The sequence below is a fragment of the Macrotis lagotis genome, chromosome 2, assembly GCF_037893015.1.
Source record: "Macrotis lagotis isolate mMagLag1 chromosome 2, bilby.v1.9.chrom.fasta, whole genome shotgun sequence".
Lineage (NCBI taxonomy): Eukaryota > Metazoa > Chordata > Mammalia > Peramelemorphia > Peramelidae > Macrotis > Macrotis lagotis.
The window spans coordinates 315,472,482-315,757,481 of record NC_133659.1 but is presented as its reverse complement, the minus strand read 5'-3'; the positions used below and the strand labels follow the sequence as shown (position 1 = coordinate 315,757,481).

Here is a 285,000-nt window from a genome sequence, read left to right as displayed (position 1 = left end):
TGTAGCAGAAACAAATTCTGTAATTTTTCCATGCTGTTAAAACCGTGTTAATTGTGGAAGAATGCTTGCTCCCGAGATGTAAAATCAACCCTGTTGTTCGTATCCCATCTCCCATTTTCCTCTTCATCTAACCTTGGCCATCGATGCTGTTGTACGAGGAAATGAACTTGGGCATCCTTGGGACAGGAAGGACCGGTACATAGCAGGCCATTGGAAGATACCTGGCCCAAGGGGCAAGATCACTCCCCAAGCACCACCCCTTGTTCAACCTACTACAGAAAGGTTTTTTAACAGGAAGCAGCACCACTTCTTGCTTCTTCTTTGACTCTGACTTCCATTCAGTAGGATGGGTTTTTCTCATGTTCCTTCTTAGGCCACATGAAGTATCATGGGCCTCCCCCCATGTCATGTGGCCAGACTAAGCCATAGCTGCCTGCCCTTTTCCAACATGCAACAAGAATATAGTCGGTCTTAACTTATCTGGACTTGCTTTTCCTTTTTTCCATGGGGAAACTTGGGTGATCAGCAGGGCCAGGTATATTAACTGACATTATGGAGAATGTGACTACTGGTTTAAAAATGTTCTCAGTAGGGGCAGCTAGGTGGCATGGTGGATTGAGCACTGGCCCTGGAGTCAGGAAGACCTGAGTTCAAATCCAGCTTCAGACACTCAATAATTGCCTAGATGTGTGACCTAGGGCAAGTCACTCTCACTTAACCTCATTGCCTTAAAATAAAATTTAAAAAGAAATAAAAGCAATAGAGAAACTATACTACCTAGTTTAGACTGGCAGAAGGAGACATGCAGAAGCCTATAGGTATTAAGGAAGAGATCCAGGAAAAGAGAATTCTTCATTTGAAGGGAGAAGATGACACCAAACAAATAAGCTGAGGAAGGGTGGGGGAGAAAGAGGGTGGCTAGTGAATGGGGCACGAACTCCATAAGAATGCAATAGAACAGGAAAGGAAGAGATGATTGTTCTGGTAGCTCTCAGGGATGGGAAACCTTTTATCACCAAGGATCATTTAGATATTTATAATATCATTTGAGAGTCATACAAAATTATCAACTTAAAAATTAGCCTATATTTGGTCAAATATTTAATTAAATCACTCCTAAAATGTTCCTAGAGTTATTGAATTTTGAGTCCTGCCTGTGGTTGCTGTGGCAGTGCCAGATCAAATAATTTTAAGGGCATTGTATAGCCAATGCGAAAGACATTCCATACCCTTGCCTTAATGAGCAGCTTGATGATGCAGTGGATGGAGCACTGGCCCTGGAGTTCAAGAGGACCAGAGTTCAAATCCAGTCTTAGACACCTGACACTCAATAGCTGTATGACCTTGTGCAAGTCACTTAACCCTGATTACCTCATATACAGGCTCATCTGCAGTCATCCTGATTCATATCTGGCCACTGGACCAGATGGTTCTGGAAGAGAGAGAGTGAGGCTGGTGATTAGCACGGCCCCCCCCCCACTCACATCCAATTCATGTGCATGTCATGGCATCATCTCCCTGTTGCCCTGGTCTTCTTTGAGAATGAAGGGAAAACAACGACAGCCTCTTCCTTAAATGGAGGATCCGAGAGGAGCCCTGATGCCAAATGGATGATACCAATCTGTACGTTCTCAGCAGATGCTCAAAGTTTTGGGAAGTTAATATGACTTGCCACATGGTGACACGACCATTAATCACCAAAGACAGAATCTGAAACCTAGCTCTAAGTCCAACGTTCTACCCATTTTGATATACAGACTTTACTGGTGTTGGGAATGAAAGATGTCATTCAATTCAACATGTCTTTATTAACCACCAAGCACTGGGGATCCCCAAAAGATGGCAAATGAAATGAATCCCTGCCTTCAAGGAACTTAAACTGTGTTGAATAATAACTGTTGACTTAAAATGTTTTTAAAGTTGTTTACTTAACATTAAAATTTATATTTAAAATGTTTTAAGCCTTTTAAATAGTTTTACTTTTATTAGTTCATTTGATTAAAATGGGCCAAAACAGCCTTGCCCTCAAGGAGCTTACATTCTACCCTGGAACTATAAAGCACAACGTCCAAACTAATGGATTGAGGAGATACTTGAGGATATTCTCTGCCCCAGTGCAACATAAAGGCACAGTGCAACATAAAGAAGTCTACTTCTTCCTGCCAATGATCTCTTTTTCTTTCCCCCCTCCTAAGTGGATGCTGACTTACCAATTCTCTCTCTGCTAGGGTGGGAACCCAGAGCTCAATTCCAGCCCTCAAACTTCTCCTTCTTCCCAAGAGTTGAAAGTTAGATTTCTTACAACTTTATTCTTTCATAGAGTTTACTTGGCTAAAATTGAGAATTAAGTACTCCAGACTTACCAATCACATCCCTATACATCATAGCAGAAAATGGAAGTCCTTAGATTTCCTAGGCCCATATACGATAACAGCCCTTCTAGCACTAAATCCATGCTCTGATGATCTTATAATATACTTGGCAAGATCACTGGTTTAATCAGGAGAGTCTGACCTGAGGACAGTGAATAAAGGTCACATCTTCCACCTGGTCTTCTAATTCCATGCCTCAGGTGGTTCTTTGATTGACAGACAAAGATATCTACATCGTTTTCAGAAAGGATAGAAAGATGATTAATGAAGCTGGAGGGATTTGTGTCACACAGCACAGTGGGGGCCAATAAGGCAGAGGAATTGAGGGGTCCCACCTACTTCCCTAGTTCAGCATAGAACATTTTTGTGATTTCTCCTCTGCCCCTTCTGAACTCTCTCTCTCTCCCTCCCTCCCTCCTCTTCTCCCTCCTTTCCTCTCTCCTCTCTTTCCATTTTATTCTCTTTTCTCTTCCTCTGATAATTCTCATCTCTTTTCTTCCTTTTTCCTTCCCTTTTCCCTATCCTATCTTCTTTATATCATTCCTCCCTTCTCTTTCTCCTGCTTTTCTGTCTCTCTTCTCTTTTTCCATTTTCTTTGAAATCTGTCACTCTTTCCCTCCTGTTTCTCCTTTTCTCTCCTCCTTTCTTCTACCTTTTCTCCCACATCTCTCTTTTCTTCTTTTTTGCTCTCTCCTTTCCTTTACTTAATCTTTTATATTCATTTCTCTCTTTATTCTCCTCTTTGCTTCTTTTTTTCTCCCCCTTCTTTCTCAGTGCCTTTCCTCTTACTGCTTTCTTTTTTCTCTCTACTCTTTATCTTCCTCTAGCCCCCCCCCTCTCTGTATAATTCTTTCTGGTTTGGTGTCTGCCTTTCTTTCCCTCTTTTCACTCCCCTCCTTCTAAATTTTCTTAATTTTCATAACAATTCAACTCAAGATACAAAATGACATAGAAAAAATAATCCTCATCCTACAGAACTTACTAACAAGTTCTTTTGGTAAAACAAATATGATCATGAGGTATATTTCAAATTCTCCTTTCAAAGATTGCCCTGCTAGGTTCTATGCTACATTGTCCAGACAAAATAAATGAAGTCATACTGAAATCTCTCCAAATGGAGAGGAGGAGTACATTATGGTATGCCATAATTCGCTTCTGAAGTCTGAGCAGGACCAAAGAAATACAAATTCATGAAGACTTCAATGTAAGAATAGAAATAGAGAAAGGAAAATAGTTTATGTCCCAGGCAATTAACCAGCCATAAGCAGGGAATGGAATATCTGTAGTATTTGATGCACTGTCTGGCAGCAATAATCATGGTCACACTCAGGAGAAGATTTGAAATTAGGACAATGGAATCAAAGAAACAAGATTGAGTCTGGTTCAATCTTGCTATTAGAGAAGAGCTATCTCAGAGTGGCCTTCTGGAAATTACTCTATGAAACAAACCATTTGCTATCCATTGTCTTTTATCCTGCTACTAAGATGTCTAAGTATCTATTCCAGTTGACCATTGTCCAAGATATGAGAACTCAAATTAGCCTCAAGAAAGATGGGAGAAGAAAATGATTTGAAATTTCTAATAGTGGAAAGAAACACTGGATTCAAAGAATTTCAGACACATCAGAAATAAATCTTCTGGGAAATATTCGGACTCCTGAAAATCCTAAAGAGGTTAAAAAACAATGTAGTCAAGTGTTTTTTGAACACCAAAATCACAAGGTCCAAAAGAAAAATATCTACTTCTCTGTAGAGCAGCCCTTTTTTTTTTTTTTGCAAGGCAATGGGGTTAAGTGGCTTGCCCAAGGCCACACAGCTAGGTCATTATTAAGTGTCTGAGACCGGATTTGAACCCAGGTACTCCTGACTCCAGGGCTGGTGCTCTATCCACCGCACCACCTAGCAGCCCCTTGGAGCAGTAGTCCTTAAACCTACTTTGAAGATATACTAGATCCCCCATTTGCAATCTGATGAAGCCATTGTTTTTTCAAAATCATATATTTTTTAAAAAATCGTAATTGAAGGACATGTTAAAATTCAGTTAGAAATGAGTGAAAATGGAGTTATTTTTCAATATATGTTCTAAGATCCCCTGAAATCTCCTCATGATCTCTTGGGAGTCTGAGTACTCCAGAATTCCCAAAGCAGAAAAAAAGTCTTGTGGGATACTCACAAATCATAAGGGGTTAGCAATTATGGTAAAAAAAAATCTCTCAAGAATTCAAATGAATTTATGCTTTCTAGAAAGAAAGGTGATGATATGAAGAAAAGGGGGGATATGAATTTTTAGTCCTGCTACTCTTACAAAATAGTAATGGAGTTGGTTAGGTGTATTGTAGGATTACACCAGTCAGTCACTTATATTAAGAACTCCAGATCATGAGCCAATTATTCATTCTTTTATACAAATAAATTCTGTTCCTTGAAGGAAAAAAAAATGAAAAGACCTGGGTTGGATTCTCACACATTGCATTTCCTAACTATAAACCTTTGGATAGGAAATTTATTTCAGCACCCCAAGGCTCATTTCCCTAATCTGAAAATGAGGCTCATGTCAAAAAAAATCAGAGCTGGAAGGAAGCTTAGAAATGATCTAGTTTAACTGCTTCCTGTTATGGATGAAGAAACTGAAGTTTAAAGACAGAAAGAGATGTGTCTCAGTCCCATGGCTAGTTAGTAGAAGAAATGGGACTAATTAGAAGTCAGATTTGCAAATAATTCCACAAAATTTAATTTGACACTTACTATGAACCTATGGTAAGACTAGATACTGAGGATATAAATGTAACCTATGGCTTGGAACAATTTGGATTAATATGAACTGGATTCATTTTGGATACTGTGGAAAATAATGATACCATCATCAGAAATAAAGAAATTAAGAGGGGGCACAATGCTTTGTGGGAAATGAATAATGGATATTTTGAGTTAGAGAGGCAGTAGATTTGGATTCAAAATACTGGTTCCATATCTATGTATCAAACACCATGCTAGTCACTGGGCATACAAGTAAAAAGTAATCTCTACTCACAATAACTTTACAATAGGGGGGACAAGATGTGTGTGTGTGTATATATATATATATATATGTGTATATATATATATATATATACACATATATATATATATATAACATGAATATAAATTTAATAAAACAACTATATTCAAGGCACTTAAATAAAAGGTAATCTGAAGAATGTACATTGATAGGAAGCAAGAAGGACCAAACAAAGCAGTGATGAGAGAAGGCACATTTAGGTGGGAAGAGACAGCGATACTGCAGAAATCAATGGAGGAGAGCATGAAGAAAGAGGAGGTGATGAAGAGAGATTAGTTCTTCAGAGAGATCGAGGAGAATGAAGACTGCAAAGACATAACTGTGTATGGTTTATAAATGACTCTGAAAAGAACACTTTACAAATATTATTTTAATATTAATTATCTGATTGAAACAGTTAAACAATGGATGTGTTGAATAATTAAATATAAACGACTGGAACTTTAGCATTAGAAAGGAGGAAAGTAGGGTAGGGGCTAAAGATGATATCAAGGTCCAAAAAAGGTTTGCATGCCATTTTGGGCCTTGTTTTGTTTTGTCTTTACAGAATGAGAGAAAATATTTATAGCCAAGGACAGAGGAGCAAATAAAGCAGAGAAGGGAGAAATTGAAGATAAAAGAGAGAATTAAAGGTACAAAGTTAAGAGATAGTAAGGGATAGGAAAAAAGGACACAGGTTCAAGAGAAACACTTCATCTTTTGAGATAAAAGAAAAGCATAAATGATAAATTGAGTGTTTTGAGATCTAGAGAAGAAATTATAAAAGAGCTTATATTTCGTGACGATATTTCTAGTAAAGTAGACTTTACTACATTTCTTAGAGTGGAGTATGGGAGTTTGAAGTAAGTGGAGAAGGCTTTGAATGCCCATTGTGATGAATATAATGATGAGTAAATCTGGGATAGATAAAAGGATTTTCCAGTACCATTGTGGGTCCATTGCAGATGGAAATGATGATTATTATGCCAAAGAGTCAATTATATTAATGAAAAACAGATTGTGTCAGACTACTCTCATTTCCTTTATTGGCAAGGTTACTAAACTGGTAAATTAGAGAAATACTCTAGTGAAAGTTGAACCTAGATTTTAGCAGTCTACAAACATAGTACGCACCTACTCTGTGCTATGTTCTGGGGATACACAGAAAAGCAAATGAAGCAAAACTTTTGACAAAGACCCTCATGCTATTCTTATGGACAAAAGTGGAAAGATGTGGGTTCGTGAAAGCAAGTTTGGGGAGTTCAAAGTCATGAAATGATTAGACCCCAAAACAAATCTTGGAAAGAAGTCCCTAGTGTAGTTCCTTAAAGAAATGATTCGTTGAGATCCCTTTTGTGAAAAGGTTACTCCTGGGGATCACAATCTATTGGGCTAATGTAAGAGGAAGAAAGGGAAAAAGGTTACTCTGAAAAAGGAATTGGCATTATAAATTAAAGGAGAGGTGGCTAGGTGGCGCAGTGGATAAAGCACCAGCCCTGGAGTCAGGAGTACCTGGGTTCAAATGTGGTATCAGACGCTTAATAATTACCTAGCTGTGTGACCTTGCGCAAGCCACTTAACACCATTTCCCTTGCAGAAAAAAAATAAATTAAAGGAAACGATTCCCAGAATTGCAGAATTTTAACATTGGAAGGGACCTCAAAGTGTATCTACTCCAAAGTGTAAAGAAATGCCTTCTATAGGATTCCCAGCAAGTAATCACCTAGCTTTTGCATGGAAATGTTTGGAGAGAGGAAGACTAATACTATGTGAAATAACTCATTAAGGAGATTTTTCTTTTCCTTGTATAAGGCCTAAAGCTTCCTCTTTATAACATGCTAACTATTCATTCCTGACTTAATTGATTGATGAAAACAAGTAATTTCTTCCACATACCAGCCCTCCATTTGGCTAAAGACAAATATCATTTCTCCTCTGTCTTTTCTTCTCTAGACTATCCCCAGTTCAAATGGTCACCTCAAAACTTGACCTTCAGCAATGTGTGATCTTGGTTGCCTTCCTCAGAGAATTTTCTAGCTTATTGATGTCCCTGTAAAATGTGGAATCCAGAACTAAAGCCACCATGCCAGATTATACTGGGCATAATATATTGAGATGGTTACTTCTGTGGTTCTGAAAGTTATTTGAACCCCAATTCAGCCTAAGACCACATTCTTTTAGTTGCATTATTATCTGCACGGGAGGTTAGGTGAGATGCAGTAGATAGAGTGTCAGGTCTGGAGACAGGAAAACTTATCTACCTGAATTCAAATCTAGCCTTAGTTACTAGCTGTGTGATCCTGGGAAAGTCACTGAATCCTGTCTGCTTCAGTCTCCTCATCTGTAAAAATGAGCTGAAGAAGAAATGGTAAACACTCCAGTTATCTCTGCCAAGAAAAATTGAACTTGATAGGGGAAAAAAGCTAAAATGACAGCAACAATATTACCCTCACACTGCTGTTCCTCTTTCCTTTTTCTTTTTTTAATTTACTTGATACTTTTTTTGTTTTTGCTACAATTATATTACCAAATATATTCCTCTTTCTAATGAGCCTTCCCCATAATAGCAACAAGATGACGACCACAACAAGATATAATAAGAAACAAAAAAGGGGTTTGTAGAACTAACTTATACATCTATGGAGTCTGACAGTAATTGCAATACCCATAGCACTCACCTCTGAAAAGAAGCATGGGAATTTTTCTCATTGTATCTTCAGGAACAAGCTTTGTCATGGAGGTCACAGCTAGGACCCAGTGAGGGTGAAAACATTCTCCTGAAGTGGTTTCTTTATTCAAATCCACATTTCATATTTTCATTGGACTGGTTAGATAATCAAGACTCTGAATTGTACGAATTCAAATGCATATGTTCACTTCAGGGGCTCCCATAGTCTCACTGATCAGGGTCCCAGTCCCATAATAAAGAATGTTGTCATCTTGTGGTTACCATTTGCATTCATCTTGTCATTTTGTATATTTTTCTTCTCTTTTTTGCTTATTTCACTCTATATCAGTTCATATCCATCTTGCTACACATCTCGATAGTCTTTATAGTTCTCATTTCTTACTTTCTGTTACCAAAGTTTGCTCAGTTATTCCTCAATTGAGAGATGGAGTCTAATAAGCATCCGTCAAGTGGCAGGACATGACATATCAGCCCTGGCTATTGAGTGGGAGAGGTGGAACTTACAGGGTTAGGATAACACAGCTGTCAGAACACACACACACACACACACACACACACACACACACATACATGTTCTATACTAAGAGGTAGGAGAATTAGGTTTTCTTGAAGAAAATCCAGAGGATTCTTGGCAATTCTGCTAATATAGAGTCCATAATAATCCTGAACATTCTCTATTCCAAGGGAGAAAAGGGCCCTATGACCTGCTGACCAAATCTAACCAAAATGTGTTTATTACATCCTGTTCAGGACAAAAAACAAATCTTAATAGGCTATGTGGGAAGAATTGATCCATGAAGCAATCTGGTAAGAATTGCCAACAGCTTACTGAGAATCAAAGTAATAACAGAAAAACTGTCTGAAACAGTTCAGGAGAGTAACCATCAGTGAAAGTTACATCCTTTAGTGCAGAAGAAAATAAGAGACCCAGAACAATAATCCTGAGGCTAAAAATTCCCAAGGAAATTTCACAGACTATAGAAATTCTTTGTCTATGTCATTCTCTCTGTCTCTGGTTATATCTATCTCTGTCTCTCTAACATTCTTTCTCTGTCTCTGTCTCTCTCCTCCTCTTCTTTCCTTTCTCTTCTCCTTTCCCCTCTCTTCCCCCCCTCCTCTCCTCATCTCTTCTCTTCTCACTTGTCCTCTCCTCCATCCTGTGCTGTCTGTCCTCTCTTTCTGTTCTCTTCTCTTCTCTCCTCTCCTTTCTTCTCCTTGCCTCTCATCTTCTCCTCTCTTTGCTTCCCTTCCCTCCCCTTCTCCTCTCTCCTCTCCCCTCCCCTCCCCATTTTTCCTCCCCTTCCTTGTCCTACCATACCCCTTCTTATCTTATCCCCTCCCCTCCTTATCTCAATCCCCTCCCCTTCTCTTCTCTTCTCCCTCTGTGTCTCCCTGCTCTGTCTCCCCCCTCTGTCTCTCCGTCTCTCCGTCTCTCTCTCTCCCTCTCTCTCTCTCCCTCTGTCTCTCTGTCTCTCCATCTCTCTCCGTCTCTCTCTCTCTCTCTGTCTCTCTCTCCATCTCTTTCTGTCTCTCTCTGTCTCTCTCTCTGTCTCTCTCCATCTCTCTCTGTCTCTCTCCGTCTCTCTCTGTCTCTCTGTCTCTGTCTCTCTGTCTCTGTCTCTCTGTCTCTGTCTCTCTCTGTCTCTGTCTCTGTCTCTCTCTATCTCTCTCTTTCTCTCTCTCTCTCTCTCTCTCTCTCTCTCTCTCTCTCTCTCTCTCACCTTCTTAGTCTCCCCCCTCATCCCATGAGGGAAAGCCTTCACATCATTACCAAACTCAGCATGCAATTAAAAAGGCAGTCATTGCTGACCATAATTTCATTAAATCGATTTTCCTCAAAGATATTTGCAGCTCCTCTGAGGTTTAGATGTGAAACCAACTTTCTAGATTATTCATTTTCCTCTATAAGTATGTGGAAGCTGAGATTGGTGCTGCTGGTTCAGTCATGAATGCTGAGTGCCCTCCATTGATTTATTTTCACCTCTTAGAAAAGAGCATTTTAAATGACTGGATGGTATCCATACAGCTCCTGGTGGCCTGATACCCTCAACCTTAGAAGACCATTACAATAATACTATTTGTGGACATTTTTCAAAGAAACCCTTAGCATTATCCAGGTACAGAGTCTCAGCTAGCCTGGAATTGAACCCTGAACTCTGTAGTAGAGGGCTAAGGTATATAGGATGGTCTGTGGAAGTTACATCTGTCCCTGCCTATGAAAAAATATATTTATTATGTGTCAAATACTATGATAAATGTTGGGAATACAAATACAAAAGCAAAATATTCATAGCCATTAAGACCTTGAATTGCAATAAGAGGCGACGACACATATAGTTGGGTATTCTAGTTCCCTCACTCTATGGCCCAGCTAACCTGGTCTTCTCTCTGCTGTTCACATATGGCTCTCTATCAAATATGGTCACCCACCCTGTCTGAAATTCATTCCTCATCTTTTACTCACAGTACCACTCTCTTTCTTTGAGGCACATGTCCAGAACTACCTTCTACAAAAAACCTTTTCCAATTCCCTCTCTAATTTCTAGAATCCTCCCGCTCAGAGTACCTCACATCAATTTTTATTTTCTTTATATCCATTGACATGTAGTCTTCCCCCAAGAATGAAACAATGATCGTTTCATCTTTTTTTATTTATTTATCTATCCAGTTTACCACAGTATGTAACACATAGTTCATGATTCATAAATTCTTGTTTATCTGATCACTTAATTGACTGACTGATGAAACGGTTCAGAGCACTTAGGATACAGCATCATGACAGATATATTACTGGAGACAAGCTCAAGGCTGAGAGTAAATACTAGGGTTTTTACTGTAGATATTAGCTATACATAACCCTCCTCCTTATAAACTATTAAAATCTAACTAAGAAAATAGTTCTTGTTCAGAGTACTAGAGGGGGGCAGCTAGGTGGCGCAGTGGATAGAGCACCAGGCCTGGAGTCAGGAGGACCTGAGTTCAAATGCAGCCTCAGACACTTAATAATGACCTAGCTGTGTGGCCACAAGTCACTTAACCCCACTGCCTTGCAAAAACTAAAAAAAAGAAAACAAAAACAAAAAACAACAAAAAAACAGAGTATGTACTAGAAATGAGTCTTGTTGGGTGACTCATAATCTAGGATGTAAGTTCCTCTGTGTGTCTGTGAATGAAGCTACAAATGAAGAAGGGGAAAAAAACTTACATCAGATTATATGTGATAACAGCTTGTCAATGAGAAGGTAACGGGCTAGTTTATTTCCCCATCTCTCTCCTTCTATTTGAATGACTGAGGAAAATCAAATCACAGCTGATGAAGTAATTGGTAGAAATTGAACAACAAAGGGAAAAAAGGCAATGACAGTAAGAAGAGAATACAGGATGCCAGGGGAAAGTGAGAAAGATTAGGGGCATATTTGCCACATTCTTAATGGGGAATAAGAAAACTTGGAAAATTGCCTTAACTTAACAAATTGGTGAGTCACGTGGCTATGTGATGGAGTTGAGGCTTACCATCTGGAATGGAAGGAAGATAGAGAATAGAAGGAAGAAGAAGAATGTCATCCTTGAATAAATCAAGACAGGATTTTAAAGAGGGGTTCCCCTCTAAAGAATAAGATTCTAGGATCATAGATAGTAATCTGCGAGGAACCTCAAGGTCTTTGAATCTGGCATTCTTTCTTACAGCATGGAAAATTAGGCTTAGGAGGGTTAAATAATTTTCCCAGGGAATGTAGGGACGGGATTTGAACCTGTATCTTCTGACTCCAAAGTCAGTACTTCTACTGTACTACATTGACTTTGGGAGATTGCATAATAACTTGATGGTTATTCTGCATATTTGGGGACTAATACTCATGGGAGTGGTTGTATTTTCCTCCTTTTAACAAAAAAAAACTTGTTTTATTCTGAAATGCATATCACAAAGGGAATTTCAGCCTCATCATTTTGGTAGGTACTGTAAAAAATTTCCCAAAATTTTTTGAGTGAGGCTACAGCAAGAGATAAGAAGAGGGACAGAAATTGTGAGTTTGTTGATGTGGAAACTATCCTCTACCCATTCACATTCACCTGAAGTACTAAGAAGTTAAATGAGTCACACCACCAGAATGTGTAGTAGAATTTGGGTATAGATTTCAAGAAACAGATATTAGCTCGTCCTCATTTGATCTGAAATATGGATATTTTATATATTTATAATGTACCAGATAATTTACAGAGCCTATACATTTTTTGAAGACATAGGGAATTCTTTGCTTTCAGCTTTTGGTTATCCAGATAAAATTCTTAATTCTTTCTTCCTCCCTGACAGAATTTCTTCTTTGTTCTCTCAAGCAGAGTTTCAAAGATGGAGAAGTGAATGTAGTATGGCACTTACCCAATAGACATAAGCTACAACCACATCTCTCTCCCCTACTGATAATTCATAATGTGGATAATCTACCTACAAATAACTATTTTGTTGAGTTTTTGTAAAATTATTGTTAGACAAATAATTGTAACTTAAGGCTAGTGATTGAATCAGGTTAATATTGAGAGAAGAGGGTTCCATCTAAGGCAAGACCAATATTGCTGCAAGTTGTCAAAATTACAATTATTTCTTCTACTTGAGGAAGGACGCCAGTCTTTAGATTTTATTCAGTATTTACCATGCTAAAAATTATCTTAGATGTTAGGTAGATAAATTGTGCATAAACATTAACGTGAAAAACATTAAAACTAGGGGAGATAACTGTGATTTATTAGGTCAGAAAATATAGGGATGATATATCTGGTTGCAGAAGAAGATACTGATCTCCTGTTGGCTCTGTCTGACAAAGTTTTCAACACTAAATAATGATGTGGTAGAACACAACATTCTCCTCTCTTTTTTTTAAAGATTTTTGCAAGGCAATGGGATTAAGTGACTTGCCCAAGGCCACACAGCTAGGTAATTATCAAGTGTCTGAGACCGGATTTGAACCCAGGTACTCCTGACTCCAGAGCTGGTGCTCTATCCACTGTGCCACCTAGCCACCCCAACATTCTCCTCTCTAACGAGACTATTAAGACCTAGACCTAAGAAGATCACTAACAAAGCAATTTTTTATTTATATAAGAGTGCCCCTTATTTCAAAATATTGGTATATATTTAAATATTCTGAACTCTTTATAATATCAAGTATAGAAAATAAATATCAAAACCTTAAACAATAATATAGGCATATGAGAAGTGCTCTATTTTTCCCAAACATTGGCTTCTTCATTTGAATCATTAGAAGATCTTTCCTGCTTCTATAGAATATGATCCACAGTCATTCAATGACAATCTATAAGATAAGTAACTATTCAAACTCAGTTTGTCTATGTGTTTCAAAGTGCTTTTCCTTTGGTTCTAACTCTGCATTCGGGGCACTTGTGGTAGTATCAGAATTTAAGTGTTGAATTTTCTATTTATTAATCACTGTTCTTAAGCTTATCTCTATCTAGTCAACTAAGCTTGTAGTGCTTATAAAGGAGGAGTAGTCTCTCTGTCTATGTTAGACTGGATTCGACTACAGACTGAAACTCGAGGAGAAGAATTATAGGAACCATCCTTTCTCTTCCTGTGCCTTTCATCCTATGTGTGATCTTTTCTTGTCATTTTCTGTCATTCTACAGAACAACTTTTATTTCTGATGATTTCATGTAGTATGAGGACAACTAACATCTGTCCTCACCTCTAGATGGGAGGACTGTATGTTCTCTTTTTTTTTCAGTTGGAGAGTATTTGTTTAAATCTGCCACTAGGAGATATTCAGTATTAGATTATGGACTCAAATCTGACTTATTTTCAGTTCTTTTTCTCTAGCTATATATTTGAGAGAGGAGAATGACATAGTGGAATAATTGCTGGACCAAGAGTAGGGAAACTAATCAACCTTGCCACCAAAACCACTGAGTCAAAAAATGTGTGACAAAGAACAAGTCATTTCATCCCTAAGATCCTCAGTTTCCTCATCTGTAAAATGTGGATAGTGATACCTGTATAATCTACCTTGCAGGAGTTTGGGGAAGAATGTGCTTGAATGTCTTATAGTATTTCATCAATCTAAATGACTAACAATCCAGAGAAGTTCAACCAATATGCAGTTTTATATACAATATATAATATTTGTTTTTTAGGGGTTTTTTTTTGCAAGGCAATGGGGTTAAGTGGCTTGCCCAAGGCCACACAGCTAGGTCATTATTAAGTGTCTGAGGCCGAATATAGACTCAGGTACTCCTGACTCCAGGGCCGGTGCTCAATCCACTCTGCCACCTAGCTGCCTCCCATAATATATAATATTTCTAAACAAACAAAACAAATCCAAGAAATTACAGCTTAACTCAGGAAGGGCATCATATCTGTAGTTAGAAGACTTGCCTTTGAATCTCACTGACTATTGTGAGTCATTGGGTAAATCATTCAAGAGGTCTGCCATGATGTAATGGGGTTTGTCCTAGATGATCTTTTAGGTTCTGTAGCTCTAAATTCTATATAAGTTAAAATTAATTTTTAAAAAATTATGTTTTTGGGGTCGCTAGGTGGCACAGTGGATAGAGCACCGGCCCTGGAGTCAGGAGTACCTGGGTTCAAATCTGATCTCAGACACTTAATAATGACCTAGCTGTGTGGCCTTGGGCAAGCCACTTAACCCCATTGCCTTGCAAAAACTTAAAAAAAAATGTTTCCTTAATATGGGGTAATTATAAGAAAAAAAAAAAGAAAGCCCCTGGTGCTCACACTGGAACCCTTTGTTAGGAAGACTATCCATAGGGTTTTGTCAGGTCCTCTGTCTATAAGGAGAGTTGCTTTTACTCAGCCAGATTGAAGTTCTTTAAAAAGTTAAGTTTCAGCCTCACAGGTCCTCAAAAAACAACTTTACTCCAAAGTTTCAGTTTCCGTTTACTAGTTTAACAAGCTAGAGTTTATGACGATGTTCATTTTTTTTTTAAAGCCCCGGCTGTGAATGCCAGTGGGAGGTCTGATTTTCTGATGTGAGCTGTCTAGGTGACTTCTTCTAATTGAACTCCAACTGAGCACAAGATGTCTTCTCCTAATCCTTTGTCTCTTGTGTCATCGGTTGGGAAAAGGACATGAAGCTCCCTGTATTCACCAAGCATTTTCATTCCCAATAATATTTCCTCTACCAAATACCATTCTACTTACCCCAACCTAGCTAGGAAGTAAGAAAGAGCATGATCGAGCGATGGATTCTATTTAGTATTCCTTGTAACCACTCAGTTAAAATGTGTCCATCAATTATTGAAGTTTTGCGTAATTGCTTAGTTCTTTTAAAACCTTGGAACATGTTATTTGGAATAAATATTCAGTTCAATTCATAAATAATTTTAAAGTCACTATAGGCAAATAGATGTTCTTGGTAGAAAGAATATGGTGCAAAGATAACAAGACCCTTATCTCAAGGAGCTTAAATATAATTTGAGGTGCAATATATTCACAGATGTATGGGGAGTTGATTTGAGGAGGGGAAGAAATCTAATGGGGAGTGGGGGAATCAAGGCAAATTTAAGAGAGGTGAGAAACATTAAACTGAATGCTGCAAGAAGATGAAGATTCTGAGTAGTGGAGTGTTCATTCCAGTCATATGAGGTAATATATACAAATCTGCCGAAAGTGATCAAATATTAAATTTGGAATATAATTATCTGTTCCATTTGATAAGAATGTAGAGGGCATGAAGGAAATTAATATGAATAAGGTTATAATGGCATATTCAAACCAGATTGAAAAGGTTATTAAAAATCAACAAGGCTGAGGACTTTATAGTTTATGCTAAAGGCAATAGGGAGCCACTGAAGGTAGTAGGTGACATGATCAGATCACTGTGATCTTGATATAGGAGCATTCATGTTGATGAGATCTTAGAGGTGTTGAAGGATTAAAGAAGTGAAATATAGATCAAACAGAATGAACTAGAAATGGAGAGATCAACTAAAGGCTATTATAAAAATCTAAATAAGATGATGTACACATGAACTAGGTGCTGGTCAAAGGAGTAGAGAAAAATGTATAGAGATAAAGGAGATTATGGAATGACAATATTTGGCAGGTGGTTGCATATAGGGATGAAGAAGAGAGAAGTTAAGGATTACCTCAGAGGTGCTGAAGAATGGACTCTGGAGAAATGGTGGTACACATAAGAAATATAAATGAGCTTGTATGTTGGGTATATTTAAGGGAGGGAATAATGTATTTCACTTTGTACACTAGTCAACAAGTCTTTATTTAATCTCGGCCATTTGCCAGCTATTGTGTCAAGGATACAAATCCAAATAATGAAATGAAATCTTAGTGTCAAGGAGTTTCATTGATTTTGGACGTGCTGAATCTGAAATGTCTAATGGATGTGCCCATCAGGAAGTTAAAGAAGACCGTGGAAAGTAGTTTAAGAGATGGACTAGGAGTGGATAAATAGATTTTATTCATGTCTATAAAGACTATTGTATTAGTAGATAGAGAAATTAATTTGAATCCAGGAAGACTTGGGTTCAAATCATGTCCCCCCCCCAAAAAAACAAGCAAACTTCTCTGTTACCCAAGATAAGTCACAGTCTCTCAAAACTCAGGCAACCTTCTAAGAACATAAGATGCAAAAAAGTCCATTTGATGGAATGAGTTCTATATCCCAAAGAGCCTTATAACAATGAAATCATACATCTCTTTTGAAAGAAATATTGTATGAAAGGGGGTGGCTAGGTGGTGCAGTGAATAGAGCACCAGCCTTGGAGTCAGGAGTACCTGGGTTCAAATCCGACCTCAGACACTTAATAATTACCTAGCTGTGTGGCCTTGGGCAAGCCACTTAACCTCATTGCCTTGAAAAATGTAAAAAAAAAATACTGCATGAAGAGATAAAATCATCAAGATATAAAGGGTAGTGACTAATAAGGGGAATATGTTAAACACAAATATATTTGTACAATCTATATCAGATTGTTGTCATGGAGAGGGGGAAGGGAAAGGAGGGTAGTAGAAAAATGTGGAACTCAAAAACCTTGTGAAAGGACAAATGTTGAAAACTACATTTGCATGTAATTGGAGAATAAGAATATTCATTCATTTTGTAAAAAATAAATAGAAGGTAGACAGAAAATAGAAAGGATCCTAAGACAAAGGCTTAGTGAACGCTCATTCTTGGTAAAATGAATATGGACAATAATCATACAAAAAAAGACTGAAGAGTGGCCAGATAGGAGGGGAACAAAAAAGAGTGGAACAGATAGTTTCTAGAAAGAAAAAGTGCTTGATTATGACAGAAATAAGAGGGATGATAGTAGATGAGGGTAGAGTAAAGGGCCAACTTATTTCACAAGATAAGAGATCATTTCATTGGTAATCTTTTAAAGAGGAGTTTGAGTCATGTGGCAAAAGTCAGAAGCGAGATCTCTTATAAAACAGCTGAAAATAGCAAGAATGCTGAGGAAGAGGAAGAAGTGAGAGGAGGGACAGCTCTTCATAGAAGTTCAGTAGTGAAAAAGAGAAATTTAGAAACTGGATCTAGGAGATCACAGGTAAGGAAATTCCATTTACCAATGCAAGTTGGCATCTTTTTGTATTAGGAGTTGCTTGGTGCACTTAGAGGATAAATGACTTACCAAGGGCCACAGAATCATCAAAGGGTAAGACTTGAACCCAACTTTTTTAGGCTTTTTGAGGAGAGCTCTCTATTGACTATGACCAAACTGCCTTTGGAGGAAATGTTTTTTTTAAAGGTTGAGGGAATTTCAGGGTTGTTGAAAGGATTTTTGATAGTGGTGGAGAGGGGCAGTGGATAGAGCACCAGCTCTGGAGTCAGAAGGACCCGAATTCAAATCAGACAGACACTTATTGCCTAGCTGTGTGACTTTGGACAAGCCACTTAATCATGGTGGAGACTTGGACATATTTGCAGGTAGCTTAGCTGATTCTACAAGGTAGGATAGAAATGTAAAGGCAAAGTCAGCAGCCCACCGGGCATTGCTCATGACGCAAGTCACCTATCCTCTGGCTTCTGGGTCCTTGAAAATCTTTATGCAAAAGACAAGGATACTTGTCAAGGTCTCAGCCACTGAGCTCTTTTCAACTACTGTAGTAGAGATTTTTATCCAAGATTTACATTTTCTCTAAAATATCAGGACCCTGTAAAACACATGTGCTCTATTAACATGGTTTTTTTTAAGCATACACACTGGCATTTGTTTCCCCCTTCCCCTTTCTTTAGAATTATATGACAAAAACAACAATGCTCTGCTCAGTTAGCAATGGCTCTGTGAGTCCATGCCTAGATATCAAGGAATTTCTTTTTATTTCTGTTCTAATGTATTCATGACCAGTTAGTGATACCACGGACAGAGCATGAGACCTCAAGTCAGGAAGATCTGACTTCAAATCCTGCCCTGTAATTCTGGGCAAGTTATCTATCTACTGCCTCCTTCTCCGCAACTGTAAAATGGAAATAATAATAGCCTCTATCTCACAGGTTTGTTGTGAGTATCAAATGAGATAATGTTAGTAAAATGTTTTGCAAAACTTAAATCACTATAAGGTTCAGTTGTTTCAGTGGCAGCTAACTCTCCATGACCCCATTTGGACTTGACTTGGTAAAGACTGTGGAGCTGTTTCCCATTCCCTTCTCCAGTTCATTCTGAATATTAGGATGCCGAGGCAAACATGGTTAAGTGACTTAGCCAGAGCCATACAACTAAGTGTCTGAGGGCAGATTTGAGCTCAGGAAGTTGAGTCTTCCTGACTCTAGGACCTGTACTCTATCTACTGCAATAGCTAGTTGCCCTAATGCACTGTAACGCACTAGCTACCACTATTGTTATTATTGTTAATTATTATTATTACTATTAATTCCCCATTAGAGTGCACATTCCTTGCCTCTTTTTAAGTTTTTTATTAAATTTATTTAAGGCAATAGAGTTTTTAAGTGACTTGCCCAAGGTCTCACAGCTAGGCAATTATTAAGTGTCTAAGGCTAGATTTCAGCTCAGGTCCTTCTGACTCCAGGGCCGGGGCTCTATCCACTCCGCCACCTGGCCGCAGTATTAGGACATCTGTCATTGTAATAAACACTTAATAGATATTTATTGATTGACTGATTACTCACGATGCCCATAAGTCTTAAATCTAACTGCAGTTTATATGGATAAAATACAAGTCATTAATGGTCCAACCAAAAAGCGCACAAGGATTCCTACATTATTACTCAAGATTCTCCAAATAATCAATCAAGATGATCATTCTTGTTCTTAAGAGACATGCATAGAAATATGCTGGAAATCCTAGCCCATTGCAAAACTAAGGTAGATTTAGGTCTGAGAGGCCTCACCAGTTAAAGAAAGGCCCTGGTATATGATTTTCACATCAAATTTGGGCAAACAGATACCAAGAATTTTTTTTCCAACACACCAATTATATTTAAGCTACCTGAGAAACACCCCGAGATCGGTAGGGTTCTTTTGATGTCTGGGGCTCTAGTTATGGCTTCATCAGTGATTTTAGATATTTCAATGCCTATTCTCACTCTTCTCTCTGAAGGCTGGCTCTTCAGCATCACAACCAGCCAATGACTTCAGGCGCCTTTCCATATTAGCTGGCTAAGGTAGAGGTTAGACAGCGTAAAGACTTTTGCTATGACATCTCAATCTGCCATGATTTCTTGATGATATGAATATTAATACTATGGGCAGCCATCTAGGGGAAACCCAGCCAAAATGGCATCCCCGTGACTTCTAGACTCTTTCAGAATTAAATCCCATAGTCTCTACCCTGCCAAGCAGTCAGAGTTGCCATTTGCTGGGTTTGTCTCTCCTTGTAGATCATCCAATTTACCTCAGGGTCTGAATGACTGTCCTTGAGCCAAATAAACCAACTTGTCTCTTGATTGTTACAAACAGTCCTGGCCCTGTCCTGTCAGCTGTTCTCTTTTCTTTAAAGTCAATGATACCAGTCAGAAGGGAGGGGCTAGAATAGAAGCTTCAAAGCAGAAGCATCTCTGAAATTATGTGGAAAAACTTCCTCATTTTTTAGATAAGAAAAAAGACCAAGAGAGTGGAAGGCCTTTTCTCAGATCTCAGAGATACTTTGGCAGGTCTCTATCCCCCCCCCCATTTGTTCTAAATTATACCTATATTCTAACAAACAAATAATTTTCCAATGACACTGTTTAACTTATTCGCCTTGAAAAGAATTTTTCCAGTAGCTCCTTTTTAGTTATTCTGCTAAGTCTCAATTCTTTTTCCTATCCTTCCAGGCCTTCCAGCCTTGTTGGCAAACTCATTTCGAGTGTTCTACTCAAGCCAGGCACCAACATTGCTTATATTTAGTTTCCTACATCAGTCCTTAAGAAACTATTTCTCCTCTAGAAACTGTGGCAAATTAGGATTCCTGCAAGCATGCAAAAAGTGGATCCATTTGTGTCTATTTGGTCTGGTCCAATGAGCCTAGATGGTGATTTTTAGCACACAGTATTTCATATGCAAATAGAGTTTTGAACAGTTGTAAGAGGGGCAGCTACTTGGCCAAGTGGTTAGAGCACAGGCCCTGGAGTCAGGAGGACATGAGTTCAAATCTAGCCTCAGACACTTAATAATGGCCTAGCTGTGTGAACTTGGGCAAGCCAATAAACCCCATTGCCTTAAATAAATTAAAGGAAAAAAAAAAGAACAGTTGTAAGAGAGTTGCCTGAATTGGAAGATCTCATTTTCAACTGACAATTTATTGTCTTCCAGTCTTTTGAAAGAAAATGAATTGCCCTTTCCCAATTCTGCTCCAGCCAGGCTATAGATCTTTGAAAAAGTTGACAGAGATGAGCCATAAGACTTAGTTAAATACTCACTTTTCTATTGGTAATAGGTTTGGATCTCCTGGCTCAAGAAAGGCACCCCCATTTACCCTCAGATTTGACATATAGCCTGGATAGCAAGCAGGGTAAGGTTTACTGCAAGTCAGGGATGGGGGCAGAGAATGTTGAGTAGAGGTCTGTAAGAACTAAAAAGGAACATCCCCCAAATGCCTATGATCTGAAGAGACTAGACATAGAAGGACAGGGCTAAAAGACATAAAAGTCTGCTGTCGGCTCCTCTCTCTCTCTCTCTTTGTGTCTGTGTCTCTCTCTCTCTCTCTCTCTCTCTCTCTCTTCATTTTCTTTCATCATCCCTCTCTAGATTAAAAGGGTCTGAGGTAGGGTCTCTCTCTTCCCCTCTCTTACAAAAGCTAGGAACCATGATCCTCTGATGGGCAGAAGACAAAATTCCTTGAAAGGTCATATGCTAATATCTTGGTCTCCTCTTCCCTGTCCCTGTCTTCATACTTGTCCTTACCCTTGTCCCTTCCCTCATCTCTCTGTCTTCTCTCTCTCTCCTTTCTCTCTCTTCTCTCTCTCTCCTTTCTCTCTCTCTCCCTTTCCTTGCATCTCCCTTAAAAACCAGGCAGAAATTTTCTTGAACATAAAATCTTGTCCCATAGAGTTTCTTTACAATAGAAACTATAACTTGTGGCTTGATCTCGCCCTCTCTCTTTTGCACAAGGACACATTGTTGAGGGCAGAGGTGTCAGTGGGGGGAAGAACAAAGATACATTTCTTCTCCAACACACCTAGCTAAGAGCTGCCCCTGCTTTGCCTGCCTTCCATCCACGTGGCAGAGTCAGAACAAAGGGATTACATTGATGTAGATGCAACTGGATATCAACAGAATGAAACCCTGTGACTGTATTTTCCAACCAAAAAGGAATGATTTTCCTCTCTCTCTCTATTTTCTTCTCTTCCCCTTTCCCTCCCCTCCTCCTTTCTTCCTCTCCCTCTCCCTTTCCCTTCTCCCTCTCCTCCTCTTTTTTCTCCCTTCCCTCCCCTCTCTCTCTCTCTCTCTCTCTCTCTCTCTCTCACACACACACACACACACACACACACACACACACATTGCATATCTAAAACCAGACACAACTTTTCTTAACCATAAAATCTTGGTCCCCAGAGTTTCCATTACAACAAGAAATGATAACTTGTGGCTCAGTAGTTCCTTCTCCATTTGCACAAGGACACATTGTTGAGGGCAGAGGTGTCAGTGGGGGAAGAACAAAGATGCATTTCTTCTCCAACACACCTAGCTAAGAGCTGTGCCTGCTTTGCCTGCCTTCTATCCACATGGCAGAGTCAGAACAAAGGGATTACATCAATGTAGGTGCAATTCGATATCTCCAGAATGAATCACTGTGACTGTATGTTCCAATCAGAAAGTAGTAATTTTCCACTCTCAAAGAACCTAAAAGGAAACTAACTGCTAGGTGTTGTGTTTACTGGTAATTTAAGTACAATAGTTTTTCCTTTTCAGGTGAGTTTGTGTTAACATCCAGAGTGAATGGGGAGCCTTAGCAGAGTTGCAGAAAGGAGGGGGACAGGGGAAGTGGTTTCACAGGTAATTATGTCATTCTACCCCATCGATAACAGAATTTAGATGTTTAATGAGAAAAGTGATGATTTCTTTTTCTTTTCTTCTGGGATCAAATATTTAGAACTAGAAAGGAGCTTAGAGGCGAGTGAGTTCAATCTACTTGTTCTACAGAGGAGAAAAGAGAAATTTAGTTATTTGGCCAAGGTCACATTCCCACAAAGGGAAGTGAGCTCCTATCTTCATGACCATTCTCTTTTTGAAAAAAAAAGTCTTCTTTTCAGTGATATCTTTCATTTTCTCGTTACCTTTATTCCCAAATATGCTGGCTGTCTCATCTACCAAGTAAGCCATCCTTCGGGACAAAGATTTTTAAAAAGAGAAGGTGAAAAAACATTTCAGCCAAAAACAATCAACACATTGAGAGTATGCTATAAACACTATTCCACAGCAAGTCATGATTTTTTGCCAGCAGATGGAAGACTGACTAAAATTAGTGTTAATTCATCATATTAGCCTTGAGCATATCAAATGGGATAGCATTTCTCAGATACTTTGCAAAACTTTTAAACAGTGCTGCCTAAAAATCAAATGTTAATATCAATCCCTGGGGCTAAAATTGGCTTTGGGCAAAGTTTAATAATGAAAGAAGAGAGAATAAAGGTGCACAGTAGAAAAAATCCTGGCCTCGGAAGCAAGAAAACTAAGAGCTGGGTGCAAGTGCAGCCTCTGGCCCTATCTAGTGATGGGCAACTGAGCCAAGCCACTTAATCTCTGATTGCTCTAGGAAACTAAGAATCTAAGTTGCAGAGATCTTGAGTTGCCCTGGTAGAGGGAGGCTACTCACTGGGAATTCCCTAAATTGAAATAAAATTTCACAATAAAGTCTCTGAAATCACAAGTTCAATCCCTGACCATATCTCTCCTAGGAGAGGACTTGAACAGGGTGAGTCTTTAACACTACAAGTGGATGATGGTCAGTCATTTTTCAAGTGTGTCTAACTCTTCCTGACCCCATTGGGAGTTTTCATGGTAAAGATAATAGAGAGTTTTTGGCATTTTCTTCTCTGACTCATTTGACAGCTGAGGAAACTAGGGCAAACAGGGTTAAATGACTGAGTCAGGGTCAAACAGCTAGGAAGTACCTGAGACCAGATTTGAACTCAAAAAGAGAAGTCTTCCTGACTTCAGGTGGGCACTCTAATACACCACCATACAAATAGATCCTTTCCTTTCCTGAGGGATTTGTTGACTTCATAAGTTTGATAACTAGGAATACAAATGGGGCAAAGAGCTGTAACTTTTCTCCTTTCCCTCCCCCTCCCTCCTCCCTTCTTCCTTTCCCTTTTCTTTTTCTCTTTCTTCTTGTCTTTTTGCTACTCTCCCTCTCCTCTCCTCCCCTCCCCTGCCCTCTCCTCTTACTTTTTCTGTCTCTTTTTTCCCTCTCTGTAGGTTTCATAATCACATGTGTATGATGAATGAATGATTTTTTTAGGACCTTACCTTGTGCTAAGTCTTGGATATAAATATGATGATGGTGTTTGTGCTACATGCCATGACATGTGAATTGGTTTTAAATGAAGGGGCACTGTGCGAAGTCATCAGCCTATCCTCCAGATGGTTCCAGTGACCAGCTATGAAGTGACTTGTCCAAGGTGACACGGCTAGTGAATTTCAAGTGTCTGAGGCTGGATTTGAACTCCTGTCCTCCTCACTTCAAGACGAGTGCTCTATCCACTGTGCCACCTAGCTGCTCCAGGATACAAATATAATGGCAAAGACAACCTCTGCTTTCAGGGAGTTTATATTCTAAGAGCAAGAAATAGCCTGGAGCACTCTCCTGAGTGGTGATTCAGAATACAACTTGGATTGTTTAAGTGATAGAGACCTGAAATTCCAGTCTTTGATCTTGGGGCTGTGTCTGAGGTCCCCAAATGGACTATTTTCACTGGATTCATGACTCCCTAGAGCAAGGTTTGGTAAATGTTGTTCCAAGCTCCATACCTTGCTAGGGATGATCCCTGGGTGCTGCCAGCATCCTAATGACCACCTCTTCTGTGCCAAGTCTCGCTTACCTTGACCAATGTCAACTAGATAGAAACATACGTGTAGTAGCTAACATTTACGAAGGAGAACAAAGCACTTTACATATCTACAGATTCCCACTGGGTCCTCCCAGCAACTGAGATCAATGTTATTGTTATTACCACTGGACAGAGATAAAAGAGAGACTGAGCAAGATTGTGACTTAGGCATGACCATAAAGTCACTGCTGGTTAGATAGCACACTGGGTGGACATTGAGGTCAAGAAGACCTGAATTCAAATCCGGTCATGGAACTCTGAGCAATTCACCTAACTTAGTCTGACTCACTTATTTCATTTGTCAAATAGCGTTACTAATAGCACTTATTCTCAAGATTGTTTTACAGATAAAGGGAAATAATATTTGAAAAAATAGATACATCTTAAAGCATTTATTTGCTGCTGCTACTCTACTCGTACTACTACTGCCACTACTGCTATTTCTACTGGCACTACTCTTACTACTACTGCTGCTACTTATTACTGCTATTGCTGCTGTTACTACTCATATTATTGCTGTGATTAGTAAGAATACTACTACTGCTACTGCTACTAGTGATATTGACGCTGTTGTAACTGTTACCGCTACTGCTATAACGATTACTGTGGCTATTATACATGTTGTATACATAAAGTATTTAACGTATGCAAAGATAACCTGAACAGTTGTAGCAGCCGTGGCTGTTGTAGTAGTAGGAGGAGGAGGAGAAGGAGGAGCAGCAGAAGCAACAGTAGCAATAGCAACAACTAAAGTGGAAGTGTACTAGTAGTAGTAATAGTTCTAATAGTGGTAGTAGTAGTGGTAGTAAGAGTAGTAGGAGGAGTAGTGGTAGTAGTAGTAGTAGTGGTAGTAGTAAGAGTAGGAGGAGGAGTAGTGGTAGTAGTAGTAGTAAGAGTAGTAGTAGTAGTAGTGGTAGTAGTAGTAGTAGTAAGAGTAGGAGGAGGAGTAGTGGTAGTAGTAGTAGGAAGAGTAGTAGGAAGAGTAGTGGTAGTAGTAGTAGTGGTAGAAGTGATAGAAGTAATAGTAGTAATAGTAGCAGTAGCAATAGTGGTGATAGTAGTAATAGTAGTAGTAGTAGTGGTAGTGGTAGTATTGGTAGTAGTAGTATTAATAGTAGTAGTAGTGGTAGTAGTAGTGGTAGTAGTAGTGGTAGTAGTAGTGGTAGTAATGGTAGTAGTAGTATTAATAGTAGTAGTAGTGGTAGTAGTAGTGGGAGTAATGGTAGTAGTAGTATTAATAGTAGTAGTAGTGGTAGTAATGGTAGTAGTAGTATTAATAGTAGTAGTATTAATAGTAGTATTAATGGTAGTAGTAGTATTAATAGTAGTAGTATTAATAGTAGTAGTAGTGGTAGTAGTGGTAGTAATGGTAGTAGTAGTATTAATAGTAGTAGTAATAGTAATAGTAGTAATAGTAGTAGAAGTAATAGTGGTAGTAATAGGAGGAGGAGATGAAGTGGTAGTAGTAGTAGTAGTGGTGGTGGTAGTAGTAGAAGTAATAGTAGTAGTAGCAATAGTGGTGATAGTAATAGTAGTAGTAGTAGCAATAGTAATAGTAATAGTAGTAGTAGTAAGTAGTAGTAGGAGGAGGAGGAGGAGGAGTATCAGCGGTAGTGGTAGTAGTGGCAGCAACAGCAGCCAATCAAAAAGCCTACAGTTGCAGTGCTGGGTAGATAGAACACAGTGCTGAATGACTGCTTTTTATAGACTGATTTGTCCCAGGCACACAGGGCAGCCAGCCTGGGGCGAGGTGCAGAGGTGAGTGCGGGCGTGTTGAGTTCTGGGAATTTGGACCATTCCAGTCCAGCTGGAGCATCTGGCCTCTGAAGTAGGGTAATAAGAGCAGTTACTCCAAGACACAATCCTGCCTTCTTTACATCTTTGCTTCTCCAAAGTAAACAGCACCGAGTACCTTCTCCAAAGCTGCAAAGGCATGGTTTTCGATCTCGCCATCCTGTTCCAGCTCTCCTGTTGCATTTGCTTTTTGCCAATACCCTTCCTAAAATGGGGCATTTCAAACAGAACCCAAGTACTTCAGAGGGTTTCCAAGCAGGGCACAGTGTAGCATCTCCACCTCTGGATATGATGCTTCCCCAAAAGACCCCCTGACTTTCCCTTAGCCTTCTTAGCTGCCCTCTCTTGGTTGAATCCATTGAATTTGCAGTCCACTGGTTTCCTTTTAAGAATCAAATCATTTAAGATCTGGACTAGATTTACATAGAATGGGCTGGAGACCCGAGGAGTTTGGAGGATGTTGTGAACTTTTGTTTTCTAGCTCAGCAGATCCTTAGAACAAAGGATCTTCCAAGGCTAGAGGGTCAGGGCCAGGAAAAACTAGGCAGGGCACTGCTTTAGACCCCCTAACTTGAATGAAGGTCACCCTCAAACAGGCAGGAACTCCAATCTCCTTCTTCTGTTAGGGATCAGGGCCCATAATACAAAATAAAGTCTTATTTGAAACACATCTGATTAGAAAAGGGATGCCCCACAATTATATATCAGTCAACACTTTCAGACTCTTTTTGACTTACTTTTCCCCTCTAACCCATTTCAGGGCTGTTTTCTCAGCAGCAAAACCAGATAAAATGGGATTGGAGGATTACCAGATAGAGAGGATAAAAGAAAATATCCATAAGGAGGAGAACTTAAAAAAAACATTTTTTACAAAAGGAAAAAAATACGGCCTCAAACACTTAATAATTACCTAGCTGTGTGACCTTGGGCAAGCCACTTAACTCCATTTGCCTTGCAAAAACCTTAAAAATAAAGAAAGAAAAGAAGAAAGGAAAAAATGGAAGGGGAATTTAAAAAACAAACTACTATTCTGATTTCTCCCAAATTTTGTGAAATCATGATAGAAAAATATGTTTTTGAGAAAAAAGCAAACAAAATACTCCCACCAAGGAAACCAATTTAGTGTTAATGCCAGGCCTGCCATGCTACAGCTTCAATCCTAAGAAAATATTTTCTTTCATGAAGCTTTGTGTCAGACAATGATATAGTATGCACCATCTTGTCCTTTTGTGACCTTTCTCTCCAAATACCCTTTTTAGTAGCATGTAGTCATGACAATTCACTTTCTCAATTTTCCTCGCTTGACCTTATGAATTTCTAGCAGGAATAATACAAAACCATCAGTTTTTTTTTCCATTACTCAGAAATCATACTTTTAGTGGAAACATGCTTTGCCTAGTACCCACAAAACACTTTGCTGCTTTGCATCTAACAAATAAAAGTGAGGCACCAGTGATAAGAATTAAAGTATATTTTCCATGAAATTCTGGAACCCCAAACAGGCTTAATGGAAATTCCCAGAACATAAATTACTATGATAAAGTATACCGAGTGGAAGGTAATTATTATTTGGGCAGAATGAAGAAAGGAGAAATATGGAGGTTGTGGGTAGATGTTGTGTTCAGAGGAAGGGACAAATGTGACAGAGAACTGTGTAGAGATGTAGGCCATGAAGTGGGCATCAGATGCTACAAAAAGCAATTTTTGATCCATGATGGCATGACTATCTATACTTATGGTCTGGGGTATATAGAGTGTTCTGGGAGGACTAATACTTCTGTTATAAGGCTTTCTTGAAACCTCCTCAGGGCTGCTCAGCCACCATTGGTGTCCACCTTCACCCAACAGTCACCTCTGGCTCCATAAAGTTGTACCATTTGTAGTGATCACATCCCCTTCTTGATAGATGAGCTAAATAATCTTGAAAGCAAGCAATAGGGGCAGGTAGCTGGCACAGTGGATAGAGCACTGGCCCTGAAGTCAGGAGGACCTGAGTTCAAATATGACCTCAGACACTTAATAATTACTTGGCTGTGTGACCCTGGGCAAATCACTTGACCCCATAGCCTTGCAAAAAAATAAAGGAAGCAATAGATCTGTCACTGAATTAGAGGATAGCCATCCCAAACAGGCAGATACTTCCCTGGCAGAACGCAAGTGGATGAGAACTATTGTTCTAATGACCATATAGGCAGACGAAGAAAGTGTTTTAGAATACCTAGAGCTTAGTGAAGACTAAGGTCATACATTGCATCCTGGGCATCATTTTGACTTTTGTCTTGTCATTGGACTTCGATGACTCAGGAGGAGAGTGCCTTATGACTTTGCACAATTCTGACTAACAAATTCAATTGAAGTAAAAGTCAAGTTATCAAATTGGATATCCTTTGTTCACTTCCAAAATGAAGGCTCAATTCTGCCTTATTATGGACATATGTCTCTAGGCTACTCTGGTAGAATTCTAGGATTCAAAGATTTCAAAGCATTCAGTTTTTTATTTGCATGTAAGTTCTTTGTGAACAAAATCTACCTTCTTTTCTATTTTGTATCCCCATCCCTTAATACATTGCTTGATCTATATTAAGCCAAGGTTCTTAACCTGGGACCTAAGAACTTAAAAATATTGATAATTATATTTCAATATAATTGGTTCCTTTTGCAATTTTTCATGCATTTGCATGTTTTATGCATTTGCAATTATTTTCCTGGGAAGGGGTACAGAGCCTTCACCAGACTGCCAAAGGGGTCCATGAAACACAAAAGTTTAAGAATCACTATAATAAAATGGTTTACAAGTGTTTATTTTTTAATTCATTCATTTATTCAGACATTTTTATTGTGTAATTTTATCTCACTTATACATTTTACTTTTTCAGCATATGGTCCCTGATTTATAAGATGGTAATCTGTGAAGTAAACTTAAGGCACCTTAACTATTTCCAAGCAGCTAGCTAAGGATGAGGAGTCAGACAGGAAAAATTATTTTCTAAAATATATCCATATGGGATATAGAACACTGATTTTTCAATTTCCACAAAAATGCCAAAGTTTTGCAATTTATCCATCCTTTTGGTTTTCCTTCTGCATCAAAGGAAAAAAAAATAGAGCCTATATTTATTTTCTTAATATCCTTTTGTTAGTAAGAAAAAACCCAAGAAATTTCACAGAAACTTTATCTCAAAATTCCCTTTGTTTTAATCTTCCAGATGAGACCTGATTTTCCAACTGTACCCATTCTTCCAGTGGAACTGGGTTTATAGAGAGGTATCTTAATGCCCCTGGCCACTTTAGCCGGTCAATCTCATTGCTATAATTGAGTCCAGAGACCCTTCTCTGTGCTCCACAATTAAATATAAATAGAGTTTATTAGAGTCTAGCAGGGAGGGAACTCAATGGATGACTTCCTTTCCTGATCACCAATCAAGACCACTTGATCTCTCTGGGCCATTTAAGTTTTACTTCCTCCATCTTCCCCCATGGAGGCTTTTCTCCCTGCATTCAGTTTAAAATGTCAGTGTAGTCAGTGCTCTAGGTTTTAATTTACAAATGATTTCTGTTAGCCTGGGATGGCTCTTTTGATTTATTGGACTGGAGAAGAACTATCATCCATTATACTTTGTCTTAACTTAATCAACGGTATCGTCTCCCTTGGAGAATCACACCTACAAACTCCACGGTCACAATGATAAATGGGTCCACTTGGCTTCTTTTTCTGATTACTCTGAATGAGGCCTTGCAAACAACAAGATACTTTCTTTTAATACCATGGCTTCCATGCGAAATCTCTAAAGGTCACATTGTGTTTTACTAGCTCCATAGTGACCTAAAAATCTTAAGAGTTGATTTCATCTTTTTTTCTTTTCCAAAAAAAAAAACTGAATCCATAATGGACCAATGTCAGAATCAGCTACTCTCATGTCACCAAGATTTCTCCTTGGTTAAGGAGCATTAAAATCATCTTGATGATTTTGAAAGTGGATCTTCTCTGTAGAGAGAGTACTAGCTTTAGAACAGTCGCTTATGTTTCTATGGTGCCTCCTATACAGTATCTCATTTGATTTTTGCAACAGCACTTTGGGTTAAAAAACAAAAAGATGATTTTCTTAAAGATGATGCTCAGTTCAGCTGTGTGGTAAGTCAAAGCCACAAGGGGTTAAACTGGACCTCAAAAACAAATCGGTGAGCTTTCCTCTGTATCACACAGTCTTTTCCGAGTTAGATGTGGTATAGATATTGAAGGGCAGCTCAGTTAGTTGTGCAATGATAGATAGAGTACTGGTCCTAGACAACTCATCTTCCTGAGTTCAAATCTGGCTTCAGACACTTCCTAAATTGTATACTTTCCTTTTTTAGCCCTACACACACACACACACACACAGACACACAGACACACAAACACTCCAACTGATTTTGTTGAGTCATTTTCAGTTATGTCCAAATCTATGCAATCCCATTTTTTTTTGTAAAAAATATTGGAATGTTTTACTATTCTCTTCTCCAACATATTTTATAGTTAAGGAAACTGAGGGAAACAGGGTTGCCCAGGGCTATGCAGTTGATAAGTGACCGAGGCCAGTTTTGAACTCAGGAAGAAGACTCTTCTTGATCTTTCACCATCTCACTGTCTTCTAGTGAGAAAGAGCTGGATTCAAATCTAACTCAGATACTGATTAGGTGTGTGACTCTGGACAAGTTACTAAGCTTCAATGAATCCAAAATTGCTTATCTATCAGATAGTAAATAGATAGGGTAGACAAAGAAAGAAGAGAGAGTAATGGAAATAAAAATAGTTCTAAGTAACAATAGTTGTTTTATTATAAGTAATAATAATAGCTATTGTTATAAGTAATATTAATAGTTAATAGTTTTATTATATGAAAGAATGACCAGTGCCCATCATAAGTATCAAGTAAAGACTTTAGTGGTTCCATGTAATTTGACTCGAAATTAAGGATACATTAAATACTAATTTCACATATTAACCTGGCAACAGGATTTACCTAGTGGGTGCTGTTCAGGAAAACCACATTTCTGAGGAACTAATGGCAGGCTATTATTATAACAATTTTTGCAAGTCTCCGGAGTGTCTGTAATTAAGAAGCTGAACTGTGCTTAAAATGATATACAGTATCATTACTCCCATGGTAAATCTTTGCAGCTTGCTGATTTATTGGTTAGTGAAATTTTTCAGGTAATTTTCTTAACTTTACTAATAAAAGGTTTGACAACTTATGTTGCCTTCTTACTGGGTAACACAAACTTAACAGGATTTTCTCTTCAGTTAAATATTTCTTTGGAAATGAAATGCCATGGTATAAATGGCATAATAGATCCCCACAAGTCAAGTAATTTAACTTTTATGAGCTTCTCATCTGTAATGATATTAATATTAATAATAATTTATAACTGCCCTAAAATTTGCAAAATATTTTCCCTCAGCAGTCCTATGAGGTAAGTAGTTCAAGTATTATTTAAATCTCTTTTGGATAAAGAAATTGTAGCTTTGAGAGGTTATTTCATCTCTAAAGTTTATAGAACCATAAAATAAAAATAAACTGGACTTAGGACCTTATAGATATTCTAATTCATCCACACTTGAATCCTGAATACTCTTTCCATTCATCTCCTGACCTTGCTTCTGACTTTTTGAATTTTGCCACCTGGAGTAAGCTTCCTTCTCACTCTCAATTAAGAATTCTTTTTCAGTAAATTTCCCTTTTCTGATTGATAAGTTTCCTCCATATCTCCATTTTGAGGAAGGGCACAGGTTAGTCATCTTTTATTCTTTTCCCTTGTCATCTTTTTATTGGATGGTTTCTTGAAGAACTTCAATTGAAGGAGAGCATCCAGGTTCTTCTTTCCCTTTTCCTTCTCTACCACTGTCTCTGTCTCTCTCTCTGTCTCTGTCTCTCTGTCTCTCTCCCTTTTGCAGGTAGTAATCAGAACAATCTTGTCAAGTGGAGGGAATATAGAAAAGGAGCATCTATAGTATTATTGTTGAGGTAATCCTTTTTCCAGGAGTCCTTAAAGAATTCCAGTGATGAAAGATACAAAGTAAAATACTCTACCAGCCTCTAACCTACTCTGAATTTTGTTAGATTTTAGCCTCTTCCAAGAGGCTAAAGATTTTGGTTGAATTTCAAAAAGCAAATGGCATCAAATTCTAATCTTTGACCCAAGGCCATGGGCTCTGAAGTGATGGTATCTTCTTCCCCTATGTTGGATCAATTAGGGGAAGTTATGAAGAATTAAAAAGATTATAAGATAATCGCACTCATTTGTGTATGAAGGCAGAGAATGATTCTGCTCCTATTGAACCAGAGCGTGATGGACCAGAATGAAAGCATTTGCCAAGAATATTTTCAGTTATCAAGAATGAAAGTTAAAGGCTTGAAGACAATCAGATACCATTGCAGTTATGACCACAAACAATGCTAACTAGTGATCTGGCAGCCTTATTCCCAAGACTGACCAGGCAGCTTCTGGGAAACCAAAGTCTGGGTTGGGTGGGGGGGGGGGGGATATGGGTGCAGAATTGAGTAATGCAATCCAATTACCTTACTGAAAATTAGACCATTTGGAAACAGGTTAGTTTTACCCATGTTGTCAACAATTTGTTGCCAGACAATCATATACTGGGGCTTTGCCCGGAATTGCCAGTGTTATGGAACCTTGCTGATATGGGAAAGAAACCATATCCAAAAGACCAAGGATCCAAACAGAACAAAGGGGTGAAACACTTCTGAAAAAGACAGAGAGAAGGATATCTGCACAATATTCCCCTCATTATAATGAATATATTGTACAAGACCCATGCCATCATTCATTTGATATCATGATCTTCTTCCATCATGAAGGACAAATAACTAACCAACTTTATATTTACATTGCTTTTATACAAACCCAATTAAATATCTTTTTGCTTTAATTTTCAATTAAATGTGTTCTTTGATAATTAATTAAATACTATTTGCTATTATACTGGTGATTCTTTCATAGTAAGTTCATAGAGTCTTAGATTAATGGAAGTTTTGGCTGTGATTTGCACAACTGCATTGTTTTTTGTTTGTTTTTCAAGGCAATGGGGTCAAGTGACTTGCCTAAGGTCACACAGCTAGGTAATTATTAAGTGTCTGTGGTCTGATTTGAACTCAGGTCTTCCTGACTCCAGGGCCAGTGTGCAACTGACTTTCTCAAAGAGCCACAGTGACCCAGGGGCTTAAGTACCTCTATTTCTCAATTTTTAGGATTTGATTTTACATTTGTGTGGACTGGTCCAGGAGAGGTATGAATGGATGAAAGCTATTTATGAAGAATTGTTATCTGTTCTAACATTGTAGGAAGTCATTTAAGATTTATGTCAGAGGTGCAGGGAGATGGGGAGGATCTGGTTTTCATTGATATTTCAGAGTGTAAATTGCTATCCATTGAATTTTTAAATAATTTTTTTTCTTTTAATTTTACAGCACTCTCTAGTGCAAATTCTCTTCCCAAGTCAGGTGTATGCCACTTTGTGACACTGGCAAAATATCACTGCTTTTGGGTTTTTGCTCAAGTTAGCTTGTGCAGAAGTAGCTTTAGAGAAATGGAACACATGTCAAAATGCCCTTTTTAATTGTGAAGTTACTTTTATGAATTTATGAAGCATCAATTCAACTAATTTCACTTGCTTAGTAACAATTTACATGTAAATTAATTAATTTCAATGCATAAAATGTCATAACATCTTTTAAAGTCACTCCCACTATGTCTCCATCATTCTTCTTTGTTCATTCAGTCCTATTCATATTTCCTCACGTTCTTTCTTTTCACTTTGCATTATTTCATAAAGGTCTTCCCAGATTGCTTTGTATTTCTCATACTTGTCAGTCTTATTTGAATTGTTGTTGAATGGAATACGATTCCATTATATTAGTGTTCTATGATTAATGTGCTTTGATAACCAGTCCTCTATTGTTAGACAACTTGGTTACTTCTAGGTTTCTTTTAAATCTCAAATAATGCTACTATGAAAATCTCTTTTAAAAGATGATTCTTTGAAGAGAACTTTCTTTTTAGGTTTTTGCAAGGCAATGGGGTTAAGTGGCTTACCCAAGGCCACACAGCTAGGTCATTATTAAGTGTCTGAGGCAAAATTTGAACTCAGGTACTCCTGATTCCAGGGTCGGTGCTCTAGCCACTGCGCCAGCTAGCCACCTCTCGAAGAGAACTTTTAAAAAATAATCTCAGGGTATGTTCTTAAAACTGGATTTTAAGATGAAAATGTCATGTTGCTCTTGTAACATATACTTGATCATTGATTATTTGATATCATGTAGTCAGATTTGAAGTAACATTATTGAATTGTCATTGTTCAACAATTTGAGACTGTTTGTCATATGTAGAATGCTTTTAACCATTCAACAAACTTTTATTTAAGCACTGTTGTTCAGCTCTCTTCTGGAAGGAATAAAAATTTCCCTTGGAAAAAGGGCAGACAGAGGAAGAGACTCTACAAATTCATGTTTCCTTGAGAGTCACATCTAAACAGATTTGTGTGTGTATCTGTGTCTGTGTGAGTGTGTGGTCATTTTTCTATTTTGCTTGATGCTTCATGATCCCATTTGGGGTTTTCTTGGCAAAGACACTAATTGCTTTACTGTTTCCTTCTCCAGTCCATTTTACAGATGATTTAACAAGAACAGGGTAAAGTGACTTGGCCAGTCATACAACTCCTTAAGTGAAGTCAGATTTGAAATCAGGAGAATGGAGTCTTTTGAAGTCAGCCCTAATGTACTACCTAGTCACCAGGTAGACTTATGTAGACATGCATAACTTATATTGGCAGCACAATTACCCATCTTTCTCCAGACTTTATGCTAAATGAACTTTATGGAGTCTCTAAGACTGAGATTTATACCTGATTAATAACCCATGAATCAATTTATCAGCAATAGCAAAAGGAAATCATAGAAATCATACATAAGAGAACATATTAGACAAAACGCAGAGTGAGTCTACTTCCCTTCACTTCAAAACAATTCTTAGTTTCCTACCATTTCAGTTTTAGCTTAGAAAGCACTTTACTTTCATTCCCTCACCTGATTTTGCAATAATCCTGTGAGAGAGGGAAGGCATTATTATCTCCATTTTGTGGATGAAAAAAATGAGATAGTAAACAATCTGTGGGTTTGCACCGAGGAAATGAGAAAGCTGGGGTTTTAACCCAGATTTTCTGATTTCCAGTTTTGTTGTTCAGTCATTTTCAGTATCGTCCAACTCTTTTTGACCCTATTGGGATTTTAAAGCAAAGGTACTGAAGTTTGCCATTTCCTTCTCTAACTCATTTTGCAGGATGAGGAAACTGAGGTAAAGAGGGTTAAGTGGCTTGCCCAGGATCATACAGGTAGTAACATTCTAACTCAGAGAGAGAGTAGTCTTCCTGACTTCACGTCTTACACTCTAATCAATGGACCACCTGGTTGCCCTAGTTGCCAGTACAATGACTCCTTTCCATTTTATGCAGTGATACATTTTGCAGAAAAATAAAAACATGCCTCAAATCTTGGTTATACAGTATATATCTTAAGCCAGATACTAATGTAAAGCAAATATAGCAAATCCTGCAAAAACCTCTATGACAATAGTAAATGTAAATCCTTTTCTAATCAAAAGGAGCAGGATGTTTTAAACAAATCCTATCCTCATTGTTTTGTACGTTCTTAATTCAGAGAAACCAAAGGAATGTTGAGGAGGCTTGGAAAGATTTAAGCCTTTTATATTGTGCTATCTTGGGGTGGGAAGCTGCACAGTCCAGTCCACACATATAAATCTGGGTAAGCCAAGTTTTTCAAGCTTCTGATCCACTTCTCCCCCTATCTGCCTCTGCCCATTACCTGCTGTTCACTTTGCTCTGCTCAGTTCTGCTATCTACATGTAAGCAGGATCTAATTTCATGGTCTGTCCTCAGCCTGGACAATTATAGGAGCATAGAAAAGAAACTGTGACTTATACAAGAATTATCAAGTATAAACAATTTATACAAGGGTAGCTGCTTCCCTATATATTTATATTCCATATATGTTTAGTCCCTGTTGGACACCAATATCTTGAGTTCCACTTCTGGACTCCCTCAGTCTTCCCCAGGCAAACGATGGAGGGGCCAGGGACAAGAAAGACAAAGAACATAATGCTTAAATACCTTTCTTGTCTCTCATCCACTCCCACTCCTGTGGCACTTAATAAGATAAGACTCTGGTGTTCAAGGACACCAGGTGAAGATAATTTACAGTGCTCCTATACACAATGGTTCCTAACACCTATATAAGGATTTTATGTCATACTTAATTGTATAACCATACTAAGTGAATGTCTAAGTCAAGCTGGACCACTATGATTAAGGGAATTCATATTCTATGATTTACCCTACAATGACAAAATTTATGTTCATGATTTCTGAGTATATGATATTCAGATTATAAAAAATAAAAATAATTATTTGTTCACTACAGGTGTGATGAAACTCAATTATTTTCAATCCTAATTCTTCTGTTGTTGCAAAGTTTCATTACTTTAAACTATCTAAGGCTGTTTCTGAAGCCATTGCTTTCCAAGGAGGGGCCACCAGATAACCATATTTGTTAATTAGCTAGACTAGCATCACATGCCGATTAAACAAGAAAGGTCCTCATTTTAGAGAGCAAATGAAAGGAAATAGAAGCACAATAGGTTTATATAAGTATGAGTTGTTTTTGTTTTGTTTTGTTTTTCTTTTACTGGTTTCAGTGGCAAGACAGCAGGGGATCATGAATGGAGATAGGAGACAGAAGAGAAGAGAAAACTCCTGAGTGAAGAAAGAAGGAAGAAATAAAGAAAAGCTTTCAAGAATCCAGGAATCAGTAATGAATCAGGTACCTATTCACAAAAAATAGAGGTAGAAGCAGGAGGTATTAGGAAAACTAGTCTGAGATCCACAAAACATAATTATAGATTTTTGGAATTGGGAAGGGTCACTATATGTTATATAATCCAACATATAGGCTTAAAGTAGCTTCTAGGTCTGGTTCTCCCACCAGATAGCTATTCTGCTTTCAAACAAGTGATTCATCACTCTTTGTCCTCATCCATAAAATGAAAAGGTATTGGAATTAGTGTCAAATGTCCCTTACATCGCTGAAATTCAGGGATTCAACATAGGTAAAAATATGGCTTTTTGAGTTTTGTTTTGCCCTTGGGTTTGTTGCCAAGGGAAGATTCCTGCTGAGTGATTTAAGTAAGGTTAGATTCTAAACAGAGTTTAGAAAATGCTCTTACAAATTTGTGGAAGTAAAATCAGTATTGACCTATCTTGGTATTTTTATTTCATAAAATTTTCTTTAAGGAAATGTCTTCATATTTAGTGTTTGTTCAAAATGGTTTTTATTAAGGTAAAAAACATTAGATAATTTAACATCTGATTAAACAGAAAGAAATAACAAAAATATGCTGAATGCACGATTATAATTCTAGAAGTGGAAGGGAAGCATAGATGTCATTGAGTCCAATCCCTTCATTTTACATTTGGGGAAACTGTGGCATTTCCAAAATCATAGAATCAGATACCTTTTTTACAGTTGAAGGCAATGAGGTTCAAGGAGTAATATTTCTTTGATTTCCAAGTCCATGATCCTATAGAAATGATTTGCCAAAGATTACACAGATAGTGAGCATCAAGCTGAGATTTGGACTCAGGTCCTCTGACCCCAGCATTAGTGCTTTTTCTATTTATGAATCTGAAGAAGTTAACAAACTCCACAGCACCTCAGGAACAGTAGCAGCCTCAGAGAACTCACCACTGATCATGGATTATTTCCACAACTTTCCTATTGAGTTATCATCAGTCAGTCTTTACTGATGAACTTTGACAAGAGAGCTCAGTTCCTCCTTATTATTAATTGTAATTTGTTCTAATATTAGGAAGTTTTTTCCTAAATTTGAACTAAATCATGTCCCCCAAATTCTATACTCAAATGGATCTCTAATCTAATACATATAATAACACATTTATGCCTCCCTTTCCTGTGTTATTCCTACTTGTGTCCTTCAAAAAGCTCCCTGAAGGCTCTACATAAAATGTTCTGAAGGTTGCTTTTGCACTTGATCTTAGCCAAAAGGCTGAGAAACGATGAAGGTTGCTTTTGGTTTCCAGGCTGCTCACCTCTCTTCTCTCCATCTAACAATATGAGCAGTCTATCCTTTCTTTCTTTCACTCAATTCTTTGATGATATCTTATCTCCTCTTCAATTTGGAATTCCTTGGTCCTCTTTTCTTCTCCCTTGAACTAAATAACAAGGTTCATCCCTCTTTCAAATGATGTCTTTATATACTTGGATATCAACAAGGAAATTAAATTAATACCCATTTATTAAGAAGCTGCAATGTGCCAATCACTCTGCTGGGCACAGCTCCCAAATTTTCTTTTTCATTTCTACTTCCTAAAACTGATATTCATCGTCAACTAAACATTCTCCCTCTAGATCTGTCCTCATTTATCAATATCCTTCTCCAAATAGGATGCCCAGATCTGAATATCATATTTCAGGTTTTTTTGTCCCTCAGGGTAAAGTGCATTTAGGGTAAATTTGGTCTAATACTTAATTTAAAAAAGTCTACTGCACACATTTTGAAGCAGGAAGGAACAATGTGAACAAAAGTGTCTTGGTGTCTAAATGGACTGCAAGCTCAGTTGGAGTCAACAAAGTGATGTAGCAATCAAAACAGTCAGTACCATTTGATTCTACATTAAACTGGTAGAGCATACAGAATGATGGAGATGATCGTCTCACTCTAGCATTACTGTTTTGTGGGTCAGGTAATTGGTTGGGTTGTTATCAAAATTGAACACCAGCATATCTGGTACTGTGAGAATAAGATAGAATAATGTTTTGTTTTCTTAATGGTGGGTGGGGGTGATGTGTGTGCTGAAAAAATGGCTTGAACTTGTCCACTTCCTTCTCCAATTCATTTTACAGATAAGGAAACTAAGGCAAATGGGTTCAAGTCACCTGTTTTAAGTCACACACTACTAAATATATGAGGCCAGATTTGAATTCAGAAAGAGGGCTCTTCCTGACTTCAGGTCTAGCACTCTTTTCACTGCCACCTAAATCCTGCACTATTGCTACCACTGCTACTGCTACAATAGGAACACCACCACCACCACCACTACTATTACTACTACTGGCCACTACTGGTTCTTGTACTACTACTACTACCATTGATACTACTACTGATAATGATATGACAGCTACTACTGCTGATATTACTGCTACTAATGTGAAATAACAACAGTAATCATAACTGGAGTGCATAGTATATTATGAATCTATGAGAGTGAGGGACCAGAGTTTATTTTAATCCTATGATTTTTATAAATGAGAGTGGAAAGAGATCTTAGTGGTCATCTATCAACTCATTCTTGAAAGTAATCCCCACTAAAATATATACAAGAAGTGTTCACCCAGCCTCTGCTTGAAGATCTCTAGGGAAGGGGAACCCAACACTTCTCCAGATACTACATTCTACTTTTTGAACCATTTCAATTGTTTTGATACTTCCCTATTACAATACTGAAATTTACCCCCTGATACTGCACTAGATGCTCCTGGTTCTGAATTCTAGGACTAAAAGTCTAATCTGTCTATTGCATTGACAATTCTTCAAAAACCTGAACATAATTATTGATAATTATTGCCTATAGCCAGAATCCTTTATTGTATAGGCTTAATGCTCCCAGTTCTCTCAAGCAAAGTTCTATCTAATGTGTTTTGGATTTATTTCCCTTAATACTGAGCATAACGCAAAGGGCAGATATACACATATGTTGCTGTTGACACTAATGTGTTAAAATTGAAATAGATCTTATCAAGCTGAACTGAGTAATGAGGCCATATAGCTATAATTTACTCTCTGATACATTGATAGCCTCAGAAATGTGGGTACTCATTCAATTGGTGTAGATGCCAGTTCATCCATACTTTCTTCTGTTGTATGATTCTTGTCCAGGTCCTTTAGAGGAATCTTCTGTGAAGACTGTTATGGACTTTTTCATCTTTGGTAGATAGTAATGGAATATTTGAGTTATCTATTACATCTCTCTTGTTACTTATGCAGCTAATTTCCTTTTCCAGGTACACATATATATTTTACAGTGCCTCCTAAGTACAGTCATCACTGGTAAAAGTTGACATCCTGCATAGACCCATCAGGTATCTTTCCATTTGTTTTTTTGTTTTCCATTTGTTTTCCATTTTGATCCTTCTGAGACTGTTGTATGTCTCTATTTAATTTTTATCCTATGATTTGCTCACACTGTAATAATCCAGGGTCACCTCCACACCACAAGGAAGCATTGCAAGATTTTTATGGAGGTTAGTTAGGGTTGAAAACAGAAAGAATTTACTGAGAGTCACTGTTGTTCAATTCTCCCATGAGGTTAATATTGAACTCAATGACCTCTACTTCTCTAGAGATATTTTTAAAATAGAATTTCATGTCTTTGGGAATCTTTAAATTACATTCTAGTATGACACAGGGTGATGGATTCTTGAACCATTCACTCTCTTTCTTCCAGTGGTCTGATACTTTATCCTCTTTTACCTAAGTTTTCTTTGGAGTTTATAAAATCAAGCTTGCAACAGATAAAGCTTGTGTTCTTTATTACATGGGAGATATGAAGGAGCCCAAGGACTACCTAGTGTCTAGGGGATTGAGAATGGAGGAAACATGTTAGAGTGGAAAGAATACTGGTTCTAAATAAAGGTAAAGTAAGTATACAAATCCTACCCACCCTGACAGCTTATTACCATTATGATATTGGACTTGAGTCCAAGGAAGAGTTTTGTCTAGAGGATCTCAGATATAATTTCCAACCTGAAATGATGCTTTGAAGAGCTTCTCCTAAAAATGGTGGGAACTTCATTCAAGAAGGAAGATGAAAACTTATGTATGATTTAAAAGTTGTCTAGGTATTTATTTGAGGTGTGTGGAGGTTAAAGGAGTTGCTCTGGGTTAGGGAGATGATAATTCAAGCATTTATATAGTAGCCTCTTTGTGGAAAGTATTCTGCCATATATGTTTATTTTCTTCCAAATCAAAGCAAAAAATAAAAGTGTCAGAGACCAATTTAGATCCAGGTGTGGTGGCATACTCAGCATTATATTTATTACATAAATCTTTTTCTACCACATTATTATTTTTAAGAAATGTGTATATTTGTGGGGTGAGTGGGTGGAGGGAGAGTTGAAGTTAAGACTTGGAATGTGGAGAATTTGTGATATTGAAACTCATTTCACTAGGCATCTTAGAATCCTAAGCAATGTCTAGGCAATGATGACTTTATTAAATGATTTTCCCAGGATCACGTAACCTATATATGTCAGAGACAGGACTTGTTCTCCAATTATTTTTGACTACAAATTTACAAAAGTAAATTGTCATTCACTGTGATATCATGGTATTCTATTTTACTACAAATGAAGCAAATACTAATTTTGTTCATTAGAGGTAACAAGCTTGGACCCAATGAATATCTGTTTCTTTTCTTAGCACAACTGTGACTAAATTGATCTAAGGAATGCTTCATTCAAAGCAATGCTACCAAAGCATAGAGATAACCATTTCATAATTTATAATCTTAAGAGATTTACCCAGAGATTAACAGACTATCCTATTTCCACCCACCCAGAAATAGTTCTTGAACCCATATTTTCTTCATTCTGAGGTCAATTCTCTTTTCACTATACATACCTAGTGTATAAATGTAATAAAAACTATTTGCAAGTCACCATTTTATGTGTACCTGGAGAAAATTCCACATTCAAAGGGTTAAGTAGGCAGTCAAGATGGAAGTAAATTTCCATTGACAACCTTGGAATAACTCAGTTCTGAAATCAAACATCAAATGACAGGAATATAAAAGTCTGAGCATGATATGAAAGTCATATCCCATTATGCATCACATTTTAATTACAGAGAATGATATCTGTGTTAATAATATGGGCAATTTTGCTGGAGCTCTTACATTATCAGTAAAATACAAACTTGCAATAAAATTATTGAAGAATGAAGCATCACACCTTTGTTGCAAAAGAATCTACATTAAGCTTGAAGAGAGCAAATAATGAAGAATGAAAGGAGTCTTTGTTACTCAGGGATTTCTATGCACTGCCAAAATGTCAAATAATCCATTTAATCAATCAGAAAATTAAGGGATGTGGCAAATCTCGAGGTAGTTTGAGGTTACAGCTGTGCGAAGTCATTCAGCTAGAGCACTGAGCTGATGTCACAATAGCAATCACTTAATGAGTCACTTTTGTGTGACTTTGTTGATGTAAAAATACAATTTATGTTTCAAATTAATTGCAGCTGCATTCGAATTTGAATATCATGTGTTTTATCCATAAGGATGTTTGTGTGAATTCTTTCAATTCAAGCCCCAGAGACTTTCTTTGGGGGGCAGGGAGGTGATGGGGGGAGGTGGGAGGAGGTTGATTAAAAGAAAAGTACTCTGGATTTGTTAACCAAAAAATAGGACACAAAAATAGTCATGTGGTGGGAAGGAAACTTGGAAACCCTTGAGAATGAAATCCTAGGAAATTTTCACTCCATAGACACAGATCTACAAGCAACCAGAACTATAATAGATAGCTAAACCCTGAGGAGCTGTCCAAAGTATCTCATCTCTCCTCTCTCTGCCATGCCCATAGGTCTCACAGTTGAAGTTAAAAATGGTTTACCTTTAAGGAAAACACTTTATAAAACCATAGATTGGTATTGGAAGAGACCTCAGAGACTATCTAGTAAAATATCCTCACTTAGGAAATAGAGGAAAGTGACTTGTCCAATATCAGAAAGATAAGTATTGGAATTTGAACCTACATCTTTAAGTTGTTGCCAAAACTAGAGAGATTCTGAGGGTAGAATAGGTTTCAGTCTTCCTGACATTAAAATCAACACACAATCCACCATGAAACAATGGCTCTAACATTTTGCTTGGCAAAAATCAGCACTATTCTCCAATTTAGTTACAGAAACAGGGCTATCTCAAACTTTGAGAAGGAAGGATTTTGGAAGGGGTTGAAATGGAGTGAGTTCTGCTATAATAGAAATAGTCCTTAATTTGGAGTCATTGGACCAGATTCCAAATTCTCATTGGGCTACTTACTAATGTAAAATGAAGGAATTGGACTCAATTTTTATGGTGCTTTTAATATTTTATTATGGCCTTATTTATTTGAGTGGACACATTTATGCTTTATTAAGGAGGATTTTCCTTATTGTTCAAGAATTATTAAATTTCATCCAGAAAGAAAGAAAGGAAATATCAAATTAATACAAAGTCTTTGTTTCAGGTAGCAGCATCTGTTCTGACGGCTTTTAAACGTCATCTTTCTTTTTTTATGAGCAAGTGAAATAAATGGAAGAGTGCAAAATTGTCATAATTTTAGATGTACAAACTGATTCAGGTAACACAGGCAATTCATACTATAGTTATGCCTTTAGTTAGTTGCTAGTTGAAGAAAAGTCCCAAGATTTTGCCCTTCTGTCTCCTATTTCCTGTCCTTCTATTGTTTGTTACAAATAACAATAAAATCAGTTATCAAAAGTAAATAAAGGAATGAATGAATAGCAATGTCCAGTGTGATCTTGTACAAAGAGCCCTAGAATGTGGCCTCAAAGCCTTTTCCCACTATTTTTCATTTGCTTACCTTGGAAAAAATAGCTTCATCTCTGTTTCTGAGTTTCTTTCCCCTCTCCAAGGAGGGGGTAATATTAGGTGACCCTGCCATATCTAAATTTGTGACAATGTAATATATGTGTATATATATTGTATTTCTAATCAATAATTTAATAATCTTAAATTCTGTACCAAAATAATTGTTTTCCAGTGCTTGCTGAGTTATTTCTTTGTCTAGTTAGGAATTTATAGAAACCTTCAAATGGATGAAGATAACAGCTCATCCTGAATGGTCTTTCTAGGTGATCCCTGTCCATATATCCCATAAGTTTGCCACGGGGATCTACTGAATGTTCAGGAGGTCTTCCCTTGTTTCAGTTAGCATTGTATAGGTGCTAATAGAATAGTCTGGCTGTCTAACCATTTTCTTTCATTCTCACCATAGGACCAACTCATTTTCTTTTCCTATTATACAATTCCCAGAGATCATCTTTTCCTTCTCATGTTTTTCACTGGCTAGACTTTGCAACCAATTCATTTGTACCATGCATTTCTCCATTACCTTCTATGTGATATTCATTTTTAATCCTTTAAAAGGCCATGTTTTCTGTGTTTCACAGCTATACAGCAGTAGTTGTCAAATGTTGGTGCTAAAATGAAAGAGTTTTGCTTGGGTCATCCTAGGAGCTTTATAACTTTCAGAGGAGGGAACTGAATGGTGCAGTAGATAGAGCACTGGCCTTGGAGTCAGGAAGACTGGAGTTCAAATCCAGCCTCAGACACTAGCCATTTATTAGCTGTGTACCCTTGGGCAAATCACTTAACCCCGACTGCCACCCATCCAAGGTCATCTCCAGTCATCCTGGCCACTGGATCCAGATGATTCTGGAGGAGAAAGTGAGGCTGGTGACTTAGCACAGCCCCTCCCTCACTAAAATCCAATTCATGTGTTTGTCATGGCATCATCTCCCTGGTGTCATGGTCTTCTTCAAGAATGCAGGGCAAACATCATAATATAACAATAATAACAACATTAATAATAATAATTATTATTATCATAACTTTCTATAGACAATCCATTCTACTCTTCTTTTGAAACAAATACAGGCAAGGAAATCTTTTTTTTTCTATTTGCTGTTCATATTTTTCAAAAGGAGACAAGTGCTTGCTAGGATTGTATAACATGCGAGATTTTTCCTGCCTTGTCTACTACATTCCTAGCTGCCATAAATTAGGTTTCTTCTAAAATACCTTGTGGAACATGGCAACCAGTCTATTGCTGTAGATGGGGATAGGGACAAAATCTGTAATTCCTTAGTTAAAGAGAAGTCCCACATGAGCAATTGAGCTCCAGTATCTAAAAGTTCATTTCTTTATACAGACATGTTTATGATACTTGCTCAGGGTGGGTAAAAAAATTCAACAGCAATCATGATGACAATGACAATAACAATGACGTTTCTTTTCGTTGACCTTATTTCCGATATCTAGCTAAGTACCTGCCGTGCTGTAGAGACTTCGTCGATAAATATTTTGCCAGAAAAGTGCTATGGATAAAATAAAACAGAAAGTCTCTGCTCTCAAGAGGTAGGCTTAAAATCTAGAAAGGGTGAAGGTGAAAAGTGAAGGTAGGAATGAGGAGATAGTTGGTAGGAGCAGGGGCATGATGCAGCTGGGTGAGAAATGAAGATATTCCTGGCTTGGGCACTCTGCTTTAATAGAGATTTGAGAAAGAGCTCTTACTTCTGCCTTCCAATCAGAGTAGCAACAAACGCTTGTTGAAATGAATTGTTTAATATCCCACCATTTACTTTTTAGGCATCCCTCACTTAACCATTCTTGTGTTCCTCCTCACATTTTTTTCAAATATATACATATTAGGGATGGACAGAGAAAGTTCCTCACTTAGAGGGTCTGGATTCAAAATTGACTCCTGCAACATAGTAACTATATAACATAGTCTCTGCAGGCCTCTGTCTTGCCGTAAATAAAATGGGGCTTGAACTAAATGGTCCTCTCAAGTCCATTAAATTCCAGAAAATCATGATACTTTGACTTTTGTCCTCTTCTCAGGTCCTTTGCTGTCTCAAATATTCAGACAGAAGATACGCTTGTTGAGGACAGGGCTTATTTTTCTTTTCATTTTTATCTCCAAAACCAAACATGGTTCTTGGTGTGCAGTAGACTTTTTTTTTTAGGTTTTTGCAAGGCAAAGGTAGGTAATTATTAAGTGTCTGAGACCAGATTTGAACCCAGGTACTCCTACCTCCAGGGCCGGTGCTTTATCCACTGCACCACCTAGCCACCCCTGCAGTAGACTCTTAAAAAAGATTGATTGATTTTCTAATTACATGTAAAGATAATTTTCAACATTCATCATTTTGAAAACTATTGAATTCCTCATTTTTTTACCACCCTCCTTTCCCTCCACCATGCCCATGGCAGCAAACAATCTGATATAGATTTGTACATGTATAATCATGTTTAACATATTTCCATATCATTTTGTTGTGAAAGAATTTGAATTAAAAATAAATCATGAGAAAACAATCCATGGGAAAGAAAGAAGAAAAGAAACATAAAAGAAATTTTAAAAGTGAACACAGTAAACTTTGCCCTGCATTCATAATTCATCCTTTTTTGACTCTGGATGTGAATAGCATTTTCCTTGAGTCTCTCAGGATTGTCTTTGATTATTAAACTGCTGAAAGTAGCTCCATCCATCAAAGTTGATTATCTAACAATATCACTTTTGTTCTGGTTCTACTTACTTCTCTCAGCATCAGTTCATGCAAGTCTTTCTGTGCTTTTCTTAAATGGGGCTGCTCATAATTCCTTTTTTTAAATTAAATTTTATTTATTTGCTATTTCAACTACTCATAAAGATAGTTTTCAACATTCATTGTTTTGCAAGATTTGAGTTTCACATTTTCTCTCTTCCTCCCTTCCCTCCCTCTTCCCCTTGACAGCATATAACATGATATAGGTTATACACGTGTAACTACAATAAACATATTTCCATATTACATATCCTATGAAAGATGAATCAGAACACAAGGGAACCAAAACCATTAGAGGGTAAAAAAAAAAAAGCAGTAAAGCAGAAAACAAAAATTTTAAGTGGAAAAATAGTATGCTTTAGCCTGCATTCAGACTCCATAGTTCTTTCTCTGAATGTGGATGGTTTCTTTACAAGTCTTTTAGAATTGTCTTTGATCATTGTACTTCTGAGGAAATCCAAGTCCATCATATTTGATCATCACACAATATTGCTGTTAATATGTGCAATGTTCTCATGGTTCTGCTCACTTCACTCAGCATCAGTTTCTCTAAGTCTTCATAGGCTTTTCTGAAGTCCACCTGTTCATCATTTTTTAAAGAACAATAGTACTCCAACACACTTGTATACCAGTTTGTTCAGTCATTCCCCATTGATGGACCCTCCCTCAATTTCCACTCCTTTGCCACTACAAAGAAAGCTGCTGTAAATATTTTTGCACATGTGAATCTTTTTCTATTTTTGATGATCTCTTTGGGATATAGTCCTAATAGTGGTATTACTGGATCAAAGAGTATGCAGTTTTATTGCCTTCTGGTCACAGTTCCATGTTGTTCTTCAAAATGATTGGCTCAGTTCACAACTCTACCAACAATAGATTTTTGTCCCAGTTTTTCCACTGCTATCTAACATGGATTATTTTCCTTTTCTATCATGTTGGTCAGTCTGATAGGTAAGAGGTTATCCCACAGAGTTGTTTTAATTTGTACATCTCTAATAATGATTTAGAGCATTTTTCATGTGACTATAGATAAATTTAATTCCTTTATTTGAAAATTGCCTAATCAAATCCTCTGATCATTTGTCAAGTGAAGAATAACTTGGATTGTTATAAATTTGACTCAATTCTCTATGTAGTTTAGAAATGAATCCTCTATCAAAAATGCTACTGTAAAATGTGTTTCCCTATGTTCTGTATTCCCTCTAATCTTGGCTGAGTTGGTTTTATTTATTCAAAATCTTTAAATGTTATTAAAATTATCCACTTTGCATTTTATAATGTTCTCAATATGTCGGTTAGTTAAAATCTCCTTCCCTTTCCAAAGATCTGACAGATATAACTACTTTTTGCTATACTAATTGGCTTATGGTCTCATCCTTTTTTGTCTAAATCCTGTTCTTACAGAACAGTAATACTCCGTAACATTCATATACCATAGCTTTCCCCCCCAATTAATGATTATCCCCTCAATTTCCATTTATTTGCCACTACAAAATAATCAGTTTTTTGATTCCAAGTCATAAAATTCTGCTCATTCCATAGATCTGACAGACTATTCCTTGTTAGCTCTAATTGGCATATTTTATCACCTTTTATGTCTAAATCCTAAATCCATTTTGACCTTATCTTGGTACTGGGTGTGAGATGTTGGTCTAAGCCTATTTTTGGCCAGGCTATTTTCTAGTTTTCCCAGAAGGTTTTGCCAAACAGTGCATTTTATCCCAGAAGTTAATTTTTAGGTTTATCAAATAGTAAATTACCATAGTCATTAACTACTGTTTCTTTCATCGCTATTCTATTACACTGATCCAACAATTTATTTTTTAGCCAGTTCAAATTTTGATGACTGACACTTTATTATAATGGTTTTAGAGGTGGTGCTGCTATGTATTTTATCATTGATTCCCTTGATATTCTTGACATTTTGTTCCACCAGATGAATTTTGTTACTATTTTATACTAGCTCTGTAAAATAATTTTTGGTAGTTTGATTGATATGGCACTACATAAGCAATGTGATTTAGGTAGAATTGTCATTTTTACTATATTAGCTCATCCTAACCATGAGCAGTTGACATTTTTCCAAATTTTTAAGTCTTACTATGTGTGAAAAGTATTTTGTTATTGTGTTCATATAGTTTCTGGATTTGTGATGGGAGGGAGGTAGATTCCAAAGTATTTTATATTATCTACAGTAACTTTATCTGGAATCTCTCTATCTTTTGCTACCTTGCTTTGTTGGTAATATAGAAACGCTAATGATTTTTATGGGTTTATTTTGTATCCTGCAGTTTTACTGAAGTTGCTAATTATTTCAAGTACTTTTTAAATCAAATTTTCTAGGGTTCTCTAAGTATACTATTATATTATCTGCAAATGACTGAAAGTTTTGTTTCCTTATTGCCTATTCTAATTCCTTTTTTCTTTTCTTATTACTAAAGTTAATATTTCTAATACAATATTGAAAAATAGTAGTGATAATGGGCATCCAAGTTTCACCCTGATCTTATTGGAAATGCTGTCAATTTATCCCCATTACATAAAATTTTTGTTGGTATTTTAGATACTGATTATCATTTTAAGGAAAACTCCATTTATTCCTATAATCTCTAGTACTTTTAATAGGAATGGCTGCTGTATTTTGTTAAAGTTTTTATAACAAATATTGAGGTGATCATATGATTTCTGTAAATTTTGTTATTGATATGGCCAATTATGCTGATTGTTTTCTTAATATAGAACCATCCATACATGCCTGGCCCAAATTATGATCACAGTATATTATATTATTATTATTTAATTTAAGGCAATGGGATTAAGTGACTTGCCCAAGGTCACACAGGTAGGCAATTATTATGTATCTGAGGCCAAATTTGAGCTCAGGTTCTCCTGACTCCAGGGCTGATGCTCTATCCACTGTGCCACCTATGACATGCTATAATCTTATGTATAAACTTATTTAAAATTTTTTGTATCAAAATTCATTAAGGAGATTATTATATGATTCTCTTTATCTGTTTTGGCAATGCTGAGTTTAGATATCCACACCACGTTGATGTCGTCAAGGGAATTTGACAGTCCTCCTTCACCTATATTTTCAAATAGTTTGTATGGAATTGGAATTAATTGTTCTTTCAATGTCTTGTAGAATTTGTTTGTAAGTCCATCTGGTCCCAGAGATGTTTTTTCTTAGGGAGTTCATTGAAAACTAGTTCAATTTCTTTTTCTGAAATGGAATTATTTCAGTTTTTATTTCCTCTTTAGTTAATCTGGGCAATTTATAATTTTGTCAAGTTTATTGCCATACACTTGGGCAAAATTAGCTATGAATTATTGTTTTAATTTCTTACCAATTGGTGGTGAATTCACCCTTTCATTTTTGATATGGTAATTTTTCCTTTTAAAAAAATTCAGTTAACTTAAAGTTTCTCTAGTTCATTGTTTTATTTTCATAAAACCGTCTCTTAGTTTTACTTATTAGCTCAGCAGTTTCTTGCTTTAAATTTTATTCATTTCCCCTTTGATTTTCAGAAATTTTAATTTGGCATTTAATTGGGAATTTTTAATTTGTTATTTTTTCTAGTTTTTTAAATTGCATACTCAATTCATTGATCTCTTCTTTCTCTAATTTATTCATATAAGTATTTAGAGATGTAAAGTTTTCCCTAATCAGTGTTTTTTGGATGTACCCCACAAGGTTTGGTATGATGTCTCATCATTGTCATTATCTTGGATGAAATTGTTGCTTATTTCCATGATTTGTGTTTGACCTGCTCATTCCTTAATATTAGGTTATTTAGTTTCAAATTTCTTTTTAGTTTCTCTTTCCATGGCCCTTTATTAGTCATAATTTTTATTGTATCATGATCTAAAAAGTATACAATTTAAATACTTAAAAGTATACAAATTTAAAATTTCTGCCTTTATTTGATTATGAGTTTTTGATGCCCTAATATAGGGTCAATTTTTATGTAAGTGCAATATACAGAGAGAACTATATTCCTTTCTATCCCATTTCAATGTTTTCCAGAGGTCTATCATATCTAACTTTTCTAAAACTCTATTCATTTTCTTGACTAAACTTCCTTGCTTATTTGGTGGGTAAATTTATTTATTTCTGAGAGAGGTAGGTTGAGGTCACCCACTACTGTAGTTTTGCTGTTTATGTTTTCCTCCTCTTTTATCTTCTCCTGTAAGCATTTGGATGCCATTCCCCTTGATGCATATAAGTTTAATATTTTTTTTTTGTTTCATTGCCTATAGCACCTTTTAGGAAGATGTAATTTTCTTCCTCATCCCTTTGATTTGGTCCATTTTTTCTTTAGCTTTTTCTGAGAAAAGGCTTGCTATTCCAGCTTATTTTTACTTCAGCTGATTCTGCTGATTATAGATTCTGCTCTAGACTTTTACGTTTACCCTTTATTTATCTAGCTGATTTAAATGTGCTTCCAGTAAATAACATATTATAGGATTCTGGTTTTTAATCTACTCTGCTATCCACTTCTTTTAATGGGGGCAGTTCATCCCATTCAGAATTATTATTAACTCTGTATTTCCCTCCATCCTTTCTTTCCCGTTTGTTTTTTTAAGTTTTTTTCCCCCTTATTCCTCCTCACCAGTGTTTTGCTTTTATCTACTACCTCCCTCAATCTGCCCTACCTTTTGCCAACCCATTCTCCTTCCTCTCCATTTTTATATCTTTTTTTAATATTTACTTTTCTCTTCCCTTTTCTCACCCCTTCTTCCATTTTCACTCTATCATAGTATACTCCTTTCAACTGTACTGATAAAAGTACAATTCTTGAGAGCATGAGCATCCTTACATAATAATTTAAATTCATATGCTCTTTTCAAATCCAGTCCCTCCAACTGTCTCAATATAAATACACCTCTCAAGAGTTAAGTGTGTTCACACCAAAGTCATTTTATACCCAAACCCTCTGATGCTCCTTTCAACTGTCCTAAGAGAAGTACAATTGTCAAGAGTCACAGGTTTGTATTCACATATAGGGATGTAGACAATTTGGTCTTATTGACTTAACATTTTTTTCTGTCTTTTAAAATTTTATTTATTTTCATCCATTTGCACATGTATATTTTCAAATTACAAAATTTCCTTCCACCTTCCCTTCCCACCTTCCTCCCCTCAGTGGTGAACAGTCAGGTTAGCATTGTACATACATATTTTGATAAACATGTTTACCTATTAGTATTAGTTATTTTTGGTATGAAGAATTAAGATAACATAATCCATAGCCAATCAAATAGAGTTGCCCCAGCGTGCTGGACTGCTGAGAGGAGCTGCTTTTATCAAGGTTGTTCATCTCATAATGTTGTTGTTGACGTGTACATTGTTCTCTTGGGTTCTACTCCCTTCACTCAGCATCAGATGCCATAAGTCATTCCATGCTTCTGTAGAGTTCAACCATTTATGATTTCTCATAGAATAATAGTATTCCATGGTATTCATGTAACATAACTTGGTTAGCTATTCCCCAATTGATGGGCATCCCTTCAATTTTCAATTCTTTGCCACTACAAAAAGGGCTGCTATGAATATTTTGAAACATGTAGGACTTTTCCATTTTTTTTATAATTTCTTCTGGACATAGACCTAGAATTGGAATTGTTGGGTCAGAGGGTATGAACAGTTTATTAATTAACTTTTTTGATCTTTCTGTTTACCTTTTTATATCTCTTGAATATTTTTGAAGATCAAATTTTCTGTTCAGTTCTGGATTTTTTAATCAGGTAAATTTGAAAGTACTCTATTTTTTTGAAAATTCACTTTCCCTCCAAAAGAATATGCTGAATTTGTAGGGCATTTCATTCTTGGTTGTAGCTCCTTTGCCCTCCAGAATATCATATTCCAGACTCTAATTTTTTAATGTTTAAGCTGGTAAGTCTTGTATAATCCTGACTGTGGTTCCCTGATATTTAAATTGCTTCTTTTTTTGACTGTGGTATTTTCTCCTTTAGATGAGAATTTTGAAATTTGGCTACAATATTCCTTGGAGCTTTGATTTTGGCATCTTTTTCTGGGGGGGGGGTGAATGATGGATTCTTTCAAGGATTATCTCATCTTCTTGTTCTAGGATATTAGGGAAGTTTTCCATGATGATATCCTGCAAGACATTGTCCAGGCTTTTTTTCTGATCATGACTTTCAGGTAGACCAGTAATTCACAGATTAGTTCCCCTGAATCTGTTTACTAGGTTGGTCATTTTTCCTACGAGTACTTTATATTTTCCTTTATTTTTAAGCCTTTTGGTTTTGTTTGAAGGAGTCTTGGAGTCCCATTTTTATTTATCCAATTCTAGTTTTTAGAGTTTTATTTTCTTCAGCTAACATGCTGAATTTTCCATTTGCTCAATTTTACTTTTAAATTATTCAGTCAATTTTTCATAATTCTCCTGTAGTGCTCTCATTTATTTTCTCCAATTTTCTTCTTCCCCTCCTCTGCTTTTTAAAATTCTTTTTGAGTTCTTTTAGGATTTGGGACCAATTCATAGTCCCCTTTGAGGCTTCACATGTAGGCATTTTATCACTGCTTTCCCCTTATGAAATGGTATTTTTATCATCCATATCAGAACAGTACTTAACAATGGTTAGTGTTTGTGTGTTCGTTCTCTGTCTCTGTCTCTGTCTCTCTCTCTGTCTCTGTCTCTCTCTCTAGTTTAGCTTTGCTCATGTATAGACCCAAGCTTTTTGTGCTTCTGGTCCCTGACTTTCTACTCTAATGTTTCCAGTGTTTATGGTTTAATCCTTGTACTTGGATAACCCAATGGTGCCGTAGCATTGGATGGAACCTTCCTCTATGACCTGGAGTTGTTACCCTCACTGTCGCTAAGAGCCTCCCACTGGTTTTCCTACCTATACTGGGCCATACTCTCCTTTTACTGATATGGGATGGGCATTTTTCTGGAGATCCTCCAAGATATCTGTCTGAAAAGCTATTTCACTAGATTTTTTTTTTATTTTTGTGGATTCTGTTGCTTTAGAATCAGTTTAGGGAGACTTCATTCAAAGTTCATTATGGAAACGGTCCCAGAGTTTCCTAGCTTCATGTCACCCACTTGCCTCTCTATGCAACAGACTCTTAAAATTTCATGTTTTACCAAATTTATTTGAATCCAAAGAGTCCAAATCAATACTTCTTCTACTTGGCCTATTGGTCTCCATGAAGTTGGCATTCCCTCAAACATGGTACATTTCAGAGGTGACAGAATATCTCTTTCCTCTGTTTTATCTTTCTTAATATCTATTCTTTTCCCTAAATTATCCCCAGAAAAATTTTTTGTAAGTTTATACCCAGAACAAAGAGACAGGCAGGGATAAGAAGAATGAGCATCAAATCTTTTATGTTTGGGGAGCAGCTTGCCAAAGACAACCACTGCAATCATAACTTTTCATGAAACCTTTCTCCTGGAAACATAAAGGCCTTTATAGATAGAATTCATCTAATCTTCCTTGTTCCTATGGGATACATAGGGGCTGCTATTATTACCAGTAAGGTTAAGTGATTATGGCCACATTAGCCCATCTCCAGAAAAGTCAGAAACAGGCCAGAACACAGGTGATCTGACTTTTCCATCTTGCCTTCTGATTGTGGGAACATATCGACACATATGCTACTTTGTGTTCCTTTAAGCTCAATTTCATGTTTCCAATGAGAAATTCACCTTCCTGATATCAATTTATTAAAATTATACTTGTAAATTCTACTTTCAAGTCAAATTAGACTTGCAGCAGCCCTCCTCCCCTGACTCCATCTTCTGCCTCTGGCACTTCCTAGCCTGCATTTCCTCCTCTACAGTTTTAAGATTCTTGACTTTCCTTCAATGTCTAATTGCCTCTTCCATGGAAGGATTTGTTGATGACTCTCTATATTATTGTCTGCCTTACCTTTCCTAGCTGTTTGCCTCAATTTCCTCATCTGTAAAATGAGCTGGAGAAAAGAAAATGGCACACCCTACTTTCGTATCTTTGCCAAGAAAACCCCAAATGTTGTCATAAAGATTCAAATATAACTGGAAAATGCCTGAACAATTAAAGGAAGCTTTTAAAAAGTAGGGTCTATCCAGAGAGGTCTCTATCTCACACCTAAATAGCATAATACCATAAATAAAAGGGTATTTTTAAATAAATGCATTTCAAACTGAAATACATTCTACAGTGAAAAATAAGTCTTATTTTGAATTATAACTGTTCTCAGGATTGCTTTCTTTTCCCCAAATTCCTTGTTTTCGATTTCTGTATTTCCAAGGTAACTGATTTTGTTTTATTTTGTTCAATTTCAATCTTAAAATATGCCAAGTTACTTTGAAAGACCAGAGCTTCCTAAAAAAGGGAACGACACTGTCTATATTACTCCTACTATGTACCATTTATAGTGGTCTCATTTGATCATCACAACAACTCTGTGAAATAAATTCTATTATTATCCTCATTTGGGGATAATAAGGCAAGTGGAAATTTAATGACTTTCCCAGAGTCATACAGATTGGAACTTAAGTCTTACAGAGTCCAGGCCCAGTGTTCTATGTACTATATCACCAGCTGCCTCAAAGAGATAGTATGAAAGCAGATAGCAACGGTCAGAAAAATCATATATCCATGTCAAAAACAGAGTGCAATATTTCAGATTAGAAAGTGTGAGACTAATGGCCTAGGCAAATGGGGTCCAGGAGCAACCATTAGTAGGTTCATATTTTCCCCAAAAGAGATGTTCTACCTATACATGAAAAGGGCCAAAGCAAGAACCACCAAGATAAAGTGAATAAATTATCTGTTTGCCCAGGATCATCATCTTTCTGTCATCATAATCTCTTTATTCTGTCTTGATGCCTTTCAGGCTCTGGGCCTAGGGCAAGTTAATGGACCTGACAGTGATTTCTACCTAGACCATCACCTACCTATGAGAAACAAGAAAAATTCATTAATAATGGTTTTGGTTATTTCATCACCACTATTAATTTAGCCATCCCTTTGCTAGACGATTCTCCACATCCATTTGTGGTACAGCAGATTGAGTGTCTGACTTGGTATCAGACAACTAAATTGAGTCCAAATCCTGCCTTAGACACTTATGAGCTGTGTGGTCATCAATGAGTCAACCAATAAAAAAACCCCATGTCTTAAGCACCTACTATGGGTCAGGAACCATGCCAAACAATGACAACAAAAACAGAAAAGTGAAACAGTCCTTGCTCTCAAGGATCTTGGGAATCAATCAGCCTTTTTGACATTTCATTTTCTCAAATGAGAACAAGTAAAGTGGAGACAATAACAGCTGTTGTATCTACCCCAGCATATGGAAAGGCCATCCTGGTGGAATGGGTAGAGACCTGGTCTTAGATTCAAGAAAATCTGGATTTCAGACTTATCTTTGACCCATCCTGACTGTGTGATCCCCCAGGCAAATCATTTAATCTCTCAATATTCTAGGAAACACTTTAATGGAGTTCTTAACCAGTTTTGTTTCATGATCCCCTTTTGCTGACTGGCTAGGCCTGTGGACCACCCTGAATAATACTACTTCAAAATTCATAAAATAAAATATATGATTACAAAGAAAACCTATTTCATTGAAAGGCAGTTATGAAAATAATTTTTAAATCCATGAACCTCAGGTTTAGAACCCCTAAAAATGGGATGTTTTGGAGAGGGTTATGACTTGCATTTGTGAAAGATTTTTCTCCTCTAGGAAATCACAGGTCCTTTCCCTATGCCTCCTGCTCCCACTGAGTTCATGTGAAGCGTAAATGAGATAATACATGTAAAGGGATTTGCAACTATTAACGCACTCCATAAATGAGGAGGTAGAATTATTCTTAGAGCCTGACAACCCATTATATTGTACTTGAGTTCCCCATAAGTGTGCTATAATTCAGACCTCCAGTCCTTAAGGCAAGGAATTAGGCTCAGCCAAAATTATCACATTCAGACACTGAGAAACTATGATCTATCTAAATTTCAGGTGAAGAGATCATGGCAGACAAGGATGAGGTGTTTGGGTAGGTAGGTTTTCCTCTGAGGCCACTTCATTTGCTTGATGAATCTTTTTGAAGTTCCACACAGAACACAGTTGGGCAACCAGAACACAGTTAGGGATTACTTACTATGGATCCAACCCTATGTGACCAATGAGGGTTTATATTCACAGTGACTTTCACTTTCCTATCCTTAGAGCTACATCCCCAGAATATATATACACACACACACACACACACATATGTGTGTATATATATGTCTATTTTGTGCATGACTCTATAGTATATAATATGTTTGTAATATGTTAAATATGCAACATTCTACAATGTATATAATGGGCACAAATAGCCCATATGAACATTTGGAGAGGAGATGACTCTAAATCAGTGTTTTTTTGGAGCTACCTCAATTCTACATAGTTCATGGAACATGCCTACAACACACATACAAACAGATACACACATGAGGCTACCATCATGCACATTCAAGACATAGTATCCAGAGCTAACATGGTCATGATGAATTCATTACTTGTTCTGAGCTGCTATGAACATGAATCATTGTTTAGGTTTTAGCAGCAAGAATCAATGACCTCTGATTCACAGTTTCTTCAACTGTAAAATGGAAATGATACCACACAAGGTGGCAGTGAGGACCGGAGAAGTGATGGCATATACATTACTCTGGAAGCCTTTAAGCTCTATGCTCTAGGGGATAGAATGTTAGACTTGGGAAGTAGGATCATCTGAGTGCAAATTTCTTCTCAGATACTTAATGGCTGAGTGAACTGAGGCAAATAGCAGTTTCTCTGAGCCCCGTTTCCTCCTCTCTAAAATGGAAAATAAGAGGAAAACCTAGATTGCAGGATTGCTCTGAGGATCAAAGGAAATAACATATTTTTGCAAACCATAAAGTCCACGAAACAGGAATTGTTAAGGAGTTAGTGGAAGAATCAATAAAGAAATTATCGTATTTTGTCATGGATATGACAAAGACAAAGAATTCAGAGAAACATGGGAAGACTTACCTGAACTTATGCTGTGAAGTAAGCAAAACCAGGAAAACCATATGCCTAATGACACCAACATAAATAGAAGAAGCAATAATAAACCAAAAGCAAATACCCTGGGATTATAATTGCAAAGCTTGCTCCTAAAAATATGTTAGGAAAATGTATCTCTTGATCAACTATGAGAGACTTAGCTCTTCTCAATCATACAGTGCTGAGACATAATTCCTAAAGACCTGTGTTGGAAAATCCCCAGCCACCTCCAGAGAAAAAACTATGGAATCTGAATGCAAATCAAAGCATGCTATATTCATGTTTTTAAAATTTGTGGTTTTTTTGTTTTTTCTTTCTCATGGTTCTCTTTTGTTCTGATTCTTCTTTCACAGGCTAATTAAAATGGAAATATGTATAACATGATCATACATGTATAACCTATATCATATTGCTTGCTGTCTTGGGGAGGGGAAGGAAAGGAGAAGATTTTGCAAAATGAATATTGAAAGCTATCTTCACAAATAATTAAAAATGAAAAAAAGGGAAAAAAAATATCTCCTCTTCTTAGGAAAGGTTGGGGGACTGTCAGTACTAAACATTGCAGATACCACCAATGCGTTGGTTTGTTTTTCTCTGAACTACTTTTGAACTAAACTACTTGGCTCATAAAGTTGGGGAAGGAAAGGGATATTGTCCCAAAAGAAGGTTATGTAATCAGTCATCAATCAGTACCCTACTAGGATTTGGCAAGAGAAAGATAAAATGAAACAAGTAATTACATTTTCAAATGAAAGTGTTTTTCAATTATCAAGTATTTCTTTATTTCCACTTGTTATATCCCTACCATATGCTAAAAAATAAATCATTGTAACAAATAACTATAGTCAAGAAAAATGTAATCCCATATTAGGCATGTCTTGAAATGTTTTTAAAAAAATCAGTTTATCCCCTCGCTGAAAGGAGCATTCTTTATCATCAATTGTAATCACAATTGGTCATTGCTTTGATGAGTGTTCTTAAGTTGTTTTTTTTAATAATATGTCTTTACAATGTGCATTACGGTTATTTTATACATTGTTCTCCAGGTTCTGCTCTTTTCATTCTGCATAAATTCATACATGTACTTCCTAGGTTTCCTTGGAACTATCTTTTCCATTATTTATTACAGCATGATAGTATTCCATTAGATTTGCAAGCCATAATTTCTTCTCCCATTCCCCAGTTGATAGTCACTCCCTCACTTTCCAATTCTTTGGCACCATAAAAGAGCTCCTAGAAAGATTTTTGTATATAGAGAAACTTCTCTCTCCCTCTGACCTCTTTGGAGTATAAGATGTTATGGGTATTTTTGGTTTAAAGATATGCACTTGGTAACTTTGGGGACATATTTCTAAATTGCTTTCCAGAATAACTGAACCAGTTCACAGTTTCAGCAATAGTGCATTAATGTGTCGGTTTGCCCAGAACCCTTTCAGCATTTGTCATTTTTCTTTTTTTGTCAGTTTTGCTATACTGATGGGTATGAGCTAGAATCTGAGTTGCTTTCATTTGAATTTCTTTAATTATTAGTGATTTGGAACATGTTTTCATCTGGCTATAGATATCTTTAATTTCTTGCCTTGAGAACAGATTGTCTATATTCTCTAATCTGAATAAATACATTTTTAAAATGTCAGTGACTGCAAAACATCATCCTAAGTTTTGAGTGGGAATCCAGAAAAGAGAGAGATACTGTGACACATAATGAGAATAGGAATAGGCATCAAAAGATCCAGGTTCAAGGATTAGCTCTGTCTCTCATTAGCTGTTTGATCTTGAAAAGTGGTCCCATCTCTGGACTTTGGTTTTCTTAATGAGTAAAATAAGCATTGAATTAGGAAATTTCTTAGACCCCAAATTTAGTAATAATGTTCCATTATCCTGATTTGTGGAATCATTGGGGATTTCAAACAAGAGTAAAATTATCTTAAATTTTAAAGGACCTTGTATAGATATGTATTTGCGATAAGTCAAGGGTACTTTTATTTTCTTTGGGGATGGGGAGGAGAAAAACAAAATACATTTTTATTTAAAATTTATTTTCATTGATATCTTTTGCTTTTATATCACTTACATTTTCCTAATCATCTTTTTCTGTCACTTCTTCCCAGAGAATCATCCTTTAAATTAAAGAATTAAAGGGGGGAGGGGTAGGACTACACACTGAGACTAATCAACAAATCAAAACATTTCTGTCTTTATCATGAGTCCATAGCCTGGCACTTATAACTTTTTTTAACTTGTAAACTTAAACAAAAATACATGTGTGGATAAGTTATTTTAGTTTAATTGATTTCTGTTACTATTCTATGTATTTGCAGTTTATGTATTAAAAATATTATTTTGAAAAAGGAGTCATAGGTTTTACCAGACTGCCAAAGGGATGGATCTGCAATAACAAGAAAAAAGATAAATGACACTTTCATAATATTTTGTATCACATATCTATAGTTTCCCACCTCTACAAAGAATTAAGGGTAGGAGCCTCCCCTTCTTGGTGGGCAAACTTGATAGTAATATAGGAGCATTCTCTTTTTATTTCCCTGCAATTTATTGTGGCAATCATTGTGTATTTAGTTTCTTCTTATTTCACTTTGCATCAGTTCAGATAAATCTTCCCATTCTCTGAATTTTCCATGTCTGTCATTTCTTACAGCCCAGTTATATTTCATTATCTTCTTGTGCCAAAATTTGCTAACCTTCTCCCTAGGAGATGAGCATTTTACTTTTTGTCTAGTTCTTTGGTACAACAGCAAGTTCCGGTGATAAATATTTTCTGAATATAGGACCTTTCTTTTGGTCAATGACTTCCTTGGGGGCAGAAATCTAGCAAGTAAAATACATTTTCATGATCATCTATACTATACTCTCCACCAAGAAAAAAACAGTCTTGTATGTATGTACTTATGAAGATAGATATCTGTCTACATTTGATACTGCCCAACCCTAATCATGGGAAACACACAGAAATAAATATACACCGTGGGTCCTTCTATTCACTCCGATGCATTTTCTTGGTGACAGCCAATTTGTGTTAGTATCAGAAGATCACAAAATGGGGCTCCCAAGTAAGAGGATCATCCATCTTCATTTTCCTAAGCTTCTAAGAGACAGGGCAAATGCTTCTATGTGCTTCTACACCCTGGGATTTTAAGTATTACAATCAGAGAGGAGAGGTGAGAGCATCAGAATGGATAGTTAATAGCAAACATCCACTGGTAGTTAAAGAGTTCCCTGAATTCATTTGAATGCATGGAGTCTGTTATCAAGGATTGCTATACCCCGCCATTCTATCCTTATATCTGATCTCTAATAGTTTCAATGATTCATAGTTTAGCTGAGTCGATGGAGGAAGATTCTAGTCCAATTCTCCCTTATCTCTATAAGTGGGATCATTGGCAAGTCACTTAATCTCTTGACAAAAAAAAAGTGTGGAAGAATAATAAAGTCTGTGGTAATGAATGTTATAGTCCATTAGAAGGAGCACTAGATTTTGAGTCAGAGGGGATGATATGAATCCTGTCTCTACTCCTTAGTATCTCTATAATCTTAGCTTATAACTTAACCTTTTCTCTTCTCTCTATACTTTCTCTTTAGAATCTTATCACTTCCTGTAGAATCTCTGTGTTGATGACCCCTTAACTATTTATCCAGCCCTAGCCTCTCTCCTAAAATCCAGTTTCTCATCAACTGTCCATGGATTAGAAATTTCAAACTTTAAGCATCTCAAGATCAACAGGTGCAAAACAAGGTTCATCATATCCTCTCCTCACCCCAGCCTAGGCACTACTTTCCCTTCACATGAGTTTGCAACCTCATTTTCATGATCAGTGGCCTATAACACACTTAATCAATTGTACAATCATTTCCCCCTTTAAAATATCTCTTTATTCTGTCCTCTTCTTTCCACTGACATGGATGATCATTCTGGTTCATACCACATCCTCTCACCTGGCCTTTTGCAATAGTCTCCCTATTAGTGGTTTTTTTTTTTTTTTTTGCATTGACCTTTTCTTCTCCCTACTTCACATACCCACCAAAGTGATTTTCCTATATACATTTCTAACCATGTCACTCCCCCTCCACATCTACTCAGTTCATTTCAGTACCTTCCCTTTTCTTCTACAATCTCAACCTAGTTCCTCTTTTTAAAATTCTTCACAACCTGGTCATCCCAACCTCTTGTTTCCAGAATCATAAGATAATATTCTCTCTCCTGTACTCTGTGATTCAACCAAACTGGATCTTTCACAACACTCATGTTTCTATTTTCATGTCTTTGCATTGACCATCTCCCATGTATAGAATATACTTCTTCCAGGCCTCACCAGCAGAATCCCATTCTTTCTGTGATAGTTCCAGCACCTTCTTGAATCCTCTGTTTTGCCCCTTTCTTCCAAACTACCTTGAATTAAACTACTTTGTATCTATTCGTATTTTGTATCTATACCATATAGATTTATATATAGGGTGCTGGAAAAGTCTTAGTGGAGTTAAACTCGTGAGGCTTCTAAAACCATATTAAATCTTTGTGTATTCTATTCAAATAAAAACTTATTGCACGTAAGAATTCTTTCATTTTTTTTGCATTTGCATTTTCCACACTTGGGACAATGTCTGATCATAGATAGTGTCCTATAATAAGCAGTTTTTGATTGATCTGTTGTTTGATCTGCTTGAAACTCATCACAATCTGGCCCCAGCCTAGTTTTCTGGCCTGGAATGCTGCCTATGGTTCAGACAAATAGTCCTTGCTATTTCTCATAAGGGACACACCTCATTGGTATTATCTGTCTTGCATGCCTGGAGGGATACTCTCCCTCTTCTCTTCCTCTGAGAATACTGAGTTTCCTATAAAGTTCACTTAATTGCTATTTACTAAGTGAAGCCTTTCCAGATCCCCCTAGCTACAAGTATCTTTCTCTCAAAATTGTCTGATGCCCTTATTGGTACATATGGTCTCCTCAGGCTAGGCCCCTTGAGGGCAGGGACAATTTTCATTTGTTCTTTAGCATCTAGTACAGTCCCTTATGTTTATATTCTACTAAACATCTAATAAATAATTTGTTAATCCACAGACTGATCTTTAGTTTCCTAATCCGTAAAGTATAGGAGAATAAATGACTCTCTAAGGTAATTTCCAAGTATCTTATTTATCAATTTATTATTCATTCATTTTATTAATCATTATTTTATTCATCCATTCATTCATTTATTCATTCATGAATTCCTTTATTTATTTGAGGCAGCATGTCAGAAATAGTCAGACTTGGTGTCAGAGACCTGGATCCAAGTCTTGCTCTAAATTTATGTTTTATAATCCATTTCACACAGACATCCATGTTTATATGCATTCATATTCAGATGCATATTTTTGCATATATAAATATGGATATGAATTGGATCTATTTGTATCTATACATTTTATAATATATGATTATAATGATATCATTATATTCATATTAATATTATGTGTAATATTATTTGAGGCAGCATGACATAGTGGAGAGCCACTTAGGCTTGTATCAGAGAGCCCTGGAACTTCCTGCTGACACCAACTCACTATGGGACCATGAATAATGCCTTAATTGCTCAGACAATTCTTGCAAGAATATAAATTACAGCATAGATGCTGATTTAAATAGGGAGAGGAAATTTACATACTGGGAGCCCTCCACATGGATGAAATCACAAATCTGGAATAAATATCTCTTCCATATCCACTAACAGGCTCTTCTTTACTTGTCTCCACTCGGGCTATTTATTATCTTCTCTATCTGAAAAGTGGATTCCACATCTGGAAATATCATGGGTTCTCATAAACTAATTTTTTTCCTTATCTTATCGGATTGAACCATTCTAAGCATTTTCCAGGCATCTCTAAGCTCTGCTCAGACCATCAATTTGACTTCTTCCTGTTTCTTATTTCCTGTTTATATTCTTTCACCATTAAATTATTTTCTTTTGACACAGTATGACATAATGGATGCATATTATAATGAGTTGGTTTAGATCTCAATTCAGGACTGTGTTTTGTGAGAAGTCATTAGGAGGAATGAATTTAGATACTCTTGACTGGTCTGATGGAGAACTGAGTCTTTCTTGAAGAAAAACATTCCTCTGCTTACTGGGAAACAATCCTTAGACTAATTTTGTCAGAAATAAATTTGCCAATAAAAATGAAGGGCCCAAACAAGTCTTTAAACTGTTTCTACTGGGAAATGGAAAGATTGGACTTTGATCTCTGTGAAAGCATCTAGCTCTATGATTCATTGGAGTAGCTTGTCATTTGCTTCCTCCAATTCATTTAGCAAATGAGGAAACTGAGGCAAACAAGGTTAAATGCTTTGCCCACGGTCACACAATTAGCAAGTGTTTGAGATCAGATTTGAATTCAGACCTCTTGACTCTAGAAGGTACTTTCTATCTACTATCTATGGGGCCACTGGACTCAGATGATTCTGGAGAAGAAAGTGAGTCTGGTGATTTAGCACTGTGCCCCCTTTCTCAAACCCAATTCACTTGCTTGTTATGAAATCACCTCGCCAATGTCATGGTCCTCTCTGAGAATGAAGCACAACCATCAATTGATTTTTTTTGATTGTCAACTAGTTATCTACTGAATTAGTGAGTGTGTCTATGTCTGTGTCTGAGTTTTTTCTCTTCCAATCCCTTTGAGTCTTTGCATAGAATGATAAATTTGTTACATGACCGCTTAGAAGTCTGTTAAAATAAGTAAGACTTGATGTATCAAAGGCCTGAAGTGTGAATCGACAGAAGGGGATGTAGTTGATAGAGGTGAAAGATGGACAAAACGAGAATCCAAAGTTAAGAAGGCAGGTGACTAAAAGGACTGGTAGGGTGGTAGGGTGATCCTCAATAAGCAAATATGAACCCAAATATGGTTTTGAGGAAAATATAAATTTTTCCTTTGATGTATATTGTTGACAGCTTGAGATAATGGATAGACCAGCTCAAATTAGTTAGGTAGATTTATTCTGAGATATCAAAAGTCTCTGAATCTCATTTTGCTCATTTATAAAATAAGGGAGTTGAGCTTTGTTTCTAAATTCCTTTACCATTTCTAAATCTATTGTCTATGAGGTGTGTTGTTCATATAAGACTTCCCTTGGGAACTCCTTAAATGCAGGTAACATATTTAAAGCTGTTTCACTTTCAATACCAGCACTGTGGATGACTAAAGTTATGGGCTTTATCTAGCACCTCTTTGTTGAACTGACTCAAATATACCTGTCCCCCTTTTTTCTAAATCTCAAAAATTCAAATTTCCATGGACTCTATCTCCCATTGCTTCATTAAATCCTGTTAATGATTGAGGCTCTAACAGGACTTGGGAGAGAAGTTAAATTGGATGGCTTAAGCTGCTTCTTCCTGCCTTACCTACTCATTCACCCTTGCATCCTTCTGCCATGCCCTCCAGGGTATCAGAAAAGGCTTCAAATTCTACTTACTGAGAGAATTTACTTGTTTTGGTTCATTATTCTGTTCCATTGCCCAGAAATTTATATCCATTTGAAATAGGAATGAACTGGGACATGTATTACTAGTCCGCTCTGAAAACAGTCTAGTGGAAGCTTAAGTCCCCTAGGCTGCTTGGAGATGTTGGACTTGAGTCTTACCCAATGGTCTTTAAAGCTACTGAGATCAGTAAGGTAATTCCATACAAACACCCACATATGAAGGATCCAGCTTATTAGACCACGATAATTGGATAAAATATGATAAAAGTTTTTATTATTATGTTCATAATTAGAACATCCTTGAGAAAGGTGCATAGGTTTAGAGATGTAGAATAATTGAAACAAGTGAGATACAGGGAGGTAAGCTCCTCGATGCTTGTGGTCATTTTATGTCTTTATTTCTCCATTGGGGCCTGGCATACGGTAGGTACGTTGATGGTTGATCTGAATGTGATTAGAATGTGTTAATCATAGGATGTGAGTGTACCTTGTGGAAGGAATTGTCTTTGAATCCCCAGGACAGTTTTATAAGCTGAATCATTTTGTACTTAAAAGTAAAGCAAGTTATATGATATGGAATCATCATGTCTAAAAATGTTAAGTCTCATTCAGGATCTTGAAAGAATATATGTTACTCTTAAGTTTTTTTAAAATTTCTTTTCTGACTTTTTGTCCTTCTCAAAGGAAGTCAATTCTATTAAAGTTATTTTTAAAATTATAATAAGGCCATTAGGTTGCACAGTGAATAGAGTATCAGGAACAGAATCAGGGAGACTGATATTCCGGAATTCAAATCTGGTTTCAGACACTAATAAGCTATGTAACCCTCCCTGGGTAAGTCCCTTCACCTCATTTACCTCAGTTCCTACATCTGTAAAAATGAGCTGGAAAAGCACTCCAGTCAAGAAAACCCCAAATGGTGTCACTAAGAGCCAGGCACAATTGATAAAAAGGAACAAGTCACTAAATTAAAGAAAAAAATCATAGACCTTCAAGTTAAGATTGCCTGCACCCAAATGAAGGTCTTTAAAAAAATCTAGATGATGATTTGTTGAGAATGTTGTAGTGGGAATCTTTATTTTGATCTCAGTTGGACTAGCGATTATGAGATCCCTTCCAATACTGATATTGAGTGTCAATGATGAGCCTCCTTGGTCTACTTGCTGTTCCTCATGTAAAATATTATATTATTTTATCCTGCCTAGAACACTCTTTTCTCATCCTTTATGGATTGGTCCTTTAAAGATTCACCCTAAATGACACCCCCTTTCCCCACCAAATTTACCTATTGTTTCCTTTCACCCCATTTCCACTATTTACTTTGTATAATAACCTTTGCTTGGCTATCTTGGAATCATTGTGTCTCTCCTCCTCCTCTCTTCCCCTCCAGGAAAATGTAGATACCTTGAGAGCAGAAGCTAGTTCATTTTCATCTTCATATTCCAAGTGTCTAGCATTGCCAGACCCATAACTGGTACTAAATAAATGTTTGATGATTGGTTTATTGATGGATTTTGTGCAATAATCAGTATTCTATCTTTAAAGAATGTCTGAAGTCTCAAAACCTTGTGATAGAAAATGCCATCCACATCCAGAAACAAAGAACTATGAGGTGTAAATGCAGATCAGATCATACTATTTTCATTTTTTTGTTCTTTCCTCTGATTTTTTTTTCCTTTTGCTCTGATTCTTTTTTCATAATTTGGAAATATGTTTAACATGCCTGTGCATGTTGTCTTTGAGAAGAAATAAGAAGGGAGAAAAATTTGGAACTCAACATTTTACAAAAATGAATGTTGAAAACTATCTTTTATGTGTATTTGGAAAAACTATTATTGAGATAAAAAGATTCAACCTAGTTTCACTTCCTCTTACTTTGGAGTTCAACCAATTTATGTGTTGTGTCTTTTTTACGCAATTAGCTTACAGCTTTGAAAGTTCAAGTCTTAAGAGTTTAGACTATCCATCTTATTTAAATAAATCATCAATAATTATCTTTGATTCTTGTTATTGAAAACTCTCAGATCACAATGACCTGCCGTAGATGTAGGAAAATGTATTTTTACTATTCATCCTTGGTCCTCATTTTCTATAATAGATGGATCTTTTTTTTTTTACACTTTTAGCAACTCCTTCACCTTCAGGGCTTAGATCTCATTCTTTATTTTGGAAAGAAACAAAGAAGCAAAAATATCTGTAAAAGTTTTTATTCTCATGTTCATAGGGAGAAAAATAAATACAGAAAGATTATAGAAGGAATAAGAATGAGAAAACTACAGAAAAAGAGTCTCAGAATGATTCCATTATTTTTTTAAAAAGTAAGTATGATAAAAAGAGAAAATATCCTCCAGGTATATACTGTAATGAAACCTTTTGGGTGATGATTTCATTCGAAGTTGTTTTTGTGGACGTCTTTTCTCTCTCAAAGGTGCAACTTCTGTCCCCTTGTTTTTTAGACTAGAATCATGGAAGGAAAACAATTTCAACTGAACCTATGACTTGTTAATCTCCCCATGACCTATTATTCTTTGAGCTTGGAAGTAGAACAATCTGGACCACGCGCCCAAAAGGGGGCAACTTTGCTTCATTCGGTATTAATTTCAGGAGAAAGATCATGCAAATTGAGAAAGAAGTCAGGAGAGGATTTTAGGTTAGATATAGGTAGAACAAAGTACTGGTTAACAAACAATGAGGAAGAGACAACTTAGAACCAACTGAAAAATTCGAGCCTTGAACGCAAATGTCAATTAGTGATTGAGACGATGAATCACCTTCCATAATCTAGTGTCCATAATCGTCAGACTCTAAGAGTGAGGATGAAGAAACTAAACCAAGGAACAAAAGAATAAAAAGGAACCAAGCATGGAAGTTAGAGAAGCTCCATACTACATCATTTGCCAGTCATGTGAATAACTCCACAACTAGGGTGTTTTCTATACTGATGGCCCCATCTTAGTTGATGACATTTCACAATGTATTTCATGGCTTCCATCCCTACATGAGACTTTATTACTATCACATAGGAATAAAAAGCCATAAGACACTAGAGTGAATTTATCTTGACCGGATGCAATAATTATTTTCTTCACATGATTTCACAACCATTTCAAAACTAACCAATAATTTCATGCTACATTACTTAACATTTCAAACTACATTGAAGAGACAGGGAGTACACTTAAATTGTGACATCACAAATTAGTGGGACTTGGTCCCTCAGAGACATCCCTAGCTACAGAGACCAGGGAAACGAGGACTAGGGGACACTCAGAAACACATAATCATTTGATTCACTGAAAACAAGGGACATCAAAGGTGAATGTCACAAGAAAGAGAGGTTCACTCCAACATTTATCTCAGAACACACAAGGAAAGACAAGAGACAGACAAGTCACTGGTACAGATTAATACTGGGAGAATTGTTTTCCAGTCTTTTTTATATTGCTTAACATCTTTCCCATCCTTCCTAACATGCCCACTGCCACCTTAGAGACTTGCCACTGAGGGGAGGGGAAAGAGCATCCCTATGGATCTATTCCAAGGAAGTATGAAGCCATCTTTACATAATTGGGGAAAAAAGATACCAAGATAGAACTCAACCAGCAGACCAGATTGGCCAACTATTCTGTATCTCTACCCTAGGAACGACTGTCATGATTTTTTATTGCTTTTGTATCTCCTAGAGCAAATCTTCTAAATAGGTCGGCTAAAGAAATGTATGTTTGAATCCTCCAGTCATCTATGATTCTCCAGGTCCCAAGCCCAAGATAGTTCTTTATTCTTTATTAATGTTCTTCTGCTGCGGCTATCATTGCTACTCTTGTAATTGGCCATGCTGAAATACAAGTCTCTAGGGTCACTCAAGACTCAATGCTATCATTTAAAATGCCTTCTCTGCCCTTTAGAAAATAACATGGTTTGCATATTTACCAACACATTAAAGTAGCATTCCACATTGAAAAAAATGTTTTAAAAGAAAAAAATTTCCAATTGCTCCAATTCCAGTAAGATGAAAAAGGAGCCCAATTCTTCAAACCAAACCAAGTCATTTGCATCTCCTTGCTACTACCTTTCCTGACCTGTCAAATATCTCTATTATCATTATTGTTATTATTATTGTTATTATCATTATTATTACCTTGACTTTGCTTAGGTGAAGAACAGAGGAAAGAGCAGGAAATAATTAAATGAGAGGAAGTGCATAAAGAAATTCAATTATCATGCATGAAACATGCAAATGATTTAAGGACTGCATCTGAAACTCTTAGTTTATATTCATTAATCTCAGGTTGCACTTTTGAGGGAAAAAGAAATGCTAATTGGGTCCAGATTAATGCACTCCCAAACCTTTCGATTTGTTTTTAGGTGAGGGTTAAATGATATGTATTAAAATAAACACAGCTGCTCATCATCTTGCAACTTTTATAGGCTTTCCCCCAAACTTCCACCCACCCAACCATACTTCACTCCTTCTTTGTTGAAGAGAGTTCAAAGAGAACCCACATTTTCCCCTGGCAGGATCCCACCCCACCTTCTGCTTTTCCATCTTTCTTTTCTTCCCTTCTACCTCCCTCCCCCATCAATCTCTATCAAAGGAACCATGCTTAACTGCTCCCACTATGTTTTAGGATGCCCAGATGCAGCAGCATGGAAGGATAAAGGGAAAAAAAAGGAAGATATCTTCCTGGGCCAGCAGGTAGGGGGAAGAGCTGGGCTTTCCCTAGGTTGAGGCCTGGGCTGTTCCCCACCCACTCTGATGAATAGGTTTCAAAGTGTCTGGGGACATTATTGCCTTGAGCCAACTTTGTCCTAGGTTGGCATGGTGATCCCATGGTTCAGTTATGTGGGAAACTGGAGGCAAGGGGGGAGACTTTGGATTTTTTTTTTATTTTTTTGGAAGGGAGGTTTTGGTTGTTGTTGCTCTTGATTTGGCTCTTTGGGCTCACTCAGCCAGGAGAAACTGGCAAAGAGCAGAGTGGATCCTGAGCCAAAGTGCAATCAAAATAGCTTTTCAAAGTATCCCCTTGCTTTCTTTCTTCCTGTCCCCAAAAAATACACTTACAAGACGGAGGTCTTCAAAAGTTTCCATTAAAAAGCTATATACTTTGTATTATGTTATCCATAAAACACATTTTATATACATCGATAAGGCTGAGATTAATTGTAAAAAGTTGCACTAGCATTCCAAAGTGGCCAAATATTTGCCATAGCTCCCTCAAATATCATGTTTTCTATAGATACCATCTTGGTATATAATTTATTTTGCATATAAATGTATTTTATCTGAAATATAACTTACTCTAGTTATAGAAAATATGCATTTTTTCTATGACTGCATATATTTTAAACCAGGGGCAATTCTTTGAGAAACAAGCAGATGGCAAGTTAAGAAGCCTTCTTTTGAGAAAAGGAGACACAGAATCAAGGGCCTGGGAAGAGTGTTTAATAATAGAAAGGGAAAGAAAAACTCTGATCCCAGACCTGATCATTAGAATAAGAAAAAGAAACGGAAGACGGACTGCAGGCCGCCAGGGATGAACTTGGGCCTCGGACTGGAACGGAGTTCAAGGGAGCCTTCTAAATGAGCACAGGCACAAAGGGGTTAAAGCAGGCAAACAAAAGACAGGCAGTCAAACCAATTTCACACTGAAACTGATGTTTAATTGGAATTGTGGTCCCCCCCCCCACCAAAGGGAAGGTGGGGTAGGTTAGTGTCCTCAAGGGATGTCCTCCCTCTCTCCTTTAATATGGATTGGAAATTGAGATTGACTATCAATTATCAAGGTGGCATACACCTTTTCTCCAACATCCTCCCCCCATCCCAACAACAACAAAAAAAAGATCACATCTTTGGCCCTTTCCCAACCATTTCTCCATCCCAAGTCACAACTTGAAAACCCACCTGCTATCCCATCCTCCCAAGATATTCTCCTAAGGAGGGGGTGAGGACAAGAACAAAGATACATATATACACAGAGACATCATGTACTAGACAGATACTCAAACAGAGATACACAAATACACACAGTTAGTGGCCATCTCGGGCTTGGGGTTGTTGCATGAGATTCTGCATATTGGCAAACTTGTCCTGAGTAGAAGGAAATTACGGCAAGGACCCAGAGACCCTATTTCCCATGGAATCCGCCAATATCCCGACCAATGCTTGGAGAGAGACAGAGCCTTGGTTAGGAAACACACTTGGGATATTCATTGCTCCTAAAAGAGAGAATGATTATACAGTAACTAAACCCTAAGTAAGAGCTAAAGATATTCACCTCATGAAGCCATATCTCAACTAGCCCCTTGGCACTTGGTGGAATTATCTCAGCACGAGGCCCACTTTTTCATTTTCTGCTGACTCCATGTGGGTAATTTCTTTCCCATGATTAAAAGTGAGCTTGGCAAGCCCTTCAAAGCATTTTTTTTTAGGTGTGGCGGGGCTCAGGAGCGAATCCTTTGTCTCAGGAGACGCTGGCAGACTGTCTGTGATCATCACCGGACCGGCAAACGAAGAGATGCCCACACCTAAAATGATTTCATAAAAGGGGAAAAAAATGAACTTTGTGGATATCTTCATATAAACATATTTTATACTGATCTGTACAGCTGGTGGATGAAATGAACTGTTTACCTTGGAAAGAATAGTCTTTTCTCCTCCCAATAAGCATTCAGGCCTTTCTGAATGTCATCCAAAAGTGATTCTGCCTCTTCCAACTTATCCAGCATCTGGGACTGTGAGATAACCCTCATGGCCCTGGCCCCCTTCCCTCACTCCTCATTATTAGCCTCCTGGTGGGTGAGATAGAATACAGTGAATGTAATAACCATACTTCACACAACAGGCCTGTTCTCTCTTTTAAATTGAAAATCCCCTTATTACAAAACAAGAGGTGTTTTTTTTCTTCCACCTTTAAGTAGGAATGTCACATTCATTGCTTTTTACAAAAACGCAGCTGCTTTTTAAGCTACAGATAAATAGAATCTGCTAGGCGGTAATTCTACTCAGTCTGAATGCATTATTTTCTAAGACACTTTGGTGAGGGGGCTTTTTATTATAAACTGGAATGAACAACTAAAGTCCTTTTCTCGTTTAATTATGACCACTCTTTGTTTCCTACTATTAACCTGCAATTTCAGGTTAAAACTTCTGGGTTTTTTGCTTTTTTTTTTTATTACTGCAGTCAGTTCAATAAATCAATATATTCCCCCCTCACACACATCTCCTTAGGAAATTAGAGGGCTAATGATTAAGACTTCATGGATTCTAATGACAAATCCAGAAATAGCACAAGAGAAATTCTATGACAATAAATAAGATAAATGAAGAGGCCCTCTAATTTATGGGGAAAGGAGTTTTTTGATATCCAAAAAAATAAGAAAAATGGGTTTTAATTTTTAGTCAAAATGTAATTGATTTTATGTATTCTCATAATGAGTTGATTTTATGATGTCTATTTGGCCAGGGAATTGTTAAAAGATAAATGTAACCTGAAAATTTCCAAATTTATTCTGTCCGGTGTTGCCTAGCTTCACCTGTGCCACCATCACTTTATCAACAATTACACTGGGAATGGGATAAGAGAAGAAGCATTCTGGTACCTATTATTCGTATGAGGCTATAGCATATGGAACATTTTTTTCTTCCTCAACAGAAACTGAAGAAAAGATTGAGTTTCAGAGAATATCAAAGATAAATTGAAGTCTGGAAATTCTTCTTGTGTAGGTTCTAATTTAATTTTTGATAAGGAATTATTTTTATGTTTCTATAGTCTTCAGTGACTTTGCTCCAGGTCTGTGAAAGCATATGGTGATTCTGTTGTTAATGGGGGGACAAAACTCTACACAACGTTGGTAGGGTTCCAATCAGAAGAAAATAAATATGGCTTCAGTCCTGATGGCAAACCAAGATTATCAGGATATCACAGAGGTGTTGGGAGGTTTACCCTGAGTAAATTTTAAGATTTAGAGGATGCTCTCTCTTGGTTTTTCCTGTGGAGTGGACAACTTCTGAGTAGGTGCATTCATTAGGAGAATTCATTCCTTATTGCATTATATAGAATTTCTTTTCAAGGGCAGTGATTGTGGATGCCATAGAAAGCATAGAAAGTCCTACAAAGTTTTCAGGAGGGTGGATCAGGGCTACAACTGGATTCAGAGAAAGAAAGGAGAGAGGTAATGACAGGAAGAGTAAAGGGGAGCAGCAGAGGGAGAAAGGGATAAGGGGCAGAGAGAGTTGGAGAACACTGATCTTGTCACATTGGATTGAAAATCCTATTTTCACTCAACCCCTGCCATATAAGCCAATGATCTATTTATTAAAGAGATGCTACCACCACTTTGCTGAACTTCCAATAAGAGTTAACCTATGAATGTAATGAACAGGGGTGAAGGCATTGTTCTAGGTTCCTACACTGGTTTCAGAATCAGTCTCTGTCTTCTCCTCTGCCCAACAAGGAGTGTCCCTTAGGTTGCTGGTCCCATTTCAGAATATAAGAAGGTTAACTTACCTGGAATCAACACCAAAGTTCCTTCACTGAGAACTATTTAAGACTGCTGGAAGGAGAACTCCATTAGGAAACTGCTATAGAGACTTGGTTTTAGTTTTTAAGTGTATGGTTCACAGGGAGCTTGGAAAAAGAAAAAAATCAATCCCTCGGATGAACTTGTGGAAGAAAAAGAAATAGGTAAAACCCCACTTCAACCATTGTGCCAACATTTTAAAGAGTTTATGAGCTTGAAATTTAAACATTTAAACATTTAATTTCTTTTGATCCTAACAATAACCCAGAGAGGAGGCAGTTGCTTATAGGAATTATCTCTATTTGACTGAAGAGGAAACTGAGGCTGAGAGGTTAAGGTTCCTTAGCCAAGGCCATACAGATAATAAATGCAGAAGATGGGATATGAATCCTGAAGTCAAAGCTAGCATTCCTTTGAATATACCAGACTGTTTCCCACAGGCAAATGTGGTAGAGGTAGCAGGAAGGAGAAATATATTTTGACTGAGAGGGTAATCAGAGGCAAGCCCTGTTTTTGTCACCTAAGCCTTGGATGAGCCATTACACATCTCAAGATTTCAGTTTCCTCATACATAAAATGAGAAAGTTAAATTAAGAATCTCCTCGATTTTTGAAATTCTGTGATTTTGAATATAATTTGAATGCTGAAGACAACCCTACATTTTGACTATATGTACAATATCTATTCAGCTTCTTTTCTATCATTTTTTAAAAGTAAAAATAGCACTCTGTAAATTCTCTTTGTAGTAGAGGTCTTCACAGATTTATTGTTCTGTCATCTATCAACTTTCCTGATTCCCATATTTTAAAATCTGCATAAATTATCACCATTCACTGTTTTTGTTTTTGTATATTGACTTTGAAAAAACTATGACACAAGACAGGAATCATACATATCTACCCCTATTAAGATTCCAAAATGTTGCATAATTATTTATTCATCCATTCTATTGAACTAATTCATCATTCATTCATTTGATCATGCATTCTTGAAGCACCAGCTTGGTGCAAGGTATGGTTTTAGGCACTTGAATATTTAAGGACAAATAACAGATGTTCTCCTGCCCTCAAGGTGTTTGATTTTAGATGGAACCATCCCTTTCACTGCCTCACTTGAACTCCTTAATCACACACTAAAAAGAAAAAAAAAACAATCTTGGAAAAGAATGGGGTTAGAGAGGTGCATACTTAGGTACATACTTAGCATTTCTCAAGTCTCTACCTTAGTTTCATCTAGTGAGAGAAAGATGATTTCCTTTCTTTCCTACCCTGTGCATAGAAAATCTATAATTTATAGCAGTGAAAGCTTCCTCAAAGTGCTACTACCAAAAGTTGCTCAGATGTCCCACAAAATTGGGTGGAATTAATTAGCTATGTGACCATACTAATTTTACGGGTGAGCCAAAGGCTTCACAGTATGGAAAAGCCAACACTAACGATGCTTTTTAGTGATTAAACAGAGTTAACTTGTCCATCTAAGTTTCCAATTTACTATCAAGAAGAGAACGACATCCCCATAGAGATTGGGGGGAGGGGAATCTCAATATCCATTCCCAGTTAGCAATCTTGTCTCCCCATGTCAAGCTGCATGTTTGACATCAAAGCATATATCAGATACATATATATTATTCATTGAGTTAATGAAAGAATCTATTAAATTGTGGTCCTTGAAATCTCCAAACTGTCCCCAAAGGCATGTAAACAGCCAAATTGCCCTACAGAATGATGGGAATATCTCACGTTGCATTATACAGAAATAGTTTAAGTTCCTTCATCAGAGTACCTGCTCTCCTTGTTCATCCTTTCCAAAAACTAAAGCTGTCGATGTTTAGGTTGTGACCATCACATCACACCCTCTTTCACAGCAGTGGTCTCTTCTTTTTCTTTGTAGATGCTGGAATGTGCATTTTCCCTTTAAAAATTAGTCATGAATCACTTAAACCAAAATGGAGCTGTGATAAAAAACACAACAAAACATTGATTGGAAAAAATGGAACAGTCACAGTAAATTTCTCCAGATGAACATCTTCTGATGATCCCTTCCCATGTAGTAAAATCTGGAGAGGGAAAAAGGTGATTTTTCTATAAAAGAAAATAGTTATAGAATAAAAAGTCCCAACTTGATGAAAATATTATATAATTTGATTATTTTCATACTTTCAATAAAAAAAACCTATGGCAAATTAAAACTAAGCCAACTGGGATGACATTTTTAACATCCAAGGTAGTCATTTTCAATGTAATTTATGTGGTTCAGAATAATCTTCAGCAGATTCCAATATTATAAAAAGCAAGAATGTTAGTAAACAATACACTATATAATACTTACTGTTCTTAGTGGTCAATTCTCCAAATTTCTCTCCTCCTGGCCTTTGGGTGCATAATCCTCCAAAGCAAGTCCAGCTATAATGACAACCAGGCCTTTGGAGAATGGCAATTCAGACTTGAAATTCTCTTCTTGGAGCCCCTATGAAGGTATTAGTAGCACAGCCACACAATAAGGGATGGAGTTTCATTTGTTGCTGGAGAAGTTAAAACAGAGATCTTAGACTGATTTTCATTCTCTTTCTTTCTCTCTCACACCTAAAACCATGGGTATATATAAAAAAAAATAATAAAATGAGCTGTCCCTTGGAGTTCAATCTTCTTGATGTACCCCTTCCCCCATGTTTGCAAGGTTAAGAAATGTGTCTTTAACTTGTGTTTTCTGTTCTACTTCATGGGGCACAGTAAAGAATGGGGCAGTGCAGCTGTCTTTTGTGTGTGTGTGTGTGGTACGTCTCACATGGGTGATTCACTTACTTAACAGGGTGAGTATGTCTACTGCATTTGAACTCACATAATCAAAAAAAAAAGAAAGGAAGAAAGGAAAAAAGAAAGGAAGGAATAAAGAAAGGAAAAAGAGAAAGGAAATAAGACACTAAAATCAATTTAACACATAGAACTTTACACATTTTTAATCCTAATAGTCTAGAACGCATTGGTAGCATAGTTAAGTTTGAAAAGTTTTATATAAATGAAAATCACTGAAGCATAAATCACATAGGGCAGTGAAAACTGAGATGTAGGATGGAGATGAAATCTAAAAGCTAATTAAATTCAACAAGAGCCTCTCAAAAGGCGACATACCGGCTTCGCCTCCCATGCTAATATTTCGCTTTTGGAGGGTGCAATAAATGGAGAGTCTTTCATGGTTGTGCCTTTCACAATGTGATCCTTTAGCAAACCCTGATTGGGGGTAGGGGTGGAGATTAGATGCATGGATTACAGTACTGAATAGATGCCAGGGCCAAGATAAAAAGAATAGATAAGTCCAGGCTTCCGAGGAACTAAATTTGAAGCCAACCAGTAAAACGGATTGAACCTTATTACCTCTAGTCACTGAGAAATCCCCTAGACAGTTGGATGTAATTTGAAAAGGTCAGAAAAATATTTCCTGCATAGCATTCCTGCTTCATGGTTTAAGGGTATACATTTGTGGGATGCCAGCCCTAATCATTTTTATTGACTTTGCAATATAGAGACAGACAGACAATCAGAAGCGTGTGAGGGAGATAAACCATCTTGGGTCCTAATTCAGAAACCTCTTTGAGCGTTTTCCAACTTGCACACTGGGATGCTTTTACCTCTGTGCTTGGGCCCTAGGAGAAAATCTACTGAATGTGCAAATGATTTACAGAATCAAAAAAGGAGAGTAAGTCACTGGGAAAAAAAAAATCTAGATATGAAGGGGAGTTGTCTTTATTGCTATTTCTTGACCAACACTATGGGCTACGAGTCATGGAAAGACTATACCTCTTTGGGGGATAAATGGAAAGGTTCAAATCAAACACAACAAATGGAATGGCTTACGTTTAAAGTTGGCAACATTTAAAGTTCACTTGGAGTAGATGCCATTTTTGAATAAGAGAATTAGACTGGTGGGGGTAGGGGAGTGGCAGGGACAAGGGCCCTCACTGTAATAAGTTTGATCAGTGACTTGGTTGTCAAGTTTTAGTATCTGAGGGATCACTCAAAATATAATGAAAAGGATTGCTTTTGTGTTTAAATGGGATTTGATTTCAAGAAAAACCTTTGTCCACAATACATTTACAGTTATTTTTTTTGTCATGCAATTAAAATCAAAGCTGATTTAACAATACAGAGTGATGTTATCCATCCAAAACACTGCACGGGTTTAATTAACATTTGACTTTCCTTTCACTAAAGAGTCATTTGTTTGTGAGCCCAACACAAGCCTATTTACTCTTCTTTTGCTACACACACACACACACACACACACACACACACACACACACACACACACTCTCTCTCTCTCTCTCTCTCTCTCTCTTTCACTCACGTTACTGAAATTTTTTTTTTCTTTTAATAGATATGCAGCATAAGCTTGTTATGGAACTTGCCCTAAGACCTTTTCAGATAAACTAGGTGTTTCTACCAGAAAAGACTTAACAATTCTCGCCTTTCCTGGATGGCAGGAATTCCAAATCTCCTAAGAACCTTGTCCCTTGAAGGACAAAGAAAACCAAATGACCTCCCTATTGTGTATTTAACAACTACAATGCCAATAGAAACACAATCACTAAGTTATCCAAAAGTTTTCATGAAGCCTAATACAGAGAAGATTAGTAGAAAAGACATTTCTTCATCTGGGTGTGTCCCCAAATCTTTGGCATTAGAATGATTAGAGTTTTTTTTCTTTTCAGAGGGAAAGGCAGAAATAGAGCAAGAGTTTTTAAGATACTTTGCAAAGACCTTTAGCTCATCTGGTCTTCATGACAATCCTCAGAGGTAGGTATTGTTATTATCTCCATTTTGCAAATGAGGATACTAAAGCTGACTGAGGTTAAGGGACTTGCCCAGGGTCACCAGGAATGGAACTCAGATGTTCCTTGCTCTGTTATTCAATGCTTTGTAAATTTTCCAATGGGAGTTGAGATCATTTCATTCTTTGTCTCTGTAGCCTTCATAGCCTCAACATGTTAGACACTTAATAAATGTTGGTAGACTGGCTGATTTTTCAGGTCTCAGCCAGATATTTGGCATTGGGCTTGTGGTTCAGGGTCCAAAATTTTCTTTTAAAGGATAATATTGGGAAACATTTTATTGAGGAATAGGAAAAATGAATTGCTCTATCTAGGTAATACCTTTTAATTTTTTTCAGTCTACTGGAATACCATATAAACTGGAATAATTTATTCACTGATGCCTCAGTGACCTGAAAGAATTCATCTAAATATTTATCATATCACTGTAAGGTTTTGCCATATAGTGGAGTGAGCCCTGGCCTTGTAGGCAGAAAGATCTGAGTACAAGATCTGCCTCTGATATACACTGACTGTGCAACCTGGAGCAAGGCCGTTAGGGTAATAAGTGGCATAAAGGAGCATATTATGTATTGAGAAACCCACACATGGGATTTTCCCCCATGAGAAGAGGCACTTCTAGGCTAAAAGACCCTGGAAGAAAGTCTTGCCTCTGATGCTTACTATTTCTGTGGCATATAGAAAGTCATTTCACCTCTCTGGACCTCAGTTTTCTCTTCTGTAAAATAAGGGGCTTGGATTAGCTAGGAATCGTGCCCCCTTCCAGATCCAGTTTTAGATTTCTAAAGATTATGATCCTTTAACACATGAAGGGATTTGCCCGCAGACATGAAGCCGGTGGGTGGGTAAAGCCTGAATTAGAAACTAGGTTTCTGGCTTCAAATTCAGCTCTCTTTGCTCTGAACCATGCAATAGGATGACAGTGAAGGATTCTGAGTATAAACGTCAGTAAACTTCTGTGTGTGTGTGTGTATGAAGAATATGAATTTGGCAGCTAGGTTAGACTAAATGGCTTCTGAGGTGCCTTTCAGGTCTGTGTTCCTATTAATATTACTCTTTTGTTCAGTGTTTGGGTTGGGTTGGGTTGGTTTGAGGCAAAGAGAAGAGAGACCTCCGAGAAAGCTTCAGTTAGGCTGGTGACAGGTCAAATGATAAGTTGAAAACTAATCTGAAAAACAAAATGAGGACATATTGAACTAAATGATAGGGAGTGGTTGTTGTTCAGTTGTGTCTGATTGTGTCTCCATTTGGGATTGGAGTGGTTTGCCAGTTCCTTCTTCAGCTCATTTTACAGATGAGGAAACTGAGGCCCAAAGGGTTAAGTGACTTGCTCAGGGTCATATATAACTAGCAAATTGTTGATGCCAGATTTGAACTCATGAAGATAAGCTTTGGTGACTCCAGGCCCAGGGCTCTGTTCACTCAGTTTGTCCTGACTTATAATACTGGTCACTATGACCCTGTGGTGTTTCAGAGCTGCATTGAAAGGACTTAGTGATTGATGGGCATTGATGAATGAATAAGAGGGAGAAATAAAAGATGACTGATTAGAGTCATTGGTTAGAAGCATTGAAGCCTGAGACAACTGTGGTCCCTTAACTCCCCCTTATTAATAATGGAAAAGTCAGGAAGTGAGGTCTTTGGGAAAAAGACCAACTTAGTTAATAAAAGCCCTAACCTTGACTCCATCCATGGTTTGGGGAACTCTGGACATGTTTGCCAAGAGACAATTAAATGACTTTTAACTTGAGTGAAATGGTTTGTTCTCCAACTGAAGCTGATAATGTGTCCATCTTTATTAATTGTTTAAAAGTTCAGTTTAATCTCCATCTTTATCTTAAGATTGGACAGAGAATTTTATCTTTTAACAGTAATAATCAATCTGAGACCTTTAGTAGGCAGGGGAACGTTTTCCAGCAAGGTGGCTTACAACCTGCATATGACAGTCTTAAAAGTCTTGAGTAGAATGTTAATTGGGGTGGGGGAAGAGCTGGGTGTTTTGGAAAATATTTTTATACCTAGAACTTTTTATTTTCTTTTGGACTAGACCTGTGGTTTCACCAATGTACAGTGGAGAGTTTATGAAAAACTATTCTTTGTGACTTCTGGAGACTGGGGTCAGATTCACGTTTTCTTTGTAATCTCGGCACCTTAAAAATGCTGGCTAATTCTACCTAAGAATGCTATTTGGTTTTATTTCTTTATCAGGGACAAGTTTCTTATTTTATTGGTGAAGGGAACTTTTTGTGAGGGAAATTCCTCTCTTCTACAGGGTCTAGTCTTAGAGAGTTCCCATCTGGAGTTGAAAAGAGTACTTTTATCAGTGTAACATAACGGTCTTGAACCTAGGTCTTCTCAACTCAGAGAGATAGCCTTTCTATCCAATTCCCCACACTACTCCATAGGATTTTTGTAATCATGAAATGCATAAAAGAGCTAGGCATATCTAAGGGTTATTTAAATTATTATTATGCTGACCAATGTTGACATCCATTGAGGCTCAGCCACCTGTCCTGACTAAATGGTCATGGGCTCCTTTTGTATGTTCTTCAGTTTATACAGGTGTTATTGGAGATTGTCTCAGTCTTCCAAGGTCTTCTGGGGCTATCTATGGAGGGCTGGCTGCTATGAGTTTCTCACCTCAACCTAATACATTTAAGCAGCTTCATTGAACACAAACAGAAAAGCATTTTGAATTATCTTTAAAAAATATTATATCTAGAGAAGCACTGGAAGAGAAATTAAGTTTCTTTCCTAGTCTGAGAACCAGGACCAATGTGGGACTCTGATCATAGTTCTCCATCTTTGGAGTGGGAAATGTGCAGTTAATTGGGTATTTTCACAGGGCAATCAGGAGATTAGAAATAGAATGAAACATTACAAAAATATTGTACGCATTCAGTAGGTTGGTTCTTTTGTTTTTCCAGGTCATGATTTATAAGCTAAAGTGCTAACTTTATTTGATTTCAAACACAAGCATATATGATAAATATAAAACATGAACTATATATGTTTATGTGTGCATATCTATAGCTCTATAGATATCTGCAGAAATAAACTTACATTTCATATTTATTATCGGTATATGTATGTGTGGGGGAAAACTCACCAAACCAACAATGTAATTATAACCAATAACCTACCTTTAGGGAATTTCTATTAAGGAAATGCTGTTCACCAATGCAGATATGCACCAACTCTACCCAGTGTGGTCTAAGAAAGTTGCTTGGGACTTTGACAGATTTAAGTACCTAGTTCCAAGGAGTCTAGGCTCTGGACTTTCTGAGAACATGGATTCAAATTCCACCTTGAATGCTCACTACCTAAGTGATCATATCTTTTTCTCTGGGTTTCTGTTTCCATATCGGTAAAATTATGGGTTTAGACTCATACCTTCTAATTTTTCAATTAACCAACATTTCTCTTCTCTCTCCCATATACCCCCACAATGAAAAAAAATTATAAAAAATATAAATTAAGCAAAACAAATTCCCACAGTGGTCATGTCCTGAAATATATATCTCATTCTTAATCCTGGATTGACCATCTGTCAGGAGCAACCCTTTCATTTTTCAGCTGAAGAGCCAATAGAAAGGAAAGGACCTACCCAAGGTTACAGAGACAGCAAGCATCAATGGTGGGAACTAAGCCCAGATCCTCTGACTCCATCCTACCACTATCTTCCTGAGACTGGAAGTCACTCCCTAATCTATGTCATGTTAATCTTTGATAACATAATTATATCATTTTCTTACCTCTTAGCAATGAGGTTAACTTACCAAAAAACATATCTCTCACTGGAATCCAAGATATTTCTACCTTTTCCCTGCACTTACCACCAGTTTCAAAGGTATAATGGGCTTAAGTGTTGAAATTCTTTATGAGGTCTTAACCCTTTGTGGAGGACTGTTCCAGGGTGCTAGGGAACTTGGTACCTTGAGCTGTCACTTGTAGTCTCATTCTGTCAGTGAGAGAGCCCAGTTGACTTGTTTGGTCTCCTTTCAGAACAAAACCTTTTTAGTAGACAGGAAAAAGTAGCACTGGTTGGGGAAGAGATGTCCCAATGCTCGGGAGGTATTAAAAATGGGCCAAGAGGAGACAAAGCAACAGCTGGCCTGCTCTGCTTCCAGAAAGCAGCTGCTGCCAGAGGTCTGGAGGTGAAATCTGCTTTTAACAATAGCAGTGAAATTAGGCTCGGCCTCTGAGAGGTAGAAAGAAGATACGGGTACAGGGCAGTGCAGACATGGAGACACAATAGGAGGAAAGGGGGCAGATGTCTTGTTTGGTCTCAGACTGTCTATTTTTCTGCTCAGAGAATGAAAAAGAAGAAAATGGAAGAGGGGATAATAAGATGGCAGCCTTGGATAACCATGGAGTTAGCTTAGGTTTGTAGATTTTCATCTAAATGGGACCTCAGAAACTTTAGCCTAATCCCTGGCTATAAGTGTAAACAATCAAAGCCCAGGAAGCTCAAACTTACTCTAGGTCATCCAAGGAGTAGCATCTTCAATGTCTTTTGTGAAAGATTTAAAACATCTTGGGATCAATCAATGATCTAATGAACTCCTATGCTTAAGCTTTCCATTTGAGCCATCTAGTACAATTCCTTCATTTTACCTATAAAGAAATGAAGGCCCCAAAAGATTAAATAGCATATGCATTGTCAGAGGTAAGATATGAATTCTGGTCTTTTGAACTGAGAACATTTTTGCTTGCTCCATGTTGTCCCAAATATCTTGGTATAATATTAAGCTACTAAAGGTATTTTAGCTCTATTATTTTTTTAAGTAATGTAAAATTAAGATAGCTTTAACAACTTAAAATGGCACTGATTTCTATGTCAATCCATTCATAGTTCACATATATAATGCTTTGTGCTTTGCAAAAAGTTTTACAATCATTCTATTTTGATCCCATTTTACAGATAAAATTATTGAGGCTGGCAATCTTTAAGTGACATGCCTAGAATAACAGAAGGTAGACAGGTCTTCCTGACTCCCAATCTAGCACTCCAAAAAGTTAACCAAGTTCCATGTTCATTTTTATATTGGACATTACAAGGTGTTTGGGAAATCAACCAAGCCTCCCTGTGGCCTTTGTCATTTTTTAAAAATTCAGTAAATGCAGCTGAGCTTATTATGTATGAAAATTTCCTCATACCTGATCTCTGCAGTGTCTTCCACTGAAGCTATTAGAATTAACTTTCTACAAATTATATTAGAGCAAAATGAGAAGCAATTAGAATATCATATTTGTTGCTGAAGACGTTGATAATACACTAGACCCTTTGGAGACTAGAAACTGCGGACTCTTTTCTTGACCTTTCTGGTTGCCATGGCTAGACATTTAAAAATCTCTAAAAATTATATTCTAAGACATAGGAGGGATAAAAGAAAAAAAAAACCCCAAACTTCCAGCATTTCAAAATGCTTCCTATACCTTGATTGTCATCCACGGACTCCATGAAATTCAGATGTCCCTGGGCTCCATAAAGCAACCACACAAATGTCATTCCAATCAAGATTTCTTCTGTTGAGGGAGTTTCACGGGTATTTTCTTTCCTGTTTGAGAGGCAGCATGGTTTATGCTTTCCAAATGATTTTCCTAATCACATTTTTAAATTTCTAGCAGAAATGATCTTTCCCAATGGGTGAAGCGGATTTCAACCTAAGTAGAAAAGATGAATGTAATAAGCCTAGAACGTATTGGCCTAGAATAATAGAGGACAACAACAGCAGTTATATAGCTCTTTCAAGCTCTCAAAGAGATTCAAAAATATATCGTTTTATCTTCACAACAGTCTTGGGAGGTCAAGGCCGTTATTATCCCCCAATTTTTTTTTGGAGGAAATCTGGGTGAAGAGACTTGCCCAGGATCACACAGTTAGTATCTGAGGCCACATTTCAATTTAGGTGCTCCTTACTTCAGGGCTCTAGTTACTGTGCCACCCAGCTTCTCCTTCCCTTTTTATAAATGAGATTATGGCATATAAAGGGTAAGTGACTTCTCCACAGTCATTCAACAAGCAAGTCAAGATATCATTCTGAGATGTCTTTGAAAACAAAGAACAAATATCTGAGGCATCTTCGTGACTCCAATTGCTTTACTCCAGGCTCTGTCCTGTTGCCTTAATTAAATTTAATCATAGAGCTAAGGAGTGCCTTAAAAATGTTCTAGAACAATCTCTTCATTTCACAGATGAGGAAACTAAGGCATGAGGGGAAAAGTGTCAAATCACTTCCCCAAAGTTCTAAATATCGTAAGAAAGTCTGATTCTAGAATGGAGAGTCTTTCCAAGTATTATATTCTACACTTTCCATTGCCCTTCCCCAAATTACAATGAATTAACTACAGCTGCCATCTCCCTCCATGGACTGAAAGCTATTCAAGGGCAAATGCGTTTCATTTTGTAATTAAATCTTGGACACTAAGGTCGATCTTGCTACATCATGAATGCTGAATAACTGTTTCTTCATTCCTCGGTTGCATTCAAGAGGCTTACTATTCTATTATATTCCTTGGAAGGTCTTTTTATGAGGATTTTATGAGTGTATTTCTTTTTTACTTTGAAACAACTGTTTTCCTTGAAACCTCTCATAAGTGAGACTTTGTGACTGACTCTGATTACTTCCCAAACCCCTTTGTGTTCTGGTTTCTCTAACTGTAAAATTGAGAAGGGGACTATTTTTTTGAAATCCTAATTACCAACAGATTCAGTTTAGCCCTCACCTTTAATTGTTCAAGTCTTTGGTAGCAGAAATTCTTTAAAAATGTTTTAAACTAATAGGTCAAACCAATGTTGTTTCATTTAAGGAAAAAATGTATATATCAACTATTACTTAGACTTCTCTCTGAATATCTGGGTTTTTTTTTAACTTTGGTAAAACTTTACTCCATGACTAAGCTAGCAAATCTGGTGGATTCTAAATAGGTTAAAATATGAATGAAGCGAATAGGGCAAAACAGCACCTTTCCTATATGCCTGCCTTTGAGGGTCGACCAGTTCTGAAGAGTTGCAATGAGGGTGGAATGACAGTGGCTTTGTACCAGAATCCCATTTTCCTTAAACTGACAGAATAATTGAACTTTCTCACCTAATTATTAGCAAGAATAATTAGGCCTTCCTTGAGATGCCTCAGATAGCTGCTAAAGGGCAAAGGTCCAGTCTGGTCCTGTCTTCTCCTCATAGGATGGCCTTCCTGTTGGTGAATACTATCATCTCTGTTAGCCCATCAAATGGCAAGGCCAAGTTTCTCCCATCACTCAGCCTTACCCCCTTGGTCTGAGACTTCTCCCTGAGCTTTCCCCTCTCGACCTACCTCAAATGATTTTTCTTTGTCTGCAATATATTTTGTGTTGCATTCTCCAGGAAAAAATGCCAGTTACTTTTGAACCAGTTAGAAATTTCCTTGGTGATGATGAGCTGGAGATCTGAGTGGATATAACTCAGGGAGGTTTTCTTTTCACCATTTTGAGACTCCTCTCATTCCCTTATGTACTCTAAAGATAGGTGACTTCTGATAGATAAAATTATCCAGGCTATTTTAACTACCCAGCTCTAAATGTTCAGAATCTTGACTCACTCTGGCCTAACAGAAGCCCCATTTATCACCTGCCAAAGGTCTAATTGGCAAGGGAGTGAGGGCTGAGGGAGTAGAGAATCTCGGTTGACATAGGCCACTGAGTAAATGTCAAATTGGGGCTTCTGTGACTTCAGGATTTAAAATTCTTCTAGCTGCCTGCCCACCTTGAGAGGATGTCTCCCTGGGCAGGGGCGTGAAGGTCCCCCTCCCCCTTCACAAATCAAATAAATACATATTTATGCTGGAGGTATTCTCAACGCTCTGTTGGTCATACGGCAAGGTAAGACTTGTTCTCTTCTGAAATCCAAAACGGATTTAAGGATGTACCAATTTGTTTCTTTCAGGATGCGGTGCTTCTTAAAGAGTATCATTTTTATGCTAATGATGCCCAGACTGGTATTCTCTGCATCAGTGTCTGGTGTTTATATTCCAGTCTAAGTGGATATCAGGGAATGGGTGGATGCACCTTACTGCAAATAACTTGAGTTACAAGCAATCAGAAATACAATCTCCTTTTTCCCATTAAATATTTCTCCTTCTCTTCCCTGACTTTCAGACCTTAGAGACTAATCCTCACTGTATTGACAAAGTGCCTGCTGGTGGGGACCAGGGAACCTTTAAATTTCCACCTCAGGGATTTATTATTAGCTTGGTAGATTTAGTCAACTTCAGTGTTTTAGGGTTTTAAAAAGTTGCTTCATTTTTTGCTCTTTCTAAGCACCAGGAGAACTGCCGGTGTCTCAAAAAGTACTCTGCAAAGAAAAATGTTTTTCCTTCAACAGAGAACAGTTAAAGTCCTACCTCCTGACAGAGGCCTTCCCTTCTCTTTCCCTACCCCTAAGCTGCTAATGCCTTTCTCTGAAAGCTTTTTTAAAATTTATCTTATGATCATTCTTTATATATGCACACATCATTTCCTCCAACAGAATGTAATCTCCTTGAGGGCGGGTACTATTTCCTTGTTTTGTATCTCCAACACTACCTGGTACATAACTTCAAAATTCTTGGTGAGGGGTGCCTAGGTGGCACAGTGAAAAGCGCACCAATCCTGGAGTCAGGAGGACCCGAGTTCAAATCTTACCTCGGAAACTTAATAACTGCCTAGCTGAGTGACCTTGGGCAAGTCCCTTAACCCCATTGCCCCTTAAATAAATTGAAAAAAATTAAAAAAAAATTCTTGGTGACTGATTTGTTGGTAAATTAAAAGGAACTGACTCCTGGATCAAAAAGAAAAATTCCCCCTCTTCCCCATCCCACCAATTTCTTCAAAAATAGAAATAGAATCAAGAGGAAAAGAAAGGAATGACTGAGTGAATTATGGTACACGAATGGGATGGAATACCAGGGTCTTATAAGAGATAGCAAAGTGATTTTTTTAAAACACTAGGAACATTTTTATGAACTGATGGAGAGTAAAATGAACAAAACAAAGAGAACAATTTATACAATAACTTTACAAAGAAAGCCATATGCACTATACTTATTATAATGATCAGTAAAGGCCACAGAAGATGAAACCTGAATCCTACCCTATCCTTCTGATCTGGGGCGGGGTGGGGGAATGAAGAGGGCATGGACTCAAGATTGAGAATAAAGGATAAAGTTTTAGACATGGCCAATATGGATTTTATTTTGTTTGGGTGTATTTGTTATAAGGATTTTATTTTTCTTTCTTTCCTAATTTGAAAGTAGAAGTTCAGAAAGAAAATGTATACCTGTTCATTGAAAAAAATATTTTAAAGAACAAAAGAAGCTAGTATACACACACACACATTGGTTGAGATATAAGCTTGATAGTGAATGAATTTTAAAAAAAGCAATTATTCAGTGGTTCATGTCAGGCATACTAAGCCTCAGGGACACTAATATAAAGAAGAAAGAGCAATAAAAGTATCCTAAAGGGTTACAGTTTCCACCAGGGTTAACCAGTACATATGGGAAGTAATTGGTCAGGAAGAAAGTTTGGGTCTTGGAAAGAATAAAGTTCTTTCATAATTAGACTATTGATTCAACAATGATCATCCTCAGTTCAAGATATGGAAAAGGGTAGGAGTGTATTAAGTGGATGTCAAGTTAAATATGCTGAACTCTCACCAACCAGGACAATGATCCCGAGACTGGGAGCTCCAAAGTTGAGTGGTTTAGCTTCCCCACAACATGATCTCTAGTTTGGAGAGAATTGCAGCAGGACAAATGCGAAAAAGATAAATACAAAAGGAAGTAATTACACATCACATATAAAGGATACTTTCTATACATTGTTCTCAATAATCAGAATGGATAAGGTTGAAGAAAACTATGAAATATTTGGAATATAAAACATTTGGCAAATAAAAATTCACATGACTGGCACCAATTCATCAATCAGCATAATCAAGTATAAGGGGGGAAAGGATGACCAATGAGAGGTCAGTTATAAAATGCCAAAGTTTGCTCTTGAGATCACTTGGGGAATTTTATGCATGCTCAGAAGGGCCAGGCACTAATTGCCCAGTCCCCCTATTAAATACAGAATGGGAAAATGACTGGAGGCTGTAGATGGGATGAAGTTAAACCTTAGCTAAGAAAGGAAGAATAATGGATATGATAGTACAACTTTGTTTTACCTAATCTCTAGAAATCACAGGGAGAACAAGAAAAAGCCACAAGCAATCAAACATTCTGTTCTGTAAGCTATACCAATGATCAAAGGATTGGAAAGCAGTTTAGAAGCAATTTACTATAATTCATTCTTTTTACAGAATGTCACAAAGGTAGTCATCAATAGTCAAAAAGCCATATTGCCTAGTGTTCTTTTTATGTATTTGCATTCTGAGCAGGATAAAGATACAGGGTCCTACAGCTGCTGCTGGTAGAACCCTCAGCGGATGTCTGGTCCCATCTGCTAATTATTTTTCTTGTTCAGTCATTTACAGTTATGTCTGATTCTTCATAAGCCCATTTGGGGTTTTCTTGGCAAAGACACTGAAGTGCTTTGCCATTGCCTTCTTCACATCATTTTACAGATTAGGAAACAGAGGCAAACAGGGTTAAGTGACTTGCCCAGGATCACACAGCTAATAAAGGGCTGAAGTCAGATTTGAAATCAGGAAGATTGATTTTGTGACCTCAGACCCAGAGCTCTCCTTCCAAATGACTTGCCTAAAGTCACATAGGGGGTGTCAGAGTTAGAGATTGATTCTAGCAATTCTGAATTTAGAATTACTGTTCTTTCACAGTCCCCTGCTATCTCACATCTTACTCTGCCAATGTACATATAATCTTATTCAATTAAGTCCAACAAATATTTCTCATATTTTAGGTGTTTTGAATAAAAGACAAAAAAAAGAAAAGTCCTCACACTCAGGTAATTTACATTTTATTAAGCTTGCATTCTTGTATGGGGGGGGGGGCAAGGCGATAGCGTTAATTGGCTTGCCCGAGGCCACACAGCTAGGCAATTATTAAGGTCTGAGGCTGCATTTGAACTCAGGTCCTCCTGACTCCAGGGCTGGTGCTCTATCCACTACGCCACCTGGCTGCATCCTTATATTATATTTCAAGGCCTGTATGAGCACAATTGCCCTGGTTGCCACCATAGGGAAGAAGAATCTTCCCACATAGCCACATGTCTAAATAGTATTCCACGCTAATGGATTTCCTTCTATTGATATTTTCCTCAGGGTGAGGTGTACCTATGAGTGGGCCCAGAGTGCCATGAACTATACTGCTAATAAGCAAACTTTTAATATGATAAAACCAACAGAGTCAATTTGACATGTTATATCTTTGGTGTAAATTCCCATTTATTTTAAGGAAAGCGAACAGAACTGGCAGTAGAACAGAAGATACTCTTCTGAGGAGGTAGAATATAATGGGATTCTGGGAGACTTGGCAACAGGTGTCCACAAAGAATTAATGAAGAATCCATGAAATGTAGGTATAGAGAGTTATAAATTTATCAGAGATCCAAAAGCCCAGTCAACAGTATCATAATATCTAGCATGGGCTAGTTTAGGTTTATATTTGTTTGCCTATTAGCCAATCAATCAATAATTATTTTTTAAGCACCAGGGATCCAAAGACAAAAATGAATCAGTCCTTGCCTTTAGAGAACTTAGTCTAACCCAAGAACTCATAAATTTTTTTGTATCATGTGCCAATTTCAGCAATCTGGTGATCCCTAGTCAGAATAATATTCGTAAATGGGTAAAATAAAAAAACATAGTTTGACAAAAGACATCAATGACACTAAATATGGAAATTTATATTTATACATATTAGATATATATGTTTATATATAAACATAGATATTTATCTATTTGTCTATCATTTTCATGCTTGTGCATTTGTTTCATCCACCTGTCTATCTATCCACTTCACCACTTGGAAAACTGAGATAAACCATTACTTGTCCAGAGGCCACAGCCCAGGAAACAAAACTATTATCCTTAATACTATTATTATCAAATATAATCAAGGAAAATAAACCTGTTACTCCTGCTACCCTCATAAAATTACATGCTATATTCCAAAGGCATACATCAATTATCAATGCTTTGTAATCTGCAAGTGAAAAATATATTGTTTTAGAGAAATGTGTGAATCTTTCTTGATTTTTCTGGAGAATGGTAGTGAGAAAACTCAGGTTGTGGCTCATCAATGGTGCAACTCATTTCAGATCCCATCTCTCTAATCCTCAGTTTCTCCAGTTGTAAAACTGTAAAACAATTAATATTTCTGCAAGCTTGCCTCTCAGAGTGGCTATGGAGCAAATTTGCTGCCCCCCCCCAAAAATGTACTAGGAAAATATAGGCTACCAATGTTATTCCTGTTTTGTGCTCGGAGGTCTTAAACTCTGGCAGGAAACATAAAGGAGATTCATTTATTATATGAACCTACTAGAGGCCCTCTTCCTTTTCTTAATCCATTCCATTCTATTCAGCATGCATTGTCACCTAGTCAATAGAGAACTATCTATAGTCAATAGAGAAGCTATCCTATCTCAGAATTAGGAAATCCTGGATTCAGGTCCCACCTCAGCCACAATTTCTATATCTAAGTGATAAGATTCTAGGAAAATCATTTAAATCTCAGGTCCCCAAGACAGTTTCCTAAGACTCTAAGTATGGGAGAAAGTGCCCACCTGCATTGAAGGAGGGAGTTTCCCCCACTAAAAGCCCATCCATTCAATCCAGGGGAGAAAATCCACAGATCTCAGAAAGCTAAGGAAATAGTGTGATACCTTTGATGGTATCCTGGGCCTGGATGCACAGGAATCTGAGTAAACATCAATACCACTATATGATCTCAAGCAAGTCATTTAATTTTTCTCAGCCTCAGTTTCTTCATCTGTAAAATGAAGGAGTATAACCTCCAAGATCCCTTAAAGTTTTATTCCTATGAATCCCACAGTCCTCACTAGAGAAGCTATATTGCATAGGGGACAGAAGGTTGGTCCCAGTGTTAAGAGAGTCTGCTTTGAAGTCTTGCCTCTTAATTCATATTTGTTGTGTGATCCTGGCTAAGTCACTCTTCTCAAAGGTGGCTCTCAAGGACTAAAAGTCAGGTGAATTCCCCACACCCACTAGGAAAGGCAGTTCCCACTCTAGTAGTTCCACCAAGCTGATGAAATCACAGGTCAAGAACCAACAAGAAGCAAACTAACAATAGATTCATCCTATTTCTCTCAGTGATGCTCAGTCAGATTGTGAGCTCCCTACAATTTCCCATATTTCCACAGGCAAAGGCTCTTATCCACAGGCTTCCAGCTAAGTAACAATCTCAGCTTAAATTCCAACCATTTGGTCTCCAAGAAATAATGAAAGAAAACACACATTCAGATAGACATATGTACCTTGTGTTTGTGCAAGTGTTTTAAAGTAATGGGTGTATAATTCCCTGAAAGCCTGGTTGCTATATCCATCTGCTCTTATTTCCCCAGCATTCAAATGTACAACCAGGATACAAAACCTAAAAGCTAAAAACAAAATTTAAATACACCCAAACACGCGAGGATCACTTCCAAAATCCCGCCGCCAATGCCAAAGTCTACTTTCTTTGTTGACTTCTCCGTTAGAGTTTCAAGGGGATGAGATTTTCATTCCTAACAATGCACCAGATATTCCACAATGGACCTAATTAATGAAGCTTAAAAGGTGCTTGAGAAGCTTAAGACAAAGAAAAAAATCCAATTTGGATTTGAGGGACATGCAAGCACTGAAAAAGTCAAAATGCATGACCATTATTTATGCAGATGGAAATAACACGTCTTTAATTAAGGTGCAGAGCTAATGAAGCAGAGACCAGAGATGGGGTTGTTTTGGTCCTGATCAGTCACATCATTCTTTTTCTTGGAGTTCCAGTATTTGCTCTTATCCTATTTAAGTAACCTTCATGTTAGGGGCTGTTAAATCACTTACATATTCCCATTAGCATGCTACGAGTCTACATTTGGTGAATGAAGGCTGTAACTTCTAATGATTCAAGATGCCTTTTTGAAAATACTCATAGTTTCCCACCACCTTCCAAATCTTGAGACCCAGAGGAAAATCCATGGGATTTGGAATCAGGAAACATGACCCAGGCAACAAGATCTTGGGTAAATGATAGCCTTTCATTAGGCTTCCTCATTTAAAACATCTGGTTTTGGAGGGATTACTAAACAAACTGATATAGGTGAAGATAATTCAAGTCATTTCATTCATGTCCGACCTCTATTTGGGATTTTCTTGGCACAGATACTGAAGTGCTTTGGCATTACCTTCTCCAGTTCATTTCATAGATGAGGGTTAAATGACTTGCCCAGGGTCACATAGCTAGTAAGGCTGGTTTTGAACTGAGGAAGCTGACTCCCTGAATCTAGTCCTAAAGTTTACTGTACCACCTAGCTGAACAGAATGGAATATTATTGAGTTTAAGAAATGACATACATGACTCATCTTTCCTTTAGGAGGAGGCCAGCCCACTTTTGGGGAGTGTAATCCCCCCAATAAAATCTTATACCCCATACCCTTCCTTATTACTTATTCCCTGATGGCAGTGGCTGTTACTATTGCTGCTAATCTCTCTCTCTCTCCTTTAGTTTCTGTGAACAACAACCATATCTAAATAATTTTTTTGTCCCTAAAAATCTCCAAAATGGAATGTATGCAGAATTCCAAGAAACGATGAAAGATTTGTGTGAACTGACACAGAACAAAGGAAGGGGAACTAGAAAATTATGCTCCTTGATCACAACAATTTAAATGAAAAGAATAAGATAATAAAAATGAATATGATTTATTTATAATGACCAATATTTGCCCAGGAGAAAAGAGGAGAATTTGAACCTCCCTCCATTCTTTGTAGGTTATCGTTGCAGTGTATTATATATTCTGCATATATCACATATGGCTAATATGTGGATTGGTTTTTGCTTAACCATCCCCCCCTTTTCTCTCTAATAAAGAAAGACCCATTGAGAAATGGGAAGGCAGGGAATGTATAAGAAATAACTGTCATATAAAAGCAAAATAAATAACACATTTTAAAAATGAAATAAGACTTAAAGTTTAAAATGGAGGGATTAGACTAGATGACTGCCACGGTCATTTCCAGTTCTCAGACTCATTAGATATCAATTTGGATTTCCTTCAGCCTGGCATGTAAGACATGAACCACAAAATCTTGTATTTGTTTAAACAATGCAAGCATTTAAAATTTTTTTTCTCTGGTTAATTTGTCTATGTGTATCCCCACTCTGTATTAGATTTAAGCTCCTTCAGTGTAGAGTCACAACATGTGACTGCTTTTTAGTATCTCCCACAATGGCTAGCATAAAGCTGAAAACCAGTCGGGTCAATAGAGATGCATAGTTTCCCACCTTTATTGAAAGAACCAGCATATCAATATAAGACAATGCCTTTAATTTATTTGTAGGAAAAATACCAAGGATATGATGGTTTGTACTCACTCCCTGTCCTCCCAACAATCAATCTCCTTCAAGCAGCTGTATTGATTTGGCCCACTCCTGTGGACCCAGCCTTATCCTATACTCTAGGGTCAATTTCTGGCACTAGGTAAAGGGAGAAGAGGATTGGAAAACCCATCATTAATGGCCCAGCATCAAATCAGTCTTCCATTACATCTGGTTCCACCCCAAACTTGGCATCACTGTGGTTGGACCCTGTTCTATATCATCAATTTCCCATCTACCCTAGCATCCAGTAGTTGAGCTATTTGCCAGGTCTCTCAGACTCTATAGAACTTTATTCTTACCTCTCAAGCCTATGGTCCCCATGACTGAGCTATTGCCTCCTCTCAACTGCAGCCCTTACAATCTCAAGTTTCCTTCGAAGCAAAGCTCAGATGATATATTTTATGAGACTTTCCCAAATCTTCTACACTCCCACACAGTTCTTCACCCAGAAATGACTTTTTTTTTTAGTTTTTGCAAGGCAAATGGGGTTAAATGGCTTGCCCAAGGTCACACAGCTAGGTAATTATTATTAAGTGTCTGAGACTAGATTTGAACTCAGGTCCTCCTGACTCCAGGGCTGGTGGTGCTCTATCCACTGCGCCACCTAGTCACTCCAAGATGACTTTTTAAAAATTTATTCTTTATATATTTTGTATGGCAAACAGATTGGTAGCATCGATAGAGACGTGATCTCAAAGCCAGGAAGACCTTGACTCAATGTCTCCCTCTGGTAAATACTGTCTGTGGGCAAGTTATGTGCATTCAGTATCATGAAGCAAATCTACTATAAGTTGGCAAGAAGGTACCAACCTGCATTAGAAGAGAACATTTTCTTCTTAGATTGTAAGCTCCTTGAAGAAAGGAGCCTTTTTTTTTATGCGTAGCTCGGCATTTGGTATATAGTAGCTGCTTAATAAAAGTTTAATGATTGATTGAAAGTTCAACATACCAATGAAATTGCAAGAATAGTCCCTATCTAAATCCCCATATTTTCTGCATATTGTATGCATGTCATTCCCCAGTTGCCTGAAAAATAATCTGGTTGAGTTTTAGTACCTCCAAAATGACCCCTCCCCACCTTTCCCAGCAGGCAGAACCCTGGCTTAGCTGTTTTTCCTGGTGCTATACATATCCTACCCTCTCTTTACATTTCTTTGGTATGGCTTTAGATTATAGGTTTAATGATTTTTTTAATAAAACTTTCAAATCAAGGGCGTATCATTGTATAATATCAAAATTACTGTGACTTCTTAGAGTTCTGATCCAAATTGCCTTCTCTTCTCTCCCCTAACCTTAGTCAAAAATAAGATTTTCTTCTTCGTATCCCAGATTAACCCTGAGTTTTTATATATGATAAAGAACAATAATGACTGCCATTTATTTTACTTTAAGTTGTTCAAATATCTTTACTTGCATTTTCTCAATTGGGTCTCCCACCAACACTGCCCAGTAGGTAGGTTTTACAGGTTTACAGTCTCTTGTACATCTCCCCAGTTCAATGGATGGTCACAAAATCCTTTGCTTGATTGGCATGGATGACTTTTTGTTCCATAATGATGGACTTCTATGGTATTACCCCCAAACACTCACCAGCAAAGGACTTGGGTGAAATGATTTATCTGTACCCTTTTAGGGAGGTCACAAGCATTTTTTTAAGATAAAGAAACTGTGTCCAAGAGGTCAAGCATTTTGCTTAGAGAAAGATAGGTGGTAAAATGGATAACGCACTTGGTTTTGAGTGAGAAAGAACCCCAATAGTCATGCAGAGAATTTTGCAGACAGTGGGTGCTAAAAGAATACTTGCTTAATGTTCAATTATGATTCCTTTAGTGTATATATATTCCTCTTCTTTGAACTGGACAGATGTACAAGAGACTCTAAAGCTCTAGGACCTACCTACTGCGTGCTGTTGGTGGGAAACCCAATTGAGCAAATCAATTTTCTTATTGGAATCTATTCACTTAACAAATAGTATATTATCGTAATAATATACTATTTGTTAATGAATATAATAATATATAATCATAAATTATTTTTCACTTCTGTTTGTGAGGGTTCCAAATCCAGATAGACAAAGTCATCAGAGACACATGGAACAGCTAGTAATCCATCTAGAATATTGGTAGTTGTTGGAAATCATCAAAGCCCATTTCTTTGAAGTATTTTATCAATAATAAGGTAGCTATGATTAAGTTTTGGGCCACACTGCATGTTTATTTGAAGATTTAAAAATGTGGAAATAGTGATACACCTTCAATAACTACTGAGAACACATTTCTATTTTTAGGATTAATTTAGCTCCTAGTGAGGTTCAAAGATTTGTCTTAAAAACACTATTATCTGTAGGTCTTGGGGTGAGGATGAAGAGGGGGCTCCTGAATTCCTTTATTATTATTTTTTTAGTTTTTGCTAGGCAGTGGGGTTAAGTGGCTTGCCCAAGGCCACACAGCTAGGTAATGATTAAATATCTGAGGCCGAATTTGAACTCAGGTACTCCTGACTCCAGGGTCGGTGCTCTATCCACTGCACCACCTAGCCACCCCGAATTCTATTATTTCTTTCCTCAAAACTGACATCCATTAAAAATCATAAAGAAATTCCCCTTAACATAGCGAAGTCTACGTGTCAAAAGTTACAGAAAAGGGCAACAACAACAGCAAATAGCCCAATGGTATTGAACCTTCACCAATCAGGAATTCTTTTGCTGAGGCACTAAGAGACTAACCATTCAGCAATCTCTGTGACTAACAAGGCAACTTCTCGGTAAACATTTGGTTTTACTTGCTAAGATCTGCCCTGTATGAATATTGTCTTTGTTTATCCTCTCTGGGCTTCAGTTTCCCAATCTGTAAAATAAAGCAGTCCAGACTGGATGTCTTCTAAGAACACTTCAAACTCTACATCTATTCTCTTTTGACCTTTGGTGAAATGGGACCATTTTCCATCTTTTATTAGACAATGAATGCGTAGAGGTGGTAGAGAAAGCCCTGACATTCAATGAACAGTCTCCACTAGCCCACTGGCAAAAATCCTTTGCTTGGGGAGCACAGATGACCTTTTGTTCTGTAATGATGAACCCGTTTGGTATTGTCCCAGAATGCTCAGCAACAAAGGGCTTAGGTAAAGTGATTTATCTATCCCCTTCAGGGACTCAACAAGAATTTATTAAGTATTTACTAGGTGCCAAACATTACATGTCCCTCATGGACAAGTTACAAAGAAAGACAAAAATATGGACTCTATCCTTGGCTCGCTCAGATTCTAATGGGGGAAGAGACAATAGTGCAAAAAATAAACATGCTGTACATTCAAGATTTATGCAGAAATGACAAAGATAAACTGCTACCTCCCTTATAATGCCTTCTTCTTACAGCATGCTGTAGTAGATAGTGTGTTGATGCTAGATCCTGAATCCTGGGTTCAAATCTGCTCCAGGTGCTTATTAATCATGTTACCCTGAGCAAATCAATAACATTCCCATGGAAGATGAATGAGCCTGAGTTTTCTTATCAGTAACATGAAAGGGTTGGATTTGATTCCCTCTGAAGTCTTTTCCACCTCTAAATCTGTGACTATGATTTTTCAGTGCTTTCATAGGACCTGGTTATCTCTCAGACCAGCCCATTTGTAATACTCTTGTGTATTTGTCACCTATTATTTTGAATTTACATCTTTGTTTCTATCCTATACCTGACTATATAAGGGCAGTCTCTTATATTTATCTTTATATTTTTTCCTAGAGTCTAAAACAACACTCTGAAGACTGGTGTTCAGTCATTTCAACTCTTTGTGTCTCCATTTCTTTGCAAGGATAATGGAATGGTTTGCTAGGGTCTTCTCCCACTTGGTTTATAGATGAGAAAACTGAGGCAAACACATGACTAGCCCAGGCTCACACAGTTAGTGGTTGAGGTCACATTTGAACCCAGGAGGATAAGATGACCCAGGGCATTTAGCTACTCTGAAGATAGCACTTAATAAATATATACACTGAATCAATTTGGATTATTTGTAAGTGAAACAGTGATCAGCTGAGGACAAAGACCCTTGTTCAAGATCCTTCCATCGTTTCCTATTGTATTAAACGATAAACTTCTCTATTTGACTTTTAATGTCCACAGATTGGCTCCAGCATACCTTCACAGATTTATTTCATATTATTATATATTCCAATCAAATTGGGCAATTTGCTATTCCTGTTATTTCCCCATCTCTACAATATATCCTCCCTTCACTTCCATCTTTTCAAATCTTTTTCTTAAGTGACCCATCACCTCTTACAGGCAGTCTTTCTTGATTCCCCCTTGATTATTTGTACTATTAACTCCTGTGTTTCTTATATCAAGCACGCAAGCAATAAGCATTTGATACTTTTCTGCATAAATGTGATTTTCCCCTGTTTTTCATCTTGGCTATATATCTCTTGGAACCTTCACATAATGACATTTAAGAAATACCTGTTGAATTGCATTTTCAAACTATCACTAAATGACCTAAATTCAAATCAATGCTTTCTCTGTTCTGAAAAGGACTGGGTAGGCAATACTGACCTCAAGGAACATGAGTTTGTGTGTTAAAATTTTACTCAAGAATACACATGTAAAACCAGTGGGCAGCATAAGAAATAGATAATACACATTTTCACTCTGAGTGAGCACATTTCATGCTTTTCACCTCGATTGGTGCCAGATTAATGTCCTTAACCTTGTAATATCCCAAATGAATCAGGAGAAAGCATTCAAGCCAGAACATCCCTTTCAATCCTAGAAAGACCCCATTCTGTTTTCACTTGGGATGAAACTATCAAGAAAACACAAATTAACCAAAACTTTGGGGACAGAATTTAGTGTAATTGAAATTATTCAATTTAGAGTAATTATATCCTCACTTAAACCTAAATTAAACATGCCAAACTGTAATTATCTTCAAGTTGATGTCTTGGAAAATTATCCCCCCATTTTGCCCTGACACTGTTGACGATCCTAAACTCTTAAGGCTGAGTTAAGAGGCCTCATCCCTTCCCTTGGACCAGAAGTCTTAGGCACTGCTGAATAATTATTTTAAGCCTCTTGAGAAATTGATAAGGGTACCATTATCATCATTATATGTAGAGTTTGTCAACAATGGATACCTCTAACTTAACATTATCATTAATGAGAATTAAAGGAAACAAAAAATGGGAAAAGACCAGTTGGTATTTTAGTTAGAGTGAAGCCTAGGAAAAACAAGTGGCAATGGAGATTAAGGAAAGAAAGGATCCAAGGCATAAAACCTTCCAGGTATATTTCTGATTTCCAGGGATCAAGTAAGCTTTGATTTTCACCCAATTAAAATTGCAAAAGATGCCCAGCAACAAGAAAAAGAAGTATTGTTCTCTTAGCCTCTAGAAGTCTTGGGGCTTTGTAGACATACGACTAGAATACTCCAGTTTTTTTTTTAAATTCATGATGTCAACACTTCTGAAGGATTAGTCCCTGAAAGATTCCTATTTAACTAACCTTTTTGTCATTTGATTTGATTAAATTTAACAGCTGATATGATTAAACTTGCAAGCTAGTTTATTCATCTTAATCTTTGGGACAGTAGGTACATATGATTTGCAAATATATTGGTCAAAAATAGATGAGTTGAAGTGTACTGGGCTGGCATATTGTCAAATACACAATGAAAGTCTCTCTCACACACACAGAAACACACAGTCACAAACTATATGAATATGCCCCTAGCCTAGGAAAATATTCACATTAATACGAGAAGCAGTTCAGAGGAACCCTGGCCGACATCCCATCTGTTCCTATGAATTAAATTTAGAAATCATATGTAATATAGACATTTCTGTCTGAATATCATAAAACCTTGACACATCGAGGCTTTCATTAAAAAGCTCTGAGATGTGACTTGAATACCAATCTGTCTTAGTTAATTAGTATTTTCAGTTTAGCATATTCACTTTCAGACATATTACTGTTTGCACATGGTAATTTAGGTAAACAGATACCATCCACAGCTGCATCAATTAACACTGCTAATCAAAACTGAATTCAGGTAATTAGGCCCATTTATGCAAAAAATGTGTAATTTTGGGAGGAAAGCTAGATTCTTCAGGATTATGTCAATAAAGAGAAGGTTCTCTTTTTTTGCAAATAAGATGGAGAAAGATGGGGAGAGAGATCATCATTAATATATGCATTGTGCAGACAGAGTCAAATAGCCAAATTAAATCTCAATATTTAATTGGTCTATATTTTGGGAAGCTGGGCCATATTTTTAATAAACGTTTGTTTCAATATTTCCACATGTAGAAGTTACTTCGAATTTTCCTAAGGGTTTAAGCACTATCACACAGGATTCAAATGGTTAATGAATTCTAGAGTATTGATATAATTAGACGTGACTGTTGCTCAAAATTTTTTCTTACCTTCCCTAGTATTTCCTAAAGCAGCTGCTCCCTATCCCTCAGTTCATTGCACACATTTTCCTCCTTTTCTGAAAAGTGACTGTTCATCCTTAGATTAATAAGAATTGATTTCATTGTTTCTTCCAAGGAGGAACCTCTAACCACAAGCCATTCAAATCTGCTTTTCTTTCAGATCCCAAAAGAAGACTATCAACTTTGCAAACGATTTTTGCCATCAAATTCTGTGGTTGTTAGTTGTTTTAAGTCATCTCTGACTGTCAGAGAACTCATTTTGAGGTTTCCTGGGAAAGTCACTGGAATGGTCTACCATTTTTCTTCTCTGGCTCATAAGGAAACTGAGGCAAACAGGGTTAAGGGGCTTGCCCAGGGTCACACAGCTAGTAGGGGTCTGAGATCAGACTTGAACTCAGAGATTCAGAACTCTAGCCATTAAACTACCTAGTGGCCCCCTTAAATTTTAGGACACGAACTAACCTAATTCTAGCAGGTAGGTATCATGATGAATAGAGGGCTGCACTTAGAATAAGGAAGACTGCTTTAGACACTTCCTAACTGAGACCCTGGTCAATAGCTCTCAGGCTCAGTTTTCTCAACTGTAAATTGAGTTTAGGAGAGCATCTACCTCAATGGATTATGGTAAACATCCAGTGCAGTAGGACTTGCAAATCTCAAAGCACAGTAGAAATGTTAGTTATTCTTATTATTATCACACAAAAAAATCAAATTTCATTGTTTTATGAAAAAATACTGATTAATTCATTAAATAAACAGAAATTCTGCATTGAGTTGGCAGCAGACTACCAATTTGTTGGGGATGATCTGGTCAATTTAATAAAAAGGGTAGAAATTATTGTTGAAAATATGATTATGCCTTAGTAAACTTATCCAGTATTCACTTTAGGAAAAAAGCTCAATAATTTTTAGACATAGGAAATAATGAGAAAAATGAAGAATTACTTATTTCAGCTAATTTAATTAAATGACTTCACTTTTACACTGGGTCTTTATAAGTAATATAATTTAAAGTTCCTTAATGATTTTGGTATACAAAGGGTGGGCAAATCCACCTATTAAAACGTATCAGTAACTTGACTTCCAAAATGTCTGAGCTTAAGGAGAACATTATTCACAGAGAGTTATGGATTCGAAGATTAATGACCAAATTTAATCTATCATTTTGCCCATCACTGGCCAGCTCTCGTTCTTAGAATAGACTAATACAAGGCAGAATTGATTTTTCTGCAAAATAGCATGTTATCTTTTCTCAGATGGCAGTAATTGCTTTTCGCCTGGATACCATTTTTGAAATTATGTTTTTTCATCTTCCATAGAGTTTGTGCATAACATAAACAACTGGACAATTAGCTCTGAGATACTCTTCTTAAAAGAGCTGGCTAATGAAGCCAGTGCCAACTCACCCATTTCATGAACCCTCATTTTAAAATACCACAACACAATTTTCAATGTTCTAATGAACCACTCACTTCAATTAAGCTAAGAGAGCTAGAATAGGGATACTCACAACTTTGGAAGGTTCTTGGCAGGTAGGTTTGAAAGATTTCCAAAGAAAAATTGGTCAGAACAGCTTACAATATTTTGTAACAGTGTAAACTGGGGGGGGGGGGCATCCTTGTCAATTTTGCTATTTTTTCCACTAATTGATCTTCTATCCATAATATGCACCAGGGACAATGAGTAATACTCATGAGATAAAGGGGGGAAAAGGAAATTTCATTACACATCTCTACTTAATGAGTAATTCCAAATAGCCTACCTCAGATACCTCCCCTGCATTGTCTCCAAAGAAGATCAATCTTGTACTTATCACTGTCCTCAAACCCATTAATTTCATGGTCGTGTTTTAATACATCCATTTATTTGGAGAATGATAATAATATTAAAAATAATCATAAAAACCGACACATAATCCTTTGCCATTTACAATGAACTTTGAAGGTATTTCTTTCAATTCATTTTGGTTATTTCTTCTGAAATATTCCTCCACTTATTAATTGTGTGACTTTGGGCAAGTCATAACCCCTCAATGGTTATATCATCTACAAAAATGAAGGGTTTGAATAAGGAGGCTTTTAAAGTGCCTTTCCCATCTAGACTTAGAATGCAGTGATTTTAGGGTCACCTGGTTTATTCATGCCCAAGCTCCATGAATTCCTGGTGTCCTTGAATTTGGTTCCTGATAGCTATGCCAATGATAAAATACTCCTTTCCTCAAAGTACCAGATATATATATACATACATATATATACACACACATATATATATTGTGTGTGTATCTAGATAAATATCTAGATAGATATTACATATGTATACACATATATATATACATATATATCTCCTCATATATCTATGTAATTATTCATTTATTCATCCTGATAGAATGTAAGCTCTTTGAGGGTTAGGACTATATGAATTCTGTCACAGTATCTTAGAGCATAGCTCAGTGCCTGTCATACCATAGGGGCTTAATTAATGTTTGTTGGTTGATTCTATTTGCCTATAGACCATGAGATTCTCGAGTGGAGGGATAGTGTCATTTCAGTCATTATAACTCCAGCACCTAGCACAGCACTTAACACATAGTAGGAGGTTTAATAAATGCTTGGTGACTGAGTATATCTACCTATCAGACCATTAGATCCCTGAGTATTGAAACGGCTTCATTTCAAGCTTTATATTTCTAGCACCGAATCACAGTACCTCATACTTACTAGGAGGTTAAACAAATGATTACTGATTATAGTTAAAGCAATTTTTATAAAGTTACTGGGAGAATAGCTTCTTCATTCTCTTTATTCTCCCAGTATATACAAAAGGGAGATGCAACAGCATGCTTAGATTTAGAATATTTGGATTTCAACTCTGCCTCAATTACTTGAATAGTTTCATGACACCAGATAGGTAATTTAAGGGTTTTTGTTTCTCATCTGAAAAATGGGGTTATTGGTAGATGGATTGCTTCCTTCCCAGTGCTATTATGTTGAGCAAAGTGCTCGAAAAATTCAACTTGTATTTATCATCAGTTTCTCATTATCTGTCAGGGACTGGATATGCAGCCACAAATGAAATGGTCTTTATCTCTTGGTAGAATGTGAGCTCCTGGGGTGGGGAAGGAGGGCTGTTTTTTGCCTTTATTTCCCCCATGTTTACCACAATGACTGATAATGTGTTCAGTTATTTTCAGTCATGTCCACCTCTTTATGACTGACCCTTTTTGGCACGCACTAGGTGATTAATAATAAATGCTCCTTGACCAATTGGTGGTATTCAACTTTTATTTCAGCTAAATATTAGAATGCTGCTAACATCTCTTCTGAGTCACATTTTAGTACTTCTGTGGTGCTTACATGAGGGAGAAGGAGAAACTATCACATTGTAAAGCCTTATATCAATGTAAATAGAGCCTGGCATCAGTAAGACCTGAGTTCAAATCCAGTATCAAAGCTATTTGACCCTTGCCAATGTAAACCTGTTTGTCTCAGTTACCTCATTTATGTAATGATATGGAAAAAGAAATTGCAAGTCACTCTAGTATCTTTGCCAAGAAAACCCCCAAGGATAGTACTGGCATACTATGTTCCATGGAGGGAGGTCCTAAAGTCATGAGAAAAACTATACATGTAAGTTGTGAATGACTTGTTACGGATGAGGATAAGATGTGATCTCCCTAGGACAGAGAGCTCTCAAGAAAGGAAATTCCTTCTATCAATGCAGTTCAGGACCTTCTCTGAAAGATATTGTTTTAGAAAAGTGACTATAGCATTGGAAAATTACCAAGATTTGCCTAAGTTCACACAGATATGTAATTTAAAGCCTTTGGTTTCTCATCTGAAAAATGGGGTTACTGATAGATAACTGCTCACTTATACCATCTTGTCCCGCAACATTGCTTATTATTATGATACAAGTAATAAGTAAAGGACCCTAAGTGCTCATGTGGACCAGATGAACATTAATCCTACATAATGCTAATAGGCCAATGGAAATTTAGTGCTAATGTTCTAACCTTTGCAGCAAATGAAAAAACGTTAATGCTTTTTTTTAATCTTGGTGGAGAATCAGCATGGCATTACTAGAAACGGGTCAAATGACCCTTACTCACTAACTACTTCTTCTTAGGAATTATTCTATCTTTATAGAATCATAAATTGAGAGTTGCTATAGAACTCGGAGGTCTCCTCATTCAACCCTTTCATTTAACAGATGAACAAACTGAGTTCTGGAGGGGTGAAGTCATTTACCCAAGGTCATGGAAGTAATGAATTGTATCACAGAAGCAACACGGATTTTTAAAAAACTCATTTCTTTCTAGCCCACCACTTTGGAAGTATTGCCTATAAGAAACATTTTGAATACCAGTGAGTTTGTTATTTCAACTGAAATAAGAATCAAGCCAAAAGCTTGTGAATATCCTTGTTTTTTATAAAGAGGAAGCCATTTTAACCAGCTGTACATGAAAATATCAGATCAATTAATTTAAGCTTATGAATGGAAAAATTAAAATATTTCAGAGCAGTAGGATAAAATGTTAGGGTTGAGCTTGGGCAGATCAATGGGGAACAAATTGATGGGGGAAAAAGCAATATAGAGGAAAGGAGTACACACAGGCAAATCAAATAATCAGACTGTGAACATACACACACATCTGTGCATAAGATTTTTGAGTTTGTGTTTTTCCCTTTACTCTTTCCCTAATCCCTTAAACAAAAATAAACATGGAGACTTTATTGTTCCCTTCCCACATATTTCTTTAATGCAAATAAGACTGTGGTCCTTTCATAGAAGCAGAGAGGGAAAAAAAAACCATTCTGCTAGACATATTGGTTCAGTTTTGAAAATTCTAGAATTTTATCACACACACACACACACACACAAATGAACACTGCAAGGTTTCATCGATTTAAGACTGGACAGTATGAATTGTTTTATTTTTCAGAAGACAGTATTGAATTTTATGTAAGTAAAAGCTAGATTTCCTTTTTTAAAAGGAACTCTTTATCCTCACGTAAATTTAATTTAATAATAGCGTTTTCATAAACTTATCTCTTGCAATAAAACAAATATTTCCTCATGAAACCATCAGACTGCCCTGTTATGATTTTAGGCGAGTCGTCTGAACGCGCCATACCTACACTTTTATCAGGTAAGGCACAGATTGGTAAATTTATTTAATCATAGGAATAGGGAAAGGGAATTAACCTGTGAATTTCCTGATATGAGAACTCCCAGATGAGGAAAGTCCTATCATAATACCCACCGATATGCAGTGGAATACGAATCTCTCAGAAGAATTAGGAAACGATATTCAACTTGAATAGATCTTAATTAAAAATATTATTTATGCAATAAGGAAATATCCCCTTCCAAGGGAGGTTCCCAAAAAATTATTAATTTATTAATTTATTTTATTTCTTTATTTGTGCCAGTCTAGGCCACTGTACCTCAAGTGAAATTTTTCATCACCGTTATTTTATTCCTGGGCTTGAAGTGGAAGCCTATCTTTCTGAAGGGTGTTTAAAGAGCACATGAAAAGACTAGGCAAAAATCGAGTCTCACACCTCGGGCTCCTTAATTTTTCGACTACAATGCCTTGGACTTTTCTACCTTGACAGATTCAATGGGAGCTCTTTGATGAAAAAAGGGAAATATATTACATGTATGGAATGAAGAGGACATTTATTATCATTTTAATAGTCCACAGACACATAAAAGATGACTCTTTCCTTGTGTGTGGAGACTTTCAGAGACTAAAAATATTCTCTGACTTGGTCATAAAAGAATCTAATAAAATATGAACAAGTCATATAGTTCTTTGAATCAATATGAATGTTTCACTCTTGACAAAAGGATTTAAGAAAATGCAATGAACAGAAATAAATCCAGACCACTAGAGTATGAGTGAATATGGTGCCAATCTCAATCCTTCTGTACTTAATTAGCAGGTTCAATATAGCCATATAAGATTAAAAATCATGGAATATTTATTTCCCAGACAGGGTAAATCACTGTATTTTCAAGGTAGCTTCTTGGAGATTGACCCACCAATGAACACCTTTTCATTTGTTATTTTAGATTAATGAAAGTATTTAGATGGTTGACAGTGGTTTAAGACCATCCATGCCATTCAGGTCTTAACTCCTCAAGAAAACTCCTGGACTTTTCTAACAATAATATATACTTTCTGTTTCCAAAGATTTATTTCATTCATTCTTTACTTTTCCTTCACCCCTCTTCTTTTGGAATTCCTTGACTGAGATTCTCCAATTACCCATTGCATTTCCTCAGCTCTCTTTGCCACTGAATCAGTTCGACCAGAGTTAAGTCAGACTCTTTCGATAATAGCATTTCTCTGAGATGTGTGCAGATGAAAATTAGAAGAAGGGGTTTTTATTATTATTATTTGAATGACATACCACTTTTGCAATGTTTGCATTTAAATTGGACAGAATAATTTAGCCTGGGCTTTTAATTTCAGAAGGGTTAATCACCCTAACAAAGGTCAATCAAACTTTAATCTTCAATAAAATTACTGCAGCTTCTATCACCTGAAGGACATTTATTATATTCTTATTTTCATGCAAAAGAATGCATTACTTTCATTATGCATCACTAATCTTCTAACGCTTTACTTTAGCACATTCACCATTAACATTTTAGTAAAAATATTAATTCCATTGAAACTCTGACAAGAGTTCATTTCTACACATCTTAGAAGATAATCCTGTTAAAGACCAGGCGCTTCTACTGTGAAATGCTTTCCTAGGTTTTCTAATCCTCACTGACCTCTGATACTTCAAGGGAGTTCTAACAATACAGATTCTTGATTACACAAAACATTATGGAGGTTTGGGTTAAAACAACAATATATTATTTTAGTAACTTAATCCTTTCTTTTGTCCACACTGGGGCAACTCAAATCAGTACATGATACATACAAAAAAAAGTTGATTTCGAAATTAAAACACAGATTGCCTTTGAACGATAGTTGGAACACCAAGCTAAGTCCACTCATTCATTCATTCATTGAGATATTTATTGCAAGCCTTATATGGACAATGCAAGGTAGTGAAGGGAATATAGAGGTGAAGGAGAAGAGATCTTATCCAGAGAATAATAGGGATATCCAGTACAAAATGAAAGGATGCATCTAGTCAATTTCCAGCTTTTAATCTGAACCAACATTAAATCTTAGTGCAAAATGGTTATGTTGTAAATAAAAATTTTAATAGAATATTCATTGATACCATTTTAAAATCTCTTAGACCAGAAAATCAAGTCCCATTATGATCCTTTTAAAGAAAACCAAAAATACAGAGAGCACAGAACAAATTGACTCTTGAGAATGAGTCATTTTGTGTCTTCATAAAAATGAAGCTTAATACTCTTAATTCTCTATTAAAATAATGTTTATTCAGCATTTTTATTTCCGTGATACTTTTAAGATCAGGTAAAAGACCAATGGAAAAGGTCATCATGGACTCATTAAAAATGGAAAGGCCATGTAGGAAATTGCTTCCAAAACTATGTGTCCTGATGTTTAAAAGCACTTCTTGTACCAGAAGACAAATAGGACGAGGCAAGAGATAAATGACTCCTCTTAGCTATGATATAGTGGCCTTGGTAACCCCGAATAGAAGTGGAAGGGCCAAACATGCTACTCCATTTATATTACAAATTGATTGCCTTGCTTTACAACAATATTTTGACATAGCATAAATAAACTAGTTCTCCCCCTCCCAGGATTTTCTGAGCTTTTTTCATCTTCTGAAGTGGTCCCCCCCCTCCCATTTATACATAGCCCTGTACATATAAGCACACCCCTACCTTCTGTCAATATATCACACTCATTAGCAAGCTGGGAAGGTTGGGATTTGTGTGGGGGTTTCAGAGACTGCCTGCACAACCTGGAAAAGCATCTACATCCTTAAAAAGGTGCCAAAGGCAAAAGGCTGGCAGGCATTCGAAAAGGACAGATAATTTACAGAAACCTAGGCATGTATAAAATATGTGACAAGCTCAGGTGACTGTCCCCATTCATGTTTAAGGCTGATGAAGCTGTCACGTCTTCTCTTAACACAAAACCAGGATTTTTGTATAAATAAAATAAAATTACTCCAAGGCTATCTATCCTTGCATTATTTTTTTCCGATAACTAGGTTGACCCACTGGAAGAAAATTCAACCTATGATTTTTATACATGCTAGGGTGGGAAACTGGTTAATGCCCAATGCCAAAAATTGTTTTGTCTGTCTGAAATTGAAGTCGGTTTTTGGAAGTTGGAAGGTTAATAAAGATTAGCTACCCGATTCACATGAACATAGTTGTTTTTGTATCAGGTCTAGAAGGGAGGAATTCGCCAACCGATTTTTTTTTAAATAGACCGTCTTTGATTTTATGTTAATATCCAAATCAGGTTGACATTTTGCCACACTATTCTAGAAACTTAGAAGTTATTTCATATAGCATTCTGGAAAAAAAATCAAAGAAAGGGGAAAAAAGAGACCCCCAAGTCACTAGAAACCCATCTGAACCAAAAAGAATGGAATAATGATAGATGGACCATACCTTTGGCTGACCAGTTTCAGACTTCCTCATCTCTTCGGGTCTGCTTGGCTTGTGATCTCTGGGACAGTGCCATCAGACTGCCGGCAAATTTTTCGATTCAACTTCTGCGATGGGGTGGCAACTTTGTTAATTCTGATATTAGCCAGCTGGCAGGATGCGATCCGTCAGCCACTGTAAGACAGCCAGACAAGGCGCCAGCTAATCATGGCAAGCAGAGCAGATAAATGTTGTGCCTTCCTCGTCCGTGTCACAGAGGCCATCCCTTCTGCCCCTCTCCACAGCCATCCACTGTCAAATTGAGATGCAGCCAGCTCCCCAGCTTTTTGCTTTATCCCTGCCTTAGATCTGCGACTCCTGGTTATCAGGGAGACAAGCGTCACCAGCTGTCTCGGCGCAGGAAGGCGAGCCAGGGAATGGCACTGATTATCTGCCATTGCTTTTGGAGCAGTGACAAGATCGAGATCTCAGTCATGGGTCCCGGGGCTCTAGGGAGGGAGGGGAAAGTGGCCATGGAGACTCCAACCTGAACTCATCATTAAAGGATGTGAGAATGGCTAAGACATCAGAGCACCAGTTGAAAGACTACACGGTGAAAGATGGGTTGGTCATTGCAGTTTTCTCCTCCCCCTCTTGGTATGTGCACACATTTGCACACAGATACAGACACATACACATTCATGCACATGCTCATACACATGCATACACTCACATGCATGTAAACACATACGTGCACAAGAAACACATATGCACTCGAACATATACGTGTACACACAACACATGCACATGTACACTCACACACAGGTATATGTATGTACTCACACATACACATTCACACACATATCCGTGCACACACTTGCTCACACATATACATGAACACTCTCACACACATATATTTGCTCACACTCACACAACATATACATGTACACTCACATAGATACATGTACACTCACACATATCCATGCACACACATACACACACACATTCATACACATATCCATGAACACAATTGCTCACACATATATACACATACACATACAAAAATGGGGAAAAGTTGGTACCCGAGAGACCTCACTTCACAGTTAATTCAGCTCCAAGAAGCTGTTATCAGACATTATAGGATTGTCTCTATTCCTCCTTTTTCATCTAGATAGATAGTCTATAAATTCCAATTCTTGGAACCCACTCTTGCGTGAAAGCCCAAATCGTATAAATAAGCAATATGATATGAAACAAATTTGGTCATCCCAGCTAAATTTGCAAAGTTAATCAACAGACTGTCTCTAATATTATTATTTTATTTCGATTTTTTTATGTTATTGGACATGGTAGAATCCAAGGTCCAGGCTACTGTCCCTCCCTTCCCCAAATAAAACACAACAAATAAAAGCAATTAAGCTTACAGGGATGTGGGAAAATAGCTTTGATCACTATTATAACCATTGCTTTACAAAGTTTAAATATTAATATTAAAAATTTAGACTACTAAAGAGTTACTTTGTCATGATGCCATCGACAAGTAGTTGGACTGATTTTAAAAATAATAATTGACTTTATTTATTTGTCTCTGCAGAAGGGACCAGTTGCTTGAATACTGCCTAGATGAAGATTCAATGGAATACAAAGAATTACACTGTGAAACTCTAAGTATAGGGAAAGGATGTAAAATGTGACAGGGAGGATTTTATTCATTAGCAAATTAATTGGTAGCACTTTCTGAGACTGCCTAATAGTAATCAGTTAAAAACTAAATCATGCCTTATGGTTTTCTTTGAACGAATCATTTTACAAAATTATATAAGCATTAAATCCATTTTGGTCCCCAAAGGAGTCAAAATGATCATCTATAAGCTATGAAAATGACAATGACCCACCTTAATAAAAGTAAATGATGACATGTAATATATGCATATAACCTAGATTTATAATTTATTTTCACCTTAGGAAGTAATCAGCCACTATTTTATAACCTAAAGTCTATATAATGAATTCTACTCTCATTCTTTTTCAAAGCATTAGGTCCTAAATGGATATATAGCTAAGTGAACTTAATTAGAAATGCTGAGGCAGGATGGTAGAGTAGATTGAAAGTTAGTCTCAAATTCAGGACAACATGTTCCAATTCTGTCTTTAACACATACCAGCTGTATGACCTTGGGAAAGTCACAAGCTTTCTTGATCCCCAAAACAGTCTTAGATTTTATGTTAGAGATATTCCTCCCTGCCCCTCCAAAAGAGGTACAATAAACTTGGGGTACATTGTCAGAGAATCTTGGAAACTTTACCCTCCTCACAGGCATGCCATTTTTTTTAGGTTTTTGCAAGGCAAATAGGGTTAAGTGGCTTGCCCAAGGCCACACAGCTAGGTCATTATTAAGTGTCTGAAACCAGATTTGAACCCAGGTACTCCTGACTCCAAGGCCGGTGCTTTATCCACTACGCCACCTAGCTGCCCCACCATTTCTTCTTAATGATTTCTTTAGATGGAAAAAAAATCACCCAGGATTCTGATTTGGTCAGGGTTGGGACTAACCTTCCCTTTAACCAATACCTAATGAGAACCTATGAATCAAATAATCAGCAGGACCCAAATTTCCGGCAGACATTAAGAAAAGAATCTGATATTCATATAAGAAAAGGAAAGAGAAGAATCAAGAGATTTCTTAGGGTAGTAGATGCCACTCCAGACCAAGAATTGTGTGTGTGTGTGTGTGTGTGTGTGTGTGTACATATGGTTTTAAAAATTTACATCATTTATATAAAATCATCTATAAAATAGTTTATAACACTAAACCCGATTATCTTGTCCAGAATATTCCTATCCAAGTTCACTGGATCATCCATTAAAATGAAATCCTATCAAAAAAACTCCTTTAGGAATCAGAAAGCTTGATACAATAATTCTGTTTATCTGGTGTCATTCAACATTTCTGTGTTGAAAATTCAAACAAATTGAGAAGGTATTGGTTAAGAGCCCCAAATCATTCTAAATAAAGAATTCTCTTAAGCTTTCAAATTCTGTGTTTGAACAGCATTCATTGCTTGGCTATTCATAAATCAATCCAAACTCAAAAAGCCATGTCAACTGAAAAATGAAGCCTATGACATTTCTTACAGCTAGCTATTTAGGGTAAGCCATATTCCTGGTGTGGATCTTATGTCTTTCATATCAATAAAAGAGCTCACAAATTCATTACATTAAATTTAGCAATGGGAGGTACGGCCAGAGCAAACAATGTTTTGATAGAAGAGATTGAAAGTAATTCCCAAACTTGGAATAAATGGATTTTTTTGTTCCTCAACAGACTAGAATGGAAAATGTGACTTCAAATACGTATGACCATTTTCTCATTGAAGGATAGTTTTGATTTCTAGGTTACTGTTTTCAATTCTAGGGAAAAACCCAAGGCATCTGTTGGAGAAGTAGGTAGTGTGAGTGGGCAGACCTATAATCCCATCCAAGTGCCAGATTACCTTCTAATAGTCAGCTAATCTCAACTAGCAAAGAAAGTCAGTTATCTTATTGCTTTTGTCTAAAACCATGTCCTTTCCACACAGCAACCACAAAACCCTTCACTAAAATAACTTGAATCCATTTAGCATTTCATGATTTACAAAGGGAGAACGAGCTATATTACAAAACAAATATGTAACTTCTGATACAAAGTGGATTGAAGGAGGCTATCAAATGTGCATTCGGGAAGAAAAAAAACGGAAGGATGTGGTGTAATTGTGAGACAGCCTAGGTGCTCTTTTGGTATCCTCAGAGTTTCAGGATAAAAGAAGGGTATTGGGTGGATACTTTAAAATAAATTTAAGGGAGTTGCACACAATCAGCCATAATGGATGGGTTGAAATCTGCATCATTGGAAGGCATATTCATATTGGTGATATCACAGCACCCCACTTGAACATTTCACATAGAGTTATTTCCCATGCCAAGGCTACCCAAGCTTGGTTATGCAAGCACTAGAAATGATGTTTGGAAATTTAGGAGGCAGATGTCTGGGGGACTAGATACTCAATTGATCAAGATCTACTAGGGAAGGGGTTCTTAACCTATGGTTTGTGAATTGTTTAAAATGTTATTTTTAAATGACTGCTTTTCAATATAATTGTTTTACTTTGCAGTATTATTAATTTTATTTACGTAGTATTTTGTGAAGCTCTCTTTATAGACCTGTCAAAGGAGTCTAGGACAGACACACAAAAAAATAACTCTCCAGCATAGTGTTTGTGAAACACATATATGTCATTTGAAAAAATAAAGCTGGGGATCTCTAATACCCCATGGGGATGCTAATTTGGGGTCTGAAATACCAAACAGATGCTTTAAACTATTTGTTTAAATAATTTTACCAGGCCATTGGCCAGTTTCCATGTTCATGTCTCATCCTCTTGTTCAAATAGCACAGTGAAGTGAGAGTCCTGGATTTGAATCTCAGCTCTGAAAAACAGCTAACTCTATAACCCTTGGGCAAGTTCCTTTGCTTCTTTGGGGCTGTGAATTAAGGGGATTAGACAAAAGACCTTTATCTCATCATCTACCATCCTTTGACATTTTTATCAAGATCTCTTTATTTGTTTTTCTTTTACCTGCATTGGAGCCTACCTCAAAAAAATGCATCTCTTTCTGAAAGTATCTTTTCTCTCTCCTTTTCTCTTCATTTCTTCATAACTTAATTCATCCCTAACATATCATTTCCTTCATGATGCCTTCCCAGATGAATTAGAGATAAGTGCTTCCTTACAGTCCTGTCATTCCCACCAATCTCCACCTGAAGTAAACACTTTATATTGCAAAGTATTACCTACTTTTCAATTCAATAAATTTTTATTATGAGCCTACTGGGGGCTACACTGGACTACCTTCAAGTGTAATCTAATGGGGTGAGCAACAAAATGTAAACAAATATACAAAGCTATTTCCTGGATGAATAGTGAATAATTGACAAAGTGAAGGCAATGGAATTCAGAGAGATTGAGGAAGGCTTCCAGGATGATAAAGAATTTTAGACTTAGAGGAAGTCAAGAAGGCTAGTAGTGAAAGAAGACAAGGGAGAACATTCCAGGCATGGGGTAGATCTGAAAGAGGGAGAGTAAGGTGTAAGAAGACTGGAAAGGTAAGAGAGGACTGGGATAGGAAGGGGGACACCTTTTCTATCCTAGATTTGTTTTTCTATCTGTTTTCTTTAGCTCCTGCCTGTCTGTATTTGACTTGAAGCTTATGTTCCCATATGGCAGTGACTAAGTATCTCAGTGGTATAGTCGGCAGATCATTTGCTTAGGAGGAGCCATGACCAGCTGGGGTTTAGAATGGGTTTGCTCTTAATTAGGTGTATAACCTTGGCTAAATTCTCCAAGACTCAGTCTTCTTATAAAAAGAAGAGGATGGACTGTTTGATCTTTAAGGTTCATTTCCAGTCCCTTTGACTCTAGGAGTAATTATTTAGCTAAGGCGCTAACACAATTAATTAGCTGATTAATAGAAGTTTCAGAAGTCAGTGGAAAGAGTACAGGATGAGGAGGAAGATCCAAGTTAAAATCCCAGCTCGCCCATTTTCCACCTGGTGAACCCACTCAACCGCTCTCAATCTCATTTCCTCATCTGTAAAATGTGTCACTAAACCCTGTTTGCCTCAGTTTCCTCAATTGTAAAATGAGGCAGAGAAGAAAATGACAAACTACTCCAGTATCTCTGCCAAGAAAACCCCAAATGGGGTCATAAAGAATCAAACATAACTGAAATAACTTTGTTAAAAGATACTGCAAAATAGGGGTCATAAATGCTCTTTTCTCAGTTTCCTCAAGTGTAAAATATGGGTCATTAGTCCCTGTTTGCTTTAGTTTCCTCAACTGGAAAAACATGAGAAACTAAACTCAGTTTCCTCAACTTTAAAATATGGGTCATTAAACCTTGTTTGCCTTCAGTTTCCTCAACTGTCAAATAAGAGTCACTATATTCTGTTTGCCACAGTTTCCTCAACTGTCAAATAAGCTAGAAAAGGACAGGGCAAACCACTACTCCAGTATCTCTGCCAAGAAAACCCCAAATGGGATCAGGAAGAATTGAACATAACTGAAATAACTTTGTAAAAAGATACTGCAAAATATGTCATAAATACTGTTTCCCTCAGTTTCCACAAGTGTAAAATATGGGTCATTGAACCTTGTTTGCTTTAGTTTCCTCACCTGGAAAATACGAGTCACTAAACCCTGCTTGCCTCAGTTTCCCCAACTGTAAAATGAGTTAGATAAGGAAATGGCAAACTACTCCATTATCTATGCCAAGAAAACCCCAAATGGGTTCACAAAGAATCAAACGTGCCTAAGATAACTGAACATCAACAACTTAAGGGTGCTGAATTCTGTGGCTTTTAAAGTCCTTTCCAGATTCAGCTGGCTTAGCTACTTACTACCTATCTGATTTGGGGCAAGTCAATTAACTTGGGCCATCTCAGTCTATGTTTCATCATCGGAAAATGAAGACTTAGGGGAGGGAAGAAAATAGTATATTTAGAGACAGAGGATAGGTTTACATACCAGCTTTTCTTGTTACATGTATGGTGTTGGATGACTCCTCTGGGTCTCAGTTTCTTATAGTAAGATCAGTGGGCTAAACTAACTGGTTTTTAAGGCCCTTTCCAGCTCTAAATCCATGAATCTGTGAATCTAATAAAATGCCTTTTTTTAAACTAGACTTGTAATTTCATCTGAATAAATGAGGAATTTAGGCAGATGATTATCAATTCTGTCCTTTACCATCTTAGAGAGTTGCCTGGGGCAAGAGGAGATTGTGGCATAAGCAGGGAGGATATGAACCTGGCTCTTCCATAGCTACCAAGGCTGGTTCTCTACCATGCAACCCTGTTTCTTAAAAAGATACTTAGCATCTTTTTTTTGGCAAGGCAATGGGGTTAAGTGACTTGCCCAAGGTCACACAGCCAAGTAATTACTGTGTCTGAGTCTGGACTCGAACTCAAGTCCTCCTGACTCCAAGGCTGCTGCTCTATCCACTGTGCCCCTTATTTAGTGTCTTAAAAAAGATTCCTATCACTTTCTCGAATAAACATTCAGGTCTCACTTTTTCCTTAAAATAGATATTTTGGAACCTTATTTTCCCCTACAATATTTACCCAAAGTTTTTTGATTCACTTGTTTACAAAATTAAAATTTTTAAATTTCAGTTTAGGAAACACTTCCTCCTTTCCTTTCTAAGCAAACACCAACAAGGGACTACAAAGAAGGGAGAAGGTAGCCACCAGTCAACCTCATTCATTTTAAAAAGCATGGAAGGATGATCTATATTTGCAAGATAAGATAACAACTTGTTCTTTCTATAAGCTACTTTCTCAAAGCAACTAAAAAAAAGATTGATTCTAATGAACACTAAGTGATAATGGTGGAGAAGAGATAAGGCTGTATGCTGCAGGTGAAATGTACAGAAAGGCAAAATAACCTTTTGCAGAGATAAATCAGGACAGAGCACAATAAGTAATAAATCTCATTGGATTTCTCAAGAAAGGTTTCCATTTTATTTCTCTCTCTCATGTTCATCTCTTTATGCAATGGGTATATTTAACAATTCTGAAATTAACGAGTCTATCAAAACTATGGGCTCAATTTAAAAAACCTGTTTCTTCTCTAGAAGACCAGTATGCAAAAAGCATGAGATCTGAAGTCCAAAGACCTGAGTTCATATCTCAGGTGTGTCTGCCACTTGTGGACTATGAGATCTTGGGCAAATAAATCATTTCTTTCTGAGCTTCGGGTCTCTGATCCATAAATTGAAAAGACTGTGCTGAACAACCATTAACATCTCTTCCTAAGTTATGATTGAATTAGTGGTATAGAAAGACAAGACAATCTATATCTTTGACTCTTTAATGAGGAAAGTCTACACTTAGATTAAATGGAAAAATTCTACAAATCTTTGTTATTTTGGAATCAAGGATCTAGGATCTAGAAGTGGACTCAGAGACCAACCCCTTTCATTTTACAGATGAGAAAATTAAAGCTTAGAAAGTGACTTGTCCAGAGTCACTCTGTTAAGTATCACAGATCACAGATTTCAAATTGGAACTGACCTCTGATTATATCGAGCCTAACTCCTTATTTTTACAGCTAGGGGAACTGAGGCTGAAGACAATTAAATGCCCTTTTCAAAGTTTTAAGTAGGGGAGGAATAATGAACGAACGTTGGTCTTTTAAATTGATAGAACTACGTCCCTTCTCATTCCAAATGCAGGATTCTATGACCCCTATGGGACAGTTAGATGGCACAGTGGATGCAGTGCTAAACCTAGAGCCAGGTTTCCTGAGTTCAAATCCAACCTCTGACACTTATTAGTTGATTGATCACAGGCAAGTCACTTCACCCTATTTGCTTTATAAAATAATCTGGAGAAGGAAATGGCAACCCACTCCAACATCTTTGCCAAGAAAACCCCAAATGGAGTCATGAAGAGTTGGATAGGATTGAAAATGACTCAAAAACAACACGATCCCTCTAGAAGGAGAGCCAAGCATGATCTACTTAAAAGAGAACTGAATTTGGAGCCAAGGAAATGGGAGTTTGAATCCTAACAACACTTACTCTCTTTTTTTACATACAACACAAAGGCATTTGTGATTCATATTCACTTAGTTGAACCCAAAGTGAAGCAAGTTATGACCAAAATCCCTTCTACAGACTTTCAATAATGACTATATTTAACCTTTTAGAGGGATAAACAGTCGAACAAAATATTACCTCCATTCCCTTCAATTTTGGAAACATTTGTTAAATTCTTTATTTTCACACAGTTTTTAGAATTATAAGGGATTGGATTGAAAGGGATCTTGGATGATGAATCTTTTTTTTTAAAGTTAATCATTTGATTGTTTTGAAGATAATTTAATGAAAACCAAAACTTTCCAGCATGAAAAAAGTAATTAAGCAGTAAGTCACTGGTGACCAAGTCACTTAACCTTTCTCTGTCAAGGTCAGTTCTATAGGAATGTGTGCTACAAAATGGGTGCTAGCTGGCCTGAGCAGAAGGAGTGGAAGTTTTCTCCCTGGGGGAATCACATTATTCATGAAGTCACAGGTCTAGCACAAACAAAGAAACAAACAAACAAAAGTAATTCTAATTGGAAGAGCCCTTACTTTTTTTCTTTTTAATCCTATATTACCATTCTTAGTCTGTTTCTCACATAAAATGAAATCTATTTCTATATTATACTCACATATATATATATATGTCCATAATATATGTCATACATACGCACATACACACATATGAAGTAAAGAGGCAGAACCATAGCAAACTGGAAGGAACTAAAGTGTCCACTTAATTCAATCTCCTCATTTTACAGATGAAGAAATTGAGGCTCAAGGGCAGGGAACCCTGCATTCAAGTCTCACCTCTGATACACACTGTTACTGTGACTCTGGGTGAGTCACATAATTTCTCATTGTCTCAAACAATTCTCTAAAACTCTAAAGAGAAAAAGATGTGGATATAAATTGATAGAAGGAATTTCTTCACTCAGAGTCCTTTATATCAATGAAATCATAGGATCAGTTTCTTAAAAGACAAAAAAAACCAAAGAAAAGAAAATTGCTTTGGGCATTAGAAAACTTGAGCTTCTGGCCTCAGCCACAGTTAAGCACTCTTTTTATCTCAGAAGATCCAGAAAGTACTATACCAATAGCAGGCAAGAAGTTAAAAGACACTTGGTCCTTGTAAGGAAATCTATGGAGAATTTGGACAGCATACTAGAAAGCAGAAACATCACCTATATGACTATGAGATAAGGAAAGTAGAGCACCCACAGAATCAGTGCCTTTGAATTGTGGTGCTGAAGGAGACTTTTGAGAGTCCCTTGGTCAGCAAGGAGAGAAGGGAGACTCACTGGAAAAGACCCTGATGTTGGGAAAGAGTGAAACAAAAGGAAAAGGGGTTGACAAAGGATGGACATGAATCTGGACAGATTTTGGGAGATAGTAGAGGATAGAAGAGTCCTGGTGTCCATAGGGATCAGAAAGAGTTGGATGACTGAAAAACAGCAATTACAGATGTAAGTTGTGGTCTGAATACTCAATCCATACAGTATATTCCTCAACCATCTCAAGAATACATTATAAAAAGCTCTTCTCCATTTGGGAGAATAAGATCCATACCCTTTTTTATGAAATACTGTTTGATGGGTAGAGGTATCACAGTACAAAGGAATGAGCACCAACTTTGAAATTAGAAATCATGGGTACAAATCCTCCTTTTGATAGTTTATGATCTATGTGACTTTGGGAAAATCACCATCTCCCTGGGCTTCAGTTTCTTCACCTGTAAAATGAATGACCACATGGTGTCTAAAGGCACTATATTCATAATTCCACTTTTGGAAAATTATTACAGATTTTCCCCAAATTCAAGCCTAAACTTGACTCTTTGCAATCAACCCCTGTTTAGCTGACTATTCTCTCCCTCATTAGACTATGAACTCCTTGAGAAAAAGCCATTAGGGATTTGATAATTAAGGGATTATTAATCACTTTAGAGTGAGCAGTTTCAGTTGAATGGTGAGGCCAAAAGTCAGATTACACAAGCTTTAAAAGAGAGTTAAGAGGAATTAGAGGTATAACCAGCCTTCACAAGGTGTTTAGATGAGCAGGAAGAAGATGTAGTTCAAAAGCTAGTTGGGTAGTCAGATCGTGAGGATTTCTGAAGGATGGTGGTAATCATGGGGCATGTCTAATACCAACAGGGAAGGAGTCAATATTGAATATTAGACAGAGAATTGGGATGAAAGTAAAACAATTCATTGGAGAAGATGAGGAGATGTGGGATCAAGGAGTGCAGGTAGAGAAGATGGTCTTTGTAAAGAGAAGGATTAGGTTTTCATTCAAGACCAGAGTAGAAGAGATAGTAAGGGAAGATATCTGAGTACTGTAGGGTGGGGAGGAAGGAAGAAATGTATCTAGCTTCCATGCATCAGACCTTAACCTATCAAACTCTCAGGGAATTTTTGTTTTGATAAGTAATTGGGCAAGGCCCTCAGCTGAGAGATTAGAAGTAGAGGATTTCTGGGAAGATGTAAGGAATGATGAGAAGAAATGGAAAAGCTATGAGTAGTCAAGAGATGGGGATATAGTGGAAAGGTTTCCTAAACTTCAGTTGAGAAAAAAATACCAGAAATCTGTAGGCTTCATTGGCACAATTTTTGTGATATTTTCCAGGTCTGACAAGACAAAATACATTATAGGACGAGGGAAAAAGAGATTCAAGTGCGGAGGAGAGCAGAGTTGAAATGGGGATAAAGGATAAATTGCTGCAGGGGTGATAATTTGATTAAGAAAAGGTAATCTGGTTCATGTTGAAGACAAAAAAAAATGGTTAAGGGTCATAAGGCCAAAGGCAAAATGAAATGATAAAAGATTATGATAAGAAATTTCAGAGATCTTGAATGTGGTAGGTGAAAAATGCTTCTTTCTTTAATATTTCTGATAAATGACAGTAAGCTGTAGAATGTGATAGCCTCTGAAGACCCAAATTTTCCAGAGAGAAATGGAAAGGTGCTTGGTGAGGGGGAACAAGGGGCAATGCATTACTGATGAGAAATTATGATAGAGAAGTCACAGAAGTCACGTGAAAGAGAATATCACAAATACATATGAAAGAAAAAGATGAACTAGTGGTGCCAAGAGTAAGAGATAACAGAGAGACAATCCAGTTCTAACTGTATCCTTTCAGAGTCAAAAGAAAGCAAAGAAAACCTACAGACTTTTGAATGTACTTATTTTAGTGGACTTCGGGGAGGATGTGGTCAAGAGTCACAATGGAGTAGCAGGAATGGATAGGATAAGATCTCCAGCATTGGAAGGAAAATCCGTGTCCATGAAAACACAAATCCTAGGGGTGGCTAGGTGGCACAGTGGATAGAGTGTCCACCCTGGAGTCAGGAGTCCCTGAGTTCAAATCCGACCTCAGACACTTAATCATTACCTAGTTGTGTGATCTTGGGCAAGTCACTTAACCCCACTGCCTTGCAAAAATCTGGGAAAAAAAAGAAAAAAAAATCCTTTGGAGCTTTTGGTCAAGACCAGTAGTTCTTCCCTGCATCATATTAGTATAAGGATGTAGATAATAATTTTGGAGCTGTAAGAGATGTTGAATTCCACCTCCTCATTTTATAGATAAGGAAACTGAGGCAAAGCAAGTTTAAATGACTTTCTCAATATCACACAGTAAGTAAGAATCTGATTTAGAATCTGAACCCTTTTTGCTCACTCGAGGTCCAGTGCCCTAACCTCTATACTATACTTCTTTTGATCTTAAATGTTATGGTTATGTTATTATTTGGGGCATCTAATGCTTTGCTGGCATTAGTAATGAGAATAGATCACCATTGGAAAACAGCAGATCTGATACTTCATAGTCACTGTTGCCTCCTTCCCAGTTTTGCCCAGGAGGGCTAATGGGATGGTCTGGTTTAGCTGCACCTTTTGCCAATTTATTGGGAGGCTCATTTTCTCAAATTTTTTTGAATGTTTTAAGCAAGTCTTAACTGTCCTTCATATTGACTTCTGCAATATTTGGAAAATGTGCTCATCGTATAAATTAGCATCGTCCTTGGTTATTGTATCATTATTGGCCAAGGTAGTTGCATTCAGCTTCCTCATTGTAGTGAATGTTTTCAATGAATTAAATTACTCTTAGCAATGTGTCTGAGTCAATGGTTAATTTTTATTTCTTTACCAGTTTTTGGATCTGAGAACTTATTGAAACTGATCAAATTGGAGCTGCTATAATCAAAAAAATATGTTTTCATCTTTATCCTTTCTTCAAATTTTTTTTGTCTTCTGTTCTAACCCAAAGATGATTTGACTGTCAACAGACATCTGATTTTGAATTGATAGCTACATCCATAACAAATACTTTCTTTCTGTTCTCATGATATCTTAACATATAGTCAATTAATTTTTCTATAATGTTGGCCAAGGTTAGTAGATTGCCATTGGGTGTGGTGTTCTACAATTACTTACAGTATTTTGTCTTTGATTGTTAGCTATCTGGTACCAAGTTCAAGAGTAAGGCAGGGAATATCAGTATAAAATGGTACTGCCTTTGAAAAGACCATTCCAAGTCAATCAGTTAATCAGTCATCAAGCACTGAATTTCCCATGCCAGTCACTGAGAATACAAAGAGGAAAAAAGAAAGAATCATTCTTGCCCCCTTGGTGCTTACATTCTACTGAGGAAAACTACTTGTGTGCCCTTTTATATATTTGTCTATGCACATATAATAGAAGTATATACAAAATAAATATAATGCTTTTGGTTAGGTGGTCAGAAATACTAGAAAGACATGAGAAGGTCTAAAATAGATACTACATTTGAACTGAGCTTGGAGAGAAAACATTTCAGATCCTTCATATTTTCAAGTATATTACAAAGTACAGCTAGCATATACTAAATCTGTAAAGAGTTCCTCCTTTAGAGTAGTAAAGATGGATTTTATAGTAGAAAGATCAAAACCCAGCACTGACATTTTACAATCTATGGGAACTTGGAAAAGTCATTTAACCTTCTGGGTCTCAGTTTCCATATCTATAAAATGAGATAACTGAAAACTGGATGGTGACTAAACTCCCAATAGTTTTACTTCTATGACATTATGATTTAAAAGAAATATGATTTAATTCAATTCAGTAAAAATTACTAGAATGTTGTTCATATGTAATCTGAGTCAGATCAAACCATCACCCCTGCAGCAACCATAGATCTATCCTTTATTGTCCTTAAGACAATAGAAACTGAAAGTTCAATTGTCCTTTTCAGGAAGGAAAGTCAAGGCAAATAGCATTTATTAAAAATGTCTACTTTATGTTAGGGATTGCTAAATTCTGGAAAGAACTCTTGATAACACTCTCAGGGATCTCTGCCTCTTATGAATCATAAATTTGATCTGATATACTCATTAGCAATGTGATGCTCTGCAAGTTACTCAGTTATTCTCTCAGTTTCTTCATCAGTAAAATAAGAAAAAGAAGAATACCTTCCTCCCAAGGTTGTTATAAGGATCAAATGAGATAATATTTGTTATGTTTAGCATGGCTCCTCTCATATAGTAAAAGTTAGATAAATGTTGGCTATTATTAATTATTATTTTTGTTAGGCATGATGCTAAGTTCTGGAAGGATCCTTTGATAACTCTCTTAGGATCTCTACCTCTTCTGAATCATAAACTTGATCTCAAACACCTCCTAGCTCTGTAAACTTGGGTAAATCATGTAATCTTTGCCTGCCTCAGTTTCCTCACTGTAAAATGGAACTAATAGCAGCATTTACCTTATCTAGTTGCTAAGAGAATCAAATGAGATAATTGAAAATATTCCTTGAAAATCTTAAAATTCCAGCTACATTAGTCACTGGTATTATCATTTCTGTCTTTCACTGAAAAGTCTGACACCATGAATACAACTTTATCAACACAATATTGTGGCATACTTAAACTTGAATATTGATTCAAGGGGAGTAGTAAACAAAAGCATTGATAGGAGGCTCTTAAATATCTGGGGTTGCTGATATGATAGCCAATAAGCCTTCTTCCTTCCTAAAATCTGAATAGAAATGGAATCACCAAATATGTTTGAGCAGAGACTGAGAGGTAAAAAGAAATTATTCTGTTTGCTGGGATCCCTGTGGGGGCAATAAATTGTAACTTCACTTACCCGGTGAGTTGTAAATATTGGCTAGATAGGTATGAATAATGGGGAAAAGAATCTACATATTGAAAGATTTTCAGGAGGGATGTAAGATAAGGCTTCGAACATAGACCAGCTCTAGTCCTGGATTTGAATTTTTAGAAGGAATGTTCACTGGAGTAACCTTTCCTAAGTCATTACAAGCCCTTTGCTCCCCTGTGGTCCATTAAGGAAATTATACTCAATTGACGAAAATTACCAAGATAGGCAGTTCACTTAGTTCTTTTGAAGAGTTAAACTGTAGTTTAAAAAGTACGGGAACCAAATCAAGTAAATATTGTTGGTCCTTTCCTTGCCTCAAAAAATAACTCAAATGGGGGTGGTTTTTGGAGCCTCTAAAAAGACTAGAAAACTAAAATCCAAGTTGTTTTTTTTTAAAAGATGACTAAAGTTTGAGTTGGAAAGATCATGCATTTAGATGAAAGATGAAACAGATGCAATCCGCTGCCAAGATCAAAGAGTTCCATCAATTCATCCTGAGAGTCAAAATCCAACTGAGCATAGGGGCCCTGTCTGCATAATAAGAAAGGTTGACTAAAACATAAGGATTAAACAGATGAGCTGTCTCCTGTGAACGTAAGGGAGAGAAGCCCTGCTGAGCTACTTGTAAAGACACTTTGGAATTGTACACCTGCTACTCCACAGTCGAACCTACAGGACGCCAGGCTAGCAGAATAAATTCCACTAATGGACTAAATCGCTATCTTTAAGAGAAACGAGTGTGTCCCAAATGGATGCCTTTTTTATTTGCCAGGATATTTTTGGTCTGGGAAAGTGACAAGTTTATGAACTTTAGTCATTTTGCCCTCACGTTGTTTTTCAGTTAACAATTGCTTCTGATAAAAATATGTACAAAAAGAAAAAAAAAGGTGTGTGTGGGGGGAGTTATCATCTTAAAATAAAGCCAAAGACTTATTAAGTAGATATACACCCATCCTATCAGCCAACAGTTAATTGATGGTTGTTCTAATAAAAATCCTGTAAATGTTTTCTATTGACACTATTGCCGAAAATCAGATTTTTTTCTTCTCCCCCTTTTTCAGGGCAAAAATTCTGGCTCTCACATTCTTAGCAAAGTGAGTGGGAAAATATTGGACTCCTATTAGGTATAATTCTGATTTTGACAAGGCATCCAGAATAAGAATCCAAGGCCAAAACCAGATGGTATCAGGATTGATTATACTCTACTGGCTAGATGATTACTTCATCCACTGATGCAGACCATGACCCTTTCTATACCTTAGCAAAGGGTCCTTAAAAGTTTGCTGCTGCTTTTGTTCAGCCATGTCTTGCTCTTTATGATCCCATTTAGGGTTTTCTTGGCAAAGCTGCTGGAGTGGTTTGGCATTTCCTTCTCCAGTTCATTTTTACAGATGAGGAAATTGAGGAAAACAGGATTAAGTGACTAGTTCAAGATCACCCTGTCTGAAGTCAAATTTGAACTCAGGTCATTCTGACTCCAGGTCCAATATCCTGTTCACCAGGTCATCTAGCTGTCCCTCCTTAAAAGTTACTGAAACTGATATAAGTCACCATCCAGTGACTAATCTCAGCAATTTAAATGTCCTATCCAAAATAAGAGCAGCAAAATGAATTCTAGCTACTGATACAAGATGATAACAGTTGCTGAAATGTGTCACCTAGGAGAGAAATAACAAGTAAATCAGACAAATAAAGCTTCCCTCTCCTCTCTAAGATTGTTATTAGCAAATGAAGTCAGCAAGAAAATGCCACTAGGGCTATTTCTGTCAAAGAATCCAAAGAATGTCTTAGACTTTGACCCTGATCTTATTCGGGTGAAGAATTCTTATTCATGCCTCACGTTCTGGACAAGATTAATTTTTTTCTCAGCATGGGAGGAGCAGTTTGAACAATGATATATACCCTAATAATTAGATAGCCCCTAATTAAGGGGGTAGGAACCAAAACTTTTCATTCATCAGAGCCTAGCAAGAAAGACTTAATACTTAATTTACATTTAACCAAAAGGAAATCCTACCCCCTCCCCAAATAGAACCAGTGACCATAAGTCAAGGAAATTTGGTTAATGGAAGAATTGAGCTTGGAATTCAGAGTTTCTGAATTCCAATCTGTTGTTCAAATAAAGTAATCAATCTAACCATCTCTATCAAACACCTACATCATCACCATCATTCTAACTGGCAATAGTAATCACCAAATTCTTTTCATATGCCATCTCCTTAGGTTTTCACAAGAACTGTGTGGTTCTTATCTCCATTTTCCAGATGAGGAAATTGAGGCTGGGCAAGGTTAAGTGACTTGTCCAGAGTCAAACAGCTAATAAGGTAGGATTCCAAGTCAAGTCTTCCTGACTCCAAGTTCAGAATTCTATTTACTAGACCATAAACTTCTTCTAAATACAAAGCTTAGTCACACTCTATCAGTTGCTCTGCCAGGTTTCAACTCCAAGGAAAATCATTCTTGGAGGAGGTGAGGTTTGAGTTGGTCTTTGAAGAATAAGAGTGATTAGAATGAATGCTCAGTGAAGGTATCTTACATGGGGAAAATAGGGTTAAGTGATGTATTCATGAGAACAAGACAGCAAGAACATTTCATTTCTGCCTTTTGCATCTCCATCACCAGTATAGTGCCTAGCAAATGACAGGCACTTAATCTTGAATTGAACTGAATGAGGGTGAGCATCCTTGGGAGTGGCTTTGATTTTAAGCTTCTCAGACCTACAGTCTGACAGGCATTAGGTGCTTCATAAATCTCTATTGATAGATTGATCTTAAACTTAGAGCGTGTTGGGACCTCAGGAGCCATATTTCCCTCTTTTGACAAAGAGGCAAATTGAGTCAAGAGGGCTGAATCGACTTGCCTAAGGTCACACATGCACATAAAAGACAGAATGGGAAATCAACCTCCCAATCTAGAATATGTCTTTCCTTCCTTCCTTCCTTCCCTTTCCTTTTTCATCCTTCTTTCTTTCCTTATTTTTTCAGCCTTCCTCCCTTTCTTGCTTTGCCTTCCTTCCCTCTCTTTTTTTCTTCTAAAAAATGATAATGGGGGCAGCTAGATGGTACTGTAGATAGAGCACCAGCTCTGGAGTCATTAAGACTTGAGTTCAAATCTTTTCTCAGACACTTAATAATTACCTAACTGTGTGACCTGGGGCAAGTCACTTAACCCCATTGCCTTAAATAAATGATTGATAACAAATAAAATTAAATAAATGAAATTTAAAAAAATAAAAATAAAAAAGATAAATGAACAAGACAGCTTGGCTAGAATGAAGAATGTCGGGGAAAGAAGGATGGAAGGGCTAAAAAAATGGTTGGGAAAAGATTGTTAAATACTTTAAATTTCCATTTAAAGCATGAGGTAACCATTATCTTGCATCTAATAGCCACGACCACATCACAATTTTGCCCAGTTTCAAAGGTCCTTAATTACAACCTCCCTGTAATTCTTCCTGTGTCAGAACTACAAGCTTCCACTCTTTAGTTAATGACAGATGACGATTTCCTGGGTTTACAGCAGTGTTTGACCATTTGATCAAATCCACTTGGGTTTTTTGTTTCGTTTTACTTTGATTTTTGGTTGTATTTTTCCCTCTCCTACATTTTGCTAATGTGTTTGGTCCACAAGTGTTATTTACAAGCCCATCTTTTATTCTCATTTTAGCTGGCAGGATAATATCTCCCAGGATCTATGGCCTTATGTCATTGATTCCCAGGTTATCTACTGCTTACAGATAACAGCTCTCAGATTAATCATCATAAAGGCTTAAATTCACCACAAAGACTTAAATAACTCCTTAGCAAGGACTTACGCAGACTCCACTAAGGACACCCACTCCCTCAATACCATTTATTCTAAATAATGAAGTATACAACATGATTTCTCTGGAATGAAAACACATTTCATTTTTATTTTTCCTAAGTTTGTTGCAAGTAAAAATTAGAATGCAAATTTATTAGAATCACACATTTTCCTATTAAGTGATGTCTTTTAAATTGAGGAAAGAAGGGGAGAAGGAAGGAAAAAAGAGATCTATTTATTTAGATATAGATTGCTATATAAAGAAAGCATAGGGAGGGAGGGAGGGAGGGAGAGAGAGAGAGAGAGAGAGAGAGAGAGAGAGAGAGAATATGAAAATAAGGAAAATAAAAAAAGAGGAAGATTAGAAGAACAAAACAGGAGAATAGGGGATGAATAGAAAGAAGGAACACTATGGTTTCTCAGATAGAAAGACCTGAGGATCAGCAAGACAGGGCATCCTACCCCTGACACAAGCTGGTTGTGTAACCTTGGACATTTAATCATCCATTATCTCAGAGAACTCTCTAAAAGTATTCATTGCAGAACAGTTGCTACTTGGCTCTGGGAGAGAGGGTTTTCCCTCTAACTGGCTCAATAGTGATTTCAGTAATTTCATATGTAGTGAACTTCCAACATGCATACTCCCTCCACCATCACAGCCAAGCAACTGGCTTGAAGCTTATGATCTTAAGAGTTTTCTGGGCTAAAATAACTGACTTCAGGGTTACACAGCTCATTTGAACACAGATCTTCCAGTTAACTATATGCTAATTCCTCAATGTCTATCTATTTTTAATATTTTTCCATTCTACTAATAAAAGCACAAATTTAGGGGAAATATGATCTACATTCCAAGAATGACTGGGTTTGAAGTAGAGTTGACTTGCCATTATATTCATAACATCTTTAAAACAAAATCACTTGATAAATTATATTTCTGTTCATTTAACTAAAATTGATTATCACGAATGACTCATCCCAAAACTACGGTCTTGGGGTTTTTGGTTTATTATTATTTTTGATTATTCAATGGTGACTGATAAAAGTGAGGTCTGTTAAATGGTTAGACATTTTTAATATCATCTAAAAACATAGAGTTTCAAGCAATACCTTTGGAATACAAACTCTACCAAATGGAGAATGATTTAAAACTTTATAATAAAGGAGTTTTTTTAAGTTCTCCCGTAAAGCATCTCAATAGTTCCAAAAGGAAGCTGGTCCAAGGAGTATGAGAGGAAGAGTTGACATTTGTTGGCCATTTCACATCTCATGCACTTGAATGTGGCAGAAAGTGGGGATACTCAGAATCTTGATTATATTTAAGGTCCTGAGGGGCAGGGATATTTTATTTTAATCTCTGTTTCCTCAGTGTTTAGCACAACACCAGACACTCACAGATGCTTAATAAATGCTTACTGATAAAGTGATTCCAAGGAAGATATTAAAATATTTTAAGTTATAATAAAAAAGGAAAAAGACTGTCCTTTACATTATATTATGGAATATATACATAAAATACAATCTTCCAGGGTTCTGTGGGAATGGGTAATTTCAACAAATACATTTTTAATAAAGGTTTATCCTTGTAATAGAAAAAAAATATCTTGAACTTTCTGAGCATATCAAACAATCTCATTGAAGCTAAATGATTCATGAAGTAATACAATATCTGAAAATGGGGGGAAAGAGTACGACTTCTCTTTTCCTTACTTCTCAGAATCTGTAGTATTTAAAAAATAACTTTAAATTGCCCAAATCAATCAGTGGTCAATTAATGAAACATAATTCACACTAATTTTGTTATTTAACCAAACCACAGTAGAATGGGACCTGGGATTCCTTGCACACAGGTAATTTCCAGATGATAAACTTCTCATTATCAATATAGCCTAGTACCTTCTAAAGTTAGGAGTGCCTGAAGTCAGGAAGACTTGAGTTCAAATTTAGCCTCAACTACTTATTAACTTAGTTTGACCCTGAGCAAGTCACTTCACCCTGTTTGCCTCAGTTTCCTCATCTGTAAAGTAAACTGGAGAAGAAATGGCAAATCCCTCCAGTATCTCTGTCAAGAATGACCCCCAACGGGGTCATGACGAGCAGAACACAAGAAAAACGTCTAGAATAGAACAAGAACTTTAAAGCATCTGCATTCAGTGATTGCACTTGGAAAACAAGACTAAGCCCATTGACCATAGATCATTCAAAATAGCATTCTGAGGTTTGTAATGAGGAGATGGAAAGAGCATTGGCTCTGGAGTCACAGGCCCTGGGTTCAAGTCCCACCTCTGAAGTTTACCACTTATAGGACCTTGGTAACATCACTTAATATCCCTGGGCACATGCCCTCATGTGAAAAATAGCAATGAGGATATCTGGAGGTTGTGGAGAGGTCAAGATAGATCATCTAAAGTTTAGAACATACACACATACATATGTATAAATTGTTCTTATCAGGGCTGCCCTGAGTATTATTATATATAATGTTAAATGATTTCTATTATATAAATATTACAATAAATAACAATTTATACACTCAGTCTTAAGAGGCAGAGGACCCTTCTCGATAACTCATCTATCTTTGAAAAAGATATGGGATCAAAGTGATAACTCTATTTTCTCCAGAACCTCATCTTTTCTCTTTGATGTGGTGCTTTGTCCCTCAGTTCAATTATATTGAATGAATATCAGAATTCAATAGATTTTTGAAGAGCTATCATATCTCAATCATTTATCTATCAACTCATTCTCTTTTTATCTCTCATATCTCACCTTTCTCTGGTCACCTCTTTCCTTCTGTCCTATTTTTTTAATCTCTACCTTTCTTTCAACTATTTCCTACCTACTTACCTATCATTCATCCATGCAGTTATATATATATATATATATATATATGCAAAAAATAATATCATAGTATAATCTCTTTCTCTGTTTCTCTCTCTCCCGTCTCTCTTTCTCTTATTCTTTCTTGCCTTCCCTCTTTTCCTCTCTATCCCTCTGGCAAATGTTAGGAAGGTACCCTTGAATCCAAGTCAACTCATGTTCAAATTTTACCTTAGATTCACAATGTCTATGTAACCCTGCCCAAATCATTTAACCATTCAATGGCTCTTGGCCAGAGGGTATTAAATATATGAACCACAACATGGAAAAATCGCAAGAACAGTCTGAACCAGATTAAAATGTATTTGGGGGGGTGGCTAGGAGGCTCAATAGAAGGAACACTGACCCTGGAGTCAGGAGTCCCTGAGTTCAAATCTAGCCTCAGACACTTAATAATTACATAGCTGTGTGGCCTTAGGCAAGCCCCTTAACCTCATTGCCTTGAAAAACTAAAAAAAAAAAAACCCTAAAAAATGTAATTGGGTAATGTTGACAATAATAAATAAAAATAAAAGACAACATAGATAATAAAACATTTTAAAGCTAAGTTCCTGTGCAGCCTCCAGGGAGTCTTGCGTATACTTGTGTGTGAAGCATACTTCTGGTTTCAGGAACTCTCAATGATTCTAAGTTACAGAGAAGGCAGCAACCTGCACTAGTGAAGAGAATTTCCTCATCTGGGAGTTCTCAGTACCCATGAAATTACATGTCCAGTTCCTATGTCTGTAGAAGTATAAGCCCATCAGAAACAACATCCTCAAGTAACATTAACCATTTCAATCAGCCTGCAATCTAAATTTTCCAGTATAAAATTTTTCATTGTCTCAGGGTTTATAAAGCTTTATAACACACTTAGTCTATTTTGACTCATTTTGGCTTTACAATAGCCTCTAAAATAGGTGCTCTCACCTCCATTTTAAAGATAATTAAACTGAAGGTCTGAAAGCCTATCTGCTCAAGGTCATACAGCTACAATGAAAGGGAGATGGGATTCAAGCACAACTCTCTTATGAGAATGTTTTATTATTCTAGTATGGGATTCTTAATTTTCTTTGTCTTCCTTCCTTCCTTCCATCTTTCCCTCCTTCTTTCTTAAATTTTTTTTGTCCTCCTTCCCTCCTTCCTTCCATTTTCCCCTTCTTTCCTTCTTAGCATTTCTTTGTCTGTCATCCTTCCTCTCTTCCCTCCCTCCCTCCCTTCCTCTCTCTCTCCTCCTCTTCCTTTCTTCCTTTCTTTCTTTCTATGTCATGGTCCCCTTTGACTACCTAGTGAAGACTATGGTGGTTGTTGAGCTGTTTCAGCCATGTTTGACTCTGTGATCTCTTTTTGAGTTTTCTTGGTAAAGATAGTTTTGGAATAGTTTGCTATTTCGTCTCCAGCTCATTTTTTAAATGAAGTAACTGAGACAAACAAAGTTAAGACAACTAGGAAGTGTCTGAGGTCAAATTGAACTCAGGTCTTCTTGACTCTGCTCTGCCATCTCAGAATATTTTTAATTTTTATGATGGAAATAAAATTCATAGGATATAAAAAGAGACATACTGAAATAAAAGTTCATTTTTCCCCATTCAAGTGTGTGTGTGGGGGATTTCTTCTAAACACCATATAAAGATTCTCCTGCTTCAATAGAAAGAAAGCTTCCTGAGGGCAGGGACTGTTTCATTTTGGACTTCGTATTCTAGGTCTTCTGTGTCATAGTTAAAGTTTAATAATTACTCACTGAACTGAGTTAAATTCATTTAACCAAAATGAAACCTTACTCAAGGTTACATAATACAGTTGTTGAAATCCTTTCAATTTCAACTTACCTCTCTTGTCTTGGACTCAGGGATCCTGCCAGTTCACCCTTTATATGGTTAAAAGCCCACCAAAGGTTCTTTTTCTCCATATACCCTCAATGGAAAGTTACTAGTGAGGTAAATGATACACAACACATTCAAACAATTGAATTGGGCATAAGATAAATCATATTAATGAAAACAACTGCCAGCGAAGAATGAAAGCAGAAAGACAAAGAAACTAATTCCATTTATGTTTATTCTGTAGGTAAATCAATTAATACAGCAAAGGTGGAATGCTCCCCCTAGAATACTTAACATTTTTCATTTGATTTCAATCTACCATCATCAGTCTTTGTCCTCATTTAATTGAAAAAAATTTTTTCACTAAAAGTGCCACTCTGAGATAGTCTGGTTGGCATCTCTTACTTCAAGGCTTTGAAAACTATGAATAATTTCTTTTGCTAAAGTTCCAGAAAGCCAACATGTCCTCTTCAAGTATTTTAACTCACCTTATATATGGCAAACAGGAATCTACAATAGCTTTCATCAGTCAGAAAATGCTTCTCCAGCTTCATCAGAAATAGATGAATTCATTAACTTCTTTATTAATTCAATCATTTTCCTCTCTTCCCTTTTACCCATTTTTATATGGCCCAAGGTTGCCTCATTGAGATCAGCTCTCTTTGGGTTCCACAAAATCACAATCAATCTCTATTATAGTCTCAAAAATAGTATTTGTCACTTGGCTAAGAAAAAAAAATCAATAAATCTTCCAAGGCTGTACAGGCATTTAATGCAATGAATCGAAGCCTGTTAGAGAGATTTAGCTTGCCAGTGGTTCAGCTCAAAATAATGGAAATTCTGAAAATGCACGGCAAGTTGGCAGATGAAATATAGGGATAGACCACAGAAATTAATATTTGGGAATTAGAATAACCTGTCATTTCAAATGCTAGAAAGAAAAATGGATAGAGACAGGCCAATCCTCAAGGGTCATCACTCCAGAAAACAAAAACATAAATCTGTACACGGAGAAAGAATTCTTGACGAAATCGTGACAGAGTTTCTCCTTGATTGCCACTTAAGCCAACTCCTGGGAAGGTTTAATTTTTCCCTTTATTATTCACCAGCCATATCAGCAAATTTAATAATACACCCAAGACTAGAAGAATCCTCAGAGAGAGAGAGAGAGAGAGAGAGAGAGAGAGAGAGAGAGAGAGAACTCCAGAGGCAAGCAAACTATTGCACTATTGACTTACATGGACCATAGCAAATAGAATTTCAAACCTGGAGTCATGAATACCTGAATACAAATCTAGCCTTAGACAATTCCTCCCTGGGTGACCCTGAGTAAGTCACTTCAGTTTCCTCATCTGCAAAATGAACTGGAGAAGGAAATGACAAACCACTTCAGTTTCTTGGCCAAGAAAACCCCAAAATGGAGTCACAAAGAGCTGAATACAACTGAAATGACTGAAGGATAACAATAATTTTGGTACATTTTGTACCTCTCTCACTACCAATCCTCCCCTATAGAATATAAACCCTGAATCCTTGCATGTCTAGTTTACAGTGCAGTTAAATAAATATTTGTCAATTCACAAACTTTGTAATTTGGGTGTAAAATTGTAGGCAGCCCTTCTCATTTGGATGTGTGCTAAAGGAATCATGTTTGGAAAGTGAACATTTACTAAATATTCAATCATTAATTATTTGTATCCATTAAACAAATTTCAAAAATTAAGAATATTATTTTATATGAACTACTAAACTTTTAAACTTCACATTAAAAATAAATTGCTTTTTGACATTAGATTAGACATCTGGTATAATCTGTGAGCCTATGACAGGAAGCAACATCAAAGACCATCAATTCCAACCCATAGCTAAAAAAAGTAGAGTCCTTTCTATCATATACACATATACAGAGAGAGAGAGAGAGAGAGAGAGAGAGAGAGAGAGAGAGAAACAGAGATGGAGACAGGAGTGAAAAAGAGAGACAGAGAGAGAGATAAAAAAGACAAAGAGCACTCATTGAGCCTTGTTTTAACTTATAGATCTACAATGAGAGGGAACCCAATTACCTCCTAAATCAGCCCATTTCACTTCTCCAAAGCTCCAACTATAAAAATGTTTGTCCTTCCTGAGCCTCAATTCACCATTCTGCACCTTCCACTTGGATTAAATTCCCCTGGATTAAAAAGTTCAAGCCATCTCTCATAGAATCAAGATTTTAGAGTTGTAAAGAGGAGTTTCATTTTTTCTTAATATACGCAGTTTCTCACACAATCCCTGGCATTCATGGATAGATATTAAATTCTTGGTTGGTGGTTACAATGTTCTCTCCACCTCTTGGAAGGCACAACTCCCCCTTTTGTGTTTTGTATCAGAAGCTACCTCTTATGGTGGTCAGTATAGAATGGGTCCTTAACAGCTTGTTAAACTGAATTACTTTTTTAGCTAAAAGGGGAGTTCTGATGAAAGCTACAATTATCGGGTGTTTTCAGAAGCAAGGACTTCGGAAAGAATCAGCAAATTTGGTCACCTTTTGGTCAATAACTGACAGTTTAGAGGAAGACAAAAGGAATAAATCAAACACCAGGTCATTTGAGTAGTCTATTTATTCTGTATGCAATGCCTATATCCACCTGTTTTCATTCTTCTGAAGTCACTTTCTCATTAGTAACAGTGAAATTAAATGCAAGAATAATTTTCATAAGTGTATTGATTACAATAATATATTAGACTTTACATGATTGTAATTTTGTGATGAATTTTATTTTCATAATGAATGTGATGCCCAATTTATTTTATAATGTGATATGAGAAAAATAAAAGAATGATTTAATGCTATCAGATGAGAACAGTGAGAAAAGTGAGGGTCCTTCCTATAAACACTGAGGACTCAAAATAAATCAATCAGCAGGGTTCAATGTTTGGTTTATCTGTGGTTATGGGTTACTGGGTTATGGTTACCCCTGGATTTGGAGTCAAAGGACCTAGGTTGAAATACTCCTAGTCAGTTATTATCTGGGTGTTCAAGTATCTCAGTGGGCAGGGAATTATATTTAAAGTCAGGAAGACTTTTGTTTGAATCCAACTGCAGACATTTATTGACCCTGGGACCCTGGGAAAGTTTCTCTCTCAGTCTTAGTTTTCTTATCTGTAAAGTGAATAGTTGAACTCATCAGCCTCTAACATGTTTTTTAGTTCTGGACCAGTAATCATATAAGATTTTGATTCTTTTCTATAAAATTAACTAGTCATCTTTACGATACCTTCCAAATATGAAATTTGGTGAGCTAAAATCTTGCACAGTTGTGCCATCACTGATGGAGCACATCTCTACAAACGGCTTAAGACTAGCTCTTTAAAGCTCAAAAATGTTTTATACCCAAGAATTCATATGAACCTTACAAAAATCCTACAAGATAGGCATTACTACTATTATTAGCCTTATTTTAGAGATGAGAAAATGGAAGTTTGAAGAGATAAAGTCTCTTGTCCAGGTCATGCAACCAGCAAGCAAGTATAAGTCATCAGCAACTGAACCCAGGTCTTCCTGCAGCCATTAAACTGCTACCTCTGCCATGGAATAATAGCTGGCAATTATATAGTCATCGAACTCGGGTGTTCCTACCTTAAATTCCTTGTTCTCTCTCTCTCTGCCATCTTGCAGCTGTCGCAATGTTAATGTAATGGCCTCTGGTCTTGTTCCATCCCTTCCTCTTTCCTCCTGTCCTACCCACTCCCTCACAAATATGACATGGTATCATCTGACACTCTGAGGGAGGATTTCTCTTGAAGAAAAGTACAGAAAGTCCCTGCCCTTTCAAGCCATGCCTAAAACCACAAGCCATCTCTCCTTGTGAGATTACTGGACCAAAGAAATAACTAAATGTGCAAATGAATTAAGAGAGAGAGAGGGAGTAACTAAGTCCTCCATGCTAAGTGGTAGCACTGGTCTCTGCAAACTTGTGTCAGTAATAAACTTCAAAGAGATCAAAGGCAGTTCTGCAGACACTATCTCCTTTACCTGTACAACACTGTGACCTACCTACTTCAGATAAGTAAACAGTGTTTGACTGGAACTTCACGATAGAGTGAATTTTAACATTAGGTACATCTGTCTTGGATCTCATCCAAATTCAATGGAGAACCAAAGGACTTTGCTTAAATAGTCTCATGGCATAGACCCAGAGGACAGTATGAGAGAGTATGCAATCCATACAAGACATAGACATAAAAAGAGGTCCAGGGAGTTGGCCAATATTATACTACCAATGGGATTACCAACTCTTTAGATCCCATCCGATCCATTACCTGATTCTGTGCCAAGGATTATAAACATACACACATACATATAGGTTATATATGTGTGCATGCATTTACTATAAACACATATATATTTATATATAATTTATTCATATATATGGGAAAAGGAATTATATGCTCATAATGGTGATTTCAGTAGAAATCATTAGAAATTGGTCTTTCAATAAACCTTTTAAAGAAAAACACTACAAATTAAGAATATGACTTAAGGTTATATAGCTTAACAGACAGAATGCTAGACTTGGAGAGAGAAAGAACAAGATTCTAATCCAATTTCAGATGTTTTCTTTGTATCATCAGCACTGAATGCTTAATAATAAGTGCTTCATAAACTTTAGTTAATTATATCACCCTCAACAAGTATCTTCATCTCTAGAATTTTAGTTTTCTGTCTATCTGGTTATTGTGGGGATCAGAAGTGATAATGTATCACAGGTACTCAAGAATTCTAACTTTTATTACAGCATTATTTTTTTAAATGAGCAATTATGATTATTAAAATCAATGAAATATATTGATTAAACATCTCCTTGGTATCAAGGAACTGGGCTTCAGATACAGACTGTTACTTCACTAAAGATACAGACAATGGAAAATTGGAGAGCAATTGGGTACTTCCAATGGAGTCCTCATAAACAGATTTGTAATTCTTCTCTCCCCAAGGCTTATCTTTATTATCTTCTCTTAAACCAGGATGTAAGTGATAACCCAAGCAATTAGAGGACTAATGCAGTTAAAAAGCAAACAAGAAGAGAAATGAGAATCTGGTTTCTTGGATAAATTCAATGCAAAGCATGAACTTCTTAGGAACTCATCCTTTCTTATTTTAATTTCATAAACCCAAGTCAATGGAGGCAGTGGTCTAATGTTTTCTATATTTTATGCTCTCTAATAACAGGATAATTCTGGAAAGAGGAGGAACTGTTCCATGTCCAAATATTTGTCTTGTTTTAAAGTTTCTTTGGAATAAATTAGCATCTCTGCCTACACCTTCCAAGATTTGAATGAGGAATTAAAAAATAACACGGTAAACCAGAGCTATTTTTCAACATGTCACTATTTGAAAAGAATGATTTTGAAATTATCATTGAAATTGCAAGAGGTAAGAGGACCCATTTTGTTCAATACCAGGAAGCATAATACATCAGTCTTGGAGAATTCCTTCAGATCTTGTGACAAAAATGATAAACAGAACAAACTTCTAACCATTCCCCAAGGATCTATTTCTGGCACATATTAATTTTATGTAAACAATCTCTTTGGATTATTATATATTAAATAAATTTATCCTAAAAAGGCAGATTTATGCTATAATGGAAAGAATTCTGGAATTGAAAGCAGAGGACCTGGATTCAAATCCTGGTTTTTTTATTATCTGTGTAGTCACTCACAATTTGTTAAATTACTTTTATGAGTTTCAGTTTTTCCATCATGCAGGACAAAAAAAAGAGTAAGAAGTCCTGTTCAATGACTAGAAATTAGAGACTGGTACACTTGTATCTGTGGAGGGAGTCTCTATCCCAGAAATTCCCTAAAATGCTAATAGGTCAAGGACTCTCTATATTTATTAAAGAAAAACAGCTGATTTGAAAATATTTTAGGGCAATCTTGTGTCCTTTCCTACCATATCTGAAAATGGAGATGGAAGGATTTAATGTGTTTTTAGTGAAACTAAATCTGGAATGAGAAGATAGTCTAGAATCTTTCATATGGATAAATATATTTCATTTAAATAACATATATATATATAATTTACTTGATATTATAATATAAGCAGGTGAAAGGCTAGATGAACTCAAAACCCTGGCAAAAAGGTCTTTAAGAAAAGAACAAAAATGAAAACTCTTATGAAAACATGTGCCTTTACCCATGTTGGTTTCTCCTCATTAATGACTTTTATGTCACCTGTAAGTACATGTAATCTAGAGGATGGTGTCTAAGAAAAGCAAAATTTAGTGTTGATGATACTGTCAACATTTACATTTGTAGTTCCTAAGGAAGAAACTATTTTTAATTCATAGAGGGAAGCTTGGAACATTCAGTCCCCAAAAAGACAAAGTGTTATCACAGTTATCACTATGAGCAAACTTAGTTATCAGATCTGTGGACTGACAGGCTTGACAGAGAAACCCGATATGATCTTTACAAGTTTCTGTCTATTCTTCTTTGAACTTTTCCCAAGGGACAAACTCTTCGTAGGCAGTCGGCCATTTGAGAGGTTCTCAGCCACAATGATAATTAAGAATTCTAATACAGTGCCTTTTTTAACATGTAGTTTTGATAATAGGAACATAATAATAATAAGGGCTATTAAGTATTACTACGTTGCCTAATGGGTCTATTCAACGTCATAAGGGAAATTGTCGCATTACTTCTCTCTCACTATTCTCAAGACAATTTGCATTTTACTAATAACTAAATTTCACCTATTTTAAAGTGAAAACCCCTAAGAGAGAAAAGGATTGGGTATTTTCCAATTAAACTCTCCCCAAGCCATTATAGAAAAGAAAAGAAAAAAATGTGAAATGAATTTGAATGTACCATGAAGATTAAAATAAGATGAGTTCTTAACAGGGGTGACCAAAGCTTTCAGTCAGAAAATCTGCCTTCTCTCATGGTATTCTTTATTCACATCAAGAAAGGCAAGGAGATGCCTTTTGGCTTTTCAATTGGAGAAATAAACCTCAGTATAGAAATACACATAAATAAATAGCTACTATCTCTTGTCCTGATAGCTAGCTGGCAAGAAATAAATTGAAATCTGAAATCAAAGATAATAGATACCTAAGAAAGGGTGCAAACAAATAAAAATGCCTTAGTTTATCAGAGGCTATTATCTTAGGATTTTTTTTTCTTTTTTCATTGCTCTGAAAGAAATCCTATACATCCTTTGGTTGGTAACACAAATGTCAAAGAGCAGAAAAATATAGATTTTGAGTTGTGAGAGTTGACACCAGAAGAATGATGACTTGAACTCAACTCCTCCTCATTCTGAGACTATCTAGAACAAAATACTATGATTTAGAAGGAAAAATCATGGTTCTAGTGATAACTTTATTTATTTTTAGGTACATGTCTGAGACAATGAAACTTAAGATAAAGAAAAAATGGAACATAAAGTAGATAGGAGTTTTCAGTGAAATGATGGAAGCTCAAACTGGAAGGGGAATTTTGTTATTAACAAGTTCACTAGGAATTCACCTTCTCGATAGATGTGGTTGTAAAGGTATTTTTGGCCATTTCTATTTAGTATTTATGAAAGATTAAAAAGGTAATCTTTCCCTGACCTCCCCCTTTGATACCTCATCATGATATAAACTTGAGTACTCTGTCAATAGTAGCAGTTAGATGGCATGGTAGACGAAATGCTAGTCCTGAGTCAAGAAGACCTGAGTTCAAATGTGCCCTCTCAGATATTTAGTTGCTATGTGACTCTGCACAGGACATTAATCCAGTTTGCTTCTGTTGCCTCATCTGTAAAATGAGTTGGAGAAGCCAAGTAAACCTAAAATGGACTCATGAAGAGTCAGATGAAACTGAAAAGCAATTGAGCAAAAAAGTCCCCTGGAAGAAGCATTTTCTAGAAGAGTTCCTAAGGGAGAGTGGTTTCCCATTAAAATGACCTTCATTATTTCAGTCTCCCATTGACTTCAAAGAAAACTCAACACTCACATGACCAGGAAGTTAAGAATTTGTCCAATAGATTCTAATTAGGACTCCATCCTTTAGTAAATATGTCTCTGTGTTCTGTGTAACTCAAGAGCCATTGAATTTGGAGTTTAATCAATGTTCAAGGTTGCTTTGTCTGGTTACGTCTCTGTCACTACCATTCCTGAAGCCTTGGGTAAGTCTTTCAGCTTCATTACTCTCATTTCTCATCTATAGAATGGGAATGAGGGGGAGGGAGGAGGAGGTCCATAAGGGACCTCATGATCCAAGAAGAGTTTTCAAGCTTTCTTTTTTCTCTGATCTTTGTTCGGTCACTTCCATCTCTTTGTGACACTATTTGGAGTCAATGTGTTTTGGGGAGATATGCAGGAATGGTTTGCCATTTTTTTTCTCCAGCTCATTTTACAGATGGGGAAGTTGAAATGAACAGCATTAAGTTATTTGCCCAAGGTCATACAACTAGTTAGCATCTGAGACAGGATTTGAATTGAGGTCTTCCTAACTTTAGGATTGGTGGTCCATCCACTGCACCATCTAGCTGTCCCTTATCCATCATAGGTATTAAAGAATACTTAAGATGTGTACCTTCCTTGATGTAAATACAACAAAGGGAAGAGGATGGAACAGGAGTAGGTAGAAGAATGAACATCTTCTCCATTTTACAGAATGTGAAGTTAAGTTTCTAGTGATGCTCTCATGGCCAGATCATGTTTTTCTGACTTAAAACCAGTGGTTTTTAATGGCATTTAGGTTCATTTTCTCTTTCCTCAGACAAGCCAAAAATCAACATTAAACACACTGTTACTTGAGGGATTCCCTTCCTAGAAACCTTTCAGGTATTTCTTTATTTTCTCCTTCATTAAAATGAAGCATATGACAAAAATCTTATTCAAATGCAACCATTCAATTCTCCTAAAAAACAAAAACCTTCCAGAACCCTTACTTTCCTTTACGACTAAATTCAACTCTCCCCAACCTCATCCCCCTTTCAAGTTACCTGTTACATACTGACATTTCCACATGTGGTCCCCTTCCTCAAGGAAATGGACTTGATAACAATTTACTTGCATCTATTTGCATCCTTCCCCAGTTGGAACATACACTCTTTGAGGGAAAGGATGGTTTCAATTTTATTATTCTTAGTCAAGTATCTTAAATGTAGTAAGCACCTAATAAACCCTTATCCAGTTGATTTGAATTGAATTTGTATCTCTATCACTTAGCAAAGGATCTTCTACATGGATTCCATTGGGTCAGGAAGGGATTTTCAAGGTCAACCCCATCAATTAAAGAACATTGAGCATACCTTCAAACTAGAAACTACTTAGGAACCTTCTAACCCAATTTCCTCATTTTACAGATGAGAAAATGAAGACCCAGGGAAATCAAGTGGAGGGTTTTTTATTTTTACTGGCCTCCCCACTTTACTCATGTTATTTTCTCTCCCCCCACAGAAGTTTCCCTTCTATTCTCTATGTAATTTCATTCCTCCCATAAAAGCCCACCTTAGGTCTTACCTCTTTGATGGAGCCTTCTGTCTATTCCAGATTCCTTGGATTTCCTCCTTCCTACACAAATTCACTTTTAATAGCATATTTGGATTTTTCTCAAACCATTTCACCTGTATTATAATTTCCTCTCCTCAGCTATTCTGGAAGGTTCTTAAGGGCAGAAACCTTGTCTTACATGTCTCTGGTATCACCCACAGTGTCTAAGGCAATATTTTAGGCAGAAAATTCTTCAAGGTTTCTTCCAATTCATTAGTATGGATAATTGTACAAGATGATTGGTTTAGAAGTAGAAAGGACAACCTTAGAGATCATTGTGTATAACTATCCCATTTTTTACATATGAGGAAACTGAGGTTCAGAATAAGAACATGACTTGTCCATGGTCATTTAAGTAGTAAATAACTCAAACTAGTGATCATTCCCCTGCATCATGATATCTATTTCCTCTCAGGTTGCAGCCTTTTGGGTCTTAGAGCAGTCAAAAAAAGAAATAATCATCCCACAGCAACATAAGATGTTGCCTTATTCAACATTTAGCTAAGTTGGTTACTGGAGAAAAGACAAATGGGATATCACTAGGGAGGCAATATAACACAGAGAAAAGAGTCCTAAACTTTCAATCAGGATGCCTGGGTTTAAATTTAATATTTAATGCTTCCTGGTATTATTAAACTTTTCTAGAAGTCAGTTTTCTCATCTACAAAATGGAGGCAATAACACATATCGCCCACCTCATGGGAGCGTGAACAAAGTACATCGTAAACCATAAAATACTATAGAAATGTGACATAATTATTGCTAGTAGTCATTATTGTTACTATAATATCATAGGACATGGATTGAGAGCCACAAGGGACCTTAGAAAGTCACCCCTTTTTGTTTTACAGATGAAAAAGCTAAAGCTATTCTGCTGTTTAATTGTTTCCAACTCTTTAAGATTCCATTTGGGATTTTCTTGGTGAAGATACTAAAATGGTTTGCCATTTCCATTTCCAGCTCATTTTATAGATGAGGAAACTCAGGCAAATGGGGTTAAATGACTTACCCAGAGTCACACAGCTAGGAAGTATCTGAGGCCAAATTTGAACTTGGGAAGATGAGTCTTCCTGATTCCAAGCCCAATGCTCTATTTACTACACCACTTAGTTGCCCAAAACTAATGATTTTCTCCAGTCACCCTGTCAGTTGCTGAGATGGAACTAGCAGTGGTGATGGTGTTTTTATCATTGCTATTTTCACCATTAGAGCACCAATATACTGTGAGCTCTTTGAGAACAGAACCCCCCCCACCCCATATCCCCAGAGCTTGGCAGAAATCCTGGCAAGTAGAATAAACATAATAAATGCCTATTGATTAATTACTATGATTGTTGCTATTATAATTGTCATTGTTCAACCTGACCCTTATAATCTGTTCTCTCTTATTTTAACAACTTAAATGAAGCAATGTAATATTGATCTCTGTTCCACTGATGTCTAAAGCAATGAGGTGCTAAGTTTTCCTTATGGTCCAAAAGGATAATTTATACAATAACGTTTTGAAAAAATGATGCAATGTAAATCTATGACCTTATTAAAGCTTTAAAAACATGTAAACTTTTGTCTTTGTGTCAGTATTTACACTTGTGCATTCAGAAAAAAAGCGAACAGGTAAAATAAAGACAAAGTAGTGTGAAGTTTGTATTCATGAAACAAAGCAATGGTTTACTTTCAAAGGTTTTATGTCTTTTCCTTTGTATTCCTTCCTTGGGAAAATAAATTAGAGCAATGAATTCATCTCCCCGTAACCATTTATAAATATAAAATCATGGCACAGTTGTGGTCAAATTGACTGTCTCTGCTCAGAGGAAGCCATATCTTTCCGGAATATCAAAGAATGAGCAAGTCAGGGGTTCATACACTGGAAATGATGGCAGCTGAGACAACAGTGAGTGGGCTTCATTTCCTTTTGAGTATACACACTCTTTTTTTTCCCCTGCTAAAATTCACTGTTCTGTCCACCTGCTCCCTCCCAATCCAATAAAAGGAGCAATACTGGTAGTCTGGTTAATTTATCTACATAATAAAATAAACAACCAGGAAGATTATGCTCCAAGGTAAGATGACACCCGTTGGTTATCCCTCCAGAGACCTGAACTTGAGATGATCTGGGAGGCTTTTGTCATATCTTTTCCAGCACATCTGTACTCAAGCTGATGGCTGATTTAAATTATGTCTCAGGAGAGGGGTTTCATTCTTTTTAAACTAGTCTACTGTGGGATTTTTGTTATTAGCCTGGACTGATCTCCAAGCTTTTCACTGTCTTAATTTTCTCCCCTAAAATGCACACTACTAATTAATCTTTACAGATGGACCACAGTTGGTGTGCTCAGTTGGTAACCATGTCATGCCAAGCCATCTAAAGGAAGATGGCTGGGATATTATGCATTCCTTCTTCCCCTGAAGAGGATTTGCCAGGAGGACATGGAAAAGAATCCCACTAAGTCCCAGGAGGTCTCCATGAGATGCAATCTGCACCACAGGGAGAGGACCAATATCTATAGGACTGCAGTATCAAAGTTCCTCCTAGTCAGTTTGGTATCCTGGGTAGAGAAGAGCCTCATGAAAATGTTGGTTGGTCAATAAAAGAGTCTGTGGAACATTATAAGCATTTTTAGGAGAAGGTCCATGTTATGTCCCAAGAATGATTCTGGTATCAAAATCATTCTCTTTCCATATAATGAGATAAATAGAATGACATTTTATTAGGTTATAAAGGAAATCAAATTGAGAAGAAAACTTGTCACTGAGTACATTTGTCAAAGCAGAGAGGAAAATTCCTTTCTTTCCCACAAGATGGTGGCTTCACCATGTAGATCTTACTTAACATCAGATTCCTGGTTAGAGAAAGTCAAAGAATTAGAAGTAACTATGATGATTTCCTTTCTGACACCAAGGAAGGAAGGAAGGAAGGAAGGAAGGGAGGGAGGGAGAGAGGGAGGGAGGGAGGAAGGAAAGGGACACTTCAGTTTCTTAATATACAAAATGATGGGACCAGACTATATAGCCTTTGTGGTTCCTTCCAGCTCTAAATCTATTAACTTCATGGTAGGGAACACCAGCTAGAATTTATAAAATCCATCTAGGATAATCCACAAAATGGAGAGCTCTACAAAATAAAGAGTTGATGGTCATTTGTCTTTAGTAAATGGTCATTGGGTTATGAGCACAACACATTTTCCTCTTCCCAACACTCATCCCTGCCCTCCTTCTGTTTGCCCAGCAGCCAAATATAGGCATTGGATCAAAGATCTGAAGAGTTTGGATGATGCACTTCCCTAGTGAGATACTTTTACCTACCATGCCTGCTGGGAATGAAATGGGCTGGGGTTTCAAAACATTAGGTGCTTAACTCTCAGCAAGTGGCAATAAGAAAATGCCACTGAGCTGCCTTCCTGCTCTAGGGCTGCTCTTTAAGTTGCCAACTGAACACAATAGAAAAGAAAGGAAGCTAGAGAAGAGGGGGAATTCAATTGGCAGGAAAGTAAACAAAGAAAACCATAGTGAGTCAGCACCATTTTATCCTCCTGTTCACATCTTTGTAATGGGAGAATGATTATCAGACATTTTTATGGCATGGTTTTGCCTAAGGTATTCAAGGAGTTTTACTAACTTTAAATTATCTTATGGGTACTAACTTCTTACAACTTCTAATTGTAAATGGAAAAGCAAGAACAGCTGCTCAAAAATGTTATTGTTCAGTCATTTTTTTAAGTTGTGTCTGATTTTTTTAAGACCCCTTTTTGGAATTTTCTTGGCAAAGAATCTAAAGTAGTTTGCCATTTTCTTCTCTAGTTCATTTTACAGATGAGGAAACTGAGGCAGACAGAGTTAAGTGTCTTGTCCAGAGTCACATAGCTATTCATTGTCTAAGGCTAGCTTTGAACTCAGGTCTTTCTGACTCCTGACCCAGCCCTCTAACCACCACTTTTAAATAGAAGTGACAACTGTCATAGTATGTAAGAGAATTCATTGAAAACTGTCATAGTGGAAAATGAAATTGTAGTAACAATAGAATTCATATATGAATCTTATTAAAATTTCTGACTCATTGAAGGCACTTTACTGATTGATGGATTTACTGGGTTGAAGTGGGAAAAGTGTATTGAAATGTTTAAAGTATTAAATAATGGCCAGTTGAGATACATACCAAATGCATCCCTAATGGACTCTTATTTTAGGAAATTTCCAGACTCTTCCTCATGGAGCTCTCACATGTAACTTGGTTTCTTCCTTGTTCGAATACTGGCTCAAAATGTGGGGCTGTGTTTTCCCAAGGGGATCCTCAGGCATTTTTAAAAAGGACCTATGAGAAATTTGGGGGTGGGGCAATAGAGCTCTCTATGCCATAGCCTAGAGGAATTCCTAGTGAGGAAAAGCCTCCACCTGTGTTGATCAGCAAAGAAAAATTCAAACTTCCCTAGGTTCATTCATATGGCCAGATTTGAATTCAGGTTTTCTGACTCTGAGATCAGCTCTCTGTCTACTATGGTATCCTCTTCCCCCACCTGGAAGACACATTCAGAGGATGATAGCTATTGAGATAGAAGAAACCTTAAAGATCATCTGTTCCATTATTACTATTTTACAAAAGAGGAAATTGAGGCCCATGGGGCTTAAACAATTTGCCAAAGGTCACACAACCAGGATCATAGAATGAGAACCAGAAGGAAAACCCTCAGCAAAAAAAAATTAAAACTATATCATATGTAAAATATATATAAATATATAAAAGTATTGATGTGAAAATAAATTCTTTTTCCATACTAGAAAACTATAAATGATGTTACTCTCTTCTCCCAACCACTGATGGGGGGTGGAATCATTTATGACCATGAGAAGTAAGAGTTGTACAGACATCATCTCATTGTTTTCTTCAAAGCATCCTTGAGATGTAGATGCTATTTTACAATTGAGGAAACTGAGGCAGATAGAAGTTAAGTAACTCTCATCCAGGGAACACAGAGATAGTAAGTGATTCAGTCTAGATTTAAATTCCTGACTCCAGACCCAGTGCTCTAACCACTGGGAAGTCCTATATCAAAAACACTCCTTCAAGGACTAGGGAAGTGGAGGAGGAAAGACAAAGAATATAAAACAAGCTATGTTTTGAGCTCCTACAAGTCTTCATAGGATGATAGAATTCAAAGTTAAAGGAACCTTAAAGTTAATGAACCCAATTGAGGAAACTGAGGCACAGAGTGTGATTTGGAATAGCTTTGGAGACAGGATTTGAACTCAGATTTTTCAGAATCTAATATTCCATTTCCTACAATATTCTTATCCTACTTAATAAGGCTCATGTTCCTTCTGGTTCTCGTTCTATGATACTGGATGTGTGACCTTTGGCAAATTGTTTAAGCTTCATGGGCTTCAATTTCTGCTTTTGTAAATTGGGAATATTGGACCAGACGGTCTTTGAGGTTTCGTCTAGCTTAATAAGGTATCCTATTTAATTCCTATTTTCTTTTTTTTTTTTATGTTTCTTTTGGCAAGGCAATGGGGTTAAGTGGCTTGCCCAAGCCACACAACTAGGTAATTATTAAGTGACTAAGGCTGGATTTGAACTCAGGTCCTCCTGACGCCAGGGCCGGTGCTTTATCCACTACGCCACCTAGCCGCCCCAATCCTTTTTTCTTTTAAAAATATTTTGATGTGGCATTTTTTTCATATCACATTCATTTCAAATGACTCCAAGTACAACTCTCCCTTGTGACTAAGCTGTACAACTAAACCAAAGAAAGCAACCTATTGGCCATGCCCCATTCTGCACCCATGGTCCACCACCTCTCTACAGAAAGACAGGAGACACGTTTCCCTGCTAGCATCCATCAGAGGGTGAATTCATTCATGATTTTCTTGGCTACTTTTCCTTGTATCCTGTGTTCCCTGTATTCAAAGTGGTATTTATGTCAACCAGAACTTTATTGATTAGGAAATGCCTTCTGAAAACATCCTGGCTTTGACTTTTTGACCTGAACACAACCTAGATCCCTACAGTAAACAGATGAAGACCAACATTCTTAGGGGTGGCAGAGGGATAAGAACTGAAATTCAATTTAGCACCTTAATGGGGAATATGAAGCATCTCCTAATAATATTAGGGTTTCCTGAAGAAAGTTTCATAGATTGAACAGGGATCCTTGTATCTCAATCTAATTCAACCTCTCTATTGTAGAGATGGGGAAACTGAGGCACAGAGAGACAAGATCAAAGGAACACAATTATAGAGTTGGAAGTAACTTAAGAAACCATGTAGTTCATGCATATCCTCTCATTTTGCAGATAAAGAAGCCACCCCAGGGAGATGCAAAGACTTGCCCAGAGTTAGGTAGGTACTGTCGGGAGAGAAGGGGAAGGGATCTTGGAACCTAGGTTCTCTAATAATAAATACAGTCCTCCTGACATTTCCATTTGATCTGCTTTTAATGACTGTGCTAGCACCAACCTCCTAAAGCAACCTTCCCCATAATAAAGATTTGATCTTTGTGAAAGAGGTAATGGATTACCTAGAATATTTTTTAGGTTTGGATTGAGTTGCCAAAATAATCTGGATTTCCGGTAGTTTGATATTTTAGCACAAAAGAGGCAGCTGATAAAGAATGACTCAGTATCTAATTTTAACATGAGATGGGGTGAAGGGAAGAGAGACAGACAGACAGAGAGGAGAGAAAGGAAGACAAAGGGAGGAGCAAGTAGGGGGGGAGAGGAGAGAGGGGGAGAGAGAGAGACAGAGAGAGACAAGAGAGACAGAGATAGAAAGAGATGAGAGACAGACAGAGACAGAGAAGGAGAGAAAGACAGAGAGAGAGAGAGAGAGACAGAGAGAGAGAGACAGAGAGAGACAGAGAGAGGAGGGGAGAGAGAGAAGGGAAGAGAGAGAGAGAGAAGTGGGAGAGAGAGATGAGGGAGGGAGGGAGGGAGGGAGGGAGGGAGGGAGGGAGGGGGAGAGGGAGAGAGAGGGAGAGAGAGAGAGAGAGAGAGAATATGAAGGTATTTAATGCTTTACATAATCTTTTGTACTCATTCTATTCTTAGTCATCCTAATTAAACTAGTGTTCCTCTTCTCCCTATATCTGACCTCCTACCCCTTGGCACTGAATACCCACCGTATTTATCTCATACTAAAGACTATGAATATTCAGCAAGATTTTACTGGTTCAATTATTTATCCGTTTATTTTACATTTAGGCCTGACCTGTCTTATTTGGTTCTCTGATTGAGCCAAGTAATTTTAGATATGAAAACTATAATTCCGAGATCAAGTGACTCATCCAGGGTCTCACAATTAGTAAGTGCCTGAGTTAAGACTGAACCACTCCAATGCCCAATCTGCCATTCCATTCCCATGCTGTGTGGAGACAATCACAAGACCCGGCTGTCTGCTCTGATTTCCAACCCACAGAACAGTGAAACTCTCGCAGGGGACTCTTTCTATTCAGGGTGTGTAGGGTGTGTGGATAACTTCTGATACTCCAAACACTCTTGTTGTTTTTATTGAAAACATGATCCCCATCTCTTATTTAAAAAATAAAACAAAACCAAAAAAAGGCATTATATAACAAACCCCATTATCATGGCATATTTTTTTTCCTCTGAACAGCCAAATCATATTAATTGTCTTACCGTGGAAAGAACAACCCCAGAGACTATAACAGGGCAAGTGGTGTCAAAAACGTTCTTCAGCCAACCTCACACATGATTACATGATTCCCATTGTTCTCCTGGTGTCTCTCTCTCTCTCCCAACCAGGCCTGTTGAAAAGTCAAATAAAATTAAAATATAATCGATGTAGTAAGAACTATAGATATGTGTATGTGAGATAATGCATATATATTCCAGTTTACATATATGTATACATATTTTATATATCTAAATATCTATGTAGCTATATGAAAAGAAACAGACAGACATATATTTACTCAACTCTGAGGAAATAAAAAGAAATCATCAAATATTAGACAAAAAAGACAAAAACAACAACCAAAAAACTGCCTGTCTTGGAATTTTTCTTAGAAAGTTGAGTGTCTGGAAAGGAAGGTAGAATTGTTGGGATAATTTTATCTCCAAAGGATAAAATGTTAGAGTGCATAAAAAGATCCTGATTCTCCCAAACTCTTAAGGGACATTTCAGTACTGCCCCCCCATCAGGTCTCCATTAAAAATGTCTCATTTAACATATAAACTGTGCACAAAGTAAGCATTGGAGCTATGATAAACCAAAATAATAATGGCCAACAGTATGTTTGGAAGCTTGCTTAAGAAATTAAAAGGCTAAGTGTGCACAATAGAAGACTCTCAGGAAATAAAAATCAACATGCTGAATTTTTTTTCCTAATGACTATTTCCATTCAATATTTTTACACTTAGAAAAAAAAATAAGAGTTCAGATCTCTAACTCAAAAGCCCCAAAGCCAGGCTTTGAATTTAACCTGCTCTTGAGGCTCAATTTAGTTACTATTCTTTCCATCATATTGTTTCAGACAAGGCAGAAAAATCAATGACCCCACTCACCTGTAGCAAAATTTGCTGCCCGCTTTCCATAGCTCTAGGGGGTCCAATCCTCAGTGACCAGGAGTAGATTTCTTCCAAGCAGCTGGTGAAGCATCCCTTCCTCCTTTTGAAATAGAATAGACCAAATGAAATCTGGTTGTTATCTGAATAGAATTAACACTATTTCACTTAGTCTTGCTCCACTTTAGGGAAAGATTAGCCAACACCTCTTAAAAATAAAGAGTTGGTAGTAAGTTGATAGTTTTCAAACTGCTTTTGGAAAGATATCTTCAATATTGGTTTCTCCTTCATTTTTGTGATTTCATTTATGACAAAATTGAACAATAGGTTTGCTGAACTTTTCCCCCCCTCTTTTTTATTCTATGTTTTAAGGGATGGTTCTCTTGGAGGGGAAGATGGAGAGATATACTGGGAAATGTAGGTGGTGTAAAAACAAAAGCTATTAATAAAAATGTATTTTTAAAAAAGAAAGGACTGAACAAATGTGCTCCAAGGGAAACACAGATAAAGGACTGTTAACTCTGAAATGCTGTAAATATGAATATAAGAAAGATCTGTGACTTCATCCATGCGAGAGCACTCTCGTTGTGGGAAGTGTATCCTTCAAAACAGATGGCAGCCTGTCTTTGACTTAAATAGATAGTAGATCATAATAATAAGACTGTTAGAGATGGAGATCTCAGAGGTCAGCTAATTAGACCCCTCAACTTAGAGATAAAGAGAGCAGTCTAGTGAGGTAAAATATTTTGTCCAAGATCACACAGGTTAAGTAGGTGGCTGAGCAGGTAAATCTTAGGGTTACCTGAGGTACCCAGAAGGAAGGTGACTTACCCAGGTTCACACTACTAATGTCGGAGACAGCATTGGTACCAAGGTCTTTTAAATGTTATGACTAAAAGTACTAATAGCCCAATAAGAAATCTTGGGTGCTTCCAGTCCCTAACTTTAATTGTTCTCGTTTTATTTCACCTTTTATTGATTTCATCAAATTGAGGTCTTCTTGTATTTGATGATTTAAGAGTTTCCTTTGTAAAGAATCTAAAGATGGAGCATTTTATATTTATATCTTATTAATGAGCATTGGGAAAAGAAGGATGTAAAAAATCCCAAAAGGCAAAATGTCATATTCCAGGAGGCTTATTTTGTATCATGAAAAATGTCAGAAAGGCAAGAATTCCCTTAGTAGCTTGCCCACTCTCCTTGTTAAACGTGGAAGTGAAAACTTTAACAAGTCATGTCCCCCATGTTCCTTATATACCTGAGTTAAATCTCAAGGGTATTTGCTTCACCCCAGGGCAGTCTTCTTGGGGGCTTGGCTGAATATATTCCCTGAAGCCATTCTCTCTCAATGTAGTCATCACAGAAGAGTCAAGGCAGCTTTCAAATCAGCCCACAGCATCTGCAAAATGAAAAGATTATGTTAAAAAAAATGAGAGATAGAGAAAGGAAGAAGAGGGGGAGATAAGGAAGGAAGGAAGGAAGAAGAAAGAAAAGAAGGAGGAAAGAAAAGAGGGGAGAAAAAGAAGGGTGGTGAAAAGGAAGGGGAGAGAGGAATAAAAGGAAGAAAGAAGGATCAAAGTCAGAATTAAAGAAATTGAGGAAGAAAAGGAAAAAAGTAAAGAAAGAATAGTGAAAAAATACATTGTTTTTTCCACTTTGGTTTTTCTTGGTTAAAAAAAAAAGTCCATAGAAAGAAAACTTAGAACCAGTTGTTTGCCACAATATTTGTGACCTCTTGGTCAGCAATGACATAGTCCCCATTACACTGTGACAGGCGATGAGCTGAGACATGACAGATATAAGCCCCCAAGAACAACCTTGCTGCCAGATGTGTTTAAGTTCATGTTAAAACTTTGACTTGATATTCCATTGATTAACTTTTGCAAGAGCTCCTGTGGTTGCCTTTCAAGGCCCTAATAAATTAAGTCATTTTTCTCACAACTGTCAAATTCAGTTACTTCACCCCATGTGTTCCTAAACAGCAGACATTTTTATATCTCCCATATGTAATGGTGAATTATAGAAATATAAATGGGTCAACTCCAAATTCAAATTTTCAAGGAAGTGGTTCCAATGTTCATCAGGCCATGTCTACACTGGCTAAGTAAAGCGCTCTTTTTAAAAAGAGAAGCGCCTTAGTCAGCTAGAGTCTACATAGCTGATCTGTTGGGGGAGGGAGGGTTGGTAGTCGTTTATTTGTTTGTTTTTTCCACCTGATTTCAGCAGGGAAACAAAATCACCAAGCATTTAATGAGCATGACCCATGAAGATACAAAATAGGGTTTGATTATTGTTTCCCATTTTATTGAGGCAGCAGAGCTAGCATCCAAAATGCTAATAAAGTAGTTAAGGTGACAAATGGAATATTATAGAGCAATAAAAAATGATAAATAGAAAAATTCAGAGAATAACTGAAAAGATATGAACTGATGAAGAGTGAGAATTCACAGAAATACTAAGCATACAGAACTAGTAAAACAATGTAGACCAGGCCTAAATAGACATCAATGAAAAGAATATTAAAAACAAAACTTTAGTTACAGATATTGCTACTGGACAACAAACAAGGAAATATTCATGGCAAAGAAGTTGGAGGGTACAGGGACAGAAGGTAGATAGTATTGTCAGAAGCAGTTGATCTACCAGTTATGTTAGCTAAATTATTCTTTCATTGTTACAGTAAGGGTTTTAATTCTTGTAATGATTTAATGGTGCTTCTGGGTTGAGGTATTGGAAGGTGGGTGAATTGGAAGGTTGAATCATAGTTTACCGATATGAAAGCAAAAGTCATCAGAAAAAGGAAGAAGCTAAAGGAAAGAAGGAAGGGAGGTGGAAGGGAAGAAGGGATGGGAAAAAGAAAGGTAGGAAGGAAGGAAGGAAGGAAGGAAGGAAGGAAGGAAGGAAGGAAAGATGGATGGATGGATGGATGGATGGATGGATGGATCTTCCTTCTGGAAGGCCTACAATGAGATTCTTTTCACTTCATAGCAATTTCTGGAGATAGATGCAAAAAATATATTATTTTAAAAAATTCAAACCATTCTTTCCCCTTGTTGGTGGCATCAGCAGCAGCGGTGGCAGCAGCAATAGAAGTGGTGGGGTTTGTTTGCAGATTTTAAATCAACCTTTTTTTTTCCCCAGTGGCCCTTGGCCAGCAGCTGCCTACAACAGTGATACCATTTTTAAAAAATCAAATGGTTGAAAATGATAGCTAAATACCAAAATAAATCAATTTAAAATGGTAATCAATGTTTTTGAGGAAACATTTATGAACTCTGGATCCCTTACAATCAAGATTTAATAACTATTGTTCAGGCATTATAACATGGTTACTGTACAATGCCCTAACATAATCTTTAATGCTGAAATTCTTCCACCAATTTTCAGGATAAAAAGAGGTTTAGCAAAAATGTTCTTCTAACAGCTATGAAATTATAGGCTTCCCCTTTATCCACCCAAACACACTCCACCATGCTAAATAATAGATACAGCACTAATCACCTTTGGATTCATGCCAATGTGCCGACATTGGTGTCTTGGCAGAATTTGACAAAATTGCTTTGAAGGAATAAAAACCCAACTCCTAAGGATGATCTCAAACACTTTCAGAAAGGACCCTTGGAAGCAAAGTATGTGCAAATATTCAGAAGGATAGAGGCTTCTCTGAAAGAGATGAGGTCTAGCAACCTTTGTATCCCCTTTCCTTCTCTTTCACTTGCCAAAAGTAGGGGAAGAATCAAGTTCAGATATTCTGAGCTCCAAAATCCTCATTTTGGATATTTAACATATTGAATATTTGACTATTGCTGCCCAAATTTGTTCTTCCCATAAATGATAAGGCTTTGAATTCACCGGTTTGGTTGTGTAGATACAACTGTTTTAATGGGGGCAAAATTAACCTTCAAGTTCTATTTACAACAAAAGAAATTAATTACCTAAGTTTTCCAGTTAATTTAGCAAAGGAACTAATGGTTACCACACAGTAGGCATTTAATAAGTGCTTATTCCTTCCTCCTAAATTGAGTATATCTAAATAAAGTTCACCTAATGTTCCACATGCACATGCACGCACACACACGCACACACACACCCTCCAAAGTATCTTCTAATTCTGTCTATAATTTTATGATACAGCTCTTTTCAAAGATTCCAGCATCAATCAAAGATTCCAATATCAATGCCTTCTAAATGGTAAGACTATGGGTAACATTTCTATGTTTATTTTATTAGCTGGTATGGTGACTGGAGTCATAGAAATGAACTCTTCCACTATCTCCCTGAGTAACATTGGGCATGTTATTTTAGTTCTCTTGGTCTCAGTTTCCCCACAAGTAAAAGGAGGGGTTACACTACACCTAAATAACCTCTATGTTCCATTTCAGCTTAGATCTTTATTCCTATTTATTCTCAATTCTGCATTTCAAGTTGACAGAAACTTGTCTGGACTGTGAATGATACTGTCATAGAAACTTAAGAGGTCTAAGAGGGTAACAGCAGCTCCCCCCAAAATCTAACTTACACAAGAACTATAACTAAGATGGGACAATTGTAGTTTTTCTCCATTTGATATAATTTAGAGAGGGCCAAAATAGTTAATCTTAGCAGCTAATGATCATAATAATAATAAGAAGAAATGATATGCTACCAGATGGAATGTTTCTTCCCCCTGAGTGAAGTTCCTCTCTAGTCTCACCTGGCTTCTTCAACCTCACATCATGCAGTTTTCTCTTCCTGTCCAAATTTAGTTAACAGTTCTGTTAGAGAGTTATAAAATTCTAAACAGCTCTGACTCCCTAAATGGTCATACACTCATTAGGAATGCACTATAAAGGAGCCACACAAAGAAATAGGAATAGACTGAGTTTCACCTTTGTTCCTCCTCAGCTTCCAGTTCCAAAATGGACAACACTATTGTAGACAGACATCTAAATGGACCGACGTACCCACGGCAAAAGAAACTATGGAGAAGTCACAGTAGCTCAAGCCCCCACTGCTAAATGACTATTGACATCATCTCACAAACCTTGTGTTCCTGGACCACATACAGGAAGATTGTGGCCTGCTAGGCTTGAATGCTTGGAGGTGGCAAGAAGTTGAGGGGGGGGGGGAACAGAACCATTATTCTATTTCTTCTTAATAAACAAAGGTTTAATGAACTGAGTTTGAGAGGCTTTGGTAGCCCCAAGGGGGAGGAAATTTAGGTTGACTATGAAAGGGGCTTGTTCAGTATCTGCACATTACATAAGGGAGGAAGGAAGCAAATGGCTTTTCCTGGCTTAGGAACAACAAACAGGTAATGAGTAAAAGATAAATTGATAGGTCTTAGAGTTGAAGGTAAGGATTTTTTCTTTGAACACAATGGATCTTGGAGGGGAAGAGATGAAATGAGAATGAAATGGTCGAAAAAGGAGGTGGAGAAGATTAAAAAAAGATGATACCGACAATTAGAATTGATTGAATGGGGAGTAGTTTGGGAGAGAAAGATGACAGGAAGGGGGAAAAAAACATAAATCAAAGGAATGTTGGAAAGAGATGGCCATCCCCCTACATGAAGGTATTAACTTGCCTGACCAAAAAAGGAAGAGCAAAGGAGACACCTTAAACTATCAAGAATTTGGTACACTGTAGATGAGGGAATCAAAAATTCAGGAAATAAAGAATCTTTAAAGTGGCCAAGATGATAGTGGTAAAGCAGGGAAAATTAGATTTAGGAGAAAATTATCTCATGTTCAGCTTTACCATTCACGAGCACCAATGAGGTACTTAAGCTTTCCTATGGTTTACATGTCTCCTGGCTTTTGAATGTGTTTTTCCAATTACTTTTTCTCCGAAATAATAACAGCTCTTTTATTTTCTTGGTGCAATCTTGTCTTCCCCTCAGGAAACATCTTTTCCTCCTTCAGGTCCATTTAAATGCCCTGTCCCAACTATGAATGCAATTTTTTATTATCTGTAAATTCCATTAGAGGGTTCTACATTCCTATTTTGAAGCCATCAATATGAAAGAGGGAAAAAGACCAGTTCTGCTCAGTGGTGTCTTGCTAGGCAGCTCTAGAGGAAAAGTCATTCATCATCATGCTTTGTTTATGAGCTCGAAGACAATTTCAACCCAAGTGACTCAGTTCTTAACTAAATGAATGCGTATTAATTCTGAGCATAAATTTTAATGAGAACAGCGCTTCAAGAAGCCCTTGTAAATTCGAAATGCACAACATATATTTCCAGTAGCAGGAATTGGGGAGCTTGTTGTGCTCAGGGAAGCTCAATTCTTTCTTCTTGCTGCTGTGATTTGGACAGCTTTATTTGATTTGCATATTGCTATTGCCAGAAGGGTCTGGAATTGCACTTTTAAGGACCATCGGGTTCCTTCCTCCTTCCCCCCACTTCTTAAACCATTATTTCAACCACTACCTCCATCATTCATTATTTGTTCACAAGTTTTTTTTTTTTATTTTCCCAGAATCCAAGTTGTACTCACACAACATGCAAAACAAAGTCATTAAAAGTATGATTGTTCGAGATGATATTATCCTTGGGATGTTGACAGATTTCCTCTCAATATTTGCTCCATTGGTTTATTAATGATGGGTGTCAGATTTAAAGAATGATCATTTCTGGGGCCACTCATTTCATTTTTTCTAAGACTGACATCACATTTCAATGTTTTTTCAATCTTCTCCTCGGTTTCCAGTTCATTCACATGTCAGAAACAATTGCAAATACTTCACTAGGTAGGCAAGCCAATCCTCCTTAATATTTTGGGGGACACGTCAGTTAGATCTGATTCTTTTTCTTTTTTTTCCCCTCCCTGTTTTCTCCCTGTCTGAGTTTTGCTTCTAGCATCAGAATCTCAGGAAAGAACACAGATTAAGGATCACCTCTCACTCCTGCTACTATTTTGGCTGATAATGTCAAGTTGCTTCTCTCTGGCACATTTTATTCCTAGGAGAATATCATGAATAACAACCAGAAATAACAACAAGACTTGCTCAAAATGTCCTTTTTATTTTAATCTTTATTAAAGGCCTATGAGATGAACAAATCTTTGGTCCTGTTTTTTAGCACTTATTTTTAAATTAATTTTTCTAAGCTTTTTTCTAGTCAAAAAATATTGCCAACCCTAAAACGCTTTCAGGGTTTCCTTTTCTCTCACTTTCTCTCCTTGAGATGAGTTTGGACTATTATTTTTATCATCAGAGAACAGAAAAGTAATTTTGTGGACAAGGAGAGTAATTGTTCTATTTCCATCCTATTTTCATAATGCTAGTGCCCTCTATCCCTAACCAACATTGTATTTATTCTGCTTATGATTGTTCTGCATATGAATGAATGGGTAAAAGTAAAAACATTTTAAGCATTTACCATAAGCAAAATGTAAGTCATGTCATCTCTCCCCATAAAAACTATAGACTTAAATGGACACTTTCTTTTTTGGTAGGAAGTGGCGTGCTGTCCCAGTGTCCATCAAGAGAGCACAGCAAAATGATCTGTCACTTAAAAGAATCACAGATATCAGTCTAGAGCACAGAGAGGTTAAATGATTTACCCATGGTCACACAGTCAGGATACTGGATTTGAACCCAAGCCCTTAAACTACAATGCGCAACTCTTGCTTCTCTCTTATTCGGTCTTTCTTTGCTTTCTTCTCTCCCCTCCTTTCCTCTATTCTCTTTCCCTTCCTCAGCTCTTAAAGGGCAGCTCTTATTTCATTTTTTATCCCATAGTGACAAGCCCACAGCAGGTTCTTAGTAAATGTTTCATGATTTATTGGTTGATTAACTGAAATACTAAAATCCCTGTTTAAAAAACACTTGATCATTCACAGGTAGGATCTTGGCTCAAATAAAAGCCCCCTGTTTATAAAACATGTACCTGTAATAAAACAAGCCTCCAGTTGGAATGATCTCTGCCCAAGGACATCTGCATTCTTTGCTTTTGGACATTTGCATTCTAAATAGATTTTATGTGGTGCAGAATGATAGTAAAATATAACATTTATAAAGCATTTACATGATTTATATGAACCAAACTCCATGTGAAACACTTTCCAATCATCATCTCATTTGATCCTCCCAATAAACCTGGAAATTAGGTACTATTAATATCTTATCAATATCCGCATTTTAAAGATGAACAAACTAGAACATCACAAGTGTCTTGCCCAATGTCATACAACCAGTAAAGTTTAAGGTTAAATCTGAACTCAGATCTTCTGGACTCCTGGTCTGGTGGGTTCCCTATCCACTGTGCCAACTAGCTGCCCCAATAATATAATCAAAAACTTAGAGGTGAAAGGGGTCTTAAAGGTGCTATAGTCCAACTACCTCACTTTAAACATAAAGAAATTCAGCTCTGTATAGAATCACAGATTTAGAGTTGAGATTGATCATTAGATGTCATCCACTGACCCCCTAGTTGAGGCCACAGAGGTCCAAGGTCACACAGGCAAGAAGTAGAAGAGGTGAAATTTGAACTCAGATTCTCTGACCCAAGCCAGCACATAAAGTGACCAATTCAAAAATAAGTTCTCAAATACCAATTGTGGCTTACATCATGCACAGAAAATTGAGGTCTTGTAAAACTTCAGTAAATTCTAAATATAAGGATTTTGAGCAGAGAAACAGGTTCACTTTAGAATCTGATAGTTTAAGATTCATTTTGAGAAGTCCCCTGCAAGATCTGAACTGTGTGGGATGGAGAGACTCCACGGCAAGCACAATAGGATTGTTAAAATGAAAAGAATGCAACTCAGAACCTCTTCATTTACCACAAGAAGTCTCAAGATGGCAAAAAAAAACCAGCCTCATTCCTGAAGATTTCCTAACTTTCTAATTCATCTCTTGTGATGGTACCTCCTCTGACCCAACTGGAAAATGCTGAGGAAAGCAAGTTGCCAAGACTGGCTTGCCAATGCAGAACTGAATTAATTAGTGAAGCTACTGAGGTAATACGTCACCAATCCAGAGAGACTAATTCTCTTAAAAGGAAGTCATGATTTAGAGGAAATGCACATAGAAGACAAAGCTATGGGTCCCAAAATAAAATGCAAGAAGATACTTGAAAGCTATTGTCTTGAAGGATGAGGTTTTATTGGAAGTTAGTTTTTCTGGTTCTCTTTCTATAGCTATAGATGTATATCCACTTCCTTCTTTTGGTGGGAAGTGGGGGTGCTATGGCTCCAACTACACTAATATAGAGAGACCTGGAAGCTGCTATCCATCAAAAGAGGTGGGCAAAGCTGGTTGGTTCTTATCCTTCGTTAATGAAGAAGACCAAAATGACATCACTACATTTGGGACAAATGACAGTGTGGCCGAACCTTGGCTGATCAGACCAATCCAAACTTGGAACACTCTAACACAAGGTTGGGCACAACTAGTCTATTTGAACACCTGGCAAAAGTGACTGTAACTAAAAAGAATATAGGAATCAGTCCAGAACACTGAAAGAATAAGTAATTTACTTAAAGTCACACAGATCGAGGACTTGAACCCAAGATTTTCAAGGCTAGTCCAAAGTAATACAATTTTGTGGGGGTGCAAATCTCCTTCTCTCCTCCCTTCTCTGCTTTCCTGTTTTCTTTCTCTTTGTCCCCATTTCTTCTCTCTCTTCTTTTTTCACTTTATTCCCTCTTTCCTTCTCCCAACCTTTCCTCTTTTCTTCCCTCTAGATTTCTTATGTTACATTATATTAGAAAGTTAAAATAGAACTAAGCCCCTGGGAAATGTGTTCACTTGCCTAGTATCACAAGAGGTAGAGAGAAGAAGGATTCATACCTCCTGCTCTACCATATTCGTGGATATGTGAGTAAAAGATTTGCAAAAGAATTTACATATATTATCTCATTTGAGCTGATCGTATTGCTGAGAGGCAAGTACTATAAGCATCATTATGGATACTTTGGACATGATGAAAGAGACACTGAGGATTTCTCTTAGAGCTTCCTCTGACAAAACAGATCTTAGACTTTTTCAAGTTTAATTGATGTGTCTTGGAGGATTGCTTAAGTTTCAGTAGCATTAAGTAACTTGATCATGGAAATAAATGTCATAAATGGAATTTGGCCTAAAGTCTTTCTGACTAAAAGCTTTAGATTTTATCTTCCATCAGAAATGATGCCATCTTACTTGGATGAGACATGATATTTCAAAGGTCTTCCAGAGCCTCTAGGTCATCATTTGTTTGACCAGTTCTCTGACTTCATTAATGATGGGAGTTCCAGGTGCAAAACTCTCACAAAACTGTTACAGTTCGGCATTTTTCAATTTATAAATTTAGAGAGTACCTAGAGCAATGAGATGCCAAGGGACTTACTCAGGGTCACAGAACTAGAATGTCTCAGAGGAGGTCTTGAGTTCAGGTTTTTCTAGCTCCAAACCCAAATCTCTGTCTACACTATCAAAGGGGTTGCAATTATTAATATTAATGACTCATGTCAAATAATACAGATATAGAAGATAACAGAAATGAAGGTGAAAAAAAATCCTCCTTAGAAAAGCCTGAAGGTGCTTTTTCTCCCTTTCTTTTGAAAAGAAATTTCTAAAAAGTACAAAAGTTTTTTAATATTTATCTCTCAGAGAATATCAAGAAAAAGGAAGAAGCAGGAAGAAGAAAGAAAGGAGAAATAGTGAGGAAAGAGAAAGGAGGTGAAAGAAGAGAATTCTGTTATTAGAGTTTTCTAGTTGTTTATTTTCTGGATACAAGGGAGTTACAGATTAATGAATCTCAACATTCTAACATGGAGCCACTGCTCAAATACAAAGGTGTGACGATTTACAATCTTGTAAACTGAAAAGGTTTGAGAAAGAACCTCAAGGACAGGTAGAGCCAGTGTTCTGTTGAGTACACCTACTTCCCTTTTTCCAGGCTAGTATCATGGTCTTAATAGAATTTTAGGGTTAGAAGAGGCTCATTATTCACAAAATCCAATCTCTTCAGTTTTCTTGGCAAGGAAGAAGAGGCACAGGGAGGTTAATGATTTATTCAAAGTCACATGACTGATAAGTAGAGAAAAGAAAGGACACTACACCAGGAATTCCCTTCTTAAATTTTTATTAAGTGCAATTGGGTGAGTGGGGAGAGTCCCAAGATATCCCTAGGCTTCTGCTTAGTGATAGAAGACTCACTGATGACAGCTATCATACCTTAAATCTGGTTCATGGAACTTACCAAAGATGTAACGTCAACACTAACTTACCCGCCTCTCCCAATGGTACCTTCTTGGTCCCCTTCCAAGTTCCCAAAATGTAGAGCTATAGTTAGTATTTCCTGAGCTATTCTGTATTGTCTTTAGATGTCAACCTAAACTATTTGTGATGGCTTCCAGTGTAAAGGAGGAAAGAAAAAGTCCACCTCCAATTCCTGATTTCTTAAATAATGGATCAAAGTTTCTTCCTGATGTTTCCTACTTTCAATTTGGAAATTAGCAAATGGAGTTTTGTGGATAGAATGGAAAGGCCTTTTCCTTAGGATACCGATTTCTGATCCTTACATTCTAGGCATACCCATGGGGAATTATGAAAGTCTCCCCCCACCCCCAAATAGCTCAAAATTTCTATTGATTCCACATCTTCCTAATTCCAAATACTATTCCATATTCCCTACAAAACACTGCATGTTGGAACAAAGAACTCTTGGGTTCAAATCCTATCTTTAATGAACTCAGATAAGTCATTAATTCTTCTCTGCCTCTGTGACCCCAAAGGTAAAAGCTATTGTACTTATGTAAAGGGGTTATTGTGAGGATCAAATGAGATAACAAACATCAAGTGCATGTTCGCATAACACTGGAGCTTTACACCGGAGTCAGTTATTATAATTAGTTCTTATTGAAGGACATAATATATGTGATGTGCTTTGCAATTCTTCAATTTGAAAATCTGAGTAGCTTTTAACAAGTATTTTATTAAGTGATTATGAGGAAGATGATGTTCTTCCTCCATGATCAAAGAGGAAAATGTCGTCATAGACATTAAGTGCCTACTATGGGCCAGGAATTGGTTATTGCACCACCTTAAAAGTAGAAACCATTGATATCAACTATCAAATCATGTTTATTACACTGGTTTTTTTCCTTTATCTTTTTGATTGGTGACACTTGAAATGCTATTGAAAGAAAGGTTAATATAATATTTCATTATATATATATATGGTTAAAGTACAATTTTCTCCCTTTACTGTCATTATTGTATCATCTCAAAATTCATTTAGAGCAGTATTATAGAAAGGGATTCCTATAGATCACATACTGACAAAAAAAACCCCACAAAGCAACGTTATCTTTGTTATACTGTATTTTCATTTAGTTCATGAATCATTTTCCAATTATATATCAATCTGTTTTTAAGCAGTTTGACACTTCCGATAGAATTCTTGGTTCTATTACCACCTCACTTCACTCCACCTTTTGAGGATTCTTTCAATCATGTCATTTTATTATATTATATATTACATGTATGTGATGCATTACTGTTAAAATGATTATTATATTATTATTATTATATTAAAATAATCCCAGGATTATTTAAAGTGACATGCCCAAGGGATAATGTGGATTTAAAACTGAGCTTGTAGCAACCCTTACTTGAAAAGTAAAGATTTCACCCAATCATTTTAATCCATAAACCCAACAAGTCATCACGCAACTTGACAAATTTGTCCTGTAATTTGCATGAATTGATTAGTTATTTTCACTCTCTGGATTTTTAATTTCATTAAAATGAACAGTCATTTTTGCCCTGTGTAGCCATAATCTTTGCGTACCCATTGCTGATGACTTTGGGGATAAAAATCTCAAAAGCTATAATGTTCTTTAAGTAGATTATTCCTATCTAAAACCACTCTAATATCTCTGCCAAGAAAACCACAAATGGGGTCACAAAGAGCCGGACAGGAATGAAATGACTCAACAACAACAGCAACATCTGGAAAAATCCTCCTGTGTATTCAATAATCTCAGCCATTATGCCACTTATGAAAATAAATAGTCGCCTTTAGACCTTAAAAATCAAACTAAGAAGAAACCTAATGAAATTGGGCATCAGGATAAATGAAAATTAGGCAGTGAGCCTAAAGGAAATGGGATATGCTTTTTGTGTCTATTTCCCTTTATGGTTTGTTTTCATGGAAATCTATGTTTATAGAAAGAAGTCAAACTGTTTATTTTAGGAAGACACTTTGACTCCTTTAGTGATTCCATGAGAGAGAAAAAGAGGTAGTAAGTAGGCAAAACTGGAAAATGCCCACATACATTCAGTGGGTTGAAGAGAATGAGTCTTTGAGAGTTATATTTAAAAAACATGAACTCTGATAGAGCATAAAGAAAACTGGATTTGCATTTAAAAGACCTGGTTTCAACCACTGTCTCTGTTATTTGCCCCCTCTGAGACCTTGAGAAAGTTTGCCTTCCTGTGCCTTGGTTTTCTTATCTGTAAAATAAGAAAAATAGAGAGTCGGAGATGGAAAGGAAATAGATTTTTGTTAATTAAGAAAAAAATAGGGGCGGCTAGGTGGTGCAGTGGATAAAGCACCAGCCTTGGAGTCGGGAGTACCTGGGTTCAAATCCGGTCTCAGACACTTAATAATTACCTAGCTGTGTGGCCTTGGGCAAGCCACTTAACCCCATTTGCCTTGCAAAAAAAAGAAAAAGAAAAAAATAGAAGGGTGTGTGAGGGTGTGCCACAGATGAGGAATTTTGTGTGTATTTGTGTGTCACTGTTAGACTAGTTTTACTTGATTGTTTTATGGTTTACAAGAGCCCTCTCAGGGTAGATATGGGAAGAATTTCTAAATAATTGCAATATAAAAATAAAATAGATCAAACAACTTTTTTAAAATAATAAATTGATAAAATAAGCTATATAGAATTATTTTTAAAGTCCACAGAATGCTAAATTTAGAATTCAGAAACCAGGCAGTTTCTAAGCTCTCTTTCACATCTAAGGCTACAATCTTAGGATCTCACTGTCAATCATTAACTTATTTAATAATAATAAACATTATATTCCTATCTAATACACATTAATATAATTGTAGAAATGCTAAAGTTTCAAATTCACTCTCACCCAGTTTTATAACCAAGTCTTACGGATCCAGGATTATACAGTGTTTGAGTATAAAGATAGAGAAATGCAGTATGAGGTTGTCCAGGTCAACACTTTGCCTTCTAAAACTTCACCAACAAGCCAGTGATCAATCAGTCCAAAACACAATAGGGAGGAATGATGGGGAAGTGACAATGGCAGTGGAGTCCATTTCCACTTAGTCTCTCAAAATGTTTGAAAGGCTACATTTGGGACAACACAATTTGTTACATTTCCAAAACTACACATCTTTATTCCAAAGAAAATTGTTTAAAAAAAAAAAACTACATAGTACTAAAATTTCCTGAAACATTTCTATCATGGTCTGTCCTCAGGGAAAGAGTCAATAGAGAAATCCCAGGATTTTCCCAGTCTAATTTTACCCATATTATTGGCTGAACAACTTTGATATCTCATTCAAAATAAAAATAGACTTTACTGTTCTCTCTATATAATTATTCTTGGGGACAATGAGGCTCAATTTGTACCTTCTGTACTATATGCAAGTCTATGGAATTCAGTTTAATTCAATACTTACCAAACAATACCAGTGCCTTTCCTTGAGGGAAGGATCTGTTTGCATTTTTTGTTTTGTATTCCCCAAGTGCTTGGGCACAGCAGCCAATTCATAGTAGTTGTTTCAATAAATGACTGAATACCAGGCCTAGTATTTAGAGCTGGGGGAATACAAAAAATTAAAAATGAAACAGTCCTTGGCCTCAGTTTCCCCATCTGTAAAATGGTGATGAGAACAGCACCTACCTGTGGGTATCAAATGAAATAACATGTAAAGCACTTTGCAAACCATGAAGAAAAACTATAAATGCTAGTTATAATAGTAATTATCATCATTATTCATTATTATTCAATGAACCACATATATAGACAAGTTCATGGAGAAAGCAAATTTTGGAGGAAATAATCACTAACAAACTGCATCATTGAACTAGAGCCGGCAAATACCTCAGAGGTCCAGTTTTCCCATATTAAGATGAGAAAACTGAGAATTGGGGAAGCCCAAAATAAATGGGATAGATGAGAGAGGGTGGGGGGAGAGAGACGTGAAGTCAGGTTCTCTGTGCAAATGGGGTCTGAGCTCTCCTTTCTACATGAAATTCATGCAAGTAAGACTTTGAATCTCTTCCTTTGCCATTGGATCTGGTCCTTGCAAAGGAAGAATTAAACTCATATTTCACATCAAAGAAAAGGTTTCATTCTTCAAGTATCTTTCTTAATTTTCAGGTGAGAAAACAGATCACAGAGTCAAGACCCCATGTTTGACTGTGGACCCTATTCTGATGAGGTCTGATGCCCTGGCTAAGTCATCTGACCTCTACGCATCATTTTCTCCTTTTGTGACACCTGCTTCAATATTTTTTTTCTTTTATAACATCCTAATAACCAAAGGGTAGTGGGAATGTGGGGGGGAAGGAAGAGAGGGTAGAACAAAGGCAGAAATGAATTTGGTTTTTGCATTATGGTTTTCTTTCTATTCTTGGCCCCTGATACTTTGCATGGCAGATAGTATATTTAATAAATACTTATGAATTGATTGATTTTTTAGAAGGCCTACCCAAGTTCAGTTTGATTGTTTTATGTATAGGGCCCTTTGGCAGAGGGGATAAACTTCTCTCTGTCTTGCTCTCAGATTCACATATCCCTCCATGATAGGAAAGGGGTTGGAGATTTCTCTTACAAAGACATTTTATGATCCTCAGGATCTTACACTGTCTTCTAGGGATACAAAGGTGATGATGAAGTGAGAGAAGGACAAATCAGCACATAGGGATCAATATTGAATATATTTCATGATTTTCTTTGTTATAATGTAAAGTCCAATCTGAAGGAGAAGGTTAACTTTGGCAGCTCCCTCCCTGCCCCAGAAATGATTATGATAATAAGACAAAAGAGAACAATAAAATTAATTTTAAAAATAAGATAAAACTCAAATAAAAATTTTAAAATAAATAAAATAAATTAATAAAATGATGTAATAAAAATAAACTTTAAAGATATTAAAATAATAAAAACAAAAGAAATAAAAATAATTCAGATCACTAAACATTGATGGAACACTTCTAATATAGAATCATTGTGCCCAGTATTGAGATTCCTAGTCTCACACCCACATCCATACCCACATACAAACACACAGCTATACCCTGACTTTATGGAGCTTGCAATCCAATGGGAAAGAAATATGTATAGCACATGCAAATTGTGCATAACTATTAATACTGATTCCCAATAAATGTTGGTCGCATCATTTTGAAAAGACTACTATTTCAGTTCCCATTTTTTCTTCCTTTTTTCCTTCCTGTCACTAATCTCTTGGCTAAACCCTCCACTAGGAGGTTAAATTGTTCTCCCCTTCCTTATCAGGATATGGTACAAGGAAGAATCAGATCAACTTTCTTTTTTTGTTGTTTTGTAGTGACTCAATCACCTGTAAAAAGTACAAAGGAAAAGGAAGGATAATTGTTACTAATTTAATGATCTTGTCCACCCCTACCTGGCTCATCTTTTTGAGTCCCTTATCATAGAGTATTTAAGACATGACTCTGGGATGGTTATTTGGTGGCTCCATCTTAACATGTCAAGGACCTGTGTTTTTCTGGGTTGGAAACTCCCAGGATGGAGATTTCCCTCAACAGTGGAACTGCAACCTATCAAGAATTTACAGTCTTAGGTCTCTGAGATCACAGATGCTCAGGAATTTCTATTTATATTATATATATATCATTTAAATAAAATATATAATTCAAGGCAAATTGTTTAACCTCAGTTTTCCCTCTGCAAAATAGGATGATGATAATCACATCTACCTCCCGGGTTAGTTGTGAGAATAAAATTAGATAGCATATCTAAGGTACTCTGCAAATTTTTAAGAGCTATATAAACGCTAGCTATCATTATTAGTGTTATTCCTGTTGCTTTAATCATCATCATTATTATATGAGCAGTGAGAAAGCAAATGACAGTTCTTTATTCTTCTGCACCAGAATTATAGTATTCCCAAAATTCAAAAATCACATTTCTGAAGAAAATAATAACAAAAGTGTTAGATAAACATTGTATTTATAAAGGAATTCAGGGTTTATAAAGTACCTTCTACATATGAAGGAGTGCACACAGATATGATTACTTATCTTTGTTTGCAGATAAGGACACTGAGGTTCAGAGAGGACCTAATGGCAGAGAAGAAATGCTGCTAGGTTCTAAGTGAGACAGCATATTTGAATTTTGACTCTTCCATTTACTCTCTATTATTTTTGGCACAGAGTCATTGCTTTAGACCCAGAATGACCTTTAGATCCCATGAAGCCCAATCCTCTCATTTTACAAATGAGGAAATTGTGGCTGAGAAAGACTGTGACCTGTCCAGGGTCACACAGTGAGTGTCTGGGCTCCTTAATTCTAGATATTGTGCTCATTTCAACTCTCCTTGGATTTAGTTTTTATTTTTTAATGGATATTTTATTTTACCAAATACATATAATGAAAGTTTTTTTCAACATTCATCCATATGTGGGCATGTGTGTATTATATTTAAGTTACAAAATTTCCTTCCACCCTCCCTTCCCACCCCCTCCCCTCAGTGGCAAACAGTCAAGTTGACATCCTACATACATATTTTTGAACAATGGGTTTACAGATTAGTCATTTTCGGTGTGAGGAAATAGGATAAAGGGAAAGTGATAATTTGTATAAAGATTTAGTTTTTAAAGATAGAAGATTTGACTCAATAGATACTGAAATCTCTTCTAGCTTTATTTCTCAGATCTTTTGATTCTAGGAGCAATAATTTCCCCAGGGTCAAATAGCTAGTGATTGGCAGATCATAGAATCACAGAAATTTAGATTTGGAAGAGAATTCAGAAGTCATCTAGTCAGACGCACCCCTGTGAAAGATTGCCCAGCACAAGTTAACTTGAATTACTCTCATAAGAAAGAGCCTACCATCTCCCAAAGAAGCCCATTTCATTTTGGCTAGCTCTTGTTAGTAGAGATAGGAAGCAAATTCAGGTTATTTGACTCCAAATCCAATATTATTTTCTATTAAGCCATGTTCCCTGCCTCCCCTATATATCTATGATAATTAATCTTTTCTTTTGCAATTGAGGTGACAGCCGAAATCATCAAATACCTTCCCTTTTCTTCAAAGCACAGTGGCAATCCATTGACCCACAAATCAGAGTTAGATATGTTCATCCCCATTCTCTACAGCAGGATTTATAAAGGCGAAGAGAAGATATGACAGCTTCGAGCAGCCTGTGAGTCATTGAGATTATTGCTTTGCTCATTACAAGAATAGAAGCATGATCAAGATTTAATCTGAGATTGAGAAATGCAAAGCCAAATGGGTTGGTTACTCATAGATATTCAATGATTTCTCTATGAAGTGTCTCCTTAGATGCCATCAAATGAAATGACCTCAAAGAATTGATGCTATGTAGTCTAGGAAACCGAGGCATTTATATATATTTCACTAATACATACATGGTAATTATAAAGATGAAACAGAATAATTAAACTTTAAAGGGATGACCTTATTCTCTTTCTTCAGACAGTCCCATAAAAGAAAAAAAACTACTTATTCTCTCCTGTCTCTCTCCCTCTCCCTCTCCCTTTCCCCATCACTGTTTGTCTCTGTTTCTCTTTTTCTATCTCTCTATCTCTATATCCATCTCTCCCTTACTTTCCCCCATGTCTGTCTGTCTCTGTCTGTGTGTGTGTGTACCCCATACTCTCCCCTCCTTTTCCTCTTTGTGTCTTTCTCCCCCTCTCCATTTCTTCCTTTCACTCATCCCCTACCTCTATGCCTTTCCTCTCTCCCTCTCTCCCACTTTTTTTCCTGTCTGTCTCTCTTTTATTTTCCCTCTCCTCCACTTTCCCTCTTAATCTTTCTTCCTAACCAGTTTCTCCAGCCCAATCGGCAACGCCACAATATCACCAAACACCCTATACAATCTTCAAGCAATTTCCAGCTCATTATCATCCAGCACTCTGCCCCCACCAGCCTGTTGCCAGACCCTGCCGCTATTGTTGTTCCTTTTCCCTTGTGGTTGCAGATTTCTCTGTTGCTCTCTAGCCTAGCTGTAGGCACAGCGGAAAGGCACTGGACCCGAGTCTTCATTCTACCTCTGACATTTCCTTACTACCTTAGTCACCTTAGGTAAGTACTTGTCCTCCCTGGTCAGTTGCCCCATCTGTCAAATCATGGATCGGATGTCAAATTGGATCAGATGGCTTCTGAAGCTCCATCTCAAGATCTATAAAGCTATGAGACTGTGAAATTATATTTCTGAATTCTCCTCTTCTTTGTCTTTGCCCTCCTCCTTCTCCCTTTTCCCCCTCTGGCTTCTGCCAAGAAACTCAACCTTTAGCCACATTATTGGGCTTCTTCCCACCTTTTCAGAACATCTCCAAGCTGTACCAAGTACAGTCATCACATTTTTTTTTCTCTTCTGTTATTCTAACCTTGTCGAATCCACCCCCACTTTTGGTCTTGAGGTCAACCTCCTGATGCTCAGGATTAACATCCTTTCTTTACTTCAGAGTCCTTTCAAGACAGTCTCCCACAATCATTTAGACATCTTGTTCTCTCTCTTTTTAATCCTCTCTCTTCCCCCCTGCCCTCCTATCTCCAAGAAAATTTTCTCAGCATCCAATCCTTCATCTCCTCCTGTTTCCACCTTGGATTCTTCTTCAAAGTGGCTCTTTTGTTTTCCATCCAGTCAAGTGGCTCCTTGTTCTTAATAACTGAGGAGAATAGACTGAAGTGGGAGGTACCTTTGAGGTCATCAAGTTATTTTAGGTCCATAGAGGTGATATGACTTGCCCAGGGTTACCCCAGATAATGAATAACAGAATTGAGAAGCTTCTGACTGCAAATCTAAGGGGCTCTCTCTTGCAACACACTGCCCTTCCTTCCTTTGCAAGAATAATAGAATGAACGTTAGAGCTAGAAGAGACCCCAGAAACCACCATGACTATCCTCTTCTTCACTTTACTAGGTCAACAAATAAAGGAACTCGTCTAATAACAAGGAGCTGGGAGCAGAGGACATATCTGAACCCAGGTCTCCTAAATTCTATCTCAAAATTTTTTGTCAGTGATCTATATAGAACACTGGAATTGTGAGGACCTAAGTTTAAATTCCAGTTTTTCAGTTTATTATCTGGGTGACCCTAAGTAAATCACTTCTCTGTGGGTCACAGTTTTTACATCTGTAAAATGGGAATTATAAACTAGACGGTCTCTAGAGTATATTCCAGGGCTAAACCTGTAGTCCCAGGCTTGTGAAGAACTAGCAATTCAACAACCAAGTAAACCAATGTTTAGCACCTGGTATGCTCCAAGAACAGTGCAAGAAACTGGGAACCAAAAAGAAAACACAGTGAAAAGAGTTCTGGGGGGACAGAAGAGCAACTTATATAGAGATTCATAAAACAAACAAACAAATAAATAAATGAATAAATGAATGAATAAATATAGGGGAGAAGGAGATAAAGAGTGAAAAAGAGGGAGAGAGATAGGGAGGGGAGGAGGAGGGAGAAGGGGAAGGAGGGGGAAGAGAGGGAGGGGAAAGGGGAAGGGAGAGAGAGAGAGGGGGGGGGGGGAAAGGGAAGGGAGAGAGAAAGGAGAGGGAGAGGGAGAAGGAAAGAGAGAAGGGTAAGGGGAGGGAAAATGAGAGCCAGAGGGAAAGGGAAAGGGAAAGGGAGAAGGGGAGGGAGAGATGAAGGAGAGGGGGAGGGATAAAGGGTGAGGTGAGGAATACCAAATCATTTCTAGGAGAAGGTAGGTGCCAACAAACTCTGGTTGCCAGTTTCTTCCTTAGTAAAAGTAAAAAAGTTTAGACTAGATGACTTCTAAGGTTTCTATAAATCTATGATCCTGTTATCCTACCATTTTGGGTCTCTCTTCTTCCAAAAAAGTAAATGGATTGGGCTAAAGAGCTTCTACGTTTCCTTCTAGCTTGCAATTTATGATCTGAAGCGATTCCACCCTTTTGGATCTCAGTTTCCTCCTCTAAAAATGAAGAATTAGAAGAGAAGTGCTCTCAGGCTCCTCCCAGCTCAATCTAGGAGCCTACAATCCACAATACAGCATCCCTTCAGCTTCCCACATACCTTCTCAGAAGCCAACTACCCACTCACCCTGTCCCCACACCCTTTGAAAGATAGAAATCTAACGCTCTGCTTACCTGATTGATCTGTCTACTAGCTGCTAGTTCACTCTGTCCTTACATCCCTTCTGTTGATTCATCCTTTTTTCCCCTGTATCAATCTGTCAGCTCCCCCAAACTGAGGGTTTGTTCTGTAGAGCCCCATGTGCAGGAAGACACAAGTCTCTGGAACATTCCATGATGCTGATGAAGTCAGGATACCCTGCTTATTTGCATGACATTCATATTCCCTTCTAGTCAGAAGCACCTGAATAAAAACCCACCTCTGAGTACTCTGATGTGTCTCTAGCCAACCAGGGGTCCCTGCAACAACTAAGCCCATTTCTTACCTGGCTCAGGGCTCTGCACAGCTAATCCAAGCAAAGAATTCTCTTTGAAGTCCACTGAAGCATAACTCATGGGCAAGTTCCAAAGAGCAAGAGAAGGGAAAAAAATATCCTAGGTTTGTTATTCTGCTTGTTCCTATGTTTCTATACACAAATAGGAAATCAACAGACTTCAAGGGTCCGTGGATCAAGCTGGAAAGAGCTGGCAGTGTCTGGCAGATGGCCGGCTTGTTGAGCAAAGGAATAATAGAGGGTTTTCATTCCATGAAAGCCATCCCATTTTCTTCCAGGTCCTTAAGGTTATAGGACAAGTGGTTTCCAAACCATAAATGATGATCGGGTATTTAAGAAATTACTTAATTTCTAGAAGGTGAATTCATTCTTTGACTGTTACTAAGATCTTTGTATACACATATACACACGTGATGGAAGTATAGGTTTGGAGAACTTCGAGGGTTATCTAATGGGGCATACTAGTTTTTTGATTTGTTGCTTTTTTTTGCAAGGCAATGGGGTTAAGCGACTTGCCCGAGGTCACACAACTGGTTAATTATTAAGTGTCTGAGCCTGGATTTGAACTCAGGTCCTTCTGACTCTGGGGTCAGTGCTCTATCCACTCTGCCACCAAGCTGCCCCATGGACATACTAGTTTTATAGAAGAAACTGAGGTTAGAAAATCAAAGGGATCCAGAGTTGGTAGGAATTTTGTTGGTCATCCAGACCAACATGTCCTTTTATGGATCAAACTATGGTTCAGGGAGACTTAACAACCTACTTGAGATCATACAATTTGACAATTGATGTCAACCATAAGATTCAAAACCAGATCTTGGGATGACAACTCAATGGCCAAGAGAGATTCTTAGAGCTGGAAGAGTATCTGAAAGTCATTTAATCCAACTCCTAGCTGAAGTATGAATTTCCTCTAAGTCCTCAAGGTGTTGATTGGCTTCCACTTGATCCCTACTAGAGATGGGAGGAACTCACCAGCTCATAATAAAGTACAACTGGGCAACATGGCTCCTGGGTTCTGCCTAGCTCTTGATCTGTAAGTTCCAGGATCTATTTTGAAGAGATTCAATTTTTTGTTTGGGTTTTTGCAAGGCAATGGGGTTAAGTAGCTCGCCCAAGGTCATGTAGCTAGGTCATTATTAAGTGTCTGAGGCTGGATTTGAACTCAGGTCCTCCTGACTCCAGGGCTGGTGCTCTATCCACTGCACCACCTAGCCACCCCAAGAGATTCAATTTTCAAAGAGTTCTTTCCATAAAGTTAAAATATGCTGTTCTCTTAAAATTAAAAAAATCAATATTCAAAGTCCTAATTTTATCCCTGGAACCTAATAGATTAAATATATGTCTTTAGTATTCTAATATGTCAAAAGATCTATGATTTCATTAATTAGACTCTTTCCTCCAAATCAGATCTCAAACTATCCATGACTGCCCATCTCTTATGTCACCATTCATATCTTTCAATAAATTCGCTGCTTAGGGCCTATTTCATATTTCAGAAGCCCCCTTGACATGACAAGAATGAAAACTGACATTTATACTGTGTTTTACAGTTGGCTTTCCTTCACGTGAATCTCAGAACCACACAGCGAAATATTGGATACTGGATTGGTCAAGAAGGGGGAAAGAAGGAAGGAAGGTTATTTGAAGACCCTCAGTTTTCTCCCGCGATGTTAGGTTATCTTCTGTAAAGGCTAGGGGGTGGGATGGAGAAGAGATTTGGAAGGAGCTAAGGAGCTGATCAAAAAGAGAAGAAAAATGGATTCTGAAGGAGCCGCTAAGCTCTGGCTAAGATTTCTAGTAAGTGAAATCAGCTGAATCTTATAATCTTCTATAGTGATACTAAGCAGCCTTGAAAAAAAGAGCAAAGAAGTCAGAGTGCAAAGAACCCTGGGGGTTGCCCAGGCATGTGAACCCACAGAGCAGGAATGACAGGTCAGGAAGGCAAGAGATTGTGGGGTAATAGCTAACATGAAACTGGCAGCTTAAGACAGGATATGGTGCCAAGAGAAGTCAGGTTGAGAAAACGAGATTGAAAGAAGGCTATGGTAAGGACAAAGAATAAGGCTCAGTATCAGTGAAAGCAAGAATGATCAAAGATTTGAAGGTTGTGGTCAAAGAATGGAATTTGAAAGTATTAAATCTTAAAGGAGGTACTGTTCTGAGACTTGGTGTGGTAACACACATACATTTTACAAGATGTATCTGTGTGTGTTGGTTAAATGGAATAATCTTTTATTAAGCACCTAATGAGTCCCAGGCCCTGCACTAAGACTAGAAGGACCTGAGTGGAATATTTGGAATACCTGCTTTATTTTACAAATAAGGAAATAGAGTCCAAGAAAGATAAAAGATAACTTGGTTAGACTAATATTGCTAAGAAGTCCAAACCCAATATTAGACACCAAGGTCCTATAATTTAAAAAAAATATATATTTTGTCTTGATTCCTGAACTATATATGACGATTTTAACCTAACTTTACCTAAAGTATTGCAAAATCCCAGGAGAAAGATTCCATATAATCATCTCTGTGTAGTATTTGGCATGGGAGCATGCCCAATATAGTAATGACAATACCCTATGAGAACAGTCAGCCCTAGTTAATTCATTTTGTGATTGTGTTCAATTTTGAACACCACAATTTTGGAAAAGATACTGAGATAAACTGAGGAATGTTCAGAGCAGGGCAGCCTGGGTGGTGAACCTTTAGTATCATGCCATTAAGAGAAAACATTGAAGGAAGTATGGTAGTTTCAATTAGAGAAGAGATGAGTGGGGTAGTGGAGAGTAAAAGGGAGGAAGATGACCACAATTTTCAAGGACTGAAAATGCCTTCCCTGGGAACATTGAGGAAATGAATGCCTCTTGCTCTGCCCTCCCCAAAGACACCAAAGATTAGGAATGATATAAAGAAGCTTAACAGTTGATAATTTTCACTGATTGTTTAAAAAAAATTAATTCTTTTGAGCAATAGACTTCCTTCGAAAGTAGTGAGTTCCTTCCTCACTAGAGACTTCTGAAAGTCTGAATAAAAAGTCTGTGGCATATGGTATAAGGTTCACTCTTCTTCAGATAAGGAATTAGCCGGTGGCTACTGAGGATCCACTTCTGGGATTCTGTGAGATCCAGCAGTTCACAAATATTCCTACTACTTCAGAATCATTTAAGATTTATAGAATTCAAGGCAGCTAGGTGGCACAGTGAATAGAGCACCGGCCCTGGAGTCAGGAGGACCTGAGTTCAAATCCAGCCTCAGACACTTAATAATTGCTTAGCTGTGTGACCTTGGGCAAGTCACTTAATCCCATTGCCTTGCACAAAAATAACATAAAATAAAAAATATATAGAATTCAGCTTCCTAGTTATTGAGAGGTATCATCATAATCTCCAAAGATCCTGCATCATAAAGGTTTTTTTTAGAAATAACTTCTGAACAGAATTTAATATTTTTAATGCAACTCTACTTTTAGAGGTTTGCTTTTTGGGTGGGGTTAGAAGGCAGTGGGGTTAAGTGACTTCACCATGGTCACCTAGCTAGTAAATATCAAGGGTCTGAACCAGATTTGGACCCAGGTCCTCCTGATTCCATCCAGGGCTGGTTCTCTATTGACTGTACCACCTGGGTGCCCCCAGCTTTTAGACGAGGCCTTTTCTGAGTCATTAAACTAGTAAAATTTCTAGACTACACACAACGATGTCTTTAAATACATAAAATAAAGTATTTAGGATTTCAAAATATTAGTTGTACTGAAATAGTTTTAAAATATATTTAATCAAACAAAACCAGCTCATAAATCCCAGGTTAAAGACGTCTGCTCTGTATTCTACAGAACAAAATGTTAATGTTATGAGAGATATAAAGCTGAGATAGTTCTCCTGAAACTCAAAAAAATCTCATTCTATTATATTGTTCGGTCAAATCTAATAAGGTAAAATTGAATAATGATAAAGGAAAATTATGCTAGCTGCATTCACCAAGTCAACTACATAAGCGCAAGGCGTTATGAAGGGCAGAATGTAGCTAAACCAAAAGGTTTTGGAATTTTAGGGTAATGGAAATTTAGCCCAGATTAAATACAGGAGACAATTCAATCTGAGGTTCTATTAAGAAGAAAGGCACCATGTGCAGAATGAAAAAAAAAAGCTGATTCTATGTGTTGGATGTCATATGTAATCTTAGGTTCCATTTTGGATATGAAAATTTAGGAATGACACAGATAATCATGAGGGAGTCATATTCTTTTCATTTCTCCAATGAATATACTTTATGATCAAAATGTCTTTTTTCAGCTGAATATCCTACAAAATATTTCCCTAAAGCAAGCATTTTTTCCTGTATTGCCAGGTCAAACATCGAGGGAGAAAGAAATCAGAGAATCTTTGTTCATATACTAAATCCAACACTACTTATGTAACAATGGGCAAGTGAATTCGACTGACTTGGCCTTTCTCCTTATCAATAAGAGGGAAAGAAGAGGACATCAATATTATCTCATTCTTAGGTGTTTATTGTCATTTCCATTTTAGAGTTAGGGAAGGTAAAGCAGAGAGAGGTTAAGTAAATTGTCTAGGATCTATCTAAGGCCAGACTTGAACTACTGCTTTCTTGATTCCAGACCTGAGACTCTCTCTCTATGGCTCAAGGGGACTAGATCACAAGGTATCTGAGGTCCCTTCCAGTTTTATCCCCATGATCCTTAATCCTGTGGATCTACCCATCATTTCAGGTAGTCACACAACACAGACAACATGCATTGTGTCTTTTATATAATTCCTCAAATGATTTTTAGAATTCAATGAAGTAAGGTTCTCTAGTACCTGGAAGAAGCTGGGCAAATTAGCATCAGTAAGAATAACTGTTCTGAATGAATAGGGACGAAGAAATTGTACAGTTGACTGAAAGGGGGGAATGATGATGACAGAAAGGACGAGGTGGAAAAATGTTATCCAAAATCAAATCAAGGGTAATCTGGACATGCAGCAAGCACATATATCCTGGAGAAATGGTGGAAGACCTAGGGATCTCTATCTTCATAGGATGAAAAAAGTTTGAAAAGCAAGGAAATAATTCTAATTAGCTTCTGAGCTTTTAAAACACTTCGACTGTTGGGTGATTGCATGTCAGTTTGATACCTCACCATGTTAAAAATAAATAAGCAATATTAAGCAGAAAGATAATTTTATTTTATACATATATACATATATATATATATATTTGGTTTCTTAGAAAAAATTCTTTGTCATTGATTTCCTGATTTGGTGGCATGTAATAGACTGAGATCTTCCCTCTTGTTTTCATTACTTTGTAAAAGTTTAATTTAGACTTTCTAATGTGAAGTCAGTATATGGTTATATTGGGTATGTTTTAGAAGGAATTCTAAGCAATTAGGTGACACAATGGACGTAGAAAATTGAATCTAGAATCAGAAAGACCTGATTTGAAATCAAGTCTTTTATACTTACTAGCTATATGACACTTAATCTGTTGCCTCAGTTTCCTAATCAACAAAATGGGGATAATAAAAGCATCTACTTCCCTGGGAGCATCAAATGACATAATATTTGCAAAATCCTTTGCAAATCTGAACTCACTAGATAACTGCTTATAATGATGATGATTACACCCTCAAATAGAGATCAAATCCTGAATTTGGAGATGGAGCTCTAATGCCAGAATTTTCAAATGGAGAAACTAAGTCTTGGGGACTCGTCCAGGGTCACAAAGATATGAGGCAAAGAAAAGAGGAATCTGAACCTAAGACCTCTTCCTTCTTTGAGATCGAAGCACAATCACAACAAACACAATTACTCTTAGTACTACTACTATTACTACTACTACTACTTCCATATCTTATCCAAGTCCAGATCTGTATGATTCAGTCCTTAGAATCCAGGGGAAAATAGTTCCTTTGAAGAATGAAAGCTTCTCACCCCTAGCTCCCAAGAGGAAGAAACTAAGAATTACAGTATCAATGGCTCCCAAACACCACATACCTCGGGAGTAGACAACAATGCTAAGAGTTTCTTATTTCAGGGAACCGAAGGCATTTGCCAGGCCCAATAGAGGCAGAAGAATGGTGTCTCCTTTGTCAATATGAATGTCATCAGCTGGCTAGTGAACCATGCTAGAGGCAGTTAAAAGACTGAATTTACTTGTAAAATCTAAGTGTATTTTTACCCAATATCCATTTAGTCAGCTTCCACATGGTGAGACTAGCTAATGTTTACATGATGCTTTACAGTTTACAAAGCACCTTTTTCTTAATAATCACCCTCCTGAGATAGGTTTTGGGTACACATTATAATTTTTTGCAGATAGGGATACTTGAGGCTTCAGAGAGATTTAGTGATTTTTTTTTCCCAAAGCACAACTTCCATATCCATGGCTTTATGCTAACCTTCATTTGAAAGGATGCTTTCTTTTGTGGGTGGAAAGTACAATATTTCAGCAAGAGAATAAAATCCAGAGCAAGGTCAGAGATACTGTTGGAGACAGCTTTGAACACAGTTTGCAATCATGCATAACGTGTTAGCGGCTTGTCTTCTTGGAAGAGGAAGGAATTTGGAGTGGAGGAAAACAGACATACGTGCAACTATGGAAAGTGCTTCTAAAAGCTGTGTAATTTTTTAGTTAGATCTCCAATTTGGTGGAATGTTGTGAACTAGATTTTGAACAGGAAACACCTACTCAGCCCCAACCCCACCTACACCTACAATTTCTTCTAAAGTGAGATATGTCGAATAAGACAGGGCAGGATTAAAGAGTAAACAACTTTAGAAGTAAAATTCAGAAACTTGGATTGAAATCCCGGCTCTGTAACACACAACTTAGATTACTTCTCCAGGCCTCAGTTTCCCTATCTCTACAATAAAGACTTCAAAGATTTCTAAGATCTCCTTTACCTCACAATCCAATGATCCTATTATCCATAGGACTTATGAGTTACTTTAAGAAATTTAATTGCCTATATTGAATAGGATAGTCAAAAATCCATGAAAAATTTCCCAAATTCATTTTCACAGATTGCTATTGATTATCATTATTGTTCACAGCATGAAAAAAATGCCAGGTTTTCTGAACCCAAATGATATTCATACTGTGATCCTCTGCAATTCTGTGGTATTTATATTTGATTATATTTCTTAATTGTTCCAATGGGGTTCTTCTTTTCTCTATGTTATACTCTAAGTTTCTTGAGGACAAAGGATCAAGTTCTCTATTTCTTTTATATTTTTCACAGTTTCAATAAAAACTGAGTGTAGAAGGGGCAGGAATCGAGAGGGAGAAAGGAGGAGAGGAGAGAAGGAGAAAGAAAAAGAAGGGCAAATTAGAGAGGTGATAAGGGTTGAAAAAGCTGGAAGATAGAGAAGGGAAGGAAGGAATGAGAGAGGAAGAAAAGGGGGGATATAAAGACGGAGTAAAAGGAAAGTGAGGAAATAAAAAGGGGGAAGTAGAGGGAGAGGAAGGAAAGGGCAGAAAAATAGAAAAAGGGGGGAAGGAGGGCAGGAAGGTTAAAAAGAAAGGAAAAAGGGGAAAAAGTAAAAGGAGGGAAAATGGAGAGAGGTAAAGGAAAATAATTATGAAGGCAGAAAGGAGGATTGAAAAGGGTAAAGAATCTTTATGACTAAACAAATTCCATTTTAAAGGTAAGTATTATGCATTAGTACAGCTTTGTTTTAAATTTGAGGAAGAAAACAACCAAAACCACATGGAAATTTTGTTATTTCTTAAATGAGATAACCATTTGTGAAAAAACTGGTTTATGCTTTATGAGGAGGTACTAGAAACTTTTTCACAGGTGATTTGCCATGTTTAATTATACTCCTTTATAAGGAAATATTTAAATACCACATTAGGCAGATAGATAATAATTTGATTAATTCTCTTTGATTGAATGGAGATCAAAACACAGGTGAGAAAAGGTAGGAGTGAGGGACATGACAACATATGACATCTCACTGCAGTGACTAGAGTTTCTGTGTCGAGGGCAAACATCAAAAACCTTTTCTGGGAAAACTGCATAAAGAACACCGCCATTTGGAAGAGTGAATGGAAAAACGTTTAGACCTTTCAAGTGGCTCAGCATCTAGTAGCTTCCTTTCAAATGATTTTTTTTCTCATATTGTGCTAAGCTCTGCTGTTTCTATGTAGCTGAAGGATTATGACTGGCAAGTTCTATCTGTACCCATTAAAATCGCTGTGGAGGCTATGACCTCACTCTAGTTATGACTCAACTTAATTATGAATTCAGTCAACTGTATGTGAAATAATATTCCAGCTTCTCAGAAATTATTTTAATTTTCCTATATTCGTCAACAGTTCTCAAGGTGCTTATTCCATATGTTAGAACCAAAGGACATTGCCACATAAAGATGCTGATATCAGATGTATATTATTTGTATAAATATAGAATTCTGAATATTTTGCTTGCCACTTCAATGCTACACCAGTCTTTATAACTCTTGAAATTAAGGATCTCCAAAATTAAATTATTTTTGTAAATGTCACCAAATGGAACTATTTTTTTAAAGATCAACAGCATCATTCTGCAATATGCCATAAACAGAATATTTTTCCTGAATCATTTATACTACTTTTATTTATAAATTCCAGAGTCAACCAACTACATACAGAGGGAAGCAGATTTATTTTGCATCAAAAAGCTATTTAAACAATAAAATAAACTTTAAATGTAAAAAACTTTGCTTAAATAGCTTAATCTTAAAAATTTTAATTTAAAAAAATTTTAAACAGCTTAAAATTTGCAAAGTGATTTCTATAGAGAACTCATCTGATAGGAACCACTCTCCTGTTACAACCAATATAAATTCTTGACAAATGAGAATATAGAGACTGAGAGATTAAGGGATTTGTCTTAGGGTCATGCAGCTAGTCAGTCTCTGAGACAGGATTCAAATTCAGGTCTTCTTCACTCTGATTCCAACATTCTATTAACCTACCTAGCAACATGTATAAGGTCCATAAACTGGAGACAATTCAGAAGGACCAGATGCATTTATTCGTATAAATGTATACTAACTTATACATACATACATATATATATATATGTGTGTGTGTGTGTGTGTGTGTGTTCATGAGAGATACCCTACAATCAATGAAAAGAAATTATAATTTATATATATGTATAATAAAGATAGCATGAAGTCATCATAGAGGCTGTATTTTTAGTCAATGGGGCAACTAGTTGACATTGAGCTTGGAATTAGGAATACTCTTCATTACTTCAAAGCTGATCTCAAACACTTACTGGCTATGTGACCCTGTCACATAACCCTGTTTGCCTCAATTTTCTCATCTGTAGAATGAACTGGAAAAGGAATTGGCAAACCACCTCTTTGCCAAGAAAACTCTAGATGAGTCACAAAAGTTGGACATGAAACAACTGAACAACAACACTTTTAATCATCTGTCAGGAGTGGAACTAGAACCCGTCTTTCTGACTTTGAAGCCCAATTTTATAAACTGATCATTCCACACTATTAAGTTGTCATTTACTTCAAGAAAGCCTAAGTTTCTCCTACTTCTAGAAAAATTCTAGATAAGCATGAGGATTACATGTGAGACATATTTGTTCCCATAGATTGAATTTTCAGGTGCTGCCAATCTTTTGGGATATGTCTTCAACTCTCTATTTCTGCTGGTTCTCCCTCTGCTCTTTTGTTATTTTTCAACCTTATCTGAAAGGCTAAATAAATCAAAGTCCTAGAGCTAAAAGAAAACTTAAGGGCCTAAGCTTATCAACAAATCTAACCTTTGACATGCTGTGGGACACTCTGTTCAACATCCCTGAGATTCAGTCATCTGGACTTAGTTTCTAGTCTCAAATTGTCTCAAATTCATTCTCTCTCCCTCTCCCTTTCTCTCTCACTTTTCCTGTATAAGAACATATGTGTGTGTGTGTGTGTGTGTGTGTATGTGTGGTGTGTCTTTTTTTATCTTCAGAGTGTGACTGGCAAGTTCTATCTGTACCCATTAAAATCGCTGTGGAGGCTATGACCTCACTCTAGTTATGACTTAATTTCAAGAGTTATAACTGGCAAGTACCTTGAAGGCATAGATGCTTACTAAGTGATTGTTGGTTTGGATTAAATTGACTATATTTAATTTCCTAAATACAATGTAAACTCCTCCTGTTTCCTTCCTGTCTTCACATTTCCAGAACCTTATACAAAGTAGGCACTAAAAACATCCACTAAATTGAATCAAAACTAAATTTACTCTCTTAGAAGGTGTAAAATTCTAGACTATTCATTGGCACTAATTGAAAAACTCAGAGTTAATCCACATCCATTTCTCACTTGGTCTCAAGAGCATTTTTCCAAATACTGTCCTGATTCATCTAAGCCTTAAAGTGACATTTCCCTACTTGGACCTCATATAACACTTTCTTCCAAATAAATCTCTTATCCTTTTTATTTCAAATTTTCTTTATTTGTATATATGTCCTAGAGTTCCTATTACTATGCATACTCTATGAAAACAGAAAAAATATGTTACTTACCTCTGTATACCCATTTCCCCCTAAGCACACATACTTGATCCCTAAAACTGATTTTTGCATAAAGTCATAGCTGAATAAATATTTGAACTGAACTGAATTAAAATCAGTCAATAAATCAACCATTTATTAAGACTTCCTGCAGAAGAGGATCTAAATTAACCAATGATGAATTAACCCTTACCATTGCTTCATGGGTTCAAATCCCAATTTGCATTTATTAGCTAGGTGACTGTGATCAAGTCTCTTACCTTTCCTGGATCTGTTTCTTTATCTGTAAAATGAGGGGATTGGAGTTGATCATTTTCTAAAGTCTATTCCACCCAAGATCTATGATCCTGAGATAGGATTCCATATTGAAAAGGCACTAAGGCAATGGTTAATAAAGAGTTCTTGTTGGGCTTTCCTAACAGAAACTGGGGTAGGACCATAAATAGACAAGGATTTGATGGATAGAACCGAATTTATTTTATTGATGTTGGATAACTCTGGAGCACCTAAGCCTTTCCCAAGAGATCACCAAAGCTTCATCATTTCTAAGCCAAATGGATTGGTAAACTTTTCCCCACTGGCTAGCCAAAAAGACTTATATCAATCGCAGTGAGTATGAAAGGAAACAGAAACACAAAGTTGAAACCAGGTCTTCAAATGAGTGACCGGTTGGATTAAATTGTGATGTTAGACTCTCTGGCTCTGATATTAATAAGAGACATGGAAAGAGGAATGACAGCTTGATCAAATGACCCTTGTTTTCCCAAACTAAGAAAAATACAGATATACTTGCCCCAAAAGGCAGCTAAGTTGTTCAGTAGAGAGAGCCCTGGGCTTGGAATCAGGAAGAGTCTAAATCTGACCACAGTCACTTATCTAGCTGTGTGATCTTGGGCAAGTCACTTGTCTCGGTTTCCTCACGTGTAAAATGAACTGGAGAAGGAAATGGCAAACCATTCCAGTTTCTGCCAAGAAAATCCCAAATGGGATCACCACTGAAAATAACAGCTGTCTTCAAAGCTCTCACTTTTACTTATAATTTTCCCTAGGCTACTAGGGAAAGAGCTGGGTTCAAATTTGTGTTAAAACTCTTATTTAGCTTTGTGACCATATGTAAGTCCCATTAGTTTTTTAGGTTTAAGACTCTAATCCAAAACATGGGAATAATGATTCACTTGTTGTGTGTGTGTTTGTGTGTGTGTGTGTCTATGCATATGTGAGTATTTTGTGAGATACAAAATGCTACATAAATAGATGCTGTTACTTGATCTTTGATGTTGGAAATGGGGATTTATGGATGCCATTTCAAATGCACTCATCACAAAAACAATCATTATTTACTGACATCTCCTATTTACAAAGCATTGGGTTAAGCAAATTAAAGGCTATGGCCCTGGGCCTTATAGGACTTATAAACTAGTTGGCAAGATAAGTCTTGGGATGGGGGATGGAAAGGGCTGAACTCGTGATTTCTCTGGAACTCTGAAAGAGTTCCTACACTAAAGTAAATTAGAATCTGCTCAGTAACTCAGTTTTTCGATAATAGTTAACGTTTATTTAATAAGATTTACAAAGTGTATTATGTGTATCCTCTCATTTGGTCTTAGACATTTGCACATGAATAGATAACCCAATAACTGGACAATCAAACTGGAAAATCAAGAATCAAAATAAAAAGGATAAGAGATTCATATGGAAGAGAGAAAGTGTTATATGAGTTTATTTGGAAGAAAGAAAGTGTTATATGACATAATTAATAAGTGCTATATAGGGAAACAGTGACTTTGTGGAGAGATCTATGGCTATTGAATCAAGGGACATAGGTTCCCTTGATTTTTTTTACCTATGTGAGTCTGGGCAAGACACCTTGTCTCCCTAAGCCATAGTTTCCTTATCTGTAAAATTAGAGAGCTGGACTGTGATCCCTTTTCAGCCCTCAGAATGTAAACAGAAAACTTCCATAAAGTTTCGGATATTTTCAAAGCACCGCAGTTTTAGGATTGATCTCTTTTTTGTTTATTTCTTTTAATCTTCAAGAATGCTTACTAACTTCCATCACTATTGTAACCTTTACTATGATTACGAATTTTCCTACAAACTAAAACATGCTATGGGAAGACTTCACTGAGGAAATAAGGATGTTAGCTGGAATCTGAAAGATCATGAGGTTCTATAAGTGGGGCATGAAGGTGTTGTTCCATGAAGAGGAAGCAGCAAGAAGATAAGAAAAAGAAAAGGGAAAAAAAAAAAGGTTGATTTCCTGAGGGATATGAATAAATCAACTTCACTCCTATGGAGGGTTCTTGTCAGAAATCTGAGCATGAACAAATTGAAAAAGTAGAATGAGATAAGACAGTGGAGGACTTCAAAAGGCTAGGTTAAAGATTTTTCATGAGCATGGGATCTTTAAATTCAGAGTAGAAAAAAAACCTTGGTGATTAGCCAGTCTAGTCACCCATTTTATAGATGAGGAAATTGAGACCTTAGGTCTCAATCCAAAGATTCCATATCTCCATTTTTAAATACTAAAACAGAGATTGAATGATATCCTGTAGTCAGTAAGGAACCATTAAAATTTTTTTGAAGAAAAGGGCATGATAAAATCGGTAGAATCAAGAGATGAGGCTGCAGGCAGAGAAACTTCATCTATAGAAAAACCTGCAAATAGTTTAGACACTAACTATCGATATTGTCCTAGAATAGATATAGAGAAAATGGAAAGGAAAGGATGTATGTAGGGTATGTCACTAAGATGAAACCACATTACTATCTCTTACAACATATATTAGGATTAGAGATTTAGAACTTGGAGATCTTTGTAGACAGTACAATTGTGTGCTGGTAAAAGTTTGACTGGCTCCCCCCACACACAAAAAAAAGGAATGCAAGTCACATTTTTAAAAATTGAACCTGCATTATTAACATTTTCTCCATCACTTTCTCAAGTCTAGAAAAATCTACAAAGCAGTTAATTAAGCCCTGATTTGTAATATTTGCCAATTCCAAGACATAAATATTCACACTAACAATCAAGCCTGTTGAGTTAGTTCTGGGGGCTTCATCATACCCCTGTTTTTGCTCATCTAGCCCTCTTTCTATATTATGAGAAATCCAAGGTCCAGAGAAGTGACAACTTTCCCAAGATCACACAAGTAAGAAGTAACAAAACCAAGATTCCAAGCCAAATCCTCTGACATCAAAATGTGTATTCTTTCCAATGGCCTATGTTCTTAGTACTCTTCTCCCTCCCAGGGATTCTTCTACCTTGTCCTGAATTTCTATATCTGCTAAGTTACCAAATTAATACACCAAGAGCAGCACATCACAATGATACTCTTTCACTCATTCAATATGACCAATAAGGCTACATTAGCAAATATTTAGTACTTGCCCTTATCTATCCTTACACCCAAATGTTTCTTCTAATTAGATGATTGTCATAATCAAGTGATGATCTTCCTTCAACTTTGTGGAAAACCAATTCAGTCTTCACCTATCCATCACTTTTTCAAAGCTCAGTTTCCCCAGACTGTCTATAATATATTGCTTCCAATCTTGTAAGAAGGTTTTAAGGAACGCAACTTTAACCATAGAACCCTGCCCTGTATCTGTTAACTACTTTTTTTCTCTGAGGAAATTGATAATTCTAGAATGTCTTATTTTTTCTTAGATAAGAAGGGTACAGATATTGCTTTCTCCTTTTTTTTTTTTCAGGCCACTGACCTCTCTTTGTGATTTTTTTTTGGTAGACCCTATTTAGAGAATAAATCCGAATGTCAGAGACTAGCATATTTAACTCTAGAATTTATGTACAATATAACCTGCTGTGCTCAATAGAGCTCAATAATCAGAAGTTGAAGCAAACAGACACGAACACACATCTCACTATTTTGACTTGGAGACTGTAAAACTTTGCTTTTAGGAATTGAACATTGCTTTTGTACAGAGTAACCCTGAAATCCTCACACTAACTTCTTAAATTCAAAAAAGGCCACTTTGGTTGGCCTGGAGATATGTGCAAACAGATCTGGTAGGTGATCCCTTGACAAGTCATCGTCTTATAGGCGCCATTTTACAAAGGGCTGCCAATATCTTGGAATGTCAATAGAAAACTTCCATAAAGCTTCAGATATTTTCAAACCACTGAGGTTTTATGATTGTTGTCTTTTTTGCTTATTTTTTTTAAATCTTTGACAAAACTAACTAGCATTCATCATTATTGTAAACTTTGCTACATGATTATTATACTTTACTACAAACTAAAATGTGATCTAGGTGCCTAACAGAGCTCCAATGCAAAAAAAAAAAGAATAAGCTATCTCAACTAATTAGAAGACAGGATCACAAAAGCACAGATTTAGATTTGGAAGAGAATGAAGAGGTGTCCAACTGTCTCATGTTACAGATGAGGAAATAAGTTTGTTTTGACAACCCAGTCATTTAGTCAAACAGCTTCCAAGGTTTATTACCTTGTTCTAATCAATGCCTGGGTCAGATAGGGAAATCTTACTCCAAAAAGACAAAGAAATTCAACCCCTGCAAGGAGAACAGCAATGATGACTCAATTGAGCTATCTATTTGTTCTACCACAATGGTCTTTGGAGGGGAAGACTAATCACAGAAGGAAAGTATGATTAGAATATAGCTTGGTGACGTCCATGAAACTTTTCTGGGAAGCAAGGCAAGAAAATCAGCAATAAGTGAAAGGGGATTGGCTTTAGTGCTGCCACAATAATAAATCATTTTAAAATGGCGTCTGAGCATGGTGGTCGTTTATTAACTCAACAAAAATTTTGCACTTCAGCCTAATTCCAAGATTCCTACAAGATGTAATATTTGTTTCATTGATTTCACAACCCAAATAGCCTTTTGCTGTCTAGAATAAAGCTACTGAGAAAAGAATGGCTTTGTGGAACTTCCTCAGAATTGATATTCAAGAGGATTTCCATTTATTTTGCATGAAAATTGGCATGATGTGGTGTCACAACTCCATTCCCCCAAGGGGCTGCTGCTTTATATAAGCTGTATCACTGGGATCTTATTTATGGGCCCATTTCCAGAAGGAATGGCTCAGACATTTGGGGTAAGGCTGGTGGTGTGATCTGAGCGTGATCTATGCCCTTACCCATAAATACAGATTAAACAAAAAACACTGCAGAGTTAAATAGAGAGATATATGACTTAATCTGATTTTAAACAGGGAAAACACATGACAAAGCAGGAAAGAAGAGGAAAATCCATTTTAGGAGGGATCAGGGAGCTGGTCCTTCATCTTGCTGTGGCTGCCTAAATCCCAGCCTCACACACCCCAGAGTATTCCATATAATATCCGAAAAGAGATTGGATTCTATAATTTCCACGAGGTAATATCAGAGTAAAATGGGAAGAAGCACCTATTGCTTGTAGCAATAGTTATGATATTCAGAGCTTCAAGAAGTCAATAAAGCTTCCTAGCCTGAGTCAAGTGGAAGCAGCCTTGACTGAAATAACTTGTTTCAGGCAAGAAAAAGCTACATCCAGGTAGAAATAATTACTGGCCATCCCCTCTCCCAATGTTATTACCACTTGAAAGCTAGCTAGAATGAGCCCTAACAACATTCTGTTTAGAAAGAGATATTACAGACAGCCATTAAAATGCTTTACTCCACTCCGATTACCCCTTAAAGTGGGAATTCCATTAGAGGTCTTTTTCCTGGATTCCTCAGTGTCTGACTTTAATCATTTCGGGGAACTGATTTATACCTATGCAATGGCCATTATAATCTTGGGGAATAACATTTGAGCAAATGCCGATGTGAAATTTGCTTTCTATTTTATACACGGATGGCTAGAGCAACATAGATCTTCTCATGTCTACTGCTAAATATTTCTTAGTGCACTGATGACCCATGTATCCTATTGCCTTCTTGAAATCCTGAGCAGCCCTTCAGACCACTTTAATCCATCCACAAGCTATACAAAACCCCCCTTACATTAAAATTCTGCCCTCCCCTCCATCCAAATTCAGTCTCTTTGGAAACTGATTTCAGTGAAAATTATTACCTGTCTAACCTGTCCTGAAACTTTTTTTTTACTCCTATGGTAAAGCTTTTGACACAGAAGGGCTGACTTCCATATGTTCTTTCAAAATAGTAAGCACCCAGAGAAGTGTTGATTCTTCTGAAAATTGGCAACAAAGTGAATGAAAACCACTTTAAGTAAAGATGATTATTTTTAAGCTAGGGGGGTGGAGGCAATGGGGAATCCCACCACCACGAATCTATAGTATTCTTGCTGAAAAGTCGATATTCTGAAATTGACTTTTTCCTGAAAAAGATATTTTTAATTTAAAAAAAATTAAAAGCTAATTTTGAAAAGTATCCTCAGAAAACTTTCTAGTTGATATTCATACAAGGATAAAATTTCAATTAAAATATTTAGTTGTCGGTTTCATGATGCTAACACCAATGGGGAGGGGGAAAGAAACCACCCTGATATTAGGAATTTTTTCCTTTTCTTAAAAGACTATTTCTCCATAATCAGTTTAAAATTAAAAATCATTAATTAACACTTTGGTCAATAGTCTTCCCTCCTGCCCTTGACAACCATCTCTGTGGCTGAAGCATTTGTATGAGATTGTAAGCAAGAAATAACTTCTTGGGTATCTATTCTGTCTTCATTATCTTATTAGCCAAGTATGGATACATGACAATAGATATTAACAATTTCTAGTGAAAAAAGGGGAAAATGTAATCTTCCTCATCTGCTGAATGCCTCTATACTCCATGGCCTCTTAATCACATGAGTTCCTTTCTAACAAGTCTCCATGATATTGGGACCTCCAAGCACCATTAGGTATCACACAAGCAGAACAATCTTTCCTGGCTCTAAGAGGAGATAGAGATCCCATTCAAAGAATCTGCCTCAAATGGCAACAAGGGATTGGTTACCTTTCACTGAGCCACCATACATTTGCCTGCATCTATTTTTAAGCCACCAAGGATAATAATGTGGCTTACAAAACTCAATCAAGAAAATAACTAATTTTTCTTTTCCCGGTTTATTTGTCATTATTGTTTTGTCTCATAGCACCCATTGATTCAGGAAGGAAGCACCATTCATTTAGTTCTCAAGGGAGATGAAGGTGGTTTTCATTGTCAGTCTACAAGCATACCCTAGCCTGGGCATCAACTAAATGATAGGCAACTGCAGGAGAAAGAGACCCCCAATGTCCTCCACTTTCCTCCAAGTGACAGTGGACCCGCTATAAGAAAAAAGATAGCTGTTTGTGGAGGCTAGCTTGTTCCATACCATTAACTCAGAACAAAACATATTTTTAGTGGGACAGCAGTGTTTACTTGTAAGAACTGATGAATGGCATAGCACCATTTATCATGGGCAGACAAAGGCATCTAGGAGGATTTCTGGACATAAATCAAGGTGCATGCCCCTAAGTGAAAAAAAAAGGACTACTTAAGTCCCTAAAACTGTATAGATTGGGGTCAGACTGGCCATGGCAACCAAGAGCGGTCCTCTGGGCTCCAGGAGGACCTAGCAACCAACAAATAAGCTCAGATCTCTTTTCATCTCCATTGGTGTGAAAGACAAAATTAAAAAGATTAGATCACCCTGCACCCAGGACAAAGGGCTCCACAATGAAAAAATCATCTCTCCCCTTTGAATCACATCAAATAAATAACCATCATCCCTCCAATAATGAACAACTTTCAAAGTAAATCGAATCTCCATAGGGTTGTTTTCTCTAGCTTTTCCTAGATTTGCATGATAATATCGCACAGGAAGCCCAGAAAGGGGCTTGGAAATGGGAAACCCAGGATCCAAATGCATCTTGCTCACTGTAGATTTCGAGTATTCCAAATCACCTTCCCTTTCCACCTCATCGGAACAATGCATTCTAGGTTAAACATGCATAAAGCTGGGTTTTTTTTTTCATGATGGGAGATGAAAGTTTCAATGCTATTTTTTTCTGTGTGTTTTTTGTAATGGGACAGAGGGGAGACTCACCCTGCAAAAGGGGGAAATGGGGTCCTTTCTGTATAGGTGAAATCTGGAGGATGCAAAATGACTTAACCCCCAAATCCCACACCCTAGTATTTTTCCCCCTTTTCGGATAACAAAGAATTCTTTTCTTTGTACTGGCTAGGCTAGATTCTTTGTTCTTCTAGCAATTTTTCAAGCTCCTCCTGTCCAAAATTTTCCTAGGTTGCTTTAGAGGAAGATATCTTTGCCATTTTTCCTTGAAAGTATATGCATCCTTCATGGGCATTATGATAATAGGGGGAACATTTTGTGAAATCCATCCTGCCCCGGTTCACCTTGCCAATCTCCCTCTCTCTCCTCCTAAAGCTCACCTGGACATTGGACAAAAGGAACAAATCTGTCAAAATAACACACAGCCTGCCCTAGCCCGAAACTCCAATTTAATGGAGAGTGTTCCAAACCCAAAGGGTTCAAATTAAGAAGGCTTATACCTCCGAGAACAAACAGAATAGCATAATTTCATCCTTCTGCAGCAGCTCACGAAGACAGGACCATTTGAACTCAGCAGGGTTCCTCATTAATTTTTAAAAGTCTCTGACCCCAGTACAGTTAAGAGTGTAAAAATAATTAGAAATTAAGGATCAGAGAACAGTGCTTTCATATTCCACAGGGTTGGTAGATGTGGGCTGCCCTGACCGGGGCTGGGGACATACATTAAGCATCCTTCAATGGAATAGCCCCTCTCCCATTAGAAATTGAAACTGCTTGCTAAATGTTAGCAAAATTGATCATCGCTCCATCCAACAGAGAGGAGAGCTTGCCTGGATACCGCTCCTACCCCCCCCCCCCAGCAACTATAGTAACACAAAGCATTGAGAATACCGGTTTGCAGACACAGAACATAACGGAAGAAGAGATAGTTTCCCCTGCACAAATATTGCTATTCAAAGGCACATTGGAGACCCACCATTTCTAAGCCAACAGGAAGGATGCAGCACATGGAATCCAAAGGTACAAAGAGTCTTCCTTACCTACAACTTGTCAGAAGAGAGGTCCTTCTCCATTGTTGTCACCTCCAATGCCCTCTCCTGCCACCATGGAGACTGGGTCTTCTGTGTTTACAGTTTCCTTGCCTCAGTTACAGCTGTGATAGTAATCTGCCCCGCGCAGAGAACGGAGCAGGGGTGGGTAGAAGTAAGATGTTCGGGTGTGTGTGTGTGTGTGTGTGAGAGAGAGAGAGAGAGAGAGAGAGAGACCGACCGAAAGAAAAACACAGAAAGAGAAAAAGAAGAGAGTGAGAAAGAAAAGAGCGAGAAGAGACAGAAAAAAAGGAGAAACAGAAACAAGGAGGGAGAGGAGAATGAGAAAAGAGAAGAGGACAGAAAGAAAAAGAGGAAAGAGAGGAAGGGGAGAAGAAAAGAGGAGCAGAGAGAGAGAGAGAGAGAGAGAGAGAATGAGAGAGAACGAGCTAACTTCAAGACTGGGAACCTAAAACCTGAGGCCAAGTCAAGGCTGAATGGAAAGGATCAAAGTCCTGTCCTTCATCAAGAGAGCAGACAGATTTTTTTTCCCCCCACTGAAAAGTGGGCCTGTCATTAGGGATTCTTACTAAGAAACCTCTGACAGAGGCAGACCTTCTCCAGGCTGCTAGTGGCTGCCCAGCAGTCCATGCAGAATGCAGGTACCTATTGTTCCAGAGACAGATATGTAGCCAGCCAGTCAGACTCTGACAGATCTCAGCAAACCAGTGAGCCTGCCTTCATTTTAACTCTTTATTTACTAGGGCTTTTTGGGCCAACACAAAGGTCTTCTTAGAATAACCCATGGGAGGGGGTGGGGGGGGGGTGGGGGAAGTCATTTCATTTGCATTTGATTACAGAAAAAGAACTCTCCATATGGGTGGAGTTTCTGTTTGGGGTTTTATAAAGATGAGTTTTTAAACATTGCTGTTTGAAACAATTTTGGCCGCTACTATCTTATGGCTGCAGTGAGAAATTTTGCTTCCACAACCTTCACTGACAAGATCCAGTTTATAAATGAGACATCAATTAACACCAGCAAGCAATGATTATTTTTCAATGAAAGCTATACAAAAATACAATCACATCAAAGTAGCTTTTCAGAGTCCTCGGAATCATTGAAAACATGGAAATGCTGAGTTTCTAAGATAGGTCACTTGATCATATCATTTTTTTCCCAGAGATCAATAATCCCACCCCACCTTTTCCCATCCCATCCAGTCTCTCCAGAGGAAAAAAGAGGGGTTTTTTTTGTAATTGAGGGGGAGGTGGGTTACCACTGGTCTCTTTGGTCCCAAACTTTCCACTCTATGATACCAAATGCTTCTCAGAAAACCAATGCAAATATTGATTAAACATACACCAGTATCTGTTCTAACTCTCCCCCCACCCCCAAAGACTATTTACCAGGCAGTTCAATTAAGTAGGCTCAAAGATACTCTGATTCCCTAGATTCCACAGTATCCAGATGCTCTCCTTATTTTTCAGTTATCAGACTTTGGGAAAAAACTGGAAGTAACTTTCTAGCTTAACTCAAAAATAGCTAAAAATAAAAAGGAAAAAAGGGGAGAGAGGTGAGGAAGAGAGGGGAAAAAAATGTTTGGGACTTTGGAAGACTCAGTCATGAAGAATTGCTTACCATTTCCTGGGTCAATACAGCTCAGATTTGGACTTTGGGTACATAATGTCTCTGCTCCAGGCTGGCTATGAAATTCCATTGTCCAACCATCTCTATACTTATCCAGGGCTCACTTTTCAAAGCCACAGAATAAATATGCAATGCCCTGATCAGAGGCTTAACATGCATGCCAGGTAATGACACTGACACCTGTACTACATAGCTGTGCAGCGTGGAACAGTTTTCTTAGAGAAGCTTAGGTTCACTTTATTTGTTCATTATTTCTGTCTCTCTGTATCTCTCTGTCTGTCTCCTTCTGTCTGTCTTTCTTTCCCTCTGTCTCCCTCTGTCTCTCTCTGCCTGTCTGTCTGTGTGTCTGTCTGTCTGTCTCTCTCTCTCTCTCTCTCTCTGAAGACAGGAGAGGTAAAGAGGGTCCACAAGGCATTACCCAATTTTAAAAATCTAGACAGCCCCTCCCTCACTTTCTCCACTTCCATAATCAACTCTAAAAACATTGCAAATCACGCTAATTTTACCTGCTTCTAGTAATGCACCAGAAGATTTTGAAAACTTACCCACAAAAGCATTTAATAAGCAACTTTTCAAAAATATATATTTAAAGCATACTCTGTTCTTTATACTCTGAGAAAAAGTTCTCTTAAATTCACTAAATAGAGAAACAAACCAACCCGAAAAGGAAAAAAGGGGAAAAGAGAGTGCTTTCATCAGCCCTACCAGGGGGCAATAATACATGGGGAAACTTTTCAATCTTCTCACTCTGCTTCTTCCGCCTTTTTTTTTTTCTTGGAGACTTTAAAGACAAATATCATGGTGCGTTCAAGGGGCAACTTCCCTTCTTAGAACATTTTTAGTAGAAAAATATCTTAAACCTCATCATAATAGCTGGGCAGTTTACAAAGCATTTTGCATGCATTATTTCTTTTTGATCTTAAATGGAAAGGAATGACTCAAAGCAAAAAAGAAAAAGAAAAAAGCTACTAGAGGAGATTACAAATACACACAGAGAATGAGGCTGGAGTGCCTGCCAGGTGGCCAGTTCTTTTTTTCCTTACAAGTTTGTGTAATTGTCTCTTGTATTGTCAGAAAACTATCTGGCTAACTCTAGTGCTTGGCCACGTGATCAGCATTGGGCAAGATTATTTTGACCTGAATATTGGACAAGACCCCACTCAGGGACTGATCTTGACATAGTCTCTCAATTGTCCCACCATCATCATCGACACACAGCTCAATTTTGGCTATACCTCCAAATGAGCTCCTTACCTGAAGCTAGTTGGAGTATCCTCTGAGACTGATATACCTAAAAGAGCTTAAATAACTGGAACACCATTCTTTCAGGGATGGATAATCCTCAGTTTGGAAGACCTAGGTCAGAATTCCACCTTATACATTTACTACCCATATGACCCTTAGTAAGTCAGTTAATCGCTCTGAGACTCAGTTTGTTCATCTGTAAATTGGGAATAAAATCTGCATCTACCTCACAAGGTGATTCTGAGGTTCAATTAGAATATTATGTGTAAAGTTCTTTGCAAGCCTTGAAGAATGAATATACATCTGAACTCATCTTATTGTTTTATTATAGTTTTCAACAACAATAAAAGTAACAGATAGTAAAGTAAAATACGCTCCACCAAAGACATTTTTGTGAGTGTGTGTGTGTGTGTGTGTGTGTGTGTGTGTGTGTGTGTGTCTATGTCTTCATGAGGGTGTTCAGAGAGGCCAGCTTTCCTCCCAAGATTTTAATGATCTCCCTACCCACATGCTTCTGATCTGGTACTGCCATTATCCCACTCCCATCCCTCCCATCCCAACACACCAAACGGCTTCAAATTTACAACTCAGATTTTAATAGTTGTCATGCCTCAGGAATAAGGTAACTGAGAGTCAAACAAGAAGTCCAAAGTATATTTTATACTTCCTAATTCTAGTTTCAAATAAGGATCATTTTATTTCATTAAAGGAGAACACTCCCCCCGCCCACCCCCAAAAAAGTTTCTTGTACTAAAATGATGAAGGACCAAGACAAATAAATAAGAGTTTGTCTTGTTCTTCCTTAGGAGCAGCAAAAAGTCAAAAAAATTGATTCCCCTCATGTAAGGCTGAGTATTTATTCCCCTTTAAATCTGCATGGCTTGAAGTAAAAGATTTAAAATTATCTCTCCCAAAGGAAAAGTAAACATAAAACTGGCTATCTTCAATTACATAATATTCTCATGTTTGAGAATTTTAGCTTTGTATTCTCTACTCCAGCTAGAATATTAAATTTCAGCTTACCCATTCACAGGGAAAGCCACACTCTGGGATCAGATATCCATTAGTGATCAAAGGTCTGTGTTTCAGATTGAAAATATCTCTATCTTGCCAGTCATATATGTATAGATATTAATATATAAATGTATATATATATATATTTTTGTATGCATATATAGATTCTATATTGATGTATAGATGTGTATATAGACATGTATAGACAAATATAGATATAAATCTATATAGAGAATGCATATATAGATCTATAAAAATACACATAAATACATATGTGTATGTGAATAGTTATAGTCCTCCTCCTACCCAGTGAAAAAATCACCTCACCTCTCCCTGTAGTTACTGAGGCTCACAGAAGGCCACCTCTGTGTATAAATCTCAGGCAGCCTGGATCACATATTAAAATTCTAATTAAAATTCTTTGCTTGTGTTATCTCTGCTGTTGATTAGAGATTAAAAAGTCAACTTGGATCCTGGGTGAGAACATTACAAGCAACTAAAGCATGCTGCCTCTGAGTGAGAAAGAAACAGCGTTTGACTACATGCTAGAAAAGGGAAATTACCCATTTTATAGGACTCACTTCAGGTCCTATATAATCAAAGTCATGTTAGAGTTAGAAATATGTTTTTTAGAAAAAAAAAAACAGAAAAATGTCACTTCTTGGGGAGGGGACCAGAAATTTGTTTTTCAATTTCGATATTTTCATGGATAATATAAAAATAGTTAACACTGGCTCACTTTAAGGTTTGCAAAGTGCTTAATGTATATTATTTTATTTTATCCTTGTGGTCCTAACAAACTGAGGCTGACATAAGTCAAATGACTCACCCAGGGTCATACAGCTAGTAAGTGTCTCTCTGCCAAAAGCCATGAGCCTAAGAAACATTTAGTCTTAGAACTGAGACACTTGGAGAACTGCAGCTAACTAGATTATTATGATATTTAAAGTCTTGAACAAAGTTGATTGCCAAGTACTGAGTCACTATGTACATGTGTAATACCGATGCAGCCCTGAAAAGTTGTGTTTCAATCTCAATACTCATAGAGTTGACCTAAAAAAAATCAAAACACTCCCTACTTTAAAAGCATAGTAACAGTAGCTATCCCCAAGACTGCTTGGATACTCTAAGAGTCCCAGAATATTTAATATATGAAGTCATCAGATTGGTTTGCTTAGAAATAATGAACAGGCACCAGCACCATCCTTTCCGTCAAATCAAATGCTAAAGGTATACGGTTTGTATGGATCAATGAAATCTAATTGAGTTCATCTAATCAATTTCTTAAAGTGATAAGAACCTTCCAGATTTACCTCTTAAGAAAGATTCAAAGAAATGTTTTGGATCTCAGAAGGACTCAACCCTGGTCTTGTCCACTAAAGTCTCTTATTTGGATAAAACAAGTTTCTTTACCCTCTTTTCCTTTTCAAGTTAGTGGACAATTAGTATTGGAACTGAATACATTAAGGAAAAGTCAATGTTAACATCATAGACTGAAACAAAGAAAAAGTATCTGCATTGTTTATGTAATTGCAACAATATGTTTTCCTTGTATTTTTAAAATCCATTTTATTCCTAGACATTCTCAGACATAATGGACAATGTTTTTCTTAATTCTATAAATGACCCAAAATATATGATGTTGAAAACAATAGTTGCTTTTTTTCATAGAAGTTGGTAAACACAATAGTAGGAGGAGGGACCGGAGAGATATTTTTGAAAACATTTTCTTCCTACCTTTTCAAATCATAGTCTAGCCTAGAGCACAATGTTTCAATATGTCAATTATAAGGCAATAACCAATTTTTTTGCTAACTGCATCTTAACTGGTTTTCATTGTTAAACCCGTCTGGACTTACCTTCCCCCCCAGCCAAAGAGTCTTCCAATGTGCCTGGACCACTGATAGAGTTTCCTGAGATATGAAAGCCACGGCAAAGACCAGCCCCTCTGCCTTCATCGCCCGGTGTGCAGTCTTCCCCATCCACATCTTTCGATAAAAGTCAGGATAAAGCATGATTTATTAATATGGCAAAGCCATTACAATTCAGAGCTAAAGTGTTATTGGACCTCTCCCTAGCTACTGCTGTTTAAGGAAGTCTTTAAAAACCAATTTAATTTCCTTCACAGTCAAATTTTCTCCACAGATAATTGGTTTTCATTATATTCACAAAAACTGCCATGAAGTCAATATGTATGAATCATTTTGAATTTTTTTAATGGATATCTGTGTTGGTGTGGTTGGGAGTTAATGCTGTGAGAGAGATGTGTACACAGACACACAGGTTTCGATGCTTTTCTAAGACCGGATTATTTTTTTCCCTTCCCTCCAAGCTGACCAAGCACATTATCAATTAGATTCACAGAGCACAAGAAACAAGAATTGAGGGGACCACTTGCATTCACACTAAAATCACATAGTAGGGAAAAAAACCAACTTAGCTTCTTTATTGTTTCATTTTAAAAAAATAAAAAAGACATGCTTGCTGCTAAGAGAATCCTATTGTTTTACTGGCTGGAATCATTTGTCTTAAAGAACATTAGAACTGTGTTCATTTTTTTTCCCCTCTCCAGTCATCCTTTTGTTTAAAATAGTCATATTTGGATTTACAGGGCAACAACTGGGGGGGGGCAATGATTTTGCTTCATCCTTACCATCCAACGCACGTGTGTGAATCTAGCGTGGGATCACTAATTGTTCATAAGTGCCCTGAAACATTAGATTAGCAGTGTTTATAATTGTCTAAATACGGCATGACGATATGGAATCAATTACCACGCTCATCAATCTTTGACATTCTAATGCATTCAGAAAAAAAAAAAAGGTGGTAAAAGTTGCCCTGATCTCCATGAACAGGTCCTTATCTCTAGGAGATCTGGCCAGTGGAAGTATCTGCAGGTCCTTAATTAAGACAAAGACACACAGAAATTATGCTGATGCAGCACAGGAAGAAGTCTACTTACTAGGATGTTCTAGTCTTCCTCTTCTTCCTTTTCTTCCTTCTCTTCCCCCTCCCAGGGAAGGATGCTTTCTCTCATACAGAGGATTTCTGATGGAGACAGTTGGTTCATGTCCTCTTTTCATCCTCTGGTTCCTTTTCCACAGGTGTTCATAGAGTATCCAGTCTTGCTATCAAACAGTCTCCCTATTTAAAGCAAAAAAAAAAAAAAAGATTCGGTCCCTTAAGGGATTCTCAGTGATGCTCGGAAACGCCTCCACTGACACAGGTATCTGTAGCTGCCTGTTGTTTAAATAGGATCACTAGAGCTCTTCCGGTTGGTCATCATCACCTTCATTTTTCACTCCCAGAGGCCCAAGGTGCTGAAGTGAGGGAGGGCAGCTGCCTCTCCTTCCTATTTATCAGCTTGGGGATTGGTGGGAGAGCAAAGGGTTTTGTTGGTGGTGGTGGGTTTTTTTTTTTTAACTCCCTTCAATGTGAGATCAAAGTCAGACAAGAAAAGGGAAGAAACATAGTTTTCTGAATTACATTTGGTTTCCTGTCTTGTTAGATTTCTAAAGAGAAATTCACATCCATACACATACATGCTCCCGTGCAAAGTCTATTATTCCATAGAATAGCAAAGTAGGAAAGAAAGAAAAATAAAAATTTTTCACAAACAAGTTTCTCCCTCTTACTCATGCCCTACTAAGACACACAAACACATATGCACACAAGCACAAAGACACACACACACACACATACAAACACACACACCTCCTTCTCCGAAGCTTTTTTTCTCCTGTTGAATAGTAACTCTCTGTGAGCAGAAAGCACTTGATAAAACTAAGGTCAGCTTTTTTAGACTTGGGACTTGCGGCGATAATGGATCGGTGGCGAAAGCATCCTATAGATTGATGATTTTTCCCCTTCCTTCTCCCCTACTTCTCACTGCCATCCCCCCAACCACAAACATCAGACATTTATTCTCGAAAGAAAGCTTTTTAGATCCCTCCTGCAGTTTCCATAGTGATTTCATTTTTCCCTTTTATCCCAGATTGGCTGAAGAGCCGCTCCCCTGCGAGCTCCCAGTGGCTCCTTGCTTCCAATTGTTGACATAAAAAGGTAGTCGAGGCACACATGTGGCACCCACTGCCAGAAATAATTAAAACCAACAAAGGTGAGCAAGAGGTTGCCAAATTAACATTTTAAAAAATTATTTTCCTACATCAACAGAGCAGCACGGGAGGAAATAATTTTGCTTGAACTCACAGTAATTATCCCCAGTTAAATGTAGTTCTGTTTTGCCACTACCTACGGTCCTCATATTAAAACACTCATCATGCAAAACATAATCCTTTCATAAAAGGCTTTAATATTGCTGACATTGTTCCAGATGCCGGAGCCTGTTAAGCATAAAAGGTCATTATCAGAATGTTTTCTCTAGGGTTGTTTTAGTTGGGAGATGAGACATCTGTCCTAGGCATTGTTCCCTTACTTTTTTCCAATACTTGGTTCAATTTTCATCTGCTCTGCCAAGGCGAGCCCATTGTCCTGGGCCAAGTAGCCCTGGCTGGCCATAGTCAAAGAACATCCAACCCAAGGAAACCTGTGTCTTTCAGATTAACCCTTCATTAAGCAAGGGCACAGAGAGCCTGTTCACCAGGAGGAGCCGTAATTTACTGCAATACCACACTGGACCAAGCTTCTCAATTTAAAACAGGCCTTTAGATGAATTTTCAAAGTTGGGCTGATTCGATTTCACCTCTCATATCACTTAATAATGATGCTACATGAATAATCCTCGTCATAGGTTACTGTAGTCCTGGGAGAATTTCAGTTCTTCACAAAGATTCTATCTCCTTATTAAATATATTGAATTCTTGTCATGAAGTTAGAGATGGATGACAAATAAACTCTTGGCCCTGAAAAGATTTTTTTTTCAGATTATTGTAGGAATAACACAGAAAACAATCTACTCAAAAAAGTCCACAAGTAATTGGGATGAGCTAATGGGTTTGAAAAATGCCAAGTTACATAAAAAACCATGCCAAAATTTAGAAACAATGACTTTACAGAATTGGTTAATGTAGAATTAGTATAACTTGTCCTGCTTATTAATAACAATAGCATGCTCTGCTTTAAGGTTTGCAAAGCATTTCACAGACACGAACTCCCTTGATCCTCACAACCAACCTGGAAAGTAGTAGGCACTATTATTATTCCCATTAAATAGAGGAAGAAACTGAAGTATAGGGAAATTAAGGGCTAGATCAAAGGATCTTATATTTCAAATTGGAAGGAGCCATAAAGAATATTTCAACCTTTCTACTGTGCAAAAAGAGAAACTGAGACCAGAGAGACCAAATGTCTTGCTTCAAGTCACATAGGGAATAAGCAGAAAAGTTGGTATTTGAACTCATTTCTTTGGACTTCAGATGACCACCACACCGCCTCCTTAAATTTCAGAAGCAGGATTCAAACTCAAGTCTGTCTTTTGCCCTAAATCCTTATGATAACTATATTTATAAATTGTTCAATATTAAATCAAGTTTTGTATAATATGCACTAGAGCTTTGGCATCTATGAAGATGAAAGCAAATTACTTCATTTTACAATATATCCTGCTCCTATAACTAAGCACAAAAATATCACTAGAGAAGGAACAGATGGGTCACTAGATTTTTCTCACTTAATTTATTGAGTGACTTTGGGTAAGTCATCTCATTTCTCTGGCCTTCAACTTTTTAAACTATAAAATATGAGTGTTGAACTAAATGATCTCTGTAATTCTTTCCAGATCTATGACTTGATGTTTTCCCTCCTATCCACTTAGTTTTACTATAAGATGTTTCTTAAGAAGGACAAAACAAAAGTGTATATTTTCCTGGAAGAAAAGGGTGCTTCCAATCCCATGCAAAGCGATGTTGAAATAATCCTTTGTTGTTCTATCATATAGAATCTGGAACTTTATCCTGATGGACATAAGTTCCCCAATATAAGAGGTCATTGAATGAATGAATGAATCAATCCATCAGTCAACAGGTGACTGTTAAGTATCTTCTATGTTCCTGCCATAGTTTGAGTTGATGAGGGTAGAAAGACTAAATAAGTAAAACCATCTCTACTCTCATGGAAGATAATGTGCCAAGAAGATTATAGAGCAAATGCAGGGTTCATATCTAAGGATCATAGTTCTTTTTTATTAATTTTTTTTTTGGTTTTTGCAAGGCAGTAGGGTTAAGTGACTTGCCCAAGGTCACACAGCTAGGTTATTATTAAGTGTCTGAGGCTGGATTTGAACTGAGCTTCTCCTGAATCCAGGGCTGGTGCTCTTTCCACTGTGCCACCAAGCTGCCCTGATCATCACATTTCTTGATTTAAGAGTTTTACTTTTTCTTTGTTTTCAATTTTATATATTTCATTTTTCTCCAGTACATGTAAAAACTGGGGGGGTGGCTTTAGAGGTCATGGACCATAACCTTCTCATTTTATAGATAAGCAAATTTTTTTCTAAGATAGGGCAATTGATCTACGTATCAAAAGGACTCAAATAGCATGAGACAGATTCAGGATCCTGTTTCCTAATTCAACACTCTTTGTCCATATGTTAACTATTTAATTAGAGAGAACATGAAATTAGAAAATCTCAACACCCAAAAATTATCAGACTCACTTACTGATACCTATGATTTACACACAATCAATCAATCAATCAACATTTATTAAATGTCTCCAATGTACCCAGCACTATGGAATACAAAGACCCAAATGAAATAGTTCTTATACTCAAGGAGCTTACATCCTATAAATGAACATGAGTACATATAAATGATACAAAACAGATATATGCTTATTGGGTGAGGGGTGCTAGCAATTGGCGGGAACATGAAAACCTTTATGTAAAACATAGGTGTTTTATTTTTTAAAGTAATTTTAAAAAATCCTTTGGGAGGCAACTAGGCAGTGCAGTGAATAGAGCACTGGCCCTGGAGTCAGGAGAACCTGAATTCAAATCCAGACTCAGACACTTAATAATTGCCTATCTGTGTGTGACCTTGGACAAGTCACTTCACCGCATTGCATTAAATAATAAGATTTTTTTAAAAAACAGATTATAGGATCATAGAATTTAGAGTTGAAGGATTTAGAGAATATCTAGTATAAAATTCACATTTAGAGATGAAGAAATAGGCTACGGGGGACAACAGGTAGGAATGAAGAATGATGGCAGAGAAACCTAATGATTCTTCAGAAGGGTTGATCTCTTTAGCATGAAGGTCACTTCCTGGCAAAACCTCTTGGGCTGGGGTGGGGGTGGAATGATATCAAAAAGGGGATTCATGATTCAAGTAGCAATTGGACTTGTTGACCTTTCAATTGCCTTCCAATTCCACAACCCTATGATTCTTTGAAATAAGAAAGGAGCGGGTGACAATTAACACTGAGGATTTCAGTTTTCACTAGACATGTTTCAGGTCATCAAAAAGAATAAATTGGAAATTTTAACCAAAGGAGTCAAATATGAACTTATTAGTCTCACTGAATTCTAGTTGGAGGGGATTCATTAAGGGAATATAGCAAGAGAATAGCTTATTTAAAAGAATTATATCTAAGAACAGCAATCTGTGTTAGGAAAAGATATGCTGAAAATAGAAAACTTGAGGTTATAAGACATGGTGAATGAAGATAAAAGGAGAAAGACACTGTAGAGAAATTATTTTTTGAAGTACATTGCAGACCACTGAGATGGAAGACACTTGTTTTCACTATCAGGTCAAGACAGGTGATTTTTGAGAAAGAGAAAAAGTCCCACTCAAAACAAATAATGGACAGTATAGCCCCAATTGACAGAAATCAATATTGATCATGATTGTAATGACTACTGTTGCTACTGCTGCCACTACTACCAGCACTATTACTACACTACTATTGCCACTGCTAGTATCTATATAATATTTTCAGGTTTGCAAAGTGTCTTACATATGTTAACTTATTTGATCTTCATAAGAACCTTGAATCCTAGGTACTATTATTATTCCTATTTTAAGAAGAAAGAAAGGCAGAGAGATTGAGCTCAGGATTACATACAAATATGTGGATTTTTGAGGTGGGATTTGAACTCAGGTCTTTTAGACTTGAGGTTTAGCACTCTATCCATCATACTACATGGAATCTAAATAAAGGCCACTTTAAAAATTTGTCTAGAGGTAGATAATATGGAACCAGGAGGTGAAATTTTAAGACAAAGGATAAAGAAAATAGTAAGAGGAGGAGGGAAAATTATAAAATATGGAATACAGTTTTCTTATATGGAGTCTTGAATATGGGTAATGTCATAGCTCCAAGGAGACAGCAATGAGTTTATATAATACAAAGTCCTTTATAAATGATAACTCTTTATAATCAATATCATAAGATTATATATTGATGGACATTGTAGACCCCAGAGGTCATACCTTCCAATGCCTTCACTTTATAGGTGAAGAAACTGAGGCCTATGGAGGTTGTTGCCTTATTTAAAGTCACACAGACAGGAACTCTGGCCTTTAGACCCCAGAACTTGACCTCACAGTACTTAACAATGTTAACAAGTTGGAATGAGTTGTCATCACCAAAGAGTAAATGGATTGGATGAGATAAAGGACATTGGAATTAAACAAACCAGCTCAGAGAAGAATGCATAGTTGAGATTACTCACTCAAATGGCCATAATTTCATATTTTATGGACTTTGTCCTTTTCAGCAGCGATAGAAAACTTTGCCTATTTTGAAGTTAATAATAACAAAGAAATGGAATACTGAGCATATTTACCTTAGTAAGACACATATCAAAAAAGCAGAAAACAACCAGACCAGAATGGAAAAGAATATGTAGAGAAAGGCAAACAGGGCAATAAAGGACCAAGAGATCATACTTTATAATGGAACTGAGGACAACGTTGAGTGGAAGCAATAAGCTTGTAGATCTAAATTAAGAAAGTCCTCTAGAACCCAGAATGCTTATTGAAGACATGATAATTGTCTTCAAGAATTTGAAGGGCTCCTATGAGGTAAAGAAATTCAATTGGTTCTGCCTGACCCTGGAGAGTAGAATAAAAAGTAAATTCCCCCCCCCACACACACCTCTTTCACTACTAGGAAAAATGAAGAAAAGAAAAAGAAAAATGTTATAACAAATAAATCCTTAAATCAGGAATCTGAGTTCAAATTTGACCTCAGATACTTACTAGTTATATAAACCTAAGTATGTCACTTAATCCCAATTGCCTCAAAAAAATTCACACTAAATGAAAAATACAAGAAAATTAAATGAGTCTAGGTTTCAAGAAGTCATCCGACAAAGTTTCTCCTAATGCTGTAGAACAAAAAAAAATGAAGGGAAAGATGATACTATACTTACATATTACATAAACCAATTTTAATAGCTGACCTATGTCAACTTTGGAAGGAGGTCTAGGGTGATATGCTAAAGAAAATTGTGATTGTGGTTCCTTTGTTCAATCCATTTAACCAATGGTTTGATTAGAGCAATAGAATCATGATTATTATTGATGGCAAAGTCCTGGAGAAGATAGCTAATACATTGGATGGCCAGAATAAAAATTGGAAAACATCTGAAAAGCTAAAAAAAAGTGCTAAAACCAAGAAGGCAGAATTTAATAGAGTCAAAAGACAAGGCTCAAACTTGACTTCAAAAAAATTATGAACTGCCCAAGTCCTATAAGGTAGATACCTAGTTTGACAATAATTCATTTGAAAATGACTTGGGGGTGGGGTGAGAAGCTAGGTAGTGCAGTGGATAGAGCACCAGACCTGGAGTCAGGAGGATCTGAGTTCAAATTGGGTCTCAGACAACTTAATAATTGCTGAGCTGTGTGATCTTGGGCAAGTCACTTAATCCCATTGCCTTGCAAAAAAAGAAAAAGGAAAAGAAAATGACTGAGGGATTTGGGTCGATTGCAAACATAATCTAAACCCATGATGTCTTCTAAGAAAAAAAGTTAATATAATCTTCAGTTACATTAATAGACATATAATGTCTAGAACAAATGAAGGGAAAATGCCTTCCCCTTTATCACATTTAGAGTAATGTGTTGGTTCTAATTCAAGTATAGAAGAAGTTTCAACATGAGGATTACTAGAATAGTAAACTTATCCAAACCTTATTATTCCTAAGAGAGTGGTCAGAATGGTAAGTTGACCCAAATATTGCTATAAGAGGGAGGACCTTAGGGTAGACAGATGGCATTTTGGAGGTGGGAGAAATATGATAGCTGTTTCAAAACATCTAACAGTCTTGTAAAAGGAAGGAGTATCTATCTAAATTCCAATCAATGAGAAGATGGATTTTATTTAAGATTAAAGAGAATGCTGTAATTATTAGAAATATTAAGAAATGTAAACAACTAGAAAGTTGTTAGAAGGTCACAATTATGTTAAACGCACTCCACACATTCCTCATGTTCTGAAAGGAGAATTAGAAAAAAGAGAAAAGGAAACTCAAGAAAGAAAAGCAAAAAGCAAATTTTAAAAAGTGAAATTAGGATGCTTTCATCTGAATTCAGACTCCATAGTTCTTTCTCCAGATATGGATGACATTTTCCATCACAAGTCTTTTAGAATTTTCTTGGATCAACATATTGCTGAGAAGAACTAAGTTTATCCTACATATCATGTTGCTATTACTATGTACATTGTTCTTGTGGTTCTGCTCACTTCATTCAGCATCAGTTCAAGTAAGTCTTCCCAGATTTTTCTGAAATCTGCGGGCTCACCATTTCATATAAAACAGTAGTATTTTAAATCATTTATAGATCAACTACATTCTCCAACTTATAGACATACCTTTCATGTGAAATTCTTAGGGTGGTGGGGAAGCTTAAGCAAATTTGTACTCCCCTGCTGATTTCGACAGAAGAACATTAGAGAAGATGAAAGTCAGGCTGGTTGTTTTTGTTTGACTCATCAAACAGCTTTAAAACATCAAATTTGGATGAAATATTGAATCAGGGAAGAGTTTTGGAAAAATGGCAAGTTGCAAAAAGAATGACAGTAAACATGAAAGAGAGCTGCTGTCCACAAATATAGTAATATCAGTCAGAACAGAATGGAAGGCAGAGAAGGCGATGCTAAATCGATAAATAATAGAATCATAGAATTGAAGCTGTTGAATCATATTTAATGATACAACTAACAAAGTAGAAGTATATGTGTGGTCCCAGGTCATATAGCTCAAAGTTTCTGAGGTGAGACTGGAAACCATGTTTCCTCATCCCAAGTCCAGTGCTTTATTAACTATCCTTCCCATTTGCTCAGTGATGTCTAATGAAGGAAGGGTGAAGTAGAGTTCAACCAAAAAGGCGTGTTGGAAGGATGTGTTGCTGTCTTAAAAGAAAAATCACCTCTGGGATTATTTCTATTATACCTACATCTGGAAGTAGAAAGATCTAAGTTCAAATACAGCCTCACACACTTAGAAGTTGTGTGACCTCGGGCAGGTCACTTAGGTCTGTTTGCTCTCAGTTTCCTCAACTGTAAAATGGAGGAAATAATAATAATAACACCTATTTCCCATAGTTGTTAAGAGAATCAACTGAAATAATTGTAAAGCTCTTAGCGCGGCATCTGGCAGAGCAAGATATTCTGTATTAGTTATTATTTTATATTGTTTTATTGTTATTCTCTTTTTATGATTTACCATATTATTTAGAGAGAGAGAGTAGGATATGGATAGTGAGAAAGTCTCAGACCCAAGAAAGACTGACTCTGACATACATTAGCCATCTAATCCCCCTTAATTTACTGATAAGTCAACTGAGAACCAATGACAGAAAATAATTTGATTAACCTAGGAGCATAGATGGAGAACTAGAGGCATGATGTCTTCCTCATTAAATTCTGAGCTTCTTGATAAGAGAGGTTGATTTTTTTTTGGCTTCCAAAGAATCTCAATAACAGCACAATGCTTGTCCCACAGTTGAAGATCACACAAATAGCAAATTGGGGAGCCAAGAATCATACTCAGGACCTGTGACCCCCAAATCAATTATTATTTCCCTTGGACTATGGTGCCCTCATCTATAAAACACAAGTCTCTTCTAGCTCTAATTCTATGCTCCTAGGATATCAAATTACATTCTGTCACTGGGTCTCAGTTGCCTTATCAGAGAAGTGAAGGCAGCAGATCCCTTGATCCCTAAAGTTCTTTTAGCTCAGTGTCTTATTGCCCTATGAAGAAAAGAACAGTATTCAGATCAAGAGTACAATGGGTTTGTTCTTATCATGCTATACGGTTGTCACTGTTGTTGAGTCTATTTTAAAGTTATATCTGAATCTTAAGTCCCACATTTGGGTTTTTCTTGGTGAAAAATACTATGGTTTGCCATTTCCTTCTCTGGCTTGTTTCCTTAGATGAGGAAACTGAGGCAGAGTTAAGTGACTTGTCCAAGGTCACATAACTAGTAAATACCTGAGGTTGGATTTGAACTCAGGAAGATGAGTCTTCTTGACTCAAACCAAGCAATTTATGCATTTTGCCACCTAGATGCTACAGGATTATTACTAGCATGGAGCAAACAGATCTTGTTCCAGGATTCCAAGATAAAAAGAAACATTTACTCCCCTTATATTATTTTCCATTGTCAGTCTTCTCTCCAAGGAAAGACCAAATTCCTTTAGGAACTGAATGTCCTTTCTCCAACATGACCACCCTACCAGCAAAATTGTCCACTGAGCCTGTACTATATTCTGTACCCCACCCATCCCCCACCAAATTGCCATTTTAAAGGACAATTACAGCTCTGTCATGGTCACTAATCTTTATTACTTTACTTCTTTCCTGGCAAGTTAGAGTTCCCAGAGGTAAGTGCAGTGGATCTAGGGTGCCAACGTGACCTAGATTAGCTTCTTTCAGAGACTAACAACCACCTGCTTCTTTAAGACTTTCATCTGCTTCATGACGCAGATTGTGAATATGGCTTGTGGGTTGCTACTCAAATCTCTTATTTTCTGGTTGATGGTCAAATCTATTAAGCTGACAGAGCTTTAAACCAAGTATGCAAATACTTTCAGCCAATGCATTAACAAAATGTTAGCTTGCCAGGAAGTAGTAATTTTCAATCACTGGTCCTGTGCATATTCTCCCGTCACTTTCCATCAGCAACCACCATAGGGGTCATTTTATAAACCACTTACATACTTAGCATCAACTCCACAAAAGAGAGCTTTGACAGGGAGTTGTGCAATGGCCAAGCATTTTGGAAATACTTCCGAATGACCTCTCTGTATGGAGCAAAAAATCAAACCCATCACCAGGTAAAGAAAAGGACTCAGTGCCTCATTGCCTCTTGTCTAGATAATGCAGCAAATTTCTAAATGATGTTCCTTCTAGTTAATTGAATTTCCCTCTTTAATCCATTCTCTGCAAACTGTTGAGCTGACATTCCTAAAAGACATTTATCTAACAAATATTTTTTAAATCTTTACTATATTGTGCACATTTGGGGGGCAGCTAGGTGGCACAGTGGATAGAGCACTGGCCCTGGAGTCAGGAGGACCTGAGTTTAAATCCAGTCTCGGACACTTAATAATTCTTAGCTGTGTGACCTTGGGCAAGTCCCTTAACCCCTTGCCAAAAACTAAAAAAATATCTTTACTATATAGGATGTCCTATACTAAACAAGAATACAGCAATTCTTGCCTTTTAGACATTTATTTCTTTTCCTCCCTTGACTCAATCAGTGGTTCCTTGTTTTATCTAAGAGAAAATATAAATTCCTCTGATTGAACTTAAAAACCCTTCATAATCTATGTCTGAACATTCATAAGCTTTTGGTGTCATAATTGTTATGTGCATACATCAGAAATTCATTTCTCAAGAGTTTGCTTACTCTACTCTTCAGTAAGCCTACAGAACTCCCTATACAAATTTTTCTCATATCCATGTGTTGATATGTACTGTCGTCCCTCACAGTGTTGAGTATATGACCTTGGAGTCTTCCCTGTCCATTGCCAGTCATCTTGAATTTTGTCCTGCCACTGAACTTAGATGACTCAGGAGGAGAGAGCAAGATTGATGACTTTGTGTGTCTCTGTCTCAAGTAAATCCAATTTGGAAAGTCAAAACATCACGTGATGTCATTGATCATCTTTGAAAAATAAAGGATGAGGGGGCAGCTAGGTGGTGCAGTGAATAGAGCACCAGCCCTGGAGTCAGGAGGACCTGAGTTCAAATCCAGTCTCAGACACTTAATGATTACCTAGCTGTGTGGTCCTTGGGCAAGCCACTTAACCCTGTTTGCCTTGCCAAAAAAAAACCTTTAAAAAAAGAAAGAAAATAAAAGATGAACAGCAATACCTCTAGAAAACCCTCCTTCCTCAACTCTACTTGAAATCACATCTTCCTTCAAGGTCCAATTCTATTATCAATCAATCAATAATAATTTATTAAGTCTTTACTTTTATGCTAAGTGTTGGGGATGATGCTGTTTGTCCTTCTTTCTCAAAGTGACCTAATGACATCAGGAAGGGGATGTCATGACTTGCAAGTGAACTGGATTTAAGAGTTGGGGAGGGAGCGGCTCTGCAAAGTTATCAATCTCACTATCTCCTCCAGAGTCTTCTGGGTCCTGTGGTCTGATATCGATCAGATGACTGAAATGACCTCAGATGTAATTGGAGACCTTGGTCTTTTTAAGCTCTTTCCTAGCTCTCAGTTTGTCTGAGGAAATACCCATTCAGTGATTAATACTAGGTAAAAAAGGAGGCAAACAATTGCAAGGAAAGAAAGAAGGAACGTTTCCCAATTGGAAAGGGTCAATTGGATCTGCTGGGACTATTAAGAGGCAAAAGACAGTCCCTTCTCTCAAGGAGCTTGCAATCTAATGGACCTTGGAGGGAGACTTTTCTTTTTCTCCATGCTTTATTAAATAGTCTTTTCTCAGTCCCAATCTCCCTTGACCTCTGTAGCATTTGACACAATGATACAGTCTTCTCTTCTTGAACTCTTTCCTCTCAAAATTATGGTTTTGTGGTACTACTTTCTCTTGGCTTCCCTCTTACTCATTGTACTATTCCTTCTCAGTTCCCTACACTGAATTTTCATCTATGTTATAATCACTAAACAGGGGTATTTTCCAAGGGTTATCTTTCTCTTTTTCCCCAATACAAGATGATTTGGTGATCTCATCAGATTTCATGAATTCCATTATCATCTCTATTCAGATGATTTACAGATCATTTGTTATTTATTATCTGTAATGTCTCTCCTGAGCTCTGGTCCTGGACTGGCAACAGTCTCTTGGACATTTTAAACTGAAAGTCCCATAAGTATCTCAAATTCAACATGTTCCCAACAAAACTTATTATTTCTCCTGAAATTCTCCCCTCTTCATAGCTTTCCCATTATTGTCAAGGGCACTACTTTCCTCCCACATTCAGAATCTTGGTATAATTCTTGAGCATTCACTGCCTCTCTCAGTACATATTTCCAATTTTATGGTCTCTAGATCTAGAACAACTATCATATATGACCTCATCTTTCAACTCATATAATAAACAACCCACTATAGGCACTCATCAATTCTCATCTGAACTACTGAAATAACATTGTAAGTGTTTTCTTGGCCCAAAGACTTGGCCCCAAATTCAATCCATCTTTCACTCAGGTGCCAAGGTGATTTTTTCCAAATTTTAGATCTGGACTGAAGACTTCTGGTGGTGCCATGATTGTGGAGTAGAGAAAGCACCAAGATTACTTCTGATATTCCTCTCAAAAAACTTTAAAATAGCACCCTGGATTAAATTCTGAAGGAGGAGTGTGGTCTGAAAAACCAGTAGTGGAACTATATGGTAGGGCTACCAGCAATAGCTTTAGGAGGTCTCAAAAAGTAGGAAAATATTCCCAAAGAGCAATAAAATTGTTCATACCTTTTGACATAGCAATTCCAATTCTAGACCTTTACCCAGAAGAAATTACTGAAAATGGGAAAAATCCCCCATGTTTCAAAATATTCATAGCATCTCTTTTTGTAGTGGCAAAGAAATGGAAATTGAGGGGATGCCCATCAACTGGGCAAAACAAGTTATGGTGCATGAATATTATAGAATATTATTCTATAAGAAATCATAAATGTCAGACTCTAGAGAAGCATGGATTGATTTAAGAATCATATGCTGAATGAGGGGCAGAACCAAGAGAACAATTAACACATCAACCACAACATTGTGAGATGATCAACCCTAATGGAGGTAGTTGCTCTCAGCAGTTCAGAGACTGGTTTTGGACAATGCTATCCCCATCCAGAGGAAGAAAATCAAAACAAAAAATCCTTCAGAATCTGATGAACACTACAATCATTTTTTAAAAAATTATCTCTTATGCATTTCTTTCCCTTAATCCTAATTCCTTATACCAAAAATGACTAATCAGTAAACATACATAACACAAATGTGTATGTACAATATTAACCTGACTCTTCCCTCCTGAGGGGAGGGGGTGGAAGGAAATTTTGTAACTTGAAAATATACATATGGATGAATGTTGAAATCTTTCAAAACATGTAATTGAAAAAATAAAACATCATTTAAAAACTGAAAAAAACAGGAAAATACATAGGATACTCAATTGGTAATAGAAATCTATCCCTCCTGACTGGGAAATAGGAGGAGAAGAGGATAAGAGAAAGGGAAAGGTGACAAAAAGGAGGGCAGATGAAAGACAGCAGAGTGGACAGAAGCTAACTGGACTTCAAAAGAAGGAAGAAATAAAAATAAAGTGAGAAAGTTAAACAGAAGAAAATTGGATGAAAGAAAATGCACAGTTAGTAATTATAACTGTGAATGTGAATGGGATGATATCACCCCTAAAATGGAAACTATTAACAGAATGATTAGAAATCAGAATCCAACAAAACGTTTAAAGAAACACACTTGAAAAACAAACATACAGAGTTAAAAACAAAAAGAGGCTGGAGCAAAATCAATTTAGTAAAAAAGGCAAGAGTAGCAATCATGATCTCAGAAAAATGCATCAAATAGCATACAAATTCCTAAAGGAAAAGTTTATTGAGTTACATAGAGTAGGAAATAGCAAAACAATACTAATAACAGATCTCAATTTTCCCCTTTTAACCTAGATAAAAATAACCAGAAAATAAATAGGCAAGAAGTTAAGGAGATGAATAGAAAGGTAGAAACTTTAATATGTTTACCTCTGAAGAAAACTGAATGGGAATAGAAAGGAGTTTACCTTTACTCAGCTGTGTATGGCATCTTCACAAAATTGACCATGAATTAGGATATAAAAGTCTCACAATCAAATGCAGAAAAGCAGAAACGTTAAATGCCTCCTTTTCAGACCATAACACAATACGTTGTATTCAATAAAGGCCTATAGAAACAGATTAAAAATTAATAGAAAACTAAATAATCTAATTCTAAATAATAAGGTAATCAATGAACAAATAATAGAAACAATAAATTATTTCAGCAAAGAGAATGCCAATAATAAGAAAACATACCAGAATTTGGAGAACACAACCAACGCTACCTGTGGGAGAACTTCTATTTCTCATTGTTTATATTTATCAATAAAATAGAGAAAGAACAGCTCAATGAATTGAGAATGCAAATTTAAAAAAAAAACAGAAAAGAACAAATTAAAATATCCAATTAAATACTACATTAGAAATCATCAAAATTAAAAGAGATCAATAAACTTGAAAGAACCACTGATAAACCAATAATAAAATTATGATCTGATTTTATGAAAAACCTCAATAAAATAGATAGACCACTGGATAATTTAGTTTAAAAAAAGAAAACCAAATTATCAGTATCAAAAATGAAAAGTATAGATAGAGCACCAGCTCTGGAGTCATGAGGACTTAAGTTCAAATCCAACCTCAGACACTTAATAATTGCTTGGCTATACAGGGGGTGATGATTAACCTTAATGGACTTGCTCATTTCATCAGTGCAACAGTCAGGGACAATTTTAGGATATCTGTGATGGAGAATACAAACTATATCCAAAGAAAGAATTGGGAGTTTAAACATAGATCAAAGACTATTACCTTTCATTTAAATTTTTTTTTAAAAAGGTATCTTATGTAATTTTGCTATCCTATGTACATATATACATACATATATATATGTATATATATATATATTTCCTTAAGGATATGATCTCTCTCTCAAAACATTCGATTTTGATCAATGTATAGCGTGGAAGCAATGTAAAGACTATCAAACTCCCTTCTGTGAGGGGTGGGGGAAGGAAGCAAGATTGGGGGGAAATCATAGAATTCAAAAAACAATTTTTAAAAGTGATATTGACAAAGGTTAAGCCAAAAAATAATAATAATTGTCTATGTGACCTTGGGCAAGTCACTTAACCCCTTTGTCTTAAGTAAATAAAATTTAAAAAACTCTTAAAAATGAAAAGTATAAATGTACTACCAATGAAGATGAAATTAAAGCAATTACTAGGAACTCTTTTGCCCAATTATACATATTGATGATTTAAGTCAATGAATGAATATTTTCATATACATATATATATGAATAAATTACCCAGATTAGCAGATGAAGAAAAAAGAATACTTAAATAACTCCAATTTAGATAAAGAAATTGAACAAACCATCAATGACTTTGCTAAGAAAATATTCCAAGGACCAATGGGATTCACAAGTGAATTCTAACAAACATTTAAAGAATAATTAATTCCAATACTATATAAACTATTTGAGAAAAATAGGCAAATAAGGAGTCCTACCAAATTCCTTGTATGATAAAAATGTACTTTTGATACCTAACCCAGAGAGAGAGAAAAGAAACCTATTGATCAATTTCCTTAATGAGTATTGATAGAGATTTTAAATAAATCATACCAGGGAAAGTATAACATATATCACAAAGATCATGCCCTATGATTAGAATTTATATCAGGATTGCAAGACTGGTTCAACATTAGGGAAATTATCAACAATAATTGATCATTCAGCATTTTTCAGTTGTACCCAACTCTTTGTGATCTCATAGAGGGTTTGCTTAACAAAGATAGTGCAATGGTTCTTCTCTAACTCATTTTATAGAAGCAAAACTGAGGTAAAGAGGATTAAGTGACTTAACCAGAGACCAGATTTGAACTCAGGAAGATGAGTCTTCCTTATTTCAGTCACTCTATCCACTGTGCCACTTAGAGGCCTCATTGATGATTATAACTTCATTTATATAGAATTTTAAGGAATGTAAATAACTTTTAAAATATCTCATTTGATCCTCACAACAACCCTTAGAAGGTAGGTGCTTTTATTAATATCATTTCACAGGTAACAAATTTGAGGTAGACTGACTCGCCCAGGGTCATAACTAGAAGTCTGATATAGGATTTTAGTTCAGGTCTTCTGATTACAGGTTCAGTTCTATTTGAGGTCTTCCTGACTAGGTAAGTTAGTACAGGCAAGACTATAACCCAATTCTCCTTAGGTCATCTAATTTTCATTTCACTAACTAACAAACTAAAGTGACAGTATTATAGGAGTAAAACCTCAAGGGATCTCAGAAGCCACCAAGAATGATGGTATCAAGTTCAAACAGAAATAGAGTCCACTAATCTCTGCATAAAAACCCCCTACTGAACCATGTTCATTTAATTTTAAAATATAAATATTATCTGTGTCCTGTTGTCTTATTTATTTTGTTAAATTTGCATTTTAATCTGGTTCAGACCACACTTAGGTGCCCCCCCACTGCATGTGCTGGCTTGTGTTTCTCACTTCTGATCTAGTCCAAATTCCTCTATTAACAAATGAGAAAATGGGAACTCATAGAGTAGAAATGACCTGTGGAAACTCACCTTGATAGTAAGTGGCTAGACTCAGTTTCAAACCTGGGTCCTACGACACTTACTCATGAACCTTTGTGCTATCAGTTGCTGAAAAATGAGGGAAATAAGATGATTTGAGAGCTAAGGCTTGCAGAAGAAGTTAGCTAATTTTGAGGGAACTAGACCATAACTTAATATGTGCCTTAAAAAACTAACTTCCCCCACATTAACTCAAACTTGATTGAGGACATGACCAGAGGTAAAATTCCATATGTAAAAAGGGTTATTCTAGTAATATCCTAATCCAATTAGAAGCAGAAAATGCCAAGTATGTCTTCTTAGATCCCATTATTAGATTCTTGCTCATTTTTAGAGGCTTAAGAGTTTTGATGGTTCTAATAAATATTCCAGACTCCTGGGAACCTTCTCTGACTATTCAAAATATAAAGCAAAGAATAAAACTTCCTAAGATTGGAAACTTTCTTTTAAACAAAAAAAAATCCCAAACCATTAGCCATTTTATAAAGTGCATTAATAAGAAAAATACAAATTAAATCAGCTCTGAGATTTTTACCTCACACCCAGAAAACTGACAACAATGAGAAAAGCTGTGAATACTTAGAGAGGTTGTAGAAATACAGAGAAATAATACATGCTGGTGGAGCTGTAAATGGGGCAAGCATTTCACAAACTCATTTAGAATGAGGCTTTTTAAAAAAAAGTGGCTAAAGCAACCATATCCTTTAGTCCAGAGATTCCCATTGTGGATATATACCCCACAAAGAAAAAGAAAAATCACCTATAAACCAAAATATTTTCAGTATTTCTTCCTAGATCAGAGGTGTCAACAAATTTCAGTATTCAGTAGTAAGGAATTAGAAACAAAGTAAATATATTCAACTGGAAAACGGTGAAGCAAATTGTGACATATGAACACATGGAATGTCGATGTGCAGTGATAAAAATGAAAGTCTGGGTGAAGCATGAAAAAACTCATATGAACTTATGCAATGGGAAGCAAGGAGAAAAAAAAGAAAATGATACCTAAAACAATATGATTGATGACAATAATGCAAATGAAAAGAACAAAAACAAATACAACTGAAATGCTTTGCTATTATAATGACTATGTGTGGTGCAAAAGAAAATAAGAGAAAATGGATCACCCAGCCTTGTTTGTAGTGATGGGAGGCTATGGATATGGAAAACTGCATATTCACTCAGATAATTAAAATACTGAGTGGTTTTTGGGTGTTTTGTTTCCCTTTAAATTTTTTTTGGATGATCCTATGAGATGTAAAAAAAATAGATGTTAGTAAAAATCATTTGGAAAATCTTTCAAAAAGCATTTTTTAAAACCACAAAATAAAATATAAATAGAATTTCTTGCTTTTGTTTAATTTCACCAAGTCTCTATCTTCCTAAATTCTAGAAGAAAGTTCTTTAGGCTCTGAAGAATTAAGATTTAGACAGGGATAACAAATGCAAAGAGAAATAAGTATACAAGGGCCCCCTGCAGGCTACACATTCAAATAAAACCCAACTATTATTATATTCTATCATTTTTTTTAACTTTGTTTAATATTCTCCAGTGGTTCAGGATGCAATTGAGAATGCTATGGGCTACTGGTACTTTATATCTCTCCCTTTAAAGGCAATGGGAAGGCATACAGTCAGCATGACTAGACTTGGATGCTTTATAAACAAGCAATTACAAAGGGGAAGTGGGATAAAAAATTATCAGAAGAGAAATATATGAGTAAAAAAGATGATGTGATGGTCAGGGAAGAAGCATGAGTAAGTGAGAGCCTATACCCAGTCTGCGTTCTCCATTGGGAGCCTGGAAAAGTTAAAAGAAAAATAGAATGATGGTACCCAAAATACATTGACTGGATACACTTTGCCAAAAACAAAGGAGGGAGGAGTGGCTAGGTGGTGCAGCGGATAGAGCACTGTCCCTGAAGTCAGGAATACCTCAGTTCAAATCTGGCCTCAGACACTTAATAGTTACCCAGCTGTGTGGCCTTGGGCAAGCCACTTAACCCCATTTGCCTTGCAAAAAACCTAAAAAATCCCCAAAAAGCAAGGTCATGGAGTCACATAAAAAGAAACGAGTATGGATGTGTTGTGATTCAATTCTAGAGTACCACATCAGAAAATTGGAGATCCATTTGACTATTAGAGACAAAGATATCAAATGCCAGCTAGCTAGAAATCATTCACCCCCATGGAGGATGCATCCAGATAGAACTTCTAACACCAAATGAATCCTGAGCTTAACTTCTTTTTGCCTGTCCTTGATCGATTAGGCTCTATCTGTACTGAAAGCATTCATGAATATGGGCTCATTTCCCTGAGTCAAACACAGGACTCAGTCTAAATATGCATGTATTTTCTTGTACCCTCCGTAGATAATATTAACTGTGGTAATATGGTTTTATATCAAACAATGGAGCCTGTAGTTAGATCATCTTAGAGTTAAAAGTGAATTTTATGGTTTCTCTGTTACTTAAACTTAGGAGCCTGAGTATCACAAGTTCTACTTTTCCATAGCATCAAGGATTTGTTAATCGCCAATCAGTTTAATTCCAGGTAACATTCTATTATGACCAATATAATTAAATACAGCTACACATATATTAGAATAGCATGTATAGACACTAAGTTGGATTAAGGTTAACACTAATGGTTCTTGTCTTTTGTTACCAAGAAAGAACAAAATGACATCACTATGTTTGAGAAGGCTAACACTAATACTATTTCGTGCAAAAGTCATAAATATGCAATAATGGCTTATCATGTTCAGGCAACCCAACTGGGTGTTGGAGGAGATGAAGTATTTAGAGAAGACAAACTCACAGAATCAATATCTCCAAAGCTATGATCTAGGAGCCTTATAAGCATTATAGTCAAATCTCCTCATTATTCTCATTCGATTGTAAGCTCCTTGAAGATGGGAACTCTTAATTCTTTGCATATTTGATTCCTCAGCTTTTCATACAAGGCCAAGCACAAAGTAGGTACTCAACAGATGATTATTGATTGACTCTAGAAAAGAAGAAAGTGAGGTCCAGAAAGGTGAAATCCTATGCCAGAGGTTACAAAAGAAATCTTAGCAGATCTAGAATTAGCCTCTGGTCGTCAGAACCCAAATTCTTCACCCTTTCCTGCCTCCCCATATTGAAAGCTCTAGCCACAAGAAATCTGTTCTAGCTTTGGCTTATGACACGAAGTATAATTTTATACAATATATACAACAGAAAGGTGCAAGAAAACAACAACAAATGAGCCGTGCTATTAGTGTCATACTATGGATTCAGTGTAAATCTCTAGGGCAGTCATAATACACAGTGCACTGGGCCCGGAGTCAGACAGACTCATCTCCCCAAGTTCAAATCTGATCTCAGACATTTCCTAGTGGTACGTCACTGACATTTCCTAGTGGTAAGTCACTTCATTTTGTTTGCCTCAGTTTCCTCATCTATAAGATGAACTGGAGAAGGAAATGGCAAACTGTTCCAGTATCTTTCCTAAGAAAACTCCAAATAGGGTCATCAAGAGTTGGACATGATTGAATAATAACTGAACCATTAGAATCTAGACTTTGCTTGCGTAAATGTATTGGTGACCATATTGATTTGACTGTCGCTTCCAACCCTAGAGATTACAACCCAACTATTCCCTAGCTAGGCAGAAAACAAAGACAAATAGAAGGAAGCAGGGTTTCCTTCAATAGAAGTATAACTAAAAATTCCTAAAAATTAGAGCAATATAAAAATAGAAAGACCTGCCTTCACTGCAGGTCTTCAATAGAAGGCTGAACTATTACAGATGTCAACAAGTTCATCAGTAAGTATTATTATTATTATTATTATTATTAGTTTTTGGTAGGCAATGATGTTAAGTGACTTGCCCAAGGCCACACAGCTAGGTAATTATAAGTATCTGAGACTGGATTTGAACGCAGGTACTCCTGACTCCAGGGCTGGTGCTCTATCCACTGAGCCACCTATCTGCCCCCAATCAGTAAGTATTATTAAGCAAGTACTTCTCTACAGTGGATTCATATCCTTAGGCATCCTGTACACTGAAAGAGTTGGGCTAAATTTCCACTAGAAAGCATTGGATTTAATTTCAGAAGTTTGAATCCTGACTTCTATTTCCCAAGTTTCCTCATTAGTAAAGGAATTGGTGCCAGGTAGAGAGAGGAAGGCCTTGGAATTAGGAAGACTTACCTTCCTGAGTTCAAATCTGGTCTCAGACACTTACTAACTGATCCTGGGCAAGTCACTTAACCTGTTGGCCTCAGTCTCTGGCCAAGAAAACTCCAAATAGGGTCAAAAAGAGTTGGGCATGACTAAAATGAGTCAATAACAATGACAAAAGGTTATGATTAAATTTCGTCATCTTAAAGCCTTTTTCATCTCTCAATCAATAATCGTTAGTGACAATGAAACTTTCCAGCAGTTTTTAGGAGAAGAAAGGGAATGATTTTTAGGGGGGAGGGGGAAAGGAAAACAAAAATTTGAGAGGTAGTGATAACCAGGGAGACTGTACACACACGCGCACACATATACATACACACACACATACACACACATACACACACACACACACACACATATATGTGTGTGTGTGTGTGTGTGTGTCTGCTTCCAAGGAGGACTTAGGATATGAATTGTAATGGCCTTTACATCAAAAAAGAAGTGTGTGGTGGCAGAGCAAAGATGGTGGCAAGAAGGCAGGAATTCCCAGAAAGTCTTTCCCCCAAAAAACTCCAAAAGCCCTCAAATTATGACTGCAGCTAAAATTTAGAGGGGCAGAACCCACAGAAAGACTGAGTGGTACAATTTCCCAGGCCAAGACAATTTAGAAGTTCTGTAGGAAAGGTCTGTTTCACCAGGATGGGGGTCAGGTTGGAAAACGCTGCCAGCTGAAGCCCCAGCCAAGTGCCTAGATTCCTGGGACTGCCTGGATCCCTGGGTCCATGGCAGAGGGGGCAGTTTCCAGACCTCTCGGCCAGGTATCACGAACAGCTTGAAAGGGTGGTGAGAGAACTCTATCACACCAGAGTCAGTGCTGAGCTAGGTTGACCTCAGAACAGCCCTGCAGGAAGAACCTGCAGCAGAATCAGGGAAGCCACCAAGCATGTCCAGAGCATGGTCCACAGATAGTAAAGGAGTCAGGGGACACTGCAGAAGTCTCTCTGCTCTCCCTGGGGCAGGACTCTGCTGTTTGCCCACAGTCAAATCCAGGTCACAGTCTGGACCTCCACATCACCTTAGCCAAGCAGGGAGCCTTCTCACAGGTCCAGGGCAGAAAGGAACACTGTGGTCATCCACATCCATCATCTTGCACAGGCAAGAAAACAGTCAGAGCCTCTCATAAAATCTTGGAGGAATTAAGGTACCTGTGGGATGTTCCAAAATCCTCCAAAGTCTTGGAAGTGCAATAAATCAGTCATAGGTTAAGGAAATGAGAAAACAAAAGAAAAAGAAGAATCTGACCATAGAAAGTTACTTTGGTCCCGTGAAAGATTCAAAAGATGACAGATTTGAAGCTTCTATATCCAAAACCTCCAAGAGAAATAGAAAATGGGCTCAATCTATGGATGAGCTCAAAAAAGACTTTGAAAAGCAATTAAGAGAGGTAGAGGGGGGAAAAATGGGAGGAGAGATGAGAGAGATACAGATAAATCATGAAAAGCAAATAAGCAGCTAGGTGAAAGAAATACAAAAAAATACTGAAGAAAATAATATGTTAATAACCAGTTTAGGACAAATGGAAAAAGCAACAGAAAAGGCAAATGGGGAGGAAAATGTCTTAAAAAGCAGACTTGCCAGCTGGAAAAAAAGATAAAAATAATCTCTCTGAAGACAATAACTCCTTCAAAAGCAAAATGGAACTAAAGGAGGCTAATGACTTTGTGAAAAATCAGGAAGAAATAAAACTATACCCAAAGATCCAAAAATTAGAAGAAAATGTGAAATATTTCATTGGAAAAACAACCAGCTTTGAAAAACAGATCCAGGGGAGATGATTTAAAATTTTTTGGGCTACCTGCAAATCATGACCAGGAAAAGAACCTGGACTTCATTTTTCAAGAAATAATATATCAAAATTGCCCTGAGATCCTAGAAGCAGAGGGTAAAATAGAAAAAGAGGGAATTCACTGATCACCTCTTGAAAGAGGACTCAAAAGAAAAACTTCCAGATATATTATAGTCAAACTCCAAAACTCCCAGAGTCCAAGAGAAAATATTAAAAGTTGCCAGAAACAAACAATTTAACTATCATGGCTCTATGGTCAGGATTACACAGGAAATGGCAGCATCTCCATTAAGGTTTTGTAGGGCTTAGAATATGATATTCCAGAAGGCAAAAGATCTTGGTTTTACAACTGCACAAAACTGAACATCCTCTTTCAGGGGAAAAGATGGACTTTCAATGAAAGGGAATTTTTGAAATTTCCTATTGAAATGACCAGAATGGAACAGAAAGTTTGATCTCCAAGGACAGGACTCCGGTGAAACATAGAGGGGGAGGACAAGAAGGACTAACTATGAGGAATTTAATGATGTTGAACTGTTGATATTCTTGCATGGGCAGATGATACTGATAACTCATATGAACTTTCTCACTCATAAGAGCAGTTAGAAGGACCATAAATAGGGAAGGATCTGAGAATGAAGGTATAATACAGTAAAAAGGTGGAGTCAGTGGGTGATAAAGGAAAGTACTGGGAAGAAGGGAAAGGAGAAGAAGAAGGAGCTAAAATATTTCACATAACAGTCAAGAAAAAAACTTTTTCAACAGAGTGGAATAGGGGAAGGCAAGGGGGAATGAGTGAGCCTTCATTCTCATCAGAAATGGCTCAGAGAGTAAATAACATGCACACATAATAGGGTATAGAAATCTCTTACCCTAGAGAAAAATGAGAAGAAAAGGATGGGATAACAGGGAATGGGAGAGCGAAGGGAGGAGTAAGTGATAGAATAGAAGGAAGATCATGGGAGAGGGTACTTATATAGAACACACTTTGGAACAGGACAGGGCAAAAGGAGAGAGAGAGAATAGAATGAATGAGAGTGGGGGAGAAAAAGTGGAGGTGAAATACAGCTAGTGATAGCAACTGTGGGAAAAATATTGAAGCAACTTCTTCGGTGTAATTATGATTTAAGAAAAGGGCAACTCATCCCAGAGACAAAGCCACTGGAATCTGAACACAGACTGAAGTACATTTTTTTCCTCTCACTATTCCTGAGCTTTCTCACCTTTTTTGGGGGGGAGGGATATTTATGTTTTCACTCACAACAAAATTATTGTAATGATATAAAATAAATAAACCAAAAAAGAAGTGTGCATATATGTGTGTTTATCATATTTTTGGGAAAATTTTCTCTTCTGTCCCCACTTTTAATAGATGTCCAACTTCTGAAAGAAAATGGTCCTTTAAACTTCTATTACTAATTTGCTATGTCTTCCTAACTCACCATGATGCAATTAACTTCCCACATCACCATTCATAGGAAAGGATTCATTCAAACCACTTGTGGTCAGATTTCAACATGCCTGGAAAGGCTCTTGAAAAATACGATTAAAGTAAACTTATAAGTGGAACATGGCTAATCAGAGGATGAAACTGAGAGTCAGCAAAGTGGAATTGCACAGGGTAGAGAACAGAACTTCCTCTGTATAGTTGATGAACTAAGTATATCTGCAGGGGCAAGACAAATCAAAGGGGTATCAACTGACAGGGGTCTCAAAGGTTATTTTCTCCAGGTAGCAACGATGTCTCAGAAGAACAAACAGAAAAATTACGATTCAAACTCAGGTCTTTGACTTCAAATTCAGAGTTCTTTCCACTATCAAACTACTGAATTTCCCTCACAAGGGACAAGTCTTTTCTTGCTAACTTTGCTTTGGGTAATCAATCAAGACTATCTTCACTGGAAAGTGAACTGGGGTGGGGCATCAAGTGTTTTGATTTGATTCTGACCCCAAATAACTATGGACCCTCCAGCAAGTTTCTTGATTTCTCTAGTTCTAAATTCCTTCATTAATAAAATAGAGGCACTTGAAGAGATAATCTCTAAATCTCTTCATTCTTGGACATTTTGTGATTCTATCACCATTTTCATCATAGTTGACCATAATCACATAAACTTAGAGTTGCAAGGAACCCAGGCAATATCATTTCTTTGAGATCATCTTTGAACCTCCTTCTCCTAATTCAAATTATCAATCAATAAACATTTATTAAGAGCCTACTATGGACATATGAAAAGAAACAAAAGACAGTTCCTGCCCTCAAAGAGCCTGAAATCTAATGTCAGTAATGATACATATTTGTTGAAATTAATTGAATCACTAGTCCAAGTCCTTCATAATCTAATAGGGGGAATTAATATTCAGAGAGAGGAGGGCACCTATCATTACAGAGGGAGTGAATGACAACTGGAAATGGAAACATCAATTCTGGATCCCAAACCAGAGTTCTTTCCACTCTGTTGTGTCCCTTGAGAGAGAATCATGGGATTCTCAGGAACCCCCAAGTCTAGAACTTGAAGAGACCCCTTAGGTTACATAGTTTGACCCCCTTTTTTTACAAATGAGGAAACTGAGACCCAGTGAAGTTATATGACTTGTGGGATTGTTGGATCATAGGCCACAGAAGGGAAAAGAACCCAGAAGTGGAATTCAAATCCTCCTTTTTCAAATGAAGAAACTGAGGTTCTAGGAAGTGGTAATATAACCTAGGTCTCAGTGGAGGGTCATAAAACTAGAGAGAGAGAAGTAGTCCACCCTCTCATCTTAAGGATGAGGAAACAGGAGCAAGGAATCTTATAAGAATATAGGGAAAGAACCCTCAGAAACCATCTACTCTAGGCTTTTCATTTATAAATAAGAAAATAGAATTTAAGTCATATGTCCGAAGTCACACAGGTAAACTGATAGGAGATGCCTCAGAAGCAGTCTCTTCCATTCCCTTTCTTTTACAAATGAGGAAGTTGGAGCCCAAGAACCTTGTGACTCTATCAAAGATACACAGGTAGCAAGAGAGGCAGAATTTAAACACAATATCTCTAACTCAAGAAACAGTCTTTTCTCTATTATACCAATTGCTGCCATTCCACATATTTTTTACCTAGCCTTAAACACTGAATAGGTATTGCCTCAGACTGAAACCTGGAAAAGAGCTTAGTTTAAAAAGGCCAAGGTTTTCCATTGCATCCAAGGCCAACTCTAGTCATCCTCAGCTATACCTGGTCACACTAAATCCAGGTGACTCCAAAGGGGTCAGAGAGGGAGGTTGGTAACTTCGCCATGGTGTGACCCCTCAGATGTCATGGTCCTTTTCCAGTATGAAATATAAGTAATAACAATAATCCATCAAAGAGAATCATGTATATCAAGTCTTTGCTGTCTGACTTGCAGTGGGGTGGGGTAGTGGATTGTGTTCCAAACTTGAAATTGGGAATTAGCCTATCTCAGACACTTATTAACTGTGTGACCCTTAGTAAATCATTTAGCTACTCATCTATAAAGTATATAAAATACCTCACGGAAGGTTTATTGAGAGGATCAAGTGAGAATATATGTATTTTGTAAACCTTGAAGTATTAAGGATGAATACTGGGTATGATGATGATGATAGGATTATAAATATAGATGGACGCTTTAGAGAAAGAGATTGTAGTTTTAGATTTCTTTCTTTTGTTTTGTTTTTTGGGGTTTCTTGTGTGTTTAATAGATTCCAAGGGGATTTATTCCAGGATACTCTCTTCTACATTTTCAGGCATCAAGGTAAATTAGAAACATCAACACCTGAATGATTGCCCTCCCCCCTTCCCCCCATCAGAAAGTCTGAAAAAGCATGGAGCCCCATGAGTAGAATAAAATAATTATGAGAATCTATCCTGAGATTCTGACTTGTTCTCCAGATTCAAAGGCAAATGAGGACCCCCTAGGTCTTTCCCTTTAACATATCTCAAGAACTAATAATAATTATAACAATTATTTTTATACCTTTTAATTATATCCCATTTCTAACTCTTCAAAATGATTTCACAGGGACTATAGGGAGATTATTTAACTTCTCTATGTCTCTGCTTTCCCACTTGCCAAATGTGAAGAAGTGAGATTTCACACTTACACCTCATTATTTTATTCTCTTGGCCAACAACTGAGGTAAATAGAGAATCCCTTCTGATAACCGAGGAAATTGAGTCACAGAGTTTGTTGACTGAAGGGAAAAGATAATAGGTTTCATTACTTCTAACTGATATAAAGAGGGATCCTTTGGCTTGGCATCTTTCACCTGGAGTAGTCACTATCCCATGGGGGCACCTGGACACTTGTCACATTTTCCTCTGACCTTTATAACTTGCGGGACATATTGGGAGGCACTAGAATTGTTTGAAGAACATATGTAGTCAGACTGTAAGCTCCTTCAAAACAGGGGTTGTTTTATTTTAGTCTTGGTATTTCCAGGACCTGGAACATAAGCACATATTAGGTATTAAGCTACCATGCTTGTAATCTACCATGATTGTTGTGATTGGAAGGTAGGTTGGACTAGTGGAATCTCATATCCCGGGTCTACTATATACTATTTGTGTGACCTTGGAAACTCCTCAGTTTACCTAATTATAAAATTCAAGACCTCAACTAAATGTGGAACAGATCAAACAGTCCTTGCAGTTGACCCCAGAATAATGACTCTGCTATAGTGGGCTCCCTGTGTTATGGACCCCCATAGATATTCACTTTTCTGTAACAGTAAAGGAAGGTCTCAAAAATTCTCATAGCCCAGAGGTGGCATATAAAGCAAAAATAAAATCTGTTGTGATAACTTTTTCATCACAGTTCCTACTTTGCTAGAAGATGGCTCTGGAACCCCCACTGTCTGTCCCCATACGTGGTCTGTCTAAGAGAGCATTCACTGCACAGACAAACCACCCTAACCCCACATCTGTCTGCTCTTTACTAACTCTCTCCTTCCCTCTTTTGCTTACACTCATTGAGGTCAAGCTCTCCTGCTATATCTGGGACCAGTTATCTTGACCTTTGTCTTGCTCCAGTGACTGTGGAGGAGAAAGGGAGACTATAAATGAGGTTGATAAAAGCAGCTCCCTCCCCAGGGCTACTGTGAAGATAAAATGAGATCATGTTTGAAAAATTCTTAACAGAGTACTTTACCCAATATAAATGCTTATTCTCTTTGAATAATAATTTCTTGATGCTGTTGTTCAGACATTGACAGCCATGCCTGACTCTTCATGGCCCCCTCATGGTTTTCTTGGCAGAGATACTGGAGTGATTTCCCATTTCCTTCTCCAGCTCATTTTATAGATAAGGAAACTGAAGTAAACAGGGTTAAGTGACTTGCCCAAGGTCATTCAGCTAATAAACATTTGAAGCCAGATTTGAATTCAGGAAGATGAGTCTTCCTGATATCAGAACCAGTATTCTGTCCACTGCGTCATTCAGTTATTATTATTAATAATAATAATTACTATAGTAATAACAATAATAATAATGATAATGTTTTTATCCTTCCTTATCAAAGAAGACTATGACATTAGGGAGGGGGGGCTGTGCTAAGTCACCAGCCTCACTTTCTCCCCTGGAACCATCTGGGTCCAGTGACCAGATTTGGATCAAGACAACCGGAGATAGCCTTGGATGTGAGGCAATCAGGGTTAACTGGCTTGTCCAAAGTCACAACAGTTGGTAATGTCTGAATCCTGAACTGAATTCAGGTCCTCCTGAATTCCGAGTTTTAGTTTCCTTAGATGATAATAATAATAATAAAAATAATAATAATAATAATAATAATAAGATGATGATGATGATGATGATGAATATTCATAGTAACTTCCCTAAAAGATTGATTCTAGGATAAAATAGGGTCATGTATATACAATTCTTTACAAATCTTACGGATGGGGGCAGCTCGGTGCCACAGTGGATAGAGCACCAACCTTGGGGTCAGGAGGACCTGAGTTCAAATTCAACCTCAGACACTTAATAATTGCCTAGCTGTGTGACCTTGGACAAGTCACTTAACCTTTAACATTTTTTTTAAAATAACAGCACTTTAAAATTTTAAAAAATAACAAATGTTAAGGATGGTCAGTCAGTCAACAAATCCTATGACCAGGCACTATGTTTAGTGCTCAATTTAAGTTTCAATAGGCTCAAGAATTTCTGGATGAGGAAACTCCTTTTATCGATCCAAGTCAGTGCCTTCTTTCCCCTTTGTATTGGTTATTAACTTGTTCAGAGGTTAAGTCATACAAGTGAGCACATTAGAGGTGGGATTCCAACCCAACTTCTGACTATCTAGAGCTAATTTTCTCTTACCTCACACTATATCTCTTGTAAATCTGAAGGCACTCAACGAACCTCAGCTTCAGGTAGTATTTTTATTTCATGCTTCCTCTGTCTTAGCTTCTAACCCAGCCTCCCCTCCTCCAGGCCAAGGCTCTCCAAATCCCAGAACCAAATACCAGCCTTGAGGCTGCCCCTTCAGAGGCTCAGTGGTTAGCCAACACCTGCTGCCTGCCCTCCCCATCTCCAACTGCCTAGGGCTCCTTCTTTCCCATTCAAGCCCAAAGCATCCCCAGCATCTAACAGGCCAAGTGAACAGTTCTCCACAATTTTCCACATCTCCTGGGAATCTCCTAACAAAAGGCAGCAAGTGAGACACCCTTGGGAACCAGAAATCAATATTCTCTCCCTTTCACTTAGGTCTGAAACTCAAAGCTGCAGCAGAGACTAGAAGACCATGACCTGGCGGATTTAACCATTTTGACTCAGGAAGGCCCACCCTGGGGTCCCACTGTCCTGCTATAGTAGCCCTAGGTGTGCTTCTTTGACTCCCTGGTCATCTTGTCAACAGCTGCCTTGTTAAACAAGCTTGAGATCCTGGCCTGGAGGGGTTAACCCTTTGATACCCTGATTAGTGAGCATAATCTCTCCACTGGAACACTCTTTCAAGGCTGGCTGGAACCCTTCCTCCCTTTATACAATGGCCATCTTTCCACCACTCACTTTTGTCAATTTTTCAGCTAAGAATAATGCCTTAAAAAATGACCATGTGATAAGGCATATGAAACTTGTAAAAAAATTATTCATATTTCTAAACCCCATGAATGCTCCAGGCTATTTGACACCTGCTTCCAGTACTGGTACTAAAATCAAATTAATACTGTTTTTGCTACTGGAAAGGGTATACCAATCTACTCCCCTATGGTTTCTTTCTCCAGTTTTCTAAATCAAAATGGTGCTGCCTGGGTTTCTTGTTTCCTCCATTAGAATAGAAGCTCTTTGAGGGCAGGGACTGTTTATTTCCTTTTATAGGTATGTCTACATTGCTAAACAGTGTTTGATACACAGCAAGGGTTTAATAAATGCTTCTCCATTCATCCCTGTTTTGCATGATAATTAAGTAACCCAACACAATACAACTTTTCTAAATGCCTTCTTTCTCAAAATAAAGAATCAGACCAGGCAATCATTGAGAATCTTAACAGCTCTAAGGTCCTAAGAAGTAATAAAAGTTAACCTTCATACAACACTTTAAGGTTTCCAAAGCATTTTACAAGATTTGATCCCATTTGATACTCAACATTATTAGCTCAGCACAATTAAGCTCCCCCTTTTGCAAATGAGGAAACTGAGTCTGAGTATCACAATTCAGTCCCCCAGCTGGAAATTTTCTTCAAGTTTTTCTGATTCTCCATGTGAAGCAATGAATACAGTAACAGACCTGAAGTCAGAAATCTGAGTTCCAAGCCAGCTTCAGTTTTATTAGCTGAGTGATCCTGAGCAACTCACTTATCTGGTTTTCCTCATATTCTTCATTTGTAAAGTGGGCTGGAGAAGGAAATGGTAAACCACTCTGACACATCTCTGACAGGAAAACCCCAAATCGATTCATCAACAAAGAGAAAACAAATGAAACAAATGTACAACTACTAAAACATTTCCTGACTCTCAGCTGAGGAGTTCTCTGCTCTAACTGCTAGCTGCCTGATCAAACTATGGTTCCTCCTAGTTTAGATAACTGAAATACTGAAAAACCACAGTCAATCTAATTTGCAGGTCTCTTAACCTGGCTGGAAATCAAATTCCTCATATGAAAAATGTAGGTAATAATATTTGTACACCCCCCTTACTGGCTTGTCATAAGGAAGGAGCTTTATAAAAATGGAAGAGTTGTGAAAACACAAGCTATTTCAAAAAATTTAATTCAGTGCAACAAATATATATATTAAGCATCTAAAGGTGTTTGGGATGTGTTTATGATATAAAGATAAAAATTAAACAGATTCTACCTTCAAGGTGATTACATTCTATGGGGGATATGGGGGCAGCATGTACATAGAAGGGTCAGCTAGGTGGTACAGTAGATAGAGCACCAACCCTGGCGTCAGGAGGACCTGAGTTCAAATCTGGCATCACACACCTAGCTGTGTGACCTTGGGCAAGTCACAAACTCATTGCCTTGCAAAAATTAAAAAAAAAAACCCAAAACAAACAAACAAACAAAAAAAGCCATGTTCATAGAAAAGCAAATACAAAACACAGAGGGAGGCTTTTGGTTAGAAAGGGGAAGGGGAGGGAGTCCAGAAGGTATAATGGGAAAATAGAGGAATTAATCTATTATCAAGTATGTATTGAGCCCTTCCAATGAGACAAGTATTGTATTAAATACTGGGGCTACAAAGTCATAAACAAAGTAGTCCATATCCACAAAGAACTCACATTCTATTGGCAGAGAGAAAGAGAAACATGGGAAGGATAAAGTTGGCAAGAATGGATATGAGGGAGCAGGGAATGGTCCAGATAACCAAATAACTTAAAATCAGAGGAATTCTAAATGGAGTCTTGAAAGACAAAAAACTCTACAAAAATAATACTGAAGAACTCCAAAAGACTTGGTTAAAAAGGAAAATCAGAAATTACATTATGCTTAAAGGTATAACTATTATAATTTCATTACTTGAGATATTGTTGTTTGTCCTTCATTCTCAAAGAGGACCATGCCAACAAACAGGTGATGCTGTGACTTGCACGCAAATCCCTTTCTGGAGTCATCTGGGTCCAGTGGCCAGATTTTTAAAAAGATAACTGGATATGGTCTTTTAAAGGTAGTTCTTTCCCATGTCACAGTTTGATTAAGGCAATGCCCATTCAGTCATTAAGGTTAGGTAAGAAAGAGATGAGATGGGCCTTATTCAAAAAAAAGAAAAAATAAAGCACAATTCATTTGCATGTCATGGCATCACCTCTCTGATGTCATGATCTTTAAGAATGAAGGATAATCAACAACTTAATGTATATGAATTAAGTGACATTATCCAAGGACTTAAAGAATAAGTTAAATAAGTTACATAAAAACAGAACAGAACTATAAGAGTTGGGGATCTCAATGTAAATTGTTCAGAACTAGACAATATATACCAATATATACAATATATACCAATAAAAATCACCAATTATATCAACTGATGCAGAGCAAACTTTTAACAGAAATACAATACTTGTAGACATATCTTCCAAAAGGTTAATTGGAAGTAAAGATTTGAATATATATATACATATATATATATATATATATATATATATGAATGAATTTAGGTATGATAGCTCTCCAGAGATTAGGGAATGTTCATTTTTTCTTAGCCTTTAAAAAAATGATCATGTGCTCAAGCATACAAATGTTAAAAACAAAATGCAGAAAAATAGAGCAAAAGAAGATATCAATTACTTTCAATGTAACACAAATGACAATAATTAATAAAGGATCTTTGAAGAAAGGGTTCACATTTTAACAAAGATTAAATAATGTTATCTTGAAGAACTGATAGGTCAAATACCAAACCACAGAACAATAGATATTTTCATTAAAAATGACAAGAAAAAAAAAGAAAAAAATGAAAAAAAAAAGAAAAAAATGACAATGAAACAACCTACCAAAACTTTTGGGATATAATCAAAATAGCTTTCAGGGGGAATTTTAAATATGTAAATACTTTCATGAACAAAAAAGAAAGAATAGGTAAATTGATTGTGCTTTCAAATAAACAAAAAAGAACTAGAAACATGTTATGTAAATGCAAAAACATAAATTCTGAAAATTTAAATGAAAGTTTAATAAAAGTAAAAGCAAAACCCCTACCTAATGGATAATTAAAATTATGGGCCATAAAATGCTAGATAATCTAATTTTCTGAGAGAGAAAGAGAGAGAGAGAGAGCAAAATCATGTTGGAGTTCAACTAAGAATGTAGTGTTGGTTTAATATTAAGAAATTTATAAATATGCTGGTGGAATTGTGAATGGATCCAACTTTTCTGGAGAGCAATATGGAACCATGACTAAAGAGCAATAAAACTGTTCATACCCTATGACCCAGAAATTACAATTCTAGTCCATATCCAGAAGAAAATATAGAAAAAAGGAAAAGTCCTACCTGTTCCAAAATATTCATAGCAGTTCTTTTTTGTAGTAGCAAAGAATTAGAAATTGAGGGGATGCCCATCGATTGGGGAATGGCTAAACAAGTTATGAAATACTATTTTTCCATAATAAACATAGCTTGGTTCTCTTGCTTCTCTAAGTTGGATACCTAATATCCTGATCTCTTGTTTAACCAGTATCACCTAGTTTTGATGATTACTGCCTTGAGGATATTTAGAAGTTCTATATTGCTTGGACCCTTTTCTATATAATTTTTTTTCATTCTTTTTTTATTGAAATTCTTCATCTTTTGTTCCTCCTGATCAATTTTGTTATTTTTGAGCTTCATAAAATAAATCATTGTAAGTTTAATTGCATGATAATGAATAAGTAAATTAATTAGATATTAAAATGTTTTAGTATATGAGCAATATATATTTTCAAATTATTTAATTCCAGCTTCATGACATCATGAATGGTAGGGCTCTAGGGAATCTGATGCTGAGGGAAGGAGTTGAACCAAGAGAACAATGTACACATCATCAACAACAACATTGTGAGATGAGCAATCACAATGGAAGCAACTCCTCTGGACAGTCGAGAGAGTTAGGACAACTGTATCAGACTAGCCATGGACTATATTACTCCCCTCCAGAGGAAGAAAACAAAACAAATCACACACACACACACACAACTCTTCTGAATCTGATGAACACCATAAAATTATCTTATATCCCATTCCATTAATCCTTACTCCTCATACCAAAAATTCCTAATCTGTAAACATATTTATCAAAATATGGATGTACAATGCTAACTTGATGGTCGTTGAGGGGAGGGGGATGGGAAGAGAGGTGGGAGGAAATTTTGTAACTTAAAAATATACATGTGCATATCAATGAAAATAACTCTTTAGAAAAAGAAATTTATAAATATACCCTAGCATTAGCACAACCAATAAAAATCACCAATTATATCAACTGATGCAGAACAAACTTTTAACAAAAATTCAATACTTGTTTCTGCATAAAAAAGGATAGAAATAAATGGACCTTCATTGATATCTGTCGAACATCTATTTACAATATCTTTCTAAAACCAAACACTAATATGACATGTAATGGAGAAACACTAGAGTTCTTTCCAATGATATCAAATGTAAAGCAAAGTTGGCAACTATTATCATTTGATATCTTTTATTATGGTTGAAGAAATGTTCACTATGGTGATAAAACTAGAAAAAAGAAATTGAGGATATCAAATAGGCAAATTGAAAATAACATTATCCAGTTTTGTAAATGATACCATGATACTCTTAGGGAATCCTAGAGATTCAAGTACAACACTGGTTCTTAATCTAAGGTCCACAGACACCAAAAAAATCTGTGTAAAGATTACAGAGTGTAGAAGGACTTAGATAGGATTAAAAATTACATACTTATTTCCACTCAACCTTTGTTTTCCTCTGTCATCCCACGTACTTTATTTTATGTATTAAAATCATCATTCTGAGAAGGGGCCCACAAGATTTTGCTAGACTGCCAAGGGGATCCATGATACAAAGAAATGAAAAGAGCCCCCTGAAGTAAAATATTTATTGACACTTAAGAAAAGTAGTAAGCTTTTTAATAAACACATAAATAATATTTAACAATCACTAATAAAATCCAGTAGAGTAAGAAAGAAAAAAATTCCATTTAGAAATATATTTTTGTCTAATTTTTTTTGCAAGGCAATGGGGGTAAAGTAGCTTACCCAAGGCCACACAGCTAGGTAATTATTGAGTGTCTGAGGCTGGATTTGAACTCAGGTACTCCTGACTCCAGGGCCAGTGCTCTATCCACTGTGCAACCTAGCTGCTCCTCCATTCAAAAATATAAAAGGTATAAAATATTAAGGAATTAATTGATGAATATACATATAGGAAATAAATGAATCCAATTATAAAGCACTCAATAAAAATTACAACTGGAATTAGATAATTTGAAAGATATACATTGCTCATGGTTGGGCCATTCTAATACAGCAAAACATTTTTAACATCATCTAATTAATTTACTTATTAATTACCAAGCAATTAAACTTAAAAATGGTTAACTTTATGAAACAAGAAAAATAAGAACAAAATTGATCAGGAGGAACAAAAGATGATGAATTCAAGATAAAAAATGAAAAAAATTATATAGGAAAGGGTCCAAGTAATATACAATTTCAAAATATCCTCAAGGTAGTAATCATCAAAACTAGGTGATACTGGTTAAACAAAAGATCAGGATATTAGGTACCCAACTTAGAGAAGCAAGAGAAACAATCTAGAGAAGCATAGTATTTAATAAATGCAAAGTCCCTTCACTATTGAGTTAAAAAAAAACTGGAAAGTTGACTGGCAAAAACAATTGAATTTTGATCAGTATTTCCTACCATAAGCTACAATGAATTTCAAATGAACCAAGATATAAAGATTATTACATTAGAAGTAAATTAGTAGTAAAAGCAAATGGTCCTTTGAATAGGTGAAGAGTTCTGGATCAAACAAGAAACTCAGGAGATAAAATTAGCAATTCTGATTAGACAAAATTGAAAAATTTTACTTGAACAAAATCAATGTAATTAAAATTAAAAGGAAAGCAGTTAGTTACCTAGGAAGTAAGCTTTGTATCATTTCTTATAAAAAATACAATGGGAAATGTTAGATTAAAAGATAGCTAGCTAGATATAAACATAGATGAATAAGAGTCATTTTTCTTTACATAAAAGGTGAGAAATGAATAATTATTTAAATATGAATATGCAGCTATGAATAGGCACTTCTCAAGAAAAGATATCTAAACTTTCGACAACTATAAAAATTTCTAGATCCCTAATTATAAGGAAAAACAAATTAAAACAACTTTGAGGTTCTCTCTCACCTTCATCAAATTGACAAAGATAATAAAAAAGAAAAATAATAAATGTTGGAGGAGATCTAAGAAGACAGGTCCATTAATATACTATTGGTAGAAATATGAATTACTTCAGTTATTCAGGAAAGTAATTTGGATCTTTATCTCCAAAGTCACTAAAGCTGTGCATAATTTTTGACTCAATAATACCATTGACCTGCCTCTCTTACCCCCCTCCCCAAGTTTGAAGAAAGAGCAAAAGGAAAGAAATGTGGAACAATATTTATGGAAGCTTTTGTGGTAGTGGCAAAAAAACTGCAAAGTTAGAGAAGGGCCATCAATTGGGGAAATGGATGGACATATACTATAGAAATGAAAAATAATATTATTGTGCAGTAGGAAATGACAAGAGGATTGCATTCTGAGAAACTCTTGAAGAATTGTCCAAAGCAATTCAGAATTAAGTGAGAAGAAATAGCAGAAAGATTTATGCAATAACAATAGGGTAAAAAAAAAAAGTTGAAAGATTTAGTCTGATCAAATTAATGAATATTTACTACTGCAGGGGATCCTTGATAGGGATGGCTACACAGTTTCTGTCAAAGAACCAAAATGAGATAAGTATTTTTGTCCATATGTGTTTGCCTTGCTCAGTTATGCTTATTTGTTACAAGGGAGGTTATTTAATGATTGATTCTTATTTTAAGTCTTGATTGTTTTGCTTCTTTATTTTATATGCCTAATTAACATTTGGAGTTGTGCAGGGGACTAATAATTGAGAAGAAGGAAAAAAAAAAGGAAAATGTTATTAATCCACCAGCAGCAAGCATTTAGTGAGTATTATATGGCAGGCAACTCTTTTCCTGCCCTCAAGGAAATTACATTCTCACGGGGGAAAACAACATTAAAAAATATGCAAAGATTTTAAATATATAATTGACTGCCTTCCCAAGGTTTTGAGAAAGGTGGAAGAGAAAAAAATTTAGAAGCCAATTTTTAAACAGTGAATAAATTTAACAAGCAATTGAGAAATAGTTAATGAAATAAATTTAAACAAATTTGAAAAAAAATGAAGAATCTTAGAGGACAAAACTGTAGCAGCAATAGGGGTAAGAAGAATAATCAACATAAGGGGAACATTTGACCTGAGAGGTGATAAGCATCTGAAGGAAGGTGGAAGCAGTTTGAGCAGAAAGAAGGGGATGGACCAATTAGAAATGTGGGATGACTGAGAAAGAACAATAGATGCCACTAAAGTTTTGAACCTCAGTGAGTGAGAAGATGGCTGAGGCTCATTAGAAGTAAGAAAATTAGGAAAAGTTAGTTAGACTGAATGGGGAAAGGAGAGGAAGGAAAGACTTATCTAGCCAAGTTGACTTTGAGTCACTTATGGAACATCTTACTCAAAATATTCGTAGGCAATTGGAGATGCAGGATTAGAGCTCAGAAAGTGACTAAGGGCTCAGTTATATGGCCATGGGAGTCATTTTCAGAGATTGTAATTTGAACTATCTATGCTGAGGAGGTGATGAACTGTCTATACACATATGTGATAATATAAATTTATATTTATATACGTGTGTGTGTGTGAAGACACCACACACACACACACACACACACACACACACACACACACACACGGGGGGTAGGGTAAAGGGAAGAAGGTCAGGATAAAACCTTGGGAGATATCCACAGTTAACAAAACTAATGTGGATAAAGATCCAGCAAAAGAGAATAATAAAGAAAAGTAAAAAAGATATAAATAGAATGAAAAAGGATCAGTATCATTAAAACCCAGAAGGGAAAGAGCATTCTAGAGGAACGCAAAGCATGTCAAATGCCTTAAAGTGATGGAGAAGGATAATAATGGAAGAAAAAAAAACATTAGATTTAGCAACTAAGGGATAATTGGTATCTTTGGAGAGGCCAGTCTCAGCTGAATGATAAATCTGGAAACTATGCTGAAGAGAGAAGAAATTGAGATAGAAATAGATTTCTCGAGAAGTTTAGCTAAGAAGACAAGAGATATGACAATTGTTATTAGTGATAGGCTTTGTTTATAGGTTTATGCTTGTAGGCAGCACAAGACAAAGTAGACAGAGAGGGTGGATATTAGATAGAAAGAATGGGATGATGAGTAGGCAGTTTATCAGAAGAGATATGATGGAATGTGATAAAGCATAAAAGTAGAGGGTATTGGCCTTGGCAAGAAGGACTTCATCATTAGAGAATGGTTTGAAAGAGGAGATGGGGGGTGTTATCAGAGTGATATGAGAATACATGAAAGTATAGTTCACTGGTCTCAATATTTTGGTGATGTCAGGGTTCCTCAGCTGAGAATTTATGGGGTGAAAACACTTTTGGAGGCTTGAAAAGAGATGAGTTTGAAACAACTGTTGTGATGAATGGGATAGTGAATCAAATAGGGAATAATAGCAAAATTCCCTTTCTTAAGTGAGGGCCTAGAAGATAACACTTTTCCATAACATATTAAAATTTTCAAATTACTCAGTTTTATCTCATTTGAGTGATATAACAACCCCATGTGATAGGGGCTATAATTTTCCTATTTTAAGAGACTTGCCAAGAGTCACATAAAAGTCTAAGGTAGGAATTGAACTCAGAGCTTCCTACAAAGTTGTATTTCACATACTAATACTGTACCATTGAACTGGCTTAACAGATAATATATTATATAGATAATTTAATTGCATTGAACTCAGTCAGCAAGATTTTGTGATATTTACCTTTATTCATTTGTACCAAAAGAGGCACCTAAAATGTAGTGGACAGAATACTGTACTTGGAATCAGTAAGACCTGAGCTATTTACCAGGTGTGTGATCCTGTACAAGTCATTTCACCCCATTGGCCTCAGTTTCCTCCTCTGTAAAAAGAGCGGGAGAAGGAAATGACAAACCATTCCATTATCTTTGCCTAGAAAACCCCGAGTGGAGTTACCGAGTCAAACCCAATTGAAGCAAATGAACAATAACCACAAAGGAAAGAAATGCGGGTGGATCTACAGGCTGAATTTAGCAAGAGAAGAGTCTCATAGAAGCATTTTTTAAAAATGCACAGATGGCAATCAAAGGAAGTTCAGAACAAGAAACAGATAATCAGGACGTCTTTGAAATGAATATGTTAAATTTATTATGTAGTTTTTAAAAATACAAGCTGTATGGAATAGAAATTTGGGGGTTTGTATCTAACTCTCTTTTTTCCCCTCTTGTTAAAGAACTGTTCTTGTTTCTTGGTGTTTGCCAAGTTCAGAATAATTTAAAAAAAAAGAAAAGTTAAATTAAAAAACAATATTAATGTTTACTGACTTGAAGTGAATTCTTGCAAGTCTTAATTCAGATGTTTGCCTTGGCTTTCCCAAGCAGTGCAAAGTGAAAGAGCTCACTTCTTCCTCAATATTTCATAACTCTTTTCATGGCCTTCCCACATTTCTACCATATATATCTAAGAGTAATCAGTACCATTCCTCCATACCATGAGATACTGAAAACTCCAAAAATCTCCATTAGAATATAATCTCCATGAGGGCAGGACCTTGAATCCTTGAATCTCCATTGCATTGCACTTAATAGAAGTTTGTGAATTGGGCAGCTAGATGGCACAGTGGAAAGAGTATCAGCCCTGGAGTCAGGAGGAGATGAGTTCAAATGTGAACTCAGAAACTTAATAATTGCCTAGCTGTGTGACCTTGGTTAAGTCACTTAACTCCATTGCCTTAAATAAAAATACTAATAAAACAAGTTTGTGAACTTGAACTGAAGTCATAAACATATAAATTTATTAACTACATATATTTTCATATCTCTCTAACAAAGGAAAAGTTAGCAAACATACTGTAATACATTCAGTGTACAAGGAAGGGATAGAAGAACTAAATCTGTTCATTAGACCTTGAAAAATAATTATAAACCAACTACAGCAAGACATGGATATCAAGTCATGCATGGATCCCTTTTAAAAACCAACATTCTGAGGCAGCTAGGTGGCGTAGTGGATAAAGCACCGGCCCTGGAGTCAGGAGTACCTGGGTTCAAATCCGGTCTCAGACATTTAATAATTACCTAGCTGTGTGGCCTTGGGCAAACCACTTAACCCCGTTTGCCTTACAAAAAAAAAAAACACCTAAAAAAAAAAAAGCAACTTTCTCATTGCCCTAAAAAGAGAAGTGATTATTAATAACCAATGATTGATTTTCCCAGCAACCCATTCCTTTTTCCCAGCAATGCCCTCTTTTTCTTTTTTCTTTTTTTATTTCATTTTTTTTTCAAGGCAAATGGGGTTAAGTAGCTTGCCCAAGGCCCACACAGCTAGGTAATTATTAAGTGTCTGAGACCGGATTTGAACCCAGGTACTCCTGACTCCAGGGCCGGTGCTTTATCCACTACGCCGCCTAGCCGCCCCAATGCCCCTCTTTTCTAAAGATCTGATTTTAAAAGTTCAGTCTCATGAAAAACAATACTGATAATGAGATTGTACTAATTTTCTTATTCAGCCCCCCCGCTCACTCCTCCACCTCAGGGGGGGAAGTCATTGTAATCTACTCAGGTTTGGGTGAGGATAAATTCTTTGAATAAATTGCCTAAGTCTGGGGGTAATCTGAAAATTAATGACATAATGATATTTCAGATCCAGCCCCTCATTTCAATATCCATTCTATCATTAATTGTTAACCAATCAAAATTGATGGCCACTCTCCGGGACTCCCTTCTTCCAATGACGCATATAAACCATGAGATGATGCCATAACTATCTTTGGTCTAAGAGGAAGATGGTCAAATGACTATCCTTTTAGTAAAATTCTGGTATTATTAATAAAATGATTAAATTACTCAAAAATCATGTTTAAATGTTACGCTGGAAAATGATGACATAGGGGTGGCTAGGCGGCATAGTGGATAAAGCACCGGCCCTGGAGTCAGGAGTACCTGGGTTCAAATCCGGTCTCAGACACTTAATAATTACCCAGCTGTGTGGCCTTGGGCAAGCCACTTAACCCCGTTTGCCTTGCAAAAACCTAAAAAAAAACAAATGATGACATAAAGAGGAAACAGTGGTACAGTGGAAAGACACAAAGCACTGACTTGGGAGTCAGAAATCCTGGATTCAAATTCTTCCTTAGTCTCTTATTATCCCACATGAGTCACTTTGCTTTCCTGAAATCAGTTTCTTTCTCTGGAAAATAGGTGAATGGGACTAGATGGGTTCTGAGACCCCTTGGGGCTCCAGATCTATGACCCATACTTTCAAGTAAGCATCCCATCATCTCCTTTCACCTCTAGCTGATCTCATATCAGATTACCTTTTGGGGAAATGTAGTTTTTCTCTACTCTCTACCATTTGAAGACTAGACTAAGAAGAGTAACCTTATCATTTGGTACAACTCTACCAAAGCATCTCACCCTCAAACCATTAGCATTCTCTATTTTACCGCTGTTGCTAGACTTTGGTGAGATTAACTACATCCAAAAAAAAAATACTCATTAGCTTTTAACGATCACTACAGACAGATATCGTATCTTTAAATTGCTTTCAGAGCCTAGTTTCTATTTTTATAATCAATTTTCTAACTAAACAACATTCATCATTATGAAAACAAATCATGTAAGTCACATGCATATTTCTGTCTCCTTATGACAGACATCGATTTAGAAAAGGAGAGAGAAGTTTCAACCTTCAGTAAACATCTGCTCCCCTTAGATAAGAAAATCACCGTGCATGGCCTGGCTTCTCATATTGGGGGAGCAAGAGGCAGAAGAAGGAAAGGAGCAAAAGAGAGATTTACAGTGAGGGATGACAACAAAAACCCAAATCGCCTCAGAGAGACAACACAATTTATAATCTGTCTCAGGGATGTAGCTCAATTATCACACATTTTGGGATCATCTTTATGTTCAGGTTATATTTCCCTTTCAAACCAGGATGGTGGATTGCTGGGAAAATCAATCATCGGAAGGAAAATCAGATGCTGATGTGAAAGGGTTAAGGGAGAACAGCTGACTGGCAAATTTATATCCTAATAAAGACTTCTGCTCTGACAGGCCCTATTTCCATTAATCTAGTGTCGTAGAAAGAGTAGATTAAAGTTTAGAAAAAATTTAAGTGACCAGGAAAATACCCAAATCATTTCAGAAGTGGTTCCAGAGTACCGGAAAGTAGTCATAGCCCATTGGAGAATGGTTTTCACTACTGAAATCCATTCTAGGTGGAAAGAGAACCAGCCTGGAGCAGGAGGACCTGAGTTCAAATTCAGCCTTAAACTTACTATTTGGGTGACCAAGGCCAAGTCACAACCCTATTGCTCCTCTCCCTCCAAAAAGGGGGAAAAAATAGAAATCCATTCTAATCTTCTTTATGAATATATGTTGGTTAATGCCTTTTTGTTGTCCACTTGTTTCAGTTCTGTTTGAGTCTTCATGACTTCATTTGGGGCTTGCTTATTTCTTTTGGCAAAGATACTAGTGTGCTGTGCCATTTTCCAGATGAGGAAACTGAGACAAACAGGGTGAAGTGACTTGCCCAGGGTCACAGAGCTAGTTACTGTATTCGGCCATATATATATATATATATATATATATATATATATATATATATATATATATATATATATATATATGTTTATTTACATCACACTGACTTCCAACCTGACATGACAAAGGAAAATATTAATAACATCTGGGGGCAGAATGTCTGTTTATTGATATATACAGTATTCTAAACAACAAGGTCCACACTTTACTGGCGAGAGAGAGAGAGAGAGAGAGAGAGAGAGAGAGAGAGAAATTTAATTATCCAATGACCTTTCTGTAGTGACCCGAATTGTACCTGACAGAAGAAAACCAATCCCTTAAAGAAACCAAGGACTGGCATCATCTCCCCAAAAAATCCAAACCAAACCAAAAAAATGCTATTACAAAATGAGTTTTTATGTGGCCTGCATATTTTTCTCCTTCTGGTTGCCAGGAATTTCCTCCATGGAGGAATTAGATTTAAATGTTGGGTCAGATTGTCTTCAATAAAGCTCCTGTCTAGATTCTTTGTAATATCAACATTAGACGAACAAATGAGGCCTTTCCTCCTTGTCTCCAATTTTTTTTTTTTTATCATCTTCTCTACATTGGGAGTGAAGACGTTGATTTTAATCAATCAAGGCCCAAGCATTTATTAAACACTTGCTATATATGTGTCCTCAAGTGCCTTACATTCTAAACATCATCAACTAATTAAATGTTGTAATAAGTTCCAATGTTTACTTCTAAACACATTTATTGGAGGATTTTTCAAGTATTTTTTCTTTTCTTTTTTTTTTTTGCTGGGATTATTTGAACCAGGAAAGATGTTTTGGTTTGGTTTGGTGGTTTTTAGTTTAATTTTGTTTTGTTGCTTCAAAGTATGGGACTTAATTAGAATGGGGCTTTTCTTCAGATGATTAAATCTCTCAGGACTGAATTGGGTCCCTAATTATATGTTTTTTGTTTGTCCTTCATTCTCAAAGAAGACCACAACATCAGGGAGGTGATGAGATGACAAGCATGTGAATTGTATTTGAATGGGGGGGAAGCCTGGGCTACATCACCAGCCTCACTTTCTCCTCCGGATCCATCTGGGTCCAGTGGCCAGATAGGAATCAAGATGACTGGGGATGGCCCTGGATGCAAGGCAATCAGGTTTGAGTAACTCGCTCAGGGTCAAACAGCTAGTAAGTGTCTGAGGACAGATCTGACCTCAGTTCTTTCTGACTCCAGGTCCATGCTCTATATACTGTGCCTCTTAGCTGCTCATAGCAGCAGGGTCCCTGACTGGAGGGGGACAGAACTGAGGATGGAGCGATCAGAAGAAGGTCTGAAAAGGAATATTTTGTTTCTTTGCTTAATTATAGGTGACTAAAGGATAATCTTGTGATTTAAGGGTGGAGTCAGGATGGAGGAGTAAGGGCAAGAACTCAGCTGAACTCTCCCCAATTTTTTATCCAAATAATATCAAAAAAAAACCTCATAAACTCATAATGATTTCTGGATCAGCAGAGTCAACCAAAGAAAAGGATGAAACAGTTTTACACTCAAAGTTGGCAGGAAGGAAGTGATAGTGAAGCTCAGTTTCTAGTGCTAATTTCCTCATAGGGATGCCAAAGGCAGATCTTGAGGATAACTGAATTAGAAGTGGTGATTTTTGTCATATTCATCCCAGAGATGATAAGGGAGTTGGACAAATGGTCCGAAGGAGATTACAGGGGATTCTTTCTGGCGCTCCTCAGGTGGTGCTGGCTGCATTATAGAAGGAGGAAAGAGACTTTGGAAGAGTCCCACCTTGAGCAAGTCACTTAACCTCATTGCCTTGCAAAAAAAATTCTGATTAGCTTCCTAATAATTTAATCATCAATCTTAAGTATTCATTAATGTCCAACTATTCACATCCTGGAGAGGTAGTGAAGTCAGGGGAGCTCTGGGCTGGGAATCAGGAAGACCTGAGTTCAAATTCAGCCTCAGATACTAGCTATGTGACGTTGGGCAAGTCATTTCACCCTGTTTGCCTCAGTTTCTTCATCTGTAAAATGAGTTGGAAAACGAAATGGAGAACCACTCCAGTGTCTTTGTCAAGAAAACCCCAAATGGGGTCATAAGAAAACAGACAGGACTGAAAAATAATCAATATGCATGCTGGGGCTAGAAGGACCAAAGAGAAAGCATTCCTGATCTCAAGAAGCTTAAGTCTTTTATTTTCAGTTGAGAGTATTTTTCTGGTCTTTGAACCAACTTACTCACTTTCCTTTTCCCATCTTCAAAATTCACTTTTGAATTAATGGTCTGTTTTTCAAAGAGAAAGAGCAGAAAGTACCTGTTGTGTTGGAATGTGGATTCATCAATCATAAAATAGACTGGACTCAATGACCTCTCAATTCCTTCCAGCTCTCAGATTCTATTAGTGGGGAAAAAAAAAAGAAGAAATGTCTTGGATTTGCAAAGATTCTTTTGGTGATGTGGAAGTCTTGGTCAATTTACCGGCTATTGCTTCTAAGTCTCTCTGATGTATTAATGTCAGAGTTCTAGGATTCTGCCTGGGTCTAAGAATCTGTGACTCTCTGATTGTTTTATCACTGTTCTTTGAGAAACTTAGTCAGCCTCATTCCACAATGTCAGAAGATGACATTTAGAAATGACAATTGTTTCAGTGTTATGAGCTTTTTAAAATTTAACTCTGAATCAAATCCACTTTGTATTGGTTTTATTTAATAGGGTTCCATAGAGGATACTATAAAGGAAGGATCAAAAGAGATTCAGTGGAAAAGAAGCTGCATGGTGAAAAAGAAAGTAAAGCATAAAAGTTATAATGACTTATGATATCTTCAACTACTTTTATCAAAAGTTCTGAAGACCACAACCTGAAATCTCAAGAGCAATATTGCTTCATTCCTTATTTGCAAGTGGCTAGATGAAACCAAGTCAGGGACCCAATGGGGGTTTCCCTCACATCTGATGTCTCCAAGTACGACCCAACCTATTCAGAAGATTACAGATCAGATTTAACATCTGGAGAATACAATTATAATTTTGCATGAAAGGTCAAGTAGCTACAAGTATATATACACATAAGAACTCAAAAGAAATGGAATGCCATCTCCCAACCTATATTGAATACTTCCATGATTATATTCTCATTACAATCACACCAATTTCCAGATATGAGGTGACAACTTATGGCATCATATTCACATTCATCCAGATCTTTTCCTTATTGCCACTGAAACCTTCCCTAGATCTTCCATCCAATGTATCTAATCTAGGTATTTTAATATTTTAGGCATCAGCTAAGCCCATGAGTTACTTAGCTATTCATCTGCCTCACTTAAATTCATTATATGTGAAAGTCAAGACATTACCCTTCTGATGTCATTGCTCCTCTTGAAAAACAAAGGACCAATAATAACAGCAAGACTTGCTAAGATCAAAGATTCGTCGAAAATCATCTTATCCAATTCATTGATTTTAAGGGAAAAGAATGTTCCTTGAATTTGGCACTCCATTTTCTGGTACCTCTGTATGGACCATCTTTCATGCCTAGAAAGCACGTCTCCTTAACTCTCCAAATTTTAAACTTTCTTCAAGAAATGACAGGGAGGACAGCTAGGTGGCACAGTGGATAGAGCACCGGCCCTGGAGCCAGGAGTACCTGAGTTCAAATTCGGTCTCAGACACTTAATAATGACCTAGCTGTGTGGCCTTGGGCAAGTCACTTAACCCCATTGCCTTGCAAAAACTTTAAAAAAATCACAAAAAAGTGGAAAATACTCAAATGCACAAGGATATTCATAGCTGCCCTTTTTTTGGTAGCAAAGTATTGGAAACTGAGGGAATATTCAATAATTGGGGAATAGCTGATCAAGTTGTGACATGAATATAATGGAATAGTCTTACTCTCTAAGAGACAATGAGCAGGCAGATTTCACAAAGACTTGGAAAGATAGATTTACATGAACTGAGGCTGACAGAAGTGAGCAAAACCAGGCAAACAACTGCAGTATTGTGAGAAGATCAACATTAATGGACTTAGTTCTTCTCCGCAATATGGCGATCAACGATAATTCTAAAAAACTGCTATGGAAAATACCATGTGCATCTAGAGAAACAATTGTGGAATCTGAATGCAAATTCCATATTATCCACTATTATCATCTTTTTCAGTTTGTTTTTCTGTTTTTTCCCTTTTTGTTCTGATTTTTCTTTCACAGTGGGACCAATGAGGAAATATATGTAACATGATTGTACATATTTAACTTATATCAGCTTACTGGCTATACTAGGGTGGGGAGAGGGAAGTGCGGAGGGAGAACACCTTGAAAAAATGAATGCTGAAAATTATCTCCATATATAATTAGCAAAATAAATAGATAAATAAATAAAACAACAAAAAACTCAATGAAAGATCACCTCTTATGAGAACTATTTCTTGACAATCTTTCTCACTACTTTGCCCAATTATTACTCTCAAATCTCTACACGAATTAATTGTTTTTAATTTACTTACCTCTTTTTACATTTAATCAACGTAACATATAAGGTCGTAATAGCCAGGATGTTATGGGCATGGAGGTTCCTTTTTTTTACCTGGCATCTCATTCAAGAAAACACTTAATAAATGCTTGTCAGACTAAACTAGCCCACCTCTTTTTCTAGTTGGTTATTTTCAAGATGGTGTCTTTTCTGCCAAGTCTATACATAAATCATCACTGGTAACTTATGGCCATGTCCTTCCATCAATGGAGAGAGACAGGCAGAGTCAAACATGTAGGTTTAGCAAAAATATTCAGCATTCAATGATACACCTTCTTGTCTGTGGCATAGATTAGCCAGGTCAGGAGTCAGGAAGACCTGGATTCAAATGCAACCTCAGACATTTATTTGTGTGACCCTGAGCAGGTCACTCATCCCTGGCTGCTTCAACTTCCTCTTCTGGAAAATGAGAAGTAGGGGGAAAAAAGGCAAACCATTCCACTCTCTTTGCCAAGGAAACCCCAAATGGGATCACAAAGAGTTGGACATTACTGAAAATGACTAAACAAAAACAAAATCATGGGAGTATCACAGACAGATCTAAGGTAGACTTCAAGCTAGTCCTAAGATCAATTAAGTAGAAGTAGTGGTGGTGGTGGTAGATTTGAACTCAGGTACTCCTGACTCCAGGGCCAGTGCTCTATCCACTGCTCTACCTAGCCGTCCTCCCTGCCGTTTCCTGAAGAAAGTTTAAAATTTGCAGAGTTAAGAAGATGTGCTTTCTATTGGGGTGGGTGATGGTGATGGTAATTGTGATAGTAGTGTTAGTGGTGATGGAAGTGGTGGTCATGGTAGGGGTGGTGGTGATGGTAGTGGAGGTGATGATGGTATAGTAGTTCCTTGATCTCAAAGAAGACTGTAACATGAGGAAAATGATGTTCTGACTTGCACATAAGATTAGAACTGAAAAGAAACTTAAAAGATCAATGTAAGGGGCAGCTAGGTGGCACAGTGGATAAAGCACCAGCCTTGGAGTCAGGAGTACTTGGGTTCAAATCCGACCTCAGACATTTAATAATTGCCTAGCTGTGTGGTCTTGGGCACCACTTAACCCCATTTGCCTTGCAAAAACTAAAAAAAAAAGATCAATGTAATATCTAATCCCCCTCATTTTTTATACATGAACAAACTGAGGGTGAGTGAAGTGAAGGGATCTGCCCAGAGTCATATGGGTAAGAGCCTGGATTTGAACCCAGTTCTTTGGATGCCAATTTCAGTACCATGATGCCTCACCTTCTAGATTAACTTCACCTTCTAGATTAACTTCACCTTCTAGATTAACTTCACCTTCTAGAATAACATGTATAAAAACACCATGTCCCTTGTTAATTTCATATTCAGGCAATATTATGAGAGAAAATGTATTTTAATAAATAGTTAGCATTTCCATATAATTCCACTTTATGTCCTCCCAGACCAGAGAGCCAATATTGTCTGGCTTAGGAAGGAGATTTTAATTTAGTCATACTATTTTTAACCTTGCAGATTTTAAGGGATTCTGATGCCTCTGAAGTATTTGCTTTTAAAACCTTTTAGACACCATTTTGGAAACAACATATCTATTAATATGAATTGTAGATTAAGAGCAATACTCATTTCTATACTACCTAATAAAGACAACAAATAGTAGAGTCAGCCAAGACTTCTTGGGGGGGGGGGGGGCTGGATTATATATGATATTGAGGTTTTTTAAAAATCGGGGCAGTACATATACATTTTATGTCCAGACACACATATACAAACATCTATATTATATATAATATTTATACATAATACACTTATATGTGAAACAAATCATGCATGGTATTGTTGTTACAGACGTGTGATGTTATACAATTTAGGAAATTCTGGCATGGAAACTATCTCTACTAACACAGATAATCAAATTAGCTGCAACCTACAACTGTTTGTCATTCCTCGGTCTCGGTCTTTTTCTGTATCTCTGACCATGTCTCTCCTCATCTGGGCATACCTAGGACCAATGAATTCAAAATTTAGTTCCTTTTTTCAGTGCCTAGAATACACAGCAGTAGCTTAATAGTTTTTTTAATTAATTGAGTATATCTATAAATTGTGCAAGAACCTTGATTCTTAGCTCCCATCTGCACGTTTTTTCTGCCCTGCTTCCTTCATTACAAATAGAACCGCACAATCTAAGAGTCATTTTATATTTTTCTTTGTTTCATAAAACATACAAGTCATGTCACAGAGAAAGAATTGGCACAAGTTTCTCTGTAGTAAGGTAGATTGGTATGACTACAGACATCATGTCCCCCTTGAGCTTTCTCTTCTCAGTGCATAGACTACAAATACAAGATGAGTAGGACCCCAAAGAACCAAAATCACATTAATTTTTATGGTAGAAGAAGGGCTGACTGCACGACTCTGCCCCAACCTGTTCTATAAAGTTAATATTTCTATGCCCAACTGCAAGATCTTATCTTTGTCCTTATTGAATTTCATGTTACTGGATTCACTCTGTCATCTACTGGGCTAACTATTCCTTCTAGTTTTATGTCATCTGCAAATTTATGGAGCAAATCATTCTCTATGTCTTTATCCAAGATAATGATCAAAAACCCAACATCATAAGTCAAGTACAGATCCCTAGAATCACCCACCAAACCACATTCTTGCCACTTTGGTACTGAATAACTAATAGTTCTTCTGAATATGGCCATTAAGTTAGTTCTTAATCCATATGATCATTTGATTATCCAATCTATAACTCTTCCATATTCTCCCTCCAATAATAGTCAAGTTAACAGACATCTATTAAGTGCCCAATATGGACTAGGTATAGTGATACATGGTGGACATAAAAAGAAAAACAAAAAAACACTCCTTGCACTGTGCTGAGAACTATGTACAAATTTTTTTGTTTATGTATATATATATATATATTTACATAAAACTATAACATAAACTAATTATATATGTAATATGTATTTTATTGTATTTATTTGCAAAATACATGTATTTATATGTAATATGAATATATGTATTTATATGTAATCTGATAAGTATATATGCAATATATAAATATAATTATATAAGAATCAATCTGGCAACTAATATTTACATAATAAATATTCAAATATTAATATTTATATAACTGTTCTTGGTGAAGCCATATTGATTCTTTTCAGTCATGGCTTCCTTTCTAAATGTCCATCAACCATAATTTTCATGAGTTACTCTAGAAACTTCCATAAGAAACAAACAAGGGGCAGAGCCAAGATGGCAGCATGAAGGCAGGAATTCCTGGAAACTAGTTCCTCCCAAAACTCCAAAAGCCATCAAATTATGACACTAGTCAATATTTAGAGGGACAAAACCCACAGAAAGACTGAGTGATACAATTTTCCAGTCCAAGACAACTTAGAAGTCCTACAGGAAAGGTCTGTTTCCCCAGGACTGGAGGTTGGAAAGAACCACAACTCAGTTGCAGAGCCCAGAGCAAACCAGCTCCAGCCTTCTAGGAACAGCCCATGGGGCACCTGCATCCAAGGCAGAGGAGGAGGTGGTTTCCAGACCTCTTGGCCCAGGGGTCACCAGGGACAGCCAGAAGGGGTGGTGAGAGAACTCTGCCACACCAGAGTGAGAGCGGAATGGAACACCAGCCTCAGAACAACCCTGTGGTGATAGCTACAGCAGGAATCGGCAAAGACACCCAACACTTCCAGAACTCCCAGTCCACAGATGTTAAGGGGGTTGGGGAGACTGCAGAGGTTTCTCTGCTTTCCCTAGGGTAGGACTCAGCTATTTATGCACACTCAGATCCAGCTCACATTCTGGACTCCCATACTACCATAGAGGAGCAGGGACCCTCCTCACAACTCCAAGGCAGAGGGGAGGATATGTGGGATCATCCATATCCCAGAGCATAGGTAAGGGAGCAGTCAGAGACTTTCTCAAGTCTTTGGAGAATTAAGGTCCCATTGGGGTGACCCCCAAACCCCCCAAGGCCTTGGAAGTGCTGCAAATCAGTCATAGACTGAGGAAATGAACAAACTACAGAAAAAGAAGAATTTGACCATAGAAAATTACTTTGGTCCCATGGAGGATCAAAATACATATGCAGAAGATGACAAAATCAAAGCTTCTACATCTAAAACTTCCAAGAGAAATGGAAAATGGTCTCAGGCTATAGATGAGCTCAAAAAAGACTTTGAAAAGCAATTAAAGGAGATGGAGGAAAAGTTGGGAGGAGAAATGAGAGTGATGTAGATAAATCATGAGACCCAAGTCAGCAGCTTGATGAAAGAAATACAAAAAAAAATACTGAGGAAAATAATGTGTTAAAAACTAGTTTAGGCCAAATGGAAAAAGCAACACAAAAGGCAACTGAAGATAATAATGCCTTAAAAAGCAGAATTAGCCAACTGAAAAAGGAGATACAAAAGCTCTCTGAAGAAAAATAACTTCTTCAAATGCAGAATGGAACTAAAGGAAGGTAATGACTTTGTAACAAATCAGAAAGAAAAAAAAAACCTATAACAAAAGAACCAAAAGTTAGAAGAAAATGTGAAATATCACAGAAAAACAACTGACCTCAAAACATATCCAGGAGAGATAATTTAAAAATTATTGGGCTAGGGGCTGACCAGGTGACACAGTGGATAGAGTACCAGCCCTGGACTCAGGAGGACCTGAGTTCAAATCCAGCCTCAGACACTTAATAATTACCTAGCTGTATAACTTTAGGAAAGTCACTTAACCTCACTGCCTTGCAAAAATGAAACAAAATGTAAAAAAAAATTGGGGCTACCTGAAAATCATAATCAAGAAAAGAGCCTAGATTTCATTTTTCAAGAAATAGTACCGCAAAATTGCCCTGAGATCCTAGAAGCAGAGGGTAAAACAGAAGTTGAGGGAATTCACTGATCACTTCCTGAAAGAGATCGCAAAAGAAAAACTCCCAGGAATATTATAGCCAAATTCCCAAACTACCAAGTCAAAGACAAAAATACTAAAAGCTGCCAGAAACAAACAATTCAACTACAGTGGCTCTATAATCAGGATCCTGTGTAATTCTGATTATAGAGCCACAGTAGTTGCTTGTATTCCTACATGGAAAGAAGCCACTGATAACTTATATGAACCTTCTCATTCATAAGAGCAGTTAGAAGGGGCATAAATAGACAAAGCACAGGAAGGAGCTGAATATAATGGTATAATATAATAATAAAATGGAGTCAGTGGGTGATAAAGGAAAGTACTGGGAAGAAGGGAAAAAAGAGGAAGAAGGGAAAAAAGAGGAAGAAGGGGCTAAGATATTTCACATAAGAATCAAGAAAGAGTAGAAAGAAGAGTCAATGGAGCAGAATGGGGAAGGTGAGGGGTAATAAGTGAGCCTTCATTCTCATCAAAAATAGCTTGGAGAGGCAATAACATACACACTTAATAGGGTATAGGAATCTATCTTACCGTAGAGAAAAAATGAGAGGAAAGGGATGGAATAAGGGGCAATGGGAGGAGGGAAGGGGGCAGTAGGTGATAAAAGAGAGGGATGATCATGAGAGAGGGTACTCAGATACAACATATTTCTGAGCAGGGACAGGGTGAAAAGAGAGAGAGAAAGAGAATGGAATAAATGAGAGTAGGCAGGAATAGAGTAGAGGGAAATACAGTTAATGATAACAACTGTGGGAAAAAATCTGAAGTAACTTCTCTGGTAGACATGATAAAGAAGGCAACTCATCCCAGAGACAGAGCCATTGGAATCTGAACACAGGCTAAAGTACACTTTTTGTTTCTCTCTCATTCTCCTTGAAGTTTCTCTATTGGGGGGGGGTAATGTTCACTCTCACAACAAAAGAAAAATAAAGAAACAAACTCAAACAGACTCTGTTCTCTTTCATTCTTTTGAAAATGATGTTACCCTTCTCTGGTCTTTTGGTGCATATGTCATTTTCCATAATTTTTCTTTTAAAAAATTTCTATTAATATATTTTGTTTTTCCATCATCAACATTTTTCCTCTCTGAGAATCATTCCATATAACAACAATCAAAAATAGAGAAAAAAGAAGACAAGGTAAATATCAGCAAAACTGATCAAAATATTGGAAAAAAGTCTGAAAATAATCGAGATATTCCATACCTGTGGACCTTCCACCTCCACAAAAGGATCTTCACACTCTGAATTCTCAGCTATGACTCAGCAATCACATCTTCTAGTTCTTTCAGGCCCAAAGACAAACTTTATTTGGGCCTGGGCAATTCCTCAAAGGCAACTAGAGGCTGACTTATCTCTCTTTGCTTTTCTTGGGTATCATCTCCCTGTTAGTCATTGTTCTTTTATCATTTCCAGTGTAAAAGTCATCATCCTCTGCAGAGAAAAGAGAATCAAAAATCACAACTGGGTAGCTCCACCTCCTCTCTGTTCTCAGTTATCATCTTTCCATTCAAGCAAAAAAGATCCTACTCCTCCTATAGCACTATTTCTGCTAATATGGCTGTTTAAAAAGAAGAAAAAATTGTCATCTTTACATGCTCTACTAGTTCAGTTTAAGTTCTGAATTCATTTTAACACTATTTTTATGCAACTGAAAAATGTTTCTATTTGAGAAATATATAAGGCAGCTGGGTGTCACAGGGGATAGAGTGGTGAATCTGGATTCAGGAAGACCAGAGTTCAAAATATTCTCTCAGAACCATACCAAAAAATTTATGAACCTGGCAAATCACTTAACCTCTCTCTGCCTTAGTTTCCTCATGTGTAAAATGAAGATAACAATACCTCCCAAGGCTGTTGTGAGGATGAAATGAGAAAAATTTGTAAAATGTTTGCAGTTTTAGATGTTACCTAAATGTTAGTGATAGTCACTTAACCCAGTCTGCCTCAATTCCTTCATCTGTAAAATGAGGATAATAGGGGTAGCTAGGTGGCACAGTGGATTGAGCACCAGCCCTGGAGTCAGGAGTACCTGAGTTCAAATCCAGCCTCAGACACTTAATAATGACCTAGCTGTGTGACCTCAGGCAAGCCACTTAACCCCATTTGCCTTGCAAAAAACCTAAAAAAGGTGAAAAAATAAAATAAAATCAAATGAGGATAATAATAACACCTGTCTCCTAAGCTTTTTGTGAGGACAGAATGAAATCTTACCAACTTGTAGGTGCTGCATAATGTCAGCTCTTATTCATTTTAGCTTGTTTGCCTCAATTTCTAAAATGAGAATAATAATAGCACCTCTCTCCTAAGGAGTTGTGAGGATAAAATGAGATAATCTTTATAAAAAGTGTTTGCATATTTTAGATGCTATATAATGTTAGCTTTTAATCACTTAACCCTGTTTGTCTCAGTTTCCTCATATCTAAAATGAGCTAGAGAAGGAAATGATGAACCATTGAAGTACCTTTTTTAAGTAAAATCCCAAATGGGATCACAAAGAATTGGATATGACTAAAAGTGACTAAATTACAACAAAAGAAAAGAAAATTAATCATACACACATCATATTTTAAAACATTTTTTAAATGTTAAGTCCTACAATCTCCATTATTCCCAAGAGATAAAGTAGTCAGTAACTCAAACTTTCTCAGATCTCTAACAAGAAGAGAACCAAAGAGAATCACCCTTTCCAATCCAATGTAATAGGCACTGGAGTTAGTGATAGGACTTAGGTTCAAATCACAACTTGCACTTATTAGCTGTATGACATATTATTTGTTCTTCATCCCTTAAAATGTGAGAGTTAGAGGAGCTGGTTCCTAAAGTTTCTTCCAATTCTAAAGTCAGGAATCTCCATACCATTTAGTCTTCAAATATCTTTAGTCAAGAGGGTTGCAGGGCCTAGAGTACAAAGCATAAGCTTGTCCTGTTTTTGCAAACTGTCCTCCCTTCCCACCTCAATCCTACTCTTATCAATTTTTAGTGTAATGATATATTGCTTTCAGCCTTTCTGAATCATACTTTCCTAAATTGTAAAAATGGCTAAAAATGCTAGCAAGCCATTTAACTAAACTCTCTGAGTCACATTTCCTTAGTTCACAAAATGCAAATAAAAATACAGCAAGTTAATTAACTTTTCTGAGCCTCAATACCTTCCTATGTAAAAAATGATATTTGCAAGTTTCTCTGACCTTCAGTTTCCTTAAAAAAAAAAAGAAGGGTTAATAATATTTCCAGTTGACTCATTACCTATTCTAAGCTTCAGGTTTCTCAGCAGTAGAATGGAGATTGTTGTTGATTGTCCTTTATTCCTGAAGAAGGCCATGACATACATGCAAGCGAGGAAGAACTATGCAAAGTCACCAGTCTCATGAAAACTGGCTCAGGGTAAGGCTCCAAGAGATTGATGCTTGCAATTACCAAGTGTTATGGTAGATGCAACACTCTATAACTATAAAGTGCCATTTGTATTATCTAGAATGGAACCAGAGCAAGATTTCATTGCCTAAGAGTGTATGAACTTCCAGCACATTCTCTCCAGTGGCACCAATAGCTTTCCTTGGATTCCATTTTACAAGAATCCAGAGAAATCATCAGGGACTTGCTTCAATTTTTGTCTAATTTGAAAACTCAGACTATTTCTTGACTTTCATATTGAATTTTTGCTGTGAACATGATGTGTCATCTTGAAACAACAACAAAAAATGCATGCATGCAATTATGGGGAGAAAAGATGAGAACCATTTTTTGAAAATAAAAGTAGGCCTTTGCCTGAGATCAGAAAGAAGCAAGAGAAAAAATATCAAATAAAATATTTGTCACAAGACTGATGAAAAGGTGATTTTTTCCCTCCTCTTCACACTAGGATGATAATGAAATTCTTCTTTTTCTTTGGTATCAGAAAAGGGCAAATCATTATGGATCTGTGCTCTAGCTAATAGTCTAAAACAAGAGGATTTTAAAAGAGCGTATTTTACAGCCCAGTGACTCTTTGAATGTAGTCAAGACAATTTAGGGATTTAAATATTCTGCCTGGCTTCTGAAATAAAGGCACTGTATCTTTGGTAATTAAAATAATATAAACAGAAATTGTGTGTGTGTGTGTGTGTGTGTGTGTGTGTGTGTGTGTGGTCTCATTTGCTGTAATTGGGAGTAAATGAGTTGTTACCTTGGGACAAATTGATTGTTCACATTTTGTAGGAAAAAGAAGGCAGATTAAAAGTTGAGGGCATGTGTTAGTATTCTATTTCTCCAAACTTTATTTAGGATCATAGGGCCATAGGACCATAAGACCTGGAAAACCAACTGGTCTGATTCCTTTAGAATCAAGGTAGCTGAGATCTACTAAGATTAAATGATTCACTCATTTTACAGACAAGAAAGTTGAGTCCTAGAGAGAAGAGGTGATTTGCCCATTGCAATTTAATTTGGGGGTATATTTAGAACTGGAAGAGACCCTAGATGAAATAAAGAACATGATAAATGTTAATGTTTTTACAGCAAAAATATCTTGGCTCCAGTTTGCAAATAGCCATTGGAGGAAAAAAAATATCTAATCATTTAAAAAGAACTTGCAAAGGAAAGGTCTATTACTAGCTATATCACCAAGGTCTTTCTTTCCCTCTGACCTCATGTGTTGGGTATGAGAAAATACTATACCAAGGCAAAGTAAAATGGCTTGGTGAGGAGGTCAGCAAGTGAGGTCAGACAATCCCTTGTTGAAATTTAATTAGGGCTTCTAACTTCTTGAAGTTTCTCAAAGGACTGAGGGAAACTACTTGAGCAACTAACAAAAAATAGTTTGGGAAAAGTAGTAATAAAAAAGACATATTTAAAGGGACACTTGCAAGGACCCATGACCACAAAAACAGTCCTCTGTTTGCACAATGTTCTTTCCTGAAGGACAAGGCTCAACTTGGTTTTCCCCCCACATTGCTCACCAATATAAAATAAAATGAAAAAAAAATGAAAATAATACCAACCATTTACTGTACCTTAGGACAAGAAGGGTTCTTAAGAGGCAATATGTTCCTTTCCCTTAAATCAAGGCAATAATTCTTGCCAACAATTTAAGATGAAAAAAACAAAAGCTAATACTTTACTGACATTTTAAAAGGGAGAAATTCCACATTCCTAAAGTTAAGAAGTTATTCCTAGAATTGTACTGCAGTGTCTTACATGGGACCAGAGAATAAGAGTTTAATAGTATTCATATAAAATCCCTTTACCCCCCTTAAAGACTGTGATTAAGTTTTCCTTCATCCCAGGATTCTCATCCCTGGGCAAAATAAACACAGCTCTTTTTAACATTTCCTCATAGACCTATTTCTGAAACCTTTAATCATTTTTTATTCTCTCTTTGGGATTCATTCCAAATCCTCCCCACAGCACATTTCATCGGAAAGACCCAAAAAACTATTTTGCAAATGTTCTACTATTCTTAAAAATCAAAGTCTGAATACCACTGATAATTAGAACTAAAACCCTGAGTATATCTCAGTGTTCAATGAATGTGAATTAGTGCTAAAAGTGTGCTAAAAAATGATATTGCCCTTGTGATATTTTCAGTCAGGGTCCAAAGACAGTAAGGTCCCAGGATCTCTGACAACAGAGAACATCTATCTGGTGTTACCAAGTCACCCAATGAACATTAATGAATAATTTACTCTGTACATTGAGGATACCAATAAAGGCAAAAAGCAACATCCTTCCCTTAGACCAGGGTACAGTCTAATCACAAGACACAAGTATCTAACTTTAAATTTACTAAATATATTTTGGTCGTTCTAGCATTTCAATTTGCCCGACTCTGTGATCCTATTTGAGATTTTCCTTGACAAAGGTCCTGGAGTCATTTGACATTTCCTTCAGCAACTCATTTTCCAGATCAGGAAATTGTGGTAAACAAAGTGAAGTGTCTTGTCCAGGGTCAAACAACTCACAAGTAAATGAGACATAGTTTGGTCTCATGAAGATGGGTCTTCCTGATTCCAGTTCTAGATTCTAGATTCTCTCATTAAATATAGACTAAATCCAATATAGGCCCAAAGAGAAGGCACTTGGGGGTGAGAAGTGGAAACCATTTTGTTTTATAGAAGGTAGGGTTTGAGTTGAGTCATGAAGAAAGCAAACTGAGGGAGGAGAACATTCAAGTATGTGGGATAGTGAAGGCCAAACCATGAAGTATGGAGGTGAAGAGTCATGAATGAATGAAGGATAGTAGGGTGTCGAAGGTAACTGGACTGCAGAGTGCATGGAGGCAAGCAAATTTAAAAAGATGAGTAAGATAGGGAGAGGAAATGTATTGAATGGGGTCAGCCTTAAATGACAGAGGACTTTATATTAGAGAATCACTAGAGTTTACTGACTTGGCAGAGTAGGTGAAAGAAAGGAAAAGTCTTTGCCAACTGAATGGAGGAAAGATTCATGTGGGCAAAAAATGGTGGTAAAAAGCTATATTGCAATAGAAGGCAAGTGCAATAGCCAAGAGAAGTGTCTGTGTGAGTGGGAAGGGGACCTAGATGGGAAATGCAGACATTAGAGAACTATTTAGGCATAGCCAAGGGTGATGCTGTCATGGATTAAGTGATATAGGATTAACAATGAGTTCTCTACTTTTCTTCTATTCCTAAGACCTCAGCCAGCATGCAGCACACCTCAACAATAAACAAGAGTTTCTCAGAGAACCATCCAACATGGAGGAGGAATAGTACAGACCAACAGGGAAAGAAAGCTGTGGAACCAGAATCCTCATGGCTGCTCAACTTTGCCTCTTAAGAGGTCTGGCCTGGCTCTCACTCTCCAATGCTCCATGACAACAATAGAAGGATGAATTTGGGGTAGCAGGACAAAGAATTTGGGACTTCCTGATTTGATGTTCTCACACAAATAGCCTCAGTGGTTGATGGCTAGACTAAGACTATTGGCAATGTCTGCTGCTTCCCTCATCACGGCAACTTCTATCATTGTATTGGTTCTATAAAACTTACTCACATTTAGCTCTCTGTTCCCTTTGACTTTTCTAAGCTCACCTCACTTTCCCCCAACCCACACTCAGGATACTGATAAAAAAAGTAGCAATGTTATCACTGTTCAGTTGGTCAGACACTCCAAGACCTCATTTGGGATTTTCTTGGCAAGGATACTGGAGTAGTTTTATATTTTTTCTGTAGTTCATTTTCCAGATGAGGAAACTGAGACAAACAGGTTAAGTGACTTGCCCAAAGTTACGTAGTATTTGAGCTACTTGAATTCAAGAAAGTGAGACTTCTTCATCCCAGACTTGACCCTCTAGGTATTATGGCACCAATCAGATGATGAGGATGATGTGGAGGAGAAGGAGGTTAATTGTCAACAAAATAGAACTTTATGTTTTTCAATGTGCTTTCTCTGCTTTGGTCTTTACAACAATCCTGTGAGGTCACTACATCAGTATTATTATGCCTACTTTTCAGATAAGAAAACCCCCTTATAGAGAAGTTAAGTGTCCTGATGGAGCCACAGAGTAAGAAAATGTCTGAAATAGGGTTTGAACTAAAGTTTTTCTCAATCCCAAATTTGGCATCCTTTCCATTTCTGCATACTTCTATAATTATATTAGATTATGCAAAGTTAGCCTGCAATTATGGAATTTGTATTTTTTAAAGGTTTACAGTATATTTGTCTCTATGGACTTCACCTGGGAGGAGTATCCACCCACTTCACTAAATGGTCACTTTGTACAAGATTGTGTTCCAACAAAGTAGGTGTCCTGGCACATTTCTGATGTACCTACTCCATGGCTCATTATTTAAGTCACTTTGCTGTAATTTAGTGGGCTCTGAGAAGGTAAATTTCTTCTATTTGGGAACGTCATTCGTCTATGTCCTCACCAGTTCCATATGTACAGCGGGTTCTCAAATTCAAGTCATTTCTCACATCAGGACTTCCATTTTATTGCCTTTCTCTGAGCCTCCCACTATTCAGGGAAGTTTAGTCCATCCGAGGTGTTTTGATTTAAATCAGGGTTTTGATTGCAGCTGGCGGGTTCAGATTATGCACAGACCACATCTCACAAATATAACATGCAATAAAACCAGGACCTAGGGGTTTCTGGCAGAACGCCTAGCAAGGAAAGTAGCTGACATTTTATCTCTTGGCAATGTGATTCTTGAGAACCTGAGAGATTTGTGGGGGCTTTGGATCTTTTTTTTTCCTTCTAGAGGATCAGTTTGAACATTAGAAAGAAATTACAGCAGTTTGATGGTAGTGGGAGTCAACCTTACCAGCAGTCCATCAAAGATAATTTGTCCTAGTCTCCCTTTCGCTTAAGATTAGGAGGAAAAATTCAGTGAAAAGGAAGGTTTTATCCTTTTTTGGACAATCACCTGAATAATCAGTAAGAGTCAATGGTCCCGGAGGGGGCAAAAATAGTTCTTCTCAGGACCTATAATGCCAATAACACCAAATGGAGATGGGGAGGGTAGGGGAGAGAGAACCGAATCAATGACTACCATGACCTATTTCTTACTTTCAGGCTACTCCTCTTGTATGAAATGGAAATGGAAAATCTGAAAGAAGTTCTCTCTGCCATAGTATAGCTACATCCTTTCAGTTTCCTGAATCTTATTTATCTTGTTTCTTTACTCCCATTCTTTCCTTATCTTCTCCCTTCTCTCCATCCTTACTTCATTATCATTTTTTCTGCTTCCACCTTCTTCTTTCTTTTCCACCATCTTTTCTTGCTTCTCCCTTCCTTTTTTCCTCTCTTCTTTTATACTTTCTTCCCTTAATTTCTCTCTTCCCCTTTTCCTTCTTCCCTTTCACCTTTCCTTCTTCCTTTCTTCCTTTTTTTTTACAATTCATGTACTTTATTTATTTTAAGTTAGCTTAAATAACTTTGACAATTTTTAATGGTCCAATTCTTTCACTAATCTGAAAAGAGCAAAGAATTCATCAAAAAGACACACCACTGTAATATTAATTCCTTTTGGTTACTTCTTTCCCCTTTCCTTCCTTCTTGCCTTCTCTTCCATTCTTCCTTTTCTTTAACTTTTCTTTCATTTCTCCACTTCCCTCTTGCTCTTTCTCCCACTCATCTTTCCTCCTTTTTCACAAGACTTAGACCTAAAAGTGTCTTTAAAATGCAGGATGAATTAGATTTCCTCTAGACTCATGTCGCATGCAGCTGCAAGATTCTACTGTGGAATCTTGTGAGATTCCCTCACTTTTGAGGTGAACAAATTGAATAGAAAAGAAACGGGAGAGAGAGAGAAGGAATGGTTGGAATTAGAATTACAGCATAGAGTTTTAGACTTGAAAGCTCCTCAGGTCTCCTGGTTTGACATCTTCATTTGAGAGATGAGAAAGCCAAAAATCTAGAAGATTTAAGTGTCACACAACTATTCCATGAAAAAGGATAGAATGAGAAGCTTCCTCTCCAGAAATCCAATTCAGTGCTTTCTGTTTCACCCTTCTGTCTTTCTGTCCATAGCCCTAGTAGCTGAAGGAGCAGAGGAAGAAAGGAGAGGAAGGGAGTTGAGAGACTGGACCAGGGCAATACCATACAAAGAAAACTCAGACAACATGGAAACAAGACTGTCCTATGACTCCTGACCCAATCTGGCAGAAATGCAATCCTAGTTTTGAGAGCTAATAACCATAACAGCTCAGTTGGATAAGCATTTTGAGCTCTTTGGTGTGAAAAAAAAATGAAAAGAAAGAAATCAGCTCTAAATCCAATTAGAAATATCCAATATCTCCTGATAACAAAGCCCATACTGAGGGCCATTCTTTCTTTGTTTTTCTTTTTCTTTTTTTTTTTTTGTTTTGTTTTGTTTTGGCAAGGCAAATGGGGTTAAGTGGCTTGCCCAAGGCCACACAGCTAGATAATTATTAAGTGTCTGAGGCTGAATTTGAACTCAGGTACTCCTGACTCTAGGGCCCATGCTCTATCCACTGCACCACCTAGCCACCCCCATGAGGGCCATTCTTCCAAACAGAGAAGTCTTCCAGTTTTCCTGGGGAACAAATGTACCCAAATGTGGTAATAGGCTCTTCACCTCAGGTCCCAGAAGAAAGGACAGATATGTGTGTCATCTCTCTGTATTTGGGCAATGAGCCCCATCACCTATTTGAGTGGCACACCAGGAATGACTCTATGATCCCTAAGAATAAATGCCAATTTCTGGATTAAGGAGAGGTACTTTACCATACTTTACCAATATGGAATGCTTAAATGCTGGATGGGACATTTAAATTTCTTGCTTGGCAAGTCTTAGCTCTGAGATGTAGTATATACATGGGGTGCTGTTCAAAGTTATGCATCCCATTACTAGCCAATAAATACTTTTTGACTGGTAATGTGATTTATCCCCTGTATAAAAACCGAGGTCCTTCAATGACTTTTTCCCCCTTCTTCTTCTGCCATCCTGTTAGATGTATTGGCACAGAACCCTCATGAATGAGGGAGATGTTCCAATCTACATGTCTCAGAAGCTGCTCCCTGCCTACTTATAAATATGCTGATCAAAGCCTACATCAAAAAGAAAAACACATCTTCATATTCCCACTTTCCTCCTATTTCAGAGAGGGTCAGGAAAGACTTACATGGGGGAAGGTGAAACAGAGCAGACAATAGAGGAACTTCCTTGAAAGAGTTTGGGTGGCTCAAGGGATAAAAATTTTCAAAATCAATTTTTTCCTTCCCCATATACCAGTAACAAAGCATATTCTAGAATTAAAAGACACTTATTTAATCCATTCTGTTTGTGCTGGAAAGAGGAAACCTATGATCCTTGGCCTTTCATGTTGAAGAAAAAAGAGACCATGTCTACTTTCATATGGTACTTGTTTTTCCTTGAAGGGAGTTATGATTTTTTTCATAATAAACTATTAAAAATAATACATACAATTTCTAAAGAATTCCAACAGATTTTTCCAGTAATCAAGAGATCAAAATGAATTTGCCTCTTTTAATCGAAAATGAACCAAAATCCACCTCGACACTAGTCCACCTACTCAGTTGTTTAATTGAAAGCAAAGCTAAAGTTGGAAATGTTTTTTAATTGTTGATTTTTCCTCCTCAATATTTTCATCTGTCTTTTATTCTCTGCTTGCATTTATACATGCAGAGAAGTGGGGCACCAAGCTGAGAACATGAATAATTCTCCTAATGACTTGGTGTGAATTAAAGGAATTAATCTGCCCTGAAGTTGTTTTTGGTGGAATTGAGATGCTTACCAGGAATACCTTGTTTTTGTTTTGTTTATATATACATGTTTCCTCAATGGAATTTAAACTCCTCAAAGGCAGGGACTATTTCTGTTTTCTTTTTGTTTCTCAGTCTGGATGGCAATCTCCCTACTCCAAGTCCAATAGCCTGGAAGGCATCCTCTCCTCTTTCTCCTCCTCTCCTCCACACACCCTTTACCATTCACTGAATCTACCTTCCTTCTAAAGTCAGACAAACTGAGACCTAGGAAAGACCTTAGCTTAGAAAGTTCAAGATCACCCATTGCACACTGCGATCACCAATCATCTTGACTCGGCTTGCCATTGGTTTGGGATGACTAGATGAGTAATGGTGCCGATTTTGCCTTACGTCCCAACTTACACCCAAGTCAAGACATAACATTTGTGATGTCCATGGTACTCTGAGACTGAAGGACTAACAGCAATGTGCATAGTTCTCCTGAAAACTTTCCCAAGCCTTTCCCAAGTACTAAATCCTAATTACTTTGTATTTAAATTTTTTACATATACACACATTGTCTCAGTCAACAGTCAAGAGTCTGCATATAAGTTCTTTCTAAGAAGATATTTAGTTTTTGTCCCAGACATTTAAGTGACTAATGGGTGATCATCTTATTAATACTCATATTAATATGCTCTTGGCTGCTTTTAGTTGAGGATCAATTAACTTACAACAAAATTATTAGACCTTTAAAAAAGAAAGAAAATCACTACATGGGAAACAGATTAGATATTGTATTTTTTAGTTTGGATTAAATCAGGGAAGTCAGAAAAAGCTAATGCCATCATCTTTTACATTTTGGTTCCAATAATAATTTATCAAGAGGCAATGTGGTGTGGCTAGAGAACCAGCCTCAGAGTCAGAGAAATGGATCCCACTGCCCCTAATACAATCTGGCTATCAGTATAGACAAAATATTTAACTCCAGACTCCCAGACATTTTAAGTCACTTGACCGGCAATGGTAAAAGGAAATTTGTTGCTGGTGATTCAGGGGAAGGATGAAGAGAATTGTGAATGGAGAAATTGGAGAGAGATGTAAATTGACCACTATCTACCCTTGAGATGTAAATTGACTAAAAGTAGAGAATTATGAATGTAATAGAAACAATTTCTAATCTTAAAGGTTGCTTGGATGGAGACACCCCCCATTCTTGATACACCATTGATTGTTTAACATAAAATTTGGCTTCACCTTCTACCTAATTCCTGGTCCAGTAAGGGGAAGGGAGTTCACCTTTTACCCTCCGGATGAGTGGAAAGACATAAAAATCTGGGTTGGGCTCCAGGTCAGGGCTACAGTCTTCTCTACCAACCTGTGGCCCAGTCAACATTACTTGGCTGTGTGTGTGTGTGTGTGTGTGTGTGGATCCCTATCCCTTCTGATGCCTTGTAGCCTTTTTTTTTTTAGGTTTTTGGGGTTAAGTGGCTTGCCCAAGGCCACACAGCTAGGAAATTATTAAGTGTCTGAGACTGGATTTGAACCCAGGTACTGCTGACTCCAGGGCCGGTGCTCTATACACTGTGCCACTTAGCTGCCCCAGAAATACATTTCTTAAAAAAAGAAAAACTATTGTTTTACTAGGCTTGAAATAATTAGAGAAAAACCTTTAGATTTGAAGGGGGAAAAGCAAAGAATGATAGGATACCAATTAGGAAGTGAATCCAGAGGATAGTCTCCTCAACCTACCCTTTAAAATAATTTCATATTCTTGACAAGTGGTCATGAAGTTTTCAGTGTAATTCCTCCTGTGATTGGGAACTCATCTTCTCTTGAGGCAGCTCATTCTACTTCTAAATGATTCTCCTTTTGTGGGACAAATTTGCATCTTTCAAACTTCTCCCCATTATTACTAATTCTGGGGCCCAAGTAATCTGATTTCTCTTCCACATGAAGACCTTTCAAAGACTTAAAGATGCTAACATGTTCTTCTGAGTTTTCTATTCACCAAGTTAAATAATCTCAGTTCATCTATTCAATCTCCTTGCATAGTGACATATTCTCCCAAAATCCTGGTTCCCTCTCTTGTACTGAGTATAATTTATGACTATCACTCCTGAGATGTGGATCCAGAACTAAAGGAAAAAATCCAGATATGATTGGAAACAAGTCAGAGAACAAGACTATTTCCTCTCTTGTTATAGACCTTTTATGCCAGTTGGGTTGGCAAACCAAATTGGTGATATATATGGATTTGAAGCACACCAAACTCCCCATTTTTTTTCACACAATTTACTTCCTCATCATGTCTCCATCATCCTGTCTCTAGCTGCAGTGACCCTCCGGTACACTTGCTAAATTCAGTCAACAGAATTGTATAGGCAAAAACACAGGCAAAACATTCCAATTGCTGATGGATCTGGGAATTGGGAAGTCTGATTCTCTAACTAGATGTAGGATTCTTGGTTATAATACTTGCCTCTCTGAGTCTTAGTTTTCACATTTGTGAAAGACGAAGGTAGGATTATCATGGATTTTGAGTTCAGAAATTATCTAGTTCAAACCTGGAGGTACAAGTAAGAGATCGGTCTAAGATGTTTGCCCTTCTTTGTTTTCTTTTCCTTTTTTTGGTTTTTGCAAGGCAATGGGGTTAAGTGACTTGCCTAAAGTTAGGTAATTATTAAGCATATGAGGCCAAATTTGAACTCACATCTTCCTAACTCCAGGGTAGGTACTCCAGCTGTGCCATCTAGCTGCCCCTATCCTTCATTCTTGAAGAAGGCCATGACATCAGGGAAGTGACGCCATGACAAATACATGAATTGGATTTGAGTGAAGGGGAAGTTGTGCTAAGTCACCAACCTTACTTTCTCTTCCAGAGCCACCAGGGACCAGTGGCCAGATCTGTCTAAGATAGGGAGTAAGTGTAAGAGGCAAGTTGAGAACCCACATCCTCTCTCCAGAGATAGTGTACTTTCACCTGTCCCATCTATCCAGCTCTAAAATTTATTTTACTTAAGATATTATTTAAGATAAATATATAAATGTATGAATCCACATACAATTATGCATATTATATATAAAGGTATTATTTTATTTAATTTGGCAAATGCATATTTCCCTTATTGAATGGTCCTAATAGAATAGACTTTCATTAAAAGACAATGAATACTTTATAATTCGGATTCTGTGAAAATTTCTTCCACTGATGCCAATCTCAGCCCATCTATGATTCCATAATAAAACTTGGAGGGTTACTAGAGAAACATAAAATTTAAATCTTCTGTCCAAAGTCATACACATGTCAGAGGCAGGATTTGAACATATCAGTCAGCCAGACAATTCATTTTATTAAGTGCCCATTATGTACCAGATGGTATGGTACACATAGTCCATGCACTCAAAGTACTCACAGGCTAAGTAGGGACACAATAGCAAATGGATCTTCCTGATTCTAAGTGCAGTATCCTATGGACAGACAATGAATTAGCAAACATTAATTAATCATGTTAAACATTATATAATAATCTGGCAAATTAAAAAATGCCTAGTTTTAAGGAACTTTTGTTCTAACATCTTATTAAGTGTATATTAAAAAAAGATATTGGGCAGCCAGGTGCCTCAACAGATAGAAGACTAGTCATGGAATCAAAAAGATTCATATTCCTGAGTTCAAATCTGGCTTGAGGCTCTTACTAGCTTTGTGACCCTAGGCAAGTCACTTAACTGTGTTTGCCTCAGTTTCCTCCTGTGTAAAATGAGCTGGAGAAGGAAATGGCAAACCACTCCAGTAATTTTGCCAAACAACCAAAAAGAAGCTGTTAATTTCCAAAATACTATGACAGACAAATGATGAAATTAGAATATGATTAGCTAACTGATAGTTTTATGTCTAAAATATTCCAAAAATAAACCATATGGGATAATTTTAAAATGTGTAATTATTTGAGAATATCCTGATTGGGGGGGGGGGGGGGCGTAGTGGCGTAGTGGATAAAGCATGGGCTTTGGAGTCAGGAGTACCTGGGTTCAAATCTGGTCTCAGACACTTAATAATTACCTAGCTGTGTGGCCTTGGGCAAGCCATTTAACCCCATTTGCCTTGCAAAAAAACCTTAAAAAAAGAGAGAATATCCTGATTAACTGAAGCAAGAATCATCTCTTAATCATCAATATTTTGATAGACCTGGGACATGAGCACTACTTCCAAATGCAAAGTTTGCAAGTCACTCATGACTTCTCATTCTGTGAGAATTATGTTCGTATCACTTTACAGGTGAACTATGTCATGTTCTTCAGGATTTTATTTCTGATATGTTTTCAAGTTCACATCTGTTAATACTTCCATCTGTGTTGTTGTTGTTATCCTTTGAAATAGAAGAGGACCATGACCCCAAATGAATGATGACACGACTGGCTCATTATGCTTATTATGAGGGGAATGCTGTGCAAAAACATCCTTCCTATTGCCTCTTCCCTTGTCATAGCCTTATTTGATAGGAAAGAGGACTTCTGATGAAGGATACTCTGGGAATCCTTGGTAAAATAAAGCAAGACTATATATTCGGTAACAAGTCAGATATAATATTTCTGCAAACAACGATCAGAATTAGTGATAAAGTATTTACTATATTCTGAGCATTGTATAAGGCTCTAGGAGGAAGAAATTGAAAAGAGAGATACACCCATTTGGAAGAATGGCTATTTCTTGCTTATCTAGAATAGTTTATTGTCTTTCATATTCAGAGATGGTGATGCTCACTTAGTTAAGGATACCATAGAGACCTCCACCAAAATCTCCAAGGTGTTATACTGTTGGATTGTTTCATTTTGTTTTGTTTAGACACTACCTTTCTAGAGCCAACCAGGGCCAGAAGTTGTAGGAGCCACTTATAGGTTCGAACTGATTGTTGATCTTTATGGAAGATTCCACTTGTTCCCTTTTTCTGTCCTGGACCGGATTACCCCTTCTTAGGCAAGCCTAATATACTACCCTTTATAGGAAAGGTTTGGAGGCTAGACTGTGATTTCACTACCATCTGAAACTCCCTTTTGAGGAAATTTACTTTGCTAAAGCAGTTTAGCATTTTCTTAAGAACTTAGGTTCAGAGAATTACCTGTGGGAGTTTCAATGTGTCAGAAATGTGTCTGAAGCCAGATTTTCCTGGCTTCATCATTGTCTTTCTACCCACTATACCACAAAGTCTCTCACCTCATGTGAATGTTGGGATTTACCTGGTGAGGTATACTAACAAAAATATAGCCTACAATATCGCAATAAATGTTGGGAACAGTCTAACTTTGTCATCCTCACCTCGAAATTTTTTTACCAGAAGAATCCAAGTCACTGACAATATTTATTCATTGCATCACTATTTAATGCTATAGCTGGTTGCCATAGTAATTCATGTCTCCTTGAAACTCCTTTTATGCCATGCCAGCATGGGATGCAATTTTAATGGACTGATCAAATCGCCCTGGCTGTATCTCATTAGCTCATATAATCTGCAGTTTTTTCTAAATGTTAGCCCATGAAAAAATACATTTCTAAAAACAAAGCATTTTTAGGAATACTTTTCAGGGAATGAGAAAGATGCGGCTGTTCCAAGAAGCCCTCTATGATTACTACTTGAGCCCTCATTGATTATCCTCTCAAGTAAGAATAAAAATCATAGCAAATATTAGGAGGATGTTTTAAGGTATGTAGGACAACTTATATCCATCATTTTCTTGGATCATCACAAGATGTTTGGGAGGTAGGGGCTATTATTACCCACATTTTGATGAGATACAAACTGAGTTGGAGAATTTACATTACATGACCCAGGTCATTGATGGTGTGAAGAAGTATTTAAACTCAGGTCTTCCTAAATCTAAGTCCAAAATTCTATATATTGGGCCACCTAGCTGATGTCACACTAGCTTGTTGCAGAATCAGGATCACTTGAATTTATGCTTAATTAAATGCTGTTTTATATTATTTCATGTGTGATAGTCTTCTCCACATGATGAAATCCCAAAGTTCTTAAAGTTAGGGACCATTTCATTCCCTGTCTTTGACACTTAGGAGCTGTGTAACCTTGGGTAGGTTGCTTGACCTCTCTGGTTCCTCCTCTGGACAAAGGGGATAATTTCAAACATAGCATGTGTGTCCCATCATAGCATCCTGATGATCAAACAAAGTGACATATGTTTATTACTTGGGAAACCTATTTTTCTAAGATCTAGAGTTATAATGAAGTGAGTGTAAGAAATTTCAGTTATAGACACTTCCTCTTAGGATGGCTAGGTGGTGCAGTGGATAGAGCACTGGCCTGGAGTCAGGAGGACCTGAGTTCAAATGTGACCTCAGACACTTAATAATTACCTAGCTGTCTGGCCTTGGGCAAGTCACTTAACCCTATTAGCCTTGCTAAAACCTAAAAAAGAAAAGAACTTCCTCTGTTGGGAATATTGGCAGTTCATAGGAGACAAAATGGTACTATCATGCAAGTCAACAATATCTATTAAGCTCTTAAACTATATGTCAAACCACATGACTAAAACATGGGACATGCAAAGAAAGGCAAAATAATCTCATCCCTCATGGAGTTTATAGTCTAATGAGGGTCAACAGGAAAATATACATATATAAATTTAAAAATACAGGATGCACTGTAGATTTTCAATAGAGAGAAGGCACTAGAATTAAGAAGAATCAGAAAAAATCTCCTAAGGATGGTGAGATTTTATCTAAGAGTTGAAAGAAGTAAAAGAGTCCAGGAAGCAGAGAGGAGGTGAGACTGAATTCTAATCCCAAATGATAGCAAGTAAAAACACTTTTTTTTTTTTGCATTTTTGGATTCTGGAGATGAGAGAGTCTTGCAAGAATAGTAAAGGGATCAGTGTCACTAGATCAGAGTAGCAGAGGGGGAAAATGTGAAAGAAGACTGGAAAGGCAGAAAGGGGACAGGTTGGAAAGAGCTTTGAATGACAAACAGATGATTTTTATATTTGATCCTAGAGGTGAGGAAAGTTTCCCAATGGAAGTGACGTGGTCAGACTTGCCCTACGGGAAGATCAATGCAACAGATGAATGTAGTAAAGAGACAATTGAGGCAGGCAGAATAACCGACAGGTCATTGAAAAAATAGGAGGGGTTGAGAGTTTGAACAAAGTGGTGGCAGCATCAGAGGAGAGAAGGAATATATGAGAGATGATATCAAAGTGGAATCAACTTGATTTGACAACTAAGTGGACTTGGAGACTGAAAAGTCAACAGGGACACCTAGATTGTGAGACCCAATGACTGGAAGTCATTCCATCTTTAATAGGGAATATTAGGAAGAAGGAAGGAGTGTATGAGTTGAATGTTGTATGACTTTAATTTTGGACATGATGAATTTAAAATATCTATGAGCCATACAGTGGAAGGAATATGGTTCTGAAGCCAATGACCAGAGCTTATCATCTGCTTATGCTTGCTACTTATGCTTGAGGAAGTCCTTCAACTTCCAATAGGTCTGTTTATTCAATTGCAAAATGAAAAGGTTGAATTGCATGGCTCCTGATATCTCTTCCATCTCTAGGTTTCATTGAGCTCCAATTTAGGCTTTCAAAGGGTTGCCTTGGACACTAAGGTTAAGTAACTTGCTCAATGGATTTTTATTATTGTCATGTGTGTCACTTTGACTGTCTTCCTGATCCAGCCTCTGTATGTTCAGCCCTAGTCTCTCTCCTTAGTCTCACAGCCCCAAGTATTCATTATGGGGATTTCCAACCAGATTTTTGTAGCAATTTCAAACACATTGGGTCCAAAGCAAAACATGTTATCTTGCCCCCTAAATCGACTCTTTAACAGCTCCTTAAGATATCTCAAGTATCAACTCCTATATATGGCCTATCCTGATTGCTCCAGGTTTCAGTGTCACCCAAAATTTGATGTATTATTACTCTTTGATTTAGGTTTACTTTTCCAATATTGCTTAAGTCCCTTGGGAATCCAGACTATTTTGTTTTTATCTTTGTTTTCCCAAAGACTAACACTATATCTGGCACAAAGTAGTAATATAATAAACATTTGTTGAAGAAATTTTAAAAAACTATCCTTTATATACTCTAATAAATTATAAAGCATAAACTTACTATTTTTATCATTAATATTGTACTATTCATCAAATGAAAAGAACAAAGATTTTGTACTGAAAAGTGTCTTAAAAGCCAACGAGTCTACTTCCAGGACGAAGCCAAGATAGTTAAGTAGAGAGAGTACTCAGATGAGCTCCTTCAACATGCCCCTCCAAACAATTTTAAATTAGTGTCTTAAATCAAATTCTCAAATGGCAAAATCAATAAAAGCTCAGAGTGCAATGACATAGGAGGTAAGCAAGATCAGTGACATGAAGGAGGAAGTTAGCCCAGAACCTTTGGGACTAAAGTGACTAAAATACTAGGAGAGGAAGTAGGTGGTAGTGATGGAAACAGTATTAGCTCTTGGAGCTCTTACCTATTAGAAAAGTGGGGGGTGGGAAGATAAGGAAAAGGGGAAGCAAAAAAGGAGGGTAAATTTAAAAAATTTTCCAGAAAGAAAACACTTTAGAGAAGGGGCAGAATAAAACAAGAGAGAAAGAAGGATAAAAGAAGCCAGAGAGAGAGAGTAAGCAAATTGTGCAGTTGGTTTGAAAAATGATTACAGGGAAACCCTATTTATCTTTTATTCCCAAAGAAGACCATGCATCATGGAGGTGATGCCATAATATGCAGGAGAATTGAATTGAAGTGAGGGAGGACTATCAAAGTCACCAGCCTCACTTTCCTTTACAGAGTCATCTGGGTCCGGCGACAAGATATGAATGAAGACAACCTGAGATGACCCTGGATGCACTGGGAGATCTAGACCTTTTAAAGCTAGGTCTTTCTTGGGTCTCATTTTGACCAAGGCAACATTCAATCAGTGTTTAAGGCAGGCAAGAAAGAAATGAAGCCAAGAATGGCCTCTTGCATGATCAAAATAGCAAAAAATAAATAAATACATAATCAATCTGGGAGAAGACCTTCAGGGTTTCTGGTTAGGGAAAACCATGCTCTGGTATTAGATTCAGGAAAAGATCCTGTTTGGCAGCTCCACTGCCAATACTCACTTTTGGATCATATTTTAAGGCAAAGAGGAATACTTTCAATTAAGATGAATCTAGGACTCTGAAGAACAGTATCGACTGCAAATTCCAAGGGAGCAGAGCCTTTCCAGGATAAGGATTATGGTGCAGAGCAGGAAAATGATGATCATAAGTTTCCTTGGATTACACTACCTGAGAAGCACACACACAAAAATATTCAACTCCCCAAAACTAACCTTGAAAAATGGCAATATGAGAAACCTGAAGCTTGAGATAGTGCCCTTCTTACTACCTGCACTATCCCCCATCAGCAAGAATGGAACCTCACTTAAAGGAAATTTCCAAATCAAGAAATGAATGGAAAAATGAGAGAATCTGAGCCAAAAAAGGCTACTCAGGTAATAGGAAAGATCAAGATAAAAACACAAGAGGACAATGAAGTCAAAACAGCTGTTTAAAAAAGTCTCAAAGGAAAAATAAATGTGAATTGGACACAAAACTAGAAGAATTTCTGGAGGGTTAAAAATGGTTTCACAAACCTTAGTAGAAGAGGAAAGATTAGGTAAAGAAATGAAAGCAAAGGGAAAAAATGAAAATAGAATTGAGACTAGTAAAAAAAGGCACCAAAATGCTGAAGAAAATATTAAAAAAGAGAATTATCAAAATAGAACAAGAGGTAAATTCTTAAAATTTTTAAAGGACAATTGGAAGCTAGCTATCAAGAAAAAAATGAAAAAAAGAAAAGAAAATGTGAAGTATCTCACTGGAAAAACTAGCAACCTGAAGGACAAATGGAAGAAAGATGATTTAAGAATTATTGGACTACTTGAAAGCCATCAAAGATAAAGCCTAGACATTATGTTTCAAGAAATTAGCAAAGAAAACTGCCCCAATGTACTAGAACCAGAGGGTAAAATAGAAAGTGAAAGGATGCACCTAAAAGGGAGCCCCAAATAAAGACTCTCAGAATAATTACAGCTATATTCCACAACTCTGAGGATAAAGGAAAAATATTTTAAGCAGCCCAAAAGAAACCATTTAAATACTGTGACAACACAATCAGAATCACACAAGATTTTGCACCCCCCACCCCCGTTAAAGGACACAGGGTCTTCCAAAAAAAGCAAAAGAACTAGGATAACAACAAAGAATAACATATCCAGCAAAACTGGTGGAAAAAATTCTAGGAGAAAATAAACATTTAATAAAGTAGAGGACTTTCAACCATTTCTAATATAAAGATCGGAAATGAACAGAAAAATCTGACTTTCAAATAAAGATAAGAGAAGCAAAAGAAAAAAAAAGAAAACATGAGAAAGAAATCATAAAGGGACTCAATAAAGTTTAACTGTTTACTTTCTTCATGGTAAAATGATATATAAAACTTCTCAGAACTTTAAATGACTGGGGCATTTAGATGAACATACAAATGTACAAACAGCACATTGAAGTGAATAAGTTGTTTTGGAAGGGTACAGATAGATGAGAAAGAAGAATGACCTAGGAAAATGGAGAAAGAAGAAGAAAAATGGAAAAAAATTATCTTATGCAAAGGAGATATGTAAGGAAAAGCTTTAACAAAGAAGGGGAAAATGGGTAGGTAAGCACTTGAACCTCATTCATATCTAAATTGGTTTAAAGAGGGGGAAGATACACACACACACACACACACACACACACACACAAATACAGACAAAAACCATTCTTAACAGAAATCTCTTACCCATTAGAAAAGTAGGTGGGGAAGCAGATAAGGAAAAGGGGGAAGCAAAAAAGGAAGGTAAATTAAAAAGGCATTAGTCAGAAAGAAAACACTTTAGAGAAGGGGCAGGATTAAAAAAGAGAGAAAGAAGGATAAAAGAAAATGGGATGAAGGGAAATACACAGATATTAATCATGACTATGAATGTGAATGGGATGAGCTCACTAATGAAAGGAGATAGAGGTTGAATAAATAATCAGAGTCCAAAAATATGTTGCTTACAAGAAACAAACTTGAAACAGTCACAGAGTTTTAAAATAAAAGACCAGCCCAAAATCTATTATACTTCAGCTGAAGTAAAGAAGTCAGAGACAACAATCATGATTTCAGACAAAGCAGAAGCAAAAATAGATCTTATTAAAAGGTATTAGCAGAGAAATTACATGTTGCTAAAAGGTACCATAGAAAATGAAGCAATATAAATGCTAAACAAATGCACCAAATGGCATAACACTCAAATTCTTAAATGAAAATTAAATTAATTACAAGAGGAAATAGACATATCAAATACCACTTATTTAGTCATTTTTCAGTTATCTGAATTTTTTATCTCTTTTGAAATTTTCTTGGCAAAGACATTGGAATGGTTTGCCATTGACTTCTTCAAGATCATATTGCAGATGAGGAAACTGAAGCAAACAGGGTGACAACTTACACAGCTATTAAGTGTCAGAGGTCAGATTTAAACTCTGCAGGAAGAGTCTTTCTGACTCCAGGGCCTGCACCCTATTCACTACACTATCTATCTGCCCCCTAAGTTAGTACCACTACGGAAAGATGGGGTTTGAATTCATGATCTTATGATATCAAAAATTATACTACTAGGGGACTTCATCTTTTCCCTCTTAGAACTAAATAAATCTAACCAAAACTAAGAAAGAAATCCAGGAGATATATAAAATCTTAGAAAATTTAGATATCATAGACCTCTGGAGAAAAGTCATTGGGAATAGTAAGTCATATGCCTTTTTCTCGAGCTATACATGGCACGCAAAATTTGACTATGTTTTAAGGCATAAAAAAACTCACAAAAATGCACAAAAAGCAGAAATATTAAATATACCCTTTTTCAGACCATAACACAATAAAAACTATATTTAATAAAAGGCTAATGTAAGTATAAATTAAAAATTAAATGGAAACTAATCTAGTTCTAAAGAATGAATGAGTCAAAGAACAAATCATAGAAATAACCAATAATTTCATTAAAGAGAATGACCATAATGAAATGATATACCAAACTTTGTAGGATGAGGACAAAGTAATCTTTAAGGTAAAATTTATATCTCTAAATGCAAGCATCAATAAAATAAAGAACAGAGCAGTGAATTCAGTATGCAACAACAAAAACAAAAATCAGGAAAAGAACAAATCAAAAATCCTCCATTAAACATCAAAGTGGAAATTCTGGAAATCAAAGGGCAGATTAATAAAATTCAGAGTGAAAACCTCATTGAACTAACAAACTAGTAGCAAGTTTTATGAAAAAAAAAATGTGTCATAATATGTAAAAGCCATTGGTCAATTTGATTAAAATAGAAAAGAAGAAAACCAAATTGCCAGTATCAAACAGGAAAAGGATATACGTACCACCAATGAAAATGAAATTAAAGCAATTGTTAGAAGTTATTTTGCCCAATTATATACCAGGACAACTGATGATCTAAGTGAAATGTATGAATATTTACACAAATATAAACTGCTCAGTTTAACAGAATAAACATTCTGTTAACAAATAGAATGTTAAACAATTCTTTCTTTATTTTATTTTAGGTTTTTTTAGGGGGGTTTTTTGCAAGCAAATGGGGTTAAGTGGCTTGCGTAAGGCTACACAGCTAGGTAATTATTAAGTGTCTGAGACTGGATTTGAACCCAGGTACTTCTCACTCCAGGGCCGGTGCTTTATCCATTATGCCACCTAGCACCCCCAATCCTTTCTTTAAAAAAAAAAAGAAAGAAATTGAACTAACAATCAATGAGCTTCCTAAGAAAACCCCAGCAAGACCATGTGGATTTACAAATTAATTCTTCAAGCAATTAGGGAACAATTAATCTTAATACTATATAAACTATTTGGAAAAAATAAAGAGGTATCAAAATCTTTTTATGACACAAATATTGTTTTGATACTTAAAGCAAAGAAAGCAAAAATAAACTATAGACCAATTTCCTTAATGAATATTGATGCAAAAATTTTACATAAAATGCTACCAAGGAGATTATAGCAATAGCTTAAAAAGTTTATCTCCTATGGTATAAACAAGTGAGATTTAGATAAAGAATTCAGGGCTAGTTCAATACTCCTAAAACTACCAGCATAATTGATCACATCAAAAATAAAACCAACAAAAATCATATGATCATATCAACAAATGTAGAAAACATGTTAGAAACAAATACTACAAAGTAGAGGAATCAGTGAACTCTTTCTTAAAATGATAAGTATTATTCATCTAAAATAGCGAATTATCTATAATAGGGATAAACCCGAAGTCTTCTAAATAAGAGCAGCAGTGAAGCAGGGATATCCGCTAGAAGGGCTAGCTATTACAGAAAGACAAGAAAAAGAAATTGAAGAAATAAAAATAAGTAAAGAGGAAACAAAACTACCACTCTTTGAATAATACATGATTGTATACTTAGAAAACCCTAGAGAATCAACTGAAAAACTACATAAACACTAGATTAATATCTTCAGCAAAGTTGCAGGATCTAAAGTAATCCAATGTAAATGATCAGCAATTATATACAAGTAGAAAATATTAATTGTTCATGGCTGAGCCAAGTTAATTTCTACCTAACTTAATTCAGTGTCATAATAATGAAACAAAAAGAACAATTTTATAGAACTAGAAAAAATACTAAAAAAGATTCACTTAGAAAAAAAGGTCAAGAATATCAAGGGAAACAATAAATAAAATGAGAAGGAAGGTGGTCTAGGAATTCCAGATTTCAAACAATATTTACAAAGCAGTAAAAACTGAAGCAATCTTGTTCTTGTTAAGAAACAGAGTAGTGGATCAGTGATATGGAATGGGTTCATAATACACACTAGTAAATAACCATACTAATCTAGTGTTTGATAAATCCTAAAATCCAAGTTTTGGGGATAAGAAGTCAACATTTGACAAAAATTACTGAGAAAATGGAAAGTAGTTTGGCAGAAACTAGGCATAGATCAATATCTCACACCATTTACCAACATAAGGTCAAAATGGATAAATTGTTTAGACATACGGGGGAATATTTTAAGCAAATTAGGGAAGCATGGAAATATTCATGTGCTAGATCTATGGATATGAGTATATGCCCAATAAAGAAATATAGAGGATGGGGCAGCTAGGTGGCGCAGTGGATAAAGTACCGGCCCTAGAGTCAGGAGTACCTGGGCTCAAATCCGGTAGAAGAAAGAAAGAAAGAAAGAAAGAGAGAAAGAGAGAAAGAGAGAAAGAGAGAGAGAGCGAAAGAGAGAGAGAGAGAGAAAGAGAGAAAGAGAGAAAGAGAGAAAGAAAGAGAAAGAGAGAGAGAGAGAGAGAGAGAGAGAGAGAGAGAGAGAGAGAGAGAGAGAAAGAAAAAGAAAGAAAGAAAGAAAGAAAGAGGAGGGAAGGAAGGAAGGAAAGAAAGAGAGAGAGAGGATCACAGGAAGCAAGATAGATACTCTTAATTACATAAATTAAAAATCTTTTACACAAAAAATCTAATAAAGATAAAATTAGAAAGAAAACAGGAAAGTAGAAAATTTTTATAGCAAGTTTCTCTATAAAGGTTTCATTTTTCAAATACAGAGGCAAGTGAGACAAATTTATAAAAATAAGAGCCATTCCATGTTGATAATAGTCAAAGGATATGAATAGTCTGTTTTCAAGGGAAATCAATAGTTAAATGAAAAATCCTCTAAATCACCACTAATTAGAGAAACACAAATGAAAACAACTTTGAGATATCATCTCACACCTATCAGATTGCCTAACATGACAGAAAAGGGAAATGATAATTGTTGGAGGGGATGTGGAAAAATTGAGATGAATGCACAATTAGTGTACTTGTAAACTAGTCCAACTCTTAGTTTTTTAATTTTTTTGCGTCATCTGTGACTTTCACAAAAATTCGAAGATTTCTGATTTAATTTCTTATTCACACCCAAAATATAGCAAAATAGGATGGGAGTAAGACGAGAAGCAGAAGGGATAAGTAATTATATTTCACTCTATCAAGGACAAGGGAAAGAAATCTGACTCTGTAACCAGAAAGACCAGGCTCAGAGTAGTTCCCAATACAAACTAGTGCTGGTGAAGGTTCCTTAAGCTTTCAGTGTCCTAACAAACTCTAAATCTACCAGCAGAAAAGGGACCAATCTGTATTACTGAAAGAAGTTTCCTCACTTAGAAGTTCTCTATTCCAATTAAATTATAAGTACAGCCCCCATTATTATCACCTTCTCATCTTTTTCAATGAAGTTTGGAAAGTAGTAGTCCTGAGACAAATCTCTACTCTGCTATTATTGTATGAAATTTAATGACATCTAGACTATTACCTGTGAATTAAAAATTATCTTTTTAATTAAAAAAAAGAATTGAGATCTTATTTCATTTTAAGTAGACATTGAAAGCGTCTTTGGAAAAACATGGCATGCATGTGAATTGGATTTGAGTGGGGGGTGCTGTGCTCAGTCACCAGCCTCACTTTCTCCTACAGAGTCTTCTGTGCCCAGTGGCCAGATAGGAATCTGGGGAGATTGTCCTAGATTCTGGGCAATCGGCATTAAAGAACTTGACCAAGGTCACACAGCTAGTAAGTGTCTGAGTTCACATTTGAACTCAAGTCCTCCTGACTTCAGGGCTGGCTCTCTTACTTACTATGCCATAGTGTGAAGCCCAATGGGAATGAGTAAGAACACATCATGCTCCCAAAAGGTAGCAGTTTCTTTCACTGTCTATATTCTGAAAGTTTTTTATTCCATGCAATTTGAAGATTTTGAGTATACGATACGGTGATATCTATTACAATATTTTTTAAATGTTTATGAATCATTATATCCAGGCAACTGTGAACAGCAATTTCATAGGATAATGTTTCTGATCCCCAGGTTAGTTCATACCTTTAATTCTCAAGGATCTTTTAGGGTTCTAATTGTAATTTGGGCATTAGTCATTTTTTTACATTACGAGCATACTGAGTTTCTTATATATAATTCTAGGTATTTGATAGATCTTTCTAGATACTTGGTAGATGTTAAGATTTTACAACCTGCAGTCATATGTTGCCCAGTTTCTCTAGCTTCATTTCACATTGTGCATTTGAATGACTGATCCTATCTACTTAAAAAAATCAGTTATCTTTATAATTAGGAGAGCTATGTGGCACAATAGATAGATCACTGGATTTGGAATCAGGGAAATTTACTGTCTTGAGTTCAAATCTGATTGGAGACACATGCTGCCTATCTAATCTTGAATAAGTCATTTAACCTTGTTACCTCAGTTTCCTCATCTGCAAACTGAGCTGGAGAAAGAAATGGCAGCTTACTACAATATCTTTGCCAAGAAAACTCCTATTGGGACATGAGTTAGATATGACAGAAACAAATCAATGACATCTTTATCATTTTCGCCACCATCATTAGCTTTAAATACATCATCATTTTCTCATTCTTAGTATTTTTGCATTCTTAGCACATGAAGTTTGACTAGAAATGATCCTAGAACTAATCACTATTCTCTTATGTTTTTATATGTGTTTAATGTTGTTTAGATGCTTAGACAATTGAGTATGAACCTCCTTCTTTTCCTATATGACTTTGATTTATTCTGTTATGTCTTTTCATTTTCCTTCCATATAGCTTATAGTTTATGAGTATTCAAAATGGCATCATCTTTTAAAAACATTGTTCAGTCAGCAAGCTTTCTTAAACACCTACTCTATTCTAGGCACAGTTCTGAGGATACAAAGAAAACTAAAAACAATCTGCTTTTAAGGATTTCAGAGTCTAATGGGGAATACAGTATACAAACAATGATGGACAACCTATATACAGGATAGATTAGAATTAATCAGGACATAGAAGACATTAATAATGAGGCAATGAAAAAAACTTCTTGTAGAGAAAGAAATTATAGCTGAAACTTGAACAAATCCAGGGAAATCAAGAAATGGAGACGAGGAAGTCAACCTGCTGAACATGGAGTACATGACTTTGACTTGATGTCATACTTCAAGAGTAAGAGTTTTCAGGGTAGTTATGAGTTCTTAAAAACATTGTCCCTCCACTATTATGGATTGGTGTTTCATATGAGTAATTTCGAGGAGCAGCTCATTATTTAATATTTTATTTCTCTTTTTTTGTTGAATTTTCAAAAATATTTTAAAGTTTGTTGAGCTTTTCTTTTCCTTTCCTCTTTTCCTCCCTTATTTTTCACTTCTTCCTTCCCTCCTTCCTTCCTGTCTTCTTTGTTTCCTTCCTTCTCTCCCTTCCTCCTTCTTTTCTCTCTCCATTCTTGGCTGCCCATCTTCCACTCTCCCACCCTCTTCCTTTCCATTTCTTCCTTCCTTCCTAGTTTTGAGATTTATCTTCTTTTGCAAATCAGTGAGTAGTGAGTATACTTCTGAGCTATATACTGACTACAGGGGTGAATCTTGTGGGGAATATGTGAAGTATATTATAGCAATGATGTAAAAAAGCATGTATACTACTGTTTCTCTGCTTAATTTGAATTTATCAGTAGGCTGGAGTTCCTTAAGGACATCTCTAATTTCTACTAGTGATGAATCAGGTCTTGAATTACCATCATAAACTTTTCCATTTCTATACATAAACCTGGATGACTCAGCCACTTATTTGAGGATTCACATGAATCTTGCCCACAAAAAAAATTGATGATTCCACTTTGGGATTTTAACCAGATGCAGATGATAGATTTAGTCCTTTGGTGAACCATGTTTAGTTATATTTGATAAATCCAATAATCGCTATATTCATTTACCTGTCATTAATATTGCCTGATAAAGAAATGTCTACTTTCTCAGAAGTATTATACTTAATTTTTTATCCTATTTATCCAGTGCTCTAAGTATGTTCATCACGTTTTGCCTCCTGCCTTGATGAAGAAGCATCTATCTATCCATAGGTGTCTTAGGGTGATATAATCTGTGTTTCATTAATATGGCAAGGGTAGTTGTTAATAGTCCATTTTATGGGTTTGAAAGTATGTGTTAAGGGTGGTTCTATATCTCTGGTAACTGCTTTAAACATGTTTTTCCCATTAAGCTTTGATTTCAGGATGCCAAAAAGTCTCATGAAATATACAACCAAAACTTCCTCCTTGACAGCTTTATACTCAATGTCTTGCCTAAAGGAGAAAAAGGTATTTTAAGTATTGACTTTATCCATGTAGCCATCAACTGGGGAAATTTGTTTTTCTTTCAAATATCTCTGCTAAAAAGTCTGATATATGAGATACATAAAAATTAACAAATATCTAAGTCCAAAGGCCAGTCCCCAAAAATGTACTCAAACAATATAAACAGTGATCAAACTGGAAGTAGCAAACTAACTATTAACAATTGGGAGGAGGGGCTAGGTGGTGTAGTGGATAAAGCACTCGCCCTGGAGTCAGGAGTACCTGGGTTCAAATCCAGTCTCAGACACTTAATAATTACCTAGCCATGTGGCCTTGGGCAAGTCACTTAACCCCATTGCCTTGCAAAAACCTGAAGGAAAAAAAAACAAAAAACAAAAAACAATTATGGGAAAGAATGATCCAAATCACTTCTATTAAGAGAAATGGGAATCAAAACAACCCAAAAGTTTTACTTTCCTACTTAGTTGGAAAGTAGTCAGATGACAAAAATGGGTATAATAGATTTTAGAGATGTTGTGGGGGGAAAGTCACATTCATTCCTTGTTAGTGGGAATTTTAACTCAGCTAACCATTCCGGAACATAAGCTACAATGATGTAAACAAAATGCCTAAATGTCTACACCCTTTGATACAGAGATTTCACTGCTAGAAGCATAACCCAAGGAGGTAATCAATAAAAATAAAGTTCATGCATCCATATATCCACAAATACAAACATGTAGATAGATAGATAGATAGACAGACGGATGGATGATGGCTAGATAGATGGATAGATAGGTAAGTAGTTAGGTAGAAGATGATAGACAGATAGCAGATGAAAAGACAGATAAGTAGATGGGTAGATAAACAGAAAGATAGACACACAAATGGATAAACGGAAAGACAGCAGATAAATAGTAAAAACGGAAAGATGTGCACTAGTTGGGCAATGCTGCAACAAATTTTAGCATATGGCTATATTGGAAAATTATTATTTTGTCTAAAATAATGAATATGCTGAATATAGAGAAGTATGGAAAATATTATAAGAACTGAATAAGAGTGAAAACAAAAGTAGGGGAAAAAAAACCCACTGACAATGACTATTACAATGATATAAATGGAAAGAATAACAATAACATTTAAACTGAATGCTGTAAAATTATTATGACCAAACTGGTCCCCAAAGAAAAGAGATTGTCTTCTTTGTAAGAAAAGGATCAAGGGAGTATAACAGAATAATATCAACGTTTTTCAATATTTTAGTGGGCTTTGTTGAACTTTCTCTTATTCCTATTTTTAAAAAGTTTACTAAAAGAAATGGCAGTAGGCATTTTGAGAAAAGTAAATGATGTGATAATAAAATATTATTAATAGTTATCAATATTAGCAATAATAGTTAATGATAATATAAGTAGAAATAATAATAACCTACAATTTACATATCACATTAAAGTCTATTAAAACTTTTTAATAAATATTATCTCATTCACATTTCATAACAACTCTGGGAGGTAACTATTGATTGTGATCCCCAATTTACAAAAGAGAGAACTAAAGCAGGCATCGATGAAATGGCCCTGGGTCACACAGTTATTATGTATTTGAGGTTGGATTTTAACTCACATCTTTCTGACTCCAGCTGTTCAGATAGCAATAAAATTTATTTTTTAAAGTATTACCTTAATCCATTGACCCCAGATTCAAGCTACAAATCTTTAGTTGCTTCTTTTTCTTGATGTATATTACATTTTTTATTCCTATCAAGTCCAAATGATTTTTTTTTATGAGTAGAGCAGGATTTCATGATACAAAAGAGCAATCGTTCTTGGTAGAATCACCAAACACATAAATTGATTAATATGGTCTTATGGTGAGACTCCTTGGCTTGGAAGCCACATTTGGTTCTATTCAGGAACAATGATAATAGCTTTGGGCAGAGTCATAAGTGATCTATTGTTGTTATTACTTCTACTCAGATAGTGAAAGAGATCTTTGTTCTATCATTTTGAGAATGCCCTCCAATGAAGCATGTAATCATTCATTCATTCTTTTAGCATCAGCATCATCATTCATCACTATCATCACCACATTATCATCTTTTTCAATGGAATTCAGATGGAAATGATCATCGGATGAGGTTTTCCTTTCCTTCACATATATTTACCATCCACCAAGTCGATTAAAAAAAAAAACCTTCTGCTTTTGTTGTTTGTGCTTAGCATAAAGTGTCGCTCATTGTAAGCCCTTAGTAGATATTTGTTGCTTTTATTGTAACTGGATAAAAGAAGTAGAATGTAACATCATCTTTGACAGACTCATTGGGAACATCTTCAAAACAACTCTAGTAACAGATGGGATGAGAAGGAAGATGGAGACTTCATCCTGTTCCCACATGATTTGGGTTTATTGCTATTTTTCTACCCAAACACTTCAGAAAATGATTAGAACAAAGAACCTTCTCTATCAGAAACTGCTGACTGTTTCTTCAAAGGCTTCGACTGAGACCTTCTAAGCAAGTCATACAAAACAACTAATTAGCCTGGTTTTTGATGTCCTTTGGAACCCCTATGTTTGCAGGTGAAGATGCATAACCCTCCAAAACAAACAAGGTCTTGTTTATTTGAGGAAGACCTAAAGTAGGCTACCAAGATTTAGCACTGCAAGGGGCCTTGCCTAACCTCATCTAATCCAGTTCCTTCACTTGCTTTTCTTCCCCCTTTTTGCAGGGTTAGAGGGGATGTAATTGGGATTAAGTGACTCACCAAAGATCATACAACTAGTAAATGTCTGAGGCCCAATTTGAACTAGGGACAGAGCTCTACCTACTTGGTCACATAACTGTTTAACTTGTATAGATGAGAAGACTAAGGGCCAGAGATTTAAAGTGATTTGCCCATGGTCACTCAAGTTGTAAATAACAGAGTTGTGGTTTGAACCCAGGTTTTAAAAATTCTCAATCCAATGATCTTAGCATTATAAGCACCTTCTCATGACTTTGAGTGGGCATCTAGAGGAAAATTTTGGTAGGGAAACTTTTATAGTTGAGTATAAGATTATTCAATTCAAAACTTAACAAAAAAAAGAACAAAAAATGAACAAAAAATGACAAATTATTACCAGGAAGGAGTAGAGGGCTTCTGACAAAATACCAGTTAAGCTTTAACATTTATACTATGAGACCAGCAACCTAGGTCACCAGTGAGAAAATCCTTAGTGTCCCATGTTTCAAGAAGTCAATCTGAGAATGTGTAATTATTAGATCATTGTACCTTGAATAGGTAAACAGTTGGTATATGAGAAATAACCAGTTATTTCAGCTTAGTGGTGCTACTGCTTTCCTCCTTAAAACCTGCTTAGAAAAAGTAAGTCAAGGCTTGAAGCCAAAATAAATTGCTACCAGATCCAAGTAAAATAACAATATTTCACTTCATTGGTGGATGAGATTAAGTTCAGTCCATTGCACCAAAGAATCATAAGATCATGGGTTGAGAACTGAAAGAGAACTTAAAGGCCATTTCCCTCTGTTTACAGGTGGAGAAACTATGGCCAAGAAAGGTGAAGTGACTCACCCAGACCATCACAACAAATAAGTATCTAAATCATGATTTAAATTCAGGTTTTCCTATTCACTATATGATACTGAGTCTTTTCAATTCCTCAGAATCTTAAAGGATTTTCATGGTACTCTTCAAAACCGAAGAACAAACAACCACAGAGAGTTTCTAAAGGTACGCAAAGGTGGTGACTTACCTGTGATCACCCAGTTGCCAAATCTCATTGGTGGGATTTGGATCCTGTTTTTTCTGATGCCATCTCTAACATATTACATTCTGATGCCAAGGATGGGGGATGGAACTCAGGCTCTTAAGATAGCATGGGTTCAAAGAGAATGGATGACCCAGATTCTCCCCATTTCCCGTTACACTCAAGCAAGGATAAGAAAGAAATACCAACAGAAAACAAAGTAGGCAGTGAGGGGCAGAGAGAAGCAAAATATTCATAAAATGTGAATATCCCCTGGTTTGATGAAGGACATTTACCTCTTTACCTTTGTGATGTAAACTTCTGAAGGACAGTGTTAATTCTTTGCTGTCTTTGTATTCTCAGGGTATGGTTCATAGAAAACAGTTACTAAACTAGTGGTAATTGAGAAGATTAATTTGTTTCACTTGAACATTATTCCAATTAAATTAGGATGGCAAGAATTACCATCCCTATTTTACAGATGAGGAAACTGAGGCTCAAAGACTTTAACCAACCAAGATTGCACAGCTAATATGAGTCAGAGCTGTGACTACTGATGAGGTCAGGTCTTGTGAACCCTCAGTTCTTTCATCTTCTAACCAACTGCTGCTTATGATCAATGGGGAACATCAGGATTTCAAAGGCACTAATGGTATCTCGCTAGGAAAATAATCAAAATGTGCTCATTTCTTGTAGGATGACAATTGCCATCTGCTGAACTTACATTTAATGACAACAACATATGAACAGACGTGTGCTGAAGTGAACAAAATCGCTAAGCCAACCACGTCTCAGAGCCCACAGGATTGTCATCTTCATGGATTTCTTTGAAAAGCCTTTTGAGAAGGGAAGAGGAGAACTATTATTCTTTTTTTAATTGGGAACAATCGCAATTCAATGATGGAATGAATGTCACAAGATTTCTGATATAACCCCTTTATTTAAAAGAGAGACATTGAGAATCAGGAAATCACTCAAAGTCAGTTGGATAAGTGTCTTCGGGAAATCTGAATCTAGATCTCCCAACGCTAGAGCTACAGCACCATACTACTTCTAGGCCTTAATCCATTTTTTTTTTGGTATCTGACTTTTATCAAAGTGAGTAGGTTCTTTGGTGCATTGTATACATAATGATTTTTCTTGTTCCTTCCCTCTTCCTCTGCAGTCAAACTCATTCCCCCTCCCCAAATAAATCTGGAAGTTTTCGATAGAATATACTCCCTATATTGGGCACTTAAATGGCACCATGGATAGAAAGACAAATCTGAAATCAGGAAGAC

The 285,000-nt window shown here is 36.8% G+C and overlaps 2 long non-coding RNA genes across 17 annotated transcripts in view; both read right to left on the bottom strand.

Annotated features, from left to right (window-relative positions):
• Positions 1 to 63,296: 63,296 nt before the first annotated feature.
• Positions 63,297 to 193,317, bottom strand: LOC141515237 (uncharacterized). 16 transcript variants are annotated; one of them, XR_012476281.1, is made up of 10 exons: positions 191,626 to 192,257; positions 151,752 to 151,892; positions 150,494 to 150,596; positions 149,606 to 149,733; positions 109,233 to 109,403; positions 84,149 to 84,376; positions 76,213 to 83,326; positions 73,872 to 75,835; positions 71,996 to 72,153; positions 63,297 to 71,889 (listed from the first exon to the last, which is right to left on the bottom strand). It is a non-coding gene; the product is annotated as an uncharacterized LOC141515237 (long non-coding RNA). The 16 variants fall into 16 exon arrangements; XR_012476283.1 differs by having other exon boundaries at positions 71,996 to 73,991; positions 75,667 to 75,835; XR_012476271.1 differs by having other exon boundaries at positions 63,298 to 71,526; positions 71,640 to 71,889; positions 71,996 to 75,835.
• Positions 193,318 to 251,818: 58,501 nt separating this feature from the next.
• The window catches only part of LOC141511775 (uncharacterized), a 394,176-nt gene continuing 360,994 nt past the window's right edge, over positions 251,819 to 285,000 (bottom strand). The window contains exon 5 of the long non-coding RNA XR_012475399.1: positions 251,819 to 252,040. This is a non-coding gene — a long non-coding RNA (uncharacterized LOC141511775). The remainder of the gene's footprint in view (positions 252,041 to 285,000) is intronic.